Source organism: Notechis scutatus, chromosome 5 (assembly GCF_049901735.1).
Source record: "Notechis scutatus isolate UNSWTSFEM ecotype Mainland chromosome 5, rNotScu1.2, whole genome shotgun sequence".
NCBI classification, from domain to species: domain Eukaryota; kingdom Metazoa; phylum Chordata; class Lepidosauria; order Squamata; family Elapidae; genus Notechis; species Notechis scutatus.
Window position 1 is genome coordinate 59,456,593 of NC_142013.1, and position 288,358 is coordinate 59,744,950.

Here is a 288,358-nt window from a genome sequence, read left to right on the forward strand (position 1 = left end):
AAACTTATTCAAGCAGTTTACACAATAGGACACTTTTTCCTTAATTTCTGTTAAGACAGAAACTCCCAAAATGGCATCCAGATTCCATCTGGAAGGAGCCAGGTTTGAAAATTTTGATAGATTGCATGGATTCAGTAGACTATTTCATGATCTGTACATTCAGTAATCTACTAAGTATCATAGTAATGGGCCACTACATTATGTATTAAATAATATGAGATGAAAGAGGGATATGATTTACAAACCAGTAAAATGAATATTATAATGGCTGGTATTCATATACTATTTTTTTGTGATTCAGGCTATTAGCCATCAACCAAGTGCCACCTGACACCATATTGTCTAGATTTATTCAATCTGAAATTGGCCCTCTTACATTGGGTTGATTTTTTGCCATGGGAAAAAAATGAAATGGGAAAAGTACTTTTGGGAAGGTGTCCGTATAATCAGAATTTCTCAGTGTGTATTGGCTAACCTCTGCTGCAAAACAATGTACAAGCTATCATTGCTTGGCTGCAGCTTATATAATCTTTGAAATAGTATTATTATTGGATTATCCTATACCAAATGTTTCCTATTTTAAAATGTACTGTAAGGATTTAAGGGGAATATAGCCTTAGCACTGCACAGTTGACTTGATAATAATCATATATTTGTGCGAGTTGTTTTCACCTAATTAAAATAATATATGAAAGCTCACAGTATATCTATTAGTGACAGGTGTTAACAACTGAGAGTTGGGAGAGAAAAATGAGTGTTGAGCCTTATTTTTAGAAAGGAATATGAAGTAAAAACTCCTGTTGTTTGTATACAGAATGGAAAAACAAACACATCACTCCATTCCTATGGCTTGAAAATATAAAGATCACAGTTTAGTTCAATAGTGATGCCTCTCTGCCTACTAAGACTGTTCTGTTCTCAGTACATTCATAACAAAGTAAATGCTGAGTCTGGATGTCCTAAAGCTCTATTCTATTCTCTTACATCATGTCTGTACTGGGAGCCTTTTCTTTTTTCTTTTGTGCTCTAGGTGAATGGAAGGAACCCACAGCCATTTTTTAGCTTGTTGACATATAAGTCAAAAGGCAAAATCCCTGAGTTGAGTTGAAATTTTGGTGACATATCTACTGTATGTAGTTTTCTTAGCACCAATGTGGAAGGCGTTTCTGTCATATTTTTTCAAATTCCTAACTTAGCCTATAGTCTTGTAATCTCTGGTGGTCTCCCCTTTGTGTATGTATGTGTGTTTATCAGTGGTGGGATTCAATTTTTTTTACTACCGATTCTGTGGGCATGGCTTGGTGGGCACGGCAGGGGAAGGTTACTGCAAAATCCCACTAACCTGCTTTCCAGCTCCATTCTCCTGTGCAGGGCAACAAAAGAAGACCCAGCCAATCAGCTGGGACTCAGGAGGCAGAGAATAGATGGGGGCAGGGCCAGTCAGAGGTGATATTCCGAACTACTCAAAATTTCCACTGCTGGTTCTCCGAAGTACTCAAAATTTCTGCTACCTGTTCTCTAAAACTGTGGATTTTTGGTTATTCCGGTTTTCTCCCGCGTAATGATGAATGAGACTTCATCGAAACGTCGCCTAGATACTTCCAATTTTACACGGGAGAAAACCCAAATAACCAAAGATCCCCATATATATATATATATATATATATATATATATATATATATATATATATATATATATATATATATATATATATATATATATATATATATATATATATACATACAATATATATATATATATATATATATATGTTTTCTTAAGTTTTCGCGGTACTTACATGTATGGTGTTCGGCTTGGTTCGGGTATTTTCCCACGTCATTGTAGTTCTTTTAAAGTTGTAGCAACGTTTCAGCAGAATCTCATCTGCCATCATCAGGCTTCTGTATTGTGTCCGTCTGTGAGTCAGACTTTTACAGTAGTTTCAGATTTGAATTTGGGGCAGCCTATTGCTGTGCCAGAATGGTTTTTTCTTCATCCTGATTGGTTGGGAGTCTTGGTCTGTGTTTATTGGTCTCGGAGTTTGCTGTGTTCTGCTTGATTGGTGTCTCTAATATCTTCTGTCTGTTTTTTGGCTCTTTTTGTATCTTGATTGGCTGGCAGCATTGTGTTACTTTAATGGAGGTCTTTAGTGCAGCTTGGCTTCGGGTAAATGGACGGCTATCATTAGTTAGGAAGCTGGGTTTCATCTGGGTGCCTGGTTGGGGTGTGTTTGAGCTGGAGGTATCAGGGGGATCTGTTTGTGCCCAGGTGTTTGCCTGGCTTGTGGTGTGGGGATTTTTTGTTTGTGAGTGCAGGCTTCCAAATGATTGACAGCCTGGTGGAATCATCTCTTCTGTTCATGCTTTCTGGTCTTTTTTCAATCTCTATGGCTTCTCTGATGATTCTGTGATTAGGGTTTTCTATAGTGGCCAGGGTTTTGGTGCCATTGAAGTTGATGCTATGACCTGTGGCTTCCATGTGTTGGACTAGTGAGGAAGTGTGTTCCAGCTTTTTGACTGCATTTTTTGTGTTCATCCAGGCGGGTGCTTATTCTTCTATTGGTCTGTCCAATGTATGTGGCCGGGCATGATGCACAGGGGACTTCGTATATGCCTTGGTTTTCCAGGTCAATTTTATCTTTGGGGTTGCTAAGGATGGCTGCTATTTTTCTGTCTGTTTTGAAGGCAGTCCTGATGTGATGTCTGTGTAGTACCTTACTAATTTTGTCTGTAGTACCTCTTATGTAGGGCAGGACAGCTGTTCCATAGGTCTGTTCATCTTCTGGGTCTCTATTATGTTTCAGTGTGTTTTTGTGGATCAAGCTGGTGATTTTGCTTTTGTGGAAGCTGTTGGCTGTCAGTACTTTAGTCAGGGTGCATAGTTCAGTCTTAATGTGTGTCTTGTCTGCCAGGCGTTTGGTTCTGGTAATTAGTGTTTTAGCCACGGAGTTTATCTGTGCTGGGTGGTGGTGGGATTGGGCGTTGAGGTAGCGGTTGGTGTGGGTTTTCTTCTGGTATATGGTGTGTCCTAGTGTGCCATCTGTTTTTTTGTAGATTAGTACATCTAGGAATGGTAGTTGTTTGTTTGTTTCTGTTTCCATGGTGAACTTGATTTTGGGGTGTGCGCTGTTTAGGTGTGTTAGGAAATTGTTTAGGTTTTCTTGTCCATGGGGCCAAATCACGAATGTGTCATCGATGTATCTTAACCATAGTTTGGGTTTGAGGGTGGCATTGGCCAGGGCTCTGGATTCGAATTCTTCCATGAACAGGTTTGCAATGACAGGTGACAGTGGTGATCCCATGGGAGCTCCTTCTATTTGTTTGTATCTTTGTCCTTTGTATATGAAATATGTGTTGGTTAAGCAGTGTTCTGTTAGTTCCATGAGGTGTTTAGCTGGTTGGTATTTATTTTTGATGATTTCAAGGGTCTCTTTTATCGGGACTTGAGTGAATAGTGAAACCACGTCAAAACTTACAAGCAGATCTTCTTGCTCCACGTGTAGATCTTTGATCATTTCCAAGAAGTGGTATGAGTTTTTACATGAGAAGCTGCTGTTTCAGCATGGGGCTGTAGCTCTTTTGCTAGGTGTTTAGCTAGGTTTTGTAGTGGTGCTCCTCTGGAGCTGACTATGGGTCTGAGAGGTATGCCTTCTTTGTGTATTTTTGGGAGGCCGTATAGTTTGGGGCATCTGGAAGATTTCTCTCTGGGTATGATCATGTGTTGGATCTCTTTGCTTATGTGGCTGGTTATAATTTTCTTCTTGGTTAATTTTTCCAGATATGTGGTTGGGTCAGTGTTTATGGGTTTGTATGTGGAGTCTTGGAGTAGGTCTGTCAATTTTGTTTCGTAGTCTTTTCTGTCCATTACTACAGTGGCATTCCCTTTGTCTGCTGGGAGGATGATTATGCTGCTATCTCTTTTCAGGGTTTGTAGTGCTTTGATTTCATTTTTCTGTAAGTTGCTTTTTGGTGGTTTGCTTGTGCATAAGATGTTGGTAACTTGGTGTCTTATTTTATCAGCTTCATCTGTATTTAATTTAGTTAGGCTGGATTCTACTGCACATATGATGGATTCTGTGGGGATTTTTTGGGGTGCTATAGCATAATTGAATCCTTTGGTTAGGACATCTGTTTCTGTTTTGGTGAGTTTTCTGTTGGAAACGTTGTGCACTAATTGTTTCAGGTGTTGTTGTGAGTTGTTGGGGGTTTTCTTGTCATGTTCTAATTTCTTTAATTTTTTCAATAATTTTCCTGTTTGTAAATACCTTCAGAATCAGCTCTCCAAGTTGTAAGTTGTTTTATCTTGTCCCAAAGTAGAGGGTGGATTTTGCTGCTCAGTTCCAGGTGTAGTGCTAGCAAATCTTTGTTTAACTGATCTAATCGGAATCTCTTACTGTGGAGCTCGTTCCGTAGTAAAGCCATTTCAGTTCTTTTCAGGATACGTTTAGTGGCTGCTGTGCTTTGATGAAATGTTAATTTGAAGCAGGTTGGTGTAGTATTGTTGTCTCTGCAGCTGCGTAGGAATTGGAGGTCACATAGTATTCCTGCTCTTTTAATTTCCAGTTTCTCGTAGGTTTTGATCTGGCTGTTTATTTCCTCCCCGTAGAGGTTTGATATTTGTTTTCTTAAGTTTTCGCGGGTACTTACATGTATGGTGTTCGGCTTGGTTCGGGTATTTTCCCACGTCATTGTAGTTCTTTTAAAGTTGTAGCAACGTTTCAGCAGAATCTCATCTGCCATCATCAGGCTTCTGTATTGTGTCCGTCTGTGAGTCAGACTTTACAGTAGTTTCAGATTTGAATTTGGGGCAGCCTATTGCTGTGCCAGAATGGTTTTTTCTTCATCCTGATTGGTTGGGAGTCTTGGTCTGTGTTTATTGGTCTCGGAGTTTGCTGTGTTCTGCTTGATTGGTGTCTCTAATATCTTCTGTCTGTTTTTTGGCTCTTTTGTATCTTGATTGGCTGGCAGCATTGTGTTACTTTAATGGAGGTCTTTAGTGCAGCTTGGCTTCGGGTAAATGGACGGCTATCATTAGTTAGGAAGCTGGGTTTCATCTGGGTGCCTGGTTGGGGTGTGTTTGAGCTGGAGGTATCAGGGGGGATCTGTTTGTGCCCAGGTGTTTGCCTGGCTTGTGGTGTGGGGATTTTTTTGTTTGTGAGTGCAGGCTTCCAAATGATTGACAGCCTGGTGGAATCATCTCTTCTGTTCATGCTTTCTGGTCTTTTTTCAATCTCTATGGCTTCTCTGATGATTCTGTGATTAGGGTTTTCTATAGTGGCCAGGGTTTTGGTGCCATTGAAGTTGATGCTATGACCTGTGGCTTCCATGTGTTGGACTAGTGAGGAAGTGTGTTCCAGCTTTTTGACTGCATTTTTGTGTTCATCCAGGCGGGTGCTTATTCTTCTATTGGTCTGTCCAATGTATGTGGCCGGGCATGATGCACAGGGGACTTCGTATATGCCTTGGTTTTCCAGGTCAATTTTATCTTTGGGGTTGCTAAGGATGGCTGCTATTTTTCTGTCTGTTTTGAAGGCAGTCCTGATGTGATGTCTGTGTAGTACCTTACTAATTTTGTCTGTAGTACCTCTTATGTAGGGCAGGACAGCTGTTCCATAGGTCTGTTCATCTTCTGGGTCTCTATTATGTTTCAGTGTGTTTTTGTGGATCAAGCTGGTGATTTTGCTTTTGTGGAAGCTGTTGGCTGTCAGTACTTTAGTCAGGGTGCATAGTTCAGTCTTAATGTGTGTCTTGTCTGCCAGGCGTTTGGTTCTGGTAATTAGTGTTTTAGCCACGGAGTTTATCTGTGCTGGGTGGTGGTGGGATTGGGCGTTGAGGTAGCGGTTGGTGTGGGTTTTCTTCTGGTATATGGTGTGTCCTAGTGTGCCATCTGTTTTTTGTAGATTAGTACATCTAGGAATGGTAGTTGTTTGTTTGTTTCTGTTTCCATGGTGAACTTGATTTTGGGGTGTGCGCTGTTTAGGTGTGTTAGGAAATTGTTTAGGTTTTCTTGTCCATGGGGCCAAATCACGAATGTGTCATCGATGTATCTTAACCATAGTTTGGGTTTGAGGGTGGCATTGGCCAGGGCTCTGGATTCGAATTCTTCCATGAACAGGTTTGCAATGACAGGTGACAGTGGTGATCCCATGGGAGCTCCTTCTATTTGTTTGTATCTTTGTCCTTTGTATATGAAATATGTGTTGGTTAAGCAGTGTTCTGTTAGTTCCATGAGGTGTTTAGCTGGTTGGTATTTATTTTTGATGATTTCAAGGGTCTCTTTTATCGGGACTTGAGTGAATAGTGAAACCACGTCAAAACTTACAAGCAGATCTTCTTGCTCCACGTGTAGATCTTTGATCATTTCCAATGATATAGAAAACCCTAATCACAGAATCATCAGAGAAGCCATAGAGATTGAAAAAAGACCAGAAAGCATGAACAGAAAAGATGATTCCACCAGGCTGTCAATCATTTGGAAGCCTGCACTCACAAACAAAAAAATCCCCACACCACAAGCCAGGCAAACACCTGGGCACAAACAGATCCCCCCTGATACCTCCAGCTCAAACACACCCCAACCAGGCACCCAGATGAAACCCAGCTTCCTAACTAATGATAGCCGTCCATTTACCCGAAGCCAAGCTGCACTAAAGACCTCCATTAAAGTAACACAATGCTGCCAGCCAATCAAGATACAAAAAGAGCCAAAAAACAGACAGAAGATATTAGAGACACCAATCAAGCAGAACACAGCAAACTCCGAGACCAATAAACACAGACCAAGACTCCCAACCAATCAGGATGAAGAAAAAACCATTCTGGCACAGCAATAGGCTGCCCCAAATTCAAATCTGAAACTACTGTAAAAGTCTGACTCACAGACGGACACAATACAGAAGCCTGATGATGGCAGATGAGATTCTGCTGAAACGTTGCTACAACTTTAAAAGAACTACAATGACGTGGGAAAATACCCGAACCAAGCCGAACACCATATATATATATATATATATATATATATATATATATATATATATATATATATATATATATATATATATATATATATATATATATAAAATCACATATGTATGTATATATATATATATATATATATATATATATATATATATATATATATATATATATATATATATATATATATATATATATATATATACACACACATACACCTAAAGGTAGGGGTGTGTGTGTGTGTATGTATATAGTATTATATATTTAAAACATATTATAAAAGATGAACTTTGGACATATTTTCCCCACCCCTTCATTTAGTTCTTTTATAATATATTTTCTTCCAAATATATGAATATGAATATAATCTCATCTTCTGTCTTTAATTGGTGAACATTGTTTTGTTGATTGAAGTTTGTCATTTACTATTAATGTTTATGTCGTCTCTAGGGCATGCCGAGACAAATCAGCTCAGTTTGTCCAGCAATAGCTCACTTGCATCTGTTAGGCTCCTTGTCCTATCCAATTTTTATTTTTCATTATACTCTTTTCATCATAAAAAAAAGAATCTGGCAATTTGAAAAACAAAGTTATGGCTACTAATATTATAATTTAAGTATGGGACTACTTCAGAGGTGGAATTCAGCAGGTTCTGACCAGTTCTGGAGAACCAGTAGGAAAATTTTGAGTAGTTCAGAGAACTAGCAAATACCACCTCTGACTGGCCCCGCCCCGATCTATTCTCTGCCTCCCAAGTCCCAGATGATTGACTGGGTCTTCTTTTGTTGCCCTGCAAATGAGAATGGAGCTGGAAAGCAGGTTAGTGGGGTGGGGAGGGAATGGGATTTTGCAGTAACCTTCCCCCAGGAGTGGGGAGGGAATGGAGATTTTACAGTATCCTTCCCCTGCCATGCCCACCAAGCCATGCCCACAGAACTGGTAGTAAAAAAAATTGAATCCCACCACTGGACTACTTCTAGATAACAGCCCCCCATAAACATTCTTAGCCAATAAAAGTTATCGGAACACAATGCTTGTCTGAAAATGTACACATTTTAAATGGAAAAAGCAAAAAAAGCTGGGCAATAACAAGCATCCTGGGAGGCCAGAAGGAGTGGGGAAGAAAATCAATGACTGATAAGTGGGTTTTTAGGATTGGCCATGCCCATCATGGCAGCTGGTTTGATGACTACCCTATCCTTACCTTATGAAGACTTCTGTGAGGGCACCGACGACATGTGTAAAAATTCTAATTATTCCCACAAGCCAGAAAAAAATCTGAGTTGGAAGTTACACGTAGGAATATGTGCCTGTATCAAAAGAGCTTTTCAGCCAGTCTAGTAGGCCCCATATGAGCTATGTATAGCTTTCCCGATCATTTTCATAGAGATCAAACAGAATTTTCTTTTAGTGAAACAGAAACTAATAACAAATAATAGTAACTAAGTGTTGATGAATTTAATCATCTCCAACTGTCAATTTCTTTCAACTCTATTTCATTTGTTTCTTAGCATATAAATATATCCTCCATCCTAGCATATGCTTATAGATATTGAGATGTGCATTTGCATCTGTATTGGCTGTGCAGAGAGAAACTCATTCTTCATGCATTTCTCCCTTCCTAGATCACGGTGTATTACAGCTAATATAATTAATTATCAAAAATGTATTATTTTAAAAGAAAAATTACCTATTACCTGGGTTAATCCACAAAGGGTCTCAGAAAGCATGCATAATCTCCCAAGTTCCATCTTTTTCTCCCCAGAATCCTGGAAAGATGATGAGGCAGAGGAGCAATAATTCCCCAAATCATTTTGTGATTTCACTGGAATTTGAACTATATCCCAGTCTAGGTCTAATGGTCCATTCAAACAATGGGAAGTCCCCAATAGCACAGCAATTTTCATTGTATGTACCTGAGCCTGGTTATCATGTGTCCCCCTAAGCATTTTTTGTTTATACCAAACATCCCAAGTTACTTTAGTCTATCCTCACAGAGCATGCCTGCAAGTTCTCTGTATCATCTGCCTTCTTCTATACCCTTTCCAACATGTCAATATCCTTCTGGAAATAGAGTGACCAGAATTGTACACAGTATTTCAGAAGTGATCTCACCAGTACCAAGCAGAGAGAAACAACAACTTCACATGTCTTTGACACAGCACTTCTTTTAATGCAGCTCAGAACTGCACTCATCTTCTAGCAGCTGTCTCACACTTTTCATGTCAGCTTGTTGTCAAATACCATACCCAAGTCCTTGCCAAATGTAGTCATGAATCCTTCATCTTCTATGAATACCCTACATTTTTTTATCTAAATGTAGTATTTAATATTTCTCCCTGTTAAAAATGTTTGTTCTTCCTAGGCCATTCTCCCAATCTGTCAAGATTAGATTGCAATCTCATTGTGACCTCCTTGATAGTAGACAGATCTCCTAATATGTCCCATCATCCAGATCATTAATAAGCAATTTTTATTTCATTTATTTTTGACATTTTTGAATCATCCATCTCCCTCAGGGAGGGACTTTGGATGGCGTATAATAAAATGTTAATATATAATATGTAAAAATTAAACATTAAAAAATCATAGAACATACCAGATTTGCTAGAATTGTTTTTCTTCATGGATTAAAATATCCAAGACTAGTTGCTGTAAAGTTAGTTTATCAAGCTCAGTAGAATTGGGGATAATGCACATTAAATACTGCAATTATAAAGAATTAGTTTCATATCACCTTTTTGCCATAATATGCTACATAACAGAAAATTAGATACTTATGGTACATTCAGCAATAGTTGGCAGAATACTGCAATAATAAAGGGACTTCATATTTTACAAATAAATATACTGTTATGATAATAGTTTATAATAATTAGAATTAAAATTAAAATCCAACTTCTAAAGCATCCACCTATCATTTGTGCATGTACAAGGTTCAAATGTATTTAGACATATCTAAAATAAATAAACAGTTTATAAATGTTTATAGTATTTATCCCAACTTCCATGACATTTAAGAAAAAAAATTGTTTCAACAGCAGTGAAAGAGTGATAAATTTCTACAAGGGTTTGATTAAAATTATCTAATTTTTGCTCCCATTTCAACAGCATACGTATACTGAGCCAGAACAGTTACACTATAGAACAACTTTGAAGTCACAACTATAAAAGTTTTTTGTTTATAAAATGATATGTATTTGTTTATGTTGTTCTCTGCAATTTCAATCAGGATAGATTTGTACGTGAGCTTAGATGGAGGGAGAAAACTTCATCTAGAATTTTGTAGTAGCTCCAGTCATGATTGGATAGATAGGATTATCTCAACATTTGTCCCAAGAGAAAAGAGGAAAAATTGAATCCTAAGAAATAGCACTATCTTTCTTCCCAGCAGAAAAGTGATTTCTAGTGGTTGAGTTCAATAGGAGAACTCATATACAGCTGTTAACCTATGTTTAAATTATAAGATTCCATTTAGAATGCTATATGGGAGGTGAAACTGATCTCTCCGCCAGATGAACATATTAGTAAATACTAGTCTTATTTCTAATTAAATGAACTTATTGAATAGACATCAAATTATTGCTATCAGTTCTATTTTCCAAAATATGTACCAAAGAGTGATTTTAATGTTTATATGTTTGTAGTGGACAAACAATCCTGCTGAAATGATATGAACCTTGGATGTACTTTTCACTTCCTTAATCTATTCACATTATTTTCAATGTGTATGCCATTTTTCATATTCTTTTTCATTATAATTGCTGACTGACTTCCCCAGTTACTATTTGCTTTGTAGAAAAGAAGAATTTTGCTTTTAATCTTCATTCAAAATGATAGTCTACAATATATACATCTATTTGTTTAATAAATGTATATTATCACCTGTTTGACATACATGACTCTGACATTTCCAAGAGCCAGAAGAATAGGAAAGGGAAAGGAGCACAAATGTAACAGCTACATGGATTAATATAATTTTATCAGTTTCATCCCCCAAATGTTTTATATTTACGAACTGGATTATATATATTGAAAACAACCATTCTTATTAACTTCATTTAAAATTTTGCCAAGGTAGCTTACTGATAGAATATTAATTTTGGTGCCATCAATTCATTACATGCTCTTCTGTTTTGTTTTATTTTATTTTCATAAAAAATCAGAAAGTACCTATGGATTTTTGAAACTGTTGATGCAATCCAACAATTTCTAGGCATTTTCTCCGTCCTTAGATATGTAGTGTAGAATGGAATAATCAAAGCACAGAAGTCCCATATATTCCTTTTAATATCTTTCCAACTTTCATCTTTAGAAATGGAATTTGAAGAAATATTTGTAACAGTAGCAGAGCAGATTATTAGAGTTTGCAGCAATCCAACAAACATACAAGTAAATAATTCAGCAGGATTAATTTATAGAAGAAACTTGTTTATATACAATAATATAAAACATAATGCATGTATAACACTCATGCAGCTCTTACAACATGGTAGCAAATACAAGAAGCAGAAGCAATCAGAACCACCAGAATCACAGAAGCTCTATATTTATACGGACCAGTTACCCTAAGCCACGCCCAGTCTGCAAGCTGACATGGCTCACAACAGGTGTTGTTTCTTAGTCACCAAACAGTTCCCATTGGTTGACTTGTTGTTATGGCTATCCCAGCTCATAATTTCTTATATACTGACCCTCCTCCCTTTATGACTGGAATAGACATAAAACCAAATAACTTAATATTCTTCCCATGGTGCACTCTACCCAATGGCTTGGTCATGTGTGTCCTCACGCAAATTGCTATGAAAAATTGTGCTCATAGGTGCTGGAGCAGAATTACAATTCTTCATGTTGTATCTCTCCAACTGTTCAATTTTCAAGCTGTTCAATTTTCCTTCTTTGACTGAGAACATAACCACCTTTCTCAGTTTTTTCTATCTCTACACCAAGATAATTTTGTATTTCACCCAAATCTTTTCAAATATTTTCTCTAATTGATTAGAAAATTCTTTTACCTGTGACACATCTTTTGCAATGAAACAAAGATCATCCACAAATGCTGATAATTGACAATCCCCACCTTGTAACTTTCTAGCATATATGCAACCATCAGCTTTGCAACTCTTGAACCCAAGACCCTTCAATGCCATATCTAAACAGATATTCCAATTCCTGGCTGACTGCTTCAGACCATAAATGGCCTTGTTCAATTTATACACAGTGTTAAGCCTTTTATTTCATACCCTGGTGCTTAAATTTCTTCCTCTAAGTCTGCATTGAGGAATGCTGTGGTTATATCAAAATACCAAATATTATGGCCAGATGCTGCTGCCAAAGCTAGCGCCAACCTTGTGCTTTCACTCTTTACGGTTGGTGCAAATACCTAATCATAGTACACATTTTTTCCTTTGTGAAAAACCTTGTGCCTCTAATCTTGCTTTATATTGTACCTGATTGTTGGGTAGTACTTTCTTTTTGTATACCCATTTACATCCTAAGGCTTTGCAACCTTGTGGCAAAATCATAGATGTGAACACTTTATATTTATCCATGGATTTCATTTCTTTGTCCATGGCTTCTTTCCACATCATTTGTTCAATTTTGGGTAGTGCCAATACTTCCTGATAGTTTCTTGGCTCATACCACACATTAAACACCTTTACTTCACAAGCAGAATACCTGTCAGGTAGAATCCCCTTGTTCCATTGCTCTGACCTGCATGGCATTGACTGCTCTTGGGTTTCAACCCTCTCTGGCTTCGTATCTGAGTCATCATCTTCTCCTGATTCCTTTTCTTGTTCTTTTTCAACTTCTCCTCCCTGAATTCTGACATCATCACTAAATGAGTTACCCTCACTAAGTGAATCATTCAAAAAATTGGCATCAATTCTGTTCCAATTTTGCTCTGCAAAACAAGCACACCTGGAAATCACAATTCTAATCAGTTCTCAACAAATGAGCCAGCAAACATGTGGAAAACTCTTAAAAACATTACTGGCTACATCAAACCTCCTTCCCAGGCAGAAGGAAACCAACAACTAGCAGATAACCTGAATGTGTTTTACTGCAGATTTGAAAGGAAACTACAGCCACCTATCTCCACAACCTCCATCTCAAACACACCAACAACAGGCAAGCCTCCTTCAACTGACACCAACCCATTGGGTTCACAACCTTTGGTGATCACAGAAAAAGAAACACATGATCTATTTCACAGACAAAAGTCAGGAAAAGCACCAGGGGCAGACAAGATAACTCCTTCTTGCTTAAAAGCTTGTGCTGACCAATTGGCTCCCATCTTCACCCTAATCTTCAATAAATCACTAGAGTTGTACTATGTTCCTTCTTGCTTCAAATGCTCTACTATCATCCCAATGCCAAAGAAGCCCTCCATCAAGGAACTGAATGACTACAGACCAGTTGCTCTAACATCTGTAGTTATGAAAACCTTTGAAAGGTATGCAGTTTGCATACCGAGCAAATAGATCAACAGATGATGCTGTTAATATGGCTCTGCACTACATCCTACACCACCTTGAATCTCCAAATACCTATGCAAAAGTCCTCTTTGTAGACTTCAGTTCAGCATTCAATACCATCATTCCAGACATTCTTCTAACTAAGCCAATTCAGCTAATGGTACCTGAACATACTTGTTTACACAATGTCCATAAGTGGATCATAAGCTTCCTAACAGACAGGAAGCAGCAGGTGAAGCTAGGTAGAATACCTGTACAATTAGCACAGGGCCCCCCGAATGCTGTGTGCTTTCTCATCTTCTCTTCTCCCTATATACTGCATCTGAAACATCCATCTATTAAAATACTGAAGTTTGCAGATGATACAACAGTGATTGGTCTCATTCGAGACAATGACGAATCCGCATACAGACAGGAGGTTGTATAAGTTGCCTCGTGGTGTAACCGGAACAACCTGGAACTGAACACACTCAAAAATGTAGAAGTGGTGGTAGACTTTAGGAGAAACCCTCCCATACTACCACCTCTTACAATACCAGACAATACAGTATCTACAGTAGAGACCTTCAAATTTCTAGGTTCTATTATATCACAAGATCTAAAATGGACACCTAACATCAAAAACATCATTAAAAAAGCACAACAAAGAATGTTCTTTCTCCGCCAACCATGCCCACAGAACCGGTAGTAAAAAAATTTAATCCCACCACTGGTACCTATTATCATATGTGGTGGGATTGCAAGAAAATACAAGAGCTTTGGTATAAAATCTGGTCATGGCTAGAAGAAATGTTGTGTATAAAAATTAACTTTACATCAGAGATGTTCCTATAAGGAATAATAAATGAGAATTTTAGTAAAGCAGATATTTACCTAATTATTCATGTTATTACAGCAGCAAAATTATTGTTTGCCCAAACTTGGAAATCAAAAGAAATCCCAAATGACGAACCAATAATAGACAAGATTTTTCAATGCATTGAACTAGATAGTACGACATTAAAATTGAAAGGAGACATATCAGAATATTATAAAGTATGGACTAATTTCTATGTATGGAGGGATATGAAAGGAAGTCTATAAAATGTCAATCAGAATTTAAGATGTGATTGAAATACAGCACAATGATTAATATATAAAATGACACAAAGATCAAATGTAAATATGTATGTTTATGTATATATGTATATAAATGCTTATATTGTTTAATGATTTTTCTCTAGTATAATAATGTAAAGACTGATGTGTATGTATGACAAAGAAAGCCCACCACGTTCAAGACTTTTTAAATGTTTATTTTCAATAAAAGATTTTTTTAAAGAATTGCCTTTGGTGAGATGGGCAAAAGAAGTGGGAAATAAAATAAAAATTCAGATTTTCTCTGAAATCAACTACTGTATTCATATAAAAATAGTAACAAAGGAATGCTGTAATGGAGCTGTCATCCTTCACATTGCAGAATTACGATGCAATAATTTCCAACAAGAATAATTGGAAATTATTGGAGTAATAATCCAACATATCTGGAAGGTGTCAGTTACTAAAGATTTCTAAAACTCCATTGGGCAAATCTTCCTTTAACTCCTTTCCCTATCTTCCATGTTTGCTATATTACTAAAATGTTGTCCCTTTGTAGTCTTCCTTGATTCTTCTCTTCATTTTCTGTTTTTATTCCTAATTTTTCTTCTTTTAGATTTCTGTTTTTACCTTATTCCTTAAATATATACCACTACAAAGGGCCCATCCTCTCAATGTTACACTTCTCTTTGATTATACATCAAATCAGTGATTCAGTGTTTCAGACTTCACTTCTACATCCCCTTAACACATTGAAATATCATTCATGTTCATATTAGTGTCCTTATCTATGCTGTGTGTTCTCAATACTATAAGGGCACTTGATTAAGGAAAGTTGGAATGCAAGATTTTTGAGTAAATCAGTAGGCAGCATAATTTCTTTTTTTTTTAATTTTTAATTTTTATTTTAAAACAAATTTTCAGTTATACAGTATGTTGACTGGGTACATATATCTTGTGCAAATTTTTATATTTTGTAAACATTTTTTACTAAGATTACATTCATATTACAACCTATTCAACCTTCTATATCTCATCATTATAACAATATCATTTAACTTCTTACTTTATTTTCCAACCGTTTATAAAATAAATCCCATATCATATAATATTCCGCTTCTTCTTGTTCTTTATGTTAATCTACTCATTTCTGCACATTCCAATATTTTCTTAATCACCTCCTCCTCTATTGGAATCTTTTCATTTTTCCAATTTTGAGCAAATAAAATTCTAGCTGCTGTTAATATATATATATAATTAAATATGTTTTTTCTTTATTATAATTTTCAAATAAAATCCCCAATAAAAACATTTCAGGTTTTAAATCTATATGTTGTTTTGTCATCTTTTCCAACCATTTATTTTTGTCCAATATCTTTTAGCTTCTGTACATGTCCACCACATATATGATAGTATGTTCTAGGTGTCTGGTGACATTTCCAACATTTTGCTGATTTTTCTTTAAACATCTTTGCCAGTCTTGCCGGGGCAAAATGCCATTTGTAAAACATCTTATACAAATTTTCTTTATAAGCTGTTGACATTGTTTTATTTTTTTTTTATTTTTTTTATTTGATTTGCCAATTGTTTACAAGATAATAAGTATAAGTGTATACATAGTTGTGAATACATGAAATGGGTACATATAAGAAAAATAAAAGAATAAGAGAAACAATAGGACAGGGACGGTAGGCACGATGGTGCGCTTATGCACGCCCCCTACAGACCTCTTAGGAAAGGGGTGAGGTCAATAGTAGACAGTCTAAGGTTAAAGTTTTTGGGGTTTGGGGAAGAGACTATAGAGTCGGGTAGAGTATTCCAGACATTGACCACTCTATTGCTGAAGTCGTATTTCCTGCAATCAAGTTTGGTGCGGTTTACTTTGAGTTTGTATCTATTGTGTGCTCTTGTGTTGTTATGGTTGAAGCTGAAGTATTCATTGACAGGTAGGACATTGCAATGTATGATTTTATATACCATGCTTAAGTCCGACCGAAGACGGCGTAATTCAAGGTTTTCTAGTTTTAGAATTTCAAGTCTGGTGGCATAAGGTATTCTATAACGAGTAGAAGAGTGGAGAACTCTTCTTGTGAAATATTTCTGGACTTTCTCAATTGTGCTAATATCAGATACGTAATGAGGGTTCCAGACTGATGAACTGTATTCGAGTATTGGTCTAGCAAATGTTTTGTATGCTCTGGTTAGTAGTGTGATATTACCAGAGAAAAAAACTTCGTAGGATTAGGTTAACAACTCTTAATGCCTTTTTGGCTATGTAGTTGCAGTGGGCTCTAGCACTTAGATCATTAGAGGTGAGTATTCCAAGGTCCTTTACAGAGCTTGGGTCATCAACAAGATCTTGACTATTCAGCTTGTATTTTATTTTCTGATTTTTTTTGCCAATATGTAAGACAGAGCATTTATTTGTTGAGATTTGAAGTTGCCATTTGTTTGACCATTCAGATACATAGTCAAGATCTTTTTGTAAGGTAGCAGTATTGTCTGTGGTATTGAACAGCTTTACATCATCAGCGAAGAGAACGCAATTGCTCTTAATATGATCACAGAGGTCGTTTATGTAGAGTATGAAGAGAGTTGGTCCTAGAACACTGCCCTGGGGGACACCACTATTGACAGGTTCTGGATTTGATAGAACGCTCCCGATTTTGACCATTTGTTGTCTGTTTGACAGGAATGCTTCTATCCAGTTATTCAGTTGACCAGTGATACCATAGGATTTTATTTTTAGGAGTAGTTTGTCGTGTACCACTGAATTTATAGTTTCTGTCCCATAGTTTCTGCCATTTATCCAACTCTATCCCATAACCAAATTTTTTCCCCCAGGCTATCATCGTCTCCTTCACTTGTTCTTTTTCTAATTTCACACCTAGTAAATAACCATACAATTTATTGATCATCTTTTCTTCTGTTCCTGTTAAATTTTTTTATCTAATTCAGTCAATTCATTATAAAACCCCTTTGCTTTAACATCTTTTTCATATCTAGAATATATTTACATATATGAATACTAATTCATATCAATCCCTTGTTCATTCAATTCTTGTTTTGTTTTGAGTTCACCCCTTTCATTTAAAACATTATATTTAACAATATGTCCCATTTTAAAAACATTTGTATAAACACCTCCATCGTTGATAACCAGACTGGTATCTTCCTATAATGTTGTTCCCTTACTTTCTCCCATGTTGACCATAAAGCATCTCTTACATAATGTCTTTGAAAGTAACCATGTATCTTATTTTTCCCGTACCATAAAACAGTGTGCCAACCCAATTGTAAATCATGTCCCTCCAATGTCAAAAAGCCTTGTATTTCTTAATACAATCCATTCTTTTATCCATGTCAATACCATGGCCTGATAGTATAATTCCCAATTGGGTACTCCAAATCCTCCTCTCATTCTTGCATCCCATAACAATTTTATTTTAATCCTTGCTTTTTTCCCTTGTCATATATATTTTAATATTGTTTAATTTAAATCATCAAAATATTTTTCCAGTTTTATTAGAATTGTCTGGAACAAGTATAGTACTCTTGGTAATATATTCATTTTAATTGTCGCTATTCTCCCTATTAATGATAGTTGTAGGTTTTTCCATTTTTCCAGATCTATCTTAATCTGTTGTTTTATAATTATTAGTATAATTTATAATAATAATCTTTTTTGATTGTAGTAATTATTTTCTTTGATCGTCCCACATCTTGTTGTTAATTGGATCCTCATATATTTCACTTTCTTTGTGATCTGGATATCTAATCTGTCCATCAATTCTCTTTTTTTGCTTTTCTGTAATATTCTTCACTAATATCTTAGTTTTCTCCTTATTTATTTTCAGTCCCACAACTTCCCCATATTCTCTATCTTTTCTATCAATTTGGGTCCTGTTTCTAACAGTTCTTCTAGTAAAAAAACCAGATTATCTGCAAATGCCTGCAATTTGTACTCCTCCTTTTTTATCTCCATGCCCTTTATTTCCATATTTCTTCTAATATTTCTATTTAATACTTCTAAGGTCAATAGCAATAGTGACAAAGGGCATCCTTGTCTGGTTCCTTTCTTAATGTTAACATTTCCAGTTATATCACCATTTACTATTATTTTTACTGTTTGTTTATAATATATTGCCTTAATCATTTTGATAAACCTTTCCCCAAAATCCATTCCTTCCATTTGCGCCAACATAAATTGCGAGTTCACATTGTCAAACGCTTTCTGTGCATCTAAGAATACCAAGGCCATCCACTTTTCTGGATGTGCTTTATAGTATTCCAGTGTATTCAATATTGTCCTCATGTTATCTTTTGCCTCTTAGGCAAAAAGCCATTTTGGTCCACATGTATAAAATGATTTAAGAATCTCTTTAATCTTTCTGCCATTATTGAAGCAAATATATTATAATCCGCATTTAGCAAGTAAATTGGTCTATAGTTTTTTATCTGTTGTAAGTCAGAATCTTCTTTCGGTATGAGAGTAATGTAAGCCTCCATCCATGAATTAGGTACTTTGACATTTATCAGTACTTCATTTAATACCTCTAACATTATATTGCAAGGAGAGTCCTGTAATGTTTTACATAGTTCTGCTGGTAGCCCATCCAGGCCTGGAGCTTTCCCATTGTTTTGTCTGTTTAATGCTTTGGTTAATTCCATCGTTATCTTTTCTTCTAGCATTAATTGGATTTCTTTTGATTTTTAGGTAATTCTGCTTCCTTCAAATATTGCTTAGCTTTCTCTTCTGTAATTGTCTCTTTTTTAAAAAAAGTTTTATTAATTTTCAATAAACAAACATACACAAACAAAACACCAAACATAAAAACATAAAACATCTTTTTGGAAAGCAGCTTAGTCCCAGGTTACATCTTTTTGTACAGACATAAATTCAAATTCATGCTCACTTTTATATACCATTTCATATCTTATTGACCATTCTAGCATTTTCTAAATAGTTTCTCCTCACTTTTCACTCTCTTAATTCTGTTTTATTTATTTCATCTCAATTTGAATCATTATACTTATATCCTTTGTCTGTTCTGTTTCAGCTGTCTATTATCTTTTCTCATTAACACAAAATTTCTCCTGTAATCACTGATTGGAGTATGACGCCTTTATATCTTTCCCCTAAATTTAACACTTAAAATAATATATAATTTTCATTCAGATTCTGCTTAGTACATTCTAAAGTTACGTACTATATTTTAAAATAAGAAAAGATTATACGTTTATAAAATAATTAAAACAATAATCCATAGCAATTAAACTCTATCGTTAAAATTAATATTCATTTAAGTCTTAAACATTTTACACATTCCTTTTCAAATAGGTATCATGCTTCTATGGGAGCACTTATAAGTTTTGTTTAATTACTTCCTCCCCATTTCAGTTATATTTTAAAGTATTATGAGATTAAAATGTTCCCATTACTTCTTAGTACAATTCTCTCATATTTCATTTATTTTGTTCAAACAGAAAAAAAGAAAATTTCACTAAATTACATTAAATATTTTATCCCATTTTATAATCATATATTGTTCCAATTTTCTAACATTTATTTCAAATACAAATACAACAATACATTCTTATGTACTTTTGCAGAATCTCTTTTTTAGTTATATTTTTACCCATTATCTCTAAATAAATCCTGTTTCTTTACATCTTCTTTCAGACCTTTGTAGCTTCTCTTCCCTTTTTTCCTTCCTTGCTTCTCCAGTCTAGCCTTTTTACCCCCTTGTCTCTTGATCTCCACTCTCTTCTGTATTCCTCTTTTCTGTTGCTTTCTGACATTGTATCGACTTTTCACCTTATTTTTCCCTTTTTTGGTTGTTTTTTTAAGTCTTAAATTCTCCATTCTCTTTCCCCCCTTTCCCTTTTCTTCCCCAGCTAGAGTTGCTTGTTCATTAAAGATGGCTTCTTCTTCATCCCAATCTTCTTGTTCTTGTACTTCTTGTAGTTTCTCATAAGTAGAAATCGCCATTTCTAAGAAATGAAAAACGGAGCCAAAAGAGCCCTTCCCTTCTTGTTCCTCTTCTTTATACTTTTTAAATTCCATTTTCAGTTCATCGACAAGTAGTGCCATTGTAGAAAATTTTTTAAACAACCCAAATGTTTTTAATCTTTCAAATAATAATTTCCAAAAGTCCCAAAGTCACCAAGCAATCCAAATACACACAGACTGTTTCATTTGACACTTTCTTCTTTTTACACTTTCTCTTCCTGGGATTACAGTTCAGTTGCAAAGTTCCAATTAAAATGTATCTCTTAGAAGTCTTGTTACAATTTAACTCTAGTCTTGTAAATTCCAAGCAGCCTCCTCCAGCAAAATCTTAATCTTAATTCTTTTCCTCTCCCTTCCCACTTACAGCAAAATATATATATTTTTTTTCAATGTTCAGAAATCTTTATTGTCCCCTTGGCTTTAATTTTCCAGTTTGATTGCCTGCTGGTGCCAAAGCGGGTTTTTCCAATTTCTCATTCATCTGCTGTCACCGTAAGGAAGGAGGGTGAGAAAAAAAAACTTTCCCTTTTCACTTTCATTCGCTGCTTCCAGATCTTCTTTGGGAGTGATGTATCTTTGATGAAATTTCAATTCCAGGGTATTTTAAATATTGCTTGTTATCCTGGTCAACCAAAACTTTCACTTCTCAGCTTCCTCCTGCACATTCTTTCCTGGATGAGAGCTTCTTTGTGGCAGCCATTTCTGACCGCCACTCCACCGCTTTCGGAAAAGGGAGTTAAGCCAGCTGAGGAGGGGAGTTGCAATTCCCCCCGACCCTTGCCGGATCTCCCCTATCTTCAGTTACCTCTACGGAGTAACTATAGCCCCGAATCCAGCTAGATCGGGGCACTCCAGCGGCGAGCGCAAGCAGAAACCGCGCACGATTGTGGATTCCTGCCTCTGCCAAAGCCCTGCAAACCAGAAGTCCTTCTGTAATTGTCTCTTGATCATATAGTTTCTGATAATACTTTTTAGCTATTTCTTTCTTTTCTTCATTTCTATGGCAAACAGTTCCATTGTCATCTATTAATTGTATTATCCTTTTCTGTTCTTATTCTTTTTTCAGCCTACATGCTTATTATCTTCCTGGTTTGTTTGCATTTTCAAAAAAAATTGCTTAGAACTTTTAATTTTTTGTGCCAGTTCTTCTTTCTCTACTAATTCCAGTTTATGTTTTATTAAGTTCATTTGATTTTTTATATTCTTTTGCTGCAGATACTTTTGTAATTCTTTCTCTAGTCTCTTATAATCCTAGTATCTTTTGAACTTGTCTCTTTTTTATTTCTCTTTCTTGTATAGGTTATAGTTAACACTCTAGTCAACACGCCTTCATTGTATCCCATACATTTTGTAAAGAGGTTTCTTCTTTATTATTTTCTTTAAAGAAAAACATTTTTCCATATCTTTAATAAATTCCTTAGCTTTCAGAATTAAGTTATTCAATGTCCATCTTATCCTTTTCTTTTGTCCCTTCCACATGACTCTTATTGGGTTGTGCCCAGGTGCCTGCCCAGGTGCTTGCTTCAATGCTTATTTCTTGTAAGTTTGATATTAGTTCTGTTGACATCCAAATCATATCAACTCTTGACCACGACAAATGTCTATTTGAGTAGAATGTATATTGTTTACTTTTAGTGTTCATTTTTCACCAGGCATCCCATATATCTAATTCTTCTGCCATTTTAAAGAAGGATTTTGGCAATATTTTCTATTCTTCTTATTTATCTTCTGTGTTTTGTAATCCAATTCTGTATCTACTATCCCATTAAAATCTCCTAAAATACATATATTGTCATATTCCAGTTCTATTACCTTCTTATGAAGTTTGTTATAAAAAATCCTCTTGATTCTCATTTGGTGCGTATATTGCTACTAGAAGTATCTTTTTATTGTTCTCCATTATCTCTATCATCAACATCCTCCCTTCTTTGTCTGTAACAATTAATTTAGCTTTTATTGTATTTTTAATATATAAGACTATTCTTCTTTTACTTTGGTGTGCCAATGAGGTATATAAATTGCCAATTTTAGAATAGTCCAAAACTTTGATATGTTGTTTTTTAATGTGTACCTCTTGCAAACAAATTATATCTAGTTTTAATTTTACTAGTTTACTAAAGGTCCATTTCCTTTTGGTAGCCAAGTTATATTTATATTTATAAATTTATATTTGGTAGCCATTTATATTTATTGACATTAACTTCTTCTCTTCCATTATTTATACTTTATAAGTAGGGTTTATTGCTCTTGTCGTTCTTTGCTCTCGTTTCTTTTAGTTCTGCTCTTCCTCCTATTGCTCCTTCGTCTTGTGCTCTCTTCTCTCTCTTTTCTTGTCTATCTCTTTCTTCTGCCATTTCCTCTCAATATTTGATTATTTCCCCTTCTCTCATTCTCTCCTCTTCCTTTCCTCTATTCATCATAAAATTGCTCTGCCTTTTCTATTGAATTCAGTCTATGTCTTTGTTCCTGCCAAGTAACCATCACATCTTCTGGTATCTATAATTCACTCCTTTCTTAATTAGAATCTTTGTCAAGAACTGATATTCCTTTCTCAGATCTCTCACCCTTCTCTGAATTTGTTTTAGCACCATAATCACTTTCCTTTTACATTTCAAAGGATCATCCCTTGCTCTCTGCAGTATTTCTGCTTTTATTGCCTTTTTTTTTTTTAAAGTTTTATTGATTTTAACAACAAACCAAAAAACACATAAAACATAAAACATAACATAAAAACATCATCATCCTTCATAAATTTACAGACAGTGTATCGGTTGGTTTACCACTCCTTTTTGTGCATTCATTTAATAGTCATTATAATAATTATATTACATAATAACTCATATTATCAATCAACAATTATATATCCTAATATCATTATTAAACAATCATTTGACTATAATTTAACTAATTCATACTTAAGCGAGATAACTATAGTTTAGTTAATTTTTTCCCCAACAAATCATAAAATCATACCAAATCTATCTTAATAAAGTATTATAAAAGTATTATCAACCCCCCCCAAAAAAATGTATATTCATTATTTCCTAAATCTCTAAATATTTTATTATTATATTGTATTATCCAACCATTGATAAAAAAGATCCCAAACTTCATAAAATTGTTTATCTTCTTGTTCTCTAATTTCAAATGTCAATCTACTCATTTCTGCACATTCCAATATTTTCTTAATAACTTCTTCTTCTTCTAAGTTTTGCATCGTTTTAAGTTCACCCTTTTCATCTAATAATTCCCCATATCTAACTGTTTGTTCCTTCTTATAGGTTATAGGATAAGAAAAAGCTTCAATAGTTGATAACCAAACTGGGATTTTCAAATAACATTGTTTCTTAGTTTTCTCCCAATTCAACCATAACGATTCCCGTATATAATGCCTTCTAAAGTAACCCTGTGATTTAGTTCCCTTATACCATAAAAAAGCATGCCAACCCAATAATAAATCATGTCCTTCTAATGCCAACAATCTGGTCTTTCTTAACGTTATCCATGCTTTTATTGCCTTCTTGATAAATCTCACATGCACTTCTCTAGGTAATTTATTTCTCATTGCATATCTAGTGTATACTTTGAATGTTTCATCAATTCCATCCACCATTTTTTCTTTAGGCACCTCTAAGGCTTCTGCTAGTATCTCCAACATTATCTCTGCAATATTTTCTCCTTTTTCTTCCTCCACATTTTGAAATCATAAGTAAAAATCTGCACAATCCATTTCTAATGGGACCACTGTCTTTCCCTTATCTTGATCTACTAGTGTCAGCCTGTAATCTATTTCTCCTATTCTTTTCTCTGTTTGGTCTCCTCTTCAATTTTTTGCATCCTCTCTTCATTTTTCATCATCATCTGTTGTATATTCTCTACTTTTTCTTCTACTCGCTTCCCTTGATCCTGTATTGCTTGTATCATCATCTTTAACTCTTGCATTGAAACTTCCTTTTCCTGCTGTAACATAGTCTGCATTGATCACTGACCCGCAAGGTTTATGGAAGATGAAGTGGGAATTGAGGATGATGTTGTAACTGTCTTCCTCATTTTTGAATATTTATTTTATAATCCCAAAAGAGAGAGTAAATGCAGGTCCAACTTCTTTTCTTCCAGTTCTTCTCTACCTTAATCCAATTTATAGAGGTAATAACCTCAATATCAGTAAAAATACAAATTACAAAAAGGGAGGAATCAAAAATATACAAATATAAAAGAAAAGCATAAAGGAAGGTAATCCAATAATAGTAATCCAATGGTCCAGCAGTAAGAAAAAGAAAGAGAAAGGAAAAAATGATAAAAAGGAAAAAAGAGAGCAAAAAAATAAAATAACCAGCAGTAACTTTGTCCAAGTATTTCTCATCCACTATTATATTCCCTTGAGAAAAATCCACAAAGCAAGTCTGAACCATCAACTAATATCCCAAAAAAGAAAAGATAGCCAAACAAGAATAACAAAACAAAATATATTCCAGGAGAGAAAGAAATCTTTTATCTTCAATTTCCAGCTGCTTAATTTATTTTCCAAGAGCTGCACCTGTTTAAAACAAAAGTACAGTGCTCAGCTCCCTATCTCTCTTTTTGAGTCAAAACAGCCTTTAGCCAAAACAACTTTTTATCTTTCTTTCTCACAATCTTAGTCCTCTTAATCTCTCCAACCTTCAGGTGGTGTTATTGCTCTGCTTTCTCTTTGCCTCTTCACTATATTGTTTCAAATGATTTCATTTTGTATTTTACAAAAAAAGAAAAAAAATGACAGGTTAAAAAAAAAGAAAAAAGGGAAAAATTAATCCAATATCTAGTTTAGTCTCTGTCCAATTAATTCCAAAAAAGTTCAGTCCAGTTCCAAAAATTACTCCTTTGTTAAAGTCTCAATTAATTGTTTCCTTTTTCAATTGACAATTTAAAAATGCTTTCCTCACTGGACTTCCGGTTTGTCGGCTTCGCGAGCGGCAGGGATTCGCGATACTGCGCGATCCCTGCTGCGCTAGCCGTTTTTGGTGCTCCGATCCGGACGGGTTTGGAGCTAAGGCTGCCCTGCAGGGGCGGCTGAAGATAGGGGGGATCTGGAGAGGGGTTTGGGGGTGTTGCAGACCCCCTCCCCGGCCGGCAGAACCCCCTTTTCCCAAGACGGTGCAGTGGCGGTCCGCAATGGCCGCCACAAAGAAGCCGGCAGCTGGGTAAGAATGCGCAGGAGGAAGAGGAGAAAGCCTTTGAAAGGAAAGTTTTTCTTGGTTGACCCAGGACTCTAAGACATATTTAACATAATTCCTGGAAATTATGGCTTTCTGAATGGTACTTTCCAGAAGAGAAAATAAGCGGCAATTTTGAGGTGCTGAAAGGAAAGTTTACTCTCCTTCCCTACGGAATCAACAAGTGGATACTGAGAAACCTGTCTTTTTCAGGTAAAATCTGGCTTTATGTGATAAGTGGGAAGGGGGAGGACAAACATTTATATGTTAGGATTTTGTTGGAGGAGATGCCTTAAGGATTTGAAGACTGAAATATATTGCAATAAGGCTTTAAGATACAGATTTGGACTTTCTTTTTTTTGATTGATACTACCCCAGGAAGAGAAAGTGAGAACTTTGCCTTGGCTTGGATTGATTGATGACTTTGGGATTGTTCTATTTTTTTGAAATATCTTGGTTGTTGCAAGAAGAAAGAGGGGGAAAAAAAGATTTATAATGGCTTTTTCTGTTGAGGAACTGAGAAAAGAATATGAGCAAACAAAAAAAGATGGCAAAGATGGTGTGAAAGAAGCCTTCCTTTTTTTAGAAATGGCGCTTGCTTCCTATCAACAAACACTACAACAGATGGAGGAGGAGGAGGAGGAGGAGGAGGAGGAGGAGGAGGAAGAAGAAGAAGAAGAAGAAGAAGAAGAAGAAGAAGAAGAAGAAGAAAGAAGAAGAAGAAGAAGAAGAAGAAGAAGACATCTTTAATGAATTTCAAAATTTAACTAAGAAAGAAGGAAGAAAGAAAGGAAGGAAAATGAAGGACTTAAGATCCAAAAAAACACTCAAGAAAGAGAAAAATAAGGTGCAAAATCAATATAATGATAGTAAACAAAAGAAAAAGGAACACAACAGAGAAGGGAAGCCAGTAAGGCAGAGGCTAGGAGAAGGGGGGTAGAAAGGTCTGGTGGGGGAAGAAAGAAAGGGAAAAGGTGGAGAAAAGCCACAAAGTTTTGAAATCAGATGGGAAAAGAGGAATCTTTTTAGGGACAAAGGGTAAAGTATAATTTCTTTAAAAAGATTTTGCAAGGTACATAAGATGGTATTGTAGCATTTGTATTAGAAATAGAAAATTAGAATGGTTTAAGAGTTAATAAGAGATTAAAATGTTGAAATGTTTAGTAATGATTGATTTTAAAATTTAATAAAATATTAAAGGGAATGTTTAGAATATTGAGTTTTAATTAAAGAGTTTAATATGACTATGGTATTGATGTTATTATAAAATTATTATTGTAGCATTTGTCTTTGGAAAAGGCAATGGGAATGTTATAAGATTCAATATTTAGATCTATTATTTAACTATGTATTTAATCATTTTGGATTTATTATTTTTCTTTTATTAAAAAAAAAATTAGTAGATAGAATGTACCAAGCAGAATCAGATTGGGTATTAGGTGTTATTTTAAATGTTAATCTAATTAATTCAGGGGGAAGATAGAAAGGCATCATACTCTGATTAGTGATTTCAGGAGAAATTCTTTTTTTTTATTATAAGGAATGAGACAAAGAGATAATAAAGAATGGACAAAAGATACAAATATAATGACTCAAATTAAGATGGATTAAATAAGATAGAATTAAGAAGAGTGAAATGTGTGGAGAAGCTAATATAGAAGACATAGAATGATAAATAAAATAGGTAATGACATGTAAGATGAGCATGAATAGAATTGAAGTCCATGTAGAGAGAGGTACCTGGGGCCAAGTTACTTTCCTAAAAGATTTTTTATATGTTTGTGTGTTGTGTGTTTATGTTTCTGGGAGAATTAATAAAACCTTGCAGAAATATAGAATGAGAATAATGGTAACCAAGTCAGAAAGAAATAGATGAAATAACAATAGTGAAATTAAAAATGCTTTCCTCGCCGCTTCCAGAGAGAGATTAATTCACTCCATTTTTGTCTTCAAATCCTTATATAGTTCTGCTTTTTCTTGGGGTGCTCTTTCATTATTTAAAAAGAAAAATCAAAAGTTCTCACCCAGTCCAGACACACTTTCCTTCAGTTTCTTCTTCCGTTTAGAGCTGTCCCGGCCTTTTAGCGGCTTTAATAGTCACTTTCCACTGCAGCCGGTTTGGGAAGCTTTCTCTGGATCAACCAGGGACTTTGTGGTGTCCCTGGGATCAGCAGAGTGTGCTCCCCTTATTCATCATCTCTACATGACGATTTAGGTCCAAATGGACTGTCCAGTTGTAGGGATATCAACGGCTTTTCGGTAGACCCCGAATTGCTCATCGTCTTGCCACGACGTCAGCTCGGCCCTCTCAGCATAATTTCTAGTTAAGTCCATATACACCAGCAACTGTTTCCAGAATCTCTAGCAAAATTAACAAATACACATTTTGTTGACTTGCACCATGTTGAGGATTGCACTCCAAAAGTAAAACTTGTATCAAACTAATTTTAAGTTCAGTTGAAAGGCTTAGCATTTCCTTCTGTCCTTAAAATTCACAATTGCCTCTTCCCCCATAATGAAAAGGGATTAAATTCCCTCCCTCCCAGTCTGATGGGCTTTGGCAGCCACAAAAAGAGGACTGGCAAAGCTGTACTTTTTCTATTGCAGTTTTAGCAGATGCATTGGTTTCAATGGTTCTTATTATTTGTTTTATTTCCTAAAACAGCATGCATGCACCATACATAAAACTTTATACATTAAAAGATGAAACCAGCAAACTGCTTATAGATCAAGGTAAATTACCAATAGCTTTAATGGACCAGTTTACATCTATCAGTGAGTTATTCAGAAGTATAAAGCAGTATTATTTATCTTCTGGAAACAGGTGGAAGAGGCTGAAAGCAAATATCTAACCTAAACAATCTTTGCTGCAAAGTGAAGACCTGATTTGAAGGGGGACAGTGACTTTTTAAAAAGTCATTTTCAACATTTACATTCATAAAACTCGGGGATGAATGACTTGAGAAACAAAACATTATAAGTAGAAATCATAAGATATAAGATGTTGACACATGAAAACCTAAACTTCATTAAGGATCTGATTCTTTTCCCTATATCAAATTCTGTGATAAGGGTATATACTTACTGACGTGCTTCTTTGGAGGCAGAGAGGAAATTTGGAGATGTGGTAGCTACAAAAATAGCCCAGGCCTCCTGTGACAAAAAAAAGTCTATTAAAAATAGACTTGCTTAGCTAGCTGTTTCCAACTCTGGAACACTCAGTCTGATGGTAAGAAATCTGGTCATTAGACAGTGAATGGATTTGCCTATAAATGAAGAATATGCTAGAAAAGTAAACCTTTGGCATGTTAAGGAGAAGCGCTGCTTTTCCTGAAGGAGCAGCTGCTTTTGTTAACAATGCAATGGAAGGTTAAGCACTATAAACAGGATTTTAAACAAAAAGAACATGCTTGATCAAAGGCACATACCAAAGACATATACCTTTTTGTACCAAAAAGTATTGAGAAGGGGGGAAATCTGCAAATTGCTGACTCTGGGGATTTTCCATTTCAATAAGACTATTCCAGAACAATAGCCTTGAGAACTAGGCAGTAATCAGCACTATCTGATTTAAGAGGAAATGAAACAGGTCACTGTCTCTCTCTCTCTCCCCCCACCCCAATAGTTGCTTCATGCCAAGTATATTATGATTAACAGTTATCCCCTCCAAACTGTTGACAGTTTATGATATAGTTCACTTGGTTTACAAAAGTCCACCAAGATTGCTGCTATACTAAAACAGTTTGAGAAAAAAAATACATGTCTAGATATGTTATCCTCACAGTATTTGATACAGAACAGTAAGTATTTAAATAATTTTCTTCTTTATGTTTCTACTTTGTGAGATGGACTAGGTTGAAAAAGACTAATTAATTCGAGGTTCACTAATGAACTACTATGGCACAGTAATGTGAAGAATTTTGTTCTGCACGTTACGGTACCATAGTAGTGTCTGACCATGCTAATCGTAGAAAATTGTTGTGCACATTTGCTAAAAAAGAAGAGCCCCTGAAACATTCTTTTTAGTGTTTTAACTGAATTGTCACTGAACAATATGCAGCAGATGATTACTTTTTTAAAAAAAAAATTACCTAGTTATACTTCTTGAAAGAAGGAAACTCACAGTGATCCTACCTTTTTTGATAAATCTCTGAGCATTCCAAAATGGTTGTTATTTTTTTGTTCAAAAACCAAGGCAAAATGATGTATAGGTAGTCCTTGACTTATAACCATTCATTCAGTGACCATTCAAAGTTACAACAGAACTGAAAAAAGTGATTTATGACCTTTTTCACACTTATGACTATTGCAGTATCTCCATGGTCATGTGATCAAAATTCAGGTACTTGGCAATATTTCTGATGGTTGCAGTATCCTGGGGTTATGCGATCACTTTTTGTAACCTTCTGACAAGCAAAGTCAATGGGGAAGCCAGCTTGTTAAGAACCATGTTACCAACTTAAGGACTGCAGTGATTCACTTATCAGCTGTGGCAAGCAAGGTTTTAAAATGGGGCAAAACTCTCTTAACAACTGCCTTGCTTAGCAACATAAATTTTGGACTCAATTGTGGCCATACGTCAAGGACTACCTATACCATTTTGTATCACTATGTTCCACATTTATTATACCCATTCACCAAAAAATAGGCAAATGTCCTTGTAGGACCATTGAGAATTTTATTACCTTCTTCTGAGAGAGCTGCAAAACATGAGGTTTATAGAATGTAGTGATATAACCTTGATATAAACTTTGGCAATTTTTTGTGAATATTGTAATATATATTTTAGGTGTTAATTTTGTTAGTGTATAAGGTTCATAAACTGGAATAGACCATGGCAACAGATCAGCCAATGGAGACTGTGACATGGCAACAGATCGGCCAATGGGGACTGTTTGGAAACTGAAACATAGTATTTGTTTTGTATGGGGCCATAAGAGACAGTTTGGAGTCTGGGTGTGACTTAAGACTTGCTGAACTGTATATAAGAATTGGTTTGTCCTCTGTAACCTAGGCCTCTGTATCTCTCTACTCTAATGACTTGCTTCTATGAATATTGCTTCTGTGTTCCTAATTTTGTATGCTGACTTCTGCTTTATGGTATTTATATACAAAGAAGTTTCTTATGTAGATGAATCCTGCAGAATTATTTAATTGTGTGCTGGTCAGATGTGCTGCGATACTCTGATAGGTTATGGGCCCAGAGCACACAGTAAAACTGAACTGTAATTAAGCTGAAGGACTACCTGTCCTAAGAGAGAACAAGACAGAGAAAGAATTCAGGATAGCTGTTGAATTCAAAGAAAGCTCTCTGCCTTGTTTGGGACAGAATAATTTTATTATTTGGGCTGCAAAATTAGAATGTTTCCTGAAGGCTAAGGAGCTCTGGAATATTGTTGTTAATCCACCCCAGGCACCATTAGTAGCAGCTGCCCAGAGGCAGCATGATAAGGCACTGGCCTACATCATCTTAAATTTAGAAGATGAACAATTTTTGAATGTAGCCTTGAAGACTTCAAATGAGGTTTGGTTGAAATTGAGAAGTATGTATGTGAGTGTATCAGCATGCAATATTGTGCAATTATCGAGACAGTTTTACAGAGCCAGGCTGCAGCCACAAACAAGTGTGGAACAGCATTTGTTGCACATGCAGACTTTATTCATTGAGCTGGAACGGTGTGGGATGCAGATTCCTGAATGTCAAAAGGTTCTGTTGGTGTAAAACAGTCTTGATGAAATGCGGGATATTGTTTCAGCTGTTTTTGAGTGTAAACCAGAACAGGACTTACTAATGGAAGCCCTTAAAGCCTGTTTGATTTCTGAAGAAAATAAATGCCATTTTTAAAAAACCCATGAGGAGAAATTCCTGAGGTGGGGGCCCAAGAAGCAGACAGAAAAAAGCAACAGACAAGATGTCTGCAGAAATCGGATGACAGCCCAGTGAAGTTTTTCTACAAAGAAAGCAACAGAATGGTGGTGTTTCACCTGTGGTGATAAGAGTCATTTGAAGAAAGACTGTTTGCAAAGAAAAAAGACTACAGATGGACACGCTGTTGTTGCAAAAGTTGGCTATTGTAATAGCAGGGACAAATGGTTGATAGACAGTTAATAATTCTACATTGTTTTTCAGAATGGATCCAGCTGGAGGTGATGCAGTGGCTTTGGCAAATGGCCAGAAAGCTAAAGTCACTGGAAAAGGCAGTGTGGTGATTCCATGTCTGAAGGAAAAGTTTAGCAATATATTGTGTGTGCCTGAAATGGAGCATAATTTATTTAATGTCTCTAATCTAGACCAAAAGGGGTTTGAGACCACATTTGTAAATGGGAATTGTCTCATAAAAGGGAATGGAAGTGTATATGCACAGGGCATAAAATAGGATAATCTTTATGTGTTGCAGGGACAAAAGATTCAATGTGCTCAACATTTGGGAATGTAAAACAACATGATTCATGTGTTCATCTCTTGCATAGAAAACTTGGCCATGCCAGCTTCAGAGTTTTGCAAAAGACGCAAGGGTTTGCAGAAGGTATAAACCTAAAAGGATGTAAGGCATACTTGGACTGTGCAGTATGTAAACCATCAAAATCCAGGGCATTCCCAATGAGCAAAAGTAGCACAAGGCAGACAACATGAGCTCCAGAGCTGGTACATGCAGATTTGGTGGGGCCAATGCAAGCCATTTTGGAAGGAGCAAAGCATGCGCTGGTCACTGTAGATCGTAGATGACTATAGCAGGTTGGGGTTCTTCTATTTACTCTACTAAAATAGAGGTGCTACAGAAATGTAAGCAATGGGTAAGCTTCATGGAAAGGAGATATAAACAACAGGTATGTCAGTTGCAAACTGACAGAGGTTCCGAATTCATGTCAGCAAGTTTTCAACAATGGTTGGGACAGTTAGCAATAAAACATAGATGCACAAATCCGTACACAGCAGCTGAGAATAGTGTAGCTGAAAGGCAGAATGGTGTCTTACAAACGATGAAGGACTCACTGTTGGAGGATTCTGGCCTGAGCAGGTCATATTGGGGTGAAGCCATGTTGACTGCAAATTATTTAATCAATAGGCTGTGGAGTTTTTCAGTTAATGATGCAGTGTTATATGGGAGAAAACCATCTCTGGCACATTTAATGGTGTTTGGAAGCACTGCATGGGTGCATATTCCAAAAGCAATTAGAAAAAAGGGACAACCAAAGGCCAGAAAGCTAAGGTTTACAGGCTATGAGCCTGGCTCAAAGAACTATCACTTTAGTGATGGAAGCAAGAGAATAGTGATTTCAAGGTCTGCAAACTTTGCAGAGCAAAATTGGAACAGAACTGATGCCAATTTTTTGAATGATCCACTTAGTGACAGTAACTCACTTAGTGATGTGTCAGCATTCAGGGAGGAGAAACTGAAGAAGCACAAATAAAGGAGTCAGAAGATGACTCAGGTATGAAGCAAAAAAGGGTTGACACTGAAGAGCAGGCAATGCAATGCAGGTCAGAGTGATGGAACAAAGGGATTCCACCTAACAGGTATTCTGTTAGTAAAGTTAAAGTGTGTAATGTATGGTATGACCTAAGGAACTATAAAGAAGTACTGGCATTACCCATATTTGAACAAGTAAAGTGGAAAGAAGCCATGGACAAAAGAAATGAAATGAAATATGAACATAAAGTGTTCATATCTATGATTTTGCCACAGGGTTGCAAAGCCATAGGATATAAGTGGGTATACAAAAACAAAGTACTATCCAACAATCAAGTACAATATAAAGCAAGATTAGCGGACAAGGTTTTTCACAGAGGAAAAATGTGCGCTATGATTAGGTATTTGCGCCAATGGTGAAGAGTGAAAATATACAGTTGGCACTAGCATTGGCAATGGCATGTGGCCATAAAATTTGGCATTTTGATATAACCACAGCATTCCTCAATGCGGAATTAGAGAAAGAAATTTACATGGTTCAAGCACCAGGGTATGAAAATGAAAAGCCTAAAACTGTATATAAATTGAACAAAGCCATTTATGGGCTGAAGCAGTCAGCCAGGAATTGGAATATCTATCTAGATACTACATTGAAGGGTCTTGGGTTCAAAAGCTGCAAAGCTGATGGTTGCATATACACTACCAAATTACAAGTTGGGGATTGTCAGTTGTTGGCATTTGTGGATGATCTTTGCTTTATTGCAAAAGATGTGTCACAGAAAAAAGGATTTGCTATTCAAATTTGAATTAAAAGGTTCGGGTGAGGACAAAAATGACCAAGCCATTGGGAGGAGGGCACCATGGGGAGAATATTATTCAGTTTTATGTCTATTTCAGTCATGAAGGGAGGAGTGTCAGTGTATAAGGTTCATAAACTGGAATAGACATGGCAACATGGTAACAGGTCAGCCAATGGGAACTGTTTGGAAACTGAAACATAGTACCGTATTTGCCGGCGTATAAGACGACTTTTTTGCCCCGAAAAACATGCCTCCAAGTGGGGGGGTCGTCTTATACGCCGGTATATCCACTGCCGGCTTTCGGATGCTTGTTGGACGCAGCGAAGGCGCCTCTGGCTTCCTGGATCCCCTGCGTCGCTTCCGCTTCATCCCGCTCGCCTCGCTCCGCCCGAGGCTGCAGCCTTCCTGCTCTTCCCACGGCCCCTGGCACTCTGCCCTGCCGCTGCAGCCCCGGGGATTTCTGGAGGGCGTTTCCGGTGGTGGTGGGGGGTCGTCTTATACGCCGGGTCGTCTTATACGCCGGCAAATACGGTATTTGTTTTGTATGGGGCCATAAGAGACAGTTTGGAGTCTGGATGTGGCTTAGACTTGCTGAACTGTATATAGGAGTTGGTTTGTCCTCTGTAACCTAGGCCTCTGTATTTCTTGGTCTCTGTGTGTCTCTCTCTCTACTCTGTAATGACTTACTTCTATGAATATTGTTTCTGTGTACCTGATGTTGTATGCTGACTTCTGCTGTATGGTATTGTTATATAAAGACGTTTCTTATGTAGATGAATCCTGCAGAATTATTTAATTGTGTGCTGGTCGGATGTGCTGCAATACTCTGATAAATTTAGAACTCTGGTTTGAAATATTTCTAACACTTATCTATTGTATTATAAAACTTCTGATTGGTGAACAAAATTATACAAAATTTTGGTTATACATATTTTGGAGATAAGACAATGTTGCTTTCAGAATATTAATGAGTCCCCAGAGAAGTTATGTTAATTACTTACTTGGGGGATTGGTATAAAACCTGATATTTATGTAACAAAAAGTCACATTTGGCCTGATTTCTGAATTAAAACCAAAATTTGATATTTGTTGGTTTATTAAAAATGGCAGGAAGATTCAACTACAAGGTATAAGAAGGCAACATTGCCAAGTTATATAACTAGCCATTTGAGAGAAAATTCTAGAAATATTAGCAGAATGCTAGAATTGGCATTTTTTTCAACATTTATTGTGTGCAGTTCTGAATTATGTTGTACTCTTATTATGTGACAGGAAAGTACATCAACTAGAACCCATATTACTTGAACTGCTTTCATTCCAAGCTAAAGCAATTGAATTAAGCATTTTGTTAATTGGGCTAAATGGCACATTCACACATTAGTACTGAGGGTCCTTCACCACTATATCTCTGCTCCAAAGCAGATATTAAAGACTTCTATGAATAATCTTAAAATAGCTCCCCTTTCCTTATACAGTACAAGGACAGTATTCTACATAAAGTAGCTTTTTGCTAAGGAAATGGCCATAACATCACAATAATAGTTATGAAAAATATCAAACTCTTTGACAAAAATAGTATTTTCAAGAGCTTTTGTCTTTTAATAAACATATTATCTATGTTCATGCCAATTTTTGCCTCAAAATAGTTGCAAAAAGAGCTTTGGGCTGACAGGTAAGTCACCTCTGTGTTACTTCTTAAATAATGGTGAATTGCATGAAATGGGTTTATCTGTTTCCTAACACTTAGAAACAACAAAATGTCTTGCACAATAATTAAAATCCTGGAAACTCAGTTCATGTTTAATTTTTAGCAAATCAAGTGAAGTTATGGCGGTGGCTACAAAGTCACATCCCCAAGCATATGATAAAGGAAAGAAATAGTGGAAAATGAACGGGTTCATATATTATAATAAGCCATAGTTTCTTTAATCAAAGTAAATTAAAGGAGCCTCAACTAGCTAGATCCACACAATTCATTTAACATTAAGTAAAGTTTTCAATGGATTTAGACAAGATGGTAAATCAAGAAAGAAAGAAACCAACATATGGCTTAACATAGTATGTGAACTCAGATGATAAATGAAAAGCATTTATTTTGGGTGTAGAAGAGGGAGTAGCATCTTTGTTCCAAAGTTAACATCACAGCCTTTGATACATACTTGTGAGGGGAATCTGAGAAAATCTCATGTGAAAGCTGTTCAATATTCAAGTAATTAAGAAATCATTGTATTTCTCATTGAATAACTATGTGGTAATTATGTCTACAAAGTGTAGATATTTGTTCTTTTGAAAAATATTCTCACATGTAATTCCAAGTTAACAATCAAGGCAAACAGACCACACAAACTGACTGTTTTGTAATATCTTGGTGAGATTTTGTAATTCAGTAAACTTTTTAAAAGGAAGATTGAAGCAAAGGTATCCATTAAATTTCAGTTTGTTCTTACAACATCCTGTACAACTATCCACAGGACATAAATGCAGAACTTTGATCTCTATTTACTTATCTATTGTATCTGATTACATTTATTTCAGTATGTCTTTTCCCAGTAGCTGATTCAGGATCTGAACTTTACCATTTCAAATTAAGGATATCCACCAGGTGAGATACGGAGAAGTTTTTAACAGTCCTGGGAAAGAGAAGAAAAAAGTGTTACCATAAAGTATGGTCTCTCTGTGTCCCTCGTCCCCCTTCCCCAATTTCTCTCATAGTTTCTTATTCCTAACAATCTCAGGCTTCTTCAAGGCAGATTAACAATTCGAGTAGAGAATCGGAGGGGAGTGGGGTGTTGTTAAAAATTAACGTGTACTTTTCTTGGGCCGTATTCGGCTAACCTGGCTCTTGGCCTTCTATCAGAATTTATCCAAGCGTCTCCTTGCTCCGAGCCCATAAAGTGGTGGGGGAGGAGATTCTTTCCCCTTTCGTTGTCTTCATAGACTTGCGGGGTAGCCTGATCACGTGGTTGAGTTCTGTTTGTCTGGCCTTGGAGGCTCCAGTCTACGCGTGGAGCCGGGGCTCGTTTTCCTATTTACATTCTGCCTGCCCTGGGCCTAAGCGGGAGGCCAAGCCGAGCTCACTTGCTTCTGTAGCATTTGCTTGTAGCTCCCCACCGGCTCCCTCCCCCAATCCTCGCCGCCTTTCGAGCCGTGGGAAGAAGGAGCGAGTGAAGAAGATAAAAGGGAGCTGCGTGCGGAACAAATGTGCTCGAGGGTGGCTTTCGGTGACGGAGCAGAACCTTGTAAATGAGAGATTTCCGTTCACAAGACTCCGCTTGCACGGTTCCTGTCCTGCCCTTGAACTGCCAAGCGAAAGCTTTGCGTCCTAACAAGAATGTAAATCAAATCGAGCCTGCCTGCCTGGCTCCGGGAGAAAGCGCGGCGAACAACGCTTGGCTCGGTTGCTAAGTACTGAGAAGTGGAAGGTTTCTGCTCACAGCCACAGCCAAGCCGGTGGTCTGTTTGCCAGGCACCGTTTAGTCGGCGCGCCTGCACAAATGCGCTCCCTGTTTACCAGACAGAGCTGGCCGGAGGCTCTCATTTTCACCAGAAGAAGTTGGGGAGGCCTCCGCGAGATTGGCAAGGGTCCATGCTCCGCCACGATCTTTTAGATTAATCTATTGTTCCCTCAAATTGCTCGGACTATTTGGAATTGCTTGCCATACATGTCAGCCAAAAAAGAACATAAAAATTCAAAAACGGTCAGGATTCTGCTCACTAGTACAATGGAGAGAAGGAACAAAGTGGGGGGCGTGCTTTTAACATGTACTGTAGCTGCTGAGGGCTCTTAAGAATCAAGCCCTCTGACCCCAAAGTGTTGTTGCATAATTCCAGCCAAGTTTGGACAGGTAGGTAGACTTGAGTAAAAGAAAAAAGCACTCTGCAGCAATTGAAAAACACTTTTCTTTAAAAGACTGAGGAGAGGTGGTTATTTTATTTAAGAGCTCACCCCACCTTCATTTGTTATGTCCGTTTATAACCTCCGGTCAATCAGGTTTGCAGGACTATAACAGTAAAACCTGAAAACCTTGTTAAGCTGATACAAGGCTGTGGCATGGAGGAGGGGAAGCCATGAGCAAAGCTTTATCACACTATTTCCAGCTCTCAGAAGGAGAAGAAAAACATCTGTCTCTAGCTCACACACACCAGATTTCAGCCCTGATATTGAAAACACATGCTGGCATTTTTCAGTACTGCCTCAAATAAAGGGATCTCGGCTCTATGAACCATCCTATTTTATGAAATTAATTGGTTAAGAAACCTGTTTTCAGACACCCATTTTACAGCTCCATTTGACATTTATTTGATAGTACCTACTTCTGTATAGTTCAGTAAAACTAGAGTACTGTGACAGATCACTGTTGATGAATATGCAGGAAAAAAATATGTGTTTGCCATCCAGTGTTTTATCATGCTGAATGTCGGTCTTATGTGCAACTAAGAAACCAGAGGATCCATCTTGCTTGGCTGGCAATTCCACTTAGCCCTGTTTACCTATCAAGGTGTTTTAAGCTGCAAGAATGTCAGCAAGAAGGCTCAATTAGGACATGGCAGACATCCTTTCTGAGGAGGAAGTCAAAGCAAGCCCTTAGAAAAGGAAATTAGTATCACCAGGCAAACCATTGGCCTATGTAGGCCATCCTTTAGATGCTGCAGCCTCAAGACCCCTGCACCCATTTTTTAAAAAAATAAAAATGGGTTAGCCCACCATTCTGTCAGCCTCTACTGTAATCTGATTAACCTCACTGCCTTTAAAGAAGAAAGTGCTTGGTTGCCTGATGGCCTTCAGGAAAGCAGACAAAAGCCTAAAAGGCAAAACCTCTGGGCAAGACAGCAGGAGGTAGAGGTTTGTTAATATTCAGTCCGGGGCTAGATAACAGGTACTGAAAGGTGCTTCCCATTGTGGAAAATCACCATATACAGTGAAATTTGCCACTCAGAATCCATTTGAAAAGCAAAAGCAATGAAAGATACAAAGCTTCCCCACTGGTGCCCTGGAGGGGAATAGACCATTACATTTTCTCTGGATTGGTTTTTGAGAATCTCTATATGCTGACTGTGGATGATGGAATGTGTAAACTAGCACTTCTCAAGGGGTTGAAAAAAGAATCTAAAATGGCAGAAATAGATCATCCTCTGAGTCCCACTCTTCACTTTTTCATTTTTGCTGTTCCAATATTACATTATCATCTTTTAGACTTCAAGTGTTCCAAAACCAGCACAGGATGCAAGAGGTTGCATCAATGGAGTTCGAGAGGTTTTATGAGATAATTTCTGCCTAGACCACAATTTTGAGATTAGCAAATGCTGCCTAGGTGATGGTTCTATCTGGAGATGAAAGAACAACTCTGCGCACATAATTCCCTGGCAGCACAAATCAATGATCTTAAAATGGACAAGTAGAGAGCTTCTGAGTTTCCCCAGCTAACAACAAATAAAAGTACCATTGCAAAATGTTAACAGGCAAGCCAGCAAGTCCCTCATGGACCTCCAGAGTGCAGCAGATCAGAGGTCAGAATTTTCTTGACCTGAGCAGTCACAAACAACCTGGTGGGACACTTCACTTTTATAAGACCACAACCGAGCCTCCACTTAACCAACTATTAGACACTGCAACAACAATAAGGAAATGGACAACAAGCAAGAACATGGATCTTTGCTTGCTGGGGATGGGTAGGGGTGGAGGACGAAACCACACTGCAAGGCAAGTACCTTTAGCAAAAAATTTTTGTAGAAACCTATAATTGTAAATTGGTTGTTTTCACTCACATCAGTGTGTGTAAACACTGAAATTTGCTGCCATTTCTATTTATGATCTGATTCTAGAGAACGTTGCTCATTTTCAGTCCCTCGAGGGAAATATGTACTACTTTAAAGCAGATAGCAACAAAGACCTTGCAGGTGAGACTGAGTGATGGCAATATTGTAATGTATACACCAGCATTCGTACACACACACACACACAGACAACTCCATAGTTCAATGTACTAACAATCTACGGTATTTTGTTTGTGCTTCAACTATAAGATGTATAGGAACAAGTCAGGAGAACCGCAGTGATGGCTCCTTAGCTTTCTGAAGGGCTAGTAAAGAAACAGAGAGGTCTTCTTGCCTCTCTGCCCAAGCAGCATCCCATGTCAATTAACAGCTTCTAAAACAGGCAACCTCAGCGCTTGAAAGTCAGTTATAGACTTCACCCCCAAAACAAACCCCTCCAAATTCTTAGCACTAAGGGCTAACAATTCTCTGCGTTGTGTACACCGGGGCGGGGGATTTCTAGCACCACGCGGGAGGGGGTAGGTAATTTGGAACTGACTCAAAGAGCTGCTGGCTCTTTTGTGACCGAATTTCCAGGCAGTTAAACTTCTCTGACCACTGTGACATCTGTAGCTTTGCCAGTCGCACAGAAACTTTCCCTTCCTTCCAGCCCAGCCCAGCCCCCTCCATCCATCAGTAAAGGTGCTGGGCGGGGAGGAAGCAAAAACAACATCAAAGAACCAGAATGTGGGGGAGGGAACAAGAGGAACACAGTGGCGAGAACGAAGGGAAAGAGATTCGAAACAGTCGGGCAAGCCGATCGCGCTGGGAGCCCTCGCCTTCTTTAAGCGCCTCGCCTTTTCGGGAAGACATGGCTTCAGGTCGGCCTTGACCGAAGGGACAAAAAGGTCGCAGTCGGAAGGGTCTCTGGTGGAAAAGAGGCGTGTGGGTCTGCCCATTCCCAAATAGAGACAGGGAGGATCGGTAGCTAAATTAAAGGGACACTTCCTTTTCCTTTTTTTTTTTTTTTTTTGCACCGGGCAACTAGAAGCCCAAACAGATCGGAGCGATTGGTTTGTCTTTGCCAGAGATTCGGTCAAAGTCTCTGACGCGGTTTCCTTCCTCCTCCCCGGGAGTCGGTGCAAGTTCTCCGCCCCTCCAAGCTCCTTGGCCTTCCCGCCCTGGTGGCTCCGAGGGCGGAGGGAGGAAATTGTGGGTGAGGAGCGGAGAGGACAGCCGCGAGGGAACTTTTCATTCCGCCCTTCTGGTTCGTTCACCCGTTCCCCTCCCCCACCACAAGCTGTCTGACAGGAAAATAAAAGGAAAGAAAACAGGAAAGTTAACCAGTCAACGGAGGTGGGGGGAGGAGTGACAGGCGGAGCGGGATGAAGGAGAAAAGGCAGAGAACCCACCGAGCTAATCATGGTGTCCGGCTGCATAAAGGGGAGTCTTAAAACGGGCTCGGCGAAGCTGCGGGGGAGGAAGAGGAAGCCGTGAGCGAAGGAGGTTGCTGGAGAGGGAGAGGGAGGGGGAGGGGAAGTGAGGCAGCGCCATCTTTTCGTGTCACAGTCCCAGAGACTGACTGCCTCGTAGTCCAGGAGCCGCCGCCGCGCTCCAGCTTATCGCTCGTTCGCTGGCTTTCTTCTAAGCCACTGGAAAGAGTACCTTTGAGTAGCCTCATAGACTCATGGCCCTGCAGTGTACAGAGCAGGGCAGACAAACACTCCCCTCCACCACCTCCCGCGCCAGCCCTAGTAGTTGGTGTGGGCCAGCAACCAAGCCGACTTCGGGGCTTCTCTAAGGAAGGCCGTGTCAGGCCTAGGGCTACGTAGCTTTGCTTTCGTACGCAATAACAGACTGGCATGTGACGCACACTGGTTTTTCTTTTCTCTTCCCCCACCGTCCGTAGCTCCTGCTCCCTCGCCAAGGCCGCCGCCATTTGGCTCCTTTGGGTTCTCTCATCCTCTTGCGGAAGAAACCTTGGGCTTTAGGCTCGAAGATGCCAAGAATAGCCAAGTGGCAACTTCCCGCCCGAGAGAGATCTCTTTTCGCGCCCTTTTCGCGTCGCCTTTCTATGCTTGCGAGGAGAATCCAGCTACCCGCGGTGCACCTCTAAAGCCCGGCTGAATTGGCGTTGGCGACCGGGTGTTTTATTCATGTGGCTTTTCCTTCTCACTTTCCTCCCATCCCCCATTTTGGGCTCGCAGGGTTGGCAGAGGTTGCCGACTCGCAGCCCTCTTTCCACCCTCCGGGCTGATTTTCGCTGCTCTGGGCCTGTGCCAAGGAAGACTCGGCACCTCCGGTTCGCTCTGCAAAGAGCCGCTCGCTTTCCTCGCCACACAGGTTGTAGCTAAATCATGGATGGTATCACAGCTTTCCTCGGAAGATTTCCTCTTATTTTCTCTCCCACACCCCCGCTCTTCCTGGTAGCTTTATCCCAGCACAGTTTAAAGGAAGGACGCTTTTCATTGTACTTGGCAGGGTCACCTGCCTGCCCGTTCTGAGCTGTTGCTGAATGGCGGTTCGCGCTGCACAGATTTGTGTGCTCCAGCTCTGTCCTTCCTTGGCACCGAGAAGCTCCTTTGGGCCTGGCGTGCTCGAGAGCGCGAAGCACAGGCAGGGAGCTCGCTGGCATCCAAAGCGTTGGTTCTCCCGGCAGCGACGCCGAGGAAGCCTATCTTAGTCTGCACTCGCTCAGTCTACCGCACAGAAGCAACCGCACTGCCATCTCTCGGACCTGCTGATGCGGGAGCGAGGAGGGAGCGGGAGCAGTGCTTGGTGAAGGGGGATTTGATGGGTGGTTGGCTCCGCTTGGGGAGGGGAGGGAGGTTGGCTGCGCCTAGTAACGAGGGATGTGAGGGAGAGGGAAAGGTGGGCTGTTTGCGCCTGAGAAGGGGAGGGCCGCCTATCATTAGGGACGGAAAATCTGAAGCGGGGGTGGATGAGCCTGAGGGTTTTTTGTTTTGTTTTTTGTTTTTAATCCAAGCGTCTTTGCGTGGGGGGGATCATTCCGGAAAGGCGGGAGGCGTGCCTTCTGTTTCTAATAAAGGAAGCGACTTTTCTCGAAGGAAAAGGGAAGGTGCTGCTGGTGGGGAAATTGCTTAAGGTGATGAAGGTTGCCTTCTGGGGAGGTGTGTGCACTGTAGTCTTAGAAATGCAAAGAATGGCAACACCTATGCAAAGGGAGGCAGGAAGAAGGGAAGAGCATTTCGGTGCTTTGGGGAGGGAATGTTATAAACAATGGCCCCAGGGAAGGTTGGATTTTCTGCTGATTGTCGGCTGCCCCTATGGGGAAAGGATTAATAGATTGCAGATTGATGCTTGCTGCTCCTCAGAAAAAGGGTTTTCTGGAGAGACGTTGGCTGCCCTCGTAATAAAAGGGTGTGCGCGCGTTTTAGCTACCTGCCCTAGGGAAACGAGATTGGCGAAGACTCTTTGTGTGCTGCGTGCGCTGCTGGATGGCCCCGTTGGAGGAGAGGCAGCCACCGGCGTCGGGAATGTTTGGCAAAGACTTGTCAGAGGGGATTTGATGTGCGTTATGCTGGGGGAGGTGTCGGGCTGCGCTTCGTCTGTTGGGATTTCAGAAGGGAGGTAGGAGAGTCATCTCCTGTTTCTAATAAAGGAATCAGCTTTTATGGAAGGATAAGAGCAGGCAACCGAAGACGTGTGGGCTGCCGCCGCCGTTAACTTCGTTAGTTGCTAATCTTGCTGCCAAAATGAAAACCTTTTCCATCCTTTGAAAGAGGATCGAAGCCTGACATACACAGTGGCGGCAGCCTCAGAAACACACGCTCTTCTGTCCCGTATCTAGAACATATCTCAGCCCTTTCCAACTTCTGAGGGGATAATCAAATAAGCAAAGAGAAACAACGAGGCGCAACCCCTCCTAACAGTTCCGGCTTTGGGGGATTGCCAAGTTTTCTTTGACTAAGGGGAACTCTAGGGATGACTCATCACGGACCTTGATGAGGTTTGTAAGGGCTTTCTTTTCTTGCTACCTTCAATTGTTGACCCCAAGAAAGAACTGCGACGAGCAGTTTCTGAGAAGACCTAGCTAGATCCCCAGGCTGGTGGGAAATTCCTCTGTTAGTATCAAGAGAAAGCCTCCCAGGGCCAAGAAAGCTGGGAGGCGAAGGGAGACTATCTTCCAACTTGTGTCCTTAAAATCGTAAATGAAATTGTAAATGTATCTGAGGTGCCTTTTGGGGATGAATGCCAGTGTGTCTGAAGTCTTCTCCTGTGAGCCTTTTTTAAACTTCAGGCAGAAGTTTGACAACTTTTTGCTTCTCTGTTGTAAACTGCTGTGTCAGCACCTCCAACATGAGATTAAAAAAAATAACTTAAACTGATAAATGCTTTTAAGATGCATCTCTAGGGAAGCTACAGTCTTTCCAATAGATCTGACTCAGTAGTACATTCCATGGATTTAGCGATAAAAATACCACCAATGATACCAATGCCATTGTGGCTCTGTCCAATGTGGCAGTGGCCAGCCTAGGCAAGTACAGCCTAGGCAAGTACAGAAACCACTATTTCCAGATGCTTAAGTATGAATTTAAGATACACTTTCTTAGACATACTGGTAGGTGTCATTTAATATATCAAGATTTTCTTCAGTGTCAACATGCCTCTATGTCTGGCTTGAGAAAGGTGTTCCATTTCTGACCTCTCTGTTATTTGGTTTTCTATACATTAGATGAATCTAGTTTCATCTAAAGGTTTTTGGAAGGGTGTACCTCTGTTTTCTTACTTGCAAATGTGCTGGGTTCAGAATTCCAGTTATTGTGTAGCGTGCAAGATTGAAGTGTTTAACTCTATTTCATGAAGGACGCATGGTTCCAAGTAAGGGCATTTTTGCAATGGGCTGTGATCCACAAATGCTTCTACTGCTATAAATATATTTGCCTAGAGATGTTGTGTTTTTACTTGCCTCTCATACTTGTAACTTATAGAATGTCAAAGTAAATAGATTGCATAAAATTTAGACACTCTGGAACATTTTGAAACAAGAAACGCCACATCTGACACAACCTTTGGTGGCGATGCTTACATGACACACTGAACCACAAAAACATATTTAGCTAGCATGCACTTCACTTGATGTTTAAGAGCATTCTGCAAACTCAGCAAGCTGAACTGTTTTTAACTTATCTATGAGTACACCTGCAAATACAGATTGTGAGTTGATTTTTCCTGCATAGGATGGTGGGGTATAGTTCTTAGTAGCTTTATAAATTTCCTCAGAGAGTTGCAGTCTGTCTGGAACCACTGTGTTAGCTCTGAAAACTGAAGAATTGAAGTGATATAATTGGCTTCATTGAGAAGCATTTTCTCCAATAGGTGATCAAGCAACAGGGAAACATCTATTTAATCCATGATGGTTACACATAGGCAAGTGATTTATCTGTATTGCAATTTTGCAGTTTTAAAATAAACCTGCATGAAACCAATTTATCCTCTGGCATTTAAAACTGGCAGAATTTATAAAAGTTAGGTTACCTTGCTTTCCTACTGCAGCTTACTTCAGTCAGATATCTTCTAGGAAAATTGAACTGTGGTACCTATCATTCACAGCAAGTAGACTAGAGCATTGGTTGCTGAAGTTATGAATAATGGGAGTTGCTGTTTACAGGGCACTAGGTTGGGGAAACATACCCTATAATTACTTCTATCTTTTGAAGCAAGGAAGGATTATACATTTATGTGTATGTCTTAGTCCCTGCTCATAGTTGCAACCACCTGAGTGTAGAATTAGAACCCAAGGGGGTTTTCCTTCAAAATAATTTACCCTCATCTAGCAAGTTGTTGAAAAGCACCTGAGGTGGACCTCTGAGCTTTGCTGCAGTTATTCCTCTTGCTTTGTCACAAGCTGAGGTTTTCTCCTCTCTCTTCTGCATAAAATGTAAGCAAACAAGTCTAAGTGAGTAGTTGCTGTTCTTTGATGGGTGGCCTATCAAACCCCAGCTGCCCCAGTAAAGATGAAGGAAAACAAAGAGGACTCCTAGTGCCTTAGTTTGCATTTCTTTTGAACATTTTTCCTTTGCAAGTGGCCCTGACAACAGAATTACTTGCCTAGTTCCAGTGAAGCCATCACATATGTGAGAGGGGTGGCTATATAAACTGAATATATAAATAAATAAGGCAGTAAGACAGCTACCCTTCCCCACTTTCTTACAGCTACTGCACTAGGAGAGAAGCTAATATGCCTCTTTGTATTGCAGAGATCCGGAGCGTGGATTAACAAATCCCTGCAATTTCATTACTGACTAAGGTGAACAATTGAAGCTTGTAATAGACTGGGCAGAGAGGAAATGGGTACCATTTGGCTTGGGTGACATAAGCCCAGACAAAATGTTAGCAGATTTAAAAGGTCTCCCCTGCATTTTTGAGACCAATGCTTTCTTGAAAAACAATGTTTGCAAACTGATCTGTCTGTTAAATTTATAGTTCCAATTAGCTCTGATAAAAAACTGAGTTTAGCTGTGTATGCACCCTCCTAGAAGTATCCATTAGAGTTCAATGAGATTCCCACTTTAGCTATTTGCGTATTGAGGCAGCCTATTTCCAGACTGACATAATTAAAATTTCAGAACCAAACCCACTTTGGTTTTACTTAGAAAAACATGCAACCAGGCAGCCCTCTGGACACTTTCATTTTTCGGGCCTACAAACAAGGTTTTCTGTTTGAATGCTGGACCCATTTCAGTTTTTTCCCCATTCTGTCTTTTGAAGTATTGGCATTATAGGGGAGGCATTCCTGGTGTTTGACAGTTTTCAGATTTTGTGCTTTGCCAGAAACTCTTGCTTATAATCAAGAAACCAGGGAATACCTTGCTGGATGCTTCTCATCAAATAAATTTTTTCTTTTCCCCCTTTTGGTGAAAAACACATGCTTTAAGACTCAAGTCTTTCCCCAGTTCACACCATTTCTCCATCCCAGCTCTAAGAATTTGCATTGTCATTTCCTCTGCTCTGAATGCTTTTCAGCCTGAATGAAAAAGTAGCTGCCTCATACTAACTACTGGGCCACAAGAATTTTCCAGCACTGTGTGCTCTACCTCCAAGTGGGGTTCTGGTTTTCAGTAGGGCCTATAGTGGCCTTTCCAGAGCCATGGTGGCTCTGGAAAGGCCACTATAATGGCTTCAAAGCCCCAACCCCAGGGAAGAGAGGCTTGTTGCTTCATTTAGAATAGAAAGAGGCAGAAAATGACTCACCACTTGTATCCAATCACTAAAGTCAAAGTTGTGTTGGCTGGAAGATTATGGGCTTTTCTCCTTTCTCAGTTCAGCAGAGTTCAGCAGAGAAGCAGTCCAATGGCTGATAACCAGGGCTCTCTGTTCAAAATTCAGTGACCAGGCTGTACTTGGACTGTACCACCTTGGATGCTGAATAGGGGGAGGGCAATTTTTCAGATGACCAAAAGAAAACCTGTGTCCCTTATTTGCAATCTGAAGTCTAGTGACACCATTATACTCAAGATGCAAGAAGAGAAATCTATTATTTCTGCCCCTCAGGTTATCTGCATTTTTGCAGGATTGAATGGGATTTATAGCCAAAAGTCACTCAAGCTTGCTTGGATTAAAATGCCTTGATGAGAATGCCTGAGTAACCAGGTTACTACTCTCCTTTCCCCAATCAAGTGCCATTTGAATATCTTTGGGCTATAGTGCTCCAGTAGCTTCAATATATGGGGAAGGAACTAGATAGATGAATGATAATTTTAATTTAGTCAGTGATCCATAATAAATACAGGAGACACAATGCAGGTATATCATAATATGAAGTGAAATGATATAAAGTCTGTCCATATGACTGTTAAAATGATTTCAAGACTCCACATTATTATTTTGGCCAAGCATGACTAGATGCTATAAATCACTAATGCAAAAAATAACCGAATTCCCATTAAAATTTCAAGTCAGAATAAGCCCAACTTACTTCTCTGCAAACTATTCCTGTCTTTATTCAGACATGTACCTTTTACGTAAAGAATCCAGAAAACTGTTTGGATCCTGAATCTAGCTTTGTTAAATTGGATTAATTGGATGGGAGAAGGACCAGAAGGAAAAAAATGATGAAAATAGCTGGACACATTTATTCAGAAAGACCATTCTTGAAGCAATGTTATGTTTCAAAGTTGAAGCACAGTGTGAAAGAATTTGGGAAGTATACCTTCCTGACTACGGGGATAGTGTAAATGGGTTATATCAGATACACATTTGTATAATAAGCATGGTTAAAAATTGTGCTAATTGTGTTGGATGCTTTTCTCACCAACTTGTTTCTAGTAGAGGTGGGACATCTATTATTTGGGTTGGTCAGAGGAAATTAAACCTGTCCTCTCTTGCTGGCTTGCCTCAACAGTTCTCCCTTACAAACAGTCATCTCTTCTGAGAGCTAAGAGAACTGAAGAAAGTTGCAGAGCTTGTTACCGATGCTCTGTGATTGGTTGTCAGAGCAGCAAGAGACTAGACTCCCCCTTCACACCATCAAACATATAACTGGCTTCTCTTTTCCTGCTGTACCCCAGGAATGACAGGCAGTTCAACCTTCTGCTCTGTGGTAAAGGGCATTTTTGGAAACTCTCCCAGGATTTCCTGGCCTAACATGTAAACAGTCAAAATGGCTGGGCTATAAACAGCCATTAGCAGCCAGGGTTCAATTGCAACAGTTGTGACAGGGATTGATATAGGTGCTTAACATAACAAATATTTCCTTCTGAAGGATGGTCTTTTCAGTTAACCAAACTAATTTCATTATTGCTTCTCAAATTGGCATTCTGAAAACATTTGTATGTTGCACATAGTTTAGGCAGATGATTTTAATTGATCCAAAATAGTCTCCAAAATTGCTGACTTCTGCCCCAAAACCTTGTCTTGAATATGCAACTAGGCTCCTATTCAAGTATGTTTCTCTGAGTAATAAGAAACCTGGGTTTTCCCCATCATTTCAGATGTAATTGATTATATCTCCCAGCCATATATATCCAGAACTTGGTGAGTCAGTTTCCTTACCTGAGTTTTAAAATAAGTAGTATTGATTTTTCAAGTATACACTATTTTTTCTCATTTTTGAACTGCAGATGTTCAAAAATTATTTTTAAAAAATTCCCAGTTATTCATTTATGTATTATAAGCTTTTATAATTGTGTTGATATAATTTGATAAATTAACTTAAAGAACAATACATCACCAGTAGCAGATGATCCATTTGTTTTTTCTATTTTATTTAATAGGTTTACTATTAATATACCTATGTCAGAATAACATCACTTTATCCTACAGGTGGAGTCCCATGTATCCTTGCAATAACTATGTAATGAGGGCTGCTTTTTGCAATCTCTTCAGCATTGTTTATTTTGAAATGGGAAGAGGCATTCTGTCAAATATGGTCTGAAGTGGCATTGTCAGGAGAGTGCTATATTTTATTTGCTGTTTATACAACTGGACCAGAGATAGGAAGAATAATTTGAGGGAGGGCTATAGTACCGTACTCCCATCTAGGTAGAGTAGACCACTATTGTTCACTAACACCTTTTCCACTGATCTCAATGTTGTTTCTTTCTGGGATGGACATACTTTCCAAATAGTAAACCATGGAGCAGAAGACTGGGAGGCACCTTTATGTGGTGCAAAGAAGTAACATGTTCCCACAGTTTCCTTGGGAATATTTTGGAAGTGATTCCATTGTCTTCTTTCTAGGGTTGAGAAAGTGACTGGGCCAAGGTCACTTGGCTGGTTTTGTCTCTAAGATGGGACTAGAATTCAGTCTCTCAGTTTCTAGTCTGGTGCCTTAACCACTACACCACACTGGTTCTTTTACACCTACAATACTCAGTGATTTCCATGTCCTTCACTGGAACAAGGAGAAGGAGCAAAGAAAAAGATTGCTTTCTCTAAACCTAACCCCCTCCTCTACACCCGAAATCAGGAAATAAAGGGTTGAGCAACATTTCACTGGTAAATTCTATAAATTCTATATACACGACAACATATTAATCAAACCAGAACTTTTTTTGGATAGGCTGGCTCAATTATTTTTGTTTTTCCTGTGCTAAGGTTTCAAAGATAGAAAGGCCTTGTGAGTCCTCTCTCACTTGTTGGCAGAGTGTGTTTGTGTTTATGTGTGTGTTACATGCCTATAACACGTTTTTCCCCCTGTTTAGTGACTATATCAGTTCTTTGTGTATATACCAGTGTAGATGCCAACTGATTATCCAGTAGAATTGCAACAAGTGAGTTTTTAATCCCTTCTGCAGTATTGATTGGGTCTACTCAGAAGTAACAACATTCATTATCCAGGAAGCTTCCAAGTCACTTCATTTAGAATTACAGCCCAAGCATTTGACTTTCTAAAATAAAACACAATAACTGCTAAAACATGGTTCTGTATTGGGTAGATGTCCCTGTGTTGTAGTACAAAATGCTGCTAACACAAAATTTGGTTACTTTTGTGCAGAAAGGCATATTATAAGAAAGCAGGAAACAGTGGTTGGGAAAAATAAATGAAATTCTAGATATTACCTAAGAAATTATATCTATTCCAGCCAGGGTTTAGTGTGTGTGTGTGTGTGTTAAACAAACAGCAATTTCAATGCAAGACTGATCATATCTGCTGTATGCCAAGTCAAGGTGGTCTTGTTTTGCTATTCAGATTTTTTACATTCGCATTAAACCAGGCTCCCAAGGAAGCTATAGCAGCAGCTTGATTTAAGGCACATTCAAGGAGCGCCATTCAGAGCTCAGAATTGCGTTATCTGTAGGGTCCCCCCCACCCATGCATTCATTGGTGAGCAAAGCGCTAATGAATTTAATCTGAGCGACACACTTAGGAAGGAGAAAAGGACTGAATCGAGGGCGGAGGTTGATCATCGGGCCTACAGCAAGCAAGAGCTTTTTGATAACTGTGCCTTGGTAAAAACCAACCTCCTGCTTTTCTGGGCAGAGGGCATTGTTGCCCGGAAAAAGGGGAGCGAAAAACCACGTGGAGTTAGGAAATAGGAGCGCAGTGAATCCGTTGCTTGGCCAGAGCAGCAAGGGGAAGCCAGGCGGAAGCAGCCAGTAGCACCGAGATCCCACTCCCTTTCTGGCCAGCCATTAACAGCAGCAGCGTCTTCAGGAGTCATTCATGAGGTAGGCAGAGCATCTACCCAGGACTGGGGGTGAAGTTCTCGTTGGCTTTCGATAAACACCATCTGGAGTGCCGCTGTCTCCAGCTCGCTCTCCAGTTTTTCTTTCCCGAGTGCAGCACAACGGCCTGACCTCTAAGTCAGCTCCCCGAGGATAGGCGAGAGGGGTCTGGACTCTGACGATCGCGATTTCAGTTTCTTCGTCTGCATGTCCCTTGGCGGGGATTCCGCTCAGCCAAACACCACGGGGAAGGAGAGAGGGAGCGAAACACCACCAAGGCCGTGGCTGGGATGCCGAGGATTTGCAGTCTCAGGAAATCCTGAAGAAAGAATGAGGGGAGGGAGAAAGCGCAGGCAAAGGAGGGGCAGAAAACCAACCAGTTGAGGTTTCCACTAGGAACGTGGCTGCAAGGGCCTCTGTGCCATGAGGGAATGATGGAAGAATGCAGTCTCCATAGGCAGCCCCAGAGGAGAACCGGGTTAAGCAAGGGCGTAATTGGAATCAGGCAGTCTGGCTTCAGCCAGAAGCGTGCCAGCCTCCCCAGGACTGCCGGGGAGTTTATCTTTAAGAGGGTCGGATCATAGTCCTCTGGCAACTCAAGTTCGTTTAAGGCTATTACAGCCTCATACTAGATAATGAGTGATAAAATATGCTTCAGAAAGTTTGGGGGAAAAAACCCAGCACTTGAAAGGTTTAAATTAGGAAATAATTAACTTTCCCAGTTAAATCTGAAAAGGAAGATGAAGTAAAAAATTTAGTTCTTAGTTCAACTCTTCAATTTTCAGGTGCGTCTATATCTCATGTAGGTTCAGCCAACAAATTTTAATGTCTACATTACTTCTAAAATGTATGTTCCATAAACAGAATTGCAGTATAATAAGGTGAGTCTTTGGGCTCTTTATCAAAGGGGGAGGAGGATGAGTGCAACTTTTTCAGACATATAAACTCATGAATAGAAAACAAGACTGAATCAGCCCCAAACGGATTTAAGTTCTTTCAGTCACTTCTGAGGAAAATCTTTCCAAAGCATTTCCAGTGCAGGGGAGACACTTCATTTAGAACTTGTTGCCTTCCCCCTTAAGAGCATTTATTCGACTGCTTAGGAAATCGATGTCTTTTTGTTGTTTCTACCAGCTGTTTAGAAAGTTGAAGAGCTTGCTTGTACTCCCAAGGTTTCAGGTTACAAACTAGGTATTTTTCATTCCTAGTTTGAGAAGGAAAGAAAGAGGTAGGCCCACATCTTTCTTCTTTTCTACTGTATAAAGGTGCAAGCCAAAATCAAGAACTATATAAAATGCTTTCAGATCAGAAAGTTGTTCAAAGGAGCTCCTATATAAGAGATTTGCATGATTAGAAAAGAGAACTATTCTGGCACATTGAGTAAGTCACATATTAGACTAGGAAAATATAGCCAGGATTCAGGTTTAAAGTGCTTTCTTTCCCCCCACAGATTCCTGAACTTCTTGATGACAAAGGGCAGATCATAGTTTTTCTGGAGTTCTGTGTATTGGGTCTTCTTTTCTCTACTTTTTTTTTGTCTTGATGTAAACAGCTTTTTACGGGCTTTTAAAGACGGGTGAAAGGGGTTGTGGGTATAATTACCACTCTAGTGGGTGATAATAAAAAATTCATTCATTTTCACCAGGCTGGTTTATGGTTCCTTTCCGAACTTGCTCGTTTTCATGGTCATTAACAAGACCTGTCCAATTAGAAGTAGGTCTCAACGGAATATAACAGATTTCCTGAAAAGCGTGTTTAGATCTAGAGTTCTTTTACACAGTTGGAAGTTTTTCGAGCAAGGATCGAAAGTAAGAATCGGACACGACTGCACAATACTGCTCAGGTTTCTTCCAAAGCCAGACCTCATCATGCTCAGTGGGGCTTGTTCCAAAACATATGCCTATAGGCTGCTGACATACTTAGCAATCCCTACTTGTGCCTTTCTTCACTAGAGATGTATCTCATCATCCAGCCATAGTTGTCGCGATATAAAGCCTGTAATGAAATGAAGCCTGTCTTCACGGCTAACGTATCGGCCAAGCACTGGTTGGTTGACACGATAGATAAATCTCTGTAATGAGGAACGGTGCTACCCCACTCCTGTGATAAATGACCATGGAATGCGCGCGCACCCCCCACTTCTTGAGGTACAGTGTTATTTCCTGTAGATTGCGTCTTGTGAATTCCAGCCACCGCTGAATGCAGTGAAGAACCACGAGTCGCGAGCGGAAGAACCGAATAAGCAAGTATCAGTCAAGATGGGCGTCTCAAACCGACATTCACCAGCTGACCTACTAAAGTCAAAAAATACCACTCTCGCAGCCGATACGCCAAAGGACCAACAATCCAAATTGTACTGAGGGAAAGCTAGCGTGCGAAGCGCTCCCCACGTCACATAGAAACGTGTTTGGAAATTTCAGAGACTACTGTCTCTGACTACCGAGCATTGCCTTTCAGAAATCAAACGAAGGGAAGCCGTTTGTTATTCCGGAAAGTAGCTGCTGAAAAACGAATGTTTCTCATTACAACAGAAAGGCGCGGGGCAACGGGCGGGGGCGGAAAGGCAGAGCATCCCACGATGGGACAAAAATAGCGAATAGGGAAGACGAGCCAAACGAAGAGCTGTGGGTGCAGAGCCGATTAACAAAACACGGGAGGAGGGAGACGCTCGAGGAGAACGACGGTTTGTATGCTTCTGGAGAAGCGAGATAATGGGAAACGGTTCGTTTGAGGGAGACTTAAGTATAGGTTGGAAGGAAGTACTCTTAAAAAAAAGGAGGCCTCGAGAGGCATTTCCGTGGCGGGGGGAGGGGAGCGCGCTGGTCAGAGAAGATGGAAAGTGCAAGGGGGGGGGCATATGGGAAAGGGGTACACTGTGCGTGACAATAGAGCGCGTGGGGGGGGGAGGGGGAGACAAAGAAACTGTCCTTCTGGGGCTCTCGGGGATATAAGAGCAGAAGGAAAAAACGTGGCGGCCAGAGAATGGTCTCACCTGGAGGGGAAAAAGAAACAGCAGGAGGCATCTGCTCCCTTATCGAGGAGAACAAGGAGGACTTCTGCGGCATGGACACTTTTTCCTCGCCGTCATGAAGGCCAAGGGGCAGCTGCGAGAGGCACAGAAAGGTGATGTGAGAAAGCGGGGGACGCATCCTAAGGCAAGAAGCGACCGCCCTGCTGGGGCGAAAAGGCAAGGCAGCCCAGGCGGCGAGCGTGGCGGTCTGGCGCTGGTGTCTGGCTGCGCCTGCTGCTGGGGCTTTGACAGCTTGGCTAAGCGGAGGGAGAGAAGCTTTATGGTAATTGCAGCTCTCCACTGGCCTTCTGGGTAGCGAGCCGAGCAGGGAGTCTGAAGGGGGGCGGGAGACTTTCCTTTTCAACCTCTCTTGGTCAAAAGGAGAGCGGAGTCTCCTCAGGACGCCCTCAGGCGAAGAGGCAAGCAGGGCGTGTGGAAAGGGGGGCTTGCTGAGACCAGATCAGCCGAGAGAGAAAGAACGAAAAGCCAGGAAACGGAGGGCGGGGGGAGAGAAGTGGAGGAGGAATCAATTAAGAAGATAAAGCCTTGGAACAAGAAAAAAACGAGGCACTCGGAAGTGAGGGGAAAGAATCGCTGGGAGAGTACGGCGGCGGCGGCGGCATTGCTTCTGCTTCTGCTGGCGGCGGCTCCCGGAGTGCTAAGCCCGCGGGGGGAGGAGAGAGAGAAGGGGGCGGGGAGGAGGAGCAGGAGGCCGTGCGGGGAGCGGAGGCAGCGTGCAGCAGACGGAGCCCGGTCTCCCAGCGGCAAGGTGAGGAAGAACGGCTTTCCCAGAGCCAGAGATTAAATCCCCAGAGCCAGCCCAGCCACACACACTCACAGCCGCCGCCAGGACACGGGCTCTCCGAAGGGCGGGGGAAAGGAGCCTGTAGGCGCCGTCAAGATCAGTCCCGAGAAGCCACAGCAGCAACATGGCGTTACTAAAGCGGAGCCGGAGAGTAACCGGCGAGAGCCCGGCGGGCTGTTGAACTCAGCCGAGGGAAACGCTGGCATTCGGCCTCTCTCTCCGCCCACCCGACCCCACCTGCCTCCGGCTAGTTGAGCCGGAGCCAGTTTGTCAGTCTCAGGGGCAACTCCGGCCTCTCGCCTCCGAGGTCGTCAAACTTTTCTCGCTCACCTAGAAAACGGACGTGGCTCGCCCGAAAAGGGACAGGCGACGGCAGCGCTGGACTCGGTGTACCCGGCAGCGTCTCTGGAGCGGAGACTAAGGTCAGTGATCTTCCCATTCAATGCTCCTCGCGCTTCGCGGAAACGCCGCGGCGGGCCACGCACCCGAGGGATCCCAAGCCTGACTCGTCCGAAGAATCTGCCTCCTCGCTTAGGCTTCTCGGCTTGTGCTACAGATCGAGGCTAGGCGTTCTTTTTCCTTCTGCACCAGGTGTGGCTGGGATGCGTGTGAAGGTGCGCACGAGAAAGGAAAAAAAAAAAAAAAGATAGCGCGTGCCTTGCTTGAAGCTTGCCTTTCTAGGTCTGGGATTGTTGCCAGAATTTATTTCAATTTGAAAGGACCCGGAATCCCAGGAGGAAGGCGGAACAGAGAGGACAGAGAGATTAACAAATCCAGCGGTCACAGCCAGATATTCCCTGGCTGAGAATTGCGGGTGGGGTACTCCGGGGACGGTTATGTAGTGCGGGCTGGCTAGAAGTTTGGAAGCAGTTGGGCTGTGAAGCAGTGCGGTGGGGGTGGGGGGCCAAGAGGAGGCGAGAAAAGAGAACCTACCCCTCGCGGTCTGTCTGCTCCAGCAGGAAAGAACAGGGAGGGAGAGTTTACAGCGTCTCGGTCTCTTTTATCTTTCCGATTTGGAAAGGCCTGTAAAAGCCCCACCTCTGGCTCCCGGGGGGAAAAGGGGAGTGGGTGGAGGGGAAAGCACGCTCAGAGCTCGATCAAGAAAGATCAGGGCCCCGGGAGGTATTGTTGGAAAGACTCTTGGTTCGTTCTTATGGATCGCTGAGCAGCGGACTAAAAAAGATACGTGCCGGGAACTGAAGAGCTACGCGTACCTGACGAAAAAGACTTCTGTATCTCAGTGGGTGTGCTTATTTTCCTAGGGACTCTTTGAGAAAGCCTGTGGGGGCAGTGACTGTTTTTTTCACCGGTATTTTTGAGGCCATTGGAGACTTGATTTGGCGGGGTGGGCAGGAGATATTCCAGTGATAGTATTCCGGTTCAAAGAATGTGTGAAGAGCGTGGGGCCCAATATAACAGTTGGGAATCTCGCGGGTCCGTCGAAACTTCCATATAGCCACGGGTAGGTTAAAAAGTTGTCTGGTAGTCCCCAGGCCAGAGAAAGGGGCCAGCAAGATTGTTTGCAATCCCCCTCCCCGCTTCCCCGTCGACTCCAGGGATGCCAGAGCACCGTGTCTGAGGCACGTAGCTCCTTTGCGTCTCACCCAGCTTCTGGGGCGATCTTTCGCTCGCCTTCCATGCTGGCTGCATCTCAAACTCACAAGGGCAAGGTACGTCGGCGGCTCCGGAAAAAGGGCTGGGTCGAGAGGAATGCCCTACCACCGCAGTAGGCTTTTGGCGAAATAAGCGTTTTATTTTAATGGCGATCGCCCAGGAGTCTGTTTCCGCATTATTCTTCTAACGATCCTCCTTTGGGGTTTCCGTCTGTTCCGAGGAAGCCTGGGGCTTTGTGTTTCCTTTCTCTGAAAAGGACGCTGACGGAAGGACGACCTGGGCCGAGTCCAAACCTGTCAAGGTTTTCTGAACTTTTGCCTGCTCGAGGCTCCTTGTGAAGGAGGCACAAGGCGAAGGGCTCCCTGAGCGGGGCCCCTCGAAGTCTATTTGCCGACCAAGATAAGAAGCGGGATTTCACCTCTCCCCCTCCCCCCCTTACACGAGAAGACACCAAACGCCCTTATATCCTTCTCTAGGGCATTGGGGACAGAGCCTACAGGTCAAACCAGATGTCCGAGGGCATTAGGTATTCATCCTTGGCACCCTTTCCTTCATGCGCCTATTTTCATGCTGTTAAGCCCCATTTCTAACCACTATTTGTCATTTGTTCGCTCGCTGTCGGTAGCAACTTTGTTTTGGAAATACTGTAGTCGCACCAACAGGCTTGTCTCGCGATGCGATACCCTCAAGATAGGGATAGTAATTTTCAAACCATTTCCCTTATAGCAAAGCAGTGGAACTGCTCTAGACTAAAGATAATTGTGCTTATTCTGAGGACTCTCCTTCAACCCTCTTTTACAAGTCATGTATGTGTTTCCGTGGATGGTGGTCGGTTTGTTTTCGTGCGAACAAGGGAACAAAACCCTTACTTGATCTTAAGAGGGCTGTAAAGAAAGTGGTAAGTCTTTTTCCTCCCCCACTCTCTCGAGCTGGGCTTAAACTCAGAGTTTTCAGAATTAGTAGTTGTGCGTTTCTCCAAAGTATCCTTGACAAAGAGTGTAGGTTGCCCACCCATGGCAGAGCTTGCCATCTAGTTCACACCATGGAAACTACCTTGTTTCGAAATAAGAATGGTTGATCCCATGAATCTGTGAAAATGAATGCCTTTGAGTCACGGTTTAAATTTGGGGATGCCTGGGAGGCCTAGATTCTAATCTATTCTTTCCTCACTCCACTCATTTGCTTTATATTTGAATGAGCCCAACCTTCTCCCCGTTCGGTTACAGAATAAGAACAGAAAGGAGTAGTGCGTTTCTGGCGACTGTTTAAAAAAGCAGGCAAAATCCCATTTGTCCGGCACGAAGGTGGACATTTTCTAAGCATTCTGAATGGTCTTTGGGGCTGGTAGGACAGACAATTTCTTTATCGTCCTCCCTTTCTCGAAGGTGAAGTAGAAACAATCGACAGGGGGGAAAAAGATGATTTTCCCCGGGATTGTTTCGGCCGCCTATGATAGATCGGTCTAGACAGTCGTTCAGACTCCTTCCGAGCGAAAAAAACCGGAGCCTGAAAAGGGAGTGTGGGGGAGACGCAGAGGAAAAGGTCAGCACGTTATTCGGTGCTTGAGAATGGGTGGTGTTAACCCTTCACGGGTCAGGGCCCTAACTCAGATTGTGTGCGTTAAAGGAATAGACCAGGTTAGTCGGTGGTTGCCATCGTGTGCTTTCTTTAGGGCAGGTCATAGTGAACCCTTCTTGCTCACCCTTGTGATCTAAATGCCTCGTGAATATAATTTTCTAACCTCCTTTTCAAGGCGAGTGCCAGAGCTTTCAGTTCCCAAAAGTTTCTTCATGTTTGGGAACTCCGATGAGCCCGCTTAACCCCATGTCCTGGTAGTGCAGAGCCAGACAAATACCGAGGAACACTAGACTAGTCAGACGTAGAAGAAGGATCAAGCTGGAGAACGACAGATCGTTTTTCCCCAGGAGAGAGAGAGAGAGAGAGCGCGCACGCGCGCCTGACATAAAAGGACAAAGCTCAGGCAGAGAGAGGAGCTCTCTGGGCAAAGATCTCTCGGCAAACAACCTTCGGAGCAGAATCCAGTTTCCTTCTTCAACGGCGGTGGTGGGTGGGGTTTGGAAAGTAGGGAAACGCGTAGGTCAGGACTGACTTTGTTTCACACTGCTGGGCTGGGTTGGCTGACTTCTTTATGTTTCATACAAACGGACCAACCCAGCATAAACTCGGCCTCCGCTGCCTTGAGGCCCTTTAGACTTGCCTGCAGACTCACAGGGTAAATAGTGGTTCTGACTTTGCGAGCACGTCTCGGTTTATGCTTTATTTTCTGAGATCGGGGAAGGGGGAACGAGGAGACTACGATAACGTCAAGCAACTCTCGGAAGAATACAAACGCTCATCCTTTCCGATGAACCTCCCCCGCCCGCCCAGCCTCGGGTCGTAGACCCTTTCTCAGCCCCGGGGAAAGCTGATTTGCTTTTGATTTGCCCTGCAGCGCGGATCAGCTTTTTTCTCTCTCTCTTTGTCTGGAGCTCAGACTCCCGGCGCTCAGCCCTCTCTGGAAAGATTCCCGATGAGGAGTCCACGCAGAGCCAAGCAGGCAGTTCTTTGCACGTCACATCTAAATACATCGGTAATTAGATGGAAGCACCACCGGAAATGATAGATTGGCTGCATAGCTAATAGGGACGAGGACAAATAAAGCTTACAGAGCCTCTTCCCCCTCCCCCAGATAAGTGAGCCCCTGGAAATCAAACCCGAGGTCTGAAGCGAGAACTGAAATTACAAGTCCTCTGTTTTAGGGCTGTAATCAACCAAACAGATGAGTCTCGGTTGCTCCCCTGCTGCAAGCAGTTCTTGAACGTGTTTGCTGCAGGGTAGTGGAAGGAGGGAGCTCGGGAATCTTTTCAAAATCCTCTGGGTGTCTGCTACCTAAGTACATACACCTAGGAGAAAGGCGAGATTGGCGGGTGCACGAGAGAGTCCGATTTCAAATTATTGAAACATCACACTTTGTGTCTTCATCCCCCAAAGTCGCACTGAAGCCTAGGTTAAGCGCCCTTATGGAAATTAATGGGTGTCGATGCAAAGACGCCAAGGAAGACTTCTAGCTCTGAAGCGCGGGAATAAAATACTAGCATTTGGGTGGCAGTTATCTAAAGTTACGAGTGCCTCGATCTTAAACGGCAGCGACCGCCATAATAAGTACCATCGACTTCAGGGGTTGGGAGCGTCTGGAAGTTGTGTTCTGTTAGCTCCTGCTTCTTTGGGAGGCTCGATTAGTTCCTTTCCTTCAATCCTGGTTCTTTGCATTTGTTTGGCGCTTGACATGGTTTTTTCTCTAGAGAATGTGGCGGCTTAAGCAGACTCTTGCGAACCATGAACGTTCAGTGACTTTATTGTGCCTAAAATAGCTCTTCCCTGCCCCCACTCCTTTCTGCTTCTGATGTAAAACCCGCTGTTGACATTACTGCAGGCTTCCTAGGCCCTCTTCCCTCTTCCAAAGCAGAAGGGTTGAAAAGAAACACTGAGCCTATAATGTTGGAGTGATTTTAAAAGATTAAAAAAAAATCTTTTGCACTTCTATAATTATTTTTATAAATAACAAAGTGGCAAACATTCTTCCTCTTCCTATTTTCCTCACAACATCATCTTGACAGAGAGTGACTGGCCCAAAATCACCTACCTGGCTTTCACATCTACGGAAGAATTAGAATTCACAATTGTTGAAGGGATTATCTGTGTCAGAAAATGTGGACAAAAGCCATTTTAATAGTATTATTTGAGAGATAGTACCTACCAATAGCTGTTTTTGTGTCAGTCATTAAAATCAAACAGAATAACAAATTCTTCTACAAATACACCATATATGTGAAACAAGATAGTTGATCCTCTTTCAGAATTTCTGGTTGAATTAATCTCTCATTCCAGCACAAGTAGTTTGGAAAAGGGTGTTCTAACCTACTTCAGCAAAGTTGTCTGCAATGAGGACAAATTAGACCAGTGTTATGCTCTTGCCTGAGCTTAGAGGAAGGGTGGGGTATGAAGGTGGCAAATAAATGAATTTGTCTTGTAAGATTACTTATCAGTCCTAAAGCACACACCTCAGTGCTGAAGTAGAAGGGTGTGTGTATGAAGTAAAGAACACAGGAACTCCCCCCACCCACAAGTAGTGCATTATGTCATCTAACCAAACATTAGGCTGTTCGTTGATTCTGTTCTGGACAGAGTTTCTAAGCTTTCACCTTGTACTCAGGCTTATTAACTGGAATAAAAGGAAGGAAAGAATGACCACACAAAGACCATAAACTTATTTTTCTTTGATGGAGTTCCTACTTTACATTGCAACAGTGGCAAGATTTATAGGACATTAACACACACTCATTTCAGCTGATTTTTTTTGGGGGGGGAGGGGTGCTCTGGGCTTTGTAATTTGAGCCTATGGATTGAGATCATACTGCTGCTAAGTCATGCATAACCTTGGTTTATTTAATAAACTAGCTCTATACCCATGCTTCACTATGAAGCTATGTGATTGGGCTTAGATTTAGGGAGGAAAATAAGGGAAAAAAATCTCTCTGCCTACCAGCATCCATCGGTATTCATCTGGCTAGCGTCCTGTCGGTGTGTAAGAGAGTTGAAGGCAGTCTGGAAACTGAAACAGTATTTGTTGTGTAAGCAAGGAGACAGCAAAGAGACTAGGCGTGGCTTAGCTCAACTGTTCTGTACTAAAGCTGGTTGCTGCTGTGAAACTAAAACTGAAACTGAAACTCCTCTCCTCTACTTGTGTTTTGCAATTGAAACAGATTTCTTTTCAAGTGGGGAGGGGGAGTAGAACTCCTTACCATCAGAGCAAGTTAATAATAATATACGAGTATTAATGATCTGATGGTTATTTTGAAAAATCCTTTGTTAGTGAGCACCTAGAAGCCAAGAGGAACATACGTGCCAAATTTCAAGTTTGTAGGCTTTGCGGTTCTGGAGATTTTGATAAGATGCGTGAATGGCATTTCACTTTTATATATATAGATTACAACCGGCTGGGTTGGTTGCAATGCTGAATCAAAAACCATGGTTTACAAATCCAGTGACTGAGTTGCTATAACACACCAAGTTACAACTTTATAGCTTAACATACTGTGTGTACATGGTCATAATATCACTGAGTTTAATGAATCTTGCTTCCAGATGACTTGTGGATTGTTCCTGGGGATTCACTTATGCACCAACGTGCCTACCGTCCCTGTCCTATTGTTTCTTTTATTTTTCTTATAGGTATCCATGTATTCATAACTATGTTTATACTTATACCTATTATCTTGTAAGCAATTGACAAATCAAATCAAATCAAATCAAAATAAGATGCTTTTAGTATCTGACCGGGTGTTATCAGGGGTGGGATTCTACCAGTTTGCACCTATTCTCTAGAACCTGTTATTAACCTTCTAAGCAGTTCGGAGAACCGGTTGTTAGAAGAAATTACTGGCCTAATCCTGTAAGGAAGGCAGGAAGGAAACATTCTGGTGTTGCTTACAGAAACTGCCTCTCCATTAACCCTTATTACATTCTTTGCAGGACTAGACTTCCTGTCTCAGGAACTTCTCTGGAGTTTTTCCCCCCTCCTTTGCTGGTATTTTGCTTGTGTGGAGTGACCATTCAAAGTTACAATGGCACTGAAAAAAGTGACTTATGACTGTTTTTCACACTTACGACTGTTGTAGGATCCCCACAGTCATGAGAGGCCAGGTGAGGAGATGCGTGCCTCAATGTGAGTGATATTGAGTTGGCCACGCCCAGCCAATAACATGACCACCAAGCCACGCCCACCCAGTCACATGACCACCAAGCCATGCCCACCACCTAAGCCACGCCCACAGAACCGGTTGTTAAAAATTTTGAATCCCACCCCTGGGTGTTATATCTTAAAATTATGGGATGCCAGTGAACTGTGTTTATTTGTGAATGCATGGCATGATTTAGTCCAATATGTTAATGAAGATTCTCAGTCATCCAGGTAGACTTGTCTGGAAGTTGAGTCATGGCAACTGGACCTCTTGTTAGTTCAAAACATTTAGCTGGTTGTCTAAATAGCTTCTTCAGTCTGAGCAAATATCCCAATTTAGTCCAATGTGTAAATCCTGTTTCTGTGTACCTTGTAGGGTTATGCCCTCAAAAAGGACCCTCATTGCCCTTTGTTAAGAGTTGATTTCAAGAACATTTTTAAAATTCTGTGAGAATTGTGTTAAGCAGTTTGCCCAAGACCACCTACACTGTTCCTAAGTAATATGAGATTTTGCCTAGTTGGTCATTAATTTCTTCATTTTGGAAGCTAGGTTGTGGGGATTTTCTGGATTAGATTTATATACCACAATCCTTCAGGAACTGATATTCTAATTTGACTGCTAATTTGATTTATACCACAGCTATGTATCTCCAGTCTAAGCCACTTCATGTTCCGTCTTTCCTTTCCAGACAGGCTACACAATAGCAATGCACACATTCACAGGTTCACCTTCAGTGAATGTGCATAGGGAAAGAAAAAAAGAATGTACATTTTTCTTCCCAATCCACCCCCTTCAGCAATCTAACCACTTAAATAGATCAAGCATATTCCTCCAGGAGAGCCTGATTAACATCCTTTTGCTGTATCAATGGATGGCTGTGGAGACTGAATGCAAGGATCTTCTCTATCTTGGAATATGGAGCAGAGGCCTCATTTGCAGATGGGGGTGGGTGGGATTTTCCTATATCCTCAAGCAGTTCTGACTTAATTTAATTCTCCTATCCTTCCAGCAGGCAAGGCCAATAAGTGAGAATTTCTTCTTGAATCTCATTCGCTTAGTCCTGAATCTTTAGCAAGCTATGGAAGGGCTCCTTTTAGGCAGAAGTTAATGAATGTTTCACAAGGGTTCCTCTGGCATGTACAGTGCCTGTCTTAAAGGATGAGCTGACCTACCAGCAGAAAGCAAACAGGCCACCAGCTTGTAGGGCATTCCCTCCCCCCCTCTGAAAATTACATTCTCTCGAAGAAGTTCCCTCCCCCGCACGTATAGCTTGGTACCCAAAGCATTTTTTTAACTTTCTTTCCTTTTAAAAAATTATAATCACAGAGAAACTTATATAGAAGATTTTTGCCTTAAATATATAAAGTATTGAATGCAAGGATAATACAAGGATAATATCTTATTTCTTGGTTTTTATGCTTACAATATATCAAAATAAATAACAAAATTTTGTCCATTATATCCATGTGACTCAATGTGCTGGGAAAAGGTTGCATAGAAGATGATTCTTCAACAGCATGAAATATAATTTTGTGATATGCAAGACAGTTCTGAGCATAATCCACAAGCTCCTGATATTTTGTAGAAGTTGGACAATGATCAATTTACATTGACGTTGAGCTTGGTAAGCTTTTAGATGGCAATTGCCATATTGATTTGCATGCCAAAAAAGAGGGAAATCTGCTAAAATTAAATAGTGCAAGCTAAATTAAACTAGATTTAATGTTGAGGTACAAATGAAAAAAGACTTGTTAACTCAATCTGCTGGTCTTCAGTTTTCAGTACTAACCCTAACCCTAACTTGTAGTTACACTGTGGGTTTAACTGCACCAAGAGATCATCAGACTGCAGCATTTCAGTAAGGCTGTACCTATCTACATTTATTTCAAAAGAAACAGATGTTTAACTAGGGCACAACTCCAGTGATTAGGAATAAAATCAATTTCTCAAAGAGAAATACAATTGCAATTGAACAGTTTTAGATTTAGTTTTTAGACGTTCTTGAAAGTTAAAAAAAAGTTGTGTTTTTCATTAGACAATGTGCCCAACCTCTGGGCCATGGTCCACTGTTTGGAACTGGACAACACAACGGGTGGGTTAGCATGTGTGCACGTGCAGTTCCACTTGCATCAGCGGCAGGCACTTGTACTCACGCACACAGCTCCAACTGTGTGAGCAGCATGCACGGTGCACCCACTGTTTGTGCAAACGGAGCTGTGCATGCTTGCATGTGCCTGCCACTCACATAAAACCATTCTCTCTCCCTTCTTTCCAGGCCATCAAGCTGGAAAGGTTGGGGACTGCTGCATTAGACTACACCGTGTCGTTAAATATATTGTATACAGGTAGTTCATCATTGTTCATCATTGGTAATTAAAATGGTGCTGAGGAAAATGACTTACGACCCCTGTCCAAAGTTATTCCTGATGCAGCACCCCATAATCACAAAAAATCTGAACATTTGGCAATCTGCCCACCCTTAGGACTGACTACAGGGACATAGCAGTTTCCCCTATCTCCCCCGATCCTGCTCCACCTTGGGCCTGCTTTCTACCCTGTTGGGTTCCATACCCTCCTCTCTATCACCCATAATGGCTTGGTCACTTACCTTTTCCTTAGATTTTCTGTCTCATGCCCTTCCTGATTGTATCTGGGAAGGAGAGCTGGCTGATCCGTACCTCAGCCTTCTTATACAATATGGAGGTTATGTGGCACCATCCTGGAAGTTGGCCAGGATGTCTTTCAAAATGGCCACAATTTTGCTCTCAAACTGGGGTCCACTTCTGGGACAGAGCCATTTGACCTCTGTGTAGAAGGCCATGTGGCAGATTGGCTGCTTTCCAAAGTTCTATGAAAAAGACAAGTGACTGAGCTATGACAGGAGGTGGAGATGAGGGTGTAAGACCCAGTGAGGTGGTAAGCAGATCCAAGGCCTGCAAAGACCAGTGGGGTGAGAAGTGGAGGCCCAGGTCAGTCTGCAGCACTTCCCCAGCTCACATTGGCCTGCCCAAGATTTCCAAGGCCTTCCTCACCCAGAGGCACTCTGTGCTCTGCTTAACGACCTGCAATGTCTTTTAACCACCATAATGGGGAAAGCATAGATTGTGATCATTAAGCAAAGCAATCACATGGGTGCCACCCTTAATAACCACCATTATTTAGAACTGTAATAGACATATTCATTTACATCTGTAAGTTGAGCATCTCCTGTAATGAGAGAGTCTAGAGGAGAAATATGCTTTTTTGGAAATAAGCTGAACCTGCGACCTAATGTTTGCTTCCTTAGAAGTAAGTTCAATAAAAATTCTAGGAGACTGTTAGGAAGAACAGCTTCATTCTAAGAAATCTGTGTTTTAAAAAACATGATCACTTATAGTAATCTAAATAGGTAACCCTGAAGTTATTGAAAGTATATGACCTAGATTTATGGAAATACAGATAGTCCTTGATTTACGACCATTATTGACCCCCAAAAATTTCTTGCTAAATGAGACAGTTAAGTGCACTTTCTCCCATTTTATGACCTTTCTTGCCACAGTTGTTAAGTGAATTACTGCAATTGTTAAGTTAACATGGTTGTTAAGTGAATCTGGATTCCCCATTGACTTTGCTTGCCAGAATGTCACAAAAGGTGATCACATGGGCTCAGGCCATTGCAGCAGTCATAAATATGAGTCAGTTGCCTAGCATCTGAATTTTGATTACGTAACCATGGGAATGCTGCAATGGTTGTAAGTGTGAAAAATGATTGTGTCACTTTTTTCAGCGCCTTCTAACTGTCACTAAATGAACTGTTGTTAGCGAAGACTATCTGTAGTGTTTTTTCCTTCACATTGCACAAACAAAAAATATGGAGACAATTAGAATTTGAATATTCTACATCAGTACAAAGGTGAGATATTACATATAGCACTTGTATCAAGATTATAGCTTAATCTCTGATGTGCAGACTCAGGACTCAAATTTCATAGAATGCTCCTTTTTCCTGGAAATCAACAGATTGTTGCCCTGAAAAAAATCTAGAAAGAGATTTTTAGGGCTTCCGGCTTCTCAAGCATCTGGTGTTTAGTAGAATCTTTTAAAAAGCAATTTAAACAAGTTGCTTCTACACATTAACTACATGTCTTATGAAATATGGCAAAAAAGCTTTACACATTTCAGAATAATGGTTTTCACACAATTAAAATCCTATGCAATTGAAACTTCTGAAAAATAAAACTATTAATGGAGGATTCTCTTGAGAATGATGCTGTACTTATGAATGGTAGGAAAGTGGATCAACTGGTAACAGCAGGAATGAAGCTCCATAGAATGGTATTGTTATACAATGTGCTAGCCAGTTTAGATAGTACCCATATGCTGACATGATGTGATCATACTTATATATCATTTTCAAAATAAAGTGAAATCACAAATTGTATACACGAAATCAAAGTGATTTTCCACATGCTGACTTGATTTCATCATTGAATTGTCTGCTATGATCCTCTTTCCTGGTTGATTGTCAGATTGACTTCATTATATGCAATTAGAATTTTTATTCTGTTTTATTTGTAAAGTATTGATTTACAATGAATTCTATTTGCCATTTTGTTGCCTATTTGTGCACACAGGTTCTTCAGGTTTTCTTCACTGATTATTAGAATTTAACATAGCATGATAGATAAGGTAGATGGTTACAGTATCATTTATACTGGGCTTCATATAAATTATGAATATTTTAAATAGCCCCATCTAATACTATTTTCATCTGAGAATAATGTTTACCTCCTGGCTAAGATTTCATCAACTATTAATCCTACAAAATACTTATCTTTTCATCTGATGATTGTTAAGTTTATTTAGAGAGTCATTGGTGCGTAAGTCTGTCAAATAGCATATAATCTTTATACCTGATTATTTCTATCCACTTAATAAACATACAAAGAAATGCTTGACAAGATAGGACTTCTCATTGCAAAAATCATGCCAGACTGTTACCAGCAGTACATTTTCTGCAGCAAGCCTTGTCTGACTGTCCTAAATTGGTATAAGCTTCTTACCAAAACATTGGAAGAGACTTCTAATTTAATACATTTTTAAAAGTTTAGTTTACTTTATTGTCATTGCACCTCATACAATGAAATTAAATGCCATCTTCAGTGTACATTATAACTATAAAAATAAAACACAAACACACATCCTTCGCATTCTATACAATTGAACTGAAACCCCCTGATATTGCATTAATATTGCACTATACCAGTGGTGGCTAACCTTTTTGGGCTCCTGTGCAGAAAATTGCACTCACATGCACTCGCAAACCAACACCTAGAAGGCAATGTGCACACCCCCCATGCTGCCTGTGCATGCATGCACAACACCCTGCATGTGCTGCGCATCTCTGACTGTGATGCCCCATGAGCCATGCATCTCTGCACATGCATGTGCAATCCCCCCATGCGTCTCTGCCCATGTGCATGCAATCCCCCTGTGCACCCCCCCTGCATGCATGCCAGATACCCGACAATCAGCTGTAGGGCAGGAGGCGTGCATGCATCAGCATTGGGGCTCTTCTGGGTGACTTCTTGCATGCCGGCAGAAGTGTATCTTTGTAATTATTATAACAATGTCCTTTATGAAGCTAATAATAAAGTTATATTCTTTGGATTGCATGATCTCTTACAATTTATTAGATTAGAAATCTCTTTCCAACTTCTGGTAAGAAATACACCTAGATCCTCATAAGAGCTTGTGGAATGGGATGAACTTGCTAAAGCAGCTCAAGCATTTCATTTTAATGTAAACTTTTTTGGTAACACTTCATCATCAAAGATGGTCCATTTTAATGTAAGTATAAACATGAAATTGAATAGCTATAAAATGACACAAGTAATAACATTAAAAACCAACAAAAAACAAAACCGAAATAATGCTTGGTTTGATAACATCTCAGAAATTTACCTCTCCCTTTTGCATCCAAAATCAGAGATGGATATTTGTTAAATATCTTCCATGGTGAACTTCTTTAGGCTAGGTTCATATAATATGCTAAGCTACAATGGAGTTCTACTTTGGCTTATCATTTTTTATGATATTGCAAATGATAAGCCAATACAATGGCATATTCTTGATTAAACATATCAGAGATAAGCAAATCACAATTGAGTACAATGTCTAGATTAGATCATATATACTCCATAATATTTATCATATCTTCTTTTGCATTTTTGCTATATAAAGTTGTATGTCAGTGAACTGAAGACAACTCATTAACTTCAGGAAGACTTCCCAGTCAAAATACATTGAATTGCACTCCCCCACCACCACCATTCCCAGTGCCTCAATATATGCTGGATTACTTTTATGTTTTTAGACATTTGCTTCTGAGTAACTGTTCTTGCATTTTGATTTGGAGTTCAACTGTTATATATTCCTGATTAGGACAAATTATTTTTTAAAAATACATTTTCATCTTTCTTTCCCTGATACTGCTATTTAATAATTCCTTAGATGTTTGGAATTCTTTCTAATCTTTGGCAGGAATAGTGGCTGTATTTGCACGATAACACTGGATCACAAAGTACATTACACTATAGTGTAATGTGCTGTTTATCAGCTTGGCTGACATGCATTAGCTCAGTGTTGCCAGAAAATCAGCTTAAACTTAGTTAAGCACAAGTGCCTTGTCCTAATGTAAAGATGAGCTGGTAACCTTGTAGATAAAAATAAGTATAATTTATTCCAGTTTGATTTTTTGTAATTTAAATTGTCTGTGTCCATAGTTGAAAATATATATGCCTCAATAAACTCAGGACTTACTTTCAAACTCTACTATCTAATGTTTAGGAAGTTGGAAGGGAAAATAGTCAAAAGAAAAGTAATAAAATGTGTTTGGTAGAGAACCAGGGGAACAGAGTATTTCAAAAATATAGAAGTTTGCAGTGAAATATATTTTTAAAAGTAAGAATTTGAAACATTAAGAGTAAATGGCTAATTTTAAAGTCACAATTGGGTGATTAAGCTCACTCGAATTGCAGAGTCTATAGTTGCAATGAAAAACCAAATGTAGGAGCTTAAATGTGCTTAAATAACTGGCAAAGCTTTGTATTTCAAGTCTGAGGTTCCTTAGTGCTTTCAGTGAGCTTAGGGCTGAAATTATGTTGAACTAGGGATTGTTAAGATTTGGAAACACATTAAAACAGCAAAACAAAAGACTGAGAGGAGTTATAAGGTCTGGCTCGGCATCCTTCACGTTCAGAAATCGTCAGAGCAGGAAGTGACTGTCTCCATCTCCTCTTTCAGTCGCGAGATGTGGTTCCTGTGATCTTGATCTCGTTTTCCTCTGGCACAGTGCATTGAGTGGCTGCAGGTTCCACTTGGTCTTACCCAAGAACCTGCATCCCTTCCTGCCAGTTCCTTCCTAATAATTTCTGGATACACAGTGGACATGCTGTTAAAGGAACAAAACATTGCTTGGTCAATCTTGTTGGCTTTGCTTTGAGTGCTATATAGAAGTAGCTCGAAAATAAGGGGGGGGGGGAAATCTTCCTCTTGCCTACCAGAATCCATCAGTATTCACCTGGATAGCGTCCTGTCAGTGTGAGAGAGAGTTGAAGGCTGTGTGAGCAAGGAGACAACAAGGAGCCTGGGTGTGGCTTAGCTCAAGTGTTCTGTACTAAAGCTGCTAGGTGCTGTGAAACTAAAACTGACACTCCTCTGCTTGTGTTTTGCATTTAGAACAGATTTCTTTTCAGGTGGGGAGGGGGAGTAGAACTCCTTAGCATCAGAGCGTGTTAATAATAATATACAAATATTAATGCTCTGATGGTTATTTTGAAAAATCCCTTTCTTAGTGAGCACCCAGAAGCCAAGAGGAACATACGTGCCAAATTTCAAGCTTGTAGCTTTACGGTTCTGGAGATTTTGTGATGATGCATGAGTGGTATTTTGCTTTTGTATATATAGATTGAATCATGTTTGGGTCAATGCCACTTGTATTGTGGGCAAAAGCAGATGACCAATTCATTCAGTTAATCTAATGATGGGGGATTGATCTGAGTGGAGCAAATTGTATGTATTTCTCGTAGATCCTATGCCTTTCTGATTCCAGATGTTATACAATGTTGACTACCCCAACCTAGGAGTATCTGATTGTAACATTGAAAAGTACTGTGCTTAAAGAGGCTTCTTATCAAGGAAGCATAGCTGGGGATTGCTTTAAGAGACAGCTTCTTTGCAATGACCAAAATTATGAAGGAGCTGGGTCTGCTTTGAAATACTGGTTTAGTCATTCAGAGAAGCAAGAACCTTGAGAAACTCTGCCTAGTGCAGCTATTTCAAGGTTGTTTTTTTAAAAAAATATTTTAGCAAGAATATATTCCCAATCAGATTTGGTTCTTCTTTTTTAATCAGGCAATATACCTTTTTATATACAGATTGTTGATAACTTGGAGAGCGGGAGACTCATGGAGGCAGGTATAAACTTGTGAGCTCAGGTTTCCTACTGAGCTCCAAAAGGAAAAAGTGAGCATTTGATTGAAGCTACACTTAGTTCTTGGTGGTGGTGGTGGGCAACAACCCAGAAATACACGAATACTCTGTCTGCCTGCCTGCCTGTCTGTCCCTCCTTCCATCCCCTCCTTCCTCTTTCTCTAAATCCTTTGTGCTGAAAGGGGTTTGCAAGGCATTAATTGCTATTCCATCTTAAAAGAATGTGTTGTGGTCTTTGCTGACTTAGCAAAAGTTGGGTTTTTTTATTACTCACATAAAACCTCCATAGTAGAGGTATTTGCCAGCTTGGTTGAGACAATGGTTATGACTTTATGCCACAGGAGGCTCAATTGCTTGAATACTTGGACTCTCTTACTGGAGAATTTGGCTAGAAAGTTGAGATAAATGCAGCCTGTTAGTTAGAAAGCCTACAGGTGGGAATTAGAAACTATTTTATTTTTCTTGTTAATTGGATTAGAGATGCTTGCCTCAAGTCATCCAATGCCATTTCAAATGGCTAGCCACATGATTTTTGTGTGTATTTGCCTGGAAGTAAGTTATCTTGAACACACCAGTTTGACCCCTTGGGAAGTGAGACATTGCTGACACTAGGATATATAGCAGAATTTTTGATTGCTTTGAAGAAGGTCCCCTAAGTTTGTACAGGTATTGATAAGTGTGACATTATGGGCACATCAATAGCCTGTGTATAGTTACTCAAAAATAAATCTAACTTCTAGATAAATATAGTAGCATTCTGTCTTTTCTGCTATACCAGTTACATGGAAACAACTAGAGTAGTCTTATTCAACCTGATGTACTCTAGATATGTAGGGCATCCATTCTCATAACCAGCAACAGGGATTATGGCAGTTAGAGTACACTTTAGTTGGAAGGGTCACCAAGGTTGAGGAAGATTGATGAATTGTTTCTAAGGTACTTTTTGATTATAATCCTATATTACACAGTGGTATTTAACTTAGCAATCATTTTATGTACAACTTTATTCATGTATAAAATTTAGTCATATTTTTTTTTGCTTCCATGTGTGGCTTCCCTTATCATATTGCTGATAGGCTTTTTAAAGAACACATGAATATAAACAAAATCCTAGAAGGGCTACTTACAGTTTTGGTATGTTCTTCTGGAGCTGCCAATGCAAATGCACAACAATTAACCCTTTTCTTATAAATAACTAAATTTGCACACTGAAGTTACACAATGTGGATTTAGGGCCAGAAATTAAGTTTTGTAGCTGTTGGTGCCTCTTGAAAGGTACTCTTTGAGACTTGGCTTCTTAGTTCTAGCACCTGGCCTCTCTTCTAGTCCAGATGTATTACAGTCAACTTAAAGACAGATTTTTAAAATGGCCTAATGAAAAAGACTATTTTCTCAAGGAAAATGTCAGCACTGAATCTGCAAATGCTGCATGGAGCAGTTTTGCATACAAAAGGCAGACTTAGCTGAACTGATACTTGTGTCCAACAGCATCTATGTAGTGCTCCCTTCTGTACTTTCCATGTCTGGCAAATGAATTTTATTTTTCCGTGTACCAAAAAAAGGAGTGGGAATAAATTTTACAGTTAAAATCCATCCTGCTTAGAACATCCTTGTGAGATGGAATGCTCCTGGTTTGATCCAGGCCACTATGGCCATCCACCATGGATATAAGAAATCTTATGTCTTCTGTTGCTATAGTCCCAATCATAGAGCTAGAAGGGACCTTAGAAGTCTTCTAGTCCAACCCACTACCCAAGGAAGGAGTCCTTATACCAGACAAAGGACTGACCAATCTTTGCTTGCAAATTTGCAACAATGGAGCACCCACAACTCTGGGAAGCCATCTGTTCCATTCATTAATTGCTGTCACCTTCGGGAAATTTCTCCTTAATTTCAGATAGAATTTCTCTTTAACAAGTTTACATCTCGTGCTTCTTGTTCTGCCTTCAGGTGCTTTGTTTGGAGAATAAATCAACCCTTTCATCTCTATGATTGCCCCTCAAATACTGGAAGAGAGCTATTGTGTCACCTCTAATCTTCCTCTTCATTAGCCTAGAATCTAGATGCACTTAGTTACCTTATCATCCTTGTTGCTCTTTGTACTTTCCAGGGACTCGGGATCTTTTTTGTATTGTAGTGACCAGAACTGGGCACAGTATTCCAAGCTTGGCTCCAGAAGTGCAGTATAGAGTAGTGCTATCACTTCTCTGACCTACTATCCTCTGTTGATGCAAAGACTATATTGGTTTCTTTCTTTCTTTTGTACTGCAACGTGCTAAGCTAGTTCATACTGGTACTTAAAATGTGGCCCAGTAGGAGACCTAGATCTTATGGTTAGGTTACTATTGTTGAACTAGGTATATCAGTTGGTAGATTAGTATAAAGCTAGCAGTAATAATCATGGGCCTGGGACTAGCTTAGATTTAGTGGAAAAAAGGCTCCAGTGAACTCTTTCAAGTATACACTACATGAGATTTCACACTTAAGAATTTAGAGGAAGTATACTTAGGCAAACTTAGCACCAAGATGGAGCACAGCCTGTAGAATTCCCAGCCAGCACAACCAAGGCCACTAAGGCTCATTAACCCAGCCCCTTTGTTTAGCAAGGTGGAGCTACCTTGTTTCAGGCAGAATTCTATGAGTGAAGGACTCTTCCCTTTGCTCCGTATTCAGGCTATGCTCACTCTTCCGTGCTAGGCCATAAACCGTGGTTTACGAAGAAAAAGGATTTTTGCAACTCGCTAACTCCAGCTCACCACCTTTAAGTGGGAAAACGTGCTGTTATATCAACAGTTCCCTCCGTCTAAAGAGAACGGAAAGTTCTTTCGAAAATGAATTTGTCCACAGACGGCGGCTTCTTTTCTCAGCTCTGGCCCACCGGCTTTATGCGGAGTCCGGCAAACGACTGAGCTGGAAGATTGCCGAATTGGCGCATGATCTCCACAGTGGGAGGCCTTGGCGAAGATTTCCTCATCCCTCCTTCAGGCGCAGCTAGGACCCGGGCCCGCAAGCGGTAAAAGCCCTTCTCGTCCTGGCAGCTTTCTTGAACCCTTCGGGAGTCTCAGCTCTGTCTTATCGCCTGGGTAAACGGAGGGGGCCTTGAGGAGGACCAGTAGCAGCGGCCAAGCGGGAAGTGGCTGTGCAGCGCAGCTCTCCTTCCTTGTTTCATTCTCTCCTCCGCCCAGGTTGCCGCTCGCAACCGCCACTAGTGGTGAAACGTCTCATCCGGCACAAGAAGCCTATGGCTTCTTGGGGCCCCTAGGTCGGAGTACGACCGTGTCAGTGTGTCTGGCTGAGACTGAACCCAGGAGAGGCGAGGCTAACACAGCTGGGCGTGACGGGGACGGGCTGGATGGCAGACCTGCCCGGGCTTTTCCGGGAGAAAAGGTCCTAGCGCGGGCGGAGCGAGTGGGCGGACGGCCTCCTTCTGCGTGGAAGGAAAGCTTTTTATTTTTTTATTTTAAAAAAGCGCTCCTAGATTGACAGGGAAGGTTCATGGAATGATGGATCAGCTGACACAAACAGCTCCTTAGGTTTTCGGGCGAGAAGCGAAAAGGGGGCTCCTTGTTTTGAGTAAACCAGCTGCAAAGGAGATGCTAAAGCGACCGAGGCAGACACAATGCTGCTGTTGTTGGCTTGATCTCTAACTGGGGATTGTTAGTCTGGATTTAACTATGTGCTATGGGGAGGCGGGCGAAAGAAGGGGGGCGCGAAGGCTGTTTACAACTAGTGCAAATAATGTGACAGCTGTTGGGAGCGCGAGCAGCCAGCGCCTCTTCGGCTTTTACACAAAGCTCTCACTATGGCGAGAGGGAGGAGGGAGAGAGGAAGCTAAATGGGGGGTGGCGGCAGGGGACGACAGCTTCGTTCCGGTTCTTGCAGAGAGCATACCCGACAAAGGCGGCGTCCTCTTCCTGCTTCTTTAGGGCAGGCTCAACAGATTTGAAAGGTTCCTTGGAAGTCTTGGTGGGATGGTTTTTTTTTTTCTTTTTATCCGGGGATGGGGGAAGGGAGAAAAAAAACCCATCTCCCTTCTTTGCCTGAGAAACTTGCAGAATAGGTTGAGAAGAAAATGCACAGGAATTCTGTGAACCTTACTCCCCAGTTACCTGTGTTTTAGGACAGACGATTTAAATTATTGGGAAATGTCTTCTTACATTGTATTATTTTAAATTTTTGTCTGCAAGTTATTGGGCACCTACATATTGCTTAATTTTATGAAAATCTACATATTAACATGTTTTAGTTTAACTGAAGATTGATTCACACATGCATATACATCCTAGCTTATATCATCACTGGGGAATATTAATTTAATGTGTAAACTGATTCCACTGAGAGGTTTTGTGAGTCCTATATTCTCGGAGTTCTTTTTTACTGCAGTGCTGGAATTGTTTGATCTTACAATTAAACATAAGACATAAAGAGTTTTTGGGCAAACTAATAGGATTTTGCTGCTTGAGAGGTTATTATTATCACCCACAGTAACCCCAGTTGAAAGTTGTTCTTGCCCATTGGAGAGTTAAGAATGTGGGCTAGTTCCTGACTGGAATCAAAACACAACTAGCCCCCTTTGGGATTATTCTTTATCCTGTATAACCTGTATAAATGCTTGAACTAGAATCTATAAGATCTTATTTTTTCACTTTACAAATAATTCATAATAAAATTATATCCAATTAATAAAATTTGCTTTTTATGTAACTCAGTTTCAGTTTTTAAGATTTCTAAAACTGTCTAGTGACTTTTCAATAATATAAAACCTAAATCATACATGAGATTACATGATTACTTACATATAATATGTAAGACAACAAAACAATCTGAAAATATTAAAAGGAAAACTTGAGAAAATAAGAGTCTCTGGCCCTTAGTGGATGCCAGAGATTAAAAATGCCAGGGGAATATTACCCATCTTAAAATACACCATGGCTGAGGAGGCAAATGTCTCTTAAGGGCTTGTTCCCATATACAAAGTCTATGATGAAAGTTATGGATTAGGGATCTATTCCAAAAATTGCTGAAACTTCAGTGTGAATGGGCCAATGGGAAACATGGAGGTTGCTGTCCCCAGCCATCCAGAGATCCACAAGCTTTTATGCAAAATACTTTGCATACTGTTTTTCACAACTCCATTAAATACATTTGATCAGAAAAAGTGTAAAATGTCTGCCTACCTTCATTCAAGAGGTAGGTAGATGGATATTTTCTCTGCAAATTGGCTGGAGAAGAAAAACGTTTTCTCTTCTGTTCTAGTCCCCATAAGCAGGATTCAGTCCTGGAAATCCTGGATCGCCAGTTTATTTATTTAGCAGCAGATGCCAGAGCAACTAGCTCTTACTAATTCACGTATCAGGGAATTAATTGCCATATCAAATGAAATATCTTGTATAAATAACAACAAAGAACATTAAAAAAATATCATCTGACTCTGCTTAAATGGGTGTATTAAGGGAGAAATTGATGTATGAAAACCAGCTAAAAGTAAATTTCTATATTCTTTCAGGATTAAGGTTTTTTTTTATTCCAGGCCAAGAGCCTGTTATAAACCAGCTCCAACTTGCAAACATATCCTTAAGTTAAACATAAATGGTCTTTACTTGAAAGTAGAACACCAAGAGCAAAACTCAACCAAGAGGCCTGGGTCTAAGGCAATGATTCTATTGAATAAATTCTTAAGTATTTAGCCTGATTGTGGAGGGTGATTGGGAAGTCCACATGTAAGCATCACTTTTGTTCATAGTGGGATGAAACTTCCTCAGACAATCAAAATTGCCTAACTTTCATGGAAGAAAATTACTGTATTAAGCCTTACAAAAATGAAGGAAATAAGAAATCAATGCATAATATGTTTGTGTGTATGTACAAGATAAGAATTCCAAACAGAAATACATGAGTGCACAATAAGGTTAGAACATTTTTGCAGTATTTATCTAATTATCTTGCATGGTTTTTAAATATTAAATTATGAAGTTCTGAAATAAAATAGGTTGCTATTCTCACTATTTTATGCTACAATAGAACCAGTTTCACAATAGCATTCATTATGTGCTACTAAAAACACTTTGGTGTACAATTATTCATTTTTATTAATATAAATATATAAAGGGTAAGACTTCATTTTGTAAAGTTCACATGATATGATTTCCTCCAATGTAACCTATTTGTAATTTTTTTTGCAAAAAATTGTTGAGGTAAAAATAGTAGAGATTTTGATAAAACACTTATTCCCAGTAAGATTTGCTAGTTTCCTCCAAACTTTTTACAACATGTTTATTTGATAATTATTTTCAATCATTTTAGTAAGAGAAAAATGCTGTTGGTAATTTGTTTTAAACCAGATTCAAACTTAGCTACATTTACAAGGGAGAATGTTGTGCTAAATTCAGTAAAGTAAATATGCAGAGGATCAGTTTGCACGATACTCCAAATTAAAGCATAGACTTGGTCCTGCCTGGATGAATTGAGAACCTAACTATTGTTTTTAGAGCAAGACTGAAGCAGCAAAAGAAAATTAACTCACAGCTTGCATTTTACTCTGGTGCCAGCTTTGGAACTAATAGCCTTGGAATCATGTGAAAACTAGCAAACCATTTACCACATGCATTCCTTCATCTTATCAGTTTTCATTATTTGTGCCTTTTCTGTCTGATCTAAGGTTTTCCAGGTGATTTGATCAACATTTTAGGCTTTTCTATAATATTTTAAAGGGCCTGCACAAAGTAGCTAAATGACAGTGCATTACAATTACACCTGGCTTTCTTTTTTTGGACTTGGAAGCTAAGAGGATTGGGCCTGGCTACTACCTGGATGGGAGATTAGCAGGGAGTTCCACTGTTGGAGTAAGACTGAGGGGTCCTAAATCATACTGGAAGAAGGCAATTGTATGCCACTTCTATGCTTTTGCCAGGAATACCACACACATTTGTCACAAAGCCACCAGGAGTCCAGACTGACCCAAAGAAGACTTTTTTATTTTAGAATAGGGCCTTAAAATATGGCCATGCCAGTAAACCTCACTTCTTTCTGTCTTGATAAAATATGAAGTAAAACCTTATCTGAGAAATGGTTTTGTAAGGATGACAATGATGTGAAGTATAAATCTGAAAAAGATTTTGACTGAAATACAATTTGATGCCCAACAATATAATTGTATGTCTTTTTTGAGCCCACTAACTCTTACTCCTCCATAAGAGTATATAACTATTGTAGAAATGCAATTCTTCAAATCTATCCTGCCTATATTAAACTTTGATTAACATTCTGTATCATTACATATATTCTTTTCAGAATCAATACTATATTTCACATAAGTATATGCTTAAGATAAATGTAAAAGTATTCCATTTTGCTTTATTCCAAGCTACACTTTGCTTTGACTCAGTAAGATTGAAGTTTGTTGTCTAGAATGACCCTTTGATTGCACATGAACTCTTAGCTTTGGTCCAATGGCAGCTGAGCAAATTGGAATAGTTTCATTCCTTTTTGTAATTGGAATTAATTAGGTCCCATTTGGGAATCTCTCTGCAATGCAGATCTATTCCTTGCTTATATGTAGTGAAAAATATATTTAGTTGCAGGCATAATATTTTTATGGAGACAGTAAAACTGAATCAGGTTGAGAGCAGGCTGGATAGGGGTGGTTATGGTATTCAAGTTAAAGAGTGATTGAAAAAGCTGAGTTTGTTAACCTGAATAAGGAGAGGCTTGATGTACAGTAGTCTTTAAACATTTGTTACACAAATATTAGTTCTTCTGATGTTCTAGAGGATAAAATTGTATAAACAAGGATCTTTTAGGGAAGCAAATTTTGATTAAATGTTGGAGGAACTATTAATGGTGAGAGATATTTGGCAGTAAGTAAAAACTCTCTCATGGTAGTGGGTTCTGTTTCACTGGAGGTGAAATACTGAATAAAGCTGAATTTGTTTATGATGTCATAGTAGTATGTCTGCACCCAGTAAGGCTAAATTCGATTAGAAGTAGGTGTCTTGGCATATTGTAGAAGTTTTAGATCTATAGCATTCAAAACCATGGTCCTTATAACAAATTCATAGGTTATACAATTATCTCAAATGGAAGAGATATCACACTACAAGTGAATACTTATCTTTAGATCAGAGGTGTCAAACTCACATCATCAAGGCATGTCATGACATATCCGGACTTTCCCCCCCTTTGCTAAACCAGGCATGGGTGTGGCCAGTGCATGACACATCCGGCCCATGGGCCGGGATTTTGACAGCCCTACTTTAGACAGTATGGGGTACTTTTTGCCTTGGTGCTTGAAGAGGAAGTACTATTTCTTCCAGCATTAAAATCCAAGAACTCTTGCCATATGTATTACTTGGGACATTACTTTGGAAGCCTTGTGCACGTGCATTTACTTGCCTTATTTCTCTTATGTCTGAAACCAAAGTATGGGGAGAGGGAAGAATTTTTTGTGATGTTCATGACATTGAAATCTCTCTTATATAAATGAGAGACTTTATAACAATATTTAAATAAAAGATGCTACCTTTGTATATATGGCAATGACTTGTAAGGGGCCACAATGTCAAAAGTAACTGAATGTGATAAAAAGGAAACTCATATTTCACTGAACCTCTATTCTGACTTCCCTAGGTGGTTCTGCATTTGAATTACAGATGTAGGAAATGCAAAAATGATGGAGATTTGAATTAACAGGAAACCTGTTTTTAACTGAGTTAATTGCTCTTAAAGAGCTTGAAATTAACGGAATAGGCTTTGGGGCTGCACACCTAATAGTGCCTCTGCAGGAAATAAACTTCACTGAAATCAAGGAAGCTTACTTCTGAAAAGCACACGTGGGACCAAAAAGATAAACCATATGAATAGCAGCATTTTATTTTGGCTTGTAGAATCAGTCTTTTCAAACAAATTTCATTTGGCTTGCAATCTGAATCTTTTATTGGGCAAGAGCTGTTAATTGTTTAAGTGGGACTCACATTTGTACATAGAATTTATAACTGTCATAGCTTATGTGTTAGCCTCTGGCTTCCTTGAAAAAAACGTTTTTGGTAGAAGATCCCTCCAGCAGTTCAGAGCAATAAATTGGATTTTAAAATGAGGTCTGCCATTTTTTTTAGGAATATTGTGACACTACTTTTGTCTTGGAGCAAAGGTGCAAGATAAGCATAACTGGCTCACCAAAATATTGGCAAATCTTGTCTGTGTTTCCACAATTCTCTTAAAAGTCACCCAGCATTTTAATTATTTCCCCAGGATTACGCTGCTGCCTCTGATAGTGGATTGCCGTTGGTTTTTTAGTTTGGTCTTAAGGAAAAAGAGCTAATGCAAATTAGAGGAAAATAATTTTCTTTCAATGATATGCAATGTATTAGTCACTTGTTATCGTGCTTGGAGGCAAACCTCATTTGCGCCTCTGCCAACTTGCTCACATGTGCTCAGAGCTGTTCTGGGCGTTTTAACCTTGGCAGTATTGAGTCCTAGTCCCAGGGATCAAGAGCCAGTAATTAAGGCTCTAAACAGCAACAAAAACTTCATAGCCGCCCATCTGCAATGTTGCTACTCTGCCCAATCTCATTCCCCTCCCCCCTGTGAGGCTGACTTCAAGATGGCAAAAATGGCTTTGCTGAGACTCTTGGGGATGCCAAGGGCTGATTTTAACACACTGAGAGAAGAAACCTTATGCTGCACCATAAAGCTTCACTTGCAAAGTCTGAGCTCTGCTCCAGGCCCGGTCCTGTTGTCCAGGGGCTGTCACTTCTAGTTTATAAAAAAGGCAGACTGTTCAGGTCGCCTATTGAGGCTGCTTTAGCAAGGGACAGCACACTAACTACTAAAATGGAAGCCCATTGTAAGACAAGAGGCTGGAGTTCCATCCTAAGTCACAAAAGAGACCCTCCCCCTGTTAAAGGCTATGAGTAGCCACCCTCACCCCAATCAGGTTTATATCTACTTAGATACTTTAAGAGTTCTGGCACAGTTTAATGGACTGACCACTTCTTGAGAAGACAAGCACGGATGTGAGAGAAAATTAAAGGAGTAATAGGAAAATTCTCTTATTTGATTTGCTCTTTTAAGATAGAAGCTACAGATTTCATATTAAACCAGGAAAAGATTCCCTATTCAGTGGCTTGCAGGTTACCATGTGGTTCCGTTTCTGATATTTAAGGCTGATGCGCTCCTGGATTTAAATACACAAATATTAGGGATTATTTTCAAACAAATAATGGAGCGTTCCAATGGGAGAGGGCAGCCAAAGATTCATCTGCAACCTCCCCCATGATGCAGGTAGTTTCGATACGGAGAATTGGCGTAAAACCGGGCTTCCCCATCAGGAGCAAGGGGCCTTCAGCTTAAGTGCTTTTCAAGAAGCGACAATCATTCCGTGTTGCCTCCCCCTCCCGCCTCAGTTAAAACCGTCTCTATTTGCGAGTGCTTAAACTCCCGGGCCAATCTGGTGGCGGGAGGGAAGGTGGAGGCGATGGGGCCGACGACGCAGGCAAAGGCAGGCAGACGGGCCTGAGGGGGAAGCAAGAGGATTTAAGGCTAGTTAAGCTCAGCAGAGCGTTCGACAGCGAACCAACCAAGCTGAATCTCTCGCTGCTGGCGGCGCGCCGGCCATTTGCTGAATAATGAGAAGCGGCTTCTTTTCCCCTCCCGAGGGATTCGCCTTCACGCAGAGTTCTCTCGGAGGTGGCGGCTGAGTGTGTGTCTGCCGGGGAAAAGGGAGTGGGAGGCGCTGTGCTCCCAATCAATCAGGCCCTTCAATGCTGTTGCTTCGTAAATGAGGAAACCACAGGTACTGTCAACCACAATTAAGCAAAATCAACTCGCCCGTGATTCAATATCTACTGGCTTCTCCGGTGAACACGGGAGGCGCCCCAGCCCTCCAGGGACGTACAGTTCGGCTATCGGCCCAACACTCCGTAATGCGGTGCAAGCGAATTGAGGCAGCCGTGAATCCAGAAGAACGGCAATGAACTCGTGAATCTTGAGGGTGCGCTGCTAAATGGGAAAAGGAACCAGCGTGTTCGACCTTGGTGAACACTAGGTGCTTACAGAAGCCAGGGTGTAGATCAATCCAGCCTGCTTTCAGTGCTCCTAAGCCGTGGGTCTATTTATATAGCATGTGGGTTCTTCCTTCTTAAACCGAACTTCCCTATTATGCCTGTGAATTAAGTTTAAAAAAACCCGGAACATTCTTACCAAACTATAAATGTGCACATCGAATCCCTCTCCCCGAATACCTGGTTCTTGGGTCCTAGTGGGCTGTTATGGAGTCCAACATCCACCATGGATTTTTCTGGCCTTCCAGGAATAGCGAGAGCAAAAGAGCATTGTGGCGGGGGCGGGGGAAATCCGCCTCAGGCCGACTCTGGAAAAATGAACGCTTTGCTTCCGTCTGGGCCTAAGAGGCCTTCAAAAGGTTAATGGGGTTGTGGCTGCAGTCGACAGCGGAAGCCAGCGCGGCCTCTTCCGCGTTTTCCCCAAGCTCTGGTTTGGCCGACCCAAAAAGAGAAATGTTTGCTTAATTACCTGATGGGTCTATTCATGCCAAGCAGATTGGCTCGGTGGATGCATCGCTCCCTGCGCTAGCGCGATCTCCGCTGTTGATACTGTTCCTCCTCTTTTCGCCACTACTAAGACTCGGTCGCTGCCTGCTTGTTTCTGAAAGCAGCAGCAACTTCGCCCCCGATCCTGCATTTGTCTAAAATGGCGTGCCTGGTCAGGGAGACCAAGACAAAAAGATCTAACGGGGTGTTTAAATCAGGTGGGAGCTAAGGGAAAGGCCAAGGATTTGTTCTTATCCAGACGGAAGTGAGCGTCCTCCATCGCTGGGTTGCACTCCATTGCTCTAAGGTTGCCCAGAAAGAGCGAGCATGCGTATGCTCTCTTGCTTTGCTCCGGTCCAGGAACGGTTGTTGGGAACTGATTTTTCCCACAGAATGTTTCAGTGGTAATGGGGGGAAAATGTTTTGTTCGAGCTCTGGGAATTCTACCTTAAAACTAAAATTTTAGTATAGAAAGGGTTGCTTCTGTACTCTTATCCTCAGCATATAGGGAGGAGGAGGTAGAGCAAGAGATACGAGATCGCCGTGCCGTAATCCCTCTTCAAGCAGCAGTTTTAAAGGGCCATCTTTTGTGATCGCGTTAAAGGCGATCTACTTTCTGAGCTTCTGACTGAGCACCCTTTCCAAGAGGGCAGTCCCCCTGAAATGGTAACTGCATGCCTGCCTGCCCTGCCAGTCTCCCTTCACACATGCATTTAGTCCTGTGGAGGAAATATACTGCGCAGGCTGACATTTGGGGAGGGCGCTGTTTCTCCATTCTTGAAGCCTCTGGCAGAAATGAGGTGAGAAAGACGGGCAGAAAGGTTATTTGAAGGCTCACAGCCATTTTACCTTTCCCTTATTGACGGCCTCCCCTCCCTCCCTTTCTCTCCGCATCACTTATTCACAAGTTTTGCTGGCAAATGGCGTCAAAAAGCAGAAAGCATACCGCTTTCTTCACGATTAGGGAAATATGAAACTGGAAAAAACGAGGCGAGACGCTGGTGCTGCGGATGCGGTCTAAAGCTCAGTGTGTAATAGAGGCAACCACAGAAAGGATTGGGTGGTGCTAATGAGAAAGTAGAATTGTTGAGCTGCCGATTGTGCCCCCACTCTCGGGGAAACAAAACGAAGGCTAGAGCCTCGATTTCTTTCAAAGCAGGGACTCCCCGAGTCTACTGACACAGCAGGAAAGCCCCCTGGCCGCGGATGCCATATTTTTCTAACACCGCTGCTTCCTCTTACCACACTAAAACAGCGCTCTTCGATTTGCAAGGAGTTACGCTCCAGCTCCTAAAACTCAGCTTTTCCCGTGCCTAAAGCTGCAAGAGCGACGCTTCCTCCTTCCTCATGTGTGTCAGGACTTGAATCGCTTGCTTAATACCGGCGTCTGTCCCGTCAATGCACACTCGCCCCGACGAACAGCATTGTGGTTACTGGAAAGTCCGGATCTCTTCTCTGTACGTGACAATCTTGGGAGCCTCGAGGGAACCGAAAGAGATCGCAGAGAAGAGGAAGTGTAATACTCCTCCCGCCTCCCAACATTTAACCGGGCGTGCTATTTTGCCAAACTAAGCAGCTTTCTGCAGAGCTCCGATACGTATTTTTACTTCGTCAGAACTTGCAGGCGCCCTGTGCTCAGTTTTATGGTCAGACATCTCGGCTAAAGGTCAGTTTTTCCTCCCGCCCCATCCGTGCAGCAGTCACTTCGTTTCCCATCTCGCCGCCTCGCAAACGGCTCTGTGTTTATTACATTCTTCTTTCGCCTCCGCGAACAACTCTGTATTCAAATGTATGCAACCGCATTTATTAAGCATTCAGTAATTGCTAGCAAAAGAACGAATATGCCTACTACATTCGAGTAGCTTCTGTATACACTAGGGATTCTGTACACATTACGGAAGAACTTGGTCGCACTAACTGCACAGCTTACTTATAAGAAAACTTTTTAAATTATAAGTATGCATATTCGATCCGAATCGGTTTGCTATAAGATATAGATAGTTTTCACCTACACATAGGTTAACTGATGGGCTTCATTTAGTATAAGCCGGTGTGGCACAGTAGTTATGGAATCGGACTAGGCCGACTAAGCCAAGTGTGTATCGCGACTTCACAATTTCCCAGTCTAATTTATCTCGTATAGATTACTATAGTTTGAGAAAAGGCCATTAGAATTTTAATTTGGATGTGCTTATCTAGTCACTCCTAAAAGTTTATGACCGGTGCATGTAATGGTTTCGGCTAAGAGTTCAAAAGCATCACGGAGACTGGGCACTTCTATAGCTCACTTGACTCTTCGCCTTCGGAGAGATCAGTCACCATTTTACGGGCGATTCTTTTCTGGATTGCTTCGGAGAAAACTGAAAGCTGCTATGAGGCGTGTGCCGGTCAAAGCTTTCTTTTTGGGGGGGGGGTCTTACGTGCTTCGCTCGGCTCCCGCTATTACTCGTCGACACTAACCATAGCTGTAGCTCGCTAGAGCCGCCTGCAGTTCAGCTGATGGCAGCTGTGGTTTATGCAGTGGAAACTGGCGGGCCGCCAAGAGGAGCTGGAGGTGGAAAGAGTAAAGGCGCCAAAAGGGAACTCGGTGCATTCTCTCTCCTTCCTGACTCACTAGGGCTGTCCGAGCCCCGATGGGGCTTCCTTGTGGATTTTGGTTTCACCTTTGCAATGCACTCGCTAGTAATAAAGGCATCCTAGCCAGGAGGATCGCGGGAAAGCGTAGGCGATCGGGGAGGGAGACGAGAGACGCTTGGCACGCTGAATGGCTTCCCCTGACCCCTCCCCTCCTTCCTAGGAGGCGAGAGCAAAGCTCCGCCGCGGCTTCTCTTGGCCGTAGGCATCAGGTTTTTCTAGTTTGTGAAGGCAGGAGCGTGCCTGAAAAACTTTGCTTCTGCGCCCGCAGCCGCTGGCGTCAGAAGCTGCCAAAAAGTCTGTTGTCGTTGCGAGGGAGATGCAAACGTTCCCCTTTTGAAGAAAGAGCGGGGAGGGGAAGAGGGGAAGATCAAACGGCCAAGTCAGGCTCTGCGTGTACTCGTTTGTCTGCCTCACAGCGGCGCGGACTTGCGGCGGCCAATGGTGCCCGGAGAACTGGGTGTTCAGCCAGAGAGGCCAAGCGCCGGGATTCTTTTTTTTCTTTTTTCTTTTCGTGTCTGCCCTGTAACCTGAGCGCGGTTGACTGGAGAGGGAAGGGAGATTAGGCTGGGCGAGAATCGAGAAGCAGGTTGCCGCTTGCATTTCTTTATGCATTTATTGCACGCCACTCCCTTCGCAGCGAAACCCCCTCCTGCAAATTGGCGTTCTAGCTCCGTCAGGGAGATACCTCTGGGAAGGAATTTCTGTAGCTTACGCGACGGTTAGAGCTTGACTTTTGCCTCTTGGGTCACCTCGTCGCTCAGCAAGGGATCGGGCAAGCCAGCGCAGACAGCTCTTAAGGAGGTGCGGCGCGGTTCCTTTCTTTTCGCGGCGGCGGCGGCAGCTTTGAGCTTCTAGCGCGGAATGAACCTGAACCTGTTACTGCTGTTCCTTCAGCAGTACCGGGCAACTCAAGTAGCGCAGCCCAGCACGCGCGAGTTGCAGCTAAGTAGCCGGATGCTTTCCACGCCATTAAATATGGGAAGGTGGTGAGCACGTTTAAAAGTTTTCTGTAATCTCCTCCCAAGTCTTTACCCCCCATTTCTTTTTCAAATTCACTGATATACGATATATTACTATGCCATCAAAGAGAACTGTTGTGGAATAATATTGAGTTAGGTTTGAATTCCTGGAGATGCTTGGACTAGTTCCTGCTATTTTCTAGGGCAAGATTTTTCAGAAGTGTTTTGCCCTTGCCTGCTTCCTGGGGTTGAGAGAGAGTGACTGGCAGAGAGTAAACCAGTTGACTTCTGACTAGGGCAGGATTAAACCAGAATCCTGGTTTCTAGCCTGATGCCTTAATTACCACTACAATCTAGCTCTAGAAAACTTTAGGGGCTTGCCCTTGCAGTTGCCAGGAATCTAACCTGACTGAAAGTGTGTTCACCCAGAAACACACATGAAGGTATACTGTAATTGGGACAAATTTAATCCATTTCTGATTGAATTCTTCAAATGTGTTTGACTTCCATAATTCTTAGTTAGAAGGTCTGGCTGACAAGTGAGTCTTAAAACCAATAGAAACTACCTAAATTTAAGGTCGAGCCAAATAGACCAAGAGTTTCTAATATTTAACCACATGCACTACTTTTAAACATAACTTTGAAATAAATTTATTTTGAAACAGGAAATGAAAATGCTACCCAACTAACTTCCCTGAAAACTTAGTTATGCAAAGTAATCAGGGCTGACCTGTAGCCTAAACATTTCTACTTACATTTTCAATTTTTATTAGCATAGCTCCATCTCTTGACATCACTCTTGAGGCTCCCTACTACCTAAGATCAATTCAGTTCTAAAAAAAGCCTGATTTTATCTACCAGTGATTAAGAATCAATTTAACCTAATGTGATTGGACAAGTTTCTGAGAAATGGTGAGAATGGTTATTTATTTAGGTTTAAGTTAGAAATTGAATGTCAGCAAGAAAGTGATTTCACTATGGCTTTAGTCACCAATTATAAATGTTCCTGTTGTAGTGAGTAATGGACTGCTTTATTTAGAAAAAGCTCTTTATCTAAAAATCACACATCAGGGACACAAGCAGCATTTACTCCCTCCTCTTGCTGCCCCCCCCCCATCCTACAAGGAAAGGCTTAAGGATGGGAATCTGAAGAGTTAAAGTCTGTTGCTTGTTGCAATGAAATTATGGCTGGCAGTGGCGCCGCTGTTTGTTCAACAGACCTCCACTTTTAAACAGTTCACAAAAAGTTCATCAGGGCGGTGGTGATTATAAATAACGTATGTACGTATCCAACTGCAAAGCATGACCCTGAAAATGAGCAAGAACTAGCAAACTTGTCACCCCACCCACCTCCTAAAACGAACACACACTGATCATAGTGCTTGGCTTCATTTTGCACAATCCCCAAGAACTGGCTCAGCCACCCCACACACCCCGAACAATTTCTGATCCTGAAAAACGTTCACTCCTAATTCAGTGGCTTCATTTCACTCACTGGCATGCAGCTGTGCTGCTCAAAGAGCTGTCTGTGCAGGGCCTCTCTCTGCCAACTCCTCCGCTTGAGGCAGTTTTGCAGAATAGAATAGCAGAGAGATGTTTGTCTTGCAGTAGATAGCAAAATACTTCTCTTTTTCTCAGTGCTTAATATTCCTTTCCTTTCTTAAGATTATTGCAGTGTTATGGAAGGTAAACTATCATACCTACACTGATTATTATTGTACGGTTTACTTAGAGTTTTCATGCATTTCTAAAATTAAGGGTTCTTAGAAGTGAGTGTTCCCATTCATTGGAACTTCCAAAACAGCATATTTGGGGATTTCATTCTTAGAGTGACTTTTGTTTTTGTTGTTCCAAAATATGAACATCTTAACCAGGCAGGCATGGCAGCTGATAGCAGTAAGGCATTACTAGCAAAAATATCAAAAGCTCAATAAGTAGGCTTCCTGCCATGTTTTATTTTCAGAAAGGGGAGGGAGAGTGAGTGGTGCTCTTCCCTCCTAACACACAACCTTCTCTATTTGGATTTTGTGTCCACTCCATTCCTTATAGATGAGGCAGCACACTGGGCCACTACTAACTATGTAAAACTCTAAATCACTCTCTCCAGGCAGTGGCTGCTCTGTTTGAAAACATTAAGAGCTGTACATCTGGAAAACAGTAAATCTGTTCAGCAAGCCCATCTTTCCAGAGGAATAACTCCTTTTGAATGATAGCACAATAATTTCTTCTAGCCACTATGGTAATAGTGGAAGGGATTGGGGAGGGGAATGAGGAAAGGAAGGATATGATTTGGTTTCCTGCTCTAGCGATTTGGGAGCTATTTACTCTGGAAGATATTAGGGGAGCATGTCATTTCATTAAAATCAATTTGTTCTGTGCATTGGATTCTGTGACTCTGTTACATCTAAACTAATAACTGGACACAAGGAACATGTATTTTCAGTATTTGTTTTTGTGTGGCACAGTGGTTAGAAGTGCAATATTACAGGCTAATTCTGCTGACTGCCAGGGGTTCGATCCTTGCTGGCTCAAGGTTTGGCTCAGCCTCTTCCATCCTTCCAAGATCGGTAAAATGAGAACACAGAGAAGGCTGTAAAGCACTGAAGTTTAAGTGCTATTGTTATATCTAAAACACTTTACTTCCAATTAATCCCATATGGACTCAATGCCATGGACTCTCTCATGCATATATAGGATTGTACACGTAGTGTGTAATATAAGGCATCACTAACTCATTGGTGTTTCCCTGCATTTTTCTTTCTTTTCTGATGAGAGGAAAACCTGAAGGAGTATCCTGTTAACCCAGCATCTAACAGCAGGATGTAGGCTGAACCTCAATCAAAATAATCGAGTGAGCCTCCAAAGAACAATTAAAATCTGGCACTGGAATAAATCATGCGTTGGGATAATCGGGTTCATAAAATGCAGCTTGTCCTGACACTTCACTCATGCAGCAAAGCAGAAGTTAATGCTGGTGGAGATAGCTTGTTCTGGAAGGAATAAAGACAAGCAAAGTTGTTCTGTTTCTGGACACAAAAATCTGGTTGCTTTTCAGCTGACTTCTCCGTTGTACACAGCACTGATCCTTTTGGACTACTAATGCTTTTCCAGTGAGCCCACTAATGATTTCTTTCCCTGGAGTGAACAGGTGTCAATGAATTACTGAAAGCACTCAAAGCAGCAGCAGCTCAAAAACAACTCCAATGGTGAAAGCCACTAGGGCTTGGTTACTTAATCAAATCAAGAGTGAGGAGTTTACTAACTATTTTTAACACCTTTCTGGACTGATATGCAAATTCTTACTCCAGGAAAATTAAAATGGTACCATTTTAAAATTAGAACCTCCTCTTTATGACAGTCCAACTTTCATATCCCATAGCCCCTTCAGCTTTTTCTTCAAGATTGGGATCTTAGAAACTTTCTTTAAAATAGAAACAGACATGCTGTTTGTTATTAGTGTTGAATAGGATTTCTGTCTGAGAAATAAATGTTCAAAGATTCATCTCATTCTGCTTCCATACCTGGGCATCTCTTTAGACTCAGTTTAATGATTTATTTCGTTTTTGAGTGGCTAATTTCCTTTGTAGATTATCTGACAAATTGAACATATCTTGACTTCAACAAAACATTTCACAGAGAACCCAAAGGTGTTTTTTCAAGAAACAACTGGACTTTCTAGTTTTTCTTTGAAGACATTTCGCTTCTCATCCAAGAAGTTTATTCAGAAAGTCCAGTTGCCTCTTAAAAAAGCATCTTTGGGACAACCATGACCTGGATGACAGAATCTCCACAGACATGTAGTGATTTCACAGAGAAGGCCATAACATTCTGATTGGCAACATGTTAAATTATGAGCTGGTTGGCAAGTCTGTTAGGTGGATCAACAGTTAATTTAAAAATGATACTCAAAAAGTGTTTCCTTAACCAGTTAAAAAGTAAGTATTAAGTTAGGTGTCATAAAGTGCAGTTTTGACTATGGTTTTCTTCAACATTTTTTTCTTAATGAGATTGTTGAAGATTTCAGATTTGTAGATGACACTGAACTGTATAGCTAATGCTGCTGGAGACAGAAAAAAATCTTAATGGGTTAAAGAAATGGGCTAAAAGGAACAAAAAGAAATTAAATCAAGATATATGCAAAATATTTCAATTAGATAAAAGAAATAAAGGTTAGAAAGGAGGACATCAAGCTTAATAATAAATGGCACTCTCTCCCTTGGCTCATCTTTGTTAGAGACAAATTGTATTGGCTTGTTGGTAATAGTACGGAACTAATTTTCCATGTTAACCTATTCCAGGAATATTCTCTTTAAATGTTCGCCTAGTTTATATTCCTGGAAATTTCTGGTCATCTGCCATCCAGGTAATAACCTGATCCAATTCTGTTTAATTTTTGAGTTCAGCCAAGGTCAACTAGGTGTTGCCATCTGTCTTGAATTATATATGGGAAGCTGAGATATTGGAATTGTACCTGATTGCAAAGTAAATATGAGTTAGCAGTGTGACATATTTACTAAGAAGACAAATGCAGGTTTACACTACATCAATAAAAGTGTAGCTTCCAAATCACAGGAAGTAGTTTTGTATTACATTAGTTGGACACCATGTTACATTCTGGACATGGCACTGGGCCCGGTTCTAGGTGTCACACAAAGAATCAGAAACTTGTTCTGAGAAGAGAAAGATGCTGAAGCGGGTGGGATTCAAAAATTTTAACAATCAGTTCTGTGGGTGTGGCTTAATTTGTGGGCGTGGCTTGGTGGTCATGTGACTGGCTGGTGTGGCTTGGTGGTCATGTGACTGGGTGGGAGGGGCTTGGTGATCACATGACTGGGTGGGCGGGGCCAGGTGGCCATGTGACTGGTCTTCGCTTAATGGCCAGTTGCTTAGCAAGTGTTCTAATTTATGACGGACCTCCCCAGAGCTACTTGACCTGTTTTTGGAGTTTTGACAGCCACGCATGCACACACACACACACACACACACACACACACACACACACACTTCTAACCCTGCTATTCTATGATTTTGTAAGGATTTCCTGCTGGAGCAGGCAGTTGGACTAGATGACCTCCAAGTTCCCTCCCAGGCCAGCCCTAGATTGCTGTGCTGTTTCAAAGAGTCTTCTGAAGCCAGGGTTTGTGTCCTTTCTTCCTCTCCTTTTTTTTCTCTCTCCCTCCCTCCCTCCTTCCATGTATCTATCCATCCATATATCTCATTCACTTTCTCCTCCCTCTCTTTTTCTTTCTGTCCCTTCCATCCCTCTCTTTTCTTGTACCTTCCTTCTCTCTTTCTCTCTCTCTCTGTTTCCCTCCCTTTCTCTCTCTTTCTCTTTCACTCTCTCTCTTTCCCTCCCCCTCTCGCTCTCCCTTCCCTTCCTTCCCTCTCTCCTTCTAAAGCTAGGAGACCCACCTGAAAAACACACACACACATACACACTTCCAACGGTTCTTCCTGGGCAGTCTCCCAGAGTCCCAGGGACCGGGTGCAATTATCCGTTCATACCCGGTGCCGCATTGCCCAGAAAAGCCAGCATGCAAGGTTCTGGGTCCAACAAAGGGGCCGTGGGTGGGACTTCCTCCCTTCCCTCTTTTTGGGAAAGGAAAAGGCTGGGAACTTCAAGGCAGGTGTGCACCACAGCCTCGTCCACCCTGCTGGCAGCTCTGGGCTAGGCAGCGGTTTGGCTTTCCCGACCACCTGCAAAACTTACCTTCCTCCTGTGGCTGGTGGCAGAGGGAAAGGTGAGCCAGCCAGGGCAGAGCCGTTATCACTCGGATCCCCTCCAGCCTGCATCTCGTTCCCTGCTCGGATTCTCCACAGCTGCTGGGGCTTGCAGCTGCTGGGGGGTACAGGAGGCGACCAGGAAGCCCGAGGCTACCTCGCCCACATCGCCCCTCTGTCAGCTGCTCCTCCCTCACTGGGCTGAGTGTTTTAGCTGAGTGTGGGCCGCCGCTGTGAGGATGGTGCAAGCTCCATGGGCTGGAAGGGAAGGCTGACGATGGGGAAGGAAGATCCGCTCTGGCAAGGCTTGACTTGCACCATTCTCACAGCGGCTGCCCGCACTCAGCCAAAGCGTGCAGGCTGGCGAGCGACAGAGGGAAGGGGTGGCAGGCAAAGGGGTGATGAGGGTGTCATAGCATCGTGCTCCCTGGTTGCCCCACCCCCGCCCCTAGCAGGCAAGGCCCAGCAGCTGCGGAGAATCCAGGCGGGGGGCGAGATGCAGGCTGCTGAGGACCCAAGCTGTGATGGGTCAGCCCTGGCTCACCTTCCTCTCTGCCACCAGCAAGCCAGGCAATCTGGAGGCTGGGGACTGGGGGGGGGGCAAACTTGCTAGGCTGTGAGCGTTGAGGGTGGCATAGCGGTAGTGGTGGCTTAGGCCATCCTGGGACTGGAATCAGGAGTCGACTGGGGCTTGCAGAGCTTCACTCACCTAGGGAGATCACAGATTAGATGGTGGAAGGAGACAGCGATGGCTGGCAGGGAGGCGGGTGGGCGAAGACAGACTGCAGGCAGCGATGGCTTATGATAAGGCCGGGCGGGGGAAGAATGCAATCAGCGATTGTCGTGCATGTGCGATAAGGACTGACTGGACAGGGAGTGTAGAAGCAGATGGAGAGGGGTGGGGCCAGCCAGGGGGCCGATTTACCAGTTCTCTGAACTACTGAGAATCATAACAACCGGTTCTACTGGTTCAAACTGGTAAAATCCCACCCCTGTGCTGAAGGGACTAGAAGATAAATCTTACAAAGACAGCTGAGGGCAATTAAGGGGTCAGGGGTCTCCAATCCCTGGTCCATGGATTGATACCAGCTGTGGCATGCCAGAAACTGGGCTATACAAACAAGCAAAGCCCTCAATTCGTGGGATGCAGACTGCAAAACCACACCCTGTCCAGTCCACAGAAAAAACACTCTCCATGGAAGTGGTCCCTGATGCACAAAAGGTTGGGATGTGCTGTTTTAGATTTTAGAAAATATGACTGAAGAGATGTCATACATAATTTTGTTGGACTGCAGGGTGTGGCACACAGATATTATGGGAAAGTATATTTGGGCGGAATATTGGGAAAAGCTTTGCAGCAGTAAAAGTGTTTAGTGGAGCCAACTGTCATTGGAGATGCTGAACACTGCTTCTGGTATATTCAACCAGATTCTGGACAGCCATCTGCAGGGATGCTTTAGTTTGGATTCTTGCATTGAGCAGAATTTTGAAAACTCCGAATGGCTCCTTTCAATGCTGTGTTGCTATGAAATGTATTGGGTTTTGAAGTACAGGACTCTTGATTTCTGTTTGGATTTCAAGATTCCCAGAAATTTGCTACAAAGTGCATAAGAGACAACAAACAATAAGGACTGTTGATTTCAGGGGGGAGGGATCCTGGACTTTCATGAATTCTGATAAGAGTGATTTGTTGCACTAGTTTCTTTATGATTTCTTATGTGACCCTTTATGTGACTGAGGCTTAAAATATATGAAAAAGAATTATATTAATAAGATTAGTAAATCTTATATCTTGTAAAGAGCTATCCAGGCCTAACCCATTTAAGACAAGGTAAGCAACATACATGGGTGATCAAATATTAGATATAGTTCCTGTTCACAGATAATCAGAGTTGGAAGGGACCTTGTAGGTCATCTAGTCCAACCTTCCTGCCTAAGCAGGAGACCCTACACCATTTCGGACAAATGGCAGTTTAATCTCTTGAAAGTCTCAAGTGATGACACTCTCACAACTTCCGAGGGCAAGCTGTTCCATTGATTGATTATTCTCACTGTCAGAAAGTTTCTCCTTATTTCCAGGTTAAATCTCTCCTTATTCAATTTCCATCCATTATTTCTTGTTTGGCCTACAGTTGCTTTAGAAAATAGCTTGACCCCTTCCTCTCTGTGGCAGCCCCTCAAATATTGAACACTGCTATCATGTCTCCCCTGGTCCTTCTGTTCACTAGACTAGCCATGCCCAATTCCTGTAACCATTCTTCATATGTTTTAGTCTCCAGTCCCCTAATCATTCTTGTTGCTCTTCTCTGCACTTTTTCTAGAACCTCAACATCTTTTTTTATAGTGACCAAAACTGGATGCAGGTGTGGTCTTACTAAGGATTTATAGAGTGGTATTAGTACCTCACTTGATCTTGATTGTATCCCTTGGTTAATGCAATTTAGGATTGTATTAGCTTGTTTGGCTGCTGCTGCACACTGCTGGCTCATATTTAGCTGGTTGTCCACTAAGACTCCAAGATCCCTCTCATAGTTACTGCTATTGAGCCTGGTTTCACCCAATCTATATGTGTACTTTTGAGTTTTCTTGCCTAAGTGTAGGACTTTACTTTTCTCTACATTGAATTTCATTTTGTTAGATAGGACCCAGTGTTCTAATCTGTCAAGATCCATCTGGATCTTGAGCCTATCTTCTTGGGTGTTAGGTATTCCTGCCAGTTTAGTATCATCTGCAAATGTGGTAAGTTTCCTAGCTTAGTATCATCTGCAAATTTGGTAAGTTCCCTTCTATTCCCTCATCTAAGTCATTAATGAAGATATTGAAGAGTACTGGGCCTAAGACAGAACCTTATGCCTCCCCACTGCTTACTTCTCACCATGTAGACTTAGACCCATTAAGGACTACTCGTTGAGTACAGTTTGTCAGCCAGTTGCGAATCCATCTGGTGGTGGTGCTATCTATCCCACTTTTTTCTAGCTTACTAAGAAATAGTATATGATCTGAAGATTAAGAACATTAACACCTATATTTTTTCATATTAAAACTGCTTTCTGATTCCTTTGGACATTTTTAGTACTGCTTCCCACTGTATAAAGATTGGACCTATTAAATCACTCTTTCCCTTATACCACCTGATTTCCAGATAGTGCCCATGGAGTTTTCTGAATCTTTGGGCGGGCAGATGTCTTGGTTGCTTTCTGGAATGGCTTTAGATAGGATTGCATCTGAATGACTTTTGTTGTGATTCTGTTGGACCCCTTGGGTTTTTGGAGGAGTGTCAGTACATGAAGGGTCAGACACACAGAGCTGGAGAAATAAGAAATAAGAACGAGTCTAAACATTTGCATGAGCTTATATTATGACCAACATGGTAGTGATAAGGACAGCGAAATGTAATTATTTTCCCACTCTTATCATATTTGCAGAATGCCATCCAGTGCCCTCTTTTAAGAATCTGTTAATTTGTTTGTGGCTGGAGAGCCATGATAAACATTATGTTGTGAGGAATATGCTAGGCATCTGACACTTGGATTCATTCAATGGACTTTGGTTGGACATGTTCTGGGGAACTGACTGAACAGGAGCCCTGCTCTATTATCTGGAGAGGAGTTTAAACCTGCGAGTCTCAAGGAAGTGGACAGAGTCCATCAAAATCTTAGCACTGCTATCTATTGGTCACTTGTTTCTTCTGGTTATCATGACCTATCAAAGATAATCTGGACCTTCTTCAATAAGGCTTTTTTAATAATACAGCTGAGCATAATACTGACAGGGCATTGATTGACCTTGTGGAATGTCTCTGTCAAGTTTGAAATAGAAATAGTACAACTTCCCTAGTCTGATCTGTCAATGGTATTTAAAACCTTTAATCATAGTATTGTTATGGACAATCTCTACGGAATGGAAATGAGGTCATGATGGTTCTCCTCTTCCTTTGCTCTGGTTCTAATCGGTGTTAGTAGGTGAGGAAACACCTAGTTTGAAACCTTTACTGTATAAGGGCTGTCCAGAGGGCTTAATACTTTTCCTGCTTCTACTCAACAGCTATGTAACAGTGTTAGATGACATTCATCCATCAGCAAGTGATCAACCATCATTGGTATGTGGATGACATGCAACTTTATACTTTGATCCATGGCCAGGCAGTTAATGTTGTGGAGATCTATAAAGTGTCTGGAGTCTATAAAGACTGGAATGGGACTGAATGGGTTTGGTTTCAAGAACTTTCCAGTTACAGAAATTTAATTCTTCATAGGATTACATTTCCCCAGCAGAGGTGGTATTCAGTAGGTTCTGACCACTTCTGGAGAACCGATAGCAGAAATTTTGAGTAGTTTGGAGAACCCGCAATCTCTGACTGGAGATTTTACAGTGTCCTTCCTCTGCCACGCCCATCAAGCCACGCCCAGAGAACTGGTAGTAAAAAAAATTGAATCCCACCACTGTTCCCCAGGTAAAATTTGTACATACTTGGGGAAATCTCATGTACCCTCAATCTATGTTCAATGGACTAGGTGGCAGTTGCAGCCATGAACACTTTTTCAAAAATCCAACTTATGCACTAATTACATTGTTTCCTGGATCAGGAAGTCCTTTTCATAGTCACCTCAAATTTGGACCATTGAAGTGCATTTTACACTTTGACCTTGAAAATTACTGAAAGTGACAACTGACAGTTGTATGAGTAGTTATGGGAACTTCTGTTTTGTCCATTCAGGATCTTTGCTTTGTGAACTGAACTAGCTGTCCTGGTGTTCCTAGTACAATTGAAGGTTGTGTTTTAGACCTGCTTACCTATAGTACCATCTTTCTCCTGTTGTTTTTCCCCAACCACAAAATTTGGTAAAGTGGCATGTTCCAGGCCCCAGCATTATAGGAGGCATGCCTTCTCTGTAAGTATGCTTATCTTGTGGAACATTGTTCCCTCGAAATCTCCATAGCCCTAACCCTACTGTGAATTGATAAAATTCTGAAAACCTGGCTCTTTCAGAAGGCCTTAGAATAGGGTTAGTGATCTGCTTCCTAACTGTGTATTGATGTTATAGTTGTGGTTGACTTTGGTTTAACCTTTCTCCAATTGTGTTGAAGTATTGTTTTCTTGGTTCTAGTTTCTTTTTATTATTTGTATTCTGTTTTAAATGCTAACATATTCTGGTGATTGAAGCAGCATATTAGATAGATAGATAGATAATAGATTTCTGCTAGAACTGTTCATTTAATATTTTATGGTTTTACTGCTTGGCAGTGTAGTAGATCGATCTCTCAGCTATGTTGGACTACAATTTCTAACATCTTTAGTTAGCTGAGCTAGGAATACATGCAATAAATGATACAACTAATTAGTTAGTTGGATTCCCTTTGATGACATATTCATTCTAGATCCTAGTTCCATTATAATTTCAAAGTAATACTGTAGAAGAATGAAATAGGTATACTTTGTTGGACTATTAAATGGTTGTTTCTTTCCTGAGTACAAGTCAGGTATATTTTACTCATATAATTAGAATGGTTCCAGTTTTCTAAATTTGAATGAAACTTTTAAAAGTGTTAGATTTATCAACAGTATGGAATAAATCTTAATTCTCAGAAAGTATATGAAGAGAAAGTATCTATAATTTTCTTCAGTGCAGTGTGTGTGTGTGTGAACTATTGGTATTATCTATCAATCCTGCATTCAGAGTTAATTCTCAAAAAAGTCTGGTGATTCTGCTGTTATATTTGCATTCCCTTCTAGGCCAATTTTCTACATTCCATATGTTCTTGTTTTTAAATAGATTGTAAACACTTGTGAAGAAAGAGTTTCTTCTAAGTGACGACGTCATGCTTTCTGCAACTCCCCTGTATGGCAATGTTCATAGCTGGATGAGCAGCGAGAGAGTCCGCATGTGTGGAATTAATGAAGACAGGTAAATATGTATCAGAAATCTTAAATTACACTATTATTACTTAAATTACACTATTATTATTACTATTATTTTCTATTACCACAGCAGAGAACATTCCATTCATCTGCCCATTTTACAAATAAAAGTTTCAGAATAAGTTTTATGGGAAACTTGATAAAACGATTGTAAATACAATATTTGTATTTAATGTTACAGCATTGTTCTGTTGAGGAGCGTATTTCCTCAATGGTTTTCTGATTGGAAGTGCACATAGTAGCTGATGACAGCTATTCTCTTCTTGACGCCCCACTTTTTTCTCTTTCTGAAACCCACTTTGCTAGCACTCTGGAGTGACATGACAACAATTATTACCTGATGTCTCTCCTAGAGGTTATGCTAAAGGCTATAGACTGCTAACCTTGCTGAAGATATATAGCTTTTTTCTTTTTAAAGTGATATGGAAAAAAGAAAGAAAGAAAGAAAGAAAGAAAGAAAGAAAGAAAGAAAGAAAGAAAGAAAGAAAGAAAGAAAGAAAGAAAGAAAGAAAAAGCAGATGAGGACTTTTGGCATTACATTATCAAGGCACTAGTAAAAGGACACATATAAAATTGTATTAAAGTATTTGGCCAGCTCTGTTTTGCTACAATATTTGATAAAAACTATAAAAAATATGAGTTTTCCTTTATCTTATATATTGATAATGTCACTTTAAATATTATAGATTAGAATTGGCTCTTCTGGGTAATGATGAAACTTTCCTTCTGCTATATGTCAGCAATTGTGTCCCTGGGATTTGAAAGTTGGCACCAAGGAACATTTTTATTGGCATTTTCTATGATAACAAGTCCCTGGGCTGCAGCACTGCTACGGCACAGATGTGTGGCTTCTTCTTTGTCACTGAACAGCTCATTTTTTGTATAATATTAGGAGGGTGTGATAATTTTCTACTTCCTTCATTTTTTTAAAAAGATAGACCAACCTGAAATGTTAACTAGGAAGGTTATTGTATATCTATAAAGAAACACTATACTTCATTTTATAGACTTTTGAAACTGAATGAATGCCTATAGATGTTATTCTCATGCTCCTTTATGCTCCACTGCACTCTTTTGCCTATAATCTGGAATGCTGTGTATCCATAATATGCACAAATGCATATTAATATAAGTTTAATAGGAAAAAGTAGTCATATCAAGATATAAGATTTCATAATTTTATTTCTAAACCTGTTTTTAAACATTCCTTTAAAACAGGAAAATCCCTGTAAATGATGGCGATGTCTTGAAAAGCAGGCTGGAGTTAAGGGAAGAAAATCACCTGAACCACAGTGTGGTAAGAAACAGATAATACAGATTAAAGATACAATTGTTATTGTTAACATATTGTTTCATTTACAGATAATTAAGTACAGTTGGAAGTGATGAAGCATATTCAAATGTGGTATTTAGACATTAAGTTCTCTCTTTTTTGTGGCATGAAGAAGGCTTTATGGTAAAACTTTCCCATGCTATATTTTGTTTAGAATGAGTCCTAAGGCTTCTTATTCTATGATGTACAGTAGTTCCAAATAATATTACAATTACCCATCCCACACTTAGGAATTATGTGATTGACAATTGTACAAGTGTCTATATTAACTCTTATTATAGTCTAAGTGCTTTGAGAGTGCCTAGCTAGCTTCCTCTTCCTCAAGGAAAAAAAAAGAGTCCAGCCTTTTGAAAAAGCACCTTTGATAAAACTATGACCTGGATGACTGAAAATCTCCACAGACAACAGGTTACATCCTATTTGGAATCTGCAAGCTTTGAAGTTATAATTATATGCTACTTTATAGTTATTTACTTAGAGTAAATCCTATTAAGTTCATGGGACTTTTAGTCAAGTGTTTGTATAAAGTTGGAATCTATGCTAATTGGTAAGGAGAATTTTTAAAAGTATTATTTGGATATTTTCTCTCATCTGTTACTTTAGATACATAGATATGTATATCAGTACATTGACCCTTATTCTATAATGATCCCCCTAAAAAAGGACTATATATGATAAAGATATGACTATTGAAATATATTTCTTTTTATGAATGTGTCATTTAAGTAGGAACATTTTTGAGAGATTATTGTTGAAAGGTAGTATGCTTGCTAAGTAGAAAAGGATCTGGATCAGAGGTGGTATTCAGCAGGTTCTGAACAGTTCTGGAGAACTGGTAGCGGAAATTTTGAATATTTTGGAGAACCGGTAGCAGAAATTTTGAGTAGTTTAGAATACCACCTCTGACTGGCTCCACCCCATCTATTTTCTGCCTCCTTCCCCTGGAGTGGGGTGGGAATGGAGATTTTACAGTATCCTTCCCCTGCCACGTCCACCAAGCCACGCCCACAGAACCGGCAGTAAAAATTTTTGAATCCCACCACTGATCTGGATGCCTGTCAAGTTATTCTTAATTTTTTTAAAAAATAAAACTTGGTTGACAAAAAAGCAGACTTCTTTAATTCCTATGTGAAACATTTTGCAATTTTTAAACGCTTAAATTCATTTCCATTTATTGTTTTTAATTATATAAAACCTATTGTTTCCATCAATTAAAAATACCAACTGTAGTATTGATTATCATTTTCATTAGATGCCAAAGTAACATCATTTTCTAATTCCTCAAAGGTGGATACAACAGCTGTGCATCGCATTGACAGTCTTGCAGCTCTGACTATGGATCGTTCTGGACTTATGCGGGAAGGACTTAGAGTCCCCAGTAGTATTGTCTATTCCAGTTTATGTGGACTTGGCTCAGACAAGCCCCGCGATGCTACAAGTGCTATTGCTGGCCTTGGATTTGGTCCTGAAAGGAACTCAGAGATACAGTTCAAATCTAATCCCACTGAATCAATTGAAAATGGAGCTGGAAAGAACCCAAATGGCTTTAGTGCTCTTTACAAAACACCACCTGGAATACAAAAGAGTTCTGTTCCAGCTGGGGAGACCTTAGGCTTGGACAGAAGCTCAAGTGACAAACAAAGTCCTCTCAGCATCAATGGTGCTAGTTACCTAAGGCTACCCTGGGTAAATCCTTATATGGAGGGTGCTATTTATCCTTTTCTTGACTCACCAAACAAGTATTCATTGAATATGTATAAGGCTTTGCTACCTCAGCAGTCCAATTTTAGCTTGCCACAGCATGTGACTTATTCGCCTGTATGTACAAATGGTGAACGTTTTTTATACTTGCCACCTTCTCACTATGTTGCTCCCCACATTCCATCGTCATTAGCTTCACCAATGAGGATCTCGGCTACATCAGCATCACCTGCAATTCCCCCTTTGGGACATTGTCCAGATAAAGGCTTATCTTGGAAGATGGGAGTGAGTCAAGCAAATCCCATAGACTCTCATACCTATCCACATATTCAGAATAGTAAACCACCCAGAGTTACATCTGGTAAACCAACTGCTAATAATATGCCAACTGATCCTTCTGTTTTGCTGTCACATTCACCCAGGCCATCACCTAGAATGCATCTCCCAACACAGGTTGGAGATACTTACTCAGAGTTCCAAAAACACTTTTCCAGAATTTCAACCTCTCCTTCAATTGCACTCCCCAAGCCGTACATGAATATAAGCAGTGAATTTTCTTCCAGAGTCTCAAATGGGAAAGCTCCCAAAACACATGATCCAAATGAAATTTCTCAGCAACCTGCAATGCATGTAAGGAAAACAGGCCATGACCGGAAAGATAGCAGATCCCCTCCACTATTAGAAAAGCAGCAAACTATTACCAAAGATATCATTGACAAACCCCTGGATTTGTCATCAAAAGTTGTTGATGCAGAAATAACTAAGTCTGATCAGGTTAAGAAAATGGTACCAACTGTGTTAGTTCATAGCAGGGCTGCTGGAGGAGGATTGGTTTTACCTGGAGGTGATCTTCCAAAAGAAACTATTTCTCCTGGAAATGGTTGTCCTGTCTATAGACCTGAGATAATTAGCACTGTGCCTTCCTCCTGGGTGGTTCCTGGTCCAGCTCTTAATGAAGATAACAGTGGCAAAAACATGCTGTTGAAAAACAAAACCCCTGATTGGGTAACACCTCAACAACGAAGTTCATCTTGCCCTAGGATGGGAGGCACAGAAACAGTAATTAATAATATTTCAGGATCTTTATCAACTGAAGGTCGCCCAGCATCTGCTTCTCCAGCTCCAAATGCTAATGTAGATTGTCCCAAAACTAATATTTCTGTAGAAACCACTGCATCTGTCATACAGCATATAGGACAACCTTCAATACCATTATCATCGTCATTGTCATCATCACCACCATCAAAGCATAGTAATAAGGCAGCTAAATGCAGTAATCAAGAACTTATGTTCAAAGCAAATGAAAACACTCTTGCTCCAGGTTCAATTTTTTTCTCTCCAAATGATGCATTCCGATCTCCATTGCCCTATGCAAGAAGCTATCTCCCATATCCAATTCCAGATGGTTTAGCATTAGGTCCTTTGTCTCTACATGGAAAAGGACCTGTGTATCCTCACCCGGTTCTTTTACCCAGTGGCAGTCTTTTCCCTGGGCATTTGGCTCCTAAACCTACTATTCCATACAGCTTACCAACTAGCAGTGGTGACTTTATGACATATCAAGATGCATTGGGTATTGGAATGGTGCATCCAATGTTGTTATCCCATGCAGCTCTTGAAGTAAAAGATGATAAATCAGAAAGGAGATCCAGATCACATGAGAGGCTCCGTTATGAAGACCCTGCTTTGAGAAACAGATTGCCAGAGATGCTAGAAACCAGCACAAAGTTACATTTTGAAGTACCCGCAGAGAGAAATGTGAAATCACACCAAAGTTCAAGTCAAAATAAAAATAGTACCAAAAGTGATAAACTTACGTTTGCAGAATTGAGAGATGAGCAAGATGCAAAAATTGAAGCTGGTCTGACAAATCTGAGTTTTCCTATTGAAAATGGTAATCAAACAAATGACCCTATGAAGCACAAGGTGGAGCAAGCCTTTCAGCATAGAGATTTTATTATAATGAGAGAAGAAGGTGGGAGAAATAATTTCCATGAAGTGTACAACTTTAAGCAAGTTCAGAATCCACACCTTTCAATCTTCAACTTAAGGAAAGATGAACTTTCAGCAAGCCATAATAGAGAGAGATTGAATATTCCCCCTTCTGTGTTTCTGGAGACTGCTCATGGGAATGATGGCTTGGCTATGTCTTTTGGTAAAATGCCAGATGATGCCAAACAGCTTTGTATGGGAAATGCACAGTCAAATGTTGAAATCAATCAGACATATGCCAAAGATGGGACTGAGGGTATGGAATTTAATGATGGCAAACTCCTGAAACCTAAGCCATCTAAGCTGGTAAAGAGAATAGCAAACTCTGCTGGTTACGTAGGTGACCGATTCAAGTGTGTTACAACTGAACTGTACGCAGATTCTAGTCAACTGAGTCGAGAACAACGGGCCTTGCAGGTGAGTGTCTGGGATAACTTCCCCAAAACAATATTTGCTATATAAAATTGCAGTTGAGAATGAAAGTTGATGTTTTGCGGGTTGGGAGAATGTATGTATATATTACAAATTTAAGTCTGTTGACAAAATTCATGATAAATTTGCATATATGAGGGTACTGCTATGAGATGAGAGGAAGTTAAGCATTAATAGATACAAATCAAATGTAAATAAATAATTTAATCTCAAGAAGTATATAATAGTGAAGAGCTGAAAAATGTGTGTTTCTTATTTGTATGGATAGTTTTTTTATAGCTTGCTAGCTTGTTTGGCCAGCATTGTACAATAATGGCAAAGGTTCTAATTAACATTCTAAATGTGGCATTTGATAAAGGAGCTGCATTTTAGTAAATTAATGCAACTTCTTTACTAAGCAAAAACATAGCATAGAAGAATAGAAGCTGTAATGAATTTAATGTTGAATGATGGCAAATACTGTAGGTTAAGTTTACAATTTATGACAAGATGAGTTAAGCCAAATTGTTTGCATTGTTAAGAAAAGAATTAGTTGATGCTTATAAAAATGGATGAAATTATCCAAATGATCCATTGAGTGCCCATTTTAATTACATAGATGGAAGGATTACAAGAGGACAGTATTTTATGTCTACCTGCTGCTTACTGTGAGGTCAGTTCTTCAAATTTTTATTATTAGACTCTTAAAAGTTTGAGTTAAAATTTCATTTCAAAAATACACAAAGGGAAATTGTGGGCCACGATCGTCTTTACTCATTGTTCTGTTTTTCTTTTTTGCTTGTTATATTTCTCAAAATGTATGTTTACTTGCCTATATTATACACAAACACCTCCATAGCATCTCTCTATATGTATAAATACAGTATCATTTGCATACTGAGATTTTTAAATTCTGTAATTATACATAGCTCAAATAATTGTATGTACCTCAATTTTTATACCTTACATATTTCATTTTGAATGTACTTTTATTTGAATGTATTTTCATTTAAGGTAAGGTAAATAAAGTAGCTCTTATTGTGAGTCTTTTTTCATATCGTTTCTCTTTCTAGCGTGCAATGATTCGCTTCTCAGAGTTGGAGATGAAAGAGAGAGAAGGCCATATAGCAACCAAAGACTCAGAGGTCTGCCGATTGAACCAAGCAGAGTGGGAAAACTTGAAAGAAAATAATGAGAAAAAGCCTAACTCTGTCTCTTCGGAAGATGTCATTGTTGGGCCAAATGACAAAAGCAGACGTAAGCATACATTAGTCTTAGCAGATTTATGGAGGAGAGCTATTTATTTGCTGAAAAGTTCTAATTTGAATAGTTGGGGAACTTTGTGTATTTATATATGTATGTATGTATGCATGTATAACTTTTATTGATACATTTGAATATCTGAATTGATAGAAAATTCAATTGCAGTTTACTGGTTTATTTCCTTAACTTTTTTGATATGTTGCTTATGATTCACCTACCAATTAAAAATTGAAGCACTGTTAATATAATATAAGGAGACCTCTGTCTGGGTAATGTCAATTAATTTCGTCTTTGAAATTTTTACTGTTCCAGCTGCTATCCAGAGCTTGTTTCTAGTGTCTTTTCTGTCTGTGTCTTTTGTTGTGGCTGCCTTTGGTTTCAGCCAAGTTTTCTGTGAGTGTAGAAAACACAGTTAAAAGAAAAGCAGCTACTCTTTCTCCTCTGATGTATTTGGGCAGGCCACAGCAAGTGACAGGATTTGAGTGAAGAACTAGCCCCTATCAAAGGTAGCAAAGTTCAAATAATGATATTATTTGTCTTTGAATAAAAGGCAATCATGGCATAAGTTTGATACAAATAGTGCATATCAGTTGACTGAAATGTGTATTTGGTAAAGGAGTATTTGGAAATAATTCTAAGAAGCAGTGCATGCATGAAGAAACGTGGTGGAATTGGGTTATCCAGTTAATTTTACTGTTTTGTATATTCTCTTCTGGAACTTAACAGCTTTGTTTCTACGAAATGTAGTTATCAAATATATGTTCAAACTGATCCTATGACTTGAAACCTTAAAATTACCCAGAAAGTAGAAATGATCAATCACATACCCATTTCTACTTACTCCTTAATACCAAATCTTATTTTGAATGCTATAGGATAAAAACATACCAAATTATTGAGGGATATGTATATAATGTCTTGGAATAAAAGTGAACATTGAGCATCTTGGGCTGAGTAAAAAATGCACCTATAGATCTTGTCAGATTCCATGTTTTGGGGTTGTATTCAAAGGTTACCATGAATTGATAGGAATGGAACATCAATCTGCTAAATGGTAAAACCTTAAAATACAGTATTTTAAATGATACATCCATACAGAGATTAAATAAGAGTTAAGAAGGAGTTAAAGTGCTAACTATACCATTTGTTTCATAGAAAAAGAAGTTGCAAAGATTTGCAGACATCTTGGGGTTATTTCTTACTGCCTTTATTATGACTTGGAAATAACAAAAAACAAAAAAACAGCTTTATCTTAAAATATATATTTATTTCTTAGACCTTATGCCAGTTTTTGTTTAAGAAGGTGATGTACTTCTTGTTCCCAGTATCTCCCATAACAAGTATGAGTTGCTGCTGTAAAACTACTCAGTTTAAAACTTTCTTTTCTAAAATAGCCCCTCTCCTGAAGTTTCTAAACTTCTGCAAGACTATAGTCTTAAAACATTTGCCACAGGCCATACGCTTTAGTGCATGATTATTCAACCTTTTGGCTTGCTTGGGCTGCTCAATGCTTCACTCTTCACTCAAAGAGAAATTGTCATAGGCTGCAGATGAAATATATGATATAGTTAATGTATATAAATAATAATTTCCCTTTATTTTTTATATTTTCTATTATCTTATGGGGCCACATTACTGGGTGCTCAGGGCTGCATGTGGCCTATGGGCCAGGGGTTGGACAGGCCTGCTTTAGAGTAAATAGCAATAGCCCTTACACTTATAAACCAATTCACAATATTTACAGCCCTCTCTAAGTGATTTACAGAGTCAGCAAACATATTACCCCCAACAATCTAGATGGAAGGATGGAAGGCTGAGTCAACCTTGAGGCAGTGTTTAGGATTATACTTGACAAGTCTGCTTTGCAAACAACTATTTTAGTGGGATGCTGAGGAAAATAAGGCATGTTACAAAAAGAAGAAGTTAAGTCAATAATAAGATGGATGAGATAAATTAAAGAAAGAATATGTGTGTGGGGGAGATGGGACAAACAAGACAGGAGGATAAAATAGGAGAGAATTTTTTTTAAAAAAATCACGCAATACCTGGAATCACAAAAATATAAAAAAGACATATGAGTCTAAGAGAAGTGCCTAATTTTTCTTCCCTAGATGAAGAGCGGCAAGGGTGGGTGGGTGGGGGGGGGGGGGAATAAAAGTTTCAAGGTTCATCCTTGTATTTTTCTCATACAGAATTTGGTTTGTTTAGATCCATTTCTGCAATATGAAATATCTGATATGTCAAAGTGAATTTTGCTATATTGTATATAGCATTGCCTTTAAGGTTTAGGGCAACGTTAAGGATACAAAATATCAAACCAGTTTTCATGGCCTTGTATGTTTGCCATAGTTGGATAAAATAATAAAATTAATTACTATTATTTTATCTTTTATCTTGCTTTTATTTATACATAAATCAAGGTGGCAAACATTTCTAATACTCTTGCCTCCTGTTTTTCCTATAACAACACTATGATGTTGGTTGGGCTGAAAGAGAAGGACTGGCAAAATTCTGAAATAAAGATAGCAATGACATATAGGCGCTGAACTACACATGGAGTTGTATTGCACTTTTAAAATACTTTACTTACTCAATGAATACACTTGTATGAATATTACCATAATTCAGAGAATTGTAGGCTGAGAAAGTACAGAGCTAAAGTCAAAATACCCTTCTCCAGTCTCCTTGCCTTGCTCTCTTCATTGGTAAACTAATGGCTAGATATTAGAGAAAAGAAAACAAGGTATATAATTGCCTAACCCTCTCAGTGAGAAAAGAGCTGCATAGTATAGGTGTAATGGGAAGAGTTAGTGCATAACAGGAGAGACTGCTAGGTCACTTTCTGTCCACAGACCATCTCCATTCCTGATCTAGATTACCCTTCAGAAAAAGGATGCTGAGCTTTTTCCAACCCAAGGACTGTGGTGTATATTTGAAGGATGGGATGGGGAAGCACTGCAAAAAACACTGGCTGAGATTAGAGAAAAACTACAGTTGATTTAATTTGCATATTAATTTATTTCATATAAAACATAATAACTTGCCATTATCTTGCCAGTTGTGTATTTAATAATTTCCTTCTCCTATAGTATTGCATTACAGATTTCAATTTGGTAGCAAGGGTTAAGATCCATATTTAAGGTTTGGGGGACTTTATTAAAAATCTTTGCATGCTGCCTGGAACTTCAGATTATGGGTCTATTTTATAATTTTTTTGGTCTGCATTTGTATTAGAGGTAGACAATGTTGTTGTAGCCACTTCTTTTCTTTGTGAAATAATAGTTTTGTGAAGTGTTAGTAAACTTTTTATAAACTTGGTTTTCCTATTTTGTACAGGTCTCTTAATATTCAGCCTGAAAAAGAGTGTGTTTTCGAAGAGGGAGGGAGGGAGGGAGAGGGAGGGAGGGAGGTAATCACTAGATTTTCTTCGAAGAGATCAAATACATTCTTGAACAATACACTAACCAAATTAATAATGTGGCTTTATTTAAAGGCTATTTCATTGACACAGAAAATATCCATGATCAGAGTTCTGAAATTCCTGAGGACAAAAGTTCTCCTGCAGATATTTGTTTGGAGAGATATACTGTGTACGAAAAGACAAATGACCAATCTTTTGAAGATACAAGCCAGGTTCCATGCCCATATCTGGACCGAAAGCGTAAACATTCTGGTGAGAACATGCAGAATGATGAAACCCCTAAAGAAAACTTTGTAGAAGAACTAGAAGAAGAATTTGTCTCAAAAGCAAAAAAGAAGAAGGCGTCTAAAGGTAATCAACTCTGGTTGGTCTGTTTTAAGGCATGGTTTGTGAAATATGCCCCTTTATGATCTTGATCCTGCCAATCCAAAATTCTCCCTGAATGTATTTTGGTAATTTGAAAGGTTAAAAACTAGTCATTGGACAATGTAATTATTGGACAATGCAAAGGGCTATATGCATGCAACCCCTTCCTGAGCTAAATGTTTAAAATGCAAGTGTAATGGTGAAGCTGAAAGAATCTGCCCCACAAGTGAACTATAGCTTTTGTTTCAAGTTCAGGGCCTTTTGATTAATTTTTAGTTATTTTTCCATTAGATGACTGGCCTGAGAGGGAAATGACAAACAATTCCTCTAACCACTTAAAAGAGCCCAATTGTAATGAGGTGACCAACCTGAAGGTGTGCATTGAATTAACAGGGCTCCATCCCAAAAAGCAGCGTCACCTGCAGCATCTTAGGGAACTATGGGAGCAGCAGGTATCACCAGAGAGATCCCCACCCGGCAAGTTGGGCCGGCAAAGCAGGAAAGATTTAGCTGAGGCTGTTCAGCCAGAGGCCACTGCAAAGGTCAAAGACTGCACAGAAGAAAGGGACACCAAGAAAAGGTCAGAGGTCAAAAGCAATAGAAGTTGGTCTGAAGAGTCCCTCAAAACAAGTGACAATGAACCAGGTATGCAGAGATTACTAGGGAAATCTAGCATTATTTAGTGACGCATGCTGCCACCAGGGCTAACAAGTTATAAGTAGTGATTTTGGGGGGATAGAATATGATTATATTATAATATAATATATTTAATGTAATATATTTCATTGTGTATTATAATATCAGTTGTTACTATGTAAAAGATTAAGTTGTATTTGTTTTGCCAAATTTGTAAAGTGTGATAGAGTATCAATTATTTTAAAACCAATATCCTAGATGTTTATGTTTGTGTTTTAGAAACAATCCTGAACAATTTTTTATATGATGATTATGATTTATATGATGACAATGCTCATTTGAAAATGCTTGATTTTATTGTGGAGTTCTTAGTGCTCTGATGATGATGATGATCTTGCCTGGTTGGGTAATGAAATGTCCACAAGAAAAACAACCAAGGACTCCACAATTCAACATATATTTTCTTCTATTGGTTGATTTTATAAAATATCAAATGGGCTAAAATTAAGCCAAGTATAAAATGTTCTGAATTTTGGATTACTCATGGGAATAGGCTGCTCCACTAGGTGTTGAACTTCTGAGCTAAACCTTCACGTTCAGGGAGCTGGGAGATAGAAAGACACCAGCTTTTATCTGATTTATGTTACAAGAAGTGAAAATGATGTCCCGAATCTCTTGTTCTTTGTGCCTAATTTGTAGTGGTAATGTTCCTTACCACATCTTTCTTTTCTTTCCTATTTATCAGTTAGTTTATTTGTGAACTTCATTTTCCAGAAATATAAGGTACTCCAAAGCAGTTTACAAAAAGAGGTGATAATTTAAATACTGTAAGTAGCAACAATAATATACCGCTGAAATGCTTGTTCACTGGTATTGTATCCTTGGGTTGAAATAGATTACTTTCCTTGGGAAGCTTACTATCATAAGGGTCCAAAGAAATTTTATACCGGGCTCACTAAACCAAGATCCTCTCAGCATTATCATTCAGGAATCTATACTGCTGGAGTCAAAAACTTTTCTTAAGCTTCACGAGCTTACCTAGTGGCCCTGAGTGAATTAGACTGCTTGAGTCCATTTGAAAGTGGGCACTTTCTGAGCTTCCCTTCAGATTACCTTAAACTACCAACTATTACTCTAAAGTTGGTAGCCTAAGGTAGCCTGAAGTTAGGCTCAGTAGAGCTAGACCCATATCATAAAAATAATTTGGATTAAGTACAGGGGTGGGCTTCAAAATTTTTAGCAAAGGGTTCTCTGCCCAGTTGCTGGGTGGGCGTGGCCATGGTGGTCGTGGCCTAGTTGGCCTCCTGCACCAAGGCGGCGGGGGGGGCTGCCCTCCCCGGGCTCCGGAGGCTCTCTGGAAGCCAGAAACGGGCCCATTTCTGGCCTTCTTGAACTTCTGGGTGGCCCGTTTTACACTCTCTCTGAGCCTCCGCATGCGCCCTGCACTTACCTGCATCCAAAACAAGCCACATGGGGACTCCTGGGCAGGGCGGAGTGGGTGGGGCCATTCAGGAGTGGGATTTGGGGGGTTCTCCGAACTGAATCTTAACTAGGGACTCCCCCAAACCCCTGCGAACCCCCAGCAGCCCACTCCTGATTAAGTACCTTAATGTAGAGGAAAGCAATATTTCCTTATCACATTATTGCTAGGTATTTGAGATGGGCAACAGAGAAAACTATAGTGTAATCCCTAGTTACATTTGTGATATAATTTAATAATCTGAAATGATTAATCCTGGCCTTGCTGAGCACTTAACACATTCCTGCCTATTTTGCATATTTTTTGCAGCTATCATCCCTAAATGCAACCTGTACAGAGGCTGATCACTGTACAGAGGCTATAAAGAGGATGAACCCAACAAGGTTCTTCTATTATACTTTCAAAACATGAGTCTATTTCTATGAATGCTACTTGTGAAAAATGTGTTTTTCATCTAGCTAAGAAGTAAAAGAATCCTGTTCTTGCTAGGAGATAAGCAGATTGCGTTATACTCTTCCTGCCTGTTTCAGAGAATCAGAGCATTGGACATAATGCTTTTCCCCGCTCGAGTGAAGTTAGATTTTTGCTTTTCAGAACAGTGTATATGTTGAGAAGGCTAATTTGCTTTATCTTCCTAAATTTTAACATTAGGCTATATCTTGTGAAAGTCACTACAATCATAGGCCTATTTGTAGGGTACCGAGGATGTTCAGCTCTGCTATTTTAAGTTACTGTGAGTTTTCCTGTACATATATCAGTGTTTCTTCATTCAAATTAAACATATGGAAAATGAACACATGGAAAACAAATGATTTTCCCAATACAGGTAGTCCTCAATTTATGACTGTTTAGTGACCAAAGTCATGATCTATCTGAAAAGAAGAGGATTTACATAAATGCAGCTGTTTGCTGTGTCCCACAGACATATGATACACATTTTATTATGGTTTTGCGGGGGTAAAAAAATGAAAACATGGACTCCATCATTGCTTCAAATAGAAATGGTAGGTAGAGGATAGTGGAAGAACAGATAGAAAAAGTAAGAAAGATAGGATGGATTATAGGAGAAGGCAAAAACTATGGTTAGAATGGAATGGGCTGTAGAAGATTTGTGGGGGAGGGAGGGAGGAAGAGAGGTTGTGTGTAAAGATGTTTCGAGAAAAATGAATTATTGAAGTGCACAGAGTATGTTCCAGGTGTGAAAAAGAACAATTGGTTGTATTTGAAGAAAATTGTAGGTCATAAGCAATGTGTTTTGGAGGCTCAGGCCATTAAGTTGTAGTAGGGTTCCTGGGAATATTGCTTGGTTTTTAGGTTTATTTGTTTTTCATTTTTGTAAAGAGAGTTTCTGGTAGAACAAAACCTGGGTTCATCAGAATGGGGTTTACCTTTGGGTCTAAGACCCAGCTCTTCTCCATATTATGTTTCTTTGCAGAACTTAATGTCTGAGCCATGGCAGTCATTGTGTGATGGCACTGTGCCACTTTCAAAATTCTAGATTTGCCCAGTGTCTTAAAAATGTTGGAGGCCTTTGAAATATGCATATGAATACTTCTAAAAGCAACTTTTAGTCATTCATTTAGTTCAGAGATGAGTAGCTATAATGAATTGTTTTATATTGAAAATATGGCTGTGGGACGTATTTGCTTGTCATATTTTTCTCATGTATCAGGCAACCAGGTTTTCAGGCATAGATAGCAGAATATTGCAAAACAGAAAGAACTGTGAGATTTTTTTTCTTAAGAAGTTATAAGTGTGACACTGTATATTGATTCCAATTGGATTAAGTACATAGCATGCTTGCAAAAAACCCTGACATTCTCCGAAAAGGTTAGGTGCTTTCTATTGTTTAAGGCAGAAAAGGTAGCTATTTATTTACAGTAATGTTACATAGATACAGGCTACCCATCTGGATCCATGAAACCATTTCAAAATGCTGCAAGAAATTGGCTCCAGTCATCTACGTATGCAAAGGGATAATTTTCAAAGGCAAAAATGAGAATTGGATATTTTAGTGCCATTTCTGCTTTTGAAAATCATCTGCATCCATTTACATATTCATAACAAAGCAAGTGTCCTTTGATGCTTGCTATTGCTCTATTAAAAACAAACTTCCAAGGTGAAATGATCCAGCAGTTCTATACCTAAAAGAGCAATATATTCCCATTTTAACATCATGAAGTTACAGGTAAGGAAGCATCTTCTCCCGTTTGTATCCAAAGCAGTAAATTGAGAAGGTAGACTGGCATTGTATTAATTTGCCACTATTTCTGTGATGTGGTGTCTAAATTGTTGGATTGCTTATTTTCGTTTGCTAAAACAGATTGGAAAACATTGCTTAGCAGTTACAACAATTCATTCTATATAATATTTGTTTTAACAGTTACAGTTAAAATGTGTATTTGTTTAAAAATAGTAGTGTAATACATATATAAAGATTAGTGCTTTTAAACAATGCAAGGACTTGCACTGAATGTTAGATATGGAAGTGTATTTATCCTTCCATGTAGGTATCCCTATGTTCCCAGTGTCCTCGCAAATGAAGAATCTCTCATCCACCAATATAAACAGCAAAAGGCAAACTCAGCCAAGCTATACTTCAAGGTTGGCTGCCAAGCAGCAGAAAATTAAAGAAAACTGGAAGACAGATGGGCTGTGCATGAATGAAGAAGAGGATTTTCAGGCTGCATCCCTGTTGCAGAAACACAGCGAGTGTGAGAAGCCGCCAGGGAAACGTCAGTGTAAAACAAAACATTTGGCACTACAGGAGAGGAGAACAAGGTCATCCTTCACTGGAGATGACATAACAGATATTGAAAGCATTGAGGAGAAGGTATCTTTTTATCATGACTCAGATGCCATTACTATCAGATTATAAAATCACCCAGATTAAATTCTTAAGCATCTCTTTTTGTGTTAACTTGAGGTTCATTCAGCTTTTTTCTCCTGGGACAAATTATATGATTTCATGGAAATCTTGTACATTGATAATTGAACTTTTAAGATGTACTGTAATTGAGAAGATGATACTACCATACATTTTTTAAAAAAAGGAAATATTTTCAGTGGATTATTGAGGGTAGATGGGATGAGATGGAATTCAGTGAAGATTTTGACAGGTTAAAGTTAATGAGAATTTGAAATCAACTAGAGGCTCCTTCAGATTGAGATTCTTCACCACTCAAATCACTTCGGTGCAAACTTTATGATTGTCTGCAGCTGCAGCAGACTCCTCATTATTGCCTTTTTTCAGCCTTCACAGCTGCAGATTGCAAGTATACCTCAGGAGATTGCCCCAAGTCGCCCCATGCCCCCAGAAGCTCGAAGACTTATTGTCAATAAGAATGCTGGAGAAACTCTTCTGCAAAGGGCAGCACGACTGGGATATGAGGCAAGCATTGTTTTTGAAGATCGCTATTTTGAATTAGAATGTAGAAGACGTTTGGTGTCACATATGATTCTAATTGCTCATATGTTTCAGAATCTGTATTCCCTCTCAATATGATGAAATAACTTGAGACCCTCTCTTTTTGGTTTTTCATTCAAGCATGCAATTAATGCATTTTGTGAGTGGGTTTAGGAGTAAAACCATATAAACCCATGTAATTTAATAAGCTGCAATTTGAATTAGGTGCCTGTTATTGCCAATAAGAATTCCGAGTATGGTATACTTTGCAAGATTGGAATCTTGTATAAAGTAAGATAAAGGGTGGGATAGAGTTAAGGGATCCATATATCTTTGCTGCATTTATAAAGGATTAGTGATTTGCCTTATTTTCACAGTGTGAGAGTCTAAGCGTGCTGCATTTTAAGGTTGGTTTTAACATTGCATTATTGGTACCTGTATATAAATAAATTTTGGGAGTCATTTCAGACAAATATAGAGTCCTTAGAACAAGTTAGTCTTAGGACTATGTGGACTACAGATTCCATTCACAATGTGAAAATACAATATCTGAAATGTCTTTGTCTCTACATTTTAAGGCATTGGTCATGTTGTGTGAAAACAATATATGTTAAATGTCAAGTTGGACAAAGTCCTGATATAGCTTATTTATTTAATACTTTAATTGAATCTCTGATGCAGCCAAAAAAAGGAAAAGAACAGAAAAGAGGTTATATACATCTTAATCAGAAGCAAGAAACCCAAAATGTTTCTTAATAGGTGAATCTTACTTCATATCTAGGATTTTAATTTAAAAAAAAAAAGACTTTATTTTGCTGAAAGAGAGTGAAGAAAGGTTTGTTATGAAAGCCTACATTGAGAGGCTAGGTAATGTAGCAAACCTAGATCCAGCTTTCTGTGTGGTAAGGTGGTAATGGCAACTCATGGACTCTCAAAAGTGTCAGCGCTTTTGCTTGCAAGAATGTATGAGATATCATGAGAAAGCAGATGGAGGACTTGGTCTTTGTTTATTTTTGAATCCATTGTTTATCAATGTGGTGTTAATGAAGCGGTATTGCAAGACCCATTTTCTCAAGCCTACCTTGGTACTTGTTTTTGAATCCTTGTTTTTTTGCCAAGAGTGGCAAAGATCAACAAGTGCAAAAAAAAGTGTATTGGTTTTTATTTAAAGAATTATACTCCCCCTGCACTCAGAGGTGTAGATATTTGATTGAAGACTTAGCATGTGATTGCTGCAGAGGGAAGAGGACACAATTGAAGGGGACCAATTGTTATAGATCTTCCTGGTCTAATAGAATAGAACACTGAAATGCCAGCTATTATTTGATAAAGTAATTCTGAACTTCTGTTTCCTTGATGCACCAATAAGATGCAACAATAAGAATTTAATATCTCCTTATTTATGCATGTGATGCTGTTTTATGTTGTATTGTTTGGTCTACAGAGTTTGTGGACCACCAGGAAACTCTGGCTGCAAAGGCTTTGCATTTTCCTATAGGTGTCTTACCTTTCTGTATACTATTTTGGGAACCTCCCTTTTAGAACTTTTCTTTCCCAACTCTGCCTCATTTTAAAGGAGAATTTCCAGAGTGAAAAATTCCCCCCACCTATTTTCTTTAAGTGAAAAACCTCTGATTTTAAAGGTGTCTCCATAGTAACAAACATGGTTTTTTTTTCTCCCCACTGTTTCCATCTTTCTCCAGGAAGTGATTCTATATTGTGTGGAAGACAAGGTCTGTGATGTAAATCACTGTGACAAGTCTGACTGTTATATTGTAAAGAGACTTTAGTCATGTTTGTTCTTTTTGTGATTTTCTTTGCTGGCTTGAACTGAGGATGTACACAGAATACTGTGCACAGCCATATTTAGGAATATGGACATGGAAACAGTCTACTTAAAAGAGTGGAGACTATTAAGTGGAACTGTTTCTCTACTTGTTTGTCTGTTGATCTTATTTCACTTTCTTATCTTTGAATCACTATTTTAAATACATTTCTGTTTGTATTACATATGTTTTGAAATGAAGAAAGAATGCATATTTAAAAAAACATAAACCTGACTTATTAAATGCTAAATGCTAAATACTACATATGTTGTGCTCCATTAAGCTCATTCTAGAATGACTTCTCTGGGGCCACTGTCAGAATGAGTGTTTATTAACATAAAAACATATATTAGGAAATAATTATTTATGTTTCTTACTGATTTTGACACAGGCATGTACTCTATCTGATAAGTATTTTATAGCTTTTGATTATTAAAATTTTGATGAAAATATTATAAATAGGTCAGAAAGGTCTAATAATAGTCATTTCTATGCAAGCTTTTGACATTTTATTCAGGGCTCCTTATTTTCATATTCAAACTAGTGATGATTAAAAATATCACATTTTTTAAATTCAGCAGACAAGGCTGAAATCTCTATGAATTAAATCATAATTAAATAGTATATTTAATTAATTAATCATAAAACTCTATATTGCTATGTTTTGTGATGAGTGATGTTGGATAAAATCCACTGGGAACTTAACTGGTTTAGTGGTGAGAAGCTGTATGCAGAATGGGTGCTGTCTTTCTGGAACTATTGTGCAGATTATATGAATGAGTTTAAATAAGAGGGAACAATCCGACAAATTTCTCTTTTACACATACTTCTTATTACATTTATTTATGTATTAATATAGGCAAATATCATATTGTTCATTGATTAATGCCAACTAGGTCTACGTCTTATCATAATGTATGCTTTATGCATAAGATATCAAATTGTAGGACTGTCATCTAGATTATCTCAGAAAAATTGTAAACGTTTCCCTGAAAAATGTGCAGCAACTGTCTGCATCTTAAGTTCTACCATTTGTTTTGTCCTATATTCCCCCATAATGTGATCAGTAATTGGGAATGATGGAGATTGCAGGCAAAGCAATAGGAGGGAACCAGTTTGTGGACGGTTGCTTGAGCAGATTTAGGGAGAGATGTTCCAATTCTATTTTAGATCAGTACACAATTATCTATTCTCATATATGAAACCTTATGCCACAATAATATTCTCAAAAATTAGAGGAAATGATGAAGTTAGCAGTGGACTTAACAAATCTGATGGCATCTCACCAGAGACTTTCACTAGAGATTTTTAAACCATTATAACCAAATTGAGGAGGATGTACTACAGGTGTTCTGATCTTTGAGCTAGGTAATGCTCAAAGATCAGAAATTTCCATATTTAACAAAAATTGTAACCAAATGAAACTTTGCAACTAATTGATTGTTATGCAAATTCTTTCTTTTAAAATGCAGTTGTAGAAAGATTTTCCTTTCATTAATATTAATTGACAAGTGATCCTTATCTTCATGAAGTCTCTCAAATCAATAATAAAATATTAAGGGAAATCCCAATAGATAAGAGTGGTTTACATGTTATTTCCATTTGATTCTAGCAGGCACATAGTAATGGCAATGCATCTTGGTATATCTTTAGTCCTGGGAATAGAGTTAGAAGCGAGGGGGAACCCCTCCCCCCAAATGATGATTCCCTGGCTTATTACTTTTGATATGTGGCACAAAACTGAAATACAGAAAAATGTGCATGTCGTTAATTAACATATAATGCAATGGAAAGAGGTTTGCATAAACAGAAGTAAAACTAAATATACTCTTAAAAGTCTGAAGAGATTTTTGCCCTAGAGAAAATTCCACTATATATATAAAAACTATTTATATGCATTCACATTGTTTCTTCTGTAAAAGTGAAAAACAATTGTTTTTTGTAAATTAATTTACCCCACTATCCTTCTACATTTATTTGTAAGGTAACTCTTTTGAAATTGTTAAATAGCTTGAGTTCCAGTTTTGTTTGAGATATTTCAGTCTTCCTTCTGGGCTAATAGCTGGCTTTCTTTTTCAACCATTTGACTTTATCTGAGATGAGAACTATATAGTAGCTTCCTTCTTTCCTTTGTAACTTGCTAATAGCCCAATCAGAGAAGTATTCCCAGAATGTTAAAAGTAAATGATATGTATATTTTCCCAACAGCAAACAATTTGTTCTGTTTTTTTCTTCTTTTTCAGGAAGTGGTTCTATATTGTTTGGAAAACAAAGTCTGTGATGCAAATCATCGTGACAATGCTGGTTATTGTGCCCTACATGAAGCCTGTGCCAGAGGTTGGCTCAGCATTGTGCAACATCTCCTAGAATATGGAGCAGACGTCAACTGCAGTGCTCAGGATGGAACTAGGTTAGCAATTCTAGTTAAGCTAAATCTAAATCTTCTGTGCTTCAGTATGGCATTAATACATAGTGGGATTACTGTTACACCTAAGTTATATTCTTGTTTAAAGAAATGGCATATTTCTTCCAAAAGGTTTATACCAAGGGTCTTCAAACTTGGCAAGTTTAAGACTTGTGGACTTCAACTCCCAGAATTCCTGAGCTAACATGACTGGAGGAGGAATTCTGGGAGTTGAAGTCCACAAGTCTTCCTGCTGTCAAGTTTGAAGACCCCTGGTTTATACTGTATACAGTAGTTGCTTTGGTCCTTGTATGCTATTCAAAAGTTGATGTAACAACATGGTGTCACTACTTGGTACATTTTGGATGCGAGTTTATATCATCAAAAGCAAAGAATCATTTATTATTATTATTTTGTTGTTGTTCCTTCAAGTCTGTGTTGACTCCTAGTAACTGCCTGGACAAGCTCCTGAGTTTTTCATGGCTAGATTCAGAAGTGGTTTGCTATTGCATTCTTCTTATGGTTGAGAGAGAGAATGACTGGCACAAGGCCAGACAGCTAAGGTGGGACTAGAATTCACTATCTCCAGGTTTTTAGCTTGAGGTCTTAACCACTGCATCAAACTGGTCCTTATTACTCCCTTATATACTAATAAAAATACAAAGTTTAGACAACAGTAAAATTCAGTTTTTACTAATCATAAGGAAACAGGTAGTAAACATGTTTTCTAATTCAAGATTTTTTAAATTTTTTAGATCATTCCTCTTCCATTACTATTCACTAAACTTCATATTTTGTTATCCAAAGTTCACCTTTTCTAAAGCAGTTTAGTTGTGTTTATTTTTTAAAAGTTCTGTAATAATGATGGGTATGTTCTTTGAGTTCTTCTGTTTGAATGTTTTATCATTTATCCCCTTATCTGGTAACTCAGCTCTAAATTAGCATGTCTAAAAGCCAATAGCCTTGCAAGTATTGACATTTGAATAGAACTTGCAAAGATTTCAGGGAAAAAACAACCATTTGAAATAACTTCTGAGCAGAAGTTGTCACCTCATTGATTCTGTAAAGACATTTTGAATATTTCTTCCTTCCATTAGCTAAGCAAAGAAAGAAAATGATAACGTACCTCCACATTGTAAGATATTTTTTTTAAATCAAGCAGTCAGACCTTTATTTTAATAAGATCACTTTACTCAAGCCATAGTTTTTTTTGTAGCATGTGGTATAAACACAAAATCATGCTCAAAAAAATAAATTTTCTTCATTCATTTAACCTTTTTTTAATTCCTTGAATTAATGTGAAAAATTTCTATCATGAATTTCTTTTACTAAGGATGTTACTGTTAAATCTATGGGGATTATTTGTATGGTCAGACACTGAAGTTCATCCTGTAATAAGTGGCAGATTCTGTTGTAGTTTATCTTTATCTGCCCTTCTTAATGTACAGAGAGCAGCCAGTGAATTAAAAACAGATTGTACCCTTTCTGTATGATTCTGCTATTTTTCACTGTTTGTTGTGCTATCTTTCCCCCAAATCTAGACTAGTCAAATCCATAGTATTGTTTATACACCACATATCCATACAGATGTACAGATTCTTTCCATATTCAAAGCTACCCTTGAAGTGGAATTAGAAGTTAAAACAGAGACAAAATATATCAGTGCAGACAGTTATGGAGGCCCCTCAGGTGGCACATATGACATCACTGTCACGTGAGCTACACTGGCTGCCAGTTTGTTTCTGGGTCCAATTCAAGATGTTGGCTATTACCTTTAAATTCCTTTATGGCATGGGTCCAGGGTATCTGAGGAACCACCTCACCCTAATGGAAATTCACCTCACTTGTTCAGATGTGTCTGTTTTTGGATTCTGTTGGCCAAAGAATTTCAGCTGATGGGATCCAGGAAAAGGGCCTTTTTTGCTGTGGCCCTTAGCCTCTGGAATATTCTCCTGTTGTAGGTGAGGTATATGCCCCACACTCCTGGCCTCTGGAAGAGCCTTAAAATATGGCTCTACTACTTGACCTGGGACCCTTGACAGGTATCTACTTTGCTGGGGGTGGCTGATGGGGGAAGAGAAGATTCTAACTCCTGGGTCTCTCATCATCTTCGTTTTTAATTTTTAATTTCTCTATTCAATTTTTTCCAATTTTAATTTTTTTAAAAGCACTTTTAATTTGAATGCATGCGCTATAATAAGCCCCCCCTGAAAATAAGCCCATCCCCCCAAAAAAATATTAAAACGCATGTGCAGTTGGTCCTCCATGCACCTCACTTCTCCTCCACTCCACCCTGCCCCACCTGCCATCCCCAAATTGCATCCATAAAGGGTGCGGGTGGCTAAGCAAGGGGCAAGAAGCCCTGCCATGCCCGGCGATGGGGGGAGAAGTCGTTCTTGCCATCTTACCTGACTTCCAGGTCCATTGAGTTTCTCGCCATTGTGTGCATGGAAACAACCTTTGTACTGTAAAAAAAAAAACCACGAGTTCGAGGAGTTAATTGATTGAACTCGCGAGAAAGTTTTTTTTTTTTTATGATACAACTTGTTTCCCTGAGGTGAGAAATGCGATAGAGCTAGAAGCCAGGTAAGACAGCAAGAGATTTCTTCTTCCCCCCCTTGCCAGGCATGGCAGGGCTTCCTGCCCCTTGCTTAGCCACCCGCCCCCTTTATGGATGCAATTTGTGTGTGGCAGATGGGGAGGGGAGGAGTGGGGCAGGGGAGAAGCAAGTTGCATGGAGCGAGACAGGGCTTCTCTTCTCCTCTCCCCCCCCAACAGGATTCTGCTTCTGTTTTTGGCTGCACGCAAGGAAAGCACAGACTTCTTACTTGGATGGCTTTTTAAGAAGATTAGATAAATTCATGAAAAATATGGGTAGAACTTGCCACCAGATTGTATGACTATATATATTGCTACAGTGACATTACTTGCTGGAGATCACAAGCCTGAGGTGCTATTCTGACTGTGTCCATGTCCTCAAGTATCTCCTTGATTTCTTTTTGGTTATATGGTGCTGGACAGGATGTAAATGTGGATGCACACAATAGGAACATGTTTTCCTATCAAACCTATTAACAAACCTCTCATGAAAATTAAGTAATCATATGAGATACAAATATTTGCATGTGTGGACTTTCCTATGCGTATATTCAGTTAAAACATATTTAAAACATGCTTAGCACCATTATTGTATGTATGCCATGTATAGCTTCCCCCCAAAAAAATTAAAGCCAATTTTATTGAATCCATTAAAAATTATCATAAATTTATCAAAGACTTAAGATTACATCGGTTGACAATGCTAAAATGTTTTAGAAACAGTAGTTAAACCAGGAATTATTATTGCCAAAATTATTTTTGTCCTATTAAGTGCATTTAATATTAACTTTGCCAAAACAGAGTTCAGACATATTGCCTTCCATAGATCATGATAATTCTATTTCAGCTAATTCAGGCTAATTTGCAGCCTATTTCCAGTATCTTAATCTGTATCTTCTACTGTGGCAACACCTATAGATTCTATGTTTGATCTATACTACCGTGTTTTCCTGAAAATAAGACCCTGTGTTATATTTTTCCGAACCCCGAAATAAGCACTTGACCTTATTTTGGGAGAGGTTTTATTATTTTGGGGCGAGAAGCGAGACGCATGTCTTACCTGACTTCCAGCTCCACTGCGTTTCTCGCCGTTGTGTGTAGGGAAACAAGTTGTATCATTAAAAAAAACTTCTCGCGAGGGGTGGGTGGCTAAGCAATGGGCAGGAAGCCCTGCTGTGCCTGGCGAGGGTGGGGGGGAGAAGAAATCTCTTGCCGTCTTACCTGAATTCCAGCTTTGTGCATTTCTCACCTCAGGGAAACAAGTTGTATCATAAAAAAGCCCTTCTCAAGAGTGCAATCAATTAACTCCTCGAACTCACGAGAAGGTTTTTAACTCCTTGAACTCATGAGAAGTCCTACCCATATTCTTCATGAATTTATCTAATCTTCTTCAAAAGCCATCCAAGTAAGAAGTCATCATTTAATTTTGAGCAGTAAATTCTACATTTCAAGCATCAGCTTAAGTAGTGCTTTACTGTTTCCTTATTTTCCTCTTCATTGAATGGCACTGGATTCTAGTATTACAAAAAATTCTCCCTATAAATTTTACTGCATATAATTTATATTATACCTCTATGAAGTCCTTCTTTAATTGCTTTTTTCTAAACTAATAAACCCAAATTTTCCAAGGATGGAATTTGCTTTAGCTACTGCTTATTTTTGTTTTCCTTTTCTACACTTTCTCTACTTCTACAATTTCCACATAAAAATAACTATTGTGCAACTTTATATTTCCAGTTAAGATACATACTGTTTCAGGGGTGGGATTCAAATTTTTTAACAACCGGTTCTGTGGGCGTGGCTTAGGTGGTGGGCATGGCTTGGTGGTCATGTGACTGGGTGGACATGGCTTAGTGGTCATGTTATTGGCTGGGTGTGGCCAACTCAATATCACTCACATCGAGGCACGCATCTCCTCACCTGGCCTCTCATGACTGTGGGGATCTTGCAACAGTCGTTAAGTGTGAAAGATGGTCATAAATAACTTTTTTCAATGCCATTGTAACTTTGAATGGTCACTCCACACAAGCAAAGTACCAGCAAAGGAGGGAAAAAAACCTCCAGAGACGTTCCTGAGGCAGGAAGTCTAGTCCTGCCAAGAATGTAATAAGTGTTAATGGAGAGGCAGTTTTTGTAAGCAACACCAGAATGTTTCCTTCATGCCTTCCTTGCAAAATTAGGCCAGTAATTTCTTTTAACAACCAGTTCTCCAAACTGCTTAGAATCTTAACAACCGTTTCTAGAGAATAGGTGCGAACTGGTAGAATCCCACCCCTGATACTGTTTCATTTTACAGAGTAAACTTTCATAAGATGAAAACATTCAGCTCCTTCTGAACAAGTAGCAGAGAGAAAAGTAGAATGATTGGATTTCTTTCTTGTTAGTTACTACAGGAATTTCCCCTGTCCCTGCTGTATCTTTGATTAAAAGTACATAATTATATTTCTGGTAGAGAATTTGTCAATCTCTTACCCATTTCTTGATTGAGGAAGGGAATCCAGAGTTTGTGCATCTTCAACAAATGCCTATCAATCATGTATCTGACAATCTTCAGGGAAAGGGAGTCTTTCTTGCATTGTTGACTGCTCTTACTATTAAAAACCTCAATCAATTGTTCAGACTTGTAATTTGTAACCCAGATATGATACTAAAAACTAATTAATAGTATGCACTAGACAACCCTTACCTTAATGATATGCTTCTGTTTCTATAAATTGAGAAAGGCAATTCTAGATGGTAAGACAAGGAAGGAATTATTGAGTATTTCAAATAATCTTATGGATTGTCATCTATAATCAAAACAGAATTAGGGACATAAAAGTTGATTTGCAACTCCAGCATTGGGCCTATCTTGTATTTTGTGACATTTCTTCAGTATTATTTCCACTTAGCATCAGGGGTGGGATGCAAAATTTTTAACTATTGGTTCTGTGGGCGTAGCCAGTTGGTCATGTGACTGGGTGGACGTGGTTTTTTATTTTTGCCTACTGGGCCTCGGAAGCCTCCTGGGAGCAAAAATGGGGCACAGGGGACCACGCAGTACAGCCCCCCGGCACCCCGTTTTTTGCCTCCTGGGCCTCATGGAAGCCTCCTGGGCGAAGCAGTACAACACCAAGATTTCCTGCTAGCTAATCTAAATCATGTGGCACAGCTGATGTTCAGAAAACAGCTAATTGGTGGGTGAAAAAAGGGAAATACTTGATGTTCGGAGTGAACTGGTTCGCTCCCAGCTGATCTTCGGAACTACCAGTTCGCCCGAACCGGCCCGAACTGGTAGAATCCCACCCCTGCTTAGCATACTTTATTAATTAAATTGCTAGTAGAAATACTTTTTTCTGTTTTCTTGTGCTTATAGGATCTTAGTTACCGTTGTGTTTCTGGTAATCTTTGAGAATGGGGAGATGGGTAAATGGGAAGCTAGAATTATACTTTTCTGCCTCATTAATTTTTTCTTCCCTCTTTTTGTTATGTGACTTCTCTGTATTCTATTGTTTTTGGTTGAATATTATTGTTTGTTACTTCACTTGTTCAACATTTCTATTTAAGACAGGAGTATGCTGAAATGTTAATATACTTTTAGAGTTTTACTCTGCTGTATTCTGTTTCATGACAATATCCTAAACAGCTAATGTTTGTGAGAGAAATTATTAGCTGGCATGGATTTCTATGACTGGGTTTCACCAAATATATTGCAAGAAAAAAATCACTTGACTCATTTAAACTATCTTATTTGTTAAATAGCTCATTCATTGAAAAATATAACTCTAAGCCAAGGGCACAATACTGGATACCTGGTTTAAATGACATTTGCACAATTTATGAAGATAACAGTAAGTTGGAAAACATCTGAGTATGCACTATGTCTCTTCTTGATCTCTGAGTTACTATAGTGTTTGCAAAAGAGATTGGGCAATGAGTGCTATAGAATAAACTGGATGCCTGCAGCAGCTGAGAGAAAATGCAGTTTTGTAGGCTTTAGGATGAGTGAAGGTACTGCCTAGAAGAGACAATCACTTTCAAGAGTGATGTGATTTCTGCAGGCAGGGAGAAAAGAAGAGATTAAAACTGACTCTCAGGTTCTATAATCTTAAGGATAGATCTCACAAAGTCTTCCCTTGGAAGGAGGAAAATGAACACAGCAGGGTCTTTCATCAGCATTTGTTCTATGTTTAGGTAGAGCTGGTTTATGTACCTTGTAGTACTGATGTATTCAGAACTAAACCAGGAAAATCTATGTTTTTGTTTAAAGATGGGGATTTGGGCATATACAACTGGAGTTATACAGATTTGTTCTATGAGTCTTTTATTGGAGGAGGCATAACTGGAATGGCTAAATGCCTTGTTTTTCTTCTATTCCTTTCAACATTGATAACAATATTAGATTTGTTTATTTATTTACAAGTAAGATTTCCAAGATGATTCAATTCTAAGGAACCAGACAGCTTATACAATTAATACCAAAAGGTATAAAACAACAGGAAGAAGAAAGGGAAATGTTTGTTGTTCCAGTAGAACGAAACACACACAGCAATCAATAAAATCCCACATGTAGAGAATCTATGTCCCATTGGTAACCCACAGTTTGGGGGAAAAGTCATATTCAAAGCATTTTTAAAAGAAAGCAGGCTGAGCCATTTAAATCTCTGGAGACTAGTGTTCCAGAGGGCACGCGCTGCAATAGAGATGGCACACCTGGGTCCCATTAGATAACATTATTTAATGGGATCCAGAGTTTGTTGCAAGGTGGATTTGATTTAAATCGAGTTGATTTAAATCATTTTAATCACCAGTTAAAAGGCTTGATTTAAATAAACTCGATTTACATCATAATTTTAAAAGAGCAACTGTTATCTCTGTCCTGCATCGGCTCCTCCTCTGACCCGCTGTTGATTCACCAACAGTGACAGATCTCTAGAGTGATACTGCCATTCAACTGGGGGGAAGGGGGGGGACCCCAAATGTAATCCTTTCTTATTACCTCTGACAACTGCTATTTTATAACTTTTAAACTGGTGCCTAAGCGCCCTGAGATTTTATCACCTTTTGGGGAATGTACAAGGGTGAAGGGCCATGTGGGTGGTTTCACTCTGAAAGCTGGCAAAAGATGACCCTGGGAATGCCTGCTTATCTGGTTTTCAGGACGGCCATTATAATAACATCTCCACACCTGTGGACTGGCTGAATCCACGTTGGACTGGAGGGAGGGGTTTCTAATGCCTTATTTCTAACTGTATTGCCTGGGAGGATTTAGATTCTGCTTTGCTGTTGTTCTGCTATCACTTCTGCTCATTAAAAGGTTCCTTTTGAAATACTAAGTTTCAAGAGCTTTTTTGAGTGAGAAGGAGAGGCAGGACCTTACATAAAGCAGACTTTGCAAAAATGGTCAACCCAGAGAAGCGAATTTTGCTGTACCGTGGGGACCCTTCAAATCATGTCTGAACAAAGCAGCAAGCAGGGAGAAGCCAAATGCTGAGAAGGAACACTTACCACCACCCAGCTGGATGCCTGCTCTCTGTACCCTGTTGGACAGGCTTAAGCAACCCTGAAAGATCACAAAAAGCCCCATTGGTTGATTGGGATTGGGAAGAAGGACAGCTGGGATGGGAGAACCAGAGGTGTCACCCTCACCCATGGCAGCCGAAAGCCGGGTTAAAAACTGGAACTGGAAACCCTCTCTGACCTGAAGGAACTGACCAATGAACCACTGAGGGAGAATAGATTGAAGAGACACATAACCCGGTTGGTGTTGGAGACCCTGGAAAATCTCAACATCCGAGGGAAGCCAGATATCAGTAAAGAGGCGCCAAAATGGCAGCAGCTGCTGATGAGGCCAGGGCTGTCACACACACTCCCAGGAGCAGCAGACCAAGCCGATGCTGCTGCTACAGTGGTGGAACCAGCGAACTCCCCTTGAGCGGTGCGAGCATTGGCGATTGTTCTGGGGTAGCCCCGAGTCCTGCATCTGGAAGGGAAGACCCCCCTCCGGGGTGAAATTTGATGGAGACCCACAACAACTGGGATTCTTCATGGCACATGCGTCATATATATGCAGGAGTGTGAGCATGATTTCCAGACCCAAGGGGCCCAAGTTCAAGTCGTTACTCTAAGCCCTAGAAGGAGCTGCTGCCAAGTAACTGCACAGTGCCAATGGTTCAGAGCAGTGGAACTTCCAACTGTTTTATGATGGCTCTGCGATGCCAATTCGAAGAACCCCTTGCTGATCGTAAAGCCTGTGACCGTATCAAAGTCATGAAGCAGGGACAGCAGCCAGTGGCAGTGTACACTGAAGAATTCCGGGACCTTGAGTGCCACATAGACTGGCCAGAGGACATCCTGGTAAGCTGTTTCAAAGATTAGCTGAGTGATGACCTGTACAACGCCTGTGTGGCCCGGGGTGCACTGAACTATCTACACAAATGGTATCTCACAGCAGAAGAGGCCAAGATTGATATGGCAAGGAACCAATACCAAGCGGGACGAGTGTGGAAAAGATCCCCACTCCAAGAGAAGTGGGAGTCATTCAATCTACAAGCTGCGTTCACGCCAAAAACATCAGCCTGTTTCAAGTGTGGAAAAGAGGGGCACCAAGCTGCAGAATGCCGTTTGAAAACACCTGCCCAAAAGCCGGAATGCCTGTCGGGGGGAAGCCCATGAAGTCAAGCTAGCGTGGGAAGGAAACTACCCTACAGATCAGAGAAGCCATTGAGTTTCAGAATCCCTCCTTCTTTGGGGGTGAAACTCTGGCACCCCAGCAGGAGGGACCAAGTTCGTTTGGGAGCGACCCAGAAGATGAACCGCTGGTAAGCAACCTAATTGAACCGTTTCTCCTTCCCCTGAGACTGTTCATAGCCAGCAGAGGCAGGGAAATAAAAATCTCTGCATTACTGAGTCAGGGTGCACCCACTGCTTAATCAGCTGGACCCTGATGGGGAAATTGGGGATTAATTTAAGAAAACTGAAACCCCCCATTTTTTGTCAATTAGATGGATCAGTAGCAGGGGGGGACCAGCTACCTTTGCCATGGAGCCCTTACAAATAGGCATGGGGAGCCACGAAGAGACACTTATGTTCATAGTGGCACCTGGCATGGAATGGCCATCTTCATTCATAACTTCTAATAGGTGAAGATTCAATATTTCCTGAAAGGTCTTGCAGACATGATATTCTTCTGATTAAAATCGGAATTCCGATTTTTTTGGGAATCGCTGCGAGCGGAGCCCGGGCGGTGCGAGCGGCGGGCGGTGCGAGTGGAGCCTGGGCGGGCGGGCGGTGCGAGCGGCGGGCGGTGCAAGCAGAGCCCGGGCGGGCGGTGCTGAGCGGCAGGAAAAGGGAGCTGGGCAGCGATTTCTTGGCGCGCGGTGGGGGGTCTCTTTTGGCCGGCCCTGATTTTTTTTTCAGAGGGGAATATCATGCCTGGTCTTGTAAAATTCTGCTGGCAATCCATCTGGGCCTGGTGCTTTTCCAACATTCTGTTTTTTTAAAGCTTCTGTTAGTTCCATCATCATTATGTTACCTTTTAGCATTGTTTCAATGTCTTTGGGTATCTGAGGTAAGTTCGCTTTCTGTAAGTATTGCTTAACTTTTTCTTCTTGAATATTCTCTTGAAAATACAGTTTTCCATAGTAACCTTGTATAATTTTTTTCTTCTCATTTCCATGTCCTTCTTCATTTATTAATTGACTAATCCTTCTTTATTCTCTTTCCTTTCTCCATTTATAGGCTAGCCATCTGCCTGGTTTGTTTGCATCTTCAAAGTAATTCTGTTTAGTATTTTTAATTTTTTGTGCTAGTTCCTCTTTTTTCATTAGTCCCATTTTATGTTTAATTATATCCATTTTATTTTTAACGTCTTTTTTTGTGGGGATTTCTGTAATTCTTTTTCCAGTCTTTAATAGTCATCCTCCAATGTTTTAAAAGTCTTTTTCTGCTTTGTATTTCTTTTCCTTGTATAGTCTATTATCAAGCCTCTTGTCTAGGCCTTCATCGTGTTCCAGAGATTCTGTAAAGATGTATCCTCTTTTCTATTTTCTTTAAAAAAGAAAATCAGTTATTTCTCTATTTTCTGTTTAAAGTCTTTTTCCTTTAGTATCATATTATTTAAAGTCCATCTAGATCTCCTCTTATGTCCTTTCCAAGTAACTGTCACTGGATTATGGTCTGCCCAGGTGCTTGTTTCTATTTCAATTTCTTGTATGTTGGCAAGTAATTCTGCTGACATCCATATCATGTCTATTCTAGACCATGATGCATGCCTGTTTGAGTAAAAAGCATATTGCTTACTTTCCACATTTCTCTCTCCATGCATCTTTTAAATTTAATTCTTCTATCATTCAAAAGAAAGATTTTGATAATATCTTTCTAGCTTTCTTTGTTGATTTCTGTGTTTTATAGTCCAACCGATCATTAATTATTCCATTAAGGTCTCCCATCATACAAATATTAACATAGTCCAATTCAATTATTTTCATATGTAATTTCCTGTAGAATTCTTCCTGGTTATCATTTGGAGCATAAATTGCAATTAAAAGTGTTTTTACATTATTGTCCATTATTTCCACCATCAAAATCCTTCCATCATCATCTGTATAAATTAGTTCTGCCAAAATTGTATCTCTAATATATAAGACCATGCCTCTTTTTTAAAAATTGTGTCAATGACCTGAATAATTTCCCTAGGTTTTTTTGTTTCAATATATATTCATGTTGTTTTTTAATATGTACTTCTTGTAAACAAGTTATATCACATTTTAATTTCTCTAATTTAATCGTAATCAGTTTTCTTTCATCCATGTTAAGCTTTATAAGGAGGTTTTATTGCTGTAGTAGATCTTAATTCTCGTTGCTCTCTGGGTATACCACCTACTGCCCCTTCTTTTTCTTTTTCAATTACTGCTATACACTCCTCTTGAAATTCAATTAGTGACTCTTCCTTTCTTGCTTCTTCCTCCTTTCTTCTAAGATATTCTAAGTAGAATAGCTCAGCTTTTTCGACTGTGTCAATTCTTGGTTCCTGCCAAGTGAACAAGAGGCCTTCTGGCATCAACAATGTTTATTCCTCTTTTAAGTAACTCTTTAGTCAAAAATAAATATTCTCTTCTCATCTCTCTTACTCTTCTTGGTACCTGTTTCAGCACCACAATTTCTTTGTCTTTATACTTTAATGTTTTCTCTCTTGCCACCTGCAGTATCTGTGTTTTGATAATCTTAGAAAATCTGATGTGAACTTCTCTTGGTAGTCTGTTTCTCATTGCATATCTTGTATAGACACGGAACACTTCATTCATCCCATCCATCATCTTCTCTTTGGTTATCTCTAACACTTCTGCCAGTATTTCTGTCATTATTTCAGCAAGGTTTTCACCTTTTCCTTCTACATTTTGAAATCTCAGATAAAATTCTGATCTATCAATTTCCCATCCTAATGGTTCACTCCTGCCCTTCTCAACATCGCTCAATCGAGTATCGATATCTCCAATTTTCTTATCTCTTTGTATACCTTCTTCTTCAATTTTTTGAATCTGTCTTCATATTTCATCATCTGTTGAATATTTTCTACTTTCTCATCTGTCTTTTCAGTTCTTTGCTCAATATTCTCTGTTCTATTTTCAATCTTCTGGATTCCTTGCATAATCATCTGTAATGTCACTTCCTTCTCTTTCTCCTGTTGTAACATTGTCTGTATAGATTGTTGTCCTCCAGATGGTGAAGAGGTTGGTATTGAGGAAGCTGGGGCTGTTGTCTTTCTGCTCATCTTGTAGTACTTATCTGTAAAGAAAGAGAGAGGGAAAAAAGGAAAAAGATAAAAAGCAAAGGCAGGCAATTGCCACTCCCCCCCAAAAAAAAGGAAGAAAACCTTCAGGCACTTATATGCCTTAATCCAATTAGTTGCAATAGTATGAGGGGGGGAAAACAACAAGAGAAGATATGGAAAAAGGGAAAAAAAGATTTTTCTTTTGGAGAAAAAGAGGGTAGGGGAAAGGAAAAAAAAATAATAGTCTTATCTTAATAAAAAGAAAAAAGAGAGCAAAAATAAAAAAAATTACATTCTAGTTCCTGGGTTGAAAGGTTGAAATCCAAATAAAAAAGACCCAGCTAGAGGGGAAGTAGAAAAGAAGGTAAAAAGTAACAAACAATTCTAATGTAAAGCAAGCCTCTGCCACTAAATATCCAAGGCTCTTTAATAAATCAGCTCAATGTTTCCAGTTCCAGTGTTTTCAAGGTCACTTCAATCTTCTTTCTTTCAGCTTCAACTCCAGACTCCAGCTATCTATAATTTCACAGATGAGCACCTGTGTAAACAATATGCCATGCTCATCCCACAATCTTTTCAAGTGCAAAGCTCAGAATACATAAATATATAAACAAGTAAAAGGAAAAGGAAAACAATACATCCAAGCCTCTAGATGGCAGTGCTACTTATTTTCCTTCACTTTCACTTCCCCCTCATATATCCAAAGCCAGGAACATAAAGTAAAATCTTTTCTTTTAAAAAGAAGTAAATCTCAAATCAGAAAGAAGAGTCTTAATCAAAACAAACTTTCAAGAGAATTGTTAAAGAATAGGGAATTTTTAAAAAGGACCAGTCCAGTTTAAAATTAAGAAGCTTTGCCAGATTCAAAGCTTCAATAAAAAGGGGGAAAAACTTTCACTTTAACTAGCTTAATCTCGCCACTTAAACTCTTTTCTCTTCACTTTTAATTCCACTTTAAGTCTTTCAGGGTGTTCTCTTCAAGAAACAATAAGTAAAAGTTCATCTCACCAAACTGACACACTTTCTTTCAATCTCTTCCGTTCCGGAGCTGTCCCAGCTTCAGCAGCTTGAATGGCTACCTCTCCACCACCCACAAAAAGGGCTTTTCCTGGATCAACCAGGGACTTTGTGATGTCCCTGGCATCAGCAGTACATGCCCTTACCGATCACCATCTCTATGGGATGGTTTAAGTCCATCGGGACCATCCAGCAGCGGAGATATCAACGGCGATCTTGGAGGATCAAGATCGCGCGTTGTATCGCCACGATGCCATCTCTGCCCTCCAAGAGTTTTTACTTTCTTGAGTGAGAAGGAGAGGCAGGACCTTACAAACAGTCCTACTCACTTTAATGGGACGTCTGGTGATACGGCAGTGACACAACATGATGAGTGGTATGGCGGGCAGCAGGTGAGTGATTGTCCACTAACAGGCACTGCCCCGATGGATCTGAAATGATAGGTGCTCTTTAATATTATATTTATAAGCTGCTTAGAAGGTTTCACTTTCATTTTTACCACTTGCCCTTCCTCCTCACACTTAAGAGCCTGGTGATACAGATGCATTTCTCTTCAAACAACCATACAGTTTGTAGTGTACATAGATTTGCAAAACAATGGGATAAAGGAATATTCCTGAACTTTGTTTTATGATTTGTCTCATGGTTACTGTGAAATTGTGTGAATGCATCAATGCAATGTTATCTCAGTTTGCAGAATTTGGATTCATTGAATGAGTTTACCAAAAATGTAAATATAGCAGAATATACAGCCTCAAGCTACATAACTAAGCTCCATTTCATGATGATAAACTAAATTATTAATGTATCTTAAATAGAAAACTATCTTTAAATAGATTTTTACTCAAAAAGCATTTTATTAAAATAAATTTGATAAAAAAAATCTGAGTTAAATAAAAAAATCCATTTAATTTTTTTTAATCATTGATTTTTATCTACCCTGGTTTGTTGATTGTATCTGATCTTAGGGACAGTTAGAAACAATGGAGAAAGATGGTCCATTAAATCACTACCTCTTGCATTACCATGTAAGGATTGTAAACAACAAACAGACTCTTATCATCCACCCAGCAGTCTAATGATAATCAGTGCAAGATTCCAAGGATCCTGGGCATTTTTTCCAGAGTTACAGGGTGAAAGTCTTCCCATATAACTGAACAAACTGTGCCTCAGTTATTTGATTGGACCTGTCCAGTCAAGTGTCCAGTTTAAAAAGATATGAGTGTATTTATCTTGTCAGATGCCTAGGATATTCACAATGGCCTTTTATGTATTGCTGTGGCCCATCCTTATCCAGCAGGAAACAGGTCACTTTAAAATGGGCTATTGGTTGGCAATCTGTAGATAAGAATGGTAAGAATTGAAAACTATTTACATTTTCTGCTCTTATTGCCACAATGCAATCCCTGAAATGGACTCTTAATTATGTTGGATCAAATTCATGTATTTTTCCTTCTAATCCAAGATGGCGCCGATGATGGCTGCCTCGGTGAAATGCTCTCTAATGGTTTCTTATTATCTGCAATTCACTATGGATTTCATACGAGACCATCTGCTAAGAATTAGGCAATTCTTAAGGAGCAGCTTTCTGATTCCTCACCCCGCCTGTCTTTGCAAATGCGGAGGAGATTCTAACTAATTCCCCAGTGCTATGGATTACAACAAACAAAGCAAAGCAGCAGCGCTGAAAAAGGAGATGAGGTAAATGAGCGGGAATTTTAAACAGACTAAGGAATGGGGGGGAACTCCTCTCCCATCTATCTTTCTGACTAATTTACGCTTACTTGCTAACAAGATGGATGAAATACATCTCTTAAATAGATGGAATTCTGATTTCTACAATTCAGCAGTTCTTTGTTTTACTGAAACCTGGCTTAATCCACAAATTCATGGGGATAACACCATTTATATCCCCGGATTTCAGATATTTAGATCAGACAGAATTGAAGAGACATCATGTCAGGTTGAGCTCCAATCAAAATCCAAGAAAGAAATACTTAGACTCTTTTAGAGAAAAGGTATCTTTTACTGGAAATGAAGTGGTAGCTACAATAGAATTCTGAATCTGAGGAATTAGGCGCGCAAATCACATATACAAAGTGATGGAAATGTTCCCACCCCCAATAGTTCAAATGATTCTTCCAATTAAAAGTTGTGAATATGATCACGTGGACATCTTCAAGTGGTGATGAGGCCTCTGTCCGTTGAACTTGGCATATTTTGATAAAGGTTTGCAGCTGCGCAGAGAAAAGAAAGTAAGCGAGAAATAGAAACCCAAGCAAGAATGTATACTCCCCCCTCCTCATTTTATACAACACTAGAATGTAACACCTCCAGCTCGCTTCCCATACTTTCCCCCTCCTCCCCCCATTACTTATGGCAGCCAAAAGATGAAAAGCAGTAGTAGAAGATCTTGAAGGCTGACACATCAAGTAAAACAAAGGGTGGAGGATTATGTTTACAGATCAACAACACCTGGTCTCAGGATATAACTATAATATATAAATTCTGTGATGAAAATTTAGAGTTTTTTATCAACTGCAAGCCATTTTATTCTCCATGTGAGTCCTCCTCATTTCTCCTAATAGCTGTGTATTTCTCCACAAGCTTGTGTAAACAAGGCATTACGAACTCTTGCTGAACTCTTGCTTATGGAGGCTGAAGCCAAATACCCAGATTCCATTCCCACCATTTTAGGAGATTTCAATCAAGCAAACTTAAGGAAAGAGCTCCCAAAATATTTCCAACATGTCCCACCAGAGGCAAAAATACTTTAGACCACTGCTACACAATAGTAAAAGATGCTTATAGGTCTTGACCACAAGCAGCTGTGGGACACTCTGATCACTGCATGATTCATCTTGTACCTGCCTACAGACAAAAACTTAAAACCATGAAATCAACAATTAAATCAGTGAGGACTTGGTCTGATGAGGCAAAGCTGAAGCTCCAGGCTTGCCTTGATTGTACTGATTGGAATGTTTTTGAAGGTACCTCTGCAGACCTAGATGAGCTCATAGATACTGTAACATCATATGTCAGTTTCTGTGAAGACTTATATGTACCAACAAGGAACCTGCAAATATATAGCAACAATAAACCTTGGTTCACAGCTAAACTTAAGCAGCTTTGTCGTTCCAAAGAGGAAGCCTACAGAAAATGTGACAGAATGCTATACAATCAGGCCAGAAACATATTAACAAGAGAGATCAGAGCAGCCAAAAGAAGCTACTCTGAAAAGTTAAGGAATCAGTTCTCAACAAATGAACCAGCAAGCATGTGGAAAAGTCTTAAAAACATCACTGGCTACAGCAAACCTTCTTCCCAGGCAGAAGGAAATCAACAACTAGCAGATGACCCGAATGTGTTTTACTGCAGGTTTGAAAGGAAACTACAGCCACCTATTTCCACAACCCCCATCTCAAACACACCAACAACAGGCAAGCCTGCTACAACTGACCCCAACCCATAGGAAAAGAAGTGCAAGATCTATTTCACAGACAAAAGCCAGGAAAAGCACCAGGGCCAGACAAGATAACTCCTTCTTGCTTAAAAGTCTGTGCTGACCAATTGGCCCCCATCTTCACCCGAATCTTCAGTAGATCACTAGAGATATGCTATGTTCCTTCTTGCTTCAAATGCTCTACTATCATCCCAGTGCCAAAGAAGCCCTCCATCAAGGAACTCAATGACTACAGACCAGTTGCTCTAACATCTATAGTTATGAAAATCTTTGAAAGGCTAGTGCTGTCCCACCTGAAAACCATTACAGATCCACTTTTAGATCCCATGCAGTTTGCATACCGAGCAAATAGATGACAGATGATGCTGTTAATATGGCTCTGCATTACATCCTACAACACCTTGAATCTCCAAATACCTATTCAAGGGTCCTCTTTGTAGACTTCAGTTTAGCATTCAATACCATCATTCCAGATATTCTTCTAACTACATTAAACCAACTAGCGGTACCTGAACACATTTGTAAGTGGACCATAAGCTTCCTAACAGACAGGAAGCAGCAGGTGAAGCTAGGCAGAATCACATCTGATATCTGTACAATTAGCACAGTGCCCCGCCAAGGCTGTGTGGTTCTCCACTTCTCCCTATATACCAATGACTGCATCTCAAATGATCCATCTGTTAAAATACTGAAGTTTGCTGATGACACAACAGCGATTGATCTCATTCGAGACAACGATGAATCCACATATAGACAGAAGGTTGTACAACTTGCCTCGTGGTGTAACCAGAACAACGTGGAACTGAACACACTCAAAACCATAGAAATGATGGTAGACTTTAGAAAAAACCCTCCCATACTACCACCTCTTACAGTACTAGACAACACAGTATCAACAGTAGAGACCTTCAAATCTCTAGGTTTTATTATATCACATGATCTAATATGGACACCTTACATCAAAAACGTCATCAAAAAAGCGCAACAAAGAATGTTATTTCTGCGCCAACTCAGAAAGCTCAAACTGCCCAAGGAGCTGCTGATACAGTTTTACAGAGGAATTATTGAGTCTATCATCTGCACCTCTATAACTGTCTGGTTTGGTTCTACAACCCAACAGGATAGACACAAACTTCAGAGGATAATTAGGACTGCAGAAAAACAATTACTACCAACCTGCCTTTGATCGAGGACCTGTATACTGAAAGTCAAAAAGAGGGCTGTGAAAATATTTACAGACCCCTCACATCCCAGACATAAACTGTTTCAACTCCTTCCCTCAAAACGACGCTATAGAGCACTGCACAACAGAACAACTAGACACAAGAAGAGTTTTTTCCCGAAAGCCATCACTCTGCTAAACGAATAATTCCCTCAACACTGTTCAACTATTTACAAAGTCTGCACTACTATTACTATTAATCTTCTCCTCATTCCTTATCACCCATCCCCTCCCACTTATTGTATGGCTGCAACTTTGTCGCTTGTCCTTATAATTTATATTGACTGTTTCCTAGTATGATTTGATTGCTTATTGTACCCTATAATTATCATTGTGTTGTTCCTTATGATTCTTGACTCTTGACGAATGTATCTTTTCTTTTATGTATACTGAGAGCATCTGCACCAAGATAAATTCCTTGTGTGTCCAGTCACACTTGGCCAAATAAAGAATTGTATTCTATTCTATTCTATTCTGCCATTTAATTTCACTGAGCCTTCTGAGATTGAAGGACAGAGAGAGGCCTTGTAGGGATTATCCAATCCAAAGGTCCCATAAAATACTTATTCCAGTAGAAACAAGGGCCTCAGTCAAACTGTCCAGTAGATTCTCAGACAACCCCCCGCCAACCTTCCTCTAAGAGGCGTCAGAGACAGAGTGATGCAATGGTTTCAACCTCCTGGTGTGTGGGAGATGAGTCAGAGGGCAGCACCAGCAAGCCAAAAAGCAATCAGAGACTAAGCTGACCATGACAAAGGAATAACCTGAATGTCCTCCACCTTCAGATTATGTTTGGAACTGCTTCAAGACAAAAAACAGATATATTTGACCACCTGCATGAATTAGGTCCTCAATAACGTGAATCAGGTCTATTGTTGCTATATTGGCTATGAACTTCTGTGCCACCTTTGTGCACAAGAGTATGGGATGAAGTCAGGGATGGGATTCTACCTGGTCAGACCGGTTCTATAGAACTGGTTGATACGATTCTGCGCAGTTCAGCGAACCGGCAAATCGTGCTACTGGCTGGCCCTGCCCCTCCCTGCCCACTCACTCCTTACCTAGCATGCATGCCATCCAACTTGTCTGTGTTGTGCCTTTGCCTAATTTTTGGTAAGTTGCTATTTTTCCTCTCCCCCCCCCCCGCGACCATCAGCTGTTCCGATATTAGTTGTGCCAGGAGATTTAGATTAGCTAGAAAGCAGGAAATTGTTGGATTTCTTGCTTTCTAGCTAATCTAAAAGCAGATTTGAACCTTCCTTAGAACTGAAGTTTCTATTTTTCAGTGCAGACTCAGGTAGCAGATTTCAGAAAGATAGATCTCTGGGTGAATCTGTGGTTCTGCAAGCAACTTAATCTGCCTGCCTGCTTTGCCTGATTTTGGGTGAAAGTTGCTCTTTTTTAATAAAAAAATCAATATTTACATAAATATTTATAATATTTACATACAAGCCATGCCCAGCCAGTCACATCACCACCAAGCCACACCCACAAATTAGGCCATGCCCACAGAACCGGTTGTTAACAAATTTGAATCCCACCCCTGGCTGAAGTCTCCCAGAATTGGAGCATGGGGTACTCCATTGCCAGGTCCATGAATGAACTGAGCAGCTCTAGAAGGGATTTGCTGCCTGCATCTTAGACTTCAGCTACAGGGATTTATATCCAGTTATTGGCAGAGAGGTTAAGGCTTCCTGGCTAACAAGTGCTACCACTACCTCTGCTTTGGAGCCATGACTGGTATCAAACATGAAGCACAATTGGGCATCTTTTGGAGAAAGAAACATCACTTTTTGGCATACACGCATTTTGGTAATGTGTGCCAGATTAACTGACTTATCCATAATCAAATCATGGGTGAAAGGACCTTCTTATATACTGGTCTGGCATTTAATGGTAACAACCAGCGACCTGTACCACTGAAGTCCTCGTGACCTAATATTAGAGATAAATACTGAGAACTGGAAGGCAGATCAATTTCAAATAATCCAACACTTTCTTATGAGTAGCCCATTTTCAGAATTCCATCTTACTTTATCCATTCACCACCCTAATGTTGTGATGTGTCTCCCCCGCAACTCAACTCATTCCCAACTCCTCCCCTTTCCCAGCCTATGGGGGCCACCTTATCTCAAGGGTCCCTCCCCATCTCATATTCCATTCTACAATTCTTTCAACAATAAATTATATCAAAGTTTACCATCCTTGGCTCTCTTGTTGGAATGCTGATACTCTTTCAGCCTTAGCCCTATTTTACTGGTTACCAATTTGAATAATTAGCAACATTTTCTTCAGTATACATATCTCTCACTTTGTGGATTAATTATGCATGTATAGTGTGTGGAAGTGTATGTTTATATACAGTAGAATGTGTTTGAAAAGAATATGCAAAAATTGCTCTGTTGTATGGAGATAAATGTTTCTGAAACTATTATAGTTGGCTGCCTAATTTCCTGCATTATTACTTTTGTCTACGATATACAACAGTGTTTCTCAATCTTGGCAATATGAAGACATGTGGATTTCAACTCCCAGAATTCCCCAACCATTCTTCAAATTGCCAAGGTTGGGAAGCATTGGTACAGAAAATATGTAGGGGACTAATACAGTGAGCAGCCATGTTTCATAAGTCACTTATGCAAATCTTTCCCCTATATTTCTCTTCGCTATCAATAAATGATATTTTTACTCTTCCAGGCCATTTTCAAAAATAGGAAGTAGAAAGGGTCACTAGTGGGCCTTTATTAAGAGTTGTATGGTTGATGATAGCATATATCTGTTAGTGTCCAATTTTATGAATATATTAAACAAAATTCCAGTATGAAATGTACATGTGGGTGAAAAATCCTATGATTTTGTGTTTAGATAGCATGTTAATTTAATTCAAAAGGTCTCAATTTCAAAAGATGTATTTTCCTAAGGCCATTTATGCTTTTATCAAATTTTAAGGCTGCTATCCTTTTAATGAATTCTAGGCAGTGAACATACAATATAAACTACAATAAAACATACAGTCCACATGTAGCCTGGCTCCACACCATGTAGATCTTTAAAGTGGGAACCAACACCTTAAAATACACTCAGAAGCTAATTGGAAGCCAGTAAAGCTGAAGTAGCTGTGGTGTTATGTGGCATACTGTCGTAAGGCCAGTAGTGTATATAGTGCTGCATTTTGGACTAACTGAAGCTTATAAATGCTTTTCAAGTGTAGTTCCTATGCACATTGCAATAGTCCAATCAAGAAATGCAGGAGTAACTCTGAACAATGTTTTCCAATCAGGAATGGGCACAACTGGCACACAAGATGTATTTGTAAAACAGTCCTCCTAAATATAGCTGCCACCGGCTCATTGAGCAAGAGCTGTGAGTCCAGAAGGACCCCACTCCTTCAATTGCCCACCAACTCTTCCTGAAGGAATATAATTCCATGAGAAGTTTATGATGGAAAATAATCACATATGGGTGACACTGAAATCCACAGCCATTCTGTCAGATGGTGCTCCCTTCAAAATCCAAGAAAGAAATAATTAGAGAAAAGATATCTTTTACTGGAAGTCAAGTGGTAGCAACAAAAGAATTCTGAATCTGAGAAAATCACATGTTCCCACCCCCAATAGTTCAATTGGCTCATCCAATTAAAAGTTGTGTATAGCATCACGTGGGCATCTCCAGGTGGTGATGAGGCCTCTGTCCATTGACCTTGACATATTTTGATAGAGTTGCAGCTGCACATAGCATAGGATAGAAGCCTAAGCAAGAACCTTCCCCCCCCCAACTTATACAGTTCTGTTTTGTAACACCTCCAGCTCGCTTCCCTTAACCATGTCCCCCCTCCCCCCCTGTTACTTATGAGAGCCGAAAGATGCAAAGCAAAGGAAGAAAATCTTGAAGGCTGACACATTCAGTCTTGTCAGGATTGAAGCCAGTTTTTCCCCATCGAGATACACAGCTTCCAGGCAGTGGGAAAGTGTTCTAATAGCATGTTTTGGATGGCCCACAGTAGTGCTATACAACTGATTATCATGATGAAATTACATTCCTTGCCAATAGTCTATGGAGATTCTCAGTTATCCAGGTCGTGGTTGTCCCAAAGGTGCTTTTTTCAGGAGGCAACTGGACTTTCTTGTTTTTCCTTTGAAGATGTTTCGCTTCTCCTCCAAGAAGCTTCTTCAGCTCTGACTGGATGGTTGGAAATGGAAGGATTTATATTCATTGCACACAACTGGTCATTTGCACTTTTTTAGAGAGTCTTTGAGGCCACCTGGAGGTTTATCTATGTCCTCACGGTCACCTGAGTAGTGCAAATGGGTGTGGAGCCTTCTTGGCTGCAGGATGTTTTCAGCCTTGTGTCCTTCTCTGTTGAAGAAAGGTGCAGGCTGTCCGCACCCCAAACAGAAGCGTAAATGGCTCCTGCAGTCTGCAGTTCCTCTGGAAAATCCATGCAAACTCCCACACCATTCAAAGGGTGGGGTGATTATTTTTTTTGAAGAAACATCTTCAAAGAAAAAACAAGAAAGTCCAGTTGCCTCCTGAAAAAAGCTTTGGGATTTCTTGCCAATGGATAACTTCACCCATCAGTTTCATTTAGTTGTTTAATACGAGCAGGAAAAGAGTCGAACCTTCTGGCACCCTGCACATCAGAAGTACAGTTGTCCAATACAGCTGGGTGCAGTGATGGGGTCTTGAGGGGATGGCTACTTCCTCCTTCAGTGAAGGTGGAAGTACCTCCTTGCTGAGAGACATTTTTCATCACTTGAACACAGCCATGTGTTATTTCCCTGGAGATACTAATCATCCAGGAAAGGTATAAATTTAAAGTGGCACTTCTTTGGAAATGACCAGATAGAACTCAAAGCAGATAACTGGACAAGACTGTACCTTAATCATGCCATTTTATTTCCTGCTGTATCTCTGAAAACTAGAGGACTCTCCAGGATTTGTATAGGAATGACCCGATGCAAGGCCACCAATAGTTGCTCATTCCATGTTCTCAGCTAAACAATGTACATAACTTCAGGAACTACCCCAAGCTCCCTGTGAAACCCCAGTGAGTCAATCAGTCACATGGCGTGGACAAACTACATTAGTCCCTCTAGAACAGGGGTGTCCAACTCATGTTGTCACGTCAGCATCATGTGACTATTGGGATTTTTTCCCCCTTCGCTAAACTGGGTGTGGATGTGGCCAGCACGTGATACATCTGGCCCACGGGCTGGGAGTTTGACAGCTCTGCTTTAGAATAAGTGTTAAATTTGCCCAGTGGACAGACCAACTCCAGTATGTATTTGTATTAGATCAGATCTATAATTAGTTAATAGGAAATAAGATGGTATTAAAAAAGAAAGAGGAAAGATGGGTCCCAGAGAGCAGATCTTATAAAAGTTAGCTTCTATTTAAAAGTGCAATACAGGTAGTTCTTGATCAATGACCATAACAACAATTTGTTCAGCAACCATTTGAAATTGTGATGGTGCTCTCAGATGTGAGCAAACAGACCCCATGTGCAGAATTCAAGCTAGCTACTTTATTATGTTCTTCCTATAAGACAGGAATCTTTCTGGTCTGACAGCCTACCCCTAGGAACAATTGGCCCAAGCCCTTTTGCAAATGCACAGTGACTACAGGCTACCTCCACACTTGATTCCTCCCCTTCCTGCCAGGCTGGGTGCTTCCTAACAGGTGCTGAACAAGTAGTACTTATGTCTAGTCCTTGAAGTTCTGGCTATTGCATATGATTGTGACCTGGGTGCTTGGTAACTGAGTCACCATTTGACACCTTACCTGCTGGCTTCCCACCAACAAAGGTCAATCCCGCAGGCAGGGAAGATTGCAAGTTACTCCCACTTCTTTTTCTTCCAAGCCCCCCCCACCCCCGATATTGGACTACCTAGTGCAGGCTTGTACTTCATCAACCCTTCCTTAGCCTGTTTGCACTTCTTCAGCATCACAACATCTATTCAACCTACAGCACTTGTATGTGTGTGGCACTGCAGCAATCCTTCCACAGCCATAAGGTCTTTACTTAATAATTTGCAATTTTTCCTTAATGGCAACAGGGATTGCCAGGATTGCCATCTTTAAGTGATGTGGTCTTGTGACATCATGCTTTACAATCTGATTGTTTAACAATGGAAATTCTGATCCTAAATACTGTCTTTAAGTGAGGACAACCTGTAGGCATCAGTGCTGAAGAAAGATTTAGTTGCTAGTCTGAAAGTAGCTTTCATACATAAAATTGAAACAGATGCCATTTCATTTTTGACTGTATCAGGTCTTAGTTAAGCCTTGTATGCACATTCTATTTTGTAGAGATTTCTAACAGTATTAGGATTTGGAATTATTATGCCTTTTGACTTTAATATCAGAATTCTGATTCAGATAATGCAAATTAAAATAATTTTAATAAAAAAGATTTGCTTCTAGCTTCATTGTCCCCTTATAATTCCATTGAGTGAAGATCTGGTTTTTTTATCCACAGTCCTAAACATACCCATGTCTTTAGTCATTCAGATATATTTTAAGAAATTATTCAGCAAAACTTTCAGCAGAATTTTACATTTATTTTAAGTGTTTCAACCAATAATTGTTAATTTTGCCTGCATGGTTACTTTTTTCTTAATTCATAAGCCACAGGTTGCTAATAGTTATTGTACATTTTGAATAAAACTAAGTTTGTATAAAATTATTATATTCAGGCAACTATTTGTTTGGGTTTTTGAGTAGTTAAATTGTACAAAGCAAAACTATGATGTGAATGTTCAACATATTTTTTACACACATATAAAACCTTTGATACTAATATGCCAATACTATGGGATTTGATTGTTGTTCAAAGTGATGTCTATTTAAACGTAACTTTATCCAAGGAGCTTGCTATTTAATAACGTATATATATATATTAGTTTCAGTTTCCTCTTCCTCTACAATTACATTGTATGGATTTAAAACAAAAGTGTTTTGCTTCCCTTCCTAAGGCCTATCCATGATGCAGTGGAAAATGATCACCTAGAAATTGTCCGATTGCTTCTTTCTTATGGTGCTGACCCTACACTTGCTACATACTCAGGTAGAACAATTGTGAAAATGACACACAGTGAACTAATGGAGACTTTTCTAACAGGTCTGTATACTTTTGATTGTGCCAATGCTTGTTCACTTATACAATTTGATATTCTACAAAACAAATTACTTTTCAGATAACAGTAAAAGTAAGGATTGTGGGATTCAGATATTTTGTTGCTTAAATTACAGCAGAAATATACAGTATTTAATATAGTATTTAAATACTGTGTATTTTTTCACAGTATTAGTATTATGAGTTAAAATGTTAGTATCTTAGTTTTGCAAGTAGCTCATAGATTTCGTCATCTGTGGTCATCAACAGTGGACAATATTATGATGTCATCCAACTTTTGGAATGTGGGGAGAGACATATGAATAACCAGTATGAAATGTACAGTCAGGGACATTTCTTCAATTAGTATACTGCTTTCCTCTTTGTTCATACATTTCCATTTATCTCTTTTGCAATTGGAAATACTAAAGCTATTTTCTCCAGAACAAAATAGTCTTATTTGAGTATTAATGCAATTAACAATTACAATGAACAAAACAAACAAATACTAAAAACAGCAAAAATAGCATTAAGAGTGTACATACTTGAGCTTGGGGAGTTCTCATAGTTAAAACAAAATGTTTTATGACATATTATGGCAGAAACTATTTTATGATAATTTTTATGTCATAAAATGAGTTCTGGGTCCTGGATTTTGGACACATTCTGTAAGTTAGCTCATCTGAGGTACCATGGATCAAAATAGTGTGCTACTATGCACCTTAGCTCCTGGTGAGGGGTTTGACATTTTGTCCTTCTGTCTGTCTGTCTGTCTGTCTGTCTGTCTGTCTGTCCCTCCGTCCCTCCCTCCACCCACCCACCCATCTATCTATCTATCTATCTATCTATCTATCTATCTATCTATCTATCTATCTATCTATCTAATATGCTGCCTGTCTCACTGTCAAACAACTCGTGAGTGCTTATCTTACAACTGGTATTACAGATGTATATCCTGGTATACTCCCATTCATCCAAGTACCAAACAAATCCCACTCTACTTAGTTTTTGGGAGGAATAGTTCAGATTTGCATTGTCAATTGTACTTTCAAAGTTCAAGGCATCAAAAAAGGTCTAGTGATGAAGATCTTGGCCTGATTGTATGAAACAAATGTATCTGTAGCAAGTGTAGCCTAAATTTTATAGCTCATATCTCCAGAATCAATTTGAAGTGCACAAACTGAATACTGAGAATAGGATTTGGAAGTAAATGAAAGTAGAATAATTATATTTGAAAAGAAATAAGACTCAGTTAGAGCTCTGCAGTATTCTGATTGATACTTTATGTTAATTTTGTATGCTTTCAGATAAACATATGATTTATCTGGATTATATTTTGTCATGCTATGATAGATTGCAAAACTTCCCAACTTTGGTTTTTTCCCCCCAATGTTATATTGTTGTATCTCTCTAGAGTATTTAACTGATCTCCATGGTCGTGATGTTGATGACCCTGGCTTGTCCTGGGACTTCTATGGCAGCTCGGTGTGTGGTAAGAAGATGTAATGGTTTTTTTTTTGGGGGGGGGGGCAGAGTTCTATTATTTCAAATGTGTGCATGTATATGAATGGGGAGGGGGCAGTATTCTCAGAAGTGAGAGCAAATTTAAAAAAAGGGGAGAAAAAGCCACTGTTTGACAAAGGATCTTCAATATTTTTCTTTGTCTAAATAGAGCCAAAAGGTGAATCAGGATTTGACATTCTGTCTAACCCACCTGGCCCAAATGACGAAGATGAAGATGGATTTAGTGATATCTTTGAATTTCAATTCTCAGATGTGCCTCTCTTGCCATATTATAATATCCAAGTGTCTCTTTCTCAAGGGTAAGCACTATTATTGTTTATACTAGAGGGGAAGATAAATTGTTTCCCCAGTGTATGTTCTTATACAAATACCTGAGTTATTATTGACATATTCAGGATCATCTTTTTGTCTCATTGAATGCAGAGAACTTTTCATTATTTGTTCTGTTAATTGGAAATTTCATATTCTATGTATTTTGAATTTTAAAACTCCCCATAGATTGGCTTCTTTAAAACAAGAATTGTTCATATTCATTGTAAATCTATGCATGTGAATGTATGCTGATATTGCAGACATATTCACAAGGAAAAACTTGTGGCTTGGTGCAGCTTATGAAACCAGACCAAGATTGGTGCAAGAGCAGGACATGTGGAGAGCAGGACATGTGGATAGTAAAGAGAGGAGAGAAAAAAAAATACAGTCCCATTGTGTGAACAGATGTTTGCTTGTATAAAGCTGGATTTCATCCATGAGTTTACTGGAGGGGGGAGCAGGAAGAAGACAGAGGAGTACAGAGACTAACCTATTTTTAAAATCTCTTTACCTTAAATATAAATGTATATAAAATTATTACTAGCAGAATCATGTTGATTTAAACCTCTCAGCATCTTGTCAATATTTTACTTTTGTCTCTAGACCACAGAACTGGTTTTTGCTTTCTGATGTAGCCAAGAGGCTGAAAATGTCACCCAGGATATTTCGCTGTAGTTTCCCAAATTTGGAAGTTGTCAGTGTTACAGAAGCAGAATTTTTCAAACAGGTATCTTTGAGTCAGCTGTTTGCTTGCCAAAAGGATCTTGAAGTTTTCAACCCAGAAGGCAAGGAACTGTTGGACTTGGTAGAATTTACTAATGAATTACATTCTTTGCTTGGAGCCTCACTTGAATGGTTGCATCCAGATGAAGAAATTGATATTCATTGGTGAAACTCCCAGCTTCTTAATGTACAGTTCTCTGTAAGATATTTCTTTATGTATATGTGTTGCTACAGTTATTTCTATAAAGAAAAGGATACTGTTAAATAAAAGAGCTTTCCTCTAATACACATACACACACACACACACACACACACACACACACACAAATATATCAGATGGGTGGACTTTTGAAAAAAAAAATTTAAGAGACCACTCTGTTTCTACAAATTATAAAATTGGTAAAAGGTGTGTGCACGTTCCTTTAAGTGCAGACGAACTTTGGTATAGATTTGTTTTTACATGGAACTTTTTTAAAAAATAAAATGGCTTTGCTTCAAACAAAGCACTGGTTACATAAAGATGCCTATTATAGGTGATGTGATCAATCTTGTGATCAGCTTGTGATCAGATGTGATCAGCTTGGGAAAGTTTATTGGGGGAGGCACTTCTTTATATTTTTGTTTTTGTTTACAAAAATTCCTGCTTTGGCCAGGTACACACTATTGAATACAATTCAATAGACTGTAATATAAATTAAAACCATACACCTGCACATCTATTAATTGTGTGAACTTTTATATCTTAATTTAAAAATGTAGTTTTCAAATGGCAAACTGGATTGTTTGTATATATGTATGTGTGTATGTGTGTGTGTATGTATACACACACACATACATATATACACATGGGAGGCAGTATATGTATATGTATATACACACACACATTTTATATGTGTGTGTTTAAACATTTGATGCTCTTTATTTAAAAGAAAACTTTGAACTATTTTTCTGTAAAATACTGAAAACTAACCTATGTTGAAGTTGTTTAAAACTGTACAGAACCTAAATCTTTTTTCTGAATTGTGTGTTTATGTTTGAGATTTGTGTTTGAACTTTTACGTAAATTCTGCCTTTGTATTTATATTTTACAAAAAAAGATGCTAAAGGCAATAAAACTGTGGAAAAAGCAGTGCTGAAATAACGTTTTTGGTATGACCTTGGATTGAACTGAGAACCCAAACGGTATCTCTTTTTTCCTATGAGTAGAATTGTGTGTACTCCATACCCAGAAAGAAAAGAAAATTCAGTTTTCAGTCATATACAATTCCTCTTCATTCAAAACTACCTCCTCTCTTCTTCCACTCCCCCAAATTGTGGGTACTCCTTTATACCATAGGACAAGATTTGGCTGTAGATGTCTGCAGGTGAGATGGGAGGAGGGATTGGAAGTGACAAAATATGTATCATGAAGTTGTAACACAAATGCCTTTGCATACTTACATTGACATGGCAGTTTTTTTAAAAAGAATGATTTTTGTACCAAACACATTTTATAATTTTTATCTTCATGGCTTGGCCTTATGTTAAGTCCAATATTAATTAATTTTTCATGATGTGTTGGACACAAGCAGTAGTGTTACAAGCACTGTATCATGTTAGATGCTAGATTTGTTTGCCAGAGTTAATAGACAAGCAATTTTTTAAACATTGTGGAAATACTTTCCTATCTCCCATTTAATATTCAACATGATTGGTTGGTGATAGAGTTTGTTAGAGAAAACTGCTTGTGTCAACAATTATTCAGCAGAAAGAAGATAAATCTGGACAATTTGGTTGGTGAGTGTTCAGTTGCTCTGTGGAGAATTCTCTGGTGATTCTAAGCTGCGGAATGAAGTCTTCTTCAGTAGCTGTGCATTTCTTCACTGGCTGTACTGTGTATTATTCATCATCTTCTGCTGCTTACTGGAGATGAGAAGGATACATATATAGGGTCCCCCTCTATACAAGCATTATAATGGGTAAAGCATGATTTAACAACATAATTTCCATCTTTTTCAAAAATAACTTTATAGATGAATTGCTTGAAAAATAATCTAGAAAAAAACACACACAAAGAGGCTAAATTATGGTTTAAATGCATTTACACATCAGTTTCAGATCCTCTTTGTTGGATAACTCGTATAATTTTTATTCAAGTTACATTGCAGTGCGCAGGCTACAACTTTATGAAGATGTTGAAAGCTAAGGTAAGATACAGAGAATAGGCTGAATGGGATAACTTTATTAAAAAGAATGCTGACTCTTTTCAAACATGAATTGCAAGTCACTTTCTGATGATTTAAGAGGCATATGTACTCCAGAGATTGTTATTTACCATAAAATCACATCAAAAGTAAATATAACCATAGCACTTTATTTTTGATTTTTTTTTCAATGTTTAAAATGGGAATTGAAACATTTAGACTTTTTCCACATTATAACTTGCAGCAGTTTAATCTAAAAAACCCTATGTAAAACAGAAATTATAAACTCATGGTCTACAGAGTAAGTTGCACTAAACTCAAGGGGTGTCTTTGAATTAACATGCTAAACAATGCTATAGAGCAGACATGTCAAACTCGAGGCCCGAGGGCTAGATACAGCCCAGAATATGGTTAGATCCAGCCATGGAGCTGCCCTGGAGATTGCAAGGAGCCAGCCCCCACTGCCTTGGCCCCAGCCCAGCCTGGCCAGCCACTCCCCCTGGATGTATGCATAGGAGGCAGCAAGCACGCGGGATCTGGTGCACAACTGACCTGTGATGAGCACTGTCTTGCCCCACAGACTGACCATGTTCTGGCATTGGATGGCTGCCATGAAATTGTAGAGCAGCATGTAGCATCCCAGCAGCAGCGCCATAACTGCCACCAGTGCCTCTGCCACCTCCAGGGCCTGCTCACCAGCCTGGCCTCACCCACTGGCCCCACAGCCCACAACTGCTTCCCTTTCACTGGATTGGTTCCCATCCTGTCTCCTGCCACACCCCCATGTGAGAAAGCCATGGTCTTGGTAGCAATGCCACATTCTCGCCCTCCCTTTGTCCCTTTTTGACATGAAGGAAGGGAGGAAGGGAGGAAGGGAGGAAGATGGGAATGAGAAGGAGGGGGGAGGGAGGCAGCAAAAGAAGGAAGGGGGAGGAAGGAAAGAAAGGAGGAAGGAAAGGAAGAAAATGAGAATGAGAACAAGGAAGGCAGGGAAGGAAGGGGGAGAGGGAGGAAGGAAGGGAGGAGGGAAAGAAAGAAAGGGAGGGAGGGAGGAAGGAAGGAGATGGAAATGAGAAGAAGGGAGGAAAAGGAGGGAGGGAGGGAGGGAGATGTCCTGCCTTAGCACTTGGCCACCAACAGCCCTGCTGCCCTCTTGCCATCCCCTTGCCCCCTCCTCCAGCCTCTCCTGGTCGTCTCCCATCCTATCACAGGATGTTTGGGTTACTAAGCCGGGTCTTCTCGCATGAAGAGGGAGTTGGTCTCCCTCTGACCCATGCACCAGAGATGGTATTCAGCCGGCAATTTGGCCTGGGTTGCTGAACTGGTGACTTCTGGCTTGCCACCCCCCCCCCCACTCAGTTGCCCGGTCACTACTCGCTTGCCCTGCCCATTCTATGCCTGCTCGTCCTGCCTGCCTTCTCGACGCTCGCCCCACCCACCCTTGTCCTATATATGTTGCCTTAGCCCAGCTAATCGCCTTGCCAGTCAACTTGCCGACACCCATTCAGCTCAGCTCACCAAGGTAAGCAAAAAAAGACGCAGTGGTTGCAGGCTTCCTGCAGGAAAATTACCGACCTCTGGCTCTGCTCTGCTTCTCCAATGTGCCACTGCCACTGCCCTGTTCTATGCACTGGCCACTTAGGTGCACCCCATTGCCTGCTGCTGGTGCACTGGAGGGACTTGCCCAGGCAAGTCCAAGCAGAGCGGTGCAGCAGGCAATGGGGTGTGCCTGCATGGCCGGCACATAGAACAGGGTTGTGGTGGTGGCTTTTTCAGTACATTCAAGACCTCTGGTAGTTTTTGGTGGCCTCTGGCCAGCTGCCACAGCTACAAAGTCTTCTCACAGTTGCACTGAAAAAGAGAGCTTGCCTTCCCCTCTGCCTCCAGCCACTGTGGGAGGAAGGTAAGCCTGAAGAAAGAGGCAGGTATGGGGGAGGAAGCGGGGCTAGGGCCAGGGCAGCTGAAGGAGTGGAAACAGGCTGACTTGTGTGACTGGTGAAGGGAGAGCAGGTGGCATGCAGGAGGAAGGCTTTGACAGATTTTCTGCCTGGGCAGAAAATAGGTAGAAAGAAAGGCTGCAATAGCTGCAAGTTCAATGTTTTTCCTACCGAGTTATGTGGGCGTGGCTTGGTGGAAGATGTCATGTGACTGAGTGGATGTGGCCATGAATGATGTCAAGTTGGCCATGACCACTCAATCACATGACCCTCACCAGGCCATGCCCATCAAGCCACTGTCAGTGTTCCAGCAACCCTCCTTTCCAGCCAATAACATGGAGACAGACATCTCTCAAAGATTGCTTTATTTAGATAGTAATAAGTAAGATTCCATCTGTGGAATCCTGAATCTGAAAGTTTTGAGCGTCCTTGCAATATTCAAAACTACAAATCCATTCCCCCTTGGCCGTCATCACATCACATGGCCCAATCATGATCCGTCCTAAAGTAAAATACTTATTTCATTCTGCGCCATACTCAATGACCTTGAACTAGCAAAAGAATTTTATTTTGTCTACTTACAGTGACTCAATTAAACCCCCACTCCCACTTTTTCAGGTTTATGGCAGCGTGGTAGCATTGAATCACAATATGGCTTTCAAAGCTGACAGGCGTCCCCCTTGAAAAAAAATCACATACTGAAAGAGATAATAAAACACAACCAGAGGTTAATGCAATGCCCTTAACCCCCTCTCCCTCCTCCAAGGGGACCCTTCGGTTTGTCAGGGAATTTGTCATGGAATTGGTTAACCAATCTATTTGCATGTATATCCCAACTTTTTACCCAAGTAGCGTCCATAGCATCAAATATTGTAATCTTCGTCAGTGTAATCTAGAATTGAGGATTTTCTTTATTTCATAATGTGTCTCACCCTGTACAATCAGAGGTTTACTGGTATTGGCCTTAAATTTGACCCTACAGCAGGCTTCAACAAACTACTATGGAATACTGGGTGTATTTTCCCCAACAGCCGAGGGAGACTTAATTGGACTATCACTGGATTGATTATCTTAGATATAGGTAATGGACCCAAAAATTTAGGGCCTAACTTCCTACTGGGAAGTTTCAACTTGAGATATTTAGTTGACAAAAACACTTTGTCCCCTACTTTAAATGGTGTTTGGAGAAATTTATGTTTATCTGCTTGTTTTTTATATTCCTCAGCAGCTTCAGTTAAAGCTTTTTTTGTATCCTCCCAACCTGTGATGACCCAGGGTGGGATACAAAATAAAGTGACAAAAACAGGTGAAGCCCCTTTTATTTCTTCAACTTAGCTTCAAAGCTCCAAATATCCTTGACTGGAGACAAAAAACTCCTCCACAAACAGTTACGAAAAGGAGGAAATGCCATTTAAACTAAAAATGCCTATGAAGTATAAATAGCAAAAACATCACAAACCACACTGAAGCAATTAAGGGAACCAAGCAAGATCACTGGGAAGGATGCCAAACTCAGATAGGAACGGACAGACTAGAGATATTTTCACGCTTTGTTTCCAGCACTGGCCCATATGCATGTCCATCCTTTTAAACAGTTCTCACAGCTGCAGCCCATGAAGAGGATCAAGGCCCTTTCCTCCCCTGTAGACCACACCATTCATGTCTGTCCCTTATCCTCTCCTCCCTGCATGCCCTAGGATGAAGAGGGGATGGGCATGGGTCTTCCTCTGACTGCCCAGCCAGTCTCTGCCCTTCCCTAGCTTCCTCCACAACTTCCGGAGCCACACTTCCACTCCCTATCGGCTGTTCCTCCTCTCCCTCGGAGTCAGACTCCAACCAGAGCATGACACAGCCTTTCTTTAATGAGTCCATCCACTCTGTTAAAGACATGGATGTTGGGGGTTCCCTAGGTAACTCCAGCATAGGGACAAAATCCATGCCAGTGTTGATTTGGAATGGAGTCAAGCCTGTGCTGCTTTGTACTGCATTATTGTAAGCAACTTCTGCAAATGACAACAGTTCCGTCCAGATCTCCTGTTGATATTTTACAAAGCATCTAATGTATTGTTCCACCATGGCATTCTCTCTTTCTGCTGCCCCATTGCATGCAGGATGGAAGGCCCTTGGGTTGACCCAATGGATTTCAAAAACTCCCTCCAGAAATTAGCAGTAAACTGTACACCTCAGTCTGACATTACAAGGTACTCCATATAGATATGCTTCATAAACAGTTTCGCAAGTTTCTTAGCTGAAGGTAGTCCGTTTCATACTGTAAAGTGGGCTTGCTTAGAGAATAAGTCGATAACAGTCCAAATCACAGTATTTCCTCCACTCTCCAGCAACTCTACGATAAACTCCATTGCAATTTCTTCCCAGGCTTCATTGGTTCAGCTACTTGTTGAAGGAAGCCAGGGGTTTTTCCAGTTCTGCGTTTCATCATGGCACAAATTGAGCAGCTTTTCACATAGTCCTTGACATCAGTTTTCATTTTTGGCTACCAGAACTGTCTTCTGACTAAATGCAGGGTTTTTAAGAACCCAAAGTGTCCCCACAACCGTGACTCATGGCTACGTTTCAATACCATCAGTCTTAAGAGTATTGGGTACATAAATTTTGGTTGCTTTCCAAGCCAATCCTTTTGTTCATTGTCAAATCGGTTTGATGTTCAACAAACCATGGATTGGTTAAAAGGGCTGCTTTCAACTCAATTGTCATTTTGTCTTCTAGACATCTGGGACAGTGGTTGGCTTGGCCTTGGGAGGTTACTTGGCCTGCAGGTTGGGCTTCTGATATTATAGTTTGCCATACCTCTTCCCAGCGGCTGTCAAATTGGGGTTTTCTCGACAAGACATCCACCAATATATTTTCCCCCCGGGATATATTTCATGTTAAAGTGGAATCTCTTGAAGTATTTACGAGCCCAGTGGACTTGTTTAGGTGTTAGCTTCCAAGGTGTCTTTAGAGCCTCGAGGTTCTTATGATCAGTCTATACCTCAAAAGGCTCCTTCACTCCTTCCAGGAAATGCCTCCAAGATAGTGAAGCACAGCAAATGCCTCTTTTTTCCAAACCACCCACCTACGCTCTGTGTCTGTCAACTTTTTGGACACATAAGCGCAAGGCATTAGCTGGTCTTGAGAGTTCTTCTGGAGAAGAATTGCCACAACAGCCACATCACTAGCATCAGCTTGGACTATAAAAGATTTGGTCCGATTCGGATGCTGGAGGATAGGCTCAGCGGCAAATAGGCGTTTTAATGTTTCAAAAGATTTCTGACAGTCCATTGTCCAAGCAAGGGGTTGATTGAGTTTTGGTTTGGTTGGGGAAGGCCCAGTTTTCAGTAACTCTGTTAAAGGGAGGGTGACTTTGGCAAATGAAGGAATAAATTGTCTATAGAAATTTGCAAAACCCAAGAAGCTTTAAAGTTCTTTACATGTTTTGGGGGGTTGCCAATCTAGCACTGCTTTGACTTTTCCAGGGTCCATCTCAATCCCCTGGTTAGACACTCAGTAGCCCAGGTAATCCAATGACTCTTTATGGAATTCGCATTTTTACAGCTTTACATATAACTTGGTGGCTAAAGTTTTTTCAGTACTTGTCTGACCAATTTGACATGTTCTTCTATGGTTTCGCTGAATATAAGAATGTCAATCAAGTAGACAAGGTGTGGATGCAATGCTTCATTGATGAGTTGCATAAATACTGCAGGGGGCTGGAGTCTGAAAGGCATGGCTCAGAATTGGAGGCCAGAGGGCAGTTGAAGGCGGTTTTCCATTCGTCTCCCTCCTTTATGTGAACTCTGTAGTAGGCTTCTCTCAGATCTAGCTTGGTAAAGACCTTGCCTTTGATAGGTGATTTAATAAGTCCTTCATGAGGGGGAGGGGGTAGATGTTTTTTATGCACACAGCGTTGACACATAAGCATAAGCTGCCATCTTTTTTTTCTTTAAACAGTACTGGGGCTGCCAACCTCTGTCCAAATTGTTATTGATGTATTTTCTCAACACAGTCATTTCAGCTGGTATCATGGAATACATCTTTGGTTTTGGCAGTTTTGCCAGGGGTTCTAACTCCATGGCACAATCAGTGGCTCGATGGGGGTGGGGTTTTAAAACGTTGCATTCCTCTTCACTAAAAACCTCAGCCAAGTCCTTGTATTATTTAGGGACTTGGGGCGTGCCTGGAGAAGAGTCTGAAGCAGTGGTTGCTGCTTCAGGGTGTGGAACCCTGTTGAGTGGCAGTTTCTTTGTGGGAGGAAAGGGGACAGCAAGCCAACCCCAATTATGATTTTTCGGTATCCATCTTCCCACTTGATGGTAGGGGCCCATTAATCCAGCAAAGCAAGTCCCAATATGACAGATCCTGACATTTTTGTTTTTTTTAAGTAAACTTTATTTACAAGAATTTAAAACATACAAATTTAAAAATACAAAAACAATAGTATGTCAATAACACATTCCTTTTACATTTGATATCGAATTTGGTAAGTCCTAATAGTACTAACTGATACTTATCGCATTTTCATTTACTATCACAATAACTAAATAACTCACAATACTCTACTAAACTTCTTGTTGGTTTATAACTATTATTTAATTAATACATTCATATTATTTAAATAATAAAAATATATAGTAAATATATAATGATAATAATGTAAGAGAAAAGAGGATTTAAAACCTTTGTTATTCTTATACATTTCATATAGATAGCTGAATATAATTTGTTTCTTGGGTTCATTTACATGTTTTATCCTTGTAATCTACCCAATTGTATCATTTAATCCCATATCCTGTAGTAATCTGTATCCTCTTTCCCATTAATTTTGAGCGTGAGCCTCTTCAATTGGGTATACTCATACGTTTTTTGAATAGCAACATGTATCGGTGGTACATTTGGTTTCTTCCAATATTGTGCTAATGAAATCCGTGCCGCTGTTAATAAGTGGACGGTCAAATATCTTACTTTAGAGATATAATCCCCTTTGATCATTCCCAACAGGAACAGTTCCGGTTTCCACTCCAGCCCACGCTCTATGATTTCTTCTATCCACTCTTTTATTTTTAACCAATATTTCTTTGTCTCAGGACAAGTCCACCATAAATGAAAATAGGTACCAAATTTCCCTTTGCATTTCCAACAGCATGGGTTTGCTTTTTGGCCAATATTTTGGCCAATCTAGAGGGTGCCAGATGCCATCTATACATCATTTTATACAGATTCTCCTTATGTGCTATTGATTTAGTTAATACGAGATTTTTTTGCCAAACTTCTTCCTAGTCATCCAGATCTATACTATAACCAAATTTTTTTTTCCAAGCTAACATAGGTCCTTTCACGATTCTCTCAGCCATTTCATGTTCTAATAAATAATTGTATAGTTTAGAAATCGACCTTTTCTCAGGACTTGAAAGTATTTTGTCTAAATGCGTATCTGTTACCTCAATTCCATATTCCTTTAGGTCTTTATTATATCTCAATTTTACTTGAAAATATGACCAATTATCCCTTGTGCTTCTAGTTCCTGTATCATTTTAATTCTTCCCTCTTTATCTAATATTTGATGGTACTTAAGTTTTTTACTGATATCCATCGTGTTTAAGTGGAACATTGCCTCCATCGTTGAAAACCACCTCGGAATTTTAGTATAATGATTTCTTCTAATATCAGCCCAAATTTTACTTAAAGACTTTCAGGGTACATGTCTAGTAAAATATAGATTGTTGTTGCTATTCGGGCTCCACAAAAATGCGTGCCAACCTAACTGTAAGTTGTGACCTTCCAATTTTAAAATTCTATTGTTCCTCAGATTGATCCAATCTTTTATCCACACTAATGCCACCGCTTTATAATAGATCTCCCAGACAGGGAGTCCAAATCCACCCCTGCTTTTGTTATCTTGTAAATAAATTTTTTTATTCTCGTTTTTTTTCTTGCCCAAATAAATTTCATCACAATTTTATCTAATTCGTTGAAAAAAAAAATTATCCAATAGTATCGGAATTGTTTGAAACAAATATAGTATTTTAGGTAAAACATTCATTTTGGTTGTTGCTATTCTGCCTAATAATGAAATTTGCATCTTGTTCCAATCTTCCAAATCCTTTTCAATCTGTTTCAGTAATTTGGTGTAGTTGTCCTCCTGCAGCTTTAATGTTCTAGCTCTTAACCATATGCCTACATATTTGATCTTATTTACAATTTGTAGTCCCATCTTTCCTTCCAATTTTTTTTGTTTACTATTAGTTAAATTTTTAACTAGCATTTTAGTTTTTTCCTTATTAATTTTTAATCCTGCTAATTTAGCAAATTTATTTCATTTAGTAAAGCTGGTCCTGAGTCTATTGGGTCTTCTATAACAAAAACCATATCATCTGCGAAAGCCTGTAATTTATATTCTTGACTTTTAATTTTAGTTCCTTAAATTTCTTTATTTGATTTAATTTTATCCAACAAAGTTTCTAAAATTGTTATGAAAAGCAGAGGTGAAAGAGGGCATCCCTATCTGACACCCTTCCTTATCTTTAATGGGTTAGTAATCTCTCCATTTAATAATACATTAGCCTTTTGTGTGGCATAAATTGCATTTAACATTTTTACAAAATTACCTCCAAAGTCCATCAAGTTAATCTGCTTCTTCATAAAGTCCCAATTTAAGTTGTCGAAAGCCTTTTGTGCATCCAGGAAGACCAAGGCCACTTGGCTTCCTGGATTTTTTCATAATATTCTAATATGTCTATTATTATTCTTGTATTATATCTAATCTGCCTCATGGGAAGAAAACCATTTTGATCTGAATGGATTTTGTTACTAAGTACTTTCTTTAATCTTTCTGCCATCACCACCATAAAAATTTTATAATCTGAATTTAAAAGGGATATTGGTCTATAATTTATTTGGTTGGCATCTGCATCCTCTTTCGGAATCAATGCTATGTAAGCTTCCTTCCATGATTCTGGAATTTTAGCTTCCAGTAATACCTAATTACAGACCTCTAACAGCATATTCTCTAATATGACGCCTATCTCTTTATATGATTCATTTGGTAACCCATCTGGACCTGGCGTTTTGTTTCTTTTTTGTTTTTGAATCGCCGCCTTTAGTTCATCTAAGGTTATTTCTTTATTAAGCAGCTCTTTTTTATCATCCGTTAATGGATACAGGATTCCTTCTTTCAAATATTCTTCTATTTTATTTAAATCAACTTCCTCTTGTTTATATAGATCCTCAAAGTATTTTCTTACGATTTCCTTTTTTTTCTCCAGATCCATCTCTATTATTCCATTTTTATCCACTAATTGATATATCGTTGTTTTCTGATTTTCTTTTCTTAATTTATATGCCAGCCACCTACCGGATTTATTTGCATGTTCAAAATAACTTTGTTTTGTATATAGTAATTTTTTAATTAATTCCTCTTGGTCTAAAATATTCATTTCATGTTTAACTAACGCTAATTCATTCTTATCTCTATTCAAAAGCTCTGCCAATATCTCCGCCATCACCAACGGTAAGTTCTCTCCCCTCTCTTCCTCCACGTTCTGGAATCTGAGATAACAGGAGGACTTATCCATATCGAGATGAGTCAGGGTCTCATTTGTCTTCCATAATTTTTTGTTCCATGCCTTCCAACTTCTTTTCTGTTTGATCAGCTAATTTTTTCAATCTCTTTAATCTTCTCTTCATTTATTTTAATCAATTCCTGTATCTGGCCTATCTTTCCATCCAAATTCTTAACTTCGCTTCTCATTTCTCCTAACTCATTTTTTAATTCTTCTTTCATTGTTTCTCTTTCTTCTTTACTTTCCATATGATTTTTAGACATTGACTCCTGCATTGCCAGCATTGTACTTTGAATTGTTAGTAATGTAGTTTGAACCGATTGCATGTTAGTTTGGGCCGTAGATTTTTCTGGTGCCAACATCCCTTCAATCGTTTTTTTGAGTCAATGTTACTGTGGGAGTAGATGGTGGTCCTATTGGTACCAATTTTCTTCCTGTTTTTGTAATGGTGTTAGTTGTACTAGTCATATCTTGATAATTCTTTGTTGTTCCTCCACTATCCTAAATATATTTTCCCAGATCATATTGCCAACTACCATCAACCCTATCTGTATTTCACAATTTAATTTCCTCGGTTATCTAATATATTATGCTACTGTTTGTCTGCTTAATCTAATTTCCTAACACCATTAGGTTAAGGCAATTATAATCAATTAATAATTCTGTATTCAGACTTCCAAGCCCACCTTAATTATTATTACTCTAAATGTTCCCCACACCTTATATTAATACAATGCCTAATCTTAATAAATTCAATAACTCATCAGTTCTTAAGTTGTTTAACAAATACAAAAATCACTCAGCTGTGCTTAGATATATAACAATATTATAACCCCAGTCACTTCTTTAAATTGATTACTGTATTTCAGCTAATATTTCCCTAGATAAATAAAAGTTCAAAATTCAAATTAATACTTTTTATATTCCAGTAAATCACAATATCCAATATAAGAGGGATATGAGAAAGAGAGGAAGGAAACAATAAATTAACTTATCATTATATTAATCAGTATATTAAGTTCATTAATCTATATTCAGTGAAATATATGTAAAGGGGAGAAGAAAAAAGAGATATAGAATATAATCCAAAGGAATTAAATATCACTTACTCAGGTTAAATCCTATTTCAAAATAACCAATCAATCTTATTTTCTTATTACTTAAATCTATACCATAAATAAATATAAAGCAAAGCTATACCACTCCAATCAGTTCTAAGAGGGAAAAGAAAGAGAAAAAAGGAAAAAGAAAGAAAGAAAAAAGGACTGGGCAAGAAGAGGATTTACAGTTTCCTACTTTCCTGTCGTTGACTTGGTATTCTGGTTATATCCAATAATAAATTAAGGTCTCAGTTCTCAGTTCTTTTTTTTTTTGTAATTAAAATTTTTATTGGTTTTTAAAAACAAACATAAACAAACAAAACATAAAAACATCAAGCCATCTTCCATATGTGTACATACAGTGTGCCAGTTGGTTTACAAATTGTTTTGTGCTTCCATTTCGTAGTCTTCAATTACAATTACATTGCATATAATCTCGTATTTTCAATCAAAAATTAAATACCTTAGTATCATTATTAATCAATCATTTGACTATACTTTTATTCATTCATGTTTTACAAGATAATCATAATTTACTTAGTTTGTTTTATAACAGTTCATATTATCATCCAAAATCTATCCTAAAATCATTTTGTAGATATAATAAGAAAGAAGTACATCTTTATATATTTATTATTTTCTAAAAGTCTACATATTTCATTACTGTATTTTATTGTCTAACCATTGATAGAATAGATCCCAAATTTTATAAAATTGTTTATCCTCTTGTTCTCTAATTTCAAATGTCAATCTACTCATTTCAGCACATTCCAATATTTTCTTAATGATTTCCTCCTGTGATGGTATTTTCTCATTTTTCCAGTTTTTAGCAAATACAATCCTAGCTGCTGTAAATACATTTACAATCAGGTATTTCAAGTCTTATATATTTCAGGTAAAATTCCCAATTAAAATATCTCTGGTTTCAAGTCTATATGTTTTTTTGTCATTTTTTCCAACCACATGTGGATTTTAGTCCAGTATTTTTTAGCATCCGCACAAGTCCACCACATATAGTAATATGACCAGGTGTCTGATGACATTTCCAACATTTTTCAGATTTATTCTTGAACATTCTTGCTATTCTTGTCAGGGGAAAATGCCACCTGTAAAACATCTTATACAAATTTTCTTTATATGCTGTTGACATTGTCATTTTATAATTTTGGGACCACAATTTTTGCCATTTCTCTAAATCAATCCCATATCCAAAATTCTTCCCCCAAGCAATCATAGTTTCTTTAACTTGTTCTTCTTCTAGTTTAATTTCTAATAGATATCCATACAATTTTTTAATCACCTTTTCATCAGTACCTGTCAAAATCTTATCTAAGTCAGTCAGTTTATCATAGAAACCTTCTGTTTTAGAATCTTTATCATACCTTGAATGTATTTGCGCATATGAAAGCCAATTCATCTTTATACCTTGTTCCTCTAATTTTTGCATAGATTCACCCTTTTCATTCAATATTTTACCATATCTAACTGTTTGTTCCTTTTTGTATATTATAGGATACGAAAATGCTTCAATAGTCGATAACCAGACTGGAATTTTCAAATAACATTGTCTTTTAATCTTCTCCCAGTTTAACCACAGAGACTCCCGTATATAATGTCTTCTAAATGTGTTTTAGTTCCTTTATACCATAAAAAAGCATGCCACCCCAACAACAAATCATCTCCTTCTAATGTCAACAATCTAGTATTTCTTAGTGTTATCCATTCCTTAACCCACATCAGATCTGTAGCTTGATAGTACAACTCCCAATTAGGCAAACCAAATCTTCCTCTAATTCTAGCATCTTGCAAAAGTTTTAACTTTATTCTCGCTTTCTTACCTCGCCATATATATTTCAACACAATTTTATTTAAATCTTCAAAGTAATCTTTTCCAAGCCTAATTGGAATTGTTTGAAACAAATATAAAATTCTGGGTAATATATTCATCTTGATTGTTGAAATTCTCCCTATTAGTGACAGTTGTCAATTTTCCCATTTCGCCAGATCTAGCGCTATCTGCTGTTTAAGTTTGATAAAATTATTTTCTTTTAATGTACTACATCTTGCTGTCAAATATATCCCCAAGTACTTGATCTTATTCGTGACCTGAATTTTCAATAGGTCTGCCAGTTCCTCCTTTTGTCTTAATAGCATATTCTTTGTCAAGATCTTTGTCTTATCTTTATTTATTTTCAAACCAGCCACCTTTCTATATGTCTCTATCTTTTCTATCAATTTTGGTGCTGTTTCTAGAGGGTCTTCTAAGACGAAAACCAGATCATCTGCAAATGCTTGCAGCTTAAATTCTTCCTTTTTGATTTTCATTCCTTTTATATTCTTTTCATCTCTGATATTTCTGTTTAGCACTTCCAAAGTTAACACAAACAACAAAGGTGATAGTGGGCACCCTTGTCTTGTTCCTTTTCTTATATTGATAGAGTCTGTCAGTTCTCCCTCTATCATTACCTTTGCCGTTTGCTTATAGTATATAGCTTCTATTGCTTGAATAAATTTTCTAGCAAAACCCATCTGTTCCAACAATAATAACATGAATTGCCAATTCACATTATCAAATGCCTTCTGTGCATCTAGAAATATCAGAGCCATTTGTTTTTCAGGATGTGCCTCGTAGTATTCCAAGGTGTCCAAGATTACTCTCATATTATCTTTAATTTGTCTCTTTGGCAGAAATCCATTTTGATCAGGATGAATAAAATTATTTAGATATTTTTTAAGTCTTTCTGCCAATATTGAAGCAAAGATTTTATAATCTGCATTTAGTAGAGAAATGGGTCTATAGTTCTTAATTTGTAAGGGATCGGCCTCCTCTTTTGGAATAAGTGTAATATAGGCTTCTGACCATGATTTAGGTATCTTCTTCTTTAACGTAACTTCATTCATAACTTCTAGCAATGGAAGATTCAACGATTCTTGTAATGTTTTGTAAAATTCTGCCGGAAGTCCATCTGGGCCTGGTGCCTTTCCATTATTTTGCTTCTTGAGTGCTTCAGTTAACTCCATCATCGTTATATTGTTTTCTAACATTGTTTCAATCTCTTTAGGTATCTTGGGTAGATTAGCATTCTGTAAGTACTGTTTAACTCTTTCCTCATCAATATTCTCTTGCATATATAATTTCCCATAGAAGTCTCGAATGATTTCCTTCTTCTCTTTACTACCATGGCAAACTTGGCCTTGGTCATCTATTAATTGCAATATTTTCCTTGATTCTTTCTCCTTTCTCAATTTGTATGCTAACCATCTACCTGGTTTGTTTGTGTCTTCAAAGTAGTTCTGTTTAGCACCTCTAATTTTCTGTGCTAATTCTTCTTTTTCTATTTGATCCATTTTATGTTTAACTATATCCATTTTTAGCTTGATGTCCTTTTTCTGTGGCATTTTCTGTAGCTCTTTTTCAAGTCTTTTATGCTCATCCTCTAAGGCCTTAGAGGCTAATCTTTTCATAGTATTCCTTTTCCTTGTATAGTCTATTATCAAGCCTCTAACATATGCCTTCATTGTATCCCATACATTCTGAATTGATGTATCTTCTTTTTTGTTTTCTCTAAAGAAAAAAGCCAATTCTTTCTCCATCCACTGTGTGAAGTCTTTTTCCTTTAAAATAGTATTATTTAACGTCCATCTAGATCTTCTTTTTTGTCCTTTCCATTTAATTGTCATTGGATTGTGATCTGCCCAAATACTTGTTTCAATACTTATTTCTTGAACGTTAGCTAACAATTCTGTTGACATCCATATCATATCTATTCTGGGCCATGATAAGTGTCTATTTGAATAGAAGGTGTATTGTTTAGTTTTAGCATTTCTTTCTCTCCATGTATCTTTTAAGTTTATTTCATCTACCATTTTAAAAAAAGATTTAGAGAGAGTCTTTCTGTTTTGCTTTATTGTTTTCTGTGCTGTATAGCCCAATTTATTATCTACAATTCCATTAAAATCTCCCATCATAACTATATTAGCATAGTCCAGTTCGATTATTTTCATATGTAATTTTTTGTAGAATTCTTCTTGTTTGTCACTCGGAGCATAGATTTCAATCAGGAGTGTTTTCGTATTATTGTCAATTATTTCCACCATTAGTATTCTTCCATCATCATCGGTATAAATCAATTTTGCTGGGATGGTCTCTTTAATATATAAAACCACTCCTCTTTTCTTACATTGTGTCAAGGAAGTAAATATTTTCCCTAATTTTGGCTGTATCAACAATTGTTCATATAGTTCTCAGTTCTAACAGTCACTTCAGCTGCCTTCCTCCACTCTCCCAGAATTGCCAGTCTCAATGGCCACCACTGCAAGTTGTACTGTCACTCCTCCACTCAATTTCAAAGTTTCAAAGTTCTTGTCCATCTATAAAGTACTCTCCACGATTTGTTCGTATGGCTAGAAATAAAAATTGTTTTCACCAACAATAATTGCTCTTCTCCTTTTCACTTTCCTACTTGGGAATGAGTTTCACTTTATCCAGAGCTGGGGGTAAACTACTCAATCCTGCTGCCACTTCCGGCTTTCCCCCCTTTTGCATCAGAGTTTCAGACACACACCAATTATTTTTCCAAACTATCCACTAGTTATAATCCAACACCAATTTTTGCCTCCAATATCTTTCCCGGACTCAAATTCGATCTCTTCTCTCCGCTTCCTTCTTGAATTGGTTCCGTTGCATCTTTGGGCCAGCAGGCTGACTTCTTTTGCACTGAGCTTCGGGCTCCCGTCTTTACCTCCAGGATTGCAATTCCCCGGTTAGGCTCCAAGAGTTCTTCCTCACTTGGGTGATCCCACCAGGATCTAAAAACCACCTCAAACAGTCACCCACAAACAAAAACTCTGATGTAGGAGAGCGAAGCGGAATTCTCCTACCTCGCCATGCTGCGACATCACCGGAAGTCCGATCCTGACATTTTTGGAGCTATTACAAAATGTATGAGTTCACGGTGTCTGCCCATCTCTAGTTTGATTAACTCTGTCATTTAGGTAGCCGGGACTCCTCCAATTAAAATCTACTTGTTCAAACCTGATTGGGTGTTTCAGGGCTTTAGTCTTTATTCCTAATTGTTCAACGATGGTGAGGCCAATAAGGCACCTGGAACTCCCAGTATCTATTCTGGCTTCTATCTCCCCTGCCTCCCCCATGTCAGGCACCACCAACTTCACTTTAATTGTAAAAGGGGGAATGGCAGCACTCACCATGGGGTCATCTTCTTCATCGGCTTCTCTGGGAAGAATTTCTTGGGTTGGAAATTCCTTGCTCCCTTCTATGTGGAGGGGGCCCTCTACAGTGTGTCTAGCAAACCGGCTAGTGTCTGGAGGCTTCCGCGGATTTCTTCGACCTCTGGTAGCTGTACTAGGCCTCGGTTGTGGAACTTGTGGAACAGAAGCAGGAACCAGACAGTTGGCTGTTCTATGGCCAGCCTGGCCACATCGATAGCACTTTAGAATCCTTGTGGGTTTGGTAGGAGCAGCTTCAGCAGGTCTGGTCAGAGGCTGTCTTGCCACAGTTCTCCTAGGAGGGCCCTCAGAAGGGGGTTTTCTTTGTGGGTTGATTTCCCTGTCCAGCCTGAGGGACATTGCATACCAATCCTGTAGTGTCTCTGATATTCCTCTAATGTGGCATGCTTTTTAAACTTCTGGGTCAATAGTGTTCTTGAAATAGTGTAGAAGTATTATTTCAGGCCAGTTCATGAGGTTGCTTGCGACCCTTCTAAAGTCCCATACAAAGTCTTTTAAGTGTCGCTTGCCTTGTTTCATTTCCATTATTTTGTCTTCACTTTCCCCGATTCTATCAGGATTCTCAAACCTAAACCTAAAGAGTTTGATAAAGGCATTGACATCCTGTAGTTCTGGTGCTTCCTCATAGTGCAACTGAACTACCCAATCAGAAGCATTTTCCTCATTCATCCCATCTGTGATTGCAGAAACCAGGTTGCGATCTGTTGCATATTGGTTTTCAAATTGATCTATGTGGGACCAGATCTGAATAAGAAAGTAAGCAAAATGTTCGTGTAGTTCGTCAAATGTTGCTTTAAAAACCATTTGGTCTGGTCTGAGGGGGTGGGTGAGACCACCATAGCAACTGCGGGCTGAGCTGGAATGTATTGAGCCGGCCGGGGCATGTAGGGACCCTTTGGGATACTTCAAGGGGTGGCTGTGTTGGGATCTGCCGGCAGGTTTGGACACTCTGGAAGAAGGGCCCCTGCAGGGTTGTTCCAAGAGGTGGCTGAATTGGCTCCTGCTGAGCAGAGGCCATCTGTTGCATTCTTCTCCATGATGGGAAGAGAGGTGGGTGGGTGGGTGCAGTCTGCTGCCTACGCAGCTCCCTTTGCTGAGAAGGGATCGCTGCTTCTCTTTGGGCCCAGGGTGCTCCCAAACCCAGTAGTGCAATGGTTGCTGGCATCCACTGGGATTGGACCCACCCCTGATCAGGATAAAATCCCCACCCTGGAGGAATACTCTCTGCAGGGGGTAATCTCCTTTCTGGTTGTGGGGGGGAGGACTTGGAGTTTATAACATACCCAATGTCAGCTGTATCTACTGTTTCTCCCTTGCTTCTTGGGCCTGCTGAGCTGGGCGGATTCACAGGCCACCCCCAACCAATGCAACACTGATTCCCCTGTCAATTCTCAGACTAGGGAAAGTAAATATGGGCTGCGTTAGGGCCCAGCTCATCTGGAGAGGTTGTGGCTGTGAGACATAACTTTCCACCTTATATTGCTGGAATTGTTCTGGGATTCCTACCAACGACTGGCTTTGGGATAGAGGCAACAGGTTGCAGTCTTGGGAGGTGTCTGATCTCAACGTCCCCCCACTCCTCCACTCTGTCTCGTGGGCCATCCTCAGAGGGCTGGAGAAAGAAAGGCATTCAGGCAGCTTCTCCTCCAGTCTCACCCCTGGATTCAGCTCTATCTGGCAGCTTCTCCATGAATCCATCTCCTGAGGCCGGTTGCCTGAATCCACCTCCTTAGGCTGGGCGCCTAGTCTCCGTCTCTCCTGTGCAGCTTCCATTGCTTGCAAAAAATCTTCAGAAGGAGGGCAGGGGGCCTTAATTAGTTCTCTGATCTCCAGCCCCATAGCTTTTGTAGCTTCTTCACTTTCTTTCATCTTCACTGAGTCTTCGCATTGCTCCATTTTTGGAATCAGTGCTAGCGCTCAGCACCCCTAACAGCTCCCTTTTTGGGGGTGCTAGAGTTCATTTAGAGATTCAGGATAATATCAGTGTTCCAGCAACCCTCCTTTCCAGCCAATAACTTCGAGACAGACATCTCTCAAAGATTGCTTTATTTAGATAGTAATAAGTAAAATTCCATCTATGGAATCCTGAATCTGAAAGTTTTGGGCTTCCTTGCAATATTCAAAACTACAAATCCATTCTCCCACTTGGCTGTCATCACATCACATGGCCCAGTCACGATCCATCCTAAAGTAAGATTCTTATTTCATTCTGCGCCCTACTCAGTGACCTTGAACTAACAAAATAATTTTATTTGGTCTACTTACAGATAATCAATTGAATCCCCCCTCCCACTTTCTCAGACTTGTGGCAGTGTGGGAGCATCAAATTTCAATATGGCTTCCAAAGTTGACAGCCACACCCACAGAACCAGTAGTGGAAAAATTTGAATCCCACCACTGCCATGCCCTTTGCTTTCTGCTGACTCCTATCTCTTGGCTGTGTGCCCAGTTCCTAAGGCCAGTGATGGGCAGGAGTCCAGCATTGGATCAGAACTGGTGTGGGGACCTCCATGCAGCCCCTCCCTTGAGAGGGGTGCACTGTATTCAAGGGGCACCTAACCTAGAAAGGGTTTTTTTTCAGGTCCTCCCTTTGTCCTGATTTCTAGCCCAGAATGTGACTCTTTTTTCTTAATGCAACAACCAGGCTTGTCTCAACACCCTTTTCTCAGAACTCTGGCTTTCCAGTGAAATAAAGGGGGTCTCTTTGTTATATTGCTCAGATCCCACATCTATAGAATTGCCTTGAACCACGAGATGGGCAGCAAATAAATGTGATAATTTGATAAATTTGATGGAGGCAGCATTGAAGCTGTTTGGATTATTTGCCACTGTCAGTGAAATTTATGTTTAAAAGCTATTCTTGCTAGTGGTACTGGAGCCTCATCTTATGTTGTGTTTATAATCCTATAAATGTCTACTCCATTTGCCCTTATTTCCTCCCTCTTCTAAATTAAAAATATTTAAGTATTGTAACTTTGGCTTTTAAATGCTGCCACCATTGTCTATATTAGTATACCAAGCATAAGATGCAAAAACATGGAAACATCATTAGGCAGCAGTAGATTTTATTTATCTCTTTCTTGTTTTTCAGCAGTATGTTTTATTTCTAATCCACATATTGTAGCTCTAAATCAGTCCAAAGATTATAGAAATCAGCCTGCAAAATGCTCATCTAACTCAATACCGAGGCATATTTTAACAAGAGGATTAATTTTATATAGGTCTTGCAAACAACAATTCACTTTAGGTTTGAAGTAGGAGAGTACATCAGGATCAAGATTAATCTGGATGAAATCAGTGTTACTTCAGGCCAGGGGTGGGATGCAAATATGTTTCCTGGTTCTGTGGGTGTGGCTAGGTAAGCGTGGCCATGTGACTGAGTGGGTGTGGCTTCTTCTTTTTTGAAGCACCCCCCCGTGCTCCATTTTTTGGCCTCCTGGGCCTCAGGGAAGCCTCCTGGGGGGTGTTTTTACTCCCAGGAAGCTTCCCTGAGGCTCAGGAAGGCAAAAAATGGAGCGTGGGGGGTGGGGCTGTGCAGCAGTAAGACAACGAGGGGGATCTGGCATAGCTGATCATCAGAACAGCTGCTCGTTGGGAGGGAAAAAAAGAAATACCATAAGGAGTGACTGGGTGGACCGGGGTAGGCGGGGCGAATGCAGTCAGCGATGCGTGCAATGTCCCACATGCATGGTAAGGACTGGCTTGGTGGGGAGTGGAGGGTATGGGTGGGCAGAGAGGGGTGGGGCCAGCCAGTGGCATGATTTGCCAATTCTCCAAACTGGGCAGAATTGTAACAACTGGTTCTTTTTTTTCCCTAAAGTTTTTAATTTTTTTAAAAAGACGAACACTAGCAAACACAAACATAAAACATCAACATAAAACCATCTTCCAAAATACAGTGTGTTGGTTGGTACATTTCTTTCGTGCAATGTCACAATATCAACGGTCTTCCCTTCCAAACATACATTCATATTACATAAGTCAACTATACATATTATATTATGTTATATTGTGTTATTATTGTACCGTTGTTAGACCCAATTAAAAATGTATATATTTCTTATCGAGCAAATCTCTATTTTAACAAACCTGGGATCATACAATTCATTTCCTTATATTCAATTATATAACATAATTACATCATATTATCTTACATATTATATTATTCCTTTCCATAACATAGTTTACTTCTCTATTTTCTTATTTAGCCATTGATAAAATAAATCCCAAATTTTATAATATTCTTTATCTTCTTGCTCTCTGATTGCTAATGTCAATTTACTCATTTCTGCACATTCCATCATTTTCTTAATCACCTCTTCCTTTATTGGATTTTTTTCGCTCTTCCAATTTCTCGCAAATACAATTCTAGCTGCCATTAACACATTTATAATCAAATATATCAATTCTCTACTTTATCCTTCAGGCAAGATACCCAATAAAAATATGTCTGATTTCAAGTCTATATGCTGTTTTATCATTTTTTCAAGCCATGTATGAATCTTAGTCCAGTATCTCTTAGCTTCCACACATGTCCACAACATATGATAATATGATCCAGGGAGGGGTGGGATTCAATTTTTTTTAACAACCAGTTCTGTGGCTTAGTTGGTGGGCGTGACTTGGTGGTCATGTTATTGGCCAACTCAATATCACTCACATCGAGGCACGCATCTCTTCGCCTGGCCTCTCATGACTGTGGGGATACTGCAACAGTTGTAAGTGTGAAAAATGGTCATGTCACTTTTTTCAGTGCCATTGTAACTTTGAGTGGTCACTCCACACAAGCAAAGTACCAGCAAAGGAGGGGGAAAAAACTCCAGAGAAGTTCCTGAGACAGGAAGTCTAGTCCTGCCAAGAATGTAATAAGGGTTAATGGAGGGGCAGTTTCTGTAAGCAACACCAGAATGTTTCCTTCCTGCCTTCCTTACAGGATTAGGCCAATAATTTATTCTAACAACTGGTTCTCCGAACTGCTCAGAATGTTAACAACCAGTTCTAGTGAATAGGTGCGAACTGGTAGAAACCCACCCCTGGATCCACGTATCTGATGACACTTCCAACATCTCTCTGATTTGTTCTTGAACATCCTCGCTCTTCGTGCTGGGGGTAAATGCCACCAGTAAAACATCATATACAAATTCTCTTTATACGCTACTGACATTGTTAATTTATAATTTCGAGACCATAGTTTTTGCCATTTATCTAAATCTATCCCATGTCCAAAATTTCTCCCCCCCCAGGCAATCATTGTTTCTTTAACTTGTTTTTTCTCCAATTTAATTCCAAGTAAGTAACCATAAAATTTTTAAATCATTTTCTCATCAGTACCTGTTAAAATTTCATCCAGTTCTGTAAGTTCATTATAAAATCCCTGTTTTACAATCTTTGTCATACCTAGAATGTATTTGCATATATGTATACCAATTCATCTTAATTTCTTGCTCCTCTAGTTCTTGTTTAGATTTGAGTTCACCTTTTTCATTTAAAATTTCACCATTTCTATAGAACTGGTCCGAACCAGTAGAATCCCACTCCTGCTTTAGGCTATTGTGAAGATTGGTAGCTACAACAAAATAAAATTGGCCAAGAGTATTTTTTTCCTGTTACACAGGCCAGCAATTAAGGAAATATTAGATAGAATTATCTTCATAGACTGCTGAATGGGAATAGTAAGTTAAAGGTGCCTTCTAGTTGAACTCAATCCCTGGTGATGAGGAAGGAAGGAAGTACACAATATCCAAGTATTTCTTAGGGTTGGAACCACCGGCATCCCTGCATTTTGTATAAAACATTGTAGTTCTGTTGCTAAATAGAATTTCCTTTCATTGTCACATTAATTTGCAACTCATTAATTATGACAGAATTGAGGTGCTGCACTGATGCCAATTTGCATATTTATTAGTACTTATTAAACAAATAAAATCTCCCTAGCATTAGGAAATGCCCCAAGTAATGCTGTACATTACATTACATCAGGCTTTGAAGATCTATTCTCTCTTTATAGTGTTAATAAATACAGTGCATTTAAAGAATAAAATCAATAACTACAATTAAAATATATAGAATATTTTTTTAAATAAGCCAATTGCCTGATTGGCTATAATTTTCCAAAAATTGTTTACAGTACCTTCCTAATGGAATTAATGTGAATAGATGTAAAGTCCTACAGTTAAATAAGTAAGGAATGGACAGAGTATAACTATGTATGTTGTTTTTCAATAGTACTTTCTTACATATGCACATAGTACAAAATTGGTTAAAAAAAAGTATGGTTAGGCATAGACAGATTCATATTGGACTTTCTCTTGCTTTTAAAACAAATATAAACAAATGAAGATATGATTTTCATGTTTTTAAAGAATGAAGAGAAATAAGTGCTTGTGTTATTATTTTGAGTTCTTGACCAAAATGATCAGTATCGCCTAAATGGGATAGAAATTTAACAATGTAGCCTTCCCCAACTAGGTGTTCACAGAATTGGGAAAATGCTAAAAATAGCACTTCCTTTGAAGGACAAGCTTTTCCCCACATTACCAGTTCAACTTTAATTACAGTTTGATCCTTTTCAGAAGTGGTATTAAGCAAAGGTTCTGACCAGTTCTGGAGAACCAGTAGCAAACATTTTGAATAGTTTGGAGAACTGGCAAATACCACCTCTGACTGGCCCCGCTCACATCTATTCTCTGTCTCCCGAGTCCCAGCTGATTGGCTGGGTTTTCTTTTGTTGTCCTGCACAGGAGAATGGAGCTGGAAAGCAGGTTAGTGGGGTGGGGAGGGAATGGGGATTTTGCAGTAACTTTCCCCCAGGAGTGGGGAGGGATGGAGATTTTGCAGTATTCTTCACCTGCCACGCCCACCAAGCCACGCCACACTCACCAAGCCATGCCCACAGAACCGGTAGCAAATTTTTTTGAATCCCACCACTGATCCTTTTGGCACTTCCTAAAAGTTTCAACATTTATAAAGTCTGGGCAATTTATACAAAGTATTCTGCAGTTGGTCTGATCTAATTGCTTGCTCATCATTGTTCTCTCATCCCTTGCTGGTGGTGTGTTTAATTTTGAAAAAGAAAGATATAAAGTCATAACAATATACCAACCAAGACCCAAAATATTAGAGATGACCATTCACCTCATTATAGATTGGTCCTTCTTTACATTATGTTACGCATATTGTTTCTCTGAATTTAGGAATCAGAACTATATCTGTTGTGGGATCGGACTACCTGGCATATATGTCTGTGACTGTCTGTCTTTCTCTGCCTTCCCCATCCTCCTTTTTGCCCTAGTAGGATATGAGAGTTCCTTTAGACCAGTGGCCACCAACTGATGGGCCGCGGCCTACTGGTGGTCCATGAGAAAATTTTGGTGGTCTGCAGTGCACTCCTGTTTGCAACAGGGTTGATACTGGCAGAGGATGAACTGATGTGCATGGGGAGGGAGGGTAGCATGCAGGAGATTGTGGCATTGGAACCTTTCCCAGGTGTTCCCTGGTCTGCAGTTGGAGTGGGGGGAAAGGAACCTCTGAACTGGTGCTGGATGGTGGGAATTTGATGTCTGGAGGCCAACAAGCCATGTGCTGAAAACCAGATGGCTGGCAGGGAGGTGGGGCAATCTTGCAGACTCCCTAGCAAACCCGTGTTGTGGCTGCTGCCTCCTGCCTCCATGCATCAAGGAGGCCGAGCAATAGTGGGAAGAGCATGGACCTCCTGATCCACAGGAAGCAGCTGCCAGCAATACCTTCAGGTGAAGATGTTGCCAGGGGGAGGCTTGACCCCTCCCCTCAGGAGCCGCAAAGCACTTGCTGCCCCTCTGGCACCCACCAAGCCTCCTTCCACAGTACTTCTCTTCCTCCTCACCACAAGCGCTCACATGCCCCGCAGGAAGGAGGAGGCTTGGGAGGTGTCAGAGAGGTGGTGAGCACTTTGCAGCTCCTGAGGGGAGGGGTCAAGCCTCCCCCTCGCAACATCTTCACCTGAGGGCATTGCTGGCAGCCGTTCGACTTCCTCGATGTGCTGTGGCAGGAGGCAGGAGGTAACATCAGTTCAGAGGTTCCTTTGTCCCCATCCCCACCCTCTCACAGGCCAGGGAACATCTGGGAAGGGCTCCGATACCCATGCATTTCCCATGCATATCACTCCATCCACCACTGGTATCACGCCTGTTGCCCCACCTCCCTGTCAGCCATCTGGTCTTCAGCACATGGCTGGTCTTCGGCCTCTGGCCATCAGGTTCTCAGCACCACCCAGCACCAGTTCAGAGGTTCCTTTTCCCCCACCCCCATCCCCAGGGACAGAGAGAGGGGGGGAGAAAAAGAGACAGAGAGAGTGAGAGAGAAAGAGGGAGAAAGGCAGAGAGAGAGAGATGAGAGAGAAAGAGATGAGAGATCCCGGTGTTTTGTTTTCTGTGGGAAATGGGTCCAAATGACTCTTGAGTATTTAAGGTTGCAGAAACAGGCAGCCAAGCTAAGTGCCTGAAGGACCCCATCCCGTCAGTGGGAATCCAGGTGCTTCAGCAAGCAGCATGCTGGATTCATATTAGTGGTCTGCAGAATTTAAAATTATGAGTTTGGTGGTCCCTGAGGTCCAAAAGGTTGGCAACCCCTGGTTTAGACATCTATTTCTGTTTTTCTTGCTTCTTTCCTATCTGGAAGTGAACGTTTTAGTATATTTTCAGGGATATATTTAAATCACTCTCTTGACCATGGCAGACAGAAATGTCTTTCCTCAGTCCAGGATTCATTTTAGGGCCTGACAGTTAACCATCCAACCTTCATTTGAAGACCTTCATAGAAGAACTTACCACTTTTGTGACAGCATAACTGATATCTCATGCAGATGGGAAGGTTCCTCCTGACATCTAATCTAAACTTGCTTTATTGTTCAGTTCCTGCCCTCTGGGGTGGTAGAAAATAACTCTCCCCCTTCCCTTCTATATAACAACTCTTTAGATATTTGAATAATTCTTTTGTATCTCTCCTCAGTGGTATATTCTGTAGGCTTATATTCCCAATTTCTTTAATTGTTAGCTACTCCACAGAGCTTGATTTCCAAGTCCCTCTAATGCCCAGAATTGGAGACAGTATATAAGTGGGTTCTGAGTGGGAGCAGAGAAGTGTAAAAGAGTTACTGATGTGGACTCTATTTTGTGCTAATGCATCCAAGATAGCATTTGTCTTTTTAATAGCTGCATTACTCTGCTGATTCATGTTTAGTAAGTGGCTGACAAATTCCCAAATCCCTTTCACTAGTACCAACCCAGGTGTCCCCCATTTTATGCTTGCACTTATTTTTGTGTGAGCTCCTGATATTTGTAGCATGCATGTATATCCAAATGCATTTCTGCATTTTAAAGAGCTCTGTTGTGTATCCACATGGGATTTGCTGGATTTACTCCACTTTTCTTTTTATAGACATCGTTGGTGATTGTGCCTTCAAAATTCCAGTTATGGATTCAGTCTGAAGAATGAGCACCACACTAAGAAGAATCAGGCTGTCATGATCACTGGAATAAAAATAAAACAAAGATTTTGATAGAAGTTTAGGGCTACAAAACAGGAAATCCCACAGATCTGATTTGCTGACCAGTCTGGGGAAACTAGGCACGTTCTTGCTGGTTTACTTGAGATAAGTTTTATTTATTTATTTATTTACTTACTTACTTACTTACTTACTTACTTACTTACTTACTTTTACTTACTTACTTACTTATTTGATTTGTCAAACACTTACAATATAATAGAAATAAGAATAAACATAAGTATAAATACATGAAATAGGTACGAATAATTGGGGAAAATAGGACAGGGATGGTAGGCACAATTGTGTGCTTATGCATGCCCCTTACAGACCTCTTAGGAATGGGCTGACGTCAATAGAGGTTAGTTTGAGGGAAATGGAGTGGGGGTTTGAGCATGTGGCAACAGAACCAGGTAGTGAGTTCCAGGCATTGACCACTCTATTGCTGAAATTGTACTTCCTGCAATCAAGTTTGGAATGGCTTACATTAAGTTTTTATCGGTTGTTTGCTCTTGTGTTGCTGTGGTTAAAGCTGAAATAGTCATTAACTGGTAAGACATTATAACATTATGTACTATGCTTAAGTCCAGTCTTAGCCGGCATAGTTCAAGGTTATCTAAGCCTAGAATCTCAAGTCTGGTGGTGTAGGGTATTCTGTTGTGAACAGAGGAGTGTAGTACTTTTCTTGGAAAATACTTCTGGACTCGCTCAATTGTATTAATGTCTGATATACAGATATATTGTTGGGCAAAATGACCTTTCAGGAGGGCAGCAGAGCTGGGGAAGTCCACTATTCAAGGAAATGGAATATTGGTGTCTTGAGGATGGAACTTTGGGGATCCCAAATGTGTCTATTGAAAGCCCCATGGATTGATCTATTATTGAATAATTTTTATTGTGATAGAATCAAAAGTGGATGTTTATTTGCTTAGGATTTAGCCATCTAGCCCAGTGATGGCTAACCTTTTCAGTACCAAGTGCCCAAAGCGTGCGTGCATGCATCCCCAAAATGCAATGTGTTCCCCCTGCACATGCACCCCCCCATGTGCGTGTGACTCACCATGCCTCCCACATAGGCACACATGTCCCTCATGTGCATGTGTGACCCCTGCATGTGCACTCTACCCTGCACATGTGTGTACGACCCACTGTACATGTGATCCTCCTGTGCATGTGTGAGTGACTCCCACACGCATGCACATACAACTCCCGTGTATGCCCCATCTCCGCGCATGCGTGGCAGAGACCTGAAGACCAGCTGGCCAGTGGGAGGTGCGCATGCATGCCTGGCAAAGCTGAGCAATGGCTCGTGTGCCCAGAGGGCTCTGTGTGCCACTTCTGCCACGTGTACCATAGGCTCACCATCACAGATCTAGCCTATATCAGTTTGAATCTGGCACGATATTTTCCATGGTTGAGAAAATAAAATATCCTCCTGAAACTGCTGGAAATAAATAAAAGAAAGGCTAGTAATTCCTATCCTGATTTAAAAGTACTGGTAAAGCTCTAGAAGTGATATTGTAGATCTCTGTGGTATACCCTCAGCCCACCAAAATGCCTTTGACTGTTCTGTTAAAAATGCTTGCATCTTGAGCTATAGCATTGTTGTTTTTTTATTAGTCAAACAAAAAGAAAAAACTTTTAAAAACGATGAATGTGACGATTTATCTTACACCATCAAGTGACAAATATAAAGAGTAATACAAATTTACATATATAAAACTTAGTCATCTTTAATACACTTATTCCTTTTTTTTTTTTTCAATCAATGGTAAAACTTCTCCCAAATTTTGTAATAATCAGATTCAGTCTTATTTTTTAATTCTTGAGTTAATTTATCCATTTCAGCGCACGTCCAAATTTTCCTGATTATTTCCATCTCGTCTGGCATTTCATTACCTTTCCATCTTTGGGCAAAGGCTTTTGGTGACATGGACTATTAAGTATGTTACATCTTTACTATAATCTCCCACACTGTCAGCCTTCAAGATCTTCTACTACTGCTTTGCATCTTTTGGCTGCCATAAGTAACGGGGGAGGAGGGGGGATAATGTCTGGGAAGAGAGCTGGAGGTGTTACATTCTTGTGTTGTGTAAATGAGGAGAGGGGGGGAGTATAAATTCCTGCTTAAGTTTCTATTTCTCACTTAGCTTTCCTTTCTCTGCGCAGCTGCAAACCTTTATCAAAATATGTCAAGGTCAACGGACAGAGGCCTCATCACCACCTGAAGATGTCCACATGATCATATTCAGAACTTTTAATTGGAAGAATCTTTTGAACTATGGGGGGTGGGAACAATTCCATCACTTTGTATATCTGATTTGCGCGCCTTATTTCTCAGATTCAGAATCCTACCGATGCTACCACTTCATTTTCAGTAAAAGACATCTTTTCTCTAATCTGTGGAGTCTAAGTATTTCTTTCTTGAATTTTGAATGGAGCACCGACTGACATTATTCTGAATCTCATCACCAGCCCACCCAGAGAAAATATCCAGTTTCTTCCAAGGGGGTCTGATCATCATGTCATCTCCAGCTAGTGACCAGGAGGAACTGGGAGCTGTGGGGCGGCAATCTTTGCTGATACCGGAGGTGCCAGCAGCTGAATTGCTAGCGGAGCTTACCCTGGAAGAGGTTCCAGCTGTGAAGCCCAGATGGTCATTGGGAGTTGGCTGGAAGGATCCCGAAGAGCCCCCCTCCTGGAATCACCACTACCCGATGGCGTGGGAGAGAGGAGCCATGGCAAGAGAGGGAAAAGAGAGATCTTTTACTGGACCAAGCCAGGCAACTCCTCAATGAGGCGTTTGGACAACCCCATGCTGCACCAAGGTATGAAGGGGAAGGGGGAGTAAGCTCAGCCAGAGGCAGCCAAGCTGCCCCCACCCCCATAGTTCAGCCTGAGCCAGCACAGCAACCAGCTGCAGCCCCGGAGCCTCCAGCGGGAGGTGTGATCCCTAGAAGACGCAGAGCTCTCAAGCTGCCTCCATTAGAAGTGAAATTTGGGGGAAATCCCAAAGACTTGGGTTTCTTCCTAGCACAAGTTTGGAGCTATATGGAAGAATACGGGGAAGAGTTCACCTCAGAAGCAGCCAAAGTGAGATGTGTTACCAGGGCCCTGGAGGGAATAGCTGCAGAGTGGATGGTGACTTTGTATAATGATAACTCCCCCCAACTGCTGAACTATAACGTATTCATGACCCGCGCTGTGGGCAAGATTTGAGGACCCACTGGCGGAGCGAAAGGCCAGGATCAGGATGAAAACCATAAATCAAGGGAGGAGGTCAGTGACCGACTACACCCAAGAGTTTAGACAGCTGGCGTGCCATATCCGAGGCTGGTCCCAGGGAGCCCTGATAGAAGCATTTAAAGATGGTCTAAATGAAGACGTATACCAGAGATGCATTTCCAGAAGGGACCCCAATGATTTGCAAATGTGGTACTTGCTGGCAGAAGAAGTGGAAATAGATTTGACCCGAAGCAGACACCGGGGGGGGGGGCTCTGGGTGGAGCAAGCCTTCCCCCCCATGCTTCCAAGAGGCCCCAAAGCCCCCGAAGGGAGGAGTGATGGCAAGACTGATGGGCTGTCTGGGAAAAGGAAGCTTTTGCAGTTCGCTGGGCTCTATTGACATGGAGACATTTCTTGGAAGGAGCGAAACACCCATTTGAGGTATGGACGGACCATAAGAATTTGGAGCCCTGAAGTTTCCGGTTTGTCGGCTTCGCGAGCGGCAGGGATTTGCGAAGCTGCGCGATCCCTGCCGCGCTAGCCGTTTTTGGGGCTCCGACCCAGACGGGTACAGAGCTAGGCTGCCTGCAGGGGCAGCTGAAGGTAGGGGGATCTGGAGAAGGGTTTGGGGTGTTGCAGACCCCCTCCCCGCCGGTAGAACCCCCTTTTCCCAGGACGGTGCAGCGGCGGTCCGTAATGGCCGCCACAAAGAAGCTGGCAGCCGGGTAAGAATGCGCAGGAGGAAGTGGAGAAAGTGCTTGAGAGGAGAAAGTCTTTCTTGGTTCCTAGGACTCTAAGACATATTTAACAAAATTCCTGAAAAGTATGACTTTCTGAATGATACCTTCGAGAAGAGGAAAAAAGCGGCAGTTTAATGGTGCTGAAAGGATAGCTTACCCTCTTTTTTTACGGAATAAAAAGTGAACATTAAGAAACCTATTTTTTTTAGGTGAAAACTGGCTCTAAGCGGTGAGTGGGAAAAGAGAGGACTAAAAAAAAATATTTGTATGCTAAGACCTTGTTGGAGGAGATGCCTTAAGGATTAAAAGACTAAAATATATTGCAATAAGATTTTAAGAAACAGATTTGGACTTTCTTTTTTTTTAATTGATACTACCCCACGAGGAGAGAGTGGGAACTCTGTCTTGGTTTGGACTGACTGAGAACTTTGGGATTGTCTTATTTTTCCTTTGGAATATTCTGGCTGTTGTAAGAGAAAAGAAAAGAAAAGATTTATAATGGCTTCTTCTATCGAGGAACTGAGAAAAGATTATGAGCAAGCAAAACAAAATGGTAAAGATGGTTTGAAAGAAGCCTTTCTTTTTTTAGAAATGGCGCTTATTAATTATCAACAAACATTGCAACAGATGAAGACAGCAGAAGAAGAACAAAGAGAGGAAGCCATCTTTAATAAATCTCAGAACTTGACCAAGAGGGAAGGAAGAGGAAAAAGAAGAGAAATAAAGGACTTAAGATTTAAAAAAACATTTAAGAAAGGGAAAAACAAGGTGCAAAATCAATATAAGGATGGTAAACAAAAGGGAAGAGGAATACGACAGAGAAGAGAAGCCAGTAAGGCAGAGGCTAGAAGAAGGGGGGCTAGAAAGGTTTGTTGGGGGAAGAAAGAAAGGGAAAAGGTGGAGAAAAGCTACAAAGTTTTGAAATTAAATGAGAAAAAAAGAAATTTTTTTTAGGGATAAAGGATAAGTACAATTTCTTCAAAGAGATTTTGCAAGGTACATAAGATGATATTGTAGTATTGTATCAGAAATAGAAAATCTAAATGGCTTGAGAGTTGATAAGAGATTGGAATGTTGGAATGTTAATAATGATTGGTTTGAAAATATAATATGAGGGGAGATTTAGAATATTAAACTTTAATTAAAGAGTTTATTAAGATTATGGTATTGATGTTATTATAGAACTTTCATTATAGTATTTTGTTTTTAATATTTAAATCTATTGCTTAACTATGTATTTAATTGTTTTAGATGTATTATTCAGTTAGAATGTACCAAGCAAAATCGGATTGGGTAGTTTAAAGATTAATTTGATTAATTTAGTGGGGAGATAGAAAGGCATCATACTCTGATTAGTGATTTCAGGAGAAATTTCTTTCTTTTTAAAAGGAATGAGACAAAGGTATAATAGAGAATGGACAAAAGATATAAATATAATGACTCAAATTAAGATGATTAATTAAGATAGAATCAAGAAGAGTGAAATATGTGGAGAAGTTAATATAGAAGACTTAGAATGGTAAATAAAATAAGTAATGATATGTAAGATGAGCCTGAATATTATTGAAGTCCATGAAAAGAGAGATACCTGGGTCCAAGTTACTTTCCAAAAAGATCTTTTTTATGTTTTGTGTGTTGTGTGATTATGTTGTTTTTTTGGGGGGGAAATTAATAAAACCTTGTAGAAATAATAGAATGAGAATAATGGTAACTAAGTCAGAAAGAAGGAGATGAAATAATAATAATAAAATTGAATAAGAGTGAAGAGAAATAAAGGGAAATTGGATAAGAGGTTTTTGTATGTTTATATGGAAATGGTTTAAAACAGAATTATAGTTTATCTGACTTGTTAAATTTATAATGGAAAAAGGTTTAAACATGTAATGGATAATGATGACTTGTGTGTTTTGAAAATCAATAAAACTTGTTTAAAAAAAAAAAAAAAGAATTTGGAGCCCTTAAAAACGCCTCGAAAACTGTCTCCTAAACAAGCTTGGTGGGCCCAGTATTTTAAGCGGTTTAACTTCTCACTGAAGTACATCCCGGGGGGGAGGAATTTTATGGCGGATGCTCTATCTAGACTGCCTCAATATAACAGTGTTCGTCAGGAAGTGATATGGCCGATTGTCTCAACCAAACAGCTAACCACCCCGGTGGTCACTAGAGCTCAAAAAAAGAAACAAGAAGTGGATTTATCGAATGATTTGACGGCGCAATTAAAAGAGGCCCTAAAACTTGATGAATGGTTCCTGGCTCATTCGAATAACTGTACAGTTAGAGATGGGTTGGCCTGGATGGGAGCAAAGTTGTATGTACCAGAGACACTGAGAAGCCAAATATTACAACAAGCTCATGACTCTAAAGCGGCTGGTCACTTTGGATTTGTGAAAACCTTACACCTCGTTAAGCGACAATTCTGGTGGCCTATGTTGAAGAAGGACATTGAAACTTATGTGGCTAGCTGCTCAGTTTGTGCCTCAGCAAAAAGGCCTCCTGGTAAGCCAGCAGGGCTGTTACAAAATGTGGCTAGGCCAACGGCTCCGTGGAAGAAAATCTCTATGGACTTTATAGTAGAATTTCCCGAGAGCACCAGAAATACGGTTATTTGGGTAGTAACCGATTTGTTTTCCAAACAAGCACATTTCATACCTTGCTCTAAGATTCCCTCTGCAAAATCATTGGCTAAACTGTTTATACTACATATCTATAGACTGCATAGCATTCCTGAGCATATAATTTCTGACCGAGGGGTTCAATTTACCTCGAATTTTTGGAGGGAGCTCCTGAAGTTAATAGGCTCCACCCAGTGCTTAAGCTCCGCCCACCATCCCCAAACCAATGGGGCCTGTGAGAGAACTAATGCAGTGCTAGAACAATACCTGAGATGTTACATAAATTATCAACAGGATAATTGGGCTGACTTATTGCCATTTGCCAAGGTGGCATACAACAATTCTGTTCATAGTAGTACTGGATTCACCCCTTTTAAAGTGGCGTCGGGACAAGACTTTGTACCCATACCTGAGGCGTCGGGACAAGACTTTGTACCCATACCTGAGCTTCCTCGTGAAAGGCCTAACATCCAGTCACTAGACGAATGGATATCTCAACTCCAACTTAACTGGCCAGTCACCCGTAAAGCATTAGATGATGCACATCAATCTCATAAGAAGTTTGCAGATAAAAAGAGAACTCCACAGAAGAACTATCAAGTGGGTGACAAAGTTTTCCTGTCCACCAAATACCTACAAACCACTCAAAAGTCGAAGAAACTTGGTCCTAAATATGTGGGTCCTTTCACAATTGAACGGATCGTAAATCCTGTGACAGTCCAATTGAAACTACCAAAAACTCTTCGATGAATTCATCCGGTTTTTCATGTTAGCTTGTTGAAACCTGAACACACTTCTGGTTTGAGACCAACCCAGATTGATCCTCCTATACCATTGCTGATTGAAGGGGAACAACATTTTGAAGTTAAAGAAATTTTGGACTCTCGGAAATGGAGGGGTCGCTTCCAATACCTCGTAGCTTGGAAACATTTCCTTTCTTCCCAAGCTGAGTGGGTCAATGAGATGGATGTTAGAGCCCCTAAGCTGATCAAAGACTTTCGCACAAAGTATCCTGAGAAACCCTAGAAATGTATTTGATTATTAATCAGTATCTTTTATGTTTTTCTCTCTTGCAGAACTAACGTTTTTTTTCTAGGAGGGCCGAATGTCAGCCTTCAAGATCTTCTACTACTGCTTTGCATCTTTTGGCTGCCATAAGTAACGGGGGAGGAAGGGGGATAACGTCTGGGAAGAGAGCTGGAGGTGTTACATTCTTGTGTTGTGTAAATGAGGAGAGGGGGGGAGTATAAATTCCTGCTTAAGTTTCTATTTCTCGCTTAGCTTTCCTTTCTCTGCGCAGCTGCAAACCTTTATCAAAATATGTCAAGGTCAACGGACAGAGGCCTCATCACCACCTGAAGATGTCCACATGATCATATTCAGAACTTTTAATTGGAAGAATCTTTTGAACTATGGGGGGTGGGAACAATTCCATCACTTTGTATATCTGATTTGCGCATCTTATTTCTCACACACTGATTCCCAATAAAAAAATTTCAGGTCTAAATTCTATTTTAATTTTATACATCTCTTCTGTCCAATTTCTAATTTTCAACCAATATATTTGGGCTTTTTTGCAGTTCCACCAAAAGTGATAATATGTTCCAATTTCTTTATTACATTTCCAACATTTGGGGGATAGTTTCAGATACATTTTTGCTAATTTTGATGGCTATATGTGCCATCGGTAAAACATTTTGTATAAATTTTCTTTATAAGGTGTCGCCAAAGTTATTTTTTTGTTTCTATCCCATAAAGTTTGCCAATCATCCAAATTTATGCCATATCCAAAATCTTTCATCCAGGCCAACATCGGTTCTTTAACTTTTTCTTCTTCCAATTTGCATTCCAATAGCACTTTATAAATTTTATAATCAATTTCTCATCCATTCCCAACATTATTTTATCTAATTCTGTTTTCTGCCTACTAATTCCCCATTCTTTCATATCTTTACCATACCTCGATTGTTATTGCAAATATGTCCACCATTCTATCTCCAATCCCAAATCTTTCAACTCTTGCCTTGTTTTTAGCTCTCCCTTCTCATCTAGTATATCCTCATAAGTAATGACCTCCCCCCTACAAAGTAAATGTGGGTACATTAACATTTCTAGAGTGGATAACCAAATTGGTATTTCAACATAAATTTGTCATTTGGTTTTATTTCTTACATTTAATAGAGCCTGTCTAATTTTATGCCTTTGGAAGTATCCATGAACTTGTTGTTTGTCTTGCCACAGGAAGGCATGCCACCCTGCCTGTAAATTGTATCTTTCTAGTGTTAACAATCTTTTATTCTTAACATTTATCCAGCCTTTAACCCAAGTCAAAATAGCCGCTCTATAATACATTTCCCAATCAGGTAGGCCAAATCCTCCCCTTTCAGTAGCGTCCTGCAACAATTTTAGCTTGATCCTGGGCTTTTTCTTCTGCCTTATAAATTGTAATACTAATTTATCCAATTGATCAAAAAAAATTTTTTCTAACTTTACAGGAACATTTTGGAAAAGAAACAATAATTTTGGTAATGTGTTCATTTTTATGGATGCTATTCTCCCCATGATAGAAAGTCTTAAATTATCCCATTTCCTAAAATCTTCTGTTATTCATTTAGTTAGTGGAGTGCAGTTATCCTCCTTAAGCGTTGTACATTTCGCCAAAATCGTAATCCCCAGGTATTCTAATTTTGTTTGTTATCTGAATGTCCATTATCCCAGTAAAAATTTCTTTTTGTTAATTTGTCATATTTTCCACAAGTATTTTAGTTTTTCCCTATTAATTTTTAGTCCCCCAACTTCTCCAACTTCTTCTAATTGCTCTATAAGTTTTGGTCCTGAATTTTGTGGATCTTCTAAAATAAAAACCAAATCATCAGTAAAGGCTTGTAATTTGTACTCTTCTTTTTTAATTTTTAATCCTTTTATTTCTGATTCTTTCCTGATTATTCTTGTTAATACCTCTAAAGTCAGAATAAATAATAATGGTGATAATGGACATCCCTGTCTCATTCCTTTTTGTATTTCAAATTTATTTGTTGTATGACCATTTATCAATATCTTGGCTTCCTGTTTTGTATATTGCCGATACTACATTTAAGAATTTTTGCCCAAAACCCATATACTTAATTTGTTACAAAATGAAACTCCATTTTACATTATCGAATGCCTTTTTAGCATTCAAAAACAATAGTGCTACCTGGTTGCCACTATGCTCCTGGTAATACTCTATAATATCTAAGATTGTCCTTACATTATTCTTGAGTTGTCTATATGGGAGAAAACCATTTTGATCCATATGAATACATTTGTTTAATATTTTTTCAGTCTTTCAACTATTATAGTTACGAAAATTTTGTAGTCCACATTTAATAGAGATATTGGCCTATAGTTCCCTATATTTGTTTGATCATTTTTTTCTTTTGGGATGATTGTAATTGTTGCTTCATTCCAAGATTGTGGAATTTTTGCCTCATCCAGGACTTCATTAAACAATTTAAGCAATCTGTTACTTAGGAGGTCTTGTTGAGTCTTATATATAATTCAGCGGGAAGTCTGTCTGGTTCTGATGCCTTATTATTATTTTGTTTATTTATTGCCCAAATCACTTCTTCAAGATTTATTTTTCCATTCAACATACTTTCTTCTTCTTCCGATATTCTCGGAAGATCTGCTTTCTTTAGGCAATTTATCCCTTTTTCTTCTATTAAACATTCTTCTTCTTTATATAGACCCTCATAGAATTTCTGAGCTATATTTCTGTTCGCTTCTTCTTGATAGCATAACTCCCTCTGTTCATCTTGTAACTTAGTGATCCATCTCTTTTCTGCTTGTTTTTTCAATTTACGGGCTAGCCATCTTCCTGGTTTATTGGCATTTTCAAACGTATTTTGTTTTATTCTTTTCAATTTGGGGGCTAATACTTCTTTCTCCAGCAAATTTATTTTATGTTTTGTTAGGTCCATTCATAATTTTATCTCTTTCTGCTTTGGTTCTTCTTCTAACTTCATCTCCAAATTTCTATATTCTGTTTCTAATATTTTTTGTTGTTGTTTCTTTTCCTGTTTTATTCACCATGTAGTTTATTGCCACCCCTCTCATAAATGCTTTTGCCATATCCCAGGTGTTTTGTAGGGATGTATCTTCATCTTTTTTCTCTTTAAAGAAGAGCTTCATGTCTTTTTCCATTTTTATTTTAAATTCCTCCTCCTTTAGAATCACACTTTGCAAGGTCCATCTTGAGGGCTTGGATCAGCCTTTCCAGTTAAACTTAATTTAACTATGGTCTGCCCACAGGTTTGGTTCAATTTTTATTTCTGTTATTTCTGAAATAAGATTCTTAGGCATCCATGAAATATCTAATCTCGACCAAGACTGATGCCTAGCAGAATAAAAAGTAAATTGTTTTTTGTCTAGGTGGTGCTTTCTCCATGCATCATAAATCTTAACTTCCCTTGTCAAGTCATGAAAAATGTTCGGTAATATCTTTTTCTTTCTTATTTTCTTATTATCACCTTTATAGTTCATCGTTTTGTCTATGATCGCATTTAAAATCACCTAGAATGCATATCTCTTCATATTGTATATCCTTAATTTTATTGTACAATTTTTGAATTTTTTTTTCCTGCGGGCCATTTGGAGCATAAATTTCTACCAAAAGGATCTTTCTGTTTTCTAATTCTATCTCCACCATCAATATCTTTAAAAATATTTATCTTTAAAAATTTCTTTAGCCAAAATCCAATCTTTTATATAGAGCACCACCCATCTTTTCTTTTGTTTGTCTAGTGACGCAAAAACTTTCCCTAATTTTTTGTTATTTAACAGATATTTTTGTTTCTTTTTTATGTGTACTTCCTGTATAGCTATTATATCCACATTCAACTTTTGTAGGTTCTGAAATATTTTTTTTGTTTTCACCGGAGAGTTTATACCATTGATATTCATCAATATTACCTCACACCTCTCGCTTTTCTTATTTGTTTCTTTGTCTAGTGCTTCTTGTTGCTGTAGTTTCTCTAGGTTCTGCATCTTGTCTTTCATATACTTCCGCTTTTCTTCTTCCATTTCTTCTCTCCTTATTATCTAGTGAATTCTCTTCCTTATTTGTTGCTTCTGCTCCTCTTTCCTCTGTCAAATCTTTTCCTTCCTCCACTTCTTCCACTGCTGCCTCTTCTTCATTGACAAATTGGTGGTCGTAAAACTCTTCTGCTTTGTCAAGTGTGTCTAACTGGTATCTTTTCTCCTGCCAGTTGACCATAATTCCCTCCAGCATCAACCATCTAAAGCTAACATTATATTTTATAAGTTTTGTTGTCAAAAAGTGATAGGGTCTCCTTAGATCCCTTACTCTTCTCGGGACCTGTTTAAGGACAAATATCTGCTTTCCACTATATTCTACTGGGTCATCTCTCGTTCTGTGCAGTATTTTGTCATGAGTTGATTTCTTAATCAATCGGACTTGAACTTCTCTAGGAAGGTTGTGCCTCCTCGCATAGTTAATCTGCACTCTACATGTTTCATCCATTTCCATCACAATCTCTTCTTTTTCTGTCCTTAGTATTTTTGCAATTATATCCGCCATCACATCCAGCAGGTCTTCCTCTTTTTCCTTCTTCACATTTTGGAATCTCAAGTAGTGGGCTGCCTTTTCTGCTTCCAAGAAAATTACTGTAGATTCCAAGTCCTTATTTGCTTGCATCAGCTTACCAGTTAGATCTTCCACCTTTTTTCCCCTCTTTTTCCATTCTAGTCTCTATTTCCATTATTCTTTCTTGATTTTTCTGCATCTCTTGTTGGTAACATTCAAATTTTTCATCTATAATTTGAATCTTTTCTTTTAGTTCAGATCTTACTGATCCTATCTCAGTTTTCAAATCTTCATGATTTTTTGATAACATTTCTTCCATGCTCAACATTAACCCTTGTAAATCTTTTATGGAATTTGATCTCTCCCTTGGAAGCATTTCGTCAATAGATCTCTGCATGGAGGGGCTTGCCATTGTTGTCATTGTCAATGTTTGTGTGGGTATTTTTTTTCCAGCTCCTAATTTAGGCAAATTTGTGTTGCTTGTCATATTCAATAGCTTTAGTATAATGTCATTTTCCAACAACCTCTTCCAATTCTTCTCTTCCCTTTCAGGACCCGCCACCTCTATAAATTCTAACTTTTAGCACAACACACTACAATAGATGGCTTCCTTTTTTTATATCAATTCTATATCAGCTATCAGATAAATTGTATTAGTAATAGAACCAGTCTAACATTAATTCAGTAATATATTAAGCTATATTGACAATCAGTATGTACTTATTAATTTTTAAAAATATGTTACTTAATATAGTCCTAATTAATCAATCCTTATTGCATATCTAAATAATCTATAGTATAATATAACTGTTTTAAAGTATAAAATATCAAGGAATTACCTTTATACTTATATTAATTAACTTAGCTACTAAATATATAATATACAATTTATATTTCTATAATTATAACAGTTAGATATTTGTATCAGTTAAATATATAAAACCTTAATATCAAATATGTATAAATATCTAGGTCCAAAAACAAGTATTATATATACTCTATAATTACATATAATATTATCTTGTATATATACTCAAAGATTTAGAAGTCAGAGAAACAGAAGCTTTGACATAAAAAGAAACAAAACCAAGTACCCCCCCTTTTTTACTTGTTACTGTTCAATTTCAGCTCAGTGGCCAGCAGGTGTCTCTCACCAAGCGCTACAATGTCTCTTTGTCTTCTTCAAAACTGCCGTCTCACTGTCCCTGTATCATCCATTTTAGTTAGTTCAAAGTTTCTTTATTGAAAGGTTTCAAATCAGATCCAAGGAAGAGTAAAGCAAAGGTTGAGAAAATCCAATCCTGTCTCAGCATTTATTTCATCAGAGTTATCAGTTCTCTAAGGCTTTTAATTCAAATCCATTCAGCTCTTCTCCTTAGTCACCACAGGGCTCACACCTAAACAGTTCCTTAACGCTTTTAAGTGTCTCTGTTATCCAAACAAAGTCCAGAGTTCACTTCCTACATCAACTCCAAGCACCAATCCAGTCACCTTTCTTCTCAGCCATATGCCCAAATCTTCTCCCCATACCAACCGCCAGATCTTCCCTCTTTCTTTGCTTCCCTATCTTCTTCCAATCTTTATGCCCACCATAAAATTTGCTGCCCCATTCACTCTTAGCTAGGGCTGGCTTCAAATGTTGGGTTTTCTCTATTAAGTCTTTTGGCGCCCCTTTTCGTTTTAATCACTTTAGAGTTATTGAGGTTGTCAGTTTCATGTGCACCTTCATTCTGCTATTTCACCGATAGTACGACTAGCTGTCAGTTTCTCTGGACTGCCATTGCTGATTGTCCTTCCTCCACTTGCTCAATCCAGGATCTCTCCACTCTCCCACATGAACCACTCTGCCCATGTAGGTTCTTTGGCACCCCTACACCTTTGGAAACCCTACGAACCTCCTTCTGACCCCGAAAGGTCCAGCAAAACTGTAAGCACTGGATTTTTTTCCCTTCAACCTAAAAGAATGAACTTCTGAAAGCCAGATATTTCAAAAGGAATCCTTTATTGAAAGGGATTGAACCCCAGCACTAGTCAAAGCAGAGTCTCAGATGTTTCCAGGCATACAGTAGTAGATAAAGGGAGTTAGAATCCCTCCCCTTATTTAAATGTGGATTTAGTCAAACAAAGAACCAACATGTTAATTCCCCTCTCCCCTTTTCTGGGAATGTATCTTAGAAGAGTTTCCCAGGGATTATCTTACAGAGCTGGAGTTTTTATGGTCCCTTCTCCTCTTGCTATCTCTCCAAGAGGTGACAAGTTTCTAGACATCTGGCTCCAATCCTCCAGTTGTATATCATGTGCAAGTTATGCAGAATCATTATAAGATTTAATACAGTATATTTAAGTTACACCAAAAGGATTACTTGTACCAACTCCCCCACTTCTTCTTCCATTGAAGAATGGCAGATACACGGATCTGACATCCTGCCCTCCTCAAAAGTTTGATAAATCCACCTGGAAGACATAAAACATGTGTTACATTTACAACTTAGGATGATTTGTGAGGGTATTTCAGTGGAACGTCCGTAGTAATGTGGGTGCTTTTACATGTCGTTTGGCTACCCACTCATTTTCTGAGGAAGGAAGGTGTTTCCAAGCTACTAAATATCATGTGGATTACACGAATCAAGGATATCTTTAATTTCAAGATGTTATTCCCCATATACCATAATGGGAGTTGGAGGTGTGGGAAGGGGTGGGGGTCTAAGGTTTGAAGTGATCTCTGGTTTGAGTAGGCTACAGTGAAATACTGGATTAACCTGTCCAAGTGTTTTGGGAGGTAGAAGCTCTTCCATAACAGGATTAATAATTCTGGTGATGGGAAATTTTGGTCCCAGTTTCTTAGAGGGTTGCAATGATTTTAGGAAATTTGTGGACAAATATACGCAGTCTCCAACTTTGAATGGTTTAGGATCACAGTGTTTTTTTGTCCGCTTGAGCTTTAAAAGCTGCTCTAGCATCTTGTAAGGCTAGTCTGACCACTGGCTAAGTGGCTTGCAAATTATTAATCCACTCCTTAAGGGAGGGAATTTCAGGTTCCTTGGTGGGTAATTCCAGCATGGGGTTGAATTCTTGGCCTGTGGCTACCTGGAATGGGGTGAAACCAGTGCTGCTGTGGACCAAGTTGTTGTATGCTACCTCTGCAAAAGGTAGGAGGTCAGTCCAATTGTCCTGTTGGTAATTAATAAAGCTGTTCGATCTCTCAGCCCCGCCATTAGTCTGGGGGTGATTTTATTTATTTATTTTATTTATTTGATTTGCCAATTGTTTACAAGATAATAAGTATAAGTGTATACATAGTTGTGAATACATGAAATGGGTACATATAAGAAAAATAAAAGAATAAGAGAAACAATAGGACAGGGTCGGTAGGCACGTTGGTGCACTTATGCACGCCCCCTACAGACCTCTTAGGAAAGGGGTGAGGTCAATAGTAGACAGTCTAAGGTTAAAGTGTTTGGGGAAGAAACTACAGAGTCGGGTAGAGTATTCCAGACATTGACCACTCTATTGCTGAAGTCGTATTTCCTGCAATCAAGTTTGGTGCGGTTAACTTTGAGTTTGTATCTATTGTGTGCTCTTGTGTTGTTATGGTTGAAGCTGAAGTATTCATTGACAGGTAGGACATTGCAATGTATGATTTTATATACCATGCTTAAGTCCGACCAAGACGGCGTAATTCAAGGTTTTCTAGTTTTAGAATTTCAAGTCTGGTGGCATAAGGTATTCTACAACGAGTAGAGGAGTGGAGAACTCTTCTTGTGAAATATTTCTGGACTTTCTCAATTGTGCTAATATCAGATACGTAATGAGGGTTCCAGACTGATGAACTGTATTCGAGTATTGGTCTAGCAAATGTTTTGTATGCTCTGGTTAGTAGTGTGATATTACCAGAGAAAAAGCTACGTAGGATTAGGTTAACAACTCTTAATGCCTTTTTGGCTATGTAGTTGCAGTGGGCTCTAGCACTTAGATCATTAGAGGTGAGTATTCCAAGGTCCTTTACAGAGCTTGGGTCATCAACAAGTTCTTGACTATTCAGCTTGTATTTTATTTTCTGATTTTTTTGCCAATATGTAAGACAGAGCATTTATTTGTTGAGATTTGAAGTTGCCATTTGTTTGACCATTCTGATACATAGTCAAGATCTTTTTGTAGGGTAGCAGTATTGTCTGTGGTATTGAACAGCTTTACATCATCAGCGAAGAGAACGCAATTGCTCTTGATATGATCACAGAGGTCGTTTATGTAGAGTATGAAGAGAGTTGGTCCTAGAACACTGCCTTGGGGGACACCACTATTGACAGGTACTGGATTTGATAGGACGCTCCCGATTTTGACCATTTGTTGTCTGTTTGACAGGAATGCTTCTATCCAGTTATTCAGTTGTCCAGAGATACCATAGGATTTTATTTTTAGGAGTAGTTTGTCGTGTACCACTGAATCAAAGGCTTTACAGAAGTCTATGTAGATTGCGTCTATTGCTTTGCCCTGGTCAAGTTGTGTCGTCCATATGTTTTTGCAGTGTAAGAGTTGTAGATTACAGGATAGTTTTTTTCTGAAACCAAATTGTTTATTGGAGAGTAGGTTATTTGTCTCTAAGTGGAGGATGATGGATTGGTTAATAATAGATTCCATGACTTTACAGGTGACGCAGCATAAGGAGATTGGCCTGTAATTTTCAACTAGGCTTGGGTCCCTTTTTGAAGATGGGGATGACTGTGGCTTGTGACCATAGGTTAGGCAAGGAGCTGGTCCTGAAAGATTTTTCAAAGATTATGCTTAGAGGTTTGGCTATGGCAGTGCATAGCTTTCTTAAGAAGTAGGCACATATTCCATCCGGTCCAATAGATAGAGATGGTTTTAGATTGCGTAGTGATTTTTCAACATTGTCTTCTGTGAAATCGATATGTATTAGATCATTATTGTTATCTGTGGTACGGCTAGGAAATACTGGGCATGATCCATTGCTGTTTACAAATACTGAGCCGAAGAATGTGTTAAAGATGTTGGCTTTAATGGTGTCGTCGTTGCAGTCTTTACCATCAGGTCCTATCAAGGGAGGGATGGACCTTGAGTCTTTTAGTTTGTTGTTTACAAAATTGTAAAAAGCACGGGTGGAATTGGTGCTTAGAAGGTTTTCCTCTTGTTTAATGTGATAATTGGTGCATTCGGTCTTTATCTGGTGGCATAAATTTTTGTATCGGTTTTTGAGATTTGATGTTGACAACCCCTGGGTGGAGCCTAATAGGTTTAAAAATGCCCACCAAAATGTGGATGTGAATTGTACACCCCTACCTGAGATAATCCTTTGGGGAGCTCCATGAAGACAATAAATGTGTATTAAAAACATCTTTGCCAAGGCCTTGGCTGTTGGGATCTTCTGGCATGGTACAAAATGAACCTGTTTTAAAAAAAGATCAGTTACAACCCAAATAACAGTATTTCCTGCACTTTCAGGGAGCTCCACTATAAAGTCCATAGAGATCTCTTTCCAGGGCGCTGAAGGTTCTGCCACCGTTTGTAAAAGTCCAGGAGATTTCCCTTGTCTTCTTTTTGTAGCAGCACAGATGGGGCAACTAGCAACATAGTTTTCAATGTCCTTTTTGAGAGATGGCCACCAAAATTGTCTTTTGATGAGGTGCAGGGTTTTTACAAAACCAAAGTGCCCTGCTATTTTTGAGTCATGGCAACGTTTCATGAGGTCCATTCTCTGGCTGGCAGGGACGTAAAGTTTGTTCTCTACCCAGGCTAGACCATCTTTGAGTAAGCAAGTGTCTTTGTTAGCCTGGAGCCAGTCGTCCTTAAGTAGTGCCTCCTTAAATATTGAAGTCATTGCATTGTCAGTCACTGATTCTTTCTTCTCTTGTGCCCTGGTGATTATTTTGGCTGCAAGTTGGGTTGGTTGGATCATGGGTTTTATAACTTCAATCTTTTTGCTGTTGTATTGGGGTTTCCTGGACAGAGCATCTACCAAGAATTTTTTTCCTCCCTGGGAGATATTTGAGAGTGAAATTAAACCATTTAAAATATTGAGCCCACCTTGCTTGTTGTTCTGAGAGTTTCCATGGAGTTTTCAGAGCTTCTAGATTTTTTTGATCATCAGACTTCAAAGGGGATTTGGTTCCATTCTAGGAAATGTCTCCATGTGAAGAGTGCCCATCGCACAGCATATGCCTCTTTCTCCCATATGGCCCATCTTTGCTCGGTTTCTATCAGTTTCTTGGAAGTAAAAGTACATGGTTGTAACTGTCCACGTCCATTCTTTTGGAGTAGAACTGCTCCAACTGCTACATCACTAGCGTCTGCTTGGATGACAAATGGTTGTTCGGGTCTGGGTGTTTCAAGATTGGTTCTGCTGAGAACATTTGTTTAAGTTTTTCAAATGCCGCTTGGCATTCCATCGTCCTTGGTTTGGGTTTCTCCCCCTGTTTTGTTTTTAACAAGTTCGTGATAGGGAGGGCGATATTCACAAAAGCTGGAATGAACTGGCAATAAAAGTTTGCAAAACCCAGGAAGTTTTGTAGTTGTTTGCGAGTATGGGGTGGCTCCCAATCGATGACAGCTTTTATTTTTTGTGGGTCCATCTTCATTCCCCCATGGGATATTCTATATCCCAGGTAGTCAATTTTTTCTTAGTGGAATTCACATTTAGAGAGTTTTGTGTATAGTTTGGCGTTTAGGAGTTTTGTGAGAACTGTTCAGAGTAATTTGATGTGTTCTTTTTTTGTTTCGGTGTAGATTAAAATATCATCGAGATAAACGAGAACCCCTTTGTACAAAAATTCATGAAGGGTCTTATTAATTAATTGCATGAACACGGCAGGGGCTCCTTGTAATCCAAAAGGGAGCACTTTAAATTGGTAGCATCCCAATGGGATGTTAAAAGCAGCCTTCCATTCATCCCCTTCCCTTATTCTAATGTGGTAGTATGCCTCTCGTAGGTCTAACTTTGATTTTTTTTCCTTTAGAGAGGTGGGATAACATATCCTACATGAGGGGGAGTGGGTACATATTCTCCACACTGATGGCATTAAGATTTTTGTAATTAACACATAGAAGCACCGAGCCATCTTTCTTTTCGTGGAATAATACTGGGGCTGCTATTTTTGGTTGGGTAGGTTCAATGAAACCCCTTTTTAGATTTTTATCGATAAATGCCCTGAGTTCTTTTAATTCTCTGGGGGACATGCAGTACATTTTCAGTTTTGGAAGTTTAGCCCCTGGTAGGATTTCAATGGCGCAGTCTGTGGCGCAATGGGGAAGGAGTTCATCAGAAGCGTCCTGGCTAAATACTTGGGCTAAATCCTGGTACTCGTTGGGGATGTTAATGGGTTCAGCTGGCTGACCGGTCATGGCTGGTTCTCTATTTCCTTTCCTCTGGGCTGTTTGCAAATGCTACATGTTTCTGGAAATGTACGGTTCCACTCTTCCAGTTTATTTTTGGATTCCATTTCCTAGCCATGTGAGTCCTAATACTAGTGGCCCTTCCATTCCTGGTGCTACAATGAATGTGAGCATCTCACTATGGTTCCCTAGTCTTATTTTCAACGGTTCTGTGGCAAAACTGGCTGGCTCCCCCCACCCCCGCTGTAGTTCCATCTATTTGGCAAAAAGCAATGGGATTTTCCATTTTCTTTAGTTGGATTCCCAATTTCTTTGCTAGGGTGGGTTTGATTAGGCATCCCAAATTAGTGCATCCCAAATCCAGTAATGCTGCAACTTCCTCCCCCTTCCCTCAGCTGGGGATAAACAGTCTTAGGGGTAGAGTGATTGGTTCAATTGGGTCGCTTACCAGCGGGTTGTCTTCTGGATCGCTTTCGGACTGGCTCAGGTATCCTTGGGGCGTTGGGGGTTCTTCCTCTAGATTGGGGGGTGGGACCAGAATCTCACAGCTTCTCAGCTTCTCAGGCCAGTTTCTTTTCCTCAAGGCTTGGATTTTCCAGGTTTCCCCCCGATGGGTGGTCTGGCTTTCTGGCATGGGTTTTTGAATGGCATTCTGCTGCGCGGTGCCCCTCTTTTCCACTCTTAAAGTAGCCAGCTGATCTTGGGGTCATGGTGGTTTGGGGTTTGAAAAATTCCCACTTTCCCTTGGGTGGGGATCTTCTCCAGACTTTGTCACTGCAGTACTGGTTTCAAGTCATGTCTATCTCCGCCTCCTCTGCCATCAGGTATCATTCATGCAGGAGGTTTGGGGCCCTACAGGCCAGGCAGGAGCATACAGGTCATCATTGAGTCCATCTTTGAACCAAAAGACTAGGATATCTTCTGGCCAGTCAACTTGGCCAGCCAGGTCATGGAATTCCTCAGTGTACTCAGCTACCGGGCGATGGCCTTGCTTTATGACTCTAATGTAGTCACAGGCTTTTCTATTGGCGAGGGGATCTTTGAAGCGGTGGTGTAGGGCTGTCATGAATCGATCAAGGTTCCTCAGTTCTGGGGTGTTGATGTTGTGGAGAGTCACCATCCATCTGGCTGCTGCCCCTTCTAGGGCCAGGGTGATGACTCGCACTTGGGCCCCCTGGGTTGGGAAATTCCACCTGTATTCCTGCATGTAGGTGAGGACTTGCGCCAGGAAAAGTCCCACTTTCTGGAGGTTCCCATCAAATTTTACCCCCAAGGGTGAGACCTTTCTCTGCAGTTGTATATCTCTGGGTTGGCCTGGGTTAATCCCCTGCTCTGGGGCGACAAGGGGTCAGGTACCTGGTATGGCTGCTGGTCGTTCAGCTTGTTCCACTGCCCAATCATTCTCAGCTGGATCGGGGTGACGGCTCGGGTTCTCCCAATTTCTGGTTCCCTCGTTCTTCTACGTTGGCGACCCAGTCCATCCCTCACATTGAGGTCCTCCAGGGCTTCCCTCACGAGGCGATTTATGTACCATTTCAGTCGGTCATCTGCCGGTGGTTCCTTGACCCATTCTTCCTGATCAGATAGGGCCTCCAGCTCCAATTTCCACCCGGGTTTACGGTAACCCCGGGTGAGGGTTAGTCCCTTGGTTCTTCCATCCCAGCTGTCTCTCTTTGCTATGCCTATAGACCACTGAGGCTTTGTGGAATTTTTGTCGGCAGCTTCACTGTCTTTGATGGGATATACAAAGTCAGTGTCTGGCTGGGGAGTTGTTGGAGTTTATCTCCAGCATTTGGCTCCCCCTTGCTCCTTGCTATATTCAGACATTTTTGCAGGGTCCCCTCGGTAGAGTGATTTTTTTTTTTTTAAATTCCTCTCTGGGTTGACCTGTATTGCACACTCTGCTTTATGTAAGCACTGGACTTTTTCCCTTCAACCAAAAAGAATGAACTTCTGAAAGCCAGATATTTCAAAAGGAATCCTTTATTGAAAGGGATTGAATCCCAGCACTAGTCAAAGCAGAGTCTCAGATGTTTCCAGGCATACAGTAATAGATAAAGGGAGTTAGAATCCCTCCCCTTATTTAAATGTGGATTTAGTCAAAGAACCAACATGTTAATTCCCCCTCCCCTTCTCTGGGAACGTATCTTAGGAGAGTTCCCAGGGGTATTTTCCAGAGCTGGAATTTTTATGGTCCCTTCTCATCTTGTTATCTCTTCAAGAGGTGACAAGTTTCTAGACATCTGGCTCCAATCGTTCAGTTGTATATAACGTGTAAGTTATACAATATAAGAATCAATATAAGATTTAATATATTCAGGTTATATCAAAAAGGATTACTTGTACCAACTCCCCCCTTTTTCTTCCATTGAAGAATGGCAGATACACAAATCTGACAAAAGCAAAGTTAGAAGGGTCATTGGTTCTCACCTGATATGACCTTTCTCTTTGGGTGGAGATAGCATTCAGGATTGGGTGATCAGTCTCCGCTTGCTGATTGGACTGAGTCTGTCAAATCTTTGAGGAAACTCCCTCTGTTGCTAGGGTCCTCCCAGAAATTGGTGAAGGAATATTGACAGACTGACATGTTCTCCTATAACAATAACATACCATTACATTCGGAACAGACCAGAAAAGGGTGGGATTGAATGCTATCTCCACCCAAAGAGAAAGGTCATATCAGGTGAGAACCAACAACCCTTCTCCATTGTGATGGAGATAGCATTCAGGATTTGGAGATACCAAAGCTGGCTGTCCTATGGGTGGGCCTAGTGCGGTCCGAATCCCCTAGACCGGATGGACCTTTTGCAGACCTCTCCATCCAAAAGTCGCCTCAGCAGAAGCAAAAGAGTCCAGCTTATAGTGTCTGATGAACAGAGAAGGTGAGGCCTATGTAGCCATCCTACATACCTCCTCCACAGAGGCCTGAGTGGCCCACGCCACTGACGTGCCACACTTCTCGTTAAGTGCACTGTTATCCTTGGTGAAACCGCCAGTCCTTGGGTTTGGTAGGCCTTGGATATGCACAGTCTTATCCATATCCCCACAGTCATTGGAGTAACCTTGCAACCCATAGTAGAAGGTTGAAAGGAAATAAAGACCTTCTGAAGGGCGATGTCCTCTTAACATAAATCCACAAGGCTCTGCAAACATCCAGAGTGTGCCATCTTCTTTCTAATGCATGCACAGGATGCGGGCAAAAACCAGGTAAGATTAGTTCCTGGGCTCTGTGAAACCACGGGTTCACCTTTGGCATGAATGAAGGGTCTAGTCTTAATACCACTCAGTTGGTGTGGAACACACAAAGGTCCTTCCTGACAGATAAAGCTGCCAAATCCGAAATCCTCCTGGCAGAGGAAATTGCTACCAGGAAGGCCACCTTGCAAGACAAAACTGTAAGGAAGTGGACCTCAGTGGTTCAAATGGGGCCTCAGTCCATGACTGCAGTACTTTACAGAGGTCCCATGTTGGAAATTGATGAACCACTGGAGGCCTCAGGTTTGTAGCACCCTTCAGAAACCTGTGGACCGTGGGATGTCTAGACAAGGATTCCACTCCCTCCAAGGACAGAACAGAGGACAAGGCTGAAACCTGCCTCTGCAAGGTGTTAGGAGAAAGCCCCTTATCTAGGTCCTCTTGGATGAAGTCCAGTACCTGTGCAATCAAGGCCCCAGTGGGGACAATGTCAGACCTAGATCACCATTCACTGAAATTTTTCCAGGTTGCATCTTAGATGCGGTTGGTGGAGGGTCTCCTGGAGGCCTGGATAGTTCTTATTATGCTGGAGAAATAATTGTCCCGGATCAGAGATCCCTGCTCAATTTCCAGGTGGCCAACTGAAGCCACTGGGGCTCTGGGTGCAATACTGGCCCCCAGCTGAGTGACACTCTGTTCTCTGGTATCCTCAAAGATCTGGAGATGGAGATGCTCAGCTCTGAGCGATACTTGGTATCTCTCTGCAAATCATGGCCTTCTGGAACAATGAGGGGCTACAAGGATAAGTTCTGCTCTTTCTGCCAACAGCTTCTGGATCACTCTCAGGATCAGGGGCAGGGGAGGAAAGGCATAAAGTAGCTCCCATGGCCAAGGGCTGCATAAGGTGCTTGTTCCCTCCACCCCCAGAACCGCAAACCTGGAGTAGAACCTCGGGAGTTACGTGCTGTCCTGGGAAGTGAAGAGGGCCACAGATGGTACTCCAAATCGCTCCAACAGCTCCTGAAACAAATCGGGGTGCAAATGCCATTCTGCATGGTCAATGGTGGCTCTGCTAAGCCAGTCAGCCTCAGCATTGGCCACGCCAGCAATGTGCTCAGCTCTGAGCGATACCTGGTATCTCTCTGCCCATAAGCAGAGTTTTTCTGCCTTGAGCATCAACAGCCATGAATGTGTCCCACCTTGGCGATTAATGTGCGCCTTGGTTGACACATTATCAATCAAAAACAGGATGTCCTTACCTGAGACAGATTTCTCTAAGTTTTTCAGGGCCAGATGGACCATCCTAAGCTCTAGCCAATTAATATTATGGTCCAAATCTGCCTAGGACAATTGTCCCTGGACCACCCTGGATTGAATATGGGCTCCCCAGCCATGAAGACTGGCATCCTTGGTCAGCACTAACCTATCAGGTTCCTTGAATAAGAGCCCCAGAGAGAGGGCCTCAGATGACCACCATTGTAAGGATCGCAAAACCAGAGGAGTCAATCTGACCTGTAGAAGGGAACAACTCCTACCTGTTTTCTGATATGGGAGAAGAAACCATTGGAGTGGCCTGGCATGGAATCTAGCCCAGGGCACAATATTAATACAAGATATCATTTTCCCCAGGAGCTTGGAAAGCGTAGCCAGGCACACCCTGTGGTTAGGTTTTACTTGCCCAATTAACTCCCTGATACTCCTCTGATGTTCCTGGGATAAGGACACCTTGTGGCCATGAGATGGGCTGTCAGGGCTGCCAACAGCTTTGTGAATGTTCTGGGGGCAGAGGAAAGCCCAAAGGACAAGGCCCTATATTGATAGTGCCTCCCATTAGAGCAGAACTTGAGGAATTGCCTATGGGCCGGAAGAATGGGGACATGAAGGCCTCTGTTAAATCTATGGAGGTCAGGAAATCCCCCTCCTTAATCCCCTCTAGAATGGACTGGAGGGAATGCATTTTAAACCGCCTGTATTTCACCCGGTGGTTAAGACACTTCAAGTCCAGAATTGCCCTCCATCCCCCCGAGGCTTTAGGGATTACAAACAAGATGGAATAAAATCCCATGCCCTGTTGTCCTCAGGCACCATCTGAATTGCCTGGATTTCCAGTAGGTGTTTAATAGCTGTTTCCATAAGGACCTTTCTCTCCCTGTTCTTGGAAACAGGACAGTGAATAAAAAACCTCCGGGGTGCAGAGAGGAACTCAATGGAAAGTGTTGTGAATGAATAAAAATTACTAAGCCTAAATGCAAAGCAGGTTTTGGAAGCCTGCACATTTGATTGGTCCTTAAAGGATGAACAAGGATTGGTTCATAACAAGCCCCTGATTGGCCAAGCTTAGGACACTTCTTATTGGTTATTAGTTTGAACTTGATGCACTTAGTATTGGTTAATAGGGCAGCCAACCCTATAAAAGGGGCTACTGCTGCCCATAGCCTTGCTCTGTTCTATTCTATTTACTGTTATTAAAGAGTTGAAGTCACTGGTCAGATGTCTGGTCTCCATTATTCTCCAAACATAACACTGGCGACGAAGGTGGGATCCGGAGACCGAAGAGCTGACTGATTTACAGATCAACCAACAGAGCACGTGGTCGAACACGCACCATCAACGGCAACATGACCAGCGGTGCCGTACCACCCACTCCATTCGACCCAGAAACCGAAGACTGGGAGTCATACATGGATCGGTTCCAGATGTTTCTGGAGACCAACAATTTGAAATACGCAACAACCAGCAAAAAAAGAGCTATATTTCTAACCCACTGCGGGCCTACCGTGTTTAAAATGGCAAAATCACTTGCCAAGCCAGCCGAAGTAAAAGCGATGGACTGGGACGTCCTCGAGCCTTTGCTACGGGCCCACTACGCGCCCACCGTGCCAACCTTAGTCAGAAGACACGAATATTACCAGAGGGACCAACGGAAAGGCGAAAGCCTTGCCAACTACATCGCAGACCTCCGCAACCTTGGAGGCCTCTGCGGATTGTCTGATTTAGAAGAAGCCCTCCGAGACCGCCTGGTTCTGGGCCTAGAAGACGGCACGATCCAGAGCAAAATTATGGCTAAGGGGGACATCAGCCTCACCGATGCCCTTAAAGAAGCCACTGCAGCGGAGGCGACCAAAAAGTTGGCAGCCCGAATGCGCCGCACCAGCGCACCGCTACGTCAACTCGCCAAAGATACCTCGCCTCGCTCAGAGAGACACCCGGTATCGACTCACCACGAAGACCTAGAATCCCCATCAGAAAGCGATGAGGAAGAGGTCAACCGACTCCGAATGGAATGAGACCAGTTCACACAACCCTCATCTCGACCTTGTGCAGGATGTGGGGCGAATCACCCACGATCCAGCTGCAAATTCCTCGACGCACTCTGCCGCGTTTGCAGGAAAAGAGGTCACATCGCAAAGGTTTGCAGAAGCAAACAAAACTCCAAACCCTGACAGGCCGAATGCCAGTCTTCAGAATTCTTCGGCACACCCCGAAACAAACTGAATCACCAATGAGGAAGCCACTCCTACAGAAACAAACCGTCCACCACTTCCACCAGGCGTGAAGAAACCAGGCGGGAAGAGACCCACCAAACAATTACCATAGGCCACGCTACATCCCTTGATGCCGGGAAAATCAGAGTAGAGATCGCTATCGAAAACAAACCTTGTGTAATGGAGGTGGACTCAGGATCATCACTCTCGATGGTGTCCTGGAAGACGCTTCAACAGCTCATCCCGACGATTCGCCGCCAAGACCTAAACCCTCAAAGGGTTATACTCAAAGATTACCAGGGTAACCGAATTCCCGTTGTCAGGTCCCGCCGATTCCAGGTCTCTTTCAAGGACGGCACCGTCGCACTACCACTGACTGTCGTGGACCGTGACCAGCCTAGTCTTTTAGGCCTTCAATGGTTCAGACCGCTTGGAATCACTGTAGCCGGAGTCCACCGTGCCGAGAGCAACGATTGGGAGGAAGCCCTCGTGCAAGAATTCCAAGACGTTTTCGCGAACGGACTAGGCAAGTACAAGGGGACCCCAATCTCATTTAACTTGAACCCCGAGGTAGCACCCATCCGCCTTAAGCCGCGTCGGGTGCCGTTCGCCCTGAAACCTAAAATCGATGAACAACTCGATAAGCTAATAGAACAGGGCGTGCTGGAACCCACCGACCACGCCTGGCGGGAAACCCCAATAGTGACGCCTATCAAGCCTGATGGGTCACTGAGAATTTCGCGGAGACTACCGGGCCACCCTAAACCACGCACTTCAGCAAAGTGCGTATCCAGTGCCGGTAGTGCAACACCTGCTCCATTCCTGGGCGGCGGGAAAGTTTTCGCTAAATTAGACCTAGCGCAGGCGTATCAACAATTGCCTGTAGATCCAGCCACTGCGGAGGCGCAAACTATCGTCACGCATAGGGGCGCATTTAAATGCAACCGGCTCCAGTTCGGGTGAGCGTCGCTCCAGGAATTTTTCAGAGCTTAATGGAAAGGCTGTTACAAGGAATAAGAGGGGTCGTACCGTATTTCGACGATGTGCTCATCGCCGGCCCGAACAGAGACATTCTAGAAAAACGACTCCGCGTAGTTTTACAAAGGTTCCAAAACGCAGGCCTCAAAGTTAAAAAAATAAATGCCAGTTATGTACCGAAAGGGTGGAGTTTTTGGGATACCTCCTGGACAGTCAAGGAATCCATCCCACTGAGGACAAATTAAAGGCAATTAAGAAGGCCCCCACTCCAAGGAACAAGGCAGATCTACAGGCGTTCCTTGGACTTATCAATTTTTATAACGTCTTTTTACCCAATAAAGCAACGGTAGCTGAACCATTACATAGACATTTAGACAAAAAAGCAACGTGGGTTTGGGGACAACGTGAACAATACGCTTTCCAACAAGTAAAGAAATTGCTAACTTCTGATTCTGTACTTATGCAGTACAACGAGACTCTGCCGTTAACTATTACTTGTGACGCCTCACCGTTTGGGGTTGGAGCAATCCTGGCCCACGTATTACTGAACGGAGCAGAAGCTCCTGTCGCGTTTTTTTCACGAACTTTAGCTAAAGCTGAAAGAAATTATAGTCAGCTGGATAAAGAAGCTTTAGCTATTGTGGCGGCAGTTAAAAGGTTTCATGAATATGTGTATGGGCGTGCGTTTACAATAATTACTGATCATAAACCACTACTGGGGATTATTGCGGGTAATAAACCAACCCCGTATATATTGTCCCCCAGAATGACCCGCTGGTCTGAATTCTTGGCGGCGTACAACTACACCTTGCAACACCGCCGGGAAATCAATTCTCCACGCTGATGCATTGAGCAGAACACCGCTTCCAGAATCGGTTGAAGATCCAGCCCCAACCATCACAACGTTGCAAATTGAGACTCTACACGCGCCGCCATTGACGGCGAGAGACATTGCCCTTGAGACAAAACGAGATCCGGTCCTGCAACACTTCCTACGCTGGGTTGAGCGTGGTTGGCCAACAGAACAGCTATCACCTGAATGGGCGCCTTTTAAAGCCCGCCAAACCGAACTGTTTTCTCAAAAGGGCTGCATCTTGTGGGGCGATAGAGTCGTAATCCCGGGCAAACTGCAACGAACTGTTTTAGCGGTATTGCACAACGGACATCCGGGCATCGTGCGGATGAAAGCACTCGCACGAGCTACGCCTGGTGGCCGGAATCGACAAAAGAATCGAGGCCTGGGTCGCTACTTGTCAACGTTGCCAAGACGTCAGCAACGCCCCACCTAAAGCAAGCCCAACCGAATGGGAAACTCCGAGAGGACCATGGTCCCGTATCCATATTGACTTTGCGGGGCCTACAAAAGGGCACACTTTCCTTATTACAGTCGATGCCTATTCAAATTGGCTCGAGATCCATCGAATGAACACAACTACAACGGACTCAGTTATCAACAAATTAAACAGGTTATTTGCCACACATGGTTTCCCGGACGTTCTCGTTTCGGATAACGGCCCACAGTTCACAGCATTACCATTTGAACAATATCTTGCTGACCGGGGCATCCGCCATGCGCTAACCTCGCCCGCGCACCCTGCGGCGAACGGACGTGCAGAGCGCATGGTACAGTTTGTAAAAAAGACCCTCCACAAAATGGAATTCGGAAACATCGATGAGAAAATCAATCGAATTTTATTGTTGCAGCACATCACGCCCCACAGCGTTACCAACAAAACGCCCGCCGAACTCCTTATGGGGCGGAAACTACGATCGCACCTTGACCGGCTCCACCCCGCATACGCACCCGAGAAGCCTTTCGGCTCCAGCAGCAAATGCCGGGAATTTAAGGTAGGCGATTTAATCTTTGCCAAAAACTTCTCCGGCGACCCTTTATGGATACCCGCAACCGTTACCCACCTCACTGGGCCTAAATCTTACCGCCTGCTAACAGACGATGGGAGGGTGTGGAAATGCCACATAGACCAACTCCGTTCGAGATTACTACCCAGCGCCCATGGCTCCCCGGGTTCACCAACTGAGGGGGGAGGAAATATCGAGGAAATTGACTTCGATATGACGGATAGCAGGCCAACGGAAACCCTACGGCCCAGCGAAGTACCGGGGATTGAAGCGGGGAGGGAGTTGACTTTTCCATGGGACTTGAACACGGGGGAAACCGAACTGCGAAACCCCGAAGAAACACTGATTGGCGGAGACAACAACAACGGTAGCAGCACGGAATCACCGTGCAGCGAAACGGAACTTAATAAAGATCATCCAAACGCTCCACCGGAACCGGACTTGAGGACAAACCCGGTGGAGCCACGGAAATCATCCAGATAGACCAAACGGCCTGCCTATCTTAAAGATTTTGTTACAGCTCCCCTCAAACGGAACCCAAGGGGGAGGGGTGTTGTGAATGAATAAAAATTACTAAGCCTAAATGCAAAGCAGGTTTTGGAAGCCTGCACATTTGATTGGTCCTTAAAGGACGAACAAGGATTGGTTCATAACAAGCCCCTGATTGGCCAAGCTTAGGACACTTCTTATTGGTTATTAGTTTGAACTTGATGCACTTAGTATTGGTTAATAGGGCAGCCAACCCTATAAAAGGGGCTACTGCTGCCCATAGCCTTGCTCTGTTCTATTCTATTTACTGTTATTAAAGAGTTGAAGTCACTGGTCAGATGTCTGGTCTCCATTATTCTCCAAACATAACAGAAAGAACCGAACTGACAGTCTCAGGACCCAAGCATCTGTGGTTACCTCCTCCCAATGCTTGGCAAATAATGCCAGATGTCCCCCCCCCATGGGAGGGTTGACATCTAATTTATCTAGAGGGCATCAGAAGGGATGACCCTCAGCTGCTCGAAAGGGCCGCTTATTGTTAAATGGGTGATTTCTACCTGTCCTGTCCTGGGGTTGATCCTGCCTGGGGACGAAAGGCCTCTGGGGCCTAGAAAACACCCCTCCTGCTTCAGGAGTCCTATAATAGAAATGTCTGAGATAGGGAGTTGATCTTAAATCACCCCTTCTGGACCTGGATGACAAGACCTTCCCTTTGTCCTTGGACTCCACCAATACTTTGTCCAGAGCCTCTCCCAATAATTTATCCCCTTTAAAGGGAGCAGTGGCCAACCTCCATTTATGTCTCATATCAGCTTGCCAGTGTCTTAGCCAGAGCAGGTGGCGAGAGGTCACAGTCCTCCCTATTGCCCTAGATGCAAATCTGGCCGCACTGAGGGTGGCATCAGCTGAAAATTCCACTGCTGCTAATAGCTTGTTCACATGTTAGTGTGATCTCACATAGTCCAGTGGAATTCTCTCTTGCAGCTCCTGGAGCCAGATAAGAAAGGCCCTGTTGAAAAGGGATGTGGCCATGCTCATGCTGCTGACAGGTGTGTTCTCTGCAACATCTGTTCAGCCCTCTTGTTCTCTGCTTTCATGAGTCCTCAGGCTCCCCAGGAATGTTGGTGTTGGCTTGCAGGGCCACAACTGGGGCATCGACAGTGGGCACTTCCAGGGCCTTGGAGAGGTCACCTCCCATGTTGAACAGCTTCCTGTCCAGGGAGGAAGGGCTTGGACCCGACCCAAGGGATGATCACTGCCTTTGGATGACCGTGGTAAACATCTGCTCTTACTGTTTTTTCAGAAAATAGTGGGTCATTGGGGTCTTCAGAAGGATCAGTAGGCTCCTGTGGTTCAGGAACCAAGCCCTGCCCTATGGCTTTCTAAGCCTTGAAGAGGAGCGACCTGAAGATGGCTGGTTGGAACAGGCTTGGCATAGAGACTTACTTGTTCAGCCTCATTGAGGCCTTCATCATCAGAGTAATCTCTGTCCATCATTTGCCCACTGTCCGATGGGATGGAGTGGGAGCTTTCAGCAGGGACATAGAACGATGATTCTGAATGTGGGGAGAGATCATCCTCATGATGAGACCTGTGTTATGCCTGGATGAAGGGACTGGAGCCTCTGAAGGTGAACACCTAGTCTGTTTTAAAACAGCTGACACCCCTGGTCTAATGCCAGCTGACATGGGAGTAAATGTGGCTTCTGGAGCCATTCTGGGTCTCTGACCTATAACTGTCAGGTGCTCTGTTGCTGGGCAGACTGAGAAAAAATTTCTAATCTCTGAAGCCTCAATAGACTCCTGTTGCTCTTCACCTCCCCCTGTGGCCATTTCTGTTACTGCACTCCTGTCAGTTTGCAGTTGCCTATCTCCTCTTAATAACGGTCGCTCCTCATTTAGGCGGGAGCCATTTCTTCTGAAGTTTGGGCCACTTCCTCAAACCCACAACTTGTCAAGAGCCTTGTCTCTATGGCGCTCGTTCCGCTCAGCTGCCTTGGAGCTCTTTCAAGCCCCTGCAACCTTGTCCTTTGGCTTGGGCTATAACAGGAAGACATCTGGTCTGGAGCTGCTGGGCTTAGAGAACATGATGGCCTGCGAGCCGTCTCCTCAACTCTCCTGATAGCGTGGCTAGTGTTCTGCGATTGCTTCAAATTTTGGTTCTTTAGGAGAAGAATTTAACACATCGTCCAGCTAGCTGACTGAGTCAATTTCTGGGAGGACCCTAGCAACAGAGGGAGTGTCCTCAAAGATTTGACAGACTCAGTCCAATCAGCAAGCGGAGACTGATTACTCAATTCTGAATGCTATCTCCACCACAATGGAGAAAGATCGTGCTTCGCAGAGCCTCCTGCTTGCACGTCTTCTCTCCCTGACAGCTGGCTCTGCCCCCTCAAGCTATAGCATTGTTCATCTGCATATATAGTTGCTTCAAAAAGGAACTGATGAATATATCCATGTGGCCCTCAGATTATTAAAATATTTGTGATTCTATTGATTTCCAAAGATTCCTAGAATTTTACTTTAGAGGAAACAAAACTAAGACTAGAAGGTAATGACTTACATTTCTAAGATGGAACTTAATATTTAGAGATCTTGAATATGTTCTTTCCCTAAAATAGAGTTATTTGATAGTACAAGCAATCTAGTTGAAATATACTCTTGCAAAACTCTTTTTTTCATCAATATTTGTGTTTTGATGATATGTACTGTTACAGTTTTCACACTGTGCCAGAGCAAAGCATGATCCATGTTTAGCTTCTTCTGCTTATAACTTACTACGCTACACTAAAAGTATTTGCCAATTCTTTTATAAATCCTCCTTGATTATATCATTCCCCAATGACAGACATTTATAATTAAGATTTCTTGTTAATGTTTCTTTCAACTTGTGACTCGGTTGAATAACAAGGTCCTCAAGTCATTTGGTTGAAAGAAGGGACACTGTGTTTTTATACTTAATTTTTTTCTCTTCTCTGATGCTCCTGGGTTCTTATTTCTTTCACAAACATCCTGAAATGTTATAGAGTTTTAATATGAGCAAATCTGTAAGTCATTCTTTTCAGTACAAATAACGGACATGTCTGTTTCTCAGGACCTCTGCAAAATACAATTTATTTGTTTACCAGCTATTTGTTTAACCCCATGACACTAGGCAGCTAACTTCCAGAAACTGACCTTGAGATATATATTCCCACACTTGGCACCTCAGGGTTTCTGGCTTCCTGATGTGATCTCTTAAGATATAGCTGCAGTTAAGACAACCTGAGCAGGATGATGATGTAGATATGGATTCAGAATGGAGAGCCTATGTTCTAAATTTCAATTCAATCATAAAGCATGTGTTTTTGACACATCTGTCTCAGTCTAACCCAGGGATCTCCAACATTTGAGAGTCAGTGGGTTGCATTTGAATTTTTAACAGCATGTCTAATGATCTAAGTGTTAGAGCCCACTGTAACTACATAGCCAAAAAGGCATTAAGAGTTGTTAACCTAATCTTACATAGCTTTTTCTCTGGTAATATTACATTAATAACTAGAGCATACAAAACATTTGCTAGACCAATACTCGAATACAGGTCATCAGTCTGGAACCCACATTATGTATCCGACATTAACACAGTTGAGAAAGTTCAGAAATATTTCACAAGAAGAGTTCTCTACTCCTCTACTCGTTGCAGAATACCTTATGCCACCAGACTCAAAATTCTAGACCTAGAAAATCTAGAACTACCCCGCCTTCGGTCCGATCTAAGTATAGTATATAAAATCATACACTGCAATGTCCTACCTGTCAATGAATACTTCAGCTTCAACCATAACAATACAAGAGCACACAATAGATACAAACTCAAGGTTAACTGCACCAAACTTGATTGCAGGAAATACGACTTCAGCAACAGAGTGGTCAATGTCTGGAATACTCTATCTGACTCTGTGGTTTCTTCCTCAAATCCCAAAAACTTTAACCTTAGACTTTCTACTATTGACCTCACCCCTTTCCTAAGAGGTCTGCATAAGTGCACCAACGTGCCTACCGTCCCTGTCCTATTGTTTCTTTTATTTTTCTTATATGTATCCATGTATTCATAACTATGTTTTTACTTATACCTATTATCTCAGTGGTCGGGGAACAGGGGTAAATTACCCCAAATGGGGTAAAACTGAAAATCCTGGGGGTAATGAGGACGGTCGCGCTGGCGTGACCGTTCTCATTACCCCCAGGCATTTTATTTCCGACATTCTGTTCGCCTTCGGTGAATGCTGCTGGGATCGGGAATCAAGGACACAAATGAGAGAAGGGGAGGGAGGAAGCAACGGAAGCCTGTCCTGCTCTCTGGCTCAGCAGCTTCGGTTTCCTCCCGCCTCATTCCTCTCTCAGTCGCTCTCTCGCTCCTCCACCAGCCCAGGAAGAAACTGCTTCAAAGAAGCCGGGGGGGGTGGCTTTTCCTGTCGGCGCAGCTCCTCCGAAGCGCCCGTTTTTACCCCCACCCCGCCGCCAATCAATCCAGGTTCAATCCAGTGCTCCGTTCTGCCTGCCTGCCTGCCTTCGTTTCTGGTAGTTTCGGAGCAGCTTCGGCTGAGAATAATAACTATTCGCCTCTTTTTCTCAGCCGAAGCTGCTCCGAAACTACCAGAAACCAAGGCAGGCAGGCAGGCAGGCAGAACGGAGCACTGGATTGAACCGCGGGCGGCGGGGCGGGGCGGGGCGGGGGTGAACGGGCGCTTCGGAGAAGCTGCGCTCCGAAACCACCAGAAACGAAGGCAGGCAGGCAGAACGGAGGATTGAACCATGGGCGGCGGGGTGGGGGTGAACGGACGCTTTGGGGAAGCTGCGCCGACAGGAAAAGCCACCCTGCCGGCTTCTTTGAAGCAGTTTCTTCCTGGGCTGGTGAGGAGTGAGACAGCGACTGAGAGAGGAACGAGGCAGACACCTGAGGATGGGGCTGAGGGAGGGAGGGAGACACCTGAGGGATGGGGCTGAGGGAGGGAGGGAGACACCTGAGGGATGGGGCTGAGGGAGGGAGGGAGACACCTGAGGGATGGGGCTGAGGGAGGGAGGGAGACACCTGAGGGATGGGGCTGAGGGAGGGAGGGAGACACCTGAGGGATGGGGCTGAGGGAGGGAGGGAGACACCTGAGGGATGGGGCTGGGGAGGGAGGGAGACACCTGAGGGATGAGGCTGAGGGAGGGAGGGAGACACCTGAGGGATGGGGCTGATGAAGGCAGGGCCGAGAGGCGAGGCTTCTCAGCCGTCCTGCAGGGACTATCTGTCGCTCAGGGTTGCAATGAGGAGGCATTGGCGTTCCCTGAACTTGGTGGTTTGCTGGCAGACGTTTTATTACCCAACTAGGTAACAACATCAGATGTTACCTAGTCAGATAATGAAACGTCTGCAAGCAAACCACCAAACTCGGACTCTTTCTCCCCCGGTCCTTGAAAAAGTGTTTCTGAGTGAAACTGGTCCCTGGCACAAAAAAGGTTGGGGACCACTGGTTTACATACACAAGGACCTGACGCAGTGCAGAGCTCAGAAAACAACGCGAGCCGAGGTGGCTTCAGCTCCAATAACATTTTGAATTCAAATAGTGTATGATTTCCTTCCTTTCAAATCAAGGGGGTAACGTCGGCGTTTATAAAAATTTTTGGGGGTAAAAGTTAAAAAAGTTCCCTGACCCCTGTATTATCTTGTAAGCAATTGACAAACCAAATTAAATAAATAAATAAATAAATAAATAAATAAATAAATAAATAAATAAATAAATAAATAAATAAATAAATAAATAAATAAATGTTTTCAGGATTCTCACAAAAAGAAAACACTTGTCTAACATGATTGCCATGACACATATAGGGGTTAAAAAGAGTTCAAAGATCCTGATTCTTTGGTTTGCAATAAAACTTACACATTGTTTCAAATTAATATTTAAATATAAATTACTGTTACAAAAATTATACGTGTGCAAAATTTAGGGATGGAGATGTCATGATTTAGGACAGGGCTGTCAAATTCATGGCCTGCAGGTGGGATGTGTCACATGCTGGCCATGCCCATGCCCAGTTAACAAAAGGGGGGGGGAAATCCCAATACATCACATGACGCAGCTGTGACGATGCGAGTTTGATAACCCTGATTTAGAATGTGATAACAGTAGCTGTTATCAGTAAATTAACTCAAACATACTTACTATAGTACGTATGATTGGTTGCTTTATTATTTTTAATTACTTCTGTGGCATTAATGGATACCTTGATACTATAATTTGTTTCTTTACCAATCTGTAGAAATTTAAAATTACACCAGTCTAGCAAGCCTAAGTAAACTTGTTGAGTTTAGGAGGTAAGAGGGACTTTAAATACAAGGTCTGTCCTGTAGGAACCATACTGGTCTGCAGTATATTCATTTTACAGAAAGAGAAAAAGAAAGAGATTGAAACACCTTTTGCTAAATTTGTTCCATATCATACTTAGTTTCATTTTAATTTACACTAAAATAGAGAGTAGAATTGTGAATATGTTTTGTTTTCTGTCTGTAGTGTGTTGAAATGGAATAACAGTTTATCAAGGATGAGTAGACTTTAACCTTGCAGAATCTATTTTGTTTTTCACTTTAATCTCTGGGACTACCAGACAAAGCCAGATAAATATAGAGGCCGATGAAGAGGGACACTGAATTGTGGAATGAACTATTTAGTTTGAGCATGTGCTCAACCTAGGAATATAAATTCAATAATGGAATTCTTGGAAATATCTATTTGCAAATAGGACTTTCCAGTTCTGGGTGACTACCCACTCATGTTGCTCACTGAATCCCCCAAAGGTAAATCAACCGTGGGAGACATCATGTTACAATGGTAAGGTTTCCTGTGCAAATAGGGAATTTCTTTCTTTCAATTTATATAGTGCCTCCTCAAGGTGACTGGCTGGCCAAAAGAATTTAAGATAACAGTATAAAAGGAAAAACATTCAGCACACAATTAAAACAAAAAAGAGCAACTGAGGATAATTCCTCCATAAGAATGACAAAACATATGAGTTCCATCAATTTTCTGACTCACGTGCTGGATAGAAGAGCCAAGTCTTAAGTGTTCTCCATAAAGCTACCGGGATTGGGACCATTTTAATATCAGGTGGTCCAGGGTTCCAAAAAAGGCACATTTCCTGGGTCCTACTAAATAGCATTCTTCAATTAATAGGCCCTAGATCACGCCCTGCCTGCTGGATCTAGTGAGGCAAGTAGAAACAATCAGAAAGAGATGGTCTCTCAAATGTCCTGGCCCCATTTCATTAAATATTTTTAGATGATAATCTACACCTTAACTTTTACCTAGAAGTCTCTTGGGAACTTATGCGACTTGTGAAACAAAGATGTAACAGATGTGGCTGCTTAGGCACTTATAGGTGTTTCTCATTTTATTAAATTTATATCCCACCTTTATTGTTTTTTTATAAACAACCCAAGGCAGTGAACATATCTAGTGCTCCTTCTCTCTCCTATTTCCCGCACAATACCACCACTATGAGATGAGTTGGGCTGTGGAAGAATGACTGGTTATCCATCTAGGTTTCATGTTTAAAGTCAGACTTGAACTCAGGTCTCCTGGTTTCTAGCCTGGTGCCTTACCCACTAGACCAAACTAGGTTAACACCTATTATTGCATGTACAGCCACATTCTGGACCAATTGTCACTTCTAAATGTTTTTCAAGGGTAACCTCAGTAATCCATTCAGGAGGTGACTAAAGCTTGTGCAGTGCCTTCTGATCCATGAAACAGCACAATTGAAGCACAGGTATACACATATGCTCCTATTCCTTAAGTTGTAAGTCTAAGAGGACCTCAAATTGTCCACTGGCTTTATCTGCCATAGTACAACTCCACCCAGAACTAAATATAGAATATCATCAAATCCAGGGTGATCTTCAAACCAAAGCTACTTAATCTTACTAGGGTTGCATTTTTCGCTTCTAAATCAGACCCCCACAGCCTCTAAACATTGGGCAGAACTTTCACAGTATTGTGTGGTTGACCTGAGGTGAGGATTTACAACCAGATATCATCTGCATATTATGTTATTTCATCTTGCACCATCAAATGATCATCTCTAGCAACTTCATGTAGATGTTAAAACAGGACTGGAAGAGCATCAAGCCCTTTGGTCTCCTACAAAAGGGGGAGGGCTATGAGATGGGTTTCTCTCCCCCCACCAGCATTGACTATGACTTACCCTGAAGAAAAAATTAGCGTAAAGCAGGGCAATGCCCCTACCTTAGTAACAGCTCTATATCATGATGGACTTTCCAAATGATACTGCAGAAATGGCTCTAGTTTGCTTTGTTAGGGAGCTATGCAGTCATGCAAGAAGATATATGATTTATTTAGTAAGATTTGTATGCTGCCTCAGTCTGATTCTAGGCAATTTCAGTACAGTAAGATACTGTATAGAGCAAAGATAACAATAAAACATTAATAAAAGCATAATATTTTTTTCCCTTAATTATTTTTATTTTTTATATATAGTAAATTCATTCCATTTCAACTGTGTGTCGATTAGGTACATATTTTGTGTGCTTATAATTTATAATTAACATTCTCCTTATCAATAAACAATATAGCAATAATCACATTTTCATATAAGTCATATTCAATATATCTATTGTTAATAATCTTCTCTTATTGCTTTATATATTCATCTAATCCATTTTAATGTATTTTGTTTTCTAACCATTGATAACATAAATCCCATACCATGTAATATTCAGATTCTTCTTTTCCTTTAATTTCCAATGTTAATCTATTCCTTTCTGCACATTCAAATATTTTCTCAATTACTTTTCCCTCTATCGGTATCTTATCACTTTTCCAATTCTCAGCAAATACAATTCTAGCTGCTGTTAATACATGTATGATTAAATATGTTTTTCTTTACTGCAACCTTCAGGTACCTTTCCTAATAAAAATATTTCAGGTTTCAAATCTATGTGTTGCTTTATCATTTTTTCCAACCATGTCCAATATCGTTTAGCTTCTATGCAAATCCACCATATATGGTAGTATGTTCTTGGTGTTTGATGACACTTCCAGCATTTCCTCATCCTCTTAAATATGGCTAACTTCGACATTATATTTGTCTGTGAAACATGGCTCAATGCATCTCTCCCCGACTCCATTACCACAGTAAGAGACTATCATGTTTACCGATCAGATCGTGAAAATCGTCGAGGAGGTGGTGTTGCTATATTCTATAAAAAATCCTTACATCTAAAAAATATCCAAGTTACCCAGGAGCTTGCCCTTCCTGAAACCATCATCTGTGAACTATCCTTAAATATCACAATTCGATTCTTACTATGTTACAGAGCACCTGATTATGACATCGAACATGTAAACAAGCTAAATACACTACTAACATGGGCTACATCCTGCCCATACCCTTTTATCTTTCTTGGAGATTTCAATCTACCTCATATTGACTGGACCCTAAATAATTGTACAACTGAAATCATACACACAACCTTCTACAATGCTATTACAAATCTAGGTCTTGAACAACTAGTAACCAACAACACTAGACTGAACAACTGCCTCGATCTCATCTTCTGCAATAGTTTGAATTTAATTTACCGAATACAAACCAAAGAACCCTTTTCCAGTAGTGATCACAATATGATTGACTTTTACCTCAACATACGTCCACACAAAAATCACCACAACGATGTCATCCCTAGTTGTAACTTCAAAAAAGGCAACTATGATCTTATAGATAACGATCTCTCATCCCTCGATTGGCAATCTCTATTCACTGGATGCAATACTGTTGAAGACCATTACAACATATTTTTACTTGAAGTCAAAAGAGTCATCAAACTATATGTTCCAACAACAACTCCAAAAACAAAACAAAAAAGCAGATTACCCATATCAATAAGGAAACTTCAATCCAAAAAGAGATCACTCTGGCGGAAAAACAAATCTGGTCACGTTGCTAATTTCAAAAACCGATACAAAAATTTATGCCACCAGATAAAGACCGAATGCACCAATTACCACATTAAACAAGAGGAAAACCTTCTAAGCACCAATTCCACCCGTGCTTTTTACAATTTTGTAAACAACAAACTAAAAGACTCAAGGTCCATCCCTCCCTTGATAGGACCTGATGGTAAAGACTGCAGCGACGACACCATTAAAGCCAACATATTTAACACATTCTTCGGCTCAGTGTTTGTAAACAGTAATGGATCATGCCCAATGTTTCCTAGCCGTACCACAGACAACAATAATGATCTAATACATATCGATTTTACAGTAGACAACGTTGAAAAAGCACTACGCAACCTAAAACCATCTCTATCTATTGGACCGGATGGAATATGTGCCTACTTCTTAAGAAAACTATCCGCTGCCATAGCCAAACCTCTAAGCATAATCTTTGAAAAATCTTTCAGAACCAGCTCCTTGCCCAACCTATGGTTACAAGCCACAGTCATTCCCATCTTCAAAAAGGGAGACCCAAGCCTGGTTGAAAATTACAGACCAATCTCCTTATGCTGCGTCACCTGTAAAGTCATGGAATCAATTATTAACCAATCCATCATCCTCCATTTAGAGACAAACAACCTACTCTCCAATAAACAATTTGGTTTCAGAAAAACTATCCTGTAATCTGCAACTCTTACACTGCAAAAACATATGGACTACACAACTCGACCAGGGCAAAGCAATAGACGCAATCTACATAGACTTCTGCAAAGCCTTTGATTCAGTGGTACACGACAAACTACTCCTAAAAATAAAATCTTATGGTATCTCTGGACAACTGAATAACTGGATAGAAGCATTCCTGTCAAACAGACAACAAATGGTCAAAATTGGGAACGCCCTATCAAATCCAGTACCTGTCAATAGTGGTGTTCCCCAAGGCAGTGTTCTAGGACCAACTCTCTTCATAATCTACATAAACGACCTTTGTGATCATATCAAGAGCAATTATGCGTTCTCTTCGCTGATGATGTAAAGCTGTTCAATACCACAGACAATACTACTACCCTTCAAAAAGATCTAGACTATGTATCTGAATGGTCTAACATATGGCAACTCCAAATCTCAACAAATAAATGCTCTGTCTTACATATTGGTAAAAAAAATCAGAAAATAAAATACAAGCTGAATAGTCAAGATCTTGTTGATGACCCAAACTCTGTAAAGGACCTGGGAATACTCACCTCTAATGATCTAAGTGCTAGAGCTCACTGCAACTACATAGCCAAAAAGGCATTAAGAGTTGTTAACCTAATCCTACGTTGCTTTTTCTCTGGTAATATCTCACTACTAACCAGAGCATACAAAACATTTGCTAGACCAATACTCGAATACAGTTCATCAGTCTGGAATCCTTATCACGTATGTGATATTAACACAATTGAGAAAGTCCAGAAGTATTTCACAAGAAGAGCTCTCCACTCTTCTACCCATTATAGAATACCTTACGCCACCAGACTCGAAATTCTAAAACTAGAAAACCTCGAATTACGCCGTCTTCGGTCCGACTTAAGCATGGTATATAAAATCATACATTGCAATGTCCTACCTGTCAATGAATACTTCAGCTTTAACCATAACAACACAAGAGCACACAACAGATACAAACTCAAAGTAAACCGCACCAAACTTGATTGCAGGAAATACGACATCAGCAATAGAGTGGTCAATGTCTGGAATACTCTACCCGACTCTGTAGTCTCTTCCCCAAACCCCAAAAACTTTAACCTTAGACTGTCTACTATTGACCTCACCCCTTTCCTAAGAGGTCTGTAGGGGGCGTGCATAAGCGCACCAACGTGCCTACCGTCCCTGTCCTATTGTTTCTCTTATTCTTTTATTTTTCTTATATGTACCCATTTCATATACTCACAACTATGTATACACTTGTACTTATTATCTTGTAAACAATTGACAAATCAAATAAATAAAAAATAAATAAATAAATTTGGTAGATTTATCTTTAAACATTTTCGCTAATTTTGCTGGTGCTAAGTGCCATCTGTAAAACATCCTATACAAATGTTCTTTATATGCTGTCGATATAGTTAATTTATAGTTTCTATCCCATAATTTCTGCCATTTATCTAATTCTATGGTATATCCAAAATTGTTTTCCCATGCTATCATTTTTTCTTTAACTTGTTCCTCTTCTAATTTAACAACTAGTAAATAACAGTATAGTCTTTCAATCAACTTATCTTCTATTCCTGTTAATATTTTATCCAATTCTGTCAACTCCTTATTAATCCCTTCAGCTTTAATATCTTTTTCATACCTTGATTGTATTTGCGTATATGAATACCAATGCATTTCTAACCTTTGTTCATTCAATTCTTGTTTTGTTTTGAGCTCACCCTTTTCATTTAAGATATCTTTATATTTGGAAATACTTCCCATTTTACAGACATTTGGATATATAAGTGCTTCCATCATTGATAACCAGACTGGTATCTTCATATACTGTTATTCCCTAGTTTTTCCCCATACACATAGTAATGCATCCCTGACCCTATGCCTTTGAAAATACCCATGTGTTTTGCTTCTTCCATACCACAAAAATGCATGCCAGCCCATTTGTAAATTATGTCCTTCCAAGGTTAATAACCTTATATTCCTCAATGTTGTCCATTCTTTCATCCATGTTAATGCCATGGCCTGGTAATATATTTCCCAATTAGGCAGCCCAAATCCTCCTCTAGTTCTAGCATCCTATAACATTTTAACATTAATTTTTGCTTTCTTCCCTTGCCATATATATTTCAATCCCATTTTATTAATATCTTCAAAATATTTTTTCTCTAATTTTATCAGAATTGTTTGAAACAAATTCAACACTTTGGGTAATATGTTCATCTTAATCGCCGCTATTCTTCCTATTAATGATAAATGCATATTACCTCATTTTTCTAACTCTGTCTTAATTTGTTGTTTCAATTTATAATTTCTTTAATTAAATTCTTTAATTAAACAATCTTTAATTGTTCCACATCTTGCCATCAGCTAAATTCCTAAGTATTTAACTTCCTATACAATCTGAATATCTATACTCTTTGTCAATTCTTTTTTTGTTTCTCTGTCATATTTTTCACCAATATCTTAGTTTTCCCTTTATTTATTTTTAATCCAGCCATTTTCCCATAATCCTCTATTCTGTTTATCAGCTTAGGTCTTGTTCCTAGAGGTGCTTCTAATATAAAAACTAAATCATCTGTGAATGCCTGTAATTTATACTCCTCTTATCTTATTTCCATCCCTTTTATCTCCTTATTTTTCCTAATAGCTCTATTTAATACTTCTAAAGTTAATACAAACAATAATGGTGAAAAAGAACACCTTGTCTTGTTCCTTTCTCAATGTGAATTTTCTCTGTCAGTTCTCCATTAACCAATACCTTTGCATATTGTTTATAGTATATTGTCTTAATCATATTAATGAACCTTTCCTCAAACTCCATTAATTCCATTTTCTCCATTTGTGTTAACATAAATTGCCAGTTCACGTTATCAAAAGCTTTCTCTGTGTCTTGGAATATCAATGCCATCTGCTTTTCTGGATGTGCTTCATAGTATCCCAAAGTGTTTAAAATTGTTCTCATATTGTCCTTTATTTGTCTCTTAGGCAAGAATCCATTTTGATCTGGATGTAAGAATTGATTTTAATCTTTCAGCCATTATTGACGCAAATATTTTATAGTCCAAGTTCAATAATGATATTGGCCTATAGTTCTTAATCTGTTGTAAATCAATATCCTCTTTTGGTATAAGAGTAATATATGCTTCCATTCATGAATTAGGTATTTTTGCCTTAGTCAGTATCTCATTTGCTACTTCTAATAGTATATCGCTTATTGAGTCCTGTATGGCTTTATACATTTCTGCTGGCAAGCCATCCAGCCCTGGTGCTTTTCCATTATTTTGTCTTTTAATTGCTTCTGTTATTGTAATTTCCTCCTCTAACATTGTTTGGATACCTTCTGGCACTTTAGGTAGCTCCATCTTCTTTAGACATTTCTCCTTTCTCCACTTGTTCTTCTTCATATAATTCTCTATAATATTTTTGTATTATTTCTTTTATATCTTCATTTCTATAACATAAATTCCCTTTATCATCCATTAGTTGAGATATCCTTTTCTTCTCCTTCTCTTTTTTCAGTCTATACACTAGCCATCTTCCTGCATTTTCAAAAAAGTTCTGTTTAGTATGTTTTATTTTTTGTGCTAGTTCTTCATCAATTATTTCCATTTTGTGTTTTGTCAGGTTCATTTTATTTTGAATTTCTTTTTTTGTGGATTTTTTGGTTGTTCTCCTTCCAGTTTTTTTTATTCTTCTAACATTTTTTGTGCCTGTCTTTTCTTTCTATTTCTTTTTCCCATGTATAATATCCTCTTATATAAGCTTTAGCTGTATCCCATACATTTTGTAGCAAAGCTTCTTAATTTTTGTGCCTTCCTTTTTTCCTTTTTTTTTTTTTTTGCTCTCATATTTTTATTGAGCTTTTTAACTTTTTGGATACTGTTTTTCACTTTTCCTTTGGATTATACAAAATTATGTTTGTGGAATATATTGGATTAGGTTATAGAAGAGCCTGAAGAAAAATCTTTGGGGGAAAGACTCTGGATTATAAATGGATTTTATATACAAGAGACAACAAGTACAACACTAAAGAATGAAAAAGGACATCAACATCTGCATCATCTTCAGCATCATCCCCCAGTGGGCAAAGATCTATTGACCAGATGATTCAACAAGAAAAGTCAGTGACAATGCAGGTGGAAATTACGATGATACTTAAAAAAATGCAAGAACAACTTGGAAAGATGGATGAAAAAATAGGGAAGATGGAAGAGAAAGTAGGCAATGTAGAAGGGAAAATAGAGATATTCAACAAATGATGATGAAGCATGAGGAAAGGGTGGGGAAAATGGAAGAGAAAACATCTATGATAGAACAAAGAGTAGGAGAAATGGATTTTAGAATAACAAGCTCTGATCAAAGCAAGGAAAAGAAAATTATCATGCTGGAGATGGACAAGGCTGATAATTATTTAAGATTTCAAAATGTTGTAGAAGAAAAATATGAGAATCTAGCAGATATCATGGCAGACCTTCTGGCAGTAGCTCTGGACAAAAGAGAAAATGATATCTGATATGGATGAAATCTTCAAAGTTCAGACCAGATATGGATTGAGACATAAACTACCAAGAGAAGTACATATCAGATTCACAAAGAAAGCTGTAAGAACAAAAATATTAAAAGCTGTGAGGGATGATGCATTAAAATATAAAGGAAAAGAGAAAACAGAGTTGAAACAAATACCAAGAAGGGTCAGAGATTTGAGAAGAGAATATAAGTCCCTGAAAAAGTGTTTAATTAAAAGGGAAATTAATTTTAGATGGCTGATACCAGAGGGAATAATGGAGACATGGCACGAGCAAAAATACAGATTAGATACAATTGAAAAAGCAGAAGTATTTTATGATCAACATTTTAGAGAATATGAAGGTAAAAAAAAGAAGAGAGATGGAAGAAATAAAACTGAGAGAAGAAGCAGCACAAAGGGATGAAAGATGACAACAACAAGAAGAAAAAGAATGACAAGAGAGAGCAACTAGAGAAGAGAGATTTAAGGAACCAAGGGAGATGAGAATGACAAGAGCAACAATAGCATATAATAAATAAAGACATGGAAGAAGAAATTAAATTAATGACAATTAACATAAATGGATTAAAATCAGCAATTAAAAGGAAAAGAAAATTTAACAAATTAGAGAAATTAAAATTGGATATAATATGCTTGCAAGAAGTACATATTAAAAAACAATATGAGAAAACATTGGACTATCCTAAGATTGGGAGATTATGTACTACATTTACACAACAAAGTAAAAGAGGAATAGCATTGTATATAAAGGACACTATAAACAAAATAAATTTATCAAGACAATGAGGGGAGAGTATTAATAGTGGAAATATTGATGAATCATAAGCGAACATTATTACTGATAATTTATGCCCCAAATGAAAGTCAAGAAGAATTTTATGACAAATTCTAGAAATGGAATATGAAAATATTTGTATTATTGGAGATTACAGTGCAATTGTGGATGTTGAAATGGACTATAAAACACAAAAGAAAGAACAGAGAAATATTACCAACCCCCTTTTTAAAAATGGCAGAAGAACCAGCAATTCAAGATGCATGGAGAGAAAGTTACCCAGAAAAGAAACAATATACATTTTATTTGAATAGACATTTATCTTGGTCCATATGATGTGGGCAACAACAGAGATAATTATTAATATACAAGATATAAGTATTGAAACAAATAAATGGGCAGATCACAATCCGATTAAAGTAATATGGAAGGGAGAAAAGAAGAGGTCAAGATGGACAATGAATAATTTAATATTAAGAGAAAAAGAATATATTGAACACATGGAAAAGGTATTGAAATTTTTTTAGAAGAACAAAAATAAAAAATAAAAATAAAAGCATAATCTTACCAGCATCATTACTTCTGGGTAAATTCCTGGACATCCAGCTTAGTATCAAATACCTCTCTAAAGATTCTGCAGAAGAGTTATGTCTTAACAGTCCTAGATAACAATAGGAAGGCATCCTAATTTTGGAAGAAAGACTGCTCCAAAGGTAGGGAGTCATTGCAAAAAAGCCCTGCTTCCATGATGCCCTGTCCCTGACCTTCCAGACCCATGGAGATGGAGGGAATCTTCCTAACTAGACTGCATTTGGTAAAGCAAACTCCCCCTCTTAGGGGGAGCCTGGAACCCCCACAGAATGTTTCCCTGGGTGGTGGATTGTGGGGCCCTGCCCAGTATGGCTTTTATGCGTAATGGTAGGTTGGAGGGAATCAAATACCTCCCATGGACCAACAGGCCTCGTGAATGGCAGCTGGCTCATCTGTATTGACTGAAGGCAGAAAGCACATTGGTCAGAACAGCTTCAGAAGAACAGCATGTGGTGTGGTGGCAGCCACTTGAACTGCATGTGCACAGCATGTAGAAAGCAAAGGGAAGACTACTACACTATATATTTCCCAGGAAAAGCATGTTAATGGCAGCAAACCCTAACAATGGCCCTGAATACGGGCGCCCCTTAAATGGGGGCAGAGGTGCTAAGAATCTCCCGGTCCACTAGAAGCATGATAAACCCAAAGCTACAAATTGGAATGTGGAATCTGAGAAGCCTATATGAATCTGGGAAAACACACAACACTATCAAAGAAATAGCCAAATACAGTATCTCTATATTGGGAGTGAGTGAAATACTTTGGCCTGAAAATGGAATGTGTAGTATAGAGATTATACTATTTACTACTATGGTGTAAATAGTAAACATCATTGAAATGGAGTAGCTATAATTGTAAACAATCTTGTAAATAAATGCATTAAGTCCTTTATTCCTGTATTCAATAGAGTGATGATGATCCAAATAAATAGTACTCCAGTAAATATGAATGTTAAAAAAAGTTTATGCTCCCACGGCTGACAGTGATGATGAGGATTTAGAGAGCTTCTATGAAGATATAAGCAGTATACTGAAAACCCTAAAAAGTAATGATATCACAATACTCATGGGGGACTTCAATGCAAAAGTGGGAGAAGGAAGTTCTGTAGTTGGAAACTTTGGCTTAGGAATCAGAAATGGTAGAGGTGACATATTTGTAGACTTCTGCAGGGAACATAAGCAATGTGTGATCAATACTTATTTCAAGTTGCCAAAAAGATGCCTCTACATTGGAGATCACTGGCAGATACACGAAATAATATAGCAAGGAATCAGATTGACTATTTTACAATAAACAAAAGATTTAGAAACTCAGTAAAATCAGTAAAGACATACCCAGATGCAGATGTACCATCCGATCATAATTTACTTGTCGAAGTCCAGCTGAAATTAAAAAGGATGAAAAACCCAAATCCTCCTAAACCAAGAATTGACAGTGACTTCATCATTAAACATGGAGATAAGATAAAAGAAGAACTAGAAATTCATTTGAGAGAAACCAACAACCTATTTTTTCCCTAAGTACCATCATTTTGCTAAACAAATTCCCTCGACACTGTCAAACTATTTACTAGGTCTGCATTATTATTATTATTATTATTATTATTATTATTATTATTATTATTATTATTATTATTATTATTATTAATATTAATCCTCCCATCCTTCCTTTCACCCTCTTCTCCCACATGACTGTATGACTGCAACCTTGATGCTTGTATCCTAATGATTTTTATTGACTGTTTCCTAGTATGATTTGATTGCTTATTGACTATTTGATTGCTTATATGACTATTATTAAGTGTTGTACCTTATGATTCTTGACTCTTGATGAATGCATCTTTCTTTTATGTACACTGAGAGCATATGCACCAAGACAAATTCCTTGTGTGTCCCATCATACTTGGCCAATAAAGTATTATGTTCTATTCTATTCTATTCTATTCTATATAATGAAAATGTAGAAGTGCAAACTCATAACAGAGAGAGGGGTACCACAATAAACAACAGTGGATGATGGATGAAATTCTTCATCTCATGGATAAAAGAAGCTCTTATAAAAACAAAGAAAAATACAATGAGTTGCAGAAAACAATTAGAAGAAAAAAATGACTGGCAAAAGAAAAGTGTTTTGCAAAGAGATGCAAAGAAATAGGAGAGACGGAATGTAAGCATGATAATTTCAACTTACATAAAAAGTGAAAGAAACAGCAGGCCTCTACAAAAAGAAAACCAACAACTTAGTTGACAAGGAGGGGAAAATTATCTTGGATGAGGATGAAAAGTTTAAAAGATGGAAAAAATATATAGAAGAACTTTTTCAGGACACTAGGGATGATATTGATATGGGAAGAATAACAACTGGATCAAACATGACTATGGAGGAGGTTGAACATGCAATAAAAATAGCAAAAACAAGAAAAGCTACAGGACCTGATGATATCCCAGTAGAAATTTTAAAATTGCTGGAAGACAATGGGAAGAAATTCTTACTGCAGCCTTTCAATCAAATATATGAAACAGGAAAGATACCAAATGATTGGTTAAAGTCAACCTTTGTGACAATCCTCCCAAAAATAAATGCAAAGAAGTGTACCAAATACAGAACAATAAACTTAATGAGTTATGCCCTGAAAATATTCCTGAGAATAATTCAACAAGAATATACAACAAAATTTAGGAGTGTCTAAGTAACACACAATTTGATTTCAGAAACAATCTTGGTACATGAGATGCCCTATTCAGCATTCACATTCTTGTACAGCATTGTAGATATGTCAATCACAGTGTTTATATGTGCTTAATTGATTTTGAAAAAGCATTTGATAAAATAAGACACAGCAGACTATTTTTTTTTAAACAAGTTTTATTAATTTCAAAAACAAACAAATCATCATCAACCATTACATATTTGAACCTTTTTCCATTATAAATTTTACAAGTCAGATAAAACCTTATCTTATACAATACAATTCTATTTTAAACCATTTCTAAATGAGCATAAAAACATCTCTTGTCCTCTATTTCTTTCTGACTTGATTATCGTCATTCTCTTTCTGTGTTTCTAAAAGGTTTCACCAATACTTCTCAAAAACATAAACAGACACAAACAAACATATAAAAAATCTTTTAGTAAAGTAACTTGGCCCCCGGTACCTCTCATTATATGGGCTTTAATTATATTCATGCTCATCTTAGAAACCATTACCTATTTTGTTTACCATTCTGTATCTTCTATATATACTTCTCCACACATTTCACTCTTCATAATTCTATCTTATTCAATCCATCTTAATTTAAATCATTATATTTGTATCTTTTGCCCATCCTTTATTATCCCTCTATCTCATTCCTTATAATGACAAAAAAAAGAATTTCTCCTGAAATCTCTAATCAGAGTATGATGCCTTTCTATCCTCTCCCTAAATATTAGATTAACATTTAAAATGACACCTAATATCCAATCTGATTCTGCTTGGTACATTCTATCTATTAATTTTTACTTTTAATAACAATAAAAACAGAGTAATAAATCGGAAATGTTTAAACATAGTATCCTCCTAAATACGTAGTTAAATAATAAATCTAAATAATAAATCTTATAGCATTCTCATTGCCTTTCCCTTCAATATTTTATTACATTTTAAAAATCAATCATTATTAAACATTTCAACATTTTAATTTCTTATTAGCTCTTAAGCCATTCTAATTTTCTATTTCTAATACAAATATTACAATACCGTCTTATGTACCTTGCAAAATCTTTTTTAAGAAAATTTATACTTTACCCTTTATCCCTGAAAAAGATTCCTCTTTTCCCATCCAATTTTAAAACTTTGTGGCTTTTCTCCGCCTTTCCCCTTTCTTTCTTCCCCCACCAAATCTTCCTACCCACCCTTCTTCTAACCTCTGTCCTGCTGGCATCCCTTCTCTGCTGTATTCCCTTTCTCTCTTGTTTGCTATCATTGTATTTATTTTGCATCATATTTTTCTCTTTCTTAAATGTTTTTTTAGATCTTAAGTCCTTCATTTTCCTTGCTTTCCTCCTTCCTTCCTCCTTAGATAAATTTTGGGATTCATTAAAGATGGTGTCTTCTTCTTGCTGTTGCTCCATCTGTCGCATTGTCTGTTCATAGTCAACCAGCGCCATTTCTAAAAATAGAAAAGCTTTTTCCATACCATCTTTACAGGCTGCTTTTGTTTGCTCATATTCATCCCTCAGTTCCTCAAGGGAGAAAGCCATTATAAATCTTTTCTTGTCTTTTTTCCCTCTTTCTTCTTACTCCAACCAAAATATTCCAAAAGAAAAGTAAGACAATCCCAAAGTCCACAATCCTCAATCAATCCAAGCCAAGCCAAAATTTCCACTTTCTCTTCCAGGGGTAGTATCAGACAAAGGGAAAAAAAAATATCCAAATCTGTGTTTTAAAGCCTTATTAAAATTTTATTTCTGTCTCCAAATCCTTAAGGCATCTCCTCCAACAAAATCCAACCAGATAAATATATTTTTTGTCCTCTCCCTTCCGACTTATCCCATAAAGCTAGTTTTACCTGAAAAAAAAAAAACAGGTTTCTCAATATCCGTTTGTTAATTCCGTCGAGAGGGAGAGTAAACTTTCCTTTCAGCACCTCAGAATTGCCGCTTACTTTCTCTTGTGGAAAGAATCATCCAAAAAGCCATCACTTCCAGGAATTAAATTAAATATATCTCAGAGTCCTGGATCGACCAAGAAGACTTTCACTTTTAAAAACTTTCTCCTCTCCTCCTGCGCATACTTGCCCAGCTGCCGGCTTCTTTGTGGCGGCCATTACGAACCGCCGCTACACCGTCTTGGTAAAAGGAGGTTCTGCCGGCCAGGGAGGGGGTCTGCAACACCCCCAAGCCTTTTTCCGGATCCCCCCTACCTTCAGCTGCCCCTGCAGGGCAGCCTTGCTCTGCACCCTTTCGGATTGGAGCCCCAAAAGCGGCTAGCGCGGCAGGGATCGCGCAGCTTCGCGAATCCCTACCGCTCGCAAAGCCGACAAACCGGAAATTCAAGACACAGCAGACTATTAAACATCCTGAAACAAGTGGGACTAGATAACAAAAACATCAAAATAATAAAGAATCTATACTGGCATCAGGTAGCAAATGGGCCGAAAATACTCAGATGATGCAGAAATATGAAGAGGGGTCAGACAGATCTGTATCCTGTCTCTGCTGCTGTTTAATATATACTCTGAGTCAATTTTCAACAAAGCACTGGAAAACATCAATGCTGGCCTAAAAATATTTTTACAACCAAATACAACAAATAAAAATCATCTTTCAATTATACCGTGTGTTGTCTGGGTACATCTTTCTTGTGATATTTATATACATTTCTGATTAATTTTACATTCATGTTAATCAACATTGTGTATCACATCAAAATATATCATTGTTACAATATCGTTAGGTTTTTAATATCTATCTTTGAGAGCTTACTAAATATATTCATATTATAACTTATTTAAAGTAAAGTTTCAATACATCATTTATATAATATCCTTTAATGTCTTGCTCTACTTTCTAACTATCCATAGGATAAATCCCATATCCTATAATAGTCCCTTTCTTCTTGCTCTCTAATTGCCATTGTTAACCTACTCATTTATGCACACTCCATTATTTTCTTAATCACTTCCTCCTCTAACGGAATTTTCTCATTTTTCCAATTCTGTGCAAATACAATTCTAGCTGCTGTTAATACTTGGATAATCAGATATGTTATTTCTCTACTGTATTTTTCAGGTAGTATCCCTGATAAAAATATTTCAGGCTTTACGTCTATGTGTTGTTTCGTCATTTTTTCCAACCATGTATGGATTTTAGTCCAATATCTTTTAGCTTCTGTACATGTCCACCACATATGGTAATATGATCCCAGGATCTGATGACACTTCCAACATTTTGCTGATTTATCTTTAAACATCTTCGCCAATCTTGCTGGGGTAAGGTGCCACCTGTAAAACATCTTATACAGATTTTCTTTGTAGGCTGTTGACATTGTTAGTTTATAATTTCTACCCCATAGTTTTTGCCATTTCTTCAAATCTATCCCATATCCAAAATTTCCCCCCGATGCAATCATCGTTCCTTTGACTTGTTCTTCCTCTAACTTTACTCCAAGTTAAATACTGTAACTATACAATTTTCTTATCATCTTCTCTTCAGGGCCTATTAAGATTTTATCTAGTTCTGTCAATTCTTCATAAAAACCATCTGTTGTAACATCTTTCTCATATCTAGAGTGTATTTGCATACATATATACCAATTCATACCCATCCCTTGTTCATCTAATTCATGTTTTGTTTTGAGTTCACCCTTTTCATTTAAGACATCCTTATATCTAACAATATGTTCTATTCTAAAAACATTTGGCTATACAAATGCCTCCATTGTTGACAACCAAACCGGTATTTTCAAATAGTTTTTCCCTTATTTTCTTCCATATTAACAGTAAAAGCATCTCTTACATAATGTCGTTGAAAGTAACCATGTGCCTTACTCTCCTTGTACCGTAAGGCATGCCTCCCCAATTGTAAATCATGTCTTTCCAATGTCAACAGCCTAGTATTTCTTAGAACAATCCATTCTTTCATCCACATCAATACAGTGGCCTGGTAATATAATTCCCAGTTGGGTAATCAAAAAAACCCTCTCATTCTGGTATCTTGTAGCAATTTTAGTTTAATCCTTGACTTTTTCCCCTGCCATATTAATTTCAATACCATCTTATTCAAATCCTCAAAGTATTATTTCCCTAACCTTATTGGGATTGTCTGAAATAGATATAATATTCTTGGCAATATGTTCATTTTAATAGTAGATATTCTCCCTATTAAGGATAATTGTAAATTTTTCAATTTTTCTAAGTCTGTTGCAATTTGTTGTTTAAGTCTATAATAATTGTCTGCCTTCAGTGTTTCACATCTCACTGTCAATTGTATCCCCAGATATTTAACTTTGTTTTTCTATTTTTTTCTATCAACTTCTGGCCTGTTACTAATGGTTCTAATATAAAAACCATGTCATCTGCAAATGCTTGTAGCTTGTATTCCTCAGTCCTTATCTTCATTCCCTTCATTTCCTTTTTCCCCCTAATATTTCTGTTCAACACTTCCAGGATCAATACGAACACTAATGGCAACAGAGGACATCCTTGTCTTGTTCCTTTTTTGATATTAATACTCCTAGTCAAATCTCCATTTATCATTACCTTTGCTGATTGTTTATAGTATATAGCCTCTATCATTTTAATAAATTTCTCCCCAAAACCCATTTGTTTCATTTGCACCAACATGAATTGCCAATTAACATTATCAAATGCTTGCATCCAAGAATATTAATGCCATTTGCTTCTCTGAGTGTGCTTCATAATACTCCAATGTATTCAATATTGACCTCATATTATCTTTTATTTGCCTCTTAGGTAAAAAGCCATTTTGATCTGTGTGTATAAAATGATTCAAATATCTTTTAAGTCTTTCTGCCATTATTGAAGCAAATATTTTGTAATCTGCATTCAACAGGAATATTGGTCTATAATTTTTTATCTGAATAAAAAATCAGAATCTTCTTTTGTAAATCTGAATCTTCTTTTGGTATAAGGATAATATATGCCTCTGTCCAGGGGTGGATTCAACTAGTGTTACTACTGGTTCGGTAACTACATTTTGCTTGTTTTAGGACTGTAACCACCTTCCCTTTATATCTCAATGGGTCATCTCTTGCTTTCTGTAAAATGTCTGCTTTAATTGACTTTTTGGTGAATCTCACATGCACCTCTCTAGGCAATTTGTGTCTCATTGCATATCTAGTATGGTCTCAAAATATTTCATCGATTCCATCCAGCATTTTTTCTTTGGGTATCTCCATAGCTTCAGCTAACTGTCAGCTCTGGAATTCATCGCTGCCGTAGAGTTGAAGAATGGGGAGGGGGGGGGTTTGATGTAATTGAATAGTTCTTAGAGGAAAAAGATTTAGTTTGAAAGTTCAAGGTTACTGAATGTGTCGCAGCAAATAATTGCAGCTGCAAAGTAATTGGTTCATGTGATTAATGAGGTGTAGAAAGGTGGGTGGGTGTAGGTTGAATTTTGTGGGAAGTCTGGGAACGATTGCAGTTCTGAAATTAAACAGATGTTGCCAGTTTTGTTTTTAATAAAGCACTTTGAGATTTTGTCTGTCTCGGAGTTACTAATTAAAAAGGGATACATTTTGGAACCCTGACAGTATTTCAGAACTCACTTTTTATTAACGGGGCTGCTGATAACCCCAGAGACTTTTTTTCTAGTGATGGAGAAAGCTCAAGAATCAGCCAACACTGAAGGTGAGCAGGATGGGGCTTGGGGCCCCCGACTGGAGCATTAGCTGAATCATTGAGCCCCGCTTTGGAGGAGATGATGGATGCCTTTAGAATTGCAGAAGAGAGAGAGAATTTGGGAGCCAGGTCAAGAAGTTCCAACTTGTGGGGGAGTTGCAAAATGACTTTAAACAGACAGCCTGAGGAAAAATCTTTCCCTAGCCCTCTGTATACAGTAGTGGTTCTCAAAGTGGGTGGTACCGCCCCCTGGGGGTGGTGGGATGCCTTAGGGGGGTGCTAAGAGGCAAGGGGGCCGGCATGGGGTGCTAAGAGGAGGCAGAGGGGTGCTAGAGGTGGGCCCCTCGCAGGGCACAATTCAGGGGTGAGAAAAAATCCTGCCCCTGCCGCGTGGTACTGCCCCCTGGGGGGTGGTGGGATGCCTTAGGGGGGTGCTAAGAGGCAAGGGGGCCGGCATGGGGTGCTAAGAGGAGGCAGAGGGGTGCTAGAGGTGGGCCCCTCTCAGGGCACAATTCAGGGGTGAGAAAAAATCCTGCCCCTGCCGCGTTCAAGGCTAGGCCCTGCAGGATCACCCATTGACTTGCACATTCCGGTGCAAGGGGCTCAATGGGGGTAAGCCTGTGGGGCCTCACCCCAAATGCAGCATTGGGAAAGGAGAGCAAACCAGAGTGGCTTTGCTGTCCTTTTCAAACATCCTGCAGCTGCCGCATTCGGAGCAAGGTCCCGCAGGATCATCCCCATTGAGCCCCTTGTACCAGAGGGACCTGCCCAAGCAAATCCAAACGGAACAGTGCACCAAGTCAATGGGGTGAGCCTGAAGGAGGGAAAGAGAGAGAAGAAAGAGAGAAGGAAGAAGAGAAAGAGAAAATGGAGAGAAAGAAAATGAGACAGACAAAGAAAGGGGGGATGGAAGGAAGGGACAGAAAGAAAAAGAAATAAAGGAGTGAGGGAGCGAGGGAGCGAGGGAGGAGAAATATAATGAGATATCTATTCTAGTCCAATCACCTGCTCCAGCAGGGTTAGAAGGGAGCATATTTGTGTGTGTGTGTTCTCCTTGTAATTTACCAGCACATTTTGGTTTTGCCTTCTTCAGAATTGGCACTGTAATACATTGGGGAAAAGTATTTTTTTTAGGGTGGAGGTCTGGTCCAATGGATCCTGTTTAAAGCTTCAACAATGTGAGAGCTTCCTGGTAGTCTTGGCCATGTTTCGTCCACAAAACTTTTAATTAATAGAAGCCAAAGATGTTGCAATGTGCTGGCAAATATGCTGGCAAAGATGTTTCAATGTGGAAAAGGGCCTCTAAACTAGGCCTCATTTCAATCTGATGCATCAGGTCTCTCTCTCTCTTTCTCTCTCTCTCCCTCCCCCCTCTTTCTTTGTCTCTTTTTCTTTCTTTCCCTTTTCTCTTTCTTTTCTTCCTTCTCTCTTTCTCTCTTTCTTTTCTCTCTCTTTCCCTCTCCCAGGCTCACCCCATTGATTTGGTGCACCGCTCCGCTCGGACTTGCTTGGGCAGGTCCCTCCAGTGCAGCAGGCTCAATGGGGTGGACCTGCAGGACTGGCACCTAGAATGTGGCAGTGGTGGCATCTTTGAAAAGTGGAGCAAAGCCAGGGTCGGTAATTTTTGCTGCAAAGAATCACAAAAGCTTCTGGGCTGTGCACAAGAAGGGACACACATGTCAATGCAATTCAGCAATAAAGAAATACAAATAAAACAAATCAACAAGAATCGGCAAAGTATCTCTGATTAGATACTACTAAATCTAATCAGAGATGCTTTGCCGATTCTAGTCCAATGACCTGCTCCAGCAGGGTAAGAAGGCAGTGTGTGTGTGTGTGTGTGTGTGTGTGCATGGCTGTCAAAACTCCAAAAACAGGTCAAGTAGTTCTGGGGAGGCCAGTCATAAATTAGAACACTTGCTAAGCAACCGACCATTAAGTGAGGACCACTTGTATTTGGTTTGCCAGTCACCAAACCATGCCCACCCAGTCACGTGACCAGCAAGCCATGCCCTCAAATTAGGCCACAGCCACAGAAATTTGAATCCTGTCCCTGGGTGGGGGGCATTGAGGATGAGTTTGTAGCACCAAAGGGGCAGTGGACTGAAAAAGTTTGTGAACCACTGGTATACAGCAAAGGAGCCAGACTGAAGGGAGGCCCAAACTGAGTCAGAACTCTCTCAAGATGATAACCCCAAGATTTATTCTGGGAGCCCATCGATGGCAGAATTACCACAACAATTCCAGCAATTAAAAGTGGGAAGTTTGGTCTCAAAGTCACAACCTGTCTGGCCAAGCTGGAGCCTGACACAACCCATCTTCTCTTATCGAAGTATCGCAAGGGACAAGGAGATTACACAGATGCCAGCTGGAGAGGCCCAGCATGAAAGCCCATGGTAAGAAGAGATGCTGACTACCAGAGGTATGTTGTAAACCCCAAGTCCTGCACCCCACTTTCCAGAAAGGTTACCCCTGCAGAAAATATCCCTCCAGGTGGGGATTTTATCCGGGCCTGGGGTGGATTCAGTGCCAATGGATGCCAGTGCCAACAAAGCCCTGGGTTGAAGGGGATCTGCCCAGACAGCAGACAGCAGGCACTCCCCCTCCAACCAGGCAGGGTGTAAGGCATCCAGAAAGTATCCATGATATCAATCACTCTGAGACATCTCTCTCCAAGATTGAATTTATTAGAAACAGATCTGGCATGTCAAAGGCAATTTCCCAAGTGAAATTATTTTCGCGCCTTCCACCTTGTCTCCTCCCTTATCTCCTCCCACTTCTACACTTTATAAATCATGAGCACCAATTAACTGCCACTGGAATTACTTAATACGACATACAGAATAACCTTGAACTTTTCTTTTTCTTTTCTTTTCTTTTTTAAGAAAGTTTTATTTGGGTTTTCACACATACAAAATACAAGTAAAACATCTTTTTTGAAAATAGCATGGTCCCGGATTGAACTTCTTTATACAGACACAAAACTCAATTTCATGCTCCTTTTTGTGTTGTATTCCATATCTTATACTATTCTACATTTTCTATATAGTTTTTCCCCTCTTTTAATTTTCTCAATTTTATTTTGATTATCTCATCTCAATTCAAATCATTATATTTATACTTTTGTCTGTTCTGTTTCAATTTCATATTTTCTCCTGTAGTTACTAATTGGAGTATGACACCTTTATATCTTTTAATTACATCCATTCAACTCTTATTTAAACTTCAATATATACCTTAAGTTTATGACCTTCAATATAATACATAACTTCCAATCGACTTCTCCTTGGCACATTCTTATAATACACACTATATTCTTTTTTTTAAAAAAAGAATGATTGTAAATATATGTAATTATAAACCCTCATTCCATTCCAGTTCAGTTCTATCATTAATAATCATTAAAACCATAACACTTCTTTTCAATTAAATATCATACTTCCTTAAAGACACATATAATCTCCATAATTAATTTTTCCCTTATTTCTCTTCACATATGTTTTGTAAATCATTAAATATTCATTTTGTTACATTTATTTATTGACAAGCATTCCACTGAATTACGATAGCTATTTTATCAAACGTTTCAATCATACACTGTTTTAAATTTTCTAAAATTATTTCTATTTCTAATATAACAATACTATCTTATGTACCTTTGCAGAATCCTTTTCCATTAAATTTTCACCCATTATCTCTAAATAGACCCTGTTTCTCTATATTTTGCTTCTGTCCTTTATAACTTCTTTTCCTTTCTTTCTTCCCTCTCATCTTCTCCCTCCCCCCTTTTACCCCCTTGTCTCTCTAGTTCTAATTCTCTCTTCTGCATTTCCCTCTTCTGTTGCTTTCTGATTTTATACTTATTTTTCACTCTATTTTTTTTTTGGAGTTGTTTTTCCCAATCTTAAACTTTCCATTCTCTTTCTCCCCTTTCCTTTTTTCCCCCATCTAAGATTACTTGTTCATTAAAGATGGCTTCTTCTTTGTCGCAATCTTCTTGTTCTGCAGGCATTTCTTGTTGTTTCTCATAATTCCAAATCTCCATTTCTAAAAACTGAAATACGAAGCCAAAAGAACCTCTCCTTCTTGTGCATCTTCTTTGTACTTTTTAAGTTCCATTTTCAGTTCTCCTAAAAGTGGAGCCATTTTAAAAAGTTTTAAACAACCACCCGATTGATTTTAGTCATTCAAAACAATAACCAAGAATCCAGAAATCATCCAGATAGTCCCGAGTTATATCTTCTTATTTCTTTTTCGACTTTCTCTTCCTGGGGTTTTTGTTGCAATATTTCAGTTAGAATGTATCTTTTGGAAGTCTTGTTGAGATTTTGCTGTAAGTTCTTTTTTAATTCCAGGCAATCTCCTCCCTTTCAGATCCTGCCCTTTTATTCTTCCTCTCTCCTTTCCTGTTTTCAAAAGCTTTTAATTATCCAGAAATCTTTATTATCCCTTTGACCTTTTATTTTCAGCATTAAATGCCTATTGATGTCAAAGTGGATTTTTTTCCAATTTCTTACTTAAGTCTCTTAGCTGTCAGTATAGGAAAAGGAGAAAACCAAATCTTTTCCCCTTTCTCTCTCCTTCGCAGCTTAAAAATCTTCTTAGGGAACAATGTTATTGTTTTTTAACAGTTTCAATTCCAGGGTACTTTATTTGTTGCTTTTGCAACAAAACTGTATCTTCTTATCTTCCTCCTACACATTCTTTTCCGGTCAAGTTCTTCTTTGTGGTGGCTATTTCTGACCACCACTACAACCGCCTTTGGGAAAGGGAGTAATGGCCAGCTGGGGAGGAGAGATGTGGCTCTCCTCAACCCTGCAGGCAGTCTCCCCCCTCTTCACCACCTCTACGGGGTGGCTTAGCCCTGAAACCAGCTGGCTCAGGGTGCTCCAGTGGCGAACACGGATCAAAGCCTCGCTTTCGGTCTGTCGCTGAAGAAGCTCAAATCGGAAGAACTTTTCAACTCCTCCAACTCTCTAAAAGGAAAAAAAATGAGGCAGCTGAATTTTAAAGCTGACCCAGGAAACCAGGCAACATCCACCTTCCTCGTGGCAACCACAAATGCAAACCCCAATTGGAGCAACCCAGCCAGGCCTCAGGGGCCCTGCCCAGTCTAGATATGCAGCCCATCAGGCTCCTTTCATTCCAGTTCAACCTGCATACCACTTCCCCAACCATGACCCAGACCAGACCAAATACAGTTCAAAGACATTTTCGACGGGCGCCATGAACATTTTAATTACTTCCTCACTCGAATCCGGTCCCAATTTGGAGATCAATATGCAACAGAGCGTGACTTGGTTACTGCCATAACAGATGGGATGAATGAAGGGGATGCATCTGACTGGGTGGCCCAACTACACAATGAACAAGCCCCAGAATTACAAGATGTCAATGGATTTATTCAATTATTGAGACTCAGATTTGAAAATCCAGACAGGGTGGCAGAAAATGAAGAGAAGTTAATGGAAATGAAACAAGGCAAGCGACCCTTATCAGACTTTATTTGGGACTTTAGAAGGGTTGCGAGCCATCTCATGGATTGGCCTGAAAGGATGACTTTATACTACTCTAAGGACGTGATTGACCTAGAAGTAAAGAAGGCCTGTAACATTAGGGGAATACCAGAGACTCTGCAAGCATGGTATGTCACCGCTCTCAGATTAGACTGTGATATCAACCCACATAGAAAACCCCTTCCTAAAGGCCTCCCTAAGAGAACTGTGGCTAGGAAACTGCTGACCAAACCCGCTGAAGTTACTCGTATCCGAACCAACAGGATGGTAAAATGTTACCGCTGTGGCCATGATGGCCATAGAGCAGCTGACTGTCTGGCTCCCGCACCTGTACCATGAGCACCACAATCGAAGTTTAATATGGCTGTCAGAGGTTGGAAAAGTCAAGGAAGACCTCTGGACATTAGCCAGTTTGCTAGACACAGCCTGGAAAGTCCTCTCTACGCAGAAGGGAGGAGCAGACTTCCAGACCAACACCACCTCCCCAAAAACCCGACCGACAAAGACGACCCAATGGTGAGTGCTCCCATAATACCTTTTACTGTCAAAGTCAAGTTAGTGGTACCTAACACAGGGGAGGCTAGGGAGTTAGAAGCTGTCATTGATACTGGGTGCTCTAGATGCTTTATCGGGCTTCCTATCGTTGAGCAACTGGGCATAAAGACTAACCCACTAAGATGCCCAATCTGATTTGAGCAAGTGGATGGGACATTAATTGGGGGGACCCCAGCTACCCAAATGACAGAGTTGATTAAGATGGAATTAGGGCCCCATTGCGAACTCATACGCTTTATAGTGGCCCCCAGAACGTCAGAATCAATCATATTGGGACTTGCTTGGCTAGACAAATGGGCCCCTACCATCAAATTGGAGGATGGATTCAGGAAAATCATCATTGGGGTCAGTTCATTGCCCCACTTTCCCCCACTAAGAAGCCACCAGCCAACTTGAACCCAAAACCTGAACCAGCAGCCACAGCATCCGACCTTCTCCCAGATACCCCCCAAATACCCAACCAATACAAAGACTCAGCTGAAGCATTCAGTGAAGAGGAGTGTAATGTTTTACCTCCACATTGAGCCACTGACTGCGCCATAGAATTAAAACCCGGGGCAAAATTATCAAAACCAAAGATGTATTCCATGACACCTGCTGAAATGACTGAATTAAGAAAATACATTGACAACAATTTGAACCAAGGTTTTATTGAACCTGCCAAATCGAGGTTAGTTGCCCCCATGCTCTTCAAGGAGAAGAAAGATGGTGGGTTGATATCATGTGTGGACTTTAGGATGTAAACGCTGTGTATATCAAAAACATGTACCCTCTCTCCCTTATGAAGGACTTATTAAACCACCTGTCAAAAGGTAAGGTATTTACCAAGCTAGATCTGAGAGACGCTTACTACCGGGTCCACATCAAAGAGGGAGACGAGTGGAAAACTGCTTTTAACTGCCCTTTGGGTAGTTTCAAATTCAGAGTCATGCGTTTCAGACTTCAGGGGGCTCCTGCAGTATTTATGCAACTCATCAATGTAGTGCTACATCCAGACCTGTACTGAGGGGTCCTTGTCTACCTGGATTACATTCTTATATTCAGCAAAACCATCGAAAAACATGTCAAATTGGTCAGACAAGTCCTGGAAAAACTTCTAGCCACCAAATTATATGTAAAGCTCCCAAACTGCAAATTCCACAAAGTGTCACTGGATTATTTAGGCTACTGAATATCCAACCTGGGAATTGAGATGGATCCTGGAAAGGTGAAAGCTGTGCTGGACTGGCAACCCCCCAAAACCCAAAAACAACTCCAAAGTTTTTTGGGTTTTGCCAATTTCTATAGGCAATTCATTCCTTCCTTTGCTGAAGTTGCCCTCCCTTTAATGGAGTTATTGAAAATGGGCCCGTCACCCACCAAACTGAAACCCAGTCAACCCCTGGCTTGGACCATGGACTGTCAGAAAGCTTTTAAAACCTTAAAACGCATCTTTGCCACTGGGGCCATCCTTCAGCATCCAGACCCGACCAACCCCCCCTTTATTTGAAACCTTAAAACGCCTCTTTGCCGCTGAGGCCATCCTCCAGCACCCAGACCCAACCAAACCTTTTATTTTCCAAGCTGATGCAAGTGATGTAGCAGTAGCGGCCGTTCTGCTACAAAACGACTTTCAGAACTGACTGATGCCTTGCGCTTATGTGTCCAAAAAGCTAACAGACACAGAGCTAAGATGGGCGGTCTGGGAGGAAGAAGCATTTGCCATACGTTGGGCTTTATTGACTTGGAAGCATTTACTAGAAGGGGTGAAGGAGCCGTTTGAGGTATGGACTGATCACAAAAACATCGAGGCTCTAAAGACCCCTTGGAGATTATCACCTAAACAAGTCTGCTGGGCTCAATACTTCAAGCAATTCAACTTCTACATGAAATATATCTCCGGAGGGAAAAACATATTGGTGGACACCCTGTCCAGAAAACCCCAGTTTGACAGTCACTGAGAGGAATACAAGCCTTAATATCAGGAGCTCAATCGGCAGGCCAAGTGACCACTCAAGGCCAAGCCAACCACAATCAAATGCCTAGAAGACAAGCTAATTGAAATTGAAATACGGAATTGAATACGGAATTGAAAACTGCCCTATCGTTCGATCCCTGGTTTCTGGACCATCAAACCGAATTAACAATGAATGAGGGACTGACTTGGAAAGGGACTAAGGTTTATGTACCCACAACCTAAGACTACTGGTACTAAAGCGTAGCCATGACTTGCGGCTGGGAGGCCACTTTGGGTTCTTAAAAACCCTACATTTACTAAGAAGACAGTTCTGGTGGCCAAAAATGAAACCTGACATCGAGGACTATGTAAAAAGTTGCTCAATTTGTGCCACAATGAAACACAGAACTGGAAAAAACCCTGGCCTCCTCCAACAAGTCACTGAACCAGCACAGCCATGGGAAGAAATCACAATGGGCTTTATCGTAGAATTACCTGAAAGTGGAGGGAATACAATCATTTGTACTGTCATTGACTTATTCTCTAAGCAGGACCACTTTACAGCCTGTAAAGTGACTTCCATCTGCAAAAAAGCTTCCAAAACTGTTCGTGAAGCATATCTATAGACTACATGGAGTACCTCGTAGAATAATATCAGACAAAGGGGTACAATTTACTGCTAAGTTCTGGAGGGAATTCTTGAAGTCTATTGGGTCCTCCCAAGGGTTATCCTCCACATTCCATCCGGCCTGCAACAGAGCGGCAAAACGGACAAACACCATGGTTGAACAATACATTAGATGTCATGTAAATTATCAACAGGAAAACTGGGCTGAATTATTACCATTTGCAGAGGTTGCTTATAATAATGCAGTACATAGCAGCATGGGGCTGACTCCATTCCAAATCAACACTGGGATGGACTTTGTCCCTAAGCCAGAATTACCTAAAGAATCTCCCACATCCATGTCTCTAACAGAATGTATGAACTCATTAAAAAAAGGTTGGGAAGATACAAAAAAAGCTTTGACTGAAGCTGCAAAATATTACAAAAAGCAAGCGGACAAACATAGATTCCTTCAACCACTGTTTAAAGTGGGAGACAGAGTATATTTGTCAACCAAGTATCGTAGATTGAAACTTCCTAGTAAGAAGTTGGGACCAAAATTCTTGGGTCCATTCCTGATTTCAAAAATAATCAATCCCATCGGTTCAATTAAGTCTTCCTCAACTGTTAGGGAAAATTCATCCAGTTTTCCATAGTAGTTTATTAAAACCAGTTGCTACATCATTGATAAGACCAATACCAGTCGCACCCCTTGAACCGTTTACTGTACAGGGTGAGACACATTATGAAATTAAGAAAATCCTCGATTCTAGATTACATGGAGGATGATTGCAATATTTGGTCTTATGGAAGGGTTCCCCTCTATCAGATGCTAGTTGGGTAAAAAGTTGGGATGTACATGTTGATAAATTGGTTAACCAATTCTATGAGGACTTTCCCCACAAACTGAAGGGTCCTCGTGGAGGGGGGAGAGGGGGTTAAGGTCAACATATTAACCCCTGGTTGTGTTTTTGTTTTTCTTTTCTTATAGGAGAAGGGATTTTCAAGAGGTGCCATAGAGTTGAACAATGTGTGTGTGTGTGTGGGGGGGGTTTGATGTAATTGAATAGTTCTTAGAGGAAAAAGATGTAGTTTGAAAGTTCAAGGTTACTGAGTGTGTCGCAGTAAATAATTGCAGCTGCAAAGTAATTGGTTCACATGATTAAGGAGGTGTAGAAAAGTGGGTGGGTGTAGGTTGAATTTTGTGGGAAGTCTGGAAATGATTTCAGTTCTGAAATTAAACAGATGTTGCCAGTTTTGTTTTTAATAAAGCACTTTGAGATTTTGTCTGTCTCGGAGTTACTGATTAAAAAGGGATACATTTTGGAACCCTGACACTAACATTGTTGTCATGATTTCTGATAATTTTTCTCCTTTTTCCTCCTTTACATTTTGGAATCTTAAGTAGAAATCAGCTCTATCTAATTTCAACACTATCACGGTTTTCCCCTTGTCTTGCTCCACAACAGTCAGCCTATGGTCTATTTCTCCAACTTTTTTCTCTGTCTGGTCTTCCCATTCTTCTATCTTTTGCATTCTTTCTTCATTTTTCATCATCATATTTTCTTTAGATATTAGATGTAAGTCACAAAACAAATCTCTGCCACTGTACAGTGTCCAAAAAGACAGATCAATGTAATACAGTTCAAGGTCAACATAATCTTTTTTTCTTCTTCAATTTTTCTTCTTCTTCTTCAGCTGTTTATTTTATTTTAGTATAGCTGCACCTGAATAAACAAAGTCCAGTGCTTAATTCTTATATTTCTCCTAAAACTAAACAGCCTATAAAACCAATTCTTTTGATCTATCTAGCTTTTCTAAAACCTCTAGGTGGCAGTGTTTACTAAACTTCTCTTTTTTAAAGTATTGTAACCAAAGAAGAAAAAAAGTATCCAAAGGAAAAAAAGTCTCTTTTTAACTTTAGCAGCCAAAAGGTAACAAATAGAAAAGAAAAATCCAGAGAAAAAAGAAAAAATACTCCCTTATTTAGTGTTATTTAAGAAAGTCCAGTTCAGTTAAGAATTAATATTATACTTTAAATGCCATCTATTAGCTCAGTACAGTTGGACAGTTCAAAGCATGTTTTCTTCACCGCTAAGCTCTCTTTTCCTGTCTTCTTATCTTCTTAATATTCTTTTCCCCTTAGGGTGCTCTTTTATTTATTAACGGAAAAAAAATTCAGAAAATCCTCACCCAGATCCAACACACTTTCCTTCCAGCCTTCTTCCGTTCCGGAGCTGTCTTAGCTTCTTAGTGGTTTCAATGGTGGGTTTCCACACCAGCCAGTTTAGGAAGCTTTCTCCGGATCAACCAGGGACTTTGCGATGTCCCTGGGATCAACAGCGTGTGCTCCCCTTGTCCACTGTCTCTTTGGGATAGTTTAGGTCCAATTTGGACTGTCCAGCTGTGGGATTTCAACAATTTTCGGGAGCCCCTGAAACTGTCATCTTGCTGTGACGTCAGCCCCGCTCAATTCTCTGGCTTCTTTTTTGTGTGTGCAGCAGCTCCACCTCCCGCACTCCATTTTTGGGGGGCTCCTGGGCCTCAGGGAAGCCTCCTGGGGGGTGTTGTTGCTCCCAGGAGGCTTCCCTGAGTCCCAGGAAAGCAAAAAATGGAGCATGGGGGGCCTGCGCAGCAATCCCCCATGGGGCCTTTTTGCCTTTTGGGCCTCAGGGAAGCCTCCTGGGTGAAGCAGTAAGAGAGCAAGGGGGATCCCAGCACAGCTGATCATTGGAACAGCTGATCGTCAGGAGGAAAAACAAAATTCTGGTTCATCTGAACTGGTAGCTTTTTTTTACTACTGGTTTGGCCGAACAGTAGCATTTTTTTACTACCAGTTCACTCGAAATGGGTTGAACTGGTAGAATCCCACTTCTGTATCCCAGCGTTCTAAAGGTGCTGGCAGAGGTCATCTCAGAATGACTGTACCCCATCTTTCAAAAATCCTGGAGCACCAGGGAACTACCAGAGGACTGGAAAAGAGCTGATATGGCTCTCATCTTCAAAAAAGGGGGAAAAAACAGACCCAGAAAACCAATCAGCCTAACATCAATGCCCAGGAAGATACTGGAAAAGATAATTTAAAAAAAACAACAGATTTGCCAACATCTAGAAACAAGTAAAGTAACTACTAGCAGTCAGCACAGGTTTGTTAAAAACAGACCAAACCAATCTTATTTCATTCTTCAACATAGCGACTAAATTAGTAGACCAGTGAAGTACTGTGGACTCCAGCAAGACATTTGACAAAGTAGACTGCAACCTACTTCTTGGTAAGTTAGAAAAAAGTGGGATAGATAGCATCACCTCCAGATAGATTTGCAAGTGGCTGACAAACTGTACTCAATGAGTAGTCTTAATGGGTCTAAGTCTACAAGTCTACATTACCAAATTTGCAGATGATACTAAGCCGGCAGGAATAGCTAACACCCTAGAAGATAGGCTCAAGATCCAGATGGATCTTTTTTTTTAAATATATTTTGCATTTTTTAATTATACATCCATATTATGTGTGAACAGAATTGGTTCCAGGTATCATTCATATTAATCAAAATCACATTAACAGCATTAGTAATCTCTATCACATTTATCCAATTTAAGTCATTAGATTTTTTGAATATATATAAGCAAAAAATGCCTAACTCCTCATCTTTATTTTTATCTTCATCTATATCTTTCTTATTCAATCTAAACATTTCTCTATTATATATAAACAAATGTAACTAAATTTCATTCCATATGGATCCCATTCACTCTAACACTGTTAATGGTTTTCTCAAATTTATCAAATTTATGTAATCCTCCTTACATTATTTTATCAATTTTTATCCATTTTTTTCAGATTAATTCACAATAACAGTATGAAGAAGTTTAACTAAGTATCATTCATATTAATCCAATTCATGCTAATGTTATTAATAATTTCTATCACATTAATCAAATTTATATAATCTAATGTATATAAGCAAACAAATTTTCATTTTTATTTTCACCTGTGTCTTCCTTGTTCAATCTAAACATTTCTCTATCATATCTAAACTAATTTAACTAAGTTCCATTCATGTTGATCCAGTTGACGCTAACATTTTTAATCTGAAACATACATAAACTTCTAATTTTTCTATTATTTTTATATATTCTATAAGCAATTTATGTTCTAATATTTCCCCTGTCTAATTTTATTTCTGCCTCTCTAGCTTGTAATCAGGCTACTTTAAAGTTTAAAGGGCAATTTCCTATCTATCGTCTCTTCTCCTTAATGCTTCAATTCTTATCTATTTTGAATTCGCCTCCCATGCTCCTCATCTTTATCTTCATCTATCTCTTTTTTGTTCACTCAAAACATTTCTCCCAGTACAATCTTATGCTGCCAGTTTCCCCAATTTTCTGCCCATGTCCCAATCTCCTTGTCAAAGGTATCTTTCTGTCTCTGCAATCGTTGGTTTGTCTGTTTTATTTTCTTCAGATTTTCTTGCTTTATCAGCTGATTTGTCAATCCTATTTTTTGTTCCAATCCTTGATTTCTTTGTTGATATGGCCAATCCATCAGTTCTTTCCACTCCTTTTGCTTGCTGTTTGTCTGGTCTTCCTCTTCTTTGCGTAGTTGCTTTATTTTCTGGTTTAGCTGATCCATTTCCCTTGTTCGTGTTCTATTTGCTGACCTTCATGTTCCATTTCCTCCAATTGTTCAGTTCATGTGCTGTTTGATCTTTATTCTCCATTCTTTGCAAAATGCCCTCCACTTTCTGATCCGTTACATTCAAAATATCTTGAAACATCAAGGCCATCTCCTTAAGAAATCCTCTCGTTACCACAGCTGTTCCTTCAACTCCAGCCATAATAGCAATAGGAGTGGAATAAACAATCATGCCGCAATCAAATCCAAAGGCCAAAAAGTCCAATGTCCTAAAGGTATAGTTTAATAAATGAAACTCTCTTTCAGCTTCCCATGCTGCCTTCTTTCCAGCAGATATTTATTTCACTCAGTCTTCATTTCTTATAAAACAAAGTTAGTTATCTGAGTGGGCCAATTCCAGCATTTACTTAATACATAATAATCCAAAATATTTTCCAAGTTCTTTTAAATCTGCTCTGTAATTTTAGTCTTTTTTCTAGTTTCCCAATGTTAAGTTTTCAGGAGTCTAGAAGTCATTTTTCCTTTGGTCAGTAGATGGTGATCTCACCTTATTTTTCAGCATGTCTCTTTAAAATTATTTTCTGCTGCTTAAAAAGTTATTTTTAGAATCTCTTCTAGGATTTTTTCCCCCTTTTAACTTTTGTAACTTTTAAAATAAGAATTATCCCACCCAGCGACACAATCTCTGTTCATTGCTCTCTTTGCTCCTGCACTGTCTTGGGTATTCTGGTTGGCCCTGGCTTCATAGTGGCCATGTTAACCACCACTGTTACTTGTCTTCAAATGAGGAAAATTTGCCAAGTCAGGGGGGAGAGATGTGGCTCTCCTCGACCTGCAAGGCAGTCCCCTTTACTTCACCACCCCTACAGGGTGGCTATGGCTCATCTCGGAGCCCTCTGAGCAGGAAAGCTTGGAGTGGGGCCGTGGAGCTCGCGGTCCTCGACTCCAATGGCACCGGAAGGATAGCTGGAAGTCTATCCAGATGGATCTTGACAGAATTGAACTATCTAACAAAATGAAATTCAATGTAGAGAAAAATAAAGTTCTACACTTAGGCAAGAAAAACCAAAAGTACACATATAGACTGGGTGAAACCAGGCTTAATAGCAGAAACTGTAAGAGGGATCTTGGAGTCTTAGTGGACAACCAGCTAAATATGAGGCAGCAGTATGCGGCAGCAGCCAAAAAAGCCAATGCAAAGTTGCATTAACAGAAGGATACAATCAAGATCAAGTGATGTACTAATAACACTCTATAAAGCCTTAGTAAGACTACACCTAGAGTACTGTATCCAGTTTTGGTCACCACACTATAAAAAAGATGTTGAGGTTCTAGAAAAAGTGCAGAGAAGAGCAACCAGGATGATTAGGGGACTGGAGACTAAACATATAAAGAATGGTTACAGGAACTGGGCTTGGTTAATCTAGTGAAGAGAAGAACCGGGGGAGACATGATAGCTGTGTTCCAATATTTGAGGGGCTTCCACAGAGAGGAAGGGATCAAGTTATTTTCAATCTAAAGCACCTGTAGGCTAGACAATAATGGATGGAAACTGAACAAGGAGAGATTTAACCTGGAAATAAGGAGAAACTTTCTGACAGTGAGAACAATCAACCAATGGAACAGCTTGCCTTCTGAACTTGTGGGAGCTTCATCACTTGAGACTTTCAAAAAGAGAGTGGACTGCCATTTGTCAGAAATGGTGTAGGGTCTCCTGCTTGGGTGGGGGGTTGGACTAGATGACCTACAAGCTCTCCGACAACTCTGTTAATCTGTATCTGTATCCTTATAGAAACATCTTTTCTATCCTGCTCTATGGAGTAGAGTTGGTCTCTGACATAAAGACACTTGAAGAGACTAGAAGCATTTGAAATGTGGAATTACAGATGACTGTTACATACATGCTGGGTTGACAAAATCAGAAATGAGGAGATGATAAGCCACCTGGGAAAGCCAAGGGAAATAATCAAAACCATTAAAAATCTAAAGTTAGAACATTTCAAACAAGTGATGCGACACCTGGAAAAATACAGCATACTTCACTTAATCCTTCAGGGAAAAATTGAAGGCAAATGAGGTCCTGACAGAAGAAGAACACCATGGCTTCAAAATCTAAGGGACTGGTTTGGACAAAACACAGCAGAACTTTTTCATGCAGCTGTTGATAAAAATAGGATCGCCAACATCCAATGATGAATATGGCACAACAACAAGAAGGCAGATTTTATCAAAATCTTTGAAGATCTCCAGGATTCAAGCACCTTTATAGCAGTAGTGGGATTCAAATTTTTTTATTACCAGTTCTGTGGGCATGGCTTGGTGGATGTGGCAGGGGAAGGATACTGTAAAATCTCCAGTCAGAGGTGGTATTTGCCGGTTCTCTGAACTACTCAAATTTCTGCTACCAGTTCTCCAGAACTTGCTGAATACCACCTCTGCTTTATAGGTATTAATTAGGACCAGAGATGGGATCTGGCTGGTATAACTACCGGTTGTGTCTATTAGTGTCACACACGCATGCGTGAGTCGCACGAGTCGCATGAGTGCAATTTACAACCTGCTGAGCTGCCCGGACACCTGAGCAGTGCTGCTTGCAAGTGCGCAGTAGTTGGAAAAGCCCTTTTTTCCTGCTTTTTCAACTGCAGCTGTGTTGTGCAAAGCAGCTGCAGTTGAAAAAGCAGGAAATAAAGGTCAGGTAAGAGCCTGGGCAGGATGGGTGGGTGGGCCACAACAGCAGCAGACATAGAACCGGTTCTATGCCTGCTGCTCTTCAGAACTACCGGTTTCACAGAGGTGGACAGAACTGGTAGAAACCCACCCCTGATTAGGACCCTGTACTGTACCTTGAAGAAAGCTGGCTGTCAGTGGAGCTCCTGCAACAAAAATATAAACTGCCTTTAATGGTTTTCACCTGTGAACAAGTGAGCAGCTGATCTTGCACTAACTGAAGTTGATGGTTGTCCAGGGCAATCTCACGTACACCTAATTACAATAGCCCAAATGCAAGGTGAGAACAGAAAATCCCAGACTATACCTGACACTCTATCCAAAACTAGGCAAAGAATCTTTTGACTCTGACTTGTAGCTTTTGTTACAGCAGCAAATTGCAAATCCAGGAAGTCCCTATATGTAGATCTGCTTCTTCAGTGTAACTCCATCTGGTCTGGTGCCAGTGATGGAAATAGATGAGTTCTGGCCATACAATCTTCCCAGGATTAAAATTAGACCCATTTCTTCCCATCAAGTCCTTTGTAGTATCCAGACATCAGAAAAGATTAGCTACCTTCCACCTAATATATAATCATTCTTGTAATGGCAAGGTAGCAGGAAGGTAGAAGGGACAAAATATACAATAGTCATGCTGGAGTACATACAAGCAAGGTGAATAGAGAGCCTTTCAATTTACTTTTTAAAATAATAATTTTTGGAGGGAGAAGTCCTTTTATGAAATTGAGATGAAAGGTTGAGGCATTCACTACTGATCAGTTGCTGAATATTGATTGGCAGAGACATTTTCTTTAAATGGAGAGAGTTCAATCTGTTACTGGAGATCCACCACATAGATCGGCCTGTAGTGTCTTGGCCATTAAAGGGGTGAGAATACCTGACTCAAACCAACTTCATCTAAATTCTGGTGTTAGAAAATCTGTCAATGGAGCTAGAAGTGCTGTAGAATTAGTTATTATTTTCTCCAGTGTTTTTTCATACTTTCAATTTAATCTTGGTCATCTGAACAATCCCTCTTCTAAATATAAATGGCAAATATCAGTGAATGACATTAAAAGAGAATGATTTATCAAATTCATACTTCACAACATTAATTTTACACTCAGCCATTTCTTCTTGCTTTGCAGAGGAGTGTTGGCTGGACAGTTTAACTGAATGAAATAGAGCATCCTAGAGTGCTTCAATGCTAGGATCATCACTTTAAAAAGCCTTACTGCATTATCCAAGAACTGGCTTGTTAGGGTTTTTTTTAATCTCAACTTTTCTATCCCAGCAGTTTGAGTTGTCATTCATAGTTATCCTCCCAACAGCCCAGTGATTCAAGTTGGTCTGATGGGATAAGTGTAACAGATCCCCAAAATTAAAGAAATTCAACAATGTAAATGCAGCTTTAGGCTTTATAATAATCCAATCTGAAAAGGAATTTTTAAAACAAAATTTTGTCAATGCAACACCCGTTTTCTAACATTAGAAGCAAGCACAGAATAAGTCACCAGAATAAGTCATATTGGACACGGTAGAAATTCGATGCTGCAATCGGTTGATCGATGGGGAGGGAGCTCGTCAGAGGCTTTTTCACTAAACACTTCTCTTAAGTCCCAGTATTCCTTCGGGATTTTCTCCTCCCCATCCACTCGTTCGACACCTGCGGAAGCTGCCTCGGCCGGAACTTGGGGCTTCGGATGGGGCTTCTCCTCCCCCTCCCGAGAGCGGGGCTCCTCCCCTTCCGGTGGGCGATCGGTGCGGATGCGTATCCACCCTTCCCTCCAGTTTATGTGGGGGTTCCATTTCCGAAGCCAAGGTAGTCCCAATATTAAAGGCTGTTCCATCCCAGGGGCCACAATAAAGCACAAAATCTCGCGGTGAGTTCCCATGGTCATTTCTAAGGGTTCCGTTATAAAGCTTGCCGGGCTACCTCCCGCCACAGATCCGTCCAATTGACAGAAAGCTATGGGCGTTTTCAAAGTTCTCAGTCCGATGCCCATGGTTTTAACTACTTTCATGTTAATTACACACCTCGTGCACCCCGAGTCCAACAAGGCCAACATCTCTCCCTCGGTCCCGATGTAGGGTCCCTTAACTTTATTGGGATGGTCATGGGCCCCTGGGTAGGACTTACCGAGGCGTCATCCTCCGAATCGGTCTCGTCGAGTAAGGTTGGAGGTCCCAGCTCCTCCCCCGCCGGAAGGGCGACCTCTACAACCTCCCTCGCCTTCAGTCTGGTCTCGCGGGGCTTGGTTGGGGTTTTACCGGGCTTCGTCCCTGGACCCTGCGTCTTTGGTGGGACCAACTTGACTCGGCACTCCGCCATCCGGTGGCCCTCTTTCCCATAGCGGAAACAGGCTGTGGTCTTGGCTCTTGCTGCCATCCCTCCTCTTTGGGGAGTGGAGGCCTCTTGGGGGCGTGGGGGGTTTAGATTTCTCCAGCCAGGGCCCCTTCTGCGTCTGTTTCGAGCCAGATCAATATCCACCTCTTCCGCCAGCAAGTACCACGACTGCAAATCATGTGGATCCTTCCGGGAGATGCACATGTGGTATACATCTTCATTTAAGCCGTCTTTGTAGGTTTCCACCAGGGCCTCTTGGGGCCAGCCTCGGAGACAGGAGACCAACTGCCTGAACTCCTGGGTGTAATCTGCCACCGATCTCCCCCCTTGGGTCAAGGTTTTCATTTTGATTCTAGCCCTTCTCTCTGCCAGGGGGTCTTCAAATCTTCTCCTCAATGCAGTCATGAAAACATTGAGGTTTCGCAGTTGGGGGGAGTTATCATTGAACAAAGTCACCACCCAGTCTGCTGCCATCCCTTCCAGGGTCCTGGTGACACATCTCACTTTGGCTGCTTCAGAAATGAACTCCCTTTCAAACTCTGCCATGTAGCTTCCCACTTGCACCAGGAAAAACCCCAAGTCTCTGGGATTTCCTCCAAATTTCACATCTAAGGGAGGCAGGGGGCGCCTTCCAGGAAGCACACCTATTGCTGGGGCTCCCCAGGCAGCCGTGGGTGGCTGCACCGGCGTAGGTTAGGCTAGGGGGGTGGGGTTGGCTTGACTTCTCCGGGCTGACTTCGCTCCCTCTTCCCCCTCATACCTTTGAGCCGTGCCGGGCTTTTCAGAAGCATCCATAAGGAATCTGCCGCCTTGATCCAGCCTGCATTCCATCTCCTCCCCCTCCTGCCACAGCCGTTCCTTCGCACCTCTTCGTCTTACAGTGATTCTGGGAGGAGGGGGGTCGTCCCGATCTCTCCAACCAACCCCCAACGACCATCTGGGCATCTCAGCTGGGGTTTCTTCCAGAGTCAGGTCGGCCAGTAAATCAGCAGCCGGCATCTCTGGCAGCAACAACGGCTGCCCCCCCCACAGCTCCCTGGTCCTCTTCATCGCTGGCTGGAGACGACATGAGATGAAGCCCCCTCGGAAGAAAAGTTGCTGTTTTCTCCGGGTGGGTTGATGTATTTTGAGTTTCGGAATAATGTCAGACTGTGCTCCTTCTAAATCCCAAGAAAGAAATACTCAGACTCCATGGTGTAGAGCAGAATTTATCTTTTACTGGAAAATGAATGGTAGCAACAGAATCAATTCCGAAACTAAAATATTGGCGGGTAAAATGCATATACAAAGGGATAGAAGTAAAAAGCATAGCAACAAATGAGCCATAATTAGGAGCGGAGATATCTTGATAGGTAGGGATGGATATCTCTTGAGGCTGACAATGTGTTAGTAAAAACATTTAAGAAGGAAATATTTTGGACATTGGAACCATAATTATAGAAACAAATCTCTCTAGGATACATGTACGAGAGCTGGAATTTGTATTCTAGTAAGCTATATAGCTTCATTAAAAATTTTTTAACGTTTTTATTTTTTTAAGACAAACATATACGAACAAAACATAAAAACATAAAAACCATCTTCCATCTTATATATATACAGTGTCAGTTGGTTACAAATCTTTTGTGCTATCCTTTTTTAGTCATTTCTCAATTTATATAAATTTCCACATTATCAAGCTAACATATGCTTATATGCTTATCAATTATTAATCATCCATAACCAAACTATTTATTCTATCACTTTATACGAGATATTTCAAATTTTATTTTAAAATTTATGTTATACTTTCATCCAATGGTTATATATGTCTATATTATATTTTATATCTATCTATTAAACCTATTACAAAATCAACAAATCTATTATATTACCATGTCTTTTTGTCCAACCATTGATAAAACAAATCCCATATCATATAAAATGGTTTATCTTCTTGTTCTCTAATTTCAAATGTCAATTTACACATTTTAGCACAGTCCATAATTTTCTTAATAACTTCCTCCTGCATAGGTATTTTATCGTTTTTCCAATTCTTAGCAAACACAATTCTAGCTGCTGTTAAAACATTTACAATCAAGTACTTCAATTCTTTATTGTATATTTCCGGTATAATTCCCAATAAAAAAAATCTCTGGTTTAAAGTCTATGTGTTGTTTTAGCATTTTTTCCAAGCATGTGTGGAATTTAGTCCAATATTTTTTTTTTTTGCATCCAAGCTTCTTCATTAATTATTGGTTATCTTTTTGCATATGCCTGTTCTATTCATTTCCCCCTCAATATCAGGGATGATGCTAAGATTGTTGAAAGGCAATACAAAGCATCTTCTTGAACTGTAGAAGGACTGCAGGTTGCTTCTCTTTCACTTTACTTTGGTGAATGAAGAAATTAATACTGAGACATTGGTGTGTATTTGTTGTTTTTTTGGTGTTTCCTGAATGCTCTGAAATCCTCATACAGAAATTTTGTAGCAAGTTATCAGATAATTGAGGGCAGCCTCGTGACTCAGTGGTTAAGATGCTGGGCTTGTCTGCTGGAAAGACAGCATCCAGGTTTGAGACCAGAGTGCCAGCCACAGGATGAGTTCCCATACTTGCCCCAGCTCCTGCCAACCTTAGCAGTTTGAAAGAATGCAAATGTGAGTCAATAAATACCAGTAGCTGCCACTTTTGTGGGAATGTGCCACATGATTGCAGAAATATCTTCAGACAGTGCTGTTTCAATGGCTTTGAAACAGAGCAACGCCCCTTATAGTCATCAATGACTAGTTGAAGTAAAATCTGCAGGGATTCCTTTATTAGATAATTAAGATGAAATTTTCTGTTAATTTTAATTTCTTTTTTATATATAAATCAAAATGGTTGTACTCATTGTTTACAATACCAGTATACCCCCCAAAAACTCCCAAGGTTTCCTAGCTCCACTCATATTCATGTTATTATGTCTTCACTTTGCTCACCTGAACTAAACCAACCATGACTATAGATTGTTGAATGAGCCACATTCTGGGTTACTGTCAGCCTTCTTTTGCTATCTTTTCAGCTGCCATAGTAACGGGGGGAGAGTGAATCAATTGGGTTTTGTGGGGTGGGAAGTGTGTTGGAGGCTTTAGAAAGTAAACTGTATAACTTGGGGAAAACTTTATTGTTTATGCTTACTTGCTTGTTTACTGCGCAACTGCAACTCTTTATCAAACTAGGCCAAGATGTCTGCATCACCATCTGAAGAAGCCCCACATGACATTATACACATCTTCAATTGGATGGACCATTTGAACTATTGTGGGTGGGAACGTTGCCATAACTTTATATATGTGATTTCCATGCCTAAATTCTCAGATCTCGAATTCTTTTTTTAAATAAATTTTGTATTCTTTAAAAAACAAAAAATATAAAAATCTCATTTCCATTAACAGTTATTGTGTCATTGAATATACATGTTTCTTGTTTTGTGACTATACATTATTTTTATCCTTATCCTTCACCCATTCGTACCACCTCTCCCATGTCTCATAGTATTCTCGATCCTCTTTGCCTTTCAGTTCCATAGTGAATTTATCTAGTTCAGCACAGTCCATTATTTTTTTAACCAGAACTTCATCTGGTGGTATTTTATCACTCTTCCAATTTTGTGCTAACGTGATTCTTGCTGCAGTTAAGATGTGTACAATAAGGTATCTTTTATCTTTACTCAAATTCCCTTTAATCATACCTAATAAAACTGTTTCGGGTTCCAATTTCAATTTATATTTTGTAATCTCAAAAAGCCATCTCTGTATTTTCTTCCAGTATTTTTTGACCTCTATACATTGCCACCACATATGGTTCCTTTCTTTTGTTTGCACTTCCAGCATTCCGGTTTCAAGGTTGGATATATTTTTGCCAGTCGTGCCAGTGCTAAGTGCCATCTACAAAACATTTTATATTGATTTTCTTTGAATGCCGTCAACAAAGTCAGCTTCCAGGTCTTGGTCTAAGTCTTTTCCCACTCATCCAAATTTATATTATGACCCACATTTCTCGCCCAGGCAATCATAGGTCCCTTAACAATTTCCTCCTCTAGTTCTATCTCCAGTAAGTAATTATATGTTCATGTTATAAATTTTATATCCTTGCCTGTCAAGATTTGGTCCAATTTTTGTAAATATTTATCTATCCCTAAGCTCCTTTACATCTTTCTTAAATTTAGTTTGAATTTGCAAATATACCCACCAGTCTAATATTATCTCTTGTTCTTTTAGTTTATCCAGTGTTTTTAATTCCCCCTGTTCATCTATCAATTCCCTTGTATTTGGATATAACACAGCTTCCATAGGTTAGATCCTGTTTGGTCTTTTCAAATAATGCTTTTATTTTATTTTATTTTCTCCCATGTTTGTAAAAGTGAGTCCCTTATCAAATGTCTATGGAAATAGGAGTGGATCTTATTCTTTTTATCCCATAGAAAGGCATGCCACCCAATTTGGAGGTCCTTCTATCGCCAAAATTCTTTTATTTTTTAAATTTATCCACTCCTTAACCCATAGTAAAATTACTGCTTGATAATATGTTTCCCATTTTGGGAGTCCAAGGCCGCCTCTGGTTCTACTATCTTGTAACGTTTTCAATTTTATTCATGCTTTCCCCCCCATCCATATAAATTTCATTACTGTCCTATCTAATTCCTGAAAAAAAATCTTATCCAATTTTATAGGTATTGTTTGAAAATAGTATAATAGTTTCGGTAGTATGTTCATTTTTATGGCCACTATTCGACCTAATAGTGATAGTTGTAATTTTCCCCAATTGGCAAGGTCTGTCTTTATCTGTAAAAGTAATTTCATATAATTATCCTCTTTTATGGAAGAGCATCTTCCTGTTAACCAAATTCCTAGATATTTAAGTTTTTTAACACTTTGTAATCCCAATTTCCTTTCCGATTCTTTTTTTTTTTTGACTTTCTATCAAGTTTTTAGTTATTACTTTTGTTTCATCTTTATTAATTTTTAGTCCTGCTACCGCCCCATATTCTTCTAATTCTTGAATTAGATAGGTCCCTGACTCCATTGGATCTTCCACAAAAAAACACTAAGTCGTCCGCAAATGCCTGAACTTATATATTCTTCTTTTTTGCTCTTCAGTCCAATTATCTCCTTTCTTTGTCTAATCTGATTTAAAAGCACTTAGATGGTCAAGATAAAAAGCAGAGGCGACATTGGACAACCCTACCTAACACCTTTCATAATCTTAAAGTTTTCAGTAATCTCCCCATTTATAATTACCCTAACTTTTTGGTTCAAATAAATTGTGCCAATCATTTTCTTGAATTTAGATCCAAATCCCATATTTTCGAACTGCCAGCTGAGATTATCAAAGGCCTTCTGAGCATCCAAGAAAATCAACGCTGCCTGCTTTTCCGGGTGGGTCTCATAGTATTCTAATACATTTAATACTGTCCTTGTATTGTTCCTTATCTGACTAGAAGGTAGAAAGCTGTTCTGGTCAATATGAATAAGTTCATTTAATATAATTTTTACTTTTTCCGACATTATTGTTGCGAATATTTTATAGTCTATGTTCAGGAGTGAGATTGGTCTATAATTTTTAATCTGTTTGTGATCTAAATCTTCTTTAGGAATTAGTGAAATATTTGCTTCTCTCCATGAGTCGGGTAATTTGGCAAAGTCTAATACCTCATTGTACACATCTAACATCACTGATTCAAGACATTCATAAATACATTTATACATTTATACAGTTCTGCTGGAAGACCATCCGGCCCTGGTGTCTTTATTTTTCTGCCTTTCAACTGCCCTTTTCAATTCCATCACTGTTATTTCTTTATTTAATATCTCTTTCTGTTCCTCTCTAATTTCTGGGAGACCTTTCCTTTTCAAATATTGTTCTATATTCTCAGGGTTTATTCCATCCTCCCTATATAGTTGTTCGAAATATTTTTGTACTATTTTCTTTTTCTCAGTCATTTTCCATCATCATCATCCAATTCTTGTATCAACCTTCTTTCTTTTTCTAATCTTAATTTATGGGCTAACCACCTCCCTGGTTTATTTGCATGTTTGAAAAAAATTCTGTTTTGCCCTTTTCACCTCTTTAACTCTCTCTTCCTGATTTATAATGTTCAATTTATGCCTAGTAAGAATCAACTCTCTCCTCATTTTTTCATCTTGTGGTGTGTTTTTTTTGTAATCTACTTTCTAGGTCTTTAATCTCCTCCTGAAATTTATTCTGATTTTGTCATCTTTCCTTATTCCTTTTCACTGTATATGCTATTACCAGCCCCCTCAAGACTGCCTTTGCTGTATCCCATATATTCTGTAATGATGTTTGCTCCACTGTATTTTCCTTTTAAAAAGTTCAATTTCTTTCTTAATTTTCTCTACACAATCTTTCTCTTTTAAGATTTGGGGATTAAGTATCCACCTTCTACTCTTCCTTTTCCTTCCTTTCCAAATTATTTTTAATGGGTTATGATCAGCCCATACATTTGTCATAATCTCTATCGTATCTAGTTGGTTTCCTAGTTCTGCGTTCATCCACACCATGTCTAATCTAGACCATGATTTGTGTGGGTTAGAGTAGAACGTGAATTCTTTTTTCCTCAAATTTATTCTCCTCCATTGATCTATCAAATTTAGTTCCTATGTCATATTGAAAAAAGATCTGGGCAAATTTTTCCTTTTCTTTTTGTTCTTTGTATTACTAAAATAATCCTTCCTTATATCTACTACCGCATAAAGATCTCCCACAATGCATACATTGTCTTGTCCCATCTCAACAATTCTCTCATGTAAATCCTTATAGAATTGACTTTGGTTGTCATTCGGCACATAAATTATAACTAATAACATTGGCTTGTACCCTAATTCTAGTTCATATCAAAATTCTCCCTTGTGGGTCTACGTATTTTTCTACTGCCTTAATTTCTTTTTTAACATATACTGCTATCCCTTTCTGTTTTTGATCTGCCAGGGCTACAAATAACCTTCCTAATTTAGGATATTCTAAACATTTCCAAAATTGTTTTTTAATATGGACTTCTTGCAGGCATACTATTTCTAATTTCTGTTTGGCTAATCTAGATAGTATCTATTTCCTTTTAATGGGTGAGTTTAGACCAGGGGTCGCCAACCTTTTGGACCTCAGGGACCACCAAACTTATCATTTTAAATCCTGGAGCAGAGACCCTGGGAAAATCTCCCCCAAAAAGTCTTCAGGAAAATTCCCCACCCCGTTTTCCTACCGATCGATCGTTCTTTATTTGGGATCGCAGGATACCAGCTCCAGCTCCGTTCTCGGGGGGGGGGGGAGAGAGACACTTTTGGCTTCATGCAAGGAAAGCAGCAGAAGCCGCAGAAGTCTTTCTTTCTCTCCCCCAAACTCCACCAGAAATGAGTCTTTTGTGCCGGCATAGCCTATTGGAGCAGGAGGCCTTACAGGGTCCCAAAGACTCATTTCTGGCAGAGTTTGGGGGAGTGAAAGAAAGACTTTTGCTGCTTTCCTTGTGTGCAGCCAAAAGCAGAAGAAGAAAGAAGCAGAAAGAAGCAGCTGGGTGGCCAGCCCAGATGCATGGGGTGAGTGGGGCAAGTTCCCCCCCTCTGCCTTTCCCCCCTCCCCTCACTACCTCGTGTTGTTTGCACTGCATGCTTTGTGTTCCTGTGGGCCATGTGGGTGGTGCAGCCTTGTGTTCTCGGCAGACCACGAAAATTTTCTTGCGAACCACCAGTGGTCCCTGGCCCACTGGTTGGCGATCACTGGTTTAGACCATTTAATGATAATAGCTTTGTTTCCGTTTCCATCTTTCTACTTGTGGGATATTGTCTGTCTTCTGTTAATTCTTGTCTCTCTTTGTGGGCATGTTCTTAATTTTCTTCCTTCAGTCTCCTCCTTGTTCTCTCCTTCTTGTTCTAGGAGTTCTGTATCTTGCTGTTGTTCTTCTTCTTGGCTTTCTGTCTCTAGCTCCTCTCTACTGCTGCTTTCTTCTTCTGTTCCTCCAATCTGCTCATAGAAATCTTGTGCCTTGGGGACTTCCGGTTGCAAGGCTTCGGTGGCGGCAGGAATCCGCGACTCTGCGGGTCCCTGCTGCACTCGCTGCTGAAGTACCCCCGATCTGATTGGATTTGGGGGTTGTCGTTACCCCGGAGAGGTAACAGAAGACAGAGGAGATCCAGACAGGGGTCTGGGGACATCGCAAGCCCTTTCCCCAGCCGGCTAGACTCCTTTTTCCTAAGGCAGTGGAGCGGCGGTCAGTAATGGCCGCCACAAAGAAATCTACAACCGGACAAGATTTGTGCAGGAGGAAGAATTAGAAAGTGAAAGTTTTTTGGCTGAACCAGGACATTAAGATTCATTTAAATACCCTGGAAATCTGACTTTTTCAACGATACATTGTTTCCAAAGGAGGCTGTCAAGCGGCGAATGAAAGTTCTAAAAGGGAAAGTTCACTCTCCTTCCTTACAGAGATAGCAAATGGACGCTGAAAAACCTGCTTTTCTACAGAAGGTAAAAAGCAAAAGCTCTTTGTTATAAGTGGGAAGGGAGAGGACCCCCCCCCCATTTTTTTTTATTAAGACTTTGTCGGAGGAGACGCCTTGAAGATTATAAGATCAGAAACTAATTGTAATAAGGCTTTAAAATATATTTTGAGACTTGTAATTGATACTGCCCCAGGAGGAGAAAGTGCAAAGGGAAGAAGATGAAATATTCCATGTTTGTTTGGATTGCTTGATGACTTTGGGACGTTTGGAAATTATTCTAAGATTAAAAACATTTGGGTTGTTTTAAAAAAAAAATGGCATCCGTGGATGAATTAAAAATGGAATTTGAAAAATTAAAGGAAGAAGAACAAGAAGGCAAGGGCTCTCTGGGAGCTGTTTTCCATTTTTTAGAAATGGCGATTTCTACTTACCAGCAAATACAACAACAAGAGGTTTGGGAGGAAGAGGAAGAAGAAGAAGAAGAAGCCATCTTTAATGGACAAAATATTTTAATTAAGAAAGAAAATAAGAGGGGAAGGAAAATGGAGAATTTAAAATTTAAGAAAACAACCAAGAAAGAGAAAAATAAGGTGAAAAATCGATACAATCTCAGAAAGCAACAGAAAAGAGGAATACAACAGAGAGGGGAAGCTAAAAAGGCGAAGGTTAGGAGATGGGGGGGTGGGTGGTAAAAAGGCCAGATTGGAGAAGAAAGGAAGGGAAAAAGGGAAAAAAAGCCACAAAGGCTTGAAACAAGATGCAAAAAAGCAGATCTTTTTCAGAGATAAAGGGTAAAGTACAATTTAAAAAAAAGATTCTGCAAAAGTACACAAGATAGTATTGTAGTATTTGTATTTGAAATAGTAAATTGGAATATTATAAGATTTAAAAATATTTAAATATTAAAATGCTTAATAATGATAGGCTTTAATATTTAATAAAATATAAAAGGGAATGTGTAAAACGTTTAAGGTTTGGCTATAGAGTTTAATTTGCTATTGTTTAAATGTTATTATAAATCTATTAGTTTATTTTCCTATTTTAAAATAATGTATTAAGCAGAATTAGAATGGAAATTATATACTTAACTATATTACAAATTTATTATTTTCTTATATTAAAATGTAACATGTAGAATGTACTAAGCAGAATCAGAATGGAAATTATGCATTATTTAAAGTGTTAAATTTAGGGGAAAGATAGAAAGGCGTCGTACTTCAATTAGTGATTACAGGGGAAATTTTCTGTTAAAGAGAAGAGATAAATAGATAATTGAAAAGAACGGACAAAAGATACAAGTATAATGATCTAAATTAAGATTAAATAAACAAAATATAATTAAGAGAGTGAAAAGAGGGAAAAAGCTATATAGAAAATATAGAATGGTAAATAAGATAAGTAATGGTATATAAGGTGAGCATGAATTTGATTTAGGTCTGTAAAAAAAGATGTAACCCGGGGCTAAGCCACTTTCCAAAAAGATGTTTTATGTTCTATGTTTTATGTTTTGGGTATTTATGTTTGACTGAGAATTAATAAAACCTAGGAGGAATAAAACTAAAGGGAGAAACAACTAGAAATTTGGAAAAGATATGTATGTGCTTAAATGATAATTTGGAACTATGTTGTATAAAACAATGTTTATTTGCTTTCTCAAAACCTATAAGTAGTTTTCAGAAAGGAGGTTTTATGTTTTTATGTTTTTTTTGTTGCTCTTTTAAAAATTTATGTTTTGTGTTTTGTTTGTCTATGTTTGAATTAATCAAATTTTAGAAGAATGTAAGAAGAACATTGGAAGAGAATAATGAAATTGTAAATAAGACAGATGGATATAAAGAATATATATAATCTAAGGCAAAAGAAATATAATTGAATAGTAGAAGGAAAAGGAGAAATAAAGAGAAGTTGGGATAAGATATGAAGTTGAATAGATAAGATAAATATATATATTAAATTGAGTCTGTATGGAAATGTGATAATTTGGAATTATTCTGTCTTTAAATAAGATGTTTTGTTGGTTTCTTCAGAAAAGATGCCTTATGTTATTACATTCTACGTTTAGTTTGTTTATGTATTGTTTCTTAAAAATTAATAAAATTTGTTTAAAAAAAAAAAAGAAATCTTGTGCCTTGTCTAAGTTATCTATCCTGATCCTCTTTTCCTGCCATGTTACCAACAAGCCTTCTGGAATTAATCATCTAAACATTATGTTCTTCTGGATGAGTTGTGTTGCCAAAAACTTATAGTCTTTTCTCTGTTCGCACACCTACTTGGGAACCTGCTTCAGAATTTGCACTTCTTTATCTTTATAAACCAATGGTTTGTCTCGCATTATCTTGTATATTATGTCACATACTTGTTTCCTGGCAAAATGCATGTGGACTTCCCTGGGTAACCTATTACGTCGAGGGTAACTCATTTGAACTCTATAGGCCTCATCAATTTCTAGCAGGATCTCTTGGGTCTCCCTTTGTAAAGCTGGTGCAAGTAATTCTGCCATAAGCACATTCAGATCTTCATCTCTACTTTCAATGATATTTTGAAACCTCAAGTAATAGACAGCACGGTCCATCTCTAGGTATATAATCTGTTCTTCTAATCTTTTGTTTATTGTCATCATCCTGTTGTCCATTAGTTCCAGTTTCTTTTCATTTTGTACTGTTCTAAGTTCCACCTCTTCTAGTTTCTGCTCATTCTTTTGCATTGTTTGCTGTATAGTATCAACTTTGTCTTCTAATTTATTAATATTGCCTTTCAATTCCATATGATTTTGCGAAATATTATCTTGTGTTTTTGTTGTTCTTGCATTTTAAGCATGGTTTCTTTAATGGTTGTTAACGAAGCCTGTATTGTTTGCATATTGGCTGCAGTTTGTTTTTCTGCTCCTGACATTCCCTCAATTGCCTTTTGGTGATGTAATTGTCAATGTTGGACTGGATGTTGTCTTCTTTGCCATTCTCCAGGCTGATGTCATGGCACTTGTCTTATTTTCAAGCTCTATTTATTTCTATCTATTTTATTATCTCCTTTACAATATATTTTAAACTAGTCTCTTACTTTCAATTTGTTCCTTCTTCTTTCCAAATCTCTTTATTATAATTATATAGAATTAGCACCACTTATTATTCCTTTCTCTATCTCAAAGTCAATATCACTATATATCTAACAATATCCTACTCAGACAAAGCACGCCCACCAAGCCATGCCCACCAAGCCACGTCCACCGAACCAGTAGTAAAAAAAATTGAATCCCACCACTGCCTTTAATGCACACTGTAATTCACATTCAGAACTTTTTGCCTCAAACAATTTGAATGAATAGAATAGAATGAATCTATTATTTTCTGATCAATAAAAGTTTGCTAATATGCAAATTTGCAAAACAGCTGATAATGATAATTGGGACTTTTGGATAGAGAAGGAAAGGATAAATAGGACTTTGCAAATATGTACAGTAATTGGCATTGAAATTATTATTCATCTAAACTAAGTCAAGGCATTGGTCCATTCAGCTCAGTACTATTTACACCAACTATCAGCAATTACAACCATTTATTAAATTTCATAAGGAAGAAAAACATCCATGTATCTATCCTAAATATTTCATCATTCAGTGTTATTGGGTAATCCTAAATTCTAGTATTAAGAGGAGAAAAATTCTATGCACCATCTCCATATAGGTAGTCCACAACTTACAACCACAACTGGGCCCAACATTTCTGTTGCTAAGTGGGGCAGTTGCTAAATGAATTTTGCTCCATTTTACAAACTTTCTTGCCACAGCTAAGTGTATTACTGCAGTTGTTAAATTATTATTAAAAGGTTATTAAGTGAATCTGGCTTTCCCACTGACTTTGCTTGTCAAAAGATCACAGAAGGTAATCACAAGACCCTGGGAGACCCCAATTGTCATAAATGAGTCAGCTGCCAAGCATCTGAATTTTGATCATGTGACCATGGGAATGCTGCAATGGTCATAAGTTTGAAAAATGACCATAACTCACCTTTTTCAGTGATGTAACTTTGAATGGTCACTAAGTAAACTGTTGTAAGTCAAGGACTACCTGTATTCTTCTGTAATTTTATATACCTCTGTCAGGTCAACTCTTAAATTTAAAAAAGAACAATGAAAGGTCTCAAACATTGCAGTCTTTCTTTGTAAGGAGTTTCTTTATCTCTTAAGCATTTGGATTATATTTTTGTACCAAATCATGTCACATCTCATACTGATTTTTAAGGTACAGTAACCAGCACATATTATTGTAAGTATAGTTGCATCATAACATATGCATAAAGTAATTATGATATCAGCAGTATTACTTATGATTGTTTTTAGCATATTTTTTGCAGAGGTCCAATGATGGGTTGATGCTTTCATTTTTTTTAAATATACAAACAAAAAATCCATTCCATTTCAATCGTGCGTCGATTAGGTACATATTTCAAATTACTTATTCATTATTAATAATATTTTTCTTATTCATCTTAACAACATAACAATAATCACATTCCCATATACATAGTATAAGTGAGATCCAATATACCTATTACATTAATTCCTCTTATTACTTTATAGATATATCTAATCCCTTTTAGTTTATTCTATTTTCTATCCACTGGTAAAACAAATCCTATACCATATAATATTTAGATTCTTCTTTTTCTTTAATTTCTAGTGTCAATCTATTCATTTCTGCGCATTCAAATATTTTTTTAATTATTTTTCCCTCTATTGATATCTTATCTCTCTTCCAGTTTTGGTGAAATACAATGCTAGCTGCTGTTAAAATATATATAATTAAATAAGTCTTTTCTTTCTATAGTATTCTGGTACCATTCTTAGTAAAAATATTTCAGGCTTCAAATCTATGTGTTCTTTGATCATTTTCTCCAACCATGTATGTATAAAAGTCCAATATTTTTTAGCTTCTGTGCAAGTCCACCACATATGATAATATGTTCCTGGTATTTGATGACATTTCCAACATTTAATTAATTTCTCTTTAAACATTTTTGCTAATTTTGCTCGCGCTAGATGTCATCTATAAAACATCTTGTACAAATTCTCTTTATGTGCTGTCGATATTGTTAGTTTATAATCCTATCCCATAGTTTGTGCCACTTATCCAATTCTATGGCATATCCCAAAAAATTTGCCCGTGCTATCATTGTTTCCTTTTAACTTGTTCTTCTTCCAGCTTGATACCTAATAAACAACAGAAAAATCTTTTAATTAATTTATCCTCTGTTCCTGTTAGTATTTTATCCAATTCTGTCAACTCTTTATTAATCCATCTTTAATGTCTTTTTCATACCTTGCTTGTATCTGCATGTACAAATACCATTGTATCTCTAATCCTTGTTCATTCAATTCTTGTTTTGTTTTGAGCTCACCCTTTTCATTTAAAACATCTTTATATCTAGTAATACTTCCCATTTTACAAACATTTGGATATACAAGTGCTTCTATTGTTGATAACCAGACTGGTGCCTTCATACAGTGCTGTTCCCATGTATCTGTTTCTATGCTTATATCTTGTATATTTGTAATTATTTCTGTTGTTGCCCACATCATAGCTATTCTAGACCAGGATAAATGTCTGTTTGAGTAAAATGTATATTGTCTCTTTTCTAAGTATTTTTCTCCCCATGCATCTTAAATTGCTAATTCTTCTGCCATTTTAAAGAAGCCTTTAGGTAGTATTTTTTTTCTTTTTGTTTCTTTTTGTGTTTTATAGTCCTTTTTAACATCTACTATCACATTGTAATCTCCAATAATGCAAATATTTTCATATTCCAGTTCTATTATTTTGTTATGTAATTTATCATAAAACTCGTCTTGACTCTCATTTGGAGTGTAAATTGCCACTAGTAGAGTCTGTTTATAGTTCATCAACAGTTCAACTATTAATACTCTTCCTTCCTCATCTTGGTAAATTAATTCTGTTTTTATAGTGTCTTTTATATATATTGCTATTCCTCTTTTACTCTGTTGTGCCAATGGAGTATATAATTTCCCAATCTTGGGATAATCTAATATTTTATCATGTTGTTTTTTTTCTACTTCTTGTAGACAAATTATATCCAATTTTAATTTATCTAATTTATTAAATATTCTTTTTCATTTAATTGCAGAATTTAGTCCATTTATGTTGAGTGTCATTAACTTAATTTCTTCTTCCATGGTTTTATTTATTATATGGACTGGTTGATCTTATTGCTCTCAGCTCTCTTTGCTCCTTGGCTTTTTCTTCTTCTCTGATGGTTCTTTCTTCCACTCCCCTTTCCTCTTTTCTTTGTTGTGTCTCCTCCCTCTCTACAAGTTCTTCCCATGGTTTTATTGCTTCCCTCTCTCTTCTCTTTTCTTCTTCATATTCTCTAAAGTATTGATCATAGAATAATTCTGCTTTTTCAACTGTATCTAGTCTATGCCTTTGTTCTTGCTAACTCACCATTATTCCTTCTGGTATCAGCCACCTGAAATTAATTTTTCTTTAATCAAGCATTTTGTCAGGAACTTATATTCCCTTCTCAAGTCTCTTACAGATCTGGGTATCTGCTTCAACACTGTTATTTCCTTTCTAATATACTTTCAATGATTCATCTTTAGAACCTTTCGTTTCTCTGTTCTTATAGCCTTCTTTGTAAATCAGATACAAACTTCTCTTGGCAATTTGTGTTTCATTCCATATCGAGTCTGGACTCTGAAAATTTCATCCATATCATTTATCATTTTCTCTTTTGTTTCCTTTCTAACAGCTGCAAGTAGATCTGCCATTATATCTGCCAGATTTTCATCTTTTTCCTCTATAAAATTTTGGAATTTTAGGTAATATTCAGCCTTGTCCATTTCCAACATGATAATTTTCTTTTCCTTTGTTTGATCAGATCTTGATAATCTATAATCCATTTCTCCTATTCTTTGTTCCATAATCAATGGTTTTTCTTCCATTTTCACCATTGATTTTTCATTCTTCTCCATCATTTGTTGGATGTTCTTTATTTTCCCTTCCACATTGTCTACCTTCCCTTTCATCTTCCCTACCCTTTTGTCTACTTTCCCTTTTTTATCATTCATCCTTGCCATTTGATCTTGCATTGTTTGGAGTATTGCTTTAATTTCAGCTTGCATTGTCACTGCCTTCTCTTGTTGGATGATCAAATCAAGTGTGCTCTGACTCCTAGGGCTGGATACCACTGGTGATGAGGCTGAAGTTGGTGCAGATGCTACTGTTTTCTTCATCTTGAGCTGTTATTTTTTCAATTTGTAATCTACCAGATCTTTCTCCAGGTTCTTCTATACCTTAATCCACATTAGGGAGGTACTGTACAATCCAACTGGGAAAAAACCAAAGGAAGTGAAAAAAGAAACCACCCAAAAAGGACTCAATTTAAAAAATAAAAAAGCCCATAAAGAAAAAGAAAAAAAGAGAGAGAAGTGGCAAATCCAAATCCAATAGGTCCAATAGCCCCCGAAAAAAAAGGAAAAAGAAAGAAAAAGAAAAAGAAAATTAATTCCCAATAGTATTTAAGAGAAAAAAAAGAGGTAATCCAAGTCCAAAAGACAATAAAAAGAAGGTAAATCCAATATCAAAAAAGAGAGAAAAAAATGATGGAAAGAAAAAAAAAGGTGGGTTTTTTTGACAAATTTTAAGATTTAAAATAAAATAGGGAATAAAGGAAAAATTTCTTTACAATATCTACTCGGAAGGAATAGTAAAAATCCAACTATAAATCCTTTGTATTAACAATGCTGTTCGCTACTCTATCCAAATAGCTTGAGCAGGGGAGGAAAAAAATAAAGAAAACAATATTAAATAGTTCAGTGAAAAGGGTTTTGGTTTCTGCTTCTTTGTTTCTTCTTTGTTTCTCTTAGTGTCCAAGAGTTACACTGTTTATAATTTATAATTTCTAATTGTTTATAATATAAGTTCTCACTGTAACTCTCTATTTACAGAGGTAAATAATTGTATCTTGTTTAGGCTTCTCAGTATTCAAGGTCAGCTTAGAAATTCAATATTCCACCCCCCTCTTTAACTCTTTCCAATCCCCCCCCATAGATGGCACTGTTGTACTGCTTCCCTTTAACTTTAAATGATTAAAGTTCCGTATGGGTCTTTAAACATTTAGGGAAAAAAATAGAAAAAGAAAATGGTTAAAAAGTTAAAAAGTCAGAAAAGAAAATATCAATTCAAAAATAGTATAACCCAATTTCTATCCTTGTTCACCTTCTTCAATAAATTCAATTAGTCCAGTTTAAAAATAGTTGTACAAAGAAAATGTTTGCCTTTTACTCCGTGATCAATGGCTTTCTATTAGTGCTGGAAACTGCTTTCCTTGCCACTTTCTTCCGGGCGGGGGGGATTAACTACCACCACCCTTTTAAATGTGGCTTTCTCTTCACCCCATTCTTTTCCAGGGGGCTCTTTCCTTGTTTTTAACAGTAAAAAAACTTCTCACCTAAATCAACCATGCTTTCCCTTTCCTTCTTTCCACCAGAGTCTGTCCCAGCCTTGTAGTGGTTCGTCTTGACCAATTTCCCTTCAAGTAGGCTAGAGAAGCTATCTCTGGATCAACCAGAGATATTGCAATATCCCTAGGATTAGCAGAGTGTCCCCTCCTTGATTGTCATTCCTCCGGAATGATTTACGTCCATAGGACCCCCGGCTCTTGGGATTTTGACATCCTCCCCAGGGAGACCCAGGAATTTCACCTTATCACTGCGACAGCAGCTCTGCCCTCCATAACCTACCCTTGATAATCCAAATTCTATTTCCTGGCAGATACCTTACACCAGTGGTCCCCAACCTTTTTGTACCAGGGACCGGTTTCAAGCAGAAACATTTTTTCAAGGACCGGGGGGGAGAGAGATCCGAGTTTGGTAGTTTGCTTGCAGACGTTTCATTACCTGACTAGGTAACATCTGATGTTGTTACCTAATCGGGTAATAAAACGTCTGCCAGCAAACCACCAAGTTCAGGGAGCGCCTCGGCCCTGCCTCCCTCAGCCCCATCCCTCAGGTGTCTCCCTCCCTCAGGTGTCTGCCTCGTTCCTCTCTCAGTCACTCTATCGCTCCTCCACCAGCCCAGGAAGAAACTGCTTCAAAGAAGCCGGGGGTGGGGTGGCTTTCCTGTCGCCACAGCTTCCCGAAGCGCCCGTTTCACCCCACCCCGCCCGCCCGCCCGCTCGCGGTTCAATCCACAGTGCTCCGTTCTGCCTGCCTGCCTGCCTGCCTTCTTCGTTTCGGAGCAGCTTCGGCTGATAAAAAGAGGCGAATAGTTATTATTCTCAGCCGAAGCTGCTCCCAAACAACCAGACAGGCAGGCAGGCAGAACGGAGCACTGTGGATTGAACCGCGAGCGGGCGGGCGGGTGGGGTGGGTGAAACGGGCGCTTCGGGAAGCTGCGGCGACAGGAAAAGCCACCCCCCGGCTTCTTTGAAGCAGTTTCTTCCTGGGCTGGTGGAGGAGCGAGAAAGCGACTGAGAGAGCTGAGCCAGAGAGCAGGACAGGCTTCGGTTGCTTCCTCCCTCCCCTTCTTTCATTTGTGTCCTTGATCTCCGATCCCAGCAGCATTCACCGAAGGCGAAGAAAGCCGCCATTTTTTTTAATTTTTTTTTCTTTGCGGCCCGGTACAGAGTGCTCCACGGCCCGGTACCGGTCCGCGGCCCGGTGGTTGGGGACCCCTGCCTTACACCATCAAAATAAAGTCAGAATGGTTTTTGTCTCAGTGCATATCAATTTATATTTAAATTATACTGAATGATTTTGTAATTTTCCCACAGTTTGGAAAAATACTTTTATTGCTTTTTATTTATGTGTTTATTAAATTCCTATGCTGCCCATTTGACTTTACAAAGAGATTTGGTCAGCATATATACCAGCATACATGTGTATTGGGACTCGTTTTTATTTTCTTTTAATTATTTCAAATCATTTAGTGTCACTAGAAAGTCTGGCTGTCTCATCCCTAGCTCCAGGTAATTTGCATAGATGAAAAATCATTCGATTTAAAAAATACCCTTGAATTACACAGTTTTTACATTCTTTCCCTTTAAGAACAGATTATTCCTTTCCCATTCTCTGCTTCTGACCTTTAAACCTCTTGATTTAGGCCATGATTGCTTAATATTATTTAGGAATTTTACAAAATCTATCAGATCATTCCTGCTTTGCTTTTTTGCTGATATTCTCAAAACTTTGTAAGATTAGTGAGACAGAACTATTTTCAGAACTTATGCTGATAGATTTGTCTTTGAGCTTGGTACATTTATCTCTTTTGTAACTTTAATACTGTATTTTAATAATATTTTCACATATGAACTAATTGATCTTAGTTTCCTAGATTCCCCCTGGCCATCATTATCAGCAATTGGCATTCCATTGGTCATTGCCCAAACCTTTAACTAAAAAAATCAGTCTTTGGGGCATTTTGCTATTAGATCAGTGTTTTCCCATTTAAGTTTTTTTTTAAAACTCCCAGATGGAAGCCATTTGGAGCTGGTGATTTGTTTTCAACTGGTCAATAATTTCCAGAACTCCATGCCTTGTCACGTTTCCTGCACCAACTTCATAGTATCCCTTTCTGAAAATGCCTATTTAGACATGAATATCTGCTATACATCTTCTGCACTGAACACATAATTCATGCAAATTCTCTAGTCTCCTTTGACTCCATTAATAGAAAATTGTCCTACCCTAACCTTAACCAGCTACCTGTTCTTAATGCACTGGAGTAATTTTTCATTATATGTGCTGAAAAGTTATAAAATCATTTTTGTGTCCTCCATATGTTTCTATTTCTTTTACGCAAATTTCTGTTCCTTTTTGGAGAAATCCATGTTAGGGTGTTTTTTTGGGGGGGTGGGGGGGGAGAACAAGTGGTTCATCATTGTCTTTTTCCAGGCAATTATTTTTTGGAATATCCTTTTTTAAAAAAATAAATTTTATTGTTCTTTAACACTTTAAAAAACAAAATTGATCGTGACATTAACAGAACTGTAGCATCCTTATTATACATATCAATTTCTTGTAGATATTTACATTAATATACAATACTACATGATTATATACATTTATCTATAGTTTTATCTTAACTTTCTTTATTTCCTATTTTCCAGCCAACTTTACCACATATCCCAAATTTCATGATATTCTGACTCTTCTTTATCTTTTAATTTTAGAGTCAATCTATCCATTTCAGCACAGTCCAAGATTTTTTGAATTACCAATTCCTCAGTAGGAATGTTATTATGCTTCCAACATTGTGCATATGTTATTCTTGCTGCAGTTAATGTGTAATAAATATATATTTAACCTTTTTCTTGTATTTCTTTTTAAATATTCCTAACATGAATAATAAGGTTCAAATTCTATTTGTTCTTTTACTATTTCTTGTAACCAGTGCCTAATTTTAGTCCAGTATCTTTGGGTTTGAGGACAGGACCACCACATGTGGTAGAAAGTGCCTTGTGCCTTTTTACACTTCCAACATGCCGGGTTCATGTTGGGATACATTTTAGGTAATCTCATTGGAGGTAAGTGCCACCGGTAGAACATCTTATAGATATTTTCTTTATAGGCCGATGAAGCTGTTAATTTATAATTCCAATTCCATTTCCCCCCCCATTCTGCTAGATCTATATTATGTCCTATGTTTTTGGCCCATGCTATTATTCAGCCTTTGACTATTTATTCTTCCAAATCCACTTCTAGTAAATATTTGTACAGTTTGGTTATACATTTCTCCTTAGAGCCTGCTAGAATTTTGTCTAATTGTTGTAATTCTGTGTAGATTCAAAGTCTTCTACGTCTTTTTAATTTTGCAGTTGGAGGTATGGCCACCAATCTATGAATATTCCACGTTCTTTAAGTTCCTGGTTTGATTTTAATTTCCCCTGATTGTCTAAAACTTCTTTATATTTCGCTATTTTACATGTATCCAAATTATTGGGATGTATCATGGCTTCCATTGTGGATAACTATATCAGAATTTTCATGTAATGTCTTCCCCTAATTTTATTCCAAATTTGTATCAGAGAATCTTTTATGAAGTGTCTATGGAAATAGGTTTGTTTCTTAATTTCCTTTTCCCAAAGGAAGGCATGCCATCCCCTTTGTAAGTCATGGCCCTCCAGGCCTAATACCCTTTTATTGTTTAAGTTAACCCATTCTTTGATCCAAGTCAAAGATGCTGCCTTATGGTAAAGCTCCCCATCTGGGAGTCCAAAGCCACCTCTGCTTCTACTGTCCTGTAGTGCTTTTAATTTTATTCTGGGTTTTTCCCTAACCATATAAATTTTGCCATAATCTTGTTCATATCTGTAAAAAAAAATTCTCTAATTTTATGGGGATTGTTTGGAATAAATATAAAAATTTAGGTAGGATGTTCATTTTGATCACCGCAATTCTCTGTAATAATGATATTTGTATCTTCCCCCATAATTCCAAATCTATCTTTGTTGTAGAAGTTTCATATAATTATTTTCTTTTATTGTTATAAATTTTCCAGTTAAACATATTCCCAGATATTTAATTTTCTTTATTGTTTGAAGTCCCATTACTCTTTCTAATTCTGTTTTCTGTTCTTCTGTCAAATTCTTAGTTAACATTTTAGTCTTTTGTCTATTAATTTTAAGGCTTGATACTTCTCCATATTTTTCTAGTTCTTGAATTAAAATGTTTCCTGTCTCTATAGGATCTTCAATAAAAAATACCAGGTCATCTGCAAAAGCCTAGAGTTTATATTCCTCCTTTTTAACTCTAGTTCCTTTTATATCGACATTCTGTCTGATTCAAATTAATAAAATTTCTAGTGTCAGGATGAAAAACAGGGGTGACAGTGAACAGCCCTGCCTTACCCCTTTCATTATTTTAAATGGGGTCTATCCAAGATGGCATCGATGATGGCTGCTTCGGTGAAATGCTCTCTAATGGTTTCTTTATTCTTCATTATCTACAAATTCACTACGGATTTCATATTCACGAGACCATCTGCTAAGAATTAGGCAATGTTTCCTTAAGGAGCAGCTTTCTGATTCCTCACCCCCCCCCTTTTGCAAATGCAGAGGAGAATTTAACTAATTCCCCGGTGCTATGGATTACAACAAACAAAGCAAAGAAGCAGCAGCACTGAAAAAGGTGATGAGGTAAACGAGTGGGAATTTTAAACAGACTAACGAATGGGGAGAAAAAACTCCACTCCCTTCAATCTTTCTGACTAATTTACGCCCACTTGCTAACAAGATGGATGAAATACATCTCTTAAATAGATGGAATTCTGATTTCTACAATTCAGCAGTTCTTTGTTTTATTGAAACCTGGCTTAATCCACAAATTCATGGGGACAACAGCATTTACACCCCAGGATTTCAGATATTTAGATCAGACAGAATTGAAGAGACATCAGGTAAAACAAAGGGTGGAGGATTATGTTTATATATCAACAACAGCTGGTCTCAGGATATAACTATAATATATAAATTTTGTGATGAAAGTTTAGAGTCTTTACATATCAACTGCAACTCACTCTCCACGTGAGTTCTCCTCATTTCTCTTAATAGCTGTGTATGTTCCTCCACAAGCTTGTGTAAACAAGGCATTACGAACTCTTGCTGATCAAATTATGGAGGCTGAAGCCAAACACCCAGATTCCCTTCCCATCATTTTAGGGGATTTCAATCAAGCAAACTTAAGGAAAGAGCTCCCAAAACATTTCCAGCATGTAAATTGTCCCACCAGAGGCAAAAATACTTTAGACCACTGCTACACAACAGTAAAAGATGCTTATAGGTCTTTACCACAAGCAGCTGTGGGACACTCTGACCACTGCATGATTCACCTTGTACCTGCCTACAGACAAAGATTTAAAACCATGAAACCAACAATTAAATCAGTGAGGACTTGGTCTGATGAGGCAAAGCTGAAGTTCCAGGCTTGCCTTGATTGCACTGATTAGAATGTTTTTGAAGATACCTCTGCAGATCTAGATGAGCTTACAGATACTGTAACATCATATGTCAGCTTCTGCAAAGACTTATGTGTACCAACAAGGAACCTGAAAATATATAACAACAATAAACTGACTTCCGGTTTGAGCTTCTTCGGTGACAGACGGAAACCTCGTCTCTCCGAGGCTTCGATCCGTGCTCGCCGCTGGAGTGCCCCGAGCCGGCTGGTTTTGGGGCTAAGCCACCCCGTAGAGGTGGTGAAGAGGGGGGAGACTGCCTGCAGGGTTGAGGAGAGCCGCATCTCTCCTCCCCAGCTGGCCATTACTCCCTTTTCCGAAGGCGGTTGTAGCGGTGGTCAGAAATGGCCACCACAAAGAAGAACTCGACCGGAAAAGAATGTGCAGGAGGAAGATAAGAAGAGAAAATTTTGGTTGACCGGGTCAAACAGCAAAAGCAACAAATAAGGTACCCTGGAATTTAAACTTAACAACATTGTTCCCAAAGAAGATTTTGAAGCTGCGAAGGAGAGAGAGAAGGGAAAGGATTAGGTTTTTTTTCTCCCCTTCCTTATACTGATTGCTAAGAGACTTAAGCAAGTCATTGAAAAAAAATCCACTTTGACATTAATAGGCATCCAAGCTGAAAATAAAAGTCAAAGGGATAATAAAGATTTCTGGACATTTAAAAGTTTTTCAAAGCAGGAAAGGAGAAAAAAAGAATAAAAGGGCAGGATCTGGAAAAATGGAGGAGACTGCCTGGAATTAAGGAATGGAACTGTAATTAAAAGGAACTTACAGTGAAATTTTAACAAGATTCCTCAAAGATACATTTTAATGGAAACTTGGTAACAAAATAATAGAACCCCAGGAAGAGAAAGTGGAAAAAAGAAGCAAGTAGAAACAGCCTTGGATTATTTGGATTATTTGGTGATTTTTGGTTTTTGCATCTAGATGACTAAAATTAACCGGGTGGTTATTTAAAAGTTTTTAAAATGGTATCACTCTTAGAAGAACTGAAAACGGAACTTAAAAAATGGAAAGAAGATGCACAAGAAGGGAGAAGTTCTTTTGGCTTCGTGTTTCAATTCTTAGAAATGGAGATCTGGAACTATGAGAAGCAACAAGAAACGCTTGCAGAACAAGAAGATTGGGACAAAGAAGAAGCCATCTTTAATGATCAAATAATTTTAAGTGGGGGGAAAAAGAAAAGGGGGGAAAGAGAGTGAAAGCTTTAAGACTAGAAAAAACAACCAAAAAGAACAATTTGAAAGATAAGTATAATATTAGAAAGCAACAGAAGAGGGGATTACAGATGAGAGAGTTAGAAGTAGAGAGACGAGGGGGTAAAAAGGGGAGGGAGAAGAGGGGGAAGAAGGCAAGGAAAAGAAGTTGCAAAAAACAGAAACAAGAAATGGAGAAACAGAGAAAAGATATAAGGATTGTAACCATAAGCTTGTTTAGAGACAATGGGTGAAAATTTAATTGCAAAAAGGATTCTGCAAAGGTACATAAGATAGCATTGTTATATTACAAATAGAAATAATTTTAGAAAATATGATGATGGATAAAATATTTACTGTAATGTAGTGGGATGTTTGTTAATAAATAAATGAATTAAAATGATTGAGAGAATTAAAAGGGAACATTTTTAATTATTAGTAATGATTTATAAAAATATAAGTGAGAAATATGGAAAAAAAAGAATTAACTATGGAAAGTTTATAAGTGTTCCCAAGGAAGTATGATATTTAATTGAAAAGAAATGTTAAAGATGTTAAGATTTTAATGCATATTAATGATAGAATTGAATTGGAATGGAATGTGTGTTTTATTTACATATATATATAATTTTTTTCTTTTTAAGAATATAGTCTCTATTTTAAGAATGTACCAAGCAGAACTCAATTTGAAGTTATGTATTATATTGAATGCTATAATCTTAAAGGTATACATTGAAGCTTAAATAAGAGTTTGAATGGATAAAATTAAAGGATATAAAGGTGTCATACTCTAATTGGTAACTACAGGGAAAAATTTGCTTAATAAGAAAAGATAATGTGAAATTGAAACAGGACAGACAAAAGAATATAATGATTTGAATTGAGATGAGATAATTAAAACAAAGTTGAGAAAATTAAGAGGGGAAAAACTATGTAGAAAATATAAAATGGTAATAAGATATGGAATAGAATATAAAAATGAGCATGAAATTGAGTTTTGTGTCTGTATGAAGAAGCGATAACCTGGGACCATGCTATTTTCAAAAAAGATGTTTTATTTGTATTTTGTTTTTGTGAAAACCCAAATAAAATTTTCAAAAAAAAAAGCACAACAAAGAATGTTATTTCTGCACCAACTCAGAAAGCTCAAACTGCTCAAGGAGTTTTACAGAGGAATTATTGAGTCAATCATCTACACCTCTATAACTGTCTGGTTTGGTTCTGCAACTCAACAGGACAGACACAGACTCAGAGGATAATTAGGACTGCAAAAAAAACAATTACTACCAACCTGCTTTCAACTGAGGACCTGTATACTGAATGAGTCAAAAAGAGGGCTGTGAAAATATTTACAGACCCCTCACATCCCGGACATAAACTGTTTCAACTCCTTCCCTCAAAACGACGCTCTAGAGCACTGCACACCAGAACTACTAGATACAAGAAGTTTTTTCCCCGAAAGCCATCACTCTGCTAAACAAATAATTCCCTCAACACTGTCAAACTATTTACAAAGTCTGCACTACTATTACTGTTAATCTTTTCATCACTCCTAATCACCCATCCCCTCCCACTAGTGACTGTATGACTGAAACTTTGTCACTTGTATCCTTACAATTTATAGTGACTGTTTCCTAGTATGATTTTTTTTTTGAAAATTTTATTGATTTTTGAACACAAACATAAACAAACAAAACATAAAACATAAAGACATAAAACATCTTTTTTGAAAGCAGCATAGTCCCGGGTTACATCTCTTCGTACAGACACAAATTCCAGTTCATGCTCATTTTTATATTCCATTCCATATCTTATTACTATTCTACGTTTTCAATATAGCTTCTCCCCTCTCTTAACTTTCTTAATTTTATTTTATTTATTTCATCTCAATTCAAATCATTGTACTTATATTCTTTGTCTGTCCTGTTTCAACTGTCTACTATCTGTTCTCATTAAACAAAATTTATCCTGTAATCACTGATTGGAGTATGACACCTTTATATCTTTCCCCTAAAATTATAACACTTAATATAATACATAACTTCCATTCGGATTCTGCTTGGCACTTTCTAAAATTACATACTGTATTTAAAAAAAAGAAAAAATTATAAATGTATAATATAATTAGAACAACAAACCAATCTTAACATTTTACACATTACTTTACAGATAAATATCACTTCTATGGGAACACTTATAAACTTTCCATAGTTAATTCCCCCCGCTTCACTTATATTTTATAAAACATTGAATAATTAAAATGTTCCCGTTCCTTCCTAATTCAATTCTCTCATTTATTTTATTTCATTTATTTTGTTCACAAAAGTTTCACTAAATTACACTGACTATTTTATCCCTCTTTTTAATCATATGTTATTTCCAATCTTCTAACATGCCCAGTATTTCCTAGCCGTACCACAGATAACAACAATGATCTAATACATATCGATTTCACAGAAGACAATGTTGAAAAATCACTACGCAATCTAAAACCATCTCTATCTATTGGACCGGATGGAATATGTGCCTACTTCTTAAGAAAGCTATCCACTGCCATAGCCAAACCTCTAAGCATAATCTTTGAAAAATATTTCAGGACCAGCTCCTTGCCTAACCTATGGTCACAAGCCACAGTCATCCCCATCTTCAAAAAGGGAGACCCAAGCCTAGTTGAAAATTACAGGCCAATCTCCTTATGCTGTGTCACCTGTAAAGTCATGGAATCAATTATTAACCAATCCATCATCCTCCACTTAGAGACAAACAACCTACTCTCCAATAAACAATTTGGTTTCAGAAAAAAACTATCCTGTAATCTGCAACTCTTACACTGCAAAAACATATGGACGACACAACTCGACCAGGGCAAAGCAATAGACGCAATCTACATAGACTTCTGTAAAGCCTTTGATTCAGTGGTACACGACAAACTACTCCTAAAAATAAAATCCTATGGTATCTCTGGACAACAGAATAACTGGATAGAAGCATTCCTGTCAAACAGACAACAAATGGTCAAAATCGGGAGCGTCCTATCAAATCCAGTACCTGTCAATAGTGGTGTCCCCCAGGGCAGTGTTCTAGGACCAACTCTCTTCATACTCTACATAAACGACCTCTGTGATCATATTAAGAGCAATTGCGTTCTCTTCGCTGATGATGTAAAGCTGTTCAATACCACAGACAATACTGCTACCCTACAAAAAGATCTTGACTATGTATCTGAATGGTCAAACAAATGGCAACTTCAAATCTCAACAAATACGTAGCTTTTTCTCTGGTAATATCACAGAGCATACAAAACATTTGCTAGACCAATACTCGAATACAGTTCATCAGTCTGGAACCCTCATTACGTATCTGATATTAGCACAATTGAGAAAGTCCAGAAATATTTCACAAGAAGAGTTCTCCACTCTTCTACTCGTTGTAGAATACCGTATGCCACCAGACTTGAAATTCTAGAACTAGAAAACCTTGAATTACGCCGTCTTCGGTCTGACTTAAGCATGGTATATAAAATCATACATTGCAATGTCCTACCTGTCAATGAATACTTCAGCTTCAACCATAACAACACAAGAGCACACAATAGATACAAACTCAAAGTAAACCGCACTAAACTTGATTGCAGGAAATACGACTTCAGCAATAGAGTGGTCAATGTCTGGAATACTCTACCCGACTCTGTAGTCTCTTCCCCAAACCCCAAAAACTTTAACCTTAGACTGTCTACTATTGACCTCACCCCTTTCCTAAGAGGTCTGTAGGGGGCGTGCATAAGCGCACCAACGTGCCTACCGTCCCTGTCCTATTGTTTCTCTTATTCTTTTATTTTTTCTTATATGTACCCATTTCATGTATTCACAACCATGTATACACTTATACTTATTATCTTGTAAACAATTGGCAAATCAAATAAATAAATAAAAATAAAACATTATTTCTATTACAAATATAACAATACCATCTTATGTGCCTTCACAGAATCCCTTTTTCAGTTAGATTTTCACCCATTATCTCTGAATAGATCCTGTTTCTTTACATCTTGCTCCGGTCCTTTGTAACTTCTCTTCCTTTCCTTCTTCCCTTTCTTCTTCTCTCTCCCCTTTTTACCCCCCTGTCTCTCCACCTCCATTTCCCTCTTCTGTATTCCCCTTTTCTGTTGCTTTCCCACATTATATCCACTTTTCAAATTATTTTTCCCTTTTTTGGTTGTTTTTTTAAGCCTTAAATTCTCCATTCTCTTTCCCCCCTTTCCCCTTTCTTCCCCAGATGGAGTTACTTGTTCATTAAAGATGGCTTCTTCTTTGTCCCAATCTTCTTGTTGCGCAGTCTTTTCTTGTTGTTTCTCGTAATTACGAATCGCCATTTCTAAGAATTGAAAAACAGAGCCAAAGGAGCCCTTCCCTTCTTGTGTCTCTTCTTTATATTTTTTAAATTCCATTTTCAGTTCATCCAGAGATAGTGCCATTGTAAAAAATTTAAACAACCACCCAATTGTTTTTAGTCATTCAAATATAATATCCAAAAATCCCAAAGTCACCAAGCAATCCAAATACATACAAGCTGTTTCTTTTTACACTTTCTTCTTTTTTCACTTTCTCTTCCTGGGGTTACTATTTAGTTACAAAGTTCCAGTTAAAATGTATCTTTCAGAAGTCTTATTGAGATTTTACATTAAATTCTTTTGAAGTCCAGGCAGTCTCCTCCTTCCAGATCCTGCCCTTATTCTTTTCCTCTCCCTTCCTACTTATAGACAAAAAGGATTTTTTAGTCCAGAAATCTTTATTGTCCCTTTGGCATTTAATTATATTTTCAGCTTAATTATTGGTGCCAAAGCAGATTTTTCCAATTTCTTATTCAGCTCTCTTCGTTGTCAATGTGAGGAAGGAGAGAGAAGAAAAAAACTTTCCCTTTTTACTTTCATTCGCTGCTTCCGACTCTTCTTTGGGAGCAATGTTATCTTTTATAAAATTTAAATTCCAGGGTACCTTAGTTGTTGCTTTTTATCCTGGTCAGCCAAAACTTTCACTTCTTATCTTCCTCCTGCACTTTCTTTTCTGGTTGAGTGCTTCTTTGAGGTGGCCATTTCTGACCACCACTCCTACCGCCTTCGGGAAAGGGAGTTTGACCAGCTGAGGAGGAGAGATGCGGCTCTCCTCAACCCTGCTGGTGATCTCCCCCCTCTTCACCACCTCTACGGGGTGGCTTAGCCCCGAAACCAGCCGGCTCGGGGCACTCCAGCGGCGAGCCCAGGCAGAAACTGCGCACGATCATGGATTCCTGCCTGCCGCCGAAGCCCTGCAAACTGGAAGTTCTTCCTAGTATGATTTGATTGCTTATTGTACCCTATGACTATCATTAAATGTTGTACCTTATGATTCTTGATGAATGTATCTTTTCTTTTATGTATACTGAGAATATTTGCACCAAGACAAATTCCTTGTTTGTCCAACCACATTTGGCCAATAAAGAATTCTATTCTAAAAGTCTCTGTATTCTCACCGTTTAATAGAATACTCTCCTTTTGGGTAGAATATATCGCCTTTATCACATTCTCAAATTTATATTCTAAATTCATATTTTTAATTTGTTGCATCATAAATTGCCAATTCAGATTGTAAAACACCTTTTGCACATCCAGAAAAACAAGTGCCACTTGTTTTTCTGGATGGGCCTCGTAATATTCCAAAATATCCAATACTATTCTTGTGTTGTTTCTAATTTGTCTTGATGGAAGAAATCCATTTTGATCTGGGTGTATGTATTCATTTAATAATGTTTTCAATCTGTCTTTATGGTTGTGAATATTTTATAATCCGTGTTCAGTAATGATATCGGCCTATAATTTTGAATTTGTCTACTGTCTGTACCCTCTTTTGGTGTTAGTGAAATATATGCTTCCCTCCATGAACCCAGCAGTTTGGCTTCCGTCAATACCTCGTTATACAGTTCTAGCATTAGTTGTTCTATCTCTTCACCCATCATCTTGCATATTTCTCCTGGGAGCCCATCTGGACCTGGAGTTTTATTATTTTTCTGCTTTTTGACTGCTTGTTTCAGTTCTATCATTATTATTTCCTTGGATAAAATGTCCCTCATTTCTTCTGTTATTGGTGGAATCTCTTCCCCTTTTAAATAGTCTATTATTTTCTCTTCCTCTATTTCTTCATTTTTATACAGGCCCTCAAAATACTGATACACAATTCTTTTTTCCCCCTTCCATCATATGTTGAAATTCTCCATTTTCATCCTGAAGTTGGTGCATTATCCTATTCTCTCTCTCTCTTTTTTTAATCTATGGGATAACCATCTCCCCGGTTTATTCACTTGCTCAAAGAAGTTTTGTTTTTACTGCTTTTAAATTCTTTAACATTTCTTCTTGTTCTAAAATATTAAGTTTGTGTTTGTTTAAAGTCAATTCCCCTTTAATTTTAGTATTCTGTGGTGTTTTCTGTCGTTGGGTTTCTAGGTTTTTAATTTCTTCTTGTAATATATTCTGTTGTTTCCACTTCTCTTTATTTCTTTTTGATGTGTATGATATTATAATTCCACATGAATAAGCTTTCATGATATCCCAAAGATTTTGCATTGATGTGTGTTATTTTGCTATTGAGCTACAGTAATTTCCACACTCAGTGCTCTTAAAAACTAGGACTTGTCCTTATTTGCAATGTGACAACCTATTACAATTGCAAAATGAGAAGCCAGGGGCTAGAGAAAGAAGCTGATGAAGAATTGATAGTTAGATCCAGAAACAGATGGTAATGGAATTCTAACAAATTCCTGTGAAACATATGGACTACACAACTCGATCAGGGCAAAACAATAGACACAATCTACATAGACTTCTGTAAAGCCTTTGATTCAGTGGTACACGACAAACTACTCCTAAAACTAAAATCTTATGGTATCTCTGGACAACTGCATAACTGGATAGAAGCATTCCTGTCAAACAGACAACAAATGGTCAAAATTGGGAGTCTCCTATCAAATTCTGTACCTGTCAATAGTGGTGTCCCCCAGGCAGTGTTCTAGGACCAACTCTCTTCATACTCTACATAAATGACCTCTGTGATCATATTAAGAGCAACTGCGTTCTGTTTGCTGATGATGTAAAGCTGTTCAATACCACAGACAATACTGCTACCCTTCAAAAAGATCTTGATCAGAATGGTCAAACAAATGGCAACTTCAAATTTCAACAAATAAATGCTCTGTCTTACATATTGGCAAAATAATCAGAAAATAAAATACAAGCTGAATAATCAAGACCTTGTTGATGATCCAAGCTCTGTAAAGGACCTTGGAATACTCATTTCTAATAATCTAAGTGCTAGAGCCCAGTGTAACTACATAGCCAAAAAGGCATTAAGAGTTGTTAACCTAACCCTACATAGCTTTTTATCTGGTAATATCACACTACTAACTAGAGCATACAAAACATTTGCTAGACCAATACTTGAATACAGCTCATCAGACTGGAACCCACATTACGTATCTGATATTAGCACAGTTGAGAAAGTCCAGAAATATTTCACAAGAAGAGTTCTCCACTCCTCTACTCATTGCAGAATACCTTATGCCACCAGATTTGAAATTCTAGACCTAGAAAACCTTGAATTATGCTGTCTTCGGTCTGAATGTATATAAAATCATACATTGCAATGACTTACCTGTCAATGAATACTTCAGCTTCAACCATAACAACACAATAGGTACAAACTCAAGGTTAACCGCACCAAACTTGATTGCAGGAAATATGACTTCAGCAACAGAGTGGTCAATGTCTGGAATACTCTACCTAACTCTGTGGTTTCTTCCCCAAACCCCAAAAACTTTAACCTTAGACTGTCTACTATTGACTTTACTCCTTTCCTAAGAGGTCTGTAGGGGGCGTGCATAAGCACACCAACGTGCCTACCATCCCTGTCCTATTGTTTCTTTTATTTTTCTTATATGTACCCATTTCATGTATTCATAACTATGTATATACTTATACCTATTATCTTGTAAGCAAATCAAAATAAATAAATCAAAATAAATAAATCAAAATAAATAAATAAAACAATTGGTGGAAAGCTTTTGAACACACATTTTTCCTGAATTACAGAATCATAAACAATGATGAATTTTCTGGCACCCTAAAAACTCTATTACAGGACAAACTTTTATTGTGCACATTCTTTATACCAAAAGCATGGCAAATTTTTCTGAAAGATTATTACATATACTTTTGATAGGTGTCAGGAGAAGGAATAGGAAAAGAAATGGCTAGAGACCAATATGTATGCCAAATTTCTTTATAGTTTCTCCTACCCATAATTCCAAGTCCAAAGTACATGTTTCTTGCACTTCTCTTAATTGGTTCTGCTTTTATCCGAATCTTTCTTAAAATGCAATATTCAGAACTGGATACAATAATTGGAGTGGGCTTGACCAGGGCAGAATGGAGTAATTAGTTTTATGATTTGAAAATCATAATTCCGATGAAGAATGCAAAAATTTCAGAATATGGCAAATAAGTCTTCAGATCATGGATTACCACTTCTTCATCCAGGAAACACATCTATGTAACAAGCAGGGATTTAAATACAAATCCCTTTGGTTACATCCCATTGTGCTGCTGGGTTCTCAGACGACAAGACAAATAATTTGAAATTTAAAAAGTAATAAATATATTTCTCCCCACAACTCATAATTAGGAAAAGTCTAATAAGTAGTTTCCTCTCTGACATGATAGCACTGAAGAGCCAGCATCTATCTCATTCAAAATTATCCAGATTTTTAATCAATTTTGTAACTCTAAGCCTTTTTTTCTTAGAGAAGAATGTATTTCATGTGCAAAACATTAGTCATTGGTTTTTTTTGTAGCTTGTAATCTTTTTTTAAGGGTCAAACATTTTAGACTATGTGTGTGAATGAATAAAATTACATCCTATTTTTGTTATTATATCTGACACATCTAAATCATCACCATTTGATTTACCTTATGACTTCCTATATTCTTCAGGTGTATAGTCCATACATTAGTTCACCAATAATGACAATGACAGTAATGAGGTATTACTTTGATTGTGCTGATCATCTTCAGGACAAATTATTTCACATCCTCCTAGATATCATTTTATTTTCATTTTGTAGGCTAGTTCCCCTCTCTTAGAGAGCAGAATTTTAAATCCTATTGAGCTAATGCCATTGTTCTCAGTATAATTTTTAATTTCCAGATTGAATGACCTGTTAATTAAAAAGGTGATCTAACAAATTCGAATGATGGCAGGAAATTGTTCCCATCACCAGATATTATCCCACTTGGAAATATTTCTCAAGTACCCCAGGTGCTGGACTGAATTAGGGTTTCATTTTTTCTTAAAAGTGCAAAACGTAATTCTACTCCTGGCTAAATTTCATATAATTCAATACTACTTTCTCACAGTAAAGACATATTGTAAAGACATATTGTAATTTAAACCATTGCACTAGAAGCCAGGAATTCATTATGCCATTGTTGGAAGTTAAAACTCATCCCTCTCTTAGGAAAATGAAATATTTTAGGATATATTAAAAAGGCAGAATATTTCCCCTAAAAAGAGAAGAAACTCAGAAGCAGAAACTCACCTCAGAAGCAGAAGCTCACCCCCACCTTTGTTAATGGGTGGGGCATTAAGGCCTAGGCCAGAGTATTCTACATAATAAAGGCCTCTGCCCATCTCACTATCTGGCCTGTGAAGATTGCATCAGCCAGTACTCAGGTAAAGCCATGTGGTCCAGACAAATCCTACAAAGTTAGCTAAGACCCTCCCCCCGGGAGTCTGACAGCCAATGGGATACATTTCTTGCACCGGAACATACTAACACACTGGAAGATACTAAGATGGGGCCCAACAAAGGTTATATAACTAAGGGACTCTCAGCATCTCCGCCCTTTTTCCCTTTCTTTCTTCACTCAAGGCATGTGATCCTGTCCACCATTAAACCATCTTTCCAAGCAGTCACCATGTTTCCAGTGTCTTTTTTCCCTACTTGGAACTGAACCCAGAAGGATATTTCTTCCAACAATATAATGAGAATCACTTTTTTACCTTGAAAGAAATATCCTTCTGGGTTCAGTTCCAAGTGGGGAAAAAGACACTGGAAACATGGAGGCTGCTTGGAAGGTTTAATGGTGGACAGGACCACCTGGCCTGGAGCTCCAGAGAAGGATGATCACATGCTTCAATGTGAGAAGAGATCAAGAAAAAAGGACTGAGGTGCTGAGAGTGGCTGGGTTGTATACCCTCTGTTGGGATTTGAATTTGAGCTTGTATTCTGATTGGTTGTCAGACTCCCATGGGCAATTCTGTAGGCTGTCCTAAGTTCCAGGCTTGATCTCGCCATGCTGGATGATTATGCCCTTAAAAGGGCTTTTGGCAATTGCTATAGCTTTACCTGGAGTTCCTTGTTATGTAAAGTATTCTGGCCCAGGCCTTAATGGCCCACCCATTAACAAAGGTGGGGGTGAGATTCTGCTTCTGGGGTGAGTTTCTGCTTCTGAGTTTCTACTCTTTTTAGAGGAAATATTCTGCCTTTTTAATATTTCCTATTTCCTATTTCAATTTTCTAGGAGAGGGGTGGGTGCTAACTTCCTACAACCTTATACTGATGACTTTTCTGTTTTGTTGGCACAGTCCTTTGTCTTCAGAAGTTATTTGTCTGATGCTTGCCCTCTGTCATCATACCCTTTTGACAGCGACAAGAAACTTTCTCCTTCTCTTGTCAAATAAATACTGAAAACACAGGTCATCTCTCTTATTTTTGTTTCTGGTGGTGATGCTATTATGAGTGAAAAGTACATAGAGATATGGGGCTTGCTGAGTGACAGGTATCAAGGCACATTTTGGTTGCATTCTGAATCTACTTACATAGGTAGGTACCTTTTTAGTTTTAAAGGAATTTGCATGAGAGGGCCAAGAAGATTGGTGCTTACAAGCAAATTCCAATTTCTTATCCCTGATATTGCTCTCTCCCTCCACCATCTATTTAGTATTCATTGATGTTTCATCCCTAGTAGCCCTAAATTAGACAAAGGACTATTTAGGGCCCCAGGTTGAGAAGACTGATATTCAGTTGCCAGGCCTATTGTGAGCATTCAAACCTTCTTTTTGTTCACATATGGCAAAAGCAGTACTTTGGCACAAAATGAGGAAAGTAAATTTGATTCACACATTTTTCGTTGCCTGTACAAACAATAAAATTTATCTTAGTTGGTTCAATTTACTATAATACTAGAAGCTGTCATCTAGAGCTATGTGTAAATAATGTGTAGAAGAGGAAGTAAATCCAAGTGCAAAATGATAGAACCAATAAACTGCATACTAGGCTAACAGAACCATACAAAAATCCAGTTTTAGTTTTCCTGACAAATTACTAGTGATTCAGTAGACTTATTTAGGAAGGGGAAGAAAGGAGTAGAATCAATCTATTGCAAAAATACTCCATTGATTATACCAAGAGATCCCAATCTACGGTCTCTCTGGTTTAGTGAGTGATAACTGAGCCTTAACTAGATCTATTAATATGTGTTACATATTGAAGTATGCATTATGAGTATTTAATCCTGGATCTTCCTACGCTGAATTCCCAGGATTACTAGATAATATTTCTGGGTCAGTAAATTCTGGGAGGTCAGGTCCTTTTTCACCTATGACATTTTCACAGACAGAAAGGTCTTAGTATTTCATTTTAATGCTCTAATCCTGATCAGTTTCTAAAGGCATATTAAGCCCAAAGAAGAAATGTAATGTTTTAAAAATGAAGGGCAGGAAGTATTTTCATGATGAGTAAGTTGTTCATTTGCTTTATTCTTACTTCTTAAATTGTAAAATTGTCTTGCCAAATGCTTTCCAAACTCCAGAATAAAAGCTCCTATGAAACTTGCTGGATATTAGCTCCCTCTTTTTGTGTGGCAAGTAATCTTCATAAATAAATTATACCAAATAGAAAATGTTAGATTTGTGTATTGAGCAAGGGAAGCAACCTGTTTTTTTCTCTTAAATATGAAAAACGAGCTAAAGGTGAGTTAAAAACAATATCCTTTTGACATCAATGCACCTTCAAGGGTAGGAACAGAGGGTTTTTTCCTTTTTCTTTTAAAAAAAACAGCAGCTGTCATACATGCTGATCTTTACATCTCATGAGTTTAACACTAATGAGTTATGGGCAGGCCCACAAAAACACAATGTGTAAATTAGGAATTTAATGATCTGTAAGATTAAAAGCTGTGTGGGACTGTATGTATTTAAGGCTGCCATCTTGTGTTCAAAGGTGAATTATTTGATTCAGCCTCATTTTTTCACTTAGTTTAAAATTATTTTAAGTGTGTAGTTATTGGCTGATGTGTACCACACACAACTTTCTGAATAATTATGAATAGTTCTTCTGACTAAGATTTATTATGGATTTACTCCAAAATTAAAGTGTACATTGACTTTGGTGAGGTTTGCCTCCACAAAATCACAAAGTTTTAAAAGGTTCCCAGAGTCTTTTTAAGTGAGCTGTTTTATCAAATTAAAATATAGCACAAAACATGTAAAATATGTTTGTAAGAAATTGCATATATCTAGAATTTGTTGGCTCTCCATTTTTACAGATTTATATATTCAAATTATATCTCTGTACTTTCATTAACAGTTTTTATAAAAAATACATTTTTGATCTAGAAAGTTGGGAGAAGAACAAAACCAGAAAAGAATGGGCAATTCAGAACAATTTTTTTACTCACCCAATTTCTGATTTAAAATCATATGGGGAATTAAATTCAGTGACTGTCTTGAAAACAGAGTGATCTTTGCTTGTCTAATTAGAGCATATTAAATGGTTGGTAAAAGACATTTGCTGTCATAACAATTGCACTTCAATGTCACTTGGACTCAACTTTTGAATAGAGCTGCATATAACCTGAAAAGCCTTGGTTTGATTTTTTTTTTTTTGCAAAATGTGGTACATTGTATCTTGTAATGATTGAATTTTCTTACAAAATTTCATCTTACTCTGATTTTAAAAAAGCAGTATTGGGACACATTTCCCCATTTTTTACATTCACTTTCCCAAGAAATGTATAAGTTGGAAGAGCTGTTCTCTGGACACATGCAAAGTGTCTGGGGCCAATTTGGATTGAGAATCTGACTGTAAAATAGGCTGTGATCCCTTCCACAGCCATACTAAACATGCCAATATTAGAAAAAAATGTTGAATCTGTCTAAAGTATTAATATAGGCTATTAAAGGGGAAATATAATACAGGTCCTCAAGCACTCCTCATTTGCATCAGTTCATGGAAGCAGATTAATTTAAACTCATGCTTCAGTTTATCAGCACTGTTTAAAGAATCAGAATTCCAGCAAATGGAAATGAATCTATAGTATAAGACACAGCAAAATTATCAAAATGCTCCACTACCATCTCAATATATATAGTATGTAGGCGATAGATCCACTTATTCTGAATATTTTTGGGACATCCCAAAGAATCTCTTTAGACAATTAAGATAATAAAGATGGGTGAAGTAGTTTTCCATTTATACCATGTTTCACCAAAAATAAGACTAGGGCTTATTTTTGAGGGATGTCTTATTTTTTTTCACGTACAGAAGGCAGTGAGCACGGGGGCTGAAAGGAGTGGGAACATTGCTACTGCTGGGCCATCCCTCTCCATCCCACCATTTACTTGCCCATGGCTACAATGAGCAAAACTCTTGGTGCACCCCAGCCTCTGCCTGCCCATGCCTGCTGCTGCTGGGACACTGGAGCTCAGGTCTTGCTCAGACTGCTGCTATGATGAGGCAGAAGGCCATGCAGCATGTTTGGATCACCTGCTCCCCTTTGCCACTGCCTGCTGCTGGTGCCACCATGCATTGGAATCGCCTGCTTCCATTAAATTGAGGGTCAATCTGTCCCACCATCTCTCGGTTTGCCTGCGGCCGTGATGATCCAAAAGGCCACATGGAGCATTGGGAGCCAGGCAGAGACATAGGGGAGGAGGTGATCCTGATGTGCCATGCAGCCATCTACCCAGTCGTGGCCACAGGCAAGCTAAGAGACAGTGGGCCTGATTTAATGGACGTAAGTGATTCCAATATGTGTTGGCACCAGCAGCAGGCAGAGGTACGGGAGAGGGGGAGGCAATATCGACAAGCCGCACTGCCTTCTGCCTCATTGTAGAAGCAGCCTGAGCAAGACCTAAGCTCCAGACCTGGCAGAGTGCAAACCGTGGTCTCCATTGGCTCCAGAGCCACAAGGTGAGCTGTGGAAGAGAAAGGCCCTTGGCGAGGTTGCCTGTTGACACAGCAGGGCCAGTGTCGAGCTTCCAAGTAATACATCCCCAATAATGAGAAGTCCAATGCAGGCATTTTCTTCAAAGATCATTTTATTAGGAATATATCAAATTGGCAAGGTCTTGGTGTAAATCTGGCTCTGACCACACCCCGGATTTACACCCAGTAAAAAGCAAACTTTCAAAACTACTGCCCAAAGTCACATTTCCCAATCAGCTCTCAGCCCATCCAATCCGGTGATTCCAAACTCCACTTCCAACCACCTGCAGTCACATCCTCCATTCCCATAGGAAAGAATATTATTTAGACATCCCCCCACCCTATTTCTTACAATCCCCCTTCCTGTTACCAGACTGTGGCAAGCCTGAAGCAGAGTTAAACCCCTAATTAGAATGCCTAGAAAAAGCAAAGAATAAGAATAAGAAATGGCTACATTAAAACATGGCTACACCTATGCTAGCTTCAGGGTCAACAGCTGGGGTTGGTGAGAGTGCACTGGAAACACCTCCAGACACTCAGAGAGACAGAATGAGAGGCAGCTCCTGACCCTCACTGCCTCAGCCGATCTGTGGGGCCACAATTAAGGGGTGAGTCAGGTCCAGGTCAAGCTCAGGGTGGTGCTTTACCCACATTGTTGATTCTGTTGCTAGGCCGAGTCAAGCTGCATGCCCCCTCCAATGCACAGGTGCCAAGACCTGGCTGCTGGAGTCATGGTGACTGGGGTAGGGAAGGAACCATCCTGCTATGCACCACCTCAGGGATTGCTGCCCGTGTTTGTGAGGAGACACATGGTTGGATACATGATCATTGGTGGTTAGTATCCCAGGGGGCAGCAGGGATAAGTTTTCTCCTCTAACTTCATCACCTCCTCCTCAGCCCCTCCATCACCCCCTCTTCAGATGTGGGTTTAACATCTTCAATTCATGCCTTCAATTTCTGTGGGCTTCTAAATTGGTATACAAGACAGAACACCCTCTCTTTAGTTATTTATACTTTAGTGTTTTATTTTCTGCCCTTGGGTTTAACTGTGTTTGGGTGATTTACACATCTGTCATGCCTACTCATTCTGTCCCACCATCTCTCTGCTTGCCCATGGCTGCTGCTGTATACCATCAGCCTGCACGTGCTTGCCATCTCTTCTGCTGGCCACAACCACACCTCCTTCACTAGGGCTTATTTTTGGGGTAGGGCTTATATTAGGCACACACTTAAAATCAGGTTAGGGCTTAATTTTTGAATATGTTTTATTTGGGAGGAAATATGGTATTATAATATTTATTAATTCATCAAATTGATATAGCTGCTCATCAAGAAGTGACTCTTGGTAGCGTACAATAGTTAGTAAAAATAATACTACATTACAGACACCTAAAAATAAAAAAGCATTAAAATACAGATTAAAACTCAAAATATACAAATTCCAAGCAGAGACACAGTAAACAAATCTATGGTTCCCTGGCACCCCCCCACCCACCCCAGGCTTGATGGTGCAAATAAGTTTTGTTTTGTTTTGTTAAGACATAATACATGGAAATTATCAGGGCTTTGTTTTCTGAAGAAAAAAGGAATTCAGTTACAATGTTTTTCCATGTTATGCCTCAATTTACACTTCAGGGTAAAAGCTTAATTTATGATACATGATATAGATTTCAGTACATTTCTTGTACTAGAAATTGGATGTCCAATTGGCTTATGTTTTTTTTTAAATCAAAACCTATAATTCCCCCTATACACTGTGCTGAGGAAATTTTAGATCTGAACTACAACTTTTGTAGTCCCAGTCAGGTTAGTAGTGAGGGTTGCTGCAATATGAGAAAAGTTCAGAAAAAAGAAAGAAGAAAATATCAGAAGAGCCTCCTGCTCCAACGAGAATATTTACCATCTTTACTAGTATCTGTTCTTTCTTTTCATATCTTATACTTTGAAAATAGTCTCAATTTGTACTGGTTCAGAAGTGTATACAATTAAGAGTTCTTCCCTTCCTTTGTCATTATGCTAGAACAGAATTGTGTCCCAAATAGGAATGGTGGTGATTCTTGTAACATCAGCAAAGAGAAGTCCTTTCCCCAAGGTATAAATACTCTATTCAAATCAGATAAGGGAACTTTCACAGCAACAATGTTGACATTTTCACCCTGTGTTAATCAGAACTGTACATGTCTCTCTGTTCTCAATGCTCAGATTAAAGCTTTCAACTGCAACAGGAAAAGAAGAAGACTGTGAGTGAGGTTGGACAGTGAGGACTGTCATTTCATTGACTGCCAGGTCAATGTAGCTAGTATGGCTGGTTAAGTAGGTATCTTTGTTATTTTCATTGTTGCTCCATTCCTGCCAAAGCTGTGTATTCAGGGGCGGGATTCTACTGTTTCGATTCTTTAGAGCCGATTGTTATGATTCTGTGCAGTTTGGAAAACCAGCAAATCATGCACCTGGCTGGCCTTGCCCCTCTCTGCCCGCCCCTCCCCTCCCCTCCCCTTCAGTCCTTATCATGCACATGCCTGACATCGCTGACTGCGTTCTACCCCACCCAGTCACTCCTTAAGGTATTTCTTTTTCCTCCCTCCTGATGATCAGCTGTTCCAGTGATCAGCTGGCCCAGGGTCCCCCTCTCTGTCTTACTGCTTTGCCTAGGAGGCTTCCCTGAGGCCCAAGAGGCAAAAAAGGGCACAGGGGGTGGGTGTGGGTGTGGGTGGGTGGGTGCTGCACCCCCCCGGAGTCTTCCTTGAGGCCCAGGAGGTCCAAAAACCAGGAGGGGGGTTTGCTGCAAAAAAGAAGAAGCCATGCCCATCCCATCACATGACCATGTCCATCTAGCCATGCCCACCTAGCCATGCCCACAGTTGTTAAAAAATTTGAATCCCACCGCATTGTGTGCTTCATGGAAAACAGCACACACCTAATATCAAAAGAGGTTTATATTGATTTATTGGATTATTGTAACACAGTTTACCTGCATACCACCATTTGTCAGTAGGGAAATATGGCAGTGCAGGAATGTAGTTACTGAGTGGGTGAATTAATCAATATATAGAGTTCCATTGTCCATCTACTTCCAAATATTTAGCCTCTTTGTTTATAAAACAGTTTATTTTTCTCCCTATCCATCATTTCTCTCCATATAAGCCAACTGCAGCCCATGCACTTTTCCTTTTCTTTCCTCCATGAAACAAATAATATTGCAAAATTGCAAATATATTATGCTACTTAGCTTGCCTGAGTGGACAGAGAATGAATGCTCTTTCTGAAAAGAGTTTGGGGGTACACCTTACTACAGACACATTCATATAGACCATTTTCCAGCAGCTGGTCACGTTGGGAAGTCTACTGTACTATTGCTCAGCTTATCTTCTCACACCTTTCAGCTAGGTCATATAAAGGTGGGGGTGGGGATAAAGCAATAGTAGGCAGTCTGGCACAGCACACTTTGAAATCTTCTCAGCCTTAATTTCTTTACTCATAGTCATATTTGCTATTCAAGAATTTGTCCCATATTGCTATTTATTTCTGAATCACCAAAGTTGAATTGTTGGAAGTCTCATATATTGAAGCCTTAATTAGCATTTTAATAGTTGTAGATAGATGACTTTAACTTTAATTGATAAATTGGACTGATCCTTCTTTCACTAATGCTGCAGAAATCAACCCATTCCCATACAAATGTTATAAAAGAGCAAGGAAGGAAAAGAGATCCTGGTTGCTATCTATATACCATTAAAACTCTTGTCTCAGTTTTTAATAGGGATATAAGTCTGTACTTTTTAACTTGCTGCAGGTCTGTATCCTCCTTCGGTATAAGTGTAATGTATACTTCTGTCCATGTTTTAGGTATTTTTTTCTTTAACATAATTTCGTTCATAACTTCTAATAGGTGAAGATTCAGTATTTCCTGAAAGGTCTTGTAAAATTCCGCTGGTAAGCCATCTGGACCTGGTGCTTTTCCAACATTCTGTTTTTTTAAAGCTTCTGTTAATTCCATCATTGTTATATTCCCTTCTAGCATTGTTTCAATATCTTTAGGTATCTCAGGTAAGTTCGCTTTCTGTAAATATTGCTTAACTTTTTCTTCTTTAATATTCTCTTGAAAATGCAATTTCCCATAGTAATCTTGTATAATTTTTTTCTTCTCCTCATTTCCATAACATGAATGTCCTTCATTTATTAGTTGGCTAATCCTTCTTGATTCTTTCCCCTTTCTCAATTTATAGGCTAGCCATCTGCCTGGTTTATTTGCATCTTCAAAATAATTCTGTTTAGCGTTTTTAATTTTTTGTGCTAGTTCCTCTTTTTCCATTAGTCCCATTTTATGTTTAATTATATTCATTTTATTTTTAATGTCTTTTTTTTGTGGGGACTTCTGTAAGTCTTTTTCCAGTTTTTTATAATCATCCTCTAATATTTTGAAAGTCTTTTTCTGTTTTATATTTCTTTTCCTTGTATAGTCTATTATCAAGCCTCTTGTGTAGGCCTTCATCGTGTCCCAGAGGTTCTGTAGAGATATATCCTCTTTTCTATTTTCTTGAAAGTTCTTTCTCTATTTTCTGTTTAAAGTCTTTTTCTTTTAATATCGTATTATTTAAACTCCATCTGGATCTCCTCTTGTATCCTCTCCAAGTAACTGTCACTGGGTTATGGTCTGCCCAAGTGCTTGTTTCTATTTCAATCTCTTGTATGTTAGCCAGTAATTCTGCTGACATCTATATCATGTCTATTCTAGACCATGAAGCATGTCTGTTTGAGTAAAAGGTGTATTGCTTACTCTCCACATTTCTCTCTCTCCATGCATCTTTTAAGTTGAATTCTTCTGTTATTTGAAAGAAGGATTTTGGTAATATCTTTCTAGCTTTCTTTGTTGATTTCTGCATTTTGTAATCCAACCGATCATTAACTATTCCATTAAGATCTCCC

At 39.4% G+C, this 288,358-nt stretch overlaps 1 protein-coding gene, 2 long non-coding RNA genes and 1 pseudogene across 11 annotated transcripts; 2 read left to right on the forward strand and 2 right to left on the reverse strand.

The window, feature by feature from the left end:
- Positions 1-18,187: 18,187 nt before the first annotated feature.
- LOC148130493 (uncharacterized) lies at positions 18,188-42,817 on the reverse strand. Its single transcript, XR_015749835.1, has 4 exons — positions 41,115-42,817; positions 36,525-36,578; positions 28,822-28,889; positions 18,188-19,299 (listed from the first exon to the last, which is right to left on the reverse strand). It is a non-coding gene; the product is annotated as an uncharacterized LOC148130493 (long non-coding RNA).
- Positions 42,818-54,929: 12,112 nt separating this feature from the next.
- BCOR (BCL6 corepressor) lies at positions 54,930-146,355 on the forward strand. 9 transcript variants are annotated; one of them, XM_026674063.2, is made up of 15 exons: positions 54,930-55,069; positions 97,109-97,240; positions 98,473-98,551; positions 99,875-102,697; positions 103,311-103,364; positions 103,765-103,948; positions 107,448-107,726; positions 108,033-108,386; positions 112,368-112,690; positions 113,111-113,248; positions 117,333-117,499; positions 142,519-142,664; positions 144,073-144,150; positions 144,331-144,481; positions 145,098-146,355. In XM_026674063.2, exons 2-15 carry the CDS (start codon positions 97,155-97,157, stop codon positions 145,384-145,386), a joined length of 5,151 nt encoding a protein of 1,716 aa, XP_026529848.1. In that variant the 5' UTR covers positions 54,930-55,069; positions 97,109-97,154; the 3' UTR covers positions 145,387-146,355. The 9 variants fall into 9 exon arrangements, with proteins under 9 accessions (XP_026529848.1, XP_026529851.1, XP_026529852.1 ...); XM_026674066.2 differs by having other exon boundaries at positions 108,135-108,386; XM_026674064.2 differs by lacking the exon at positions 54,930-55,069 and adding an exon at positions 83,386-83,683.
- Positions 120,317-125,400, forward strand: LOC148130494 (uncharacterized). Its single transcript, XR_015749834.1, has 2 exons — positions 120,317-121,057; positions 122,239-125,400. It is a non-coding gene; the product is annotated as an uncharacterized LOC148130494 (long non-coding RNA).
- Positions 146,356-162,946: 16,591 nt separating the features above from the next.
- LOC148130495 (uncharacterized) lies at positions 162,947-164,011 on the reverse strand (annotated as a pseudogene).
- Between the last annotated feature and the right edge of the window lie 124,347 nt (positions 164,012-288,358).

Excerpts from the sequence above, each read along its gene's own strand:
- BCOR (XM_026674063.2), top strand. The coding sequence starts at position 97,155 with ATGCTTTCTGCAACTCCCCTGTATGGCAATGTTCATAGCTGGATGAGC. Across the intron at positions 98,552-99,874 it reads ATCACCTGAACCACAGTGTG|GTGGATACAACAGCTGTGCA; the intron begins GTAAGAAACAGA and ends AATTCCTCAAAG. Across the intron at positions 112,691-113,110 it reads TTGAAAGCATTGAGGAGAAG|CCTTCACAGCTGCAGATTGC; the intron begins GTATCTTTTTAT and ends GCCTTTTTTCAG.